Below are 288,358 nucleotides of genomic sequence, written 5' to 3' on the forward strand. Positions count from 1 at the left end.
GGATTTGAACCCCAGCCTCTCACTCTCACAAACGCATTACCAGTCAGCTAAAGACATTCTTTTTTTAATTTGAGGGTTACATCATCAGGGAGTGTTGTCGAGGTAACCTGCAACAAGCCTTTGCTTTCACTGCACTTCACCATGCTTACTAGCGAACTAGCTGAGCTAACCACGCTACACAAACAAAAATAGTGAAGGCACTAATTATCTTCTTGAATGGCCATAATAATTGTTGGACTTGTTGGAGTTGTAGTTTGTGCATTTTACAAAGTTTATCTGCAAAAAAAACTTTATTTCGCAATGTATCAAATTTTCAACAAAATGTTTTTGTTGTTTCTGAGATATCATTCCTTATCTGGAGTGGTACCGCATCACTAATACCTTACAATGCAAGAAATTATAGGAGGCATTGAAGTTATTGTTGTTGCTAAGGTGATGCTATATATGATGTTTGATAACTTCTTTCATTAAATAAATGAAATAATAGTTTTAAAAATGCGTTTTGTGTTTACCAAGTTTCCTTTGTCAAATAGCATTTTGTCTAAAGATCTGACACCATTCAGATCTTTATTTCCCTAGGGGATACCACACTGATGCCATCACCCTGTGCATGGTGATGGAGAGCAGACTGTCCCTTTCCGAGAAAATTGCAGCGGTGACCTATACAACATACGGAGAATCCGCCCCTTTCTCACCCCCTACTCGACCCAGCTCCTGGTCCAAGCGATGGTTTTGTCCCGCCTGGACTACTGCAATTCCCTCTTGGCTGGCCTCCCAGCGTCCGCCATCAACTTATCCAGAATGCAGCAGCTCGTCTGGTCTTCAACCTTCCCAAACACTCACACGTCACCACCCTGCTTACTTCCCTCCACTGGCTGCCTGTCATGGCTCGCATCAAATTCAAAACATTGGTGCTAGCCTTCCAAGCAGTAAGAGGGGTCTGCCCCAGCTTACCTCTAAAAAAAATCATCAGATCCTACACCCCTGCCAGACCTCTTAATTCAGCCTCCACAGGCCGCTTGGGACCTCCCCCTCTCCGAACTTCCACCTCACACTCACGACTACTGTCTGTTCTGGCTCCACGGTGGTGGAACGATCTCCTCATTGAGGTCAGAACAGTAGAATCTCTTCCCATCTTCAAGCGCAAATTGAAGACACACCTCTTCAAGCTGCACCTCTCCCTGTCCCTCCCTACCTCCCTGTAAACCTTGACTGTTGTCTTTCTGTGATTTACTTGTGTATCAGGATGTTTAGTTTGGCTAGGTAAGCAGTGTATGGCTAGGTAAGCGACATAAAATCATTTTTTAAGGTTTGTTCGCGTGTTGCGGTATTGCGATAAAAAATTTTTGTGCAGGTAGCAGTTTAAATAGTTTTTCCCTCTAGGGTCTTTCAGCGCGCTTATCCCTGGTTATGGGTATGCACTTTGTTGTACGTCGCTCTGGATAAGAGCGTCTGCCAAATGCCATTAATTAATGCCACATTAATTATATGATCAAGATTCTCAAATACAGTTTATCGTTAGGTCATTGTGTTGCCACAGAATGAATTGTGAGCAAGGCCTCAAAAAAGCTTTATTTACCAGAGCTGCAAGAAAAGTTGTACATATTATTGAAACAGTCTTGCGATTGTTTGTGCCAAGAAGTGAAGCGTGTGTGTGTGTGTGTGTGTGTGTGTGTGAAAATGAATGGTGAAAAATTTGCTCGTCTGTTAGCCAGTGACTCTGCCAGGGATAATGTAAGGCATTGCGCAACTGCGAGCCAGGTGCCTCATGGAACATACGGATTATACATTGCCAGAGCCATATGGAGCCAAAATGGAGTGTGAATAGCAGGCAATGTTTTTCGTGTCATTTAGCTTGTGTGTACTTCAAAGGCATACTTTGCTATCTCGATAGGCTACAACCAAACGAGACCTGGTCCTTATCATTGTTTTCTCGTTGCTTGTATGACGTTACCTCCCTGTCCATCTTCGTAAGCCAATATCAACCCCTGCTGAAAAAGACACCTTGAGCTAGGTTTTGAAACAGCTGGTTGACCAGTTTGACCAGCTCCATAGGCTAATCCCAGAATCCCAATGTGTACGATCTCAACACCATGTACTGTAACAGTTTTATGTTCTTGGCTATTGTCGGTTGCCTCTCACATACACTAATTCAGAAACATTTCTGTACATTAGTGAAACATAACCTATGCCATATGACGCTTCATATGTCAGTTATCAGGGGACAAATTACTGAGATTACTGATCATTAATGCTGGGTGTTATATATATATATGCTATATATTTCCAGAGCACAGAGTGGAGAAGCGTTATAGTGGAGTTAAGGAGTATGCACTTTCCAGCTAATGGGACACACTCTTTGTCATGACAGGCTATTTCTGACCACTTTCAAGATGGCAGTTAGCTCAGCTAACATTAGCTATTGATAGCTAACTATCATGTTAGTTACGAGTAGCTAGCGACACAACTGTACAAAGTTATAATTAAGCTAGTCACCTTAAATTTAAAAAATGTTTTACACCAACTAACATGTTACTTCCCTAGCAATCTATCTATCTATCTATCTATCTATACTTCAGGCTTTTGTTGCCATGCTGCTCTAGGATCTGATTTCGCAAAATATCTAAGGAACATTATGTCTGACCCTGGATAAATGGGTAACATACTTTACACCACAAAAAACAGCATCTCTGGTTAGTCTGTAGTTATTCTAGCCATCAAATGTCTATCGATGTGTCTTGTTGGAGTAGCTGGCTAGCTCTATGCTTTTATGCTTAGCTAGCTAGTCTATATTGGCTTGGTGGTAAAGTAACATTAACATTACTAGCTAATTGCGGTAGCTAGCTACCTGTGTTAAATAGGACAATTTAGCTATAATGGCAACTTCTAGCTAGCTAGCCAAGCTTACAAAACGACATTGCCTTAATGTAACGTTATCTCCAGATTTGCCGCTATCAACAGCTAGCACATCCTGGCATCAGGCATGACATCTTCTCTGCTCATTCTCTTTCACTGCCCGCCACTACATTAATTACATGGATAGCTATCATAGCTAGCAATATAGTTAATTAACAACAAAACATGGAGACCAGACAAGGAAAATAGATTTTAAGAGTTTGCAATAATGTGTTTATGTCTGAATGCATGTCAGAGTGAATCAGTTTTAGGGATGTTTGAGTGTGAGTGCAAGTGGAGTGTGGAACTCCAAAATAAAATAAGGAAGACCAAGTCCTCAATACCAACAACCACCGTCAAAGGCCCAGCACGGGGTGAGAAATCAATCTCTTGAGCATCTGGGTGAAGCCACTTATCAAGGGTCTCTCAGGTGCAAACACCCAGGAAAATTGGTGACTCATCAAGCAATTATCTAATCAACAATTAGACCATTTCAGGGGAAGGGAGGGATACCAACGCTGCACCAGTTCAGACCACATAGCCCTGCAACACAATACAGAGCACATCTAGGCTAGCATGCACTCAAACTCCCCAGACCGGTCAGGCTCCGAAACATCCAGACTAGTGGTCACCAACCCCCCACTCCTGAAGATCCAACATCCAACTGACCCTCACCCCAACCCCAGCCGCGCACTGAGAGAGAGGGAGAGAGAGAGGGACAGACCGACAGACTAGATGGGAGCTTGAGAGAGTGCATCCGCCACTATATTCTTTAATATGGGAGGTTAAAACTGCAGGTAGAGATACCAGCGCATAAGCCGTTGGTTAGGGTTCTGCATGGAATGCAGAAACGTCAGGGGATTGTGGTCAGTAAACACCACAATCGGCGCTGTACTTGTCCCCACATACACCTCAAAATGTTGTAATGCCCAAATAAGCGCTAATGCTTCTTTTTCAATGACAGAATAGTTGCATTGGTAAGCATTGAATTTTTTGGAGAAGTAGGAAACTGTGAGGTCACAGTGCCAGCTCCAATGCCGCTCATCAACCTGGATTTTGAAAGGCTTGCCAAAACGAGGAGCAGCGAGCACAGGAGTGCTACAGAGTAGAGACGCAAAACCTTCTTGACAGAGGGGTGACAAATCAAACACCTTGTTTTTTCCAAGAAGATCAGTCAGAGGGGCAACCACTGTGGAAAGACTTAATTGGAGTGGTATCTCCCACGTCTATCATGCAGGACAGTGGTTCTAGAAGGGGTATCCGAAAACAAACAAACACGGGTGTGACTTAATTACTTTAATGACGTGCAAACACTGAGCAGGAAATAAGTGACTGAACTGAGAACTTGGGGTCTGCAACATTTCAACCGACCTTGGAAGACACAATCTGGGGGGGTTTGGAAATCCTCCTCTATGGCAGACTTGAACACCCCATTTCCAACTTCCTGGGCAGACACAGATACAGTTGTGAGCACAGATTTACATTCAACCATTTTCAAAGTCTCCTCCCCATCCTTCTCTACTGCCACCACAGGAGGAGAAGAATAATAGGGTTTTAAAAGGTTAATGTGACAAAGCTGCACTCGCTTTTTCCTATGAGGGGTCTGAATCAAATAGTTTCGATAAGTAAGGCGCTTGTCCACCATATAAGGACCACTCAACTTTGCCTTAATTGGAGATCCCAGAACAGGCAAGAGCGCCAAAACTTGATCCCTTGGCTGAAACTGGCGGTTTTTAGCATGGTGATCAAATAAACACTTCATTCTGTCTTGTGAGACAGTAAGATCTTTCTTAGCCAAGACGCAGGCTGGATAAAGCTTCAGCTTGAAACCAGTCACATAGTCAAGCAGTCGGGGAAGGGTACACCTTTTTCCAACTATCAACCAACACCGTTAAAGGGCCACGAACTGTGAGAAACTGCCACTTCCCTAATTGGCAAGAGCAACCATGGTAAACCCTCTTCCCAGTCACTTACCAGCTCTACACAATAAGCCCCCAACATAGATTTTAAAGTTTGGTGAAATCTTTCCGGTGGCACGGATGGTGCAGTGGGTAGCACTGCCACCTCACAGCAAGGAGGTCCTGGGTTTGAATCCCCGTCAGCCGGGGCCTCTCTGTGCGGAGTTTGCGTGTTCTCCCCGTGTCTGCGTGGGTTTCCCCTGGGTACTCCGGTTTCCTCCCACAGGCCAAAGACATGCAGGTTAGGCTGATTGGAGAGTCTAAATTGCCCATAGGTATGAGTGTGTGAGTGAATGCTGTGTGTGCCCTGCGATGGACTGGCGACCTGTCAAGGGTGTATTCCTGCCTTTTGCCCCATTGTATGCTGGGATAGGCTCCAGCCCCCCAGGGGCCCTGTTCAGGATAAGCGGGTTAGGATAATGAATTAATTAATTAATTAAATCTTTCCAAGGACCCCTGACTCTCAGGATACATCAAAAGAAACATCTGTGGTATTCAGCCATGAGGGCGAGCAGCACTTCGCCTGAGCAGTACTAAACTCAATTTTAGACTCTAGCTGGGTGCGGTCTTGAGCCATAGCATGCGTCACTGCACACACAGGAAACACTGAGGGGTGCAGTTTAGCGAGTTCATCCAACTCCCCGGAAGAAACTGGATCTGGTATAACCACCACAGGTTGAATGTTTTTCCAGACCTTACCACCAGCTAGATCATTGCCAAGAATAACTTCCACTCCTTCCACAGGCAAGGAGGGCCGGACACCAACCACCACATCGTCCCGCACCAGATCAGAGTCCAAATGAACCCTGTGCAAAGGTACACTCATGGGAATTAGACCAATACCACGAACCAGGACATTCTATTCTCCCCAGTAGCAGAGGACTTGCATTAAAAAGGGCAACACATTATAAAGAATTAAAGTTTGAGTGGCGCTGGTGTCTCTAAATGCGCACAGGTGTTTTACTGAGACTACAAAGGAAACATAACCGTCAGAAATAAAAAGGCTATACTCTGCTTCCACAATTTCTGCATTGGAAAGTTCCTTTTTTCCTGACAACCCCACATGAGAGGCAGCTGCTGTAGGTGAACATTCAGAGACAGCTAAAGACATTGGCTTTGTGTACACAACGGAAGTAGGCTTCTGAGTTTTAGAAATTGGACACTCGTTTTGCCAGTGACCCTTATTATTACAAGCATGGCATACACGGGTAGGAACAAATTTACCATCTGTACCAGGAACAGACCTGACTACAGGGGCAGAAGTACTCCCACCAGAGTGAGAACGAGGTGAGGGGAAATCACTCCCCCCCGGTTCGAAAAGTTTTTATGGGTAAGAACATAATCAGCCAATACAGCGGCAGAGGCAGCAGTACTCGGGGCACGTTCACTGATGTAAGAAATTAAATTTTTGAACTGCTCAAGAATGCCCAACTCACTGAATGATTCAAATGTTAAAACGTCAGAAGATTTACACCACCGAGTAAAGTGATTAGTTAACTCTCTGACAAAGTCAACATGCATTTGCTGAATAGCACGTTTCCATTTCCTGAATCTCTGCATATAACTTTCAGGTAGGAGCTCATAGACTTTTAGTCCTTGGGCCAAACCATTTTTCAGTACCATCTGGGTGGGCAAATTCTAGATGTGAATTTTTTAGTCCTATACATCCCTAGATTATGTTTTGATATGATAGACCTTTTGGTTTGGCAGCTTATTAGTGGTTATCACCTCCTAAAGGTATGGACTGCTTTTGTTCAAAACCGGAGTTTTGCCAAAAAAAGTCCCCTGCCATATTTTGCTCCCCTTCGCATGATTCGCTTGTAGCTCGGGCTGTGGGGGTGCTAGAGACATGAGCCTGCGGTTATTGTTATGCACCTGAGTCTCCTGAACATGTAGAGATCAACCCTGAGTCGACCTTCCAGACCTTCCTAGGCCGAGCTATGGTCACTTTTCCGCACCTACCCCCTACCGGTGAATGCCTCATTTTTGCGGTTTTCCGGAGGTATTGTGCGGTAGGTGCGGGAAAGTTACCATAGCTCAGCGTAGGAAGCTCTGATCGACTCGGGGTTGGTCTCTACGTGTTCAGGAGACTCAGGTGCAGAAAGAACATGTCTCTATCAACCAAACCACAGCCCGAGCTACGAGCAAATAACGCGAAGGGGAGCAAAATATAGCAGGGGACTTTTTTTGGCTCCACCAGAAAAGTTAAAAAGGGTAAAACATTTCACCATGAAACTTCCTCAGTTGGTTACTTACATAAAGACTATAATTTTTTTGTATTAAAAGTTTTCTGAATTTTTATGTTTAAATATGCAAATGATGCATTATCTACTTAAAATATGTGTTAATTTCCATATCTTTCCAGAACATTGGATAAAGCCAGTAATTAATTACTATACATCCCTAGATTATCTTTTGATGTGATAGACCTTGTTGGTTTATCCACGGACCACAGATACATTTATTTAGCCCACAAGGCAGTGAAACCTGTAGGTGTATGGAGTCCCAACAGTCAACCTATATAATGTTTGAAAATATATTTTTCATTTACATCTTAAGAACATTTATGATACCTCCTCTTGTATAGCCTACCCTGTACCTGGGATAATGGTTCAGTCCAACCAATGTAGGGCTGAGGAAGATGTATATAAGCTGGTCATTCTGACCTTGGTGAGAGAGAGTACTGCGTCCTGTGAGGCTGTGGAAGTGGTTTTGATTTAAATTATATTTGTAGCATCCCAGGGCTGCAAATTTATGTTTCCTGATTTTTGTTGGTTATTTTTGGTTAATGAAACCACTATCTCATTTGCCTCATGACTCCCTTCTTCAGCACACCAACATCTTCTTAATGAAGTTTTTCCAGTGCCAGTCACTCACACTAGCATCTCTTTAAGTAGTACTATTATATTGTGTATAAGACAGGCCCCTACTGTAAAACTTATCAATTGTTACTTGTAGCCTCCAGGCCACTATAGGTGTCACTGTTACCTCTTCATTCACATCTTGACCTGTTGGATGCCAGAAACTATTTGTACTTTTTACTGTATTAAAAGTGATATTGATTTTTCTTCTGTCCTGATATTTGCAGAAATAGGCTAACAATAGATTACTTGAAAAGTCCAATCCCATTTAATTTCTCACATAATATATTATAAACCAATCGATTGCTATTGCTACACAATCTGAGTCTGTCAGATGTGCAGCAGGCTCTTCCTCACTGTGTTGGTTGGCACAGGTTTGTAGTTTCCACAGGTTTGTGCACTTCAGGCCATTGTTGATACATGTGCACTGTGGTGGTTTGCACGACCTCACACACTTGCAGGAGAGAAACTGCAAGCATCTGGTGCTGGGGAACCGCACATCCACTGGATTTCCAGCTGCCCTTGATCATCTGTGGTCCACCTGTGGTCCTTGGGGCTTGGTACAGATGGCTGGGTTTGAAGAGACCGTCTCCAGATTGCAGCCTGATAGTTGGCCCGAATGGAATGCATAAATAGGCAATCCTCACAAGGTGGAAGCTGGCTGGACTCGACCTCTCCACGTCTGGTGCAGAAAAGTTGGTACCGAAGAAGGTTGACAGATGTCGTTTTTGTAGAGGGTACATACATGCGGCATGTGACTTCCTGCAGCTTCTTGAAGAGCTCATCGGAGACATCCCAAGTACGACCGGGCTCAAGGAAGGCGTCTTGGTATGTCCTGTCTGACTTCTACATGTTCAGGAGACTCAGGCGCATAACAATAACTCATGTCTCTAGCACCCCCACAGCCCGAGCTACAAGCGAATCATGCGAAGGGGAGCAAAACTCCGGTTTTGAACAAAACCAGTCCATACCTTTAGGAGGTGATAACCACTAATAAGCTGCCAAACCAAAAGGTCTATCATATCAAAACATAAAAAATCACATCTAAAAAACTAAAAAAATCACATCTAGAATTTGCCCACCCAGATGGTACCAAATCGTCCAATTTTGGGACTATTTTAAACAGCATATTTCACCTCTTTATAAGATGAGATGTTACTATGCAATGCAGTTAATGCCTCTTGAGCCTTCCCAGGTGGAGACGCACTGCAACAAGATTTGATCAGTCTCCTCCCACTTTCTAGACGCTTTCAAACAGCTGAAAAAATGTTTCCGGATCTTTTTCATAGAATTTTGGAACTAGTTGCAAATTATGCGTTATGTTACTCTTCTCTTGTTCAGGCATTCCCGTAAAACTTTCATTGACCGTTGACCGTTCACTAGCAGGTAATGAGAACTGCCACTCACGAAATTGCCAAATCTTTTTGTTTTTCTCGTTCAAGGACCAACTCTAACTGCACTCGTAATTTCTCTTTTTCTAATTCCAACTCCAATTGACGTTATTTCCTTTTTTCCTTTTCCAACTCTAACTCAGCCAATTTTATTTTCAAAGCAGCATCTGCGTCCACCATCTCTCCCAACTATCCTTTATCTACGGCAAGTTGAATCAACAATATTCGGAGTGCGGAGACACTACTTTTTCCTACCCATGACTCACCCCAAAATTCTGCGAGCAGCAACAATTCAGACCTTTCCAATGAATGATAACTAGTTCTAGAAGCACGAAGCAAAAATTAATTTACTTTCGGTTCCTCATGCACTACTTCAGGCGGCAACCTCGGCATGAAAGAACAAACTCAAATATTACTTCCTCTACAGCACAGGCAATCATTTTGGAATACAACCAATGCTCAACAACGACCAGTTGAATATGATATTGTCAGTGCATAGGTCAAGATAATGTTCTCAGTGCTTCCTGTCTGTGAATTTCCTGTCTTTTTTGGCTTTTGCCAACCATTATGACATTATTTCTCACTTTAAACATAGTTTTTGTGTTGAATTCATAGTTTAGATTCAGTATAATACTGGATTGTATTCAATTAATTTTCGAGTGGATTTCAATCCTTTACATGTACAGTTCATGTACAGTACATGTGGTCAGTGAGTGTATATTGCAGATATCTCTGTGTCAAGAAAATAGGCTGTATGCTTAGATATGGACCAGCAGTTCTGAAGATATGGGCATTTGAAAATTGGCCTAATTAAGCAATTAAAATGTAAATTCTAATTAATTGACCAAGGTGTAGAATCCACAATTTGAGACCGAGAATTTTCAGTGATTTTCAACAGATTTTGTGACCCGTGTCATTTTATTGTGTAAAAGCATTGCTAAATGAACCCAAATTTTCATGACGAATTAACTTCTAGTCTATAGTGGGAGGGTGTAACGATTGTAACGTTGAACATTTTCATATTTTATATTTAATATAATATTTAAACTGAAAACATAAAATGAACTGCTAGGGAGTTACGACTATTCATGGGCACACAAACCCTAACAATAACGAAAATATATTATGACTCGGTAGGTGCCAGTGCAAAAGTGAAAGTGAATTCGCGAGTAAAGAAAAAAAAAACGTTTTTGTTATTTTCGTTATTGTTAGGGTGGCTAACGCAAATCGGCAAACAGTGAAGGCTTGTGACGTTTATCTGGGGATTGTAGTTTTACTTTTCATACATCGTTCGTAGAAGATAAACACGTTCTATAATAGACAACGTGTTTGCTCTTATCTTTAATTAATTATGGAGAAAAACGCTTTAGGTAATGGTTCTGAAATCAATTAGTCAACCGAGCACATTTTTTACCAAATTGATTTCTTGTATGAACTACTTTACCCAGATAACAAAGCAGAAGCAAAGTAGGCGTCCTGGTTTCCGCATGGTGTCGTGGCGTTGTGCAACGGCTTTACGTTAACATAATAAGGGAACACAGTACACGTAGAACGCTTTTCTTTAGTTCTATAATATATTATAAACCCGCATCGCATACTATATTCATGCATTTTCAAGAGATCAAAATGAGGCGCGCTGGATTAGGTAAGAGAAATGGTGCAGTCAATGTACCTACCATGCTGGAATAGCTTGAATGGTAAATGGCAAATTAGACAGAATAGATGTCTAACTTCAGCGGTTTTGCAAAAACAAATGCAAAAGCGTTTGAGCTAATCTATCCCGTGTTTTACTAGTTTATCATGTTTTTTGGGTCAATGATGTAGAATCCAGCCAGTTGTGTTCGTCATCAGAATGCCTAACGCTACTTAGCTAGGTAATGTGTTTGTGTTCAAAGTGGAGGGAGCTAGCTTTGTATAGCTACACGAAATCACAAATATCCAAATACCACGAACCTTTTCTGATCAGTCCAGCTTATTATTATTGTTGTAGTAGTTTGCTACAAGTTCGGAAAAGATGACAACTTGCCATAGCTTCTACCAGGCAAATAAGACAAACTTAATGCAAATGAGTAAAAAGGGCATTTCAACTCAAAATTCACAAAACCTGTTTAATTACTTGGCTGTTTACTCCGTGCTTATCAATAGGCGAAGGGGCACAAACAGGAAATTATGTGGCAAGTGGATACAGTGTTCATGAGGAAGAAAACGAACATTTACAAGAGGGTTTAAGAGCCAAAGTCAGTGCTTTGAAACATGTAAGTATGGGATACTGGAATTGGAGAATTCTGTTCATTAATGCTAAATGAAACTATGTAAATTGAAGCAATTAAAAGCTAATTGTGTACCTTCTTTTTCAGCTTTCAATTTATATTGGAACTGAAGTTAAGTCCCAAAATAAAGTGTTGCAAGATATGGTAAGATTTTCCTTTCCTTACAGCTAAAAACATACAATCTAAGAATAATTAATACATTTAGGATTCCAAAACAACTTCCCTGTAAAGCTAATGTTGTACACAATATTATGGGTCAAATTTCTATCAAAAATGGTTTGGATGCGTGCTCACTGTCACAGACCTAAGTTTAGCTATGAATCTGTTGGGCTTGGGCTATGATATTACACTGGGAGGTGTTTCTGTCCAGTATCCCAACCTTCTGTGATAGCTAATCAGGTGCATGCATTATGGAGGATGAACATGCTAGCATATTTTTACTGTAGATCACAGCACAGAAAAGTGTTAAGGCCTAAAGATTTGACTATTTTCTGGGCATTTTCTTTTTAGTTTAACATAACTGATAAAATCTGCATCAGAGTTCTCCTGGTTTGTTTCAACACAGGACACAGATTTTGAGTCTTCTGGTGGTCTTTTGGGGGCTACTATGGGTAGACTGAAGCTTCTGGCCAGGGGCAGTCAAACCCGGATCTTCTGCTACGTGTTTCTGTTTGCACTTTTTGTCTTCTTCGTCCTCTATTGGGTGATCAAACTTAGGTGATACCGATCTCTCCAATTTGTGCCATGCTTTTCTGGACCGTGTACTCAGGATGAAAAGAGCATCACTTTTTATAATGAATGTGAATCTGTAACGTCATCCCACATTTCTTTAATTGAAGATGTACAATGTAGTGGATGATGCTCTTGCAAATCGAGAAGGAAAAACACTGCCATGGATCATTACCATCCACCAGTCACACATTTTTTAGAGTGTAAAAGGGTCTGATGTGATATTTTCTTGATCCGGTTAGTGGGGGAAATGACATTGCTTCTCATACATAGAAAGGTTTTCATGTAGCTAGTAGTTCTGCAGGATGTCATCTGCATGTAAATTATTTCAGTACTTCAAATTGTGAGAAGGTAAAACCATTATCAAATCTTTTGATAATTTAAGAAATAGCAATGAATAATAGTTTATATTGTTGAGTCTAACGTAGATTCACTGTTTTCCAACCAGAACACAGGGAAGCGGCCGCTTCCACCTGAAGTTAACGTCCATTCAATTGTAGTTTTTGCTTATTGACTCTCAAACCACTTTGATCGATGTGAATTGGACTAATAAGTATGGAGAAAACGACAAACAACTGCACAACATCCCTGTGTTTGGAAGACCATGTTAGCTTATGATGGTTCAAACACATAAGTCTGCCCAGTTCGTCTCTGGTTGCAACATGTTCCCCACCATAATGTCATAGTAGGGCACTATTATCACTGTTTACTGAAATGGATCGTGTACATGACTTGTACCAAGTATTTATGAAAAATTAAGGTATGTGTACTTTATATATATATATATATATATATACACACACACACACACACACAAAACCAAAGCTGATCTGGAAGTATTTCTTTTTATTTTTAGTCATTAAAGTTGCACTGTTCGGAACATGGTGAGCTAACTTGGTGTTCGGAACACGGTGAGTTTATGTTTCCCGCAGAAAGTATTGATACTGTTTGAATATGGATTTACTCCACTGGAAAGCTACATTGTTTTTTTTTTATCCATATATAGGCCAAACTATTTTTGGAAAGGTGTAAGGGAAAACATCATAGACCATTTCATATAGGGAAGAAACATTTTGGGATTAACTAATATTACTTTTAACTGCTGACATTTGGGTCAATGTACAATTTTTGAAGCAGTCTTAAACTGTACAATTCTTGTCTCGTTTTCCCCAAAATGACACTTACCTTACCACTTACCTTTCATCCAAGGATATGATATTTTTCTTCAGCAGGGGTGTTTAACTGAATATTTATATGTCCAGTAAACTAAATGGAGCTGTTCATATTACTCTGGGTTTCAAATAGCCATCCAATTTAAAGAATGGGCGGCCTGTACCCAGTGGTTAAGGTAAATGACTGAGACACACCCCGGTGTGGCCACAATAAGATCCGCACAGCCGTTGGGCCCTTGAGCAAGGCCCTTAACCCTGCATTGCTCCAGGGGAGGATTGTCTCCTGCTTAGTCTAATCAACTGTACGTCGCTCTGGATAAGAGCGTCAGCTAAATGCCAATAATGTAATGTAATGTAATTAGAGAACTGATCATAACACATTTCTGGCGAATGTGAATTTGGACCCGGAAACTTTCACTTTGACATATGCAGTTCTTCCATATCGAGCTAGATGTCCAGTGTCATTTACATCATCTCTGTTTATGTTCTCCTACCTGTATGGAATAACACAACACAAATAAACTATTTCTGTATATCACTTTTGTGTCCTCTTGAGGGATTTAATAAGAACTTTAATGAGAAGCACTTGCTGTGGTTAATTTTGTTAACAGAAATGTTTCCATTCATCAGATATACAGTGAGCAGTGAGGATACAATGATAATGAGGTTGAAATGCAGACGGTCAGCTTTAATTTGAGGTTATTTCCATCCATATCAGATTAACTGTTTATTGACAAAATATTTCTGTGGAGTTCAGAATTCATTGTTCTACTTCTGTCTGCAGTCACATCATTGATGAAGACATGAGTCAGTCCATTCCACTGGCAACTATACAGGCCCAGGCCATAACTCCCCCTCCACCATGTTTCACAGATGAGGTGGTATGCTTTGGATCATGGGCATTTCCTTTTCTCCACACTTTCCTCTTTCCATCACTCTGGTACATGTTGATCTTTGTCTCATCTGTCCACAAGACTTTGTTCCAGAACTCTTAGGATTCTTTAGCAAACTGTAATCTTGCCCTTCTGTTGTTCAGGCTTATCAGTGGTTTGCATCCTATAGTGTACCGTCTGTCATCCTGCTGGTGTAGTCTATGTATGGTAGACTGACTGATCTACACCTGCATCCAGGAGAGAATTTTTGATTTCTTAGACTGTTGTCAGGGGGGTTTTCTTCACCATTATGTATTCTCTGGTCATCCACTACTGTGGTCTTCCTCGGTCTACCAGGTGTTTTGACAATTGAGTTCACCAGTTTTTATTTTATTTTTTATTCTTGTTAAAATGAACCAAACTGTTGACTTGGGCATGCCCATTTCTGCATTGTTCCTGATTGATTTTAATTTCTGAGCCTTATAACGGCCATACATTTGCATTGACACTGCGGTCTCATGTTGTCAGACTGAAACAACGATCTCCAAATGCATTGCAATGTCTAGAATCAAGACTTGACATCAACAGCTCTCTATACTTATAGCTCTCAAATACTTGTAGTACCTTAAAATGGGGGGACCATACACAATAGGTGCTGCCATTTCTAAATGGTTTATCTGATATACATGAGAATACCCTCAAATTAAAGCTGACAGTCAGCACTGCTCATTGTCTCCTTTCAAACTCAAAGATCTAGATTACAGAAGCAAAATAACAAATGTCACTGTCCAATGCATTATGATGCTATATGTAAAAGTGATATACAAATTATCACCTATTACCCAAACAAAGCCTGTATTCACACCAGAATGGGTTTATTTGCTTTCATTCCTTTTATTAAGATCAATCTGGTCACATGATATACCATTTGAAAGTGTTAACTCGCTATTTTATGATGCCTTCGGTGACAATAATTCCTTATTGTGGAATCGTTGGGGAGGCAAAACGAGCTGGGGGGGGGGGGATCCACAGATAAAGTAAATTTTCAATTTCATTTAATTCAATTGTTCACTTAAATTTCTCCGGAGTTAAGTTATCAGTTTGATACCGGAATTGTCCAGCGTTGTATTCACAAGCTGCTTTAGTAAGATAGTAATCCTGGCTCTTGGGAAAACAACCCCCCCAAGGGTACCTTTCAAGAGACAAGGAATATGTCTGTAGTCAAAATGGGTCAAGAATATTAACCATTTTATTTTCAGATTCAATATTAAAAACATTAATAAAAAAACTACTGTTTTTTGCATTTATTCTTAAAGGCATTGCATTTCCTATACATCAACTGGATTACAAAATATACATTAAATATCTTTCTACATGTAAGAAACTATTTTTGTTTGCATATTGGGAAGAAACTTTTGCAACACCTGCATTTTGGGATTAACACTAACACAAAGTCCCTCTTAGACTGGTATTTTGCCATTCAGCAGGGGTGTTTAACTGATTAATGTCCTGTAGACTACAGAGCTATTCAAATTTAGCCATTAATATTAAAGGAATTGGTGCTCTGATCATAATACAGTGTGGATGTGTAATGAATGAATTTTGAGCCATTTTTTCCCCATTTATTCTGGAAGACTGCATCAACAAGATTGCAAAATCCAAAACAATTAAACATTTCAAATATCTTTTTACATGTCAGCTTTGAACAAAATGAGTAAATGATCAAGGATAAAGAAGTGCACTTATTGTGATAGTTCTGAGTAGTTAATATGTAAATGTAATATGACATCATTTCCTGGGTAAGGTGTCCATGTACTTGCATATAATGGACAGCATGACTTCATCAGCTCCAGCACCAATTGACATCAGCCTGGAGTCCCTGAATTATGGACAATGAAACAGCAGTTTTGGTTCAAAGATGATGGTGGCATTTCACATTTCCACAAATGCTCTGATGAACATCATTACACTTTGCAGAGATGAGCTGTATGACACAGTGCAAACCCATTTGTCATCTCGAGGCTCACTAGGTTATTTTATGAACCTTTTCTTGTTAATGATCTGAAAGACGACATTTGTTCTGGACTAGGATTGTCTTGGGAGTAGAATTAAGAGCAATTCAAACGTTCAGTTAATGAGAAAACACCTGATTACTTCAGTTACAACATCCATTCTGGGGGGTAGAGAAACATGCACAAGAGACAATAGCCATTAACCCTCAGAATAGTGACTGCCCACATGCACACCTAGAAATTATATTGTATGGGTTGTACAATATTTACATGGAAACCTCAATATAAATTGATTAGTAAAGAATCAATAATAATGGTCAACAATCCCTCAACATGAAAAGCACCCCGCTGAGCCACATCGCTAGGTGTCACTGCTGTGCAACCAGTATAAAGCATGATTTGAAACCGGGAAGGGAGCTGGAATTTCTCCTAAACAAATTCTGGTTTGTAAGCACTGATCCTGGATCAGCTTTAGATGTATTTATATTGTAACTGCGCATATTGTAACTATTAGCACTGGATATGCTCTATTGTGAATTACTAATTAGACATAAAATAAGCAAAGATCTCATGTTACATCCATAATATAAGGGGGGTGGTCGCTCCTGGTCCTGCACTTTTGTCTGGTTTTATCTACATAAAATAAAAAATTGACACTTTAGGACGCTCAGTAAGCACAGTCTGATGCTTCTTTTCATTCACTACTAAACCCACCTGCTGAGCTGCATAGCCAACGCCTCAGAGGTCTACGCTCTACATTGTGAAAGACCCACCATTGGGCACCAAGCAGGCAACACTATGGCCAATCACACCCCAGTTGCAGTTGGTACTGGCGAGATTTGGTTTGTCGACTGTTTCCCATTATCTTTTCTCCTAGCATATCCCTGCTTTGCGGACTCACCTGTAAAACCGACTGACCAGAACTTCACTTGTGAAGCCCATCCCTCCCCAGTATTGCAGGCAGCTGTCCCCTACTTCTCGAACCAGGCGTCCTGCTTTCAGCTTGGCCATGGAAGCCAGCTTTGTGACATCATTGCCTTTAATATACAGAGCTGAGAGGGGAAGATAAAAGAAAGATGACATCGCTTAAATTTACCTTGTAAACCATGTAAATGAGCAAGTCAACAAATTATCTGAAATATAAATGCTTCCGAGTTTGAATCCAATATGTACAACAAAACAAGGCCCTTGACCCAAATCTTTGTACAGTGTGGTGCAAAAGATTTGGGCAACCCTGGTTTAAATGTCTTACAATGAATCTGGATGTGATCGAATGCAAACCTGAACTCTAAATGGTTTCTTCACACTCCAGTCTCTTTCGAATGGACATTCTGCAGTTCAGCCAACCCACATTTGATATGCAAGTTAGCCGTGTGTCTGATGGAACCCTCTGATGTCGCAATAGCATCTGCCCTCTAGCAGAGAGCTCATAACTGACTGCATACATGGTGTGCCATGAGACCAAAGCTGTAACATCTCACCTCTCTGATTGGCTGGAATAAATGCCTAGCAATTGATTAGTAACACCCTAGCAGTCTATATAGACTCAGAGTCGTATATAGGCTATACAGATTTTTATTAAACATATATGCTCATATGCTTCATATACTTTAATTACACCAAATGTCTTGCATTATGCAATAACACCTCATGCTGGCTCTTATGAATACCTGGCAACTGACTAAGATACAACCTAGGAACTTATATGAACTTATATAGGCTTCATAGACTTTGGTTAAACAATCATGCTTATATGGTGGATATAGTTTCATGAAACTAATTGCCTTGCATTATGCTGTAACACATCACCTCTCTGATTGGCTATTATAAATGCCTAGCAACCACTAGGGCTGCAACGATTAGTCGACGTTGTCAATGATATCGACCATGTAATTTCGTTGATTTGGATATATAACAGACGCTTCGTATCGTTTTGAACATGGCGGCGGCAAACCCAGCTGAGAGTGTGGGAGAGAGTTCATCCAAAAAACATGAGCATCCAAAGTGGGAATTCTTTAAGCAAAAACCCAATAATATAGTGCTTTGCACAGTGTGCAAAGATGAAACGACAGATCACAGCAGCACGATGGCCATGCACAAACCGAACAACACCCTAGTAACCACCTTAGCAAACATTTCAACCACTGGACATCACGTTAGCAACCACCTAGCAACACCTCAGCAACCACCAAGCAACATCTTAGCAACCACCAAACAACACCCAAGCAAACTACCTTAGCAACCACATTTCAACCACTGGACATCATGTTAGCAACCACTGAGCAAGCACCGAACAACACCCTAGTAACCACCTTAGCAAACACATTTCAACCACTGGACATCACCTTAGCAACCACCAAGCAACACCCAAGCAACAACCTAATACATCTTAGCAACTACCTTGCAAGACCATAGCAACCACCTAGCAACAGCATAACAAACACCTCGTAACACCTTACCAATGAACAAGCAACAACTTTGCATCCACCTTGCAACACCCTAGCAACACCTTAGCAACCACCTAGCAACACCATAGTGACGCCCTAGCAACACCATAGCAACCATGTAGCAACAGCCTAACACATTAGCAGCCACCTAGCACCACCCTAGAAACCACCTAACACACCTTGCAAGACTATTGCAACAACCTAATAACACCCTAGCAACCAGTTAACATCGACCACCTAGCAACACCTTCGCAACAATCGACCAACACCTTAAACTGGCATCACTTAGCAACCGCCGAGCAACACCACAGCATCCACCAAGATGCACCCTAGCAACGCCCTATCAACCACCAAGCAACACCATAGCAACACTCTAGCAACCACATAGCAACACCTGATCAACCACTAGCAACACCTTAGCAACCACCTAGATATACCCTAGTAATGCACTATCAACCACCTAGCAACACTCTGGCAACCACTAGCAACACCATAGCAACCACCTAGATACACCCTAGCAAAGCCATCACCCACCTAGCAATGCCCTATCAACCACCAAGCAATACCATAGCAACACTCTAGCAACCACATAATAACACCTGATCAACCACTAGCAACACCATAGCAACCACCTAGATACACCATAGCAACGCCCTATCAACCACCTAGCAACCCTAGAAACAGCTTAGCAACCATCTAGCAACCACCTAGCAATGCCCTATCTACCACCTAGCAACACTATGGCAATGACTTATCAATCACCTAGCAACACCCTTGCACCACCAGGAAATGCACAGCTCGTTATTTTTTATTTTTTTACGTTAATACACCTCTCAGTTTGTGCTATTGACACCAAACCAAGTTCCATAGCCTTATTCTGCGAGAGTTTTCCTCATCACACGCAGGCACCTCTCTCTCCTGCTCTGCTTGATCAACTACCATCTGAACCCCCTAACAATGTTTCTTTCCTATTCTCCCTGCGCTGGGCACCTGCCCAGAGCTCTAGCCCAAGTTTCCTGAGCACCCCCTCCTGACCCTGAGCTGCAGCCCAAGACCAGCTGTGCACCCCCCTCCTGCCACAGTCATCTTAGCTTGGACCCAATTCATTTGTAAACCCTAACAATAACGAAAATATATTATGACTCGGTAGGTGCCAGTGCAAAAGTGAAAGTGAATTCGCGAGTAAAGAAAAAAAAAACGTTTTTGTTATTTTCGTTATTGTTAGGGTGGCTAACGCAAATCGGCAAACAGTGAAGGCTTGTGACGTTTATCTGGGGATTGTAGTTTTACTTTTTATACATCGTTCGTAGAAGATAAACACGTTCTATAATAGACAACGTGTTTGCTCTTATCTTTAATTAATTATGGAGAAAAACGCTTTAGGTAATGGTTCTGAAATCAATTAGTCAACCGAGCACATTTTTTACCAAATTGATTTCTTGTATGAACTACTTTACCCAGATAACAAAGCAGAAGCGTAGGCGTCCTGGTTTCCGTATGGTGTCGTGGCGTTGTGCAACGGCTTTACGTTAATATAATAAGGGAACACAGTACACGTAGAACGCTTTTCTTTAGTTCTATAATATATTATAAACCCGCATCGCATACTATATTCCCTGCATTTTCAAGAGATCAAAATGAGGCGCCCTGGATTAGGTAAGAGAAATGGTTCAGTCAATGTACCTACCATGCTGGAATAGCTTGAATGGTAAATGGCAAATTAGACAGAATAGATGTCTAACTTCAGCGGTTTTGCAAAAACAAATGCAAAAGCGTTTGAGCTAATCTATCCCGTGTTTTACTAGTTTATCATGTTTTTTGGGTCAATGATGTAGAATCCAGCCAGTTGTGTTCGTCATCAGAATGCCTAACGCTACTTAGCTAGGTAATGTGTTTGTGTTCAAAGTGGAGGGAGCTAGCTTTGTATAGCTACACGAAATCACAAATATCCAAATACCACGAATCTTTTCTGATCAGTCCAGCTTATTATTATTGTTGTAGTAGTTTGCTACAAGTTCGGAAAAGATGACAACTTGCCATAGCTTCTACCAGGCAAATAAGACAAACTTAATGCAAATGAGTAAAAAGGACATTTCAACTCAAAATTCACAAAACCTGTTTAATTACTTGGCTGTTTACTCCGTGCTTATCAATAGGCGAAGGGGCACAAACAGGAAATTATGTGGCAAGTGGATACAGTGTTTATGAGGAAGAAAACGAACATTTACAAGAGGGTTTAAGAGCCAAAGTCAGTGCTTTGAAACATGTAAGTATGGGATACTGGAATTGGAGAATTCTGTTCATTAATGCTAAATGAAACTATGTAAATTGAAGCAATTAAAAGCTAATTGTGTACCTTCTTTTTCAGCTTTCAATTGATATTGGAACTGAAGTTAAGGACCAAAATAAAGTGTTGCAAGATATGGTAAGATTTTCCTTTCCTTACAGCTAAAAACATACAATCTAAGAATAATTAATACATTTAGGTTTCCAAAACAACTTCCCTGTAAAGCTAATGTTGTACACAATATTATGGGTCAAATTTCAATCAAAAATGGTTTGGATGCGTGCTCACTGTCACAGACCTAAGTTTAGCTATGAATCTGTTGGGCTTGGGCTATGATATTACACTGGGAGGTGTTTCTGTCCAGTATCCCAACCTTCTGTGATAGCTAATCAGGTGCATGCATTATGGAGGATGAACATGCTAGCATATTTTTACTGTAGATCACAGCACAAAAAAGTGTTAAGGCCTAAAGATTTGACTATTTTCTGGGCATTTTCTTTTTAGTTTAACATAACTGATGAAATCTGCATCAGAGTTCTCCTGGTTTGTTTCAACACAGGACACAGATTTTGAGTCTTCTGGTGGTCTTTTGGGGGCTACTATGGGTAGACTGAAGCTTCTGGCCAGGGGCAGTCAAACCCGGATCTTCTGCTACGTGTTTCTGTTTGCACTTTTTGTCTTCTTCGTCCTCTATTGGGTGATCAAACTTAGGTGATACCGATCTCTCCAATTTGTGCCATGCTTTTCTGGACCGTGTACTCAGGATGAAAAGAGCATCACTTTTTATAATGAATGTGAATCTGTAACGTCATCCCACATTTCTTTAATTGAAGATGTACAATGTAGTGGATGATGCTCTTGCAAATCGAGAAGGAAAAACACTGCCATGGATCATTACCATCCACCAGTCACACATTTTTTAGAGTGTAAAAGGGTCTGATGTGATATTTTCTTGATCCGGTTAGTGGGGGAAATGACATTGCTTCTCATACATAGAAAGGTTTTCATGTAGCTAGTAGTTCTGCAGGATGTCATCTGCATGTAAATTATTTCAGTACTTCAAATTGTGAGAAGGTAAAACCATTATCAAATCATTTTTGATAATTTAAGAAATAGCAATGAATAATAGTTTATATTGTTGAGTCTAACGTAGATTCACTGTTTTCCAACCAGAACACAGGGAAGCGGCCGCTTCCACCTGAAGTTAACGTCCATTCAATTGTAGTTTTTGCTTATTGACTCTCAAACCACTTTGATCGATGTGAATTGGACTAATAAGTATAGAGAAAACGACAAACAACTGCACAGAAGTATTTCTTTTTATTTTTAGTCATTAAAGTTGCACTGTTCGGAACATGGTGAGCTAACTTGGTGTTCGGAACACGGTGAGTTTATGTTTCCCGCAGAAAGTATTGATACTGTTTGAATATGGATTTACTCCACTGGAAAGCTACATTGTTTTTTTTTTTATCCATATATAGGCCAAACTATTTTTGGAAAGGTGTAAGGGAAAACATCATTAACTAATATTACTTTTAACTGCTGACATTTGGGTCAATGTACAATTTTTGAAGCAGTCTTAAACTGTACAATTCTTGTCTCGTTTTCCCCAAAATGACACTTACCTTACCACTTACCTTTCATCCAAGGATATGATATTTTTCTTCAGCAGGGGTGTTTAACTGAATATTTATATGTCCAGTAAACTAAATGGAGCTGTTCATATTACTCTGGGTTTCAAATAGCCATCCAATTTAAAGAATGGGCGGCCTGTACCCAGTGGTTAAGGTAAATGACTGAGACACACCCCGGTGTGGCCACAATAAGATCCGCACAGCCGTTGGGCCCTTGAGCAAGGCCCTTAACCCTGCATTGCTCCAGGGGAGGATTGTCTCCTGCTTAGTCTAATCAACTGTACGTCGCTCTGGATAAGAGCGTCAGCTAAATGCCAATAATGTAATGTAATGTAATTAGAGAACTGATCATAACACATTTCTGGCGAATGTGAATTTGGACCCGGAAACTTTCACTTTGACATATGCAGTTCTTCCATATCGAGCTAGATGTCCAGTGTCATTTACATCATCTCTGTTTATGTTCTCCTACCTGTATGGAATAACACAACACAAATAAACTATTTCTGTATATCACTTTTGTGTCCTCTTGAGGGATTTAATAAGAACTTTAATGAGAAGCACTTGCTGTGGTTAATTTTGTTAACAGAAATGTTTCCATTCATCAGATATACAGTGATCAGTGAGGATACAATGATAATGAGGTTGAAATGCAGACGGTCAGCTTTAATTTGAGGTTATTTCCATCCATATCAGATTAACTGTTTATTGACAAAATATTTCTGTGGAGTTCAGAATTCATTGTTCTACTTCTGTCTGCAGTCACATCATTGATGAAGACATGAGTCAGTCCATTCCACTGGCAACTATACAGGCCCAGGCCATAACTCCCCCTCCACCATGTTTCACAGATGAGGTGGTATGCTTTGGATCATGGGCATTTCCTTTTCTCCACACTTTCCTCTTTCCATCACTCTGGTACATGTTGATCTTTGTCTCATCTGTCCACAAGACTTTGTTCCAGAACTCTTAGGATTCTTTAGCAAACTGTAATCTTGCCCTTCTGTTGTTCAGGCTTATCAGTGGTTTGCATCCTATAGTGTACCGTCTGTCATCCTGCTGGTGTAGTCTATGTATGGTAGACTGACTGATCTACACCTGCATCCAGGAGAGAATTTTTGATTTCTTAGACTGTTGTCAGGGGGGTTTTCTTCACCATTATGTATTCTCTGGTCATCCACTACTGTGGTCTTCCTCGGTCTACCGGGTGTTTTGACAATTGAGTTCACCAGTTTTTATTTTATTTTTTATTCTTGTTAAAATGAACCAAACTGTTGACTTGGGCATGCCCATTTCTGCATTGTTCCTGATTGATTTTAATTTCTGAGCCTTATAACGGCCATACATTTGCATTGACACTGCGGTCTCATGTTGTCAGACTGAAACAACGATCTCCAAATGCATTGCAATGTCTAGAATCAAGACTTGACATCAACAGCTCTCTATACTTATAGCTCTCAAATACTTGTAGTACCTTAAAATGGGGGGACCATACACAATAGGTGCTGCCATTTCTAAATGGTTTATCTGATATACATGAGAATACCCTCAAATTAAAGCTGACAGTCAGCACTGCTCATTGTCTCCTTTCAAACTCAAAGATCTAGATTACAGAAGCAAAATAACAAATGTCACTGTCCAATGCATTATGATGCTATATGTAAAAGTGATATACAAATTATCACCTATTACCCAAACAAAGCCTGTATTCACACCAGAATGGGTTTATTTGCTTTCATTCCTTTTATTAAGATCAATCTGGTCACATGATATACCATTTGAAAGTGTTAACTCGCTATTTTATGATGCCTTCGGTGACAATAATTCCTTATTGTGGAATCGTTGGGGAGGCAAAACGAGCTGGGGGGGGGGGGATCCACAGATAAAGTAAATTTTCAATTTCATTTAATTCAATTGTTCACTTAAATTTCTCCGGAGTTAAGTTATCAGTTTGATACCGGAATTGTCCAGCGTTGTATTCACAAGCTGCTTTAGTAAGATAGTAATCCTGGCTCTTGGGAAAACAACCCCCCCAAGGGTACCTTTCAAGAGACAAGGAATATGTCTGTAGTCAAAATGGGTCAAGAATATTAACCATTTTATTTTCAGATTCAATATTAAAAACATTAATAAAAAAACTACTGTTTTTTGCATTTATTCTTAAAGGCATTGCATTTCCTATACATCAACTGGATTACAAAATATACATTAAATATCTTTCTACATGTAAGAAACTATTTTTGTTTGCATATTGGGAAGAAACTTTTGCAACACCTGCATTTTGGGATTAACACTAACACAAAGTCCCTCTTAGACTGGTATTTTGCCATTCAGCAGGGGTGTTTAACTGATTAATGTCCTGTAGACTACAGAGCTATTCAAATTTAGCCATTAATATTAAAGGAATTGGTGCTCTGATCATAATACAGTGTGGATGTGTAATGAATGAATTTTGAGCCATTTTTTCCCCATTTATTCTGGAAGACTGCATCAACAAGATTGCAAAATCCAAAACAATTAAACATTTCAAATATCTTTTTACATGTCAGCTTTGAACAAAATGAGTAAATGATCAAGGATAAAGAAGTGCACTTATTGTGATAGTTCTGAGTAGTTAATATGTAAATGTAATATGACATCATTTCCTGGGTAAGGTGTCCATGTACTTGCATATAATGGACAGCATGACTTCATCAGCTCCAGCACCAATTGACATCAGCCTGGAGTCCCTGAATTATGGACAATGAAACAGCAGTTTTGGTTCAAAGATGATGGTGGCATTTCACATTTCCACAAATGCTCTGATGAACATCATTACACTTTGCAGAGATGAGCTGTATGACACAGTGCAAACCCATTTGTCATCTCGAGGCTCACTAGGTTATTTTATGAACCTTTTCTTGTTAATGATCTGAAAGACGACATTTGTTCTGGACTAGGATTGTCTTGGGAGTAGAATTAAGAGCAATTCAAACGTTCAGTTAATGAGAAAACACCTGATTACTTCAGTTACAACATCCATTCTGGGGGGTAGAGAAACATGCACAAGAGACAATAGCCATTAACCCTCAGAATAGTGACTGCCCACATGCACACCTAGAAATTATATTGTATGGGTTGTACAATATTTACATGGAAACCTCAATATAAATTGATTAGTAAAGAATCAATAATAATGGTCAACAATCCCTCAACATGAAAAGCACCCCGCTGAGCCACATCGCTAGGTGTCACTGCTGTGCAACCAGTATAAAGCATGATTTGAAACCGGGAAGGGAGCTGGAATTTCTCCTAAACAAATTCTGGTTTGTAAGCACTGATCCTGGATCAGCTTTAGATGTATTTATATTGTAACTGCGCATATTGTAACTATTAGCACTGGATATGCTCTATTGTGAATTACTAATTAGACATAAAATAAGCAAAGATCTCATGTTACATCCATAATATAAGGGGGGTGGTCGCTCCTGGTCCTGCACTTTTGTCTGGTTTTATCTACATAAAATAAAAAATTGACACTTTAGGACGCTCAGTAAGCACAGTCTGATGCTTCTTTTCATTCACTACTAAACCCACCTGCTGAGCTGCATAGCCAACGCCTCAGAGGTCTACGCTCTACATTGTGAAAGACCCACCATTGGGCACCAAGCAGGCAACACTATGGCCAATCACACCCCAGTTGCAGTTGGTACTGGCGAGATTTGGTTTGTCGACTGTTTCCCATTATCTTTTCTCCTAGCATATCCCTGCTTTGCGGACTCACCTGTAAAACCGACTGACCAGAACTTCACTTGTGAAGCCCATCCCTCCCCAGTATTGCAGGCAGCTGTCCCCTACTTCTCGAACCAGGCGTCCTGCTTTCAGCTTGGCCATGGAAGCCAGCTTTGTGACATCATTGCCTTTAATATACAGAGCTGAGAGGGGAAGATAAAAGAAAGATGACATCGCTTAAATTTACCTTGTAAACCATGTAAATGAGCAAGTCAACAAATTATCTGAAATATAAATGCTTCCGAGTTTGAATCCAATATGTACAACAAAACAAGGCCCTTGACCCAAATCTTTGTACAGTGTGGTGCAAAAGATTTGGGCAACCCTGGTTTAAATGTCTTACAATGAATCTGGATGTGATCGAATGCAAACCTGAACTCTAAATGGTTTCTTCACACTCCAGTCTCTTTCGAATGGACATTCTGCAGTTCAGCCAACCCACATTTGATATGCAAGTTAGCCGTGTGTCTGATGGAACCCTCTGATGTCGCAATAGCATCTGCCCTCTAGCAGAGAGCTCATAACTGACTGCATACATGGTGTGCCATGAGACCAAAGCTGTAACATCTCACCTCTCTGATTGGCTGGAATAAATGCCTAGCAATTGATTAGTAACACCCTAGCAGTCTATATAGACTCAGAGTCGTATATAGGCTATACAGATTTTTATTAAACATATATGCTCATATGCTTCATATACTTTAATTACACCAAATGTCTTGCATTATGCAATAACACCTCATGCTGGCTCTTATGAATACCTGGCAACTGACTAAGATACAACCTAGGAACTTATATGAACTTATATAGGCTTCATAGACTTTGGTTAAACAATCATGCTTATATGGTGGATATAGTTTCATGAAACTAATTGCCTTGCATTATGCTGTAACACATCACCTCTCTGATTGGCTATTATAAATGCCTAGCAACCACTAGGGCTGCAACGATTAGTCGACGTTGTCAATGATATCGACCATGTAATTTCGTTGATTTGGATATATAACAGACGCTTCGTATCGTTTTGAACATGGCGGCGGCAAACCCAGCTGAGAGTGTGGGAGAGAGTTCATCCAAAAAACATGAGCATCCAAAGTGGGAATTCTTTAAGCAAAAACCCAATAATATAGTGCTTTGCACAGTGTGCAAAGATGAAACGACAGATCACAGCAGCACGATGGCCATGCACAAACCGAACAACACCCTAGTAACCACCTTAGCAAACATTTCAACCACTGGACATCACGTTAGCAACCACCTAGCAACACCTCAGCAACCACCAAGCAACATCTTAGCAACCACCAAACAACACCCAAGCAAACTACCTTAGCAACCACATTTCAACCACTGGACATCATGTTAGCAACCACTGAGCAAGCACCGAACAACACCCTAGTAACCACCTTAGCAAACACATTTCAACCACTGGACATCACCTTAGCAACCACCAAGCAACACCCAAGCAACAACCTAATACATCTTAGCAACTACCTTGCAAGACCATAGCAACCACCTAGCAACAGCATAACAAACACCTCGTAACACCTTACCAATGAACAAGCAACAACTTTGCATCCACCTTGCAACACCCTAGCAACACCTTAGCAACCACCTAGCAACACCATAGTGACGCCCTAGCAACACCATAGCAACCATGTAGCAACAGCCTAACACATTAGCAGCCACCTAGCACCACCCTAGAAACCACCTAACACACCTTGCAAGACTATTGCAACAACCTAATAACACCCTAGCAACCAGTTAACATCGACCACCTAGCAACACCTTCGCAACAATCGACCAACACCTTAAACTGGCATCACTTAGCAACCGCCGAGCAACACCACAGCATCCACCAAGATGCACCCTAGCAACGCCCTATCAACCACCAAGCAACACCATAGCAACACTCTAGCAACCACATAGCAACACCTGATCAACCACTAGCAACACCTTAGCAACCACCTAGATATACCCTAGTAATGCACTATCAACCACCTAGCAACACTCTGGCAACCACTAGCAACACCATAGCAACCACCTAGATACACCCTAGCAAAGCCATCACCCACCTAGCAATGCCCTATCAACCACCAAGCAATACCATAGCAACACTCTAGCAACCACATAATAACACCTGATCAACCACTAGCAACACCATAGCAACCACCTAGATACACCATAGCAACGCCCTATCAACCACCTAGCAACCCTAGAAACAGCTTAGCAACCATCTAGCAACCACCTAGCAATGCCCTATCTACCACCTAGCAACACTATGGCAATGACTTATCAATCACCTAGCAACACCCTTGCACCACCAGGAAATGCACAGCTCGTTATTTTTTATTTTTTTACGTTAATACACCTCTCAGTTTGTGCTATTGACACCAAACCAAGTTCCATAGCCTTATTCTGCGAGAGTTTTCCTCATCACACGCAGGCACCTCTCTCTCCTGCTCTGCTTGATCAACTACCATCTGAACCCCCTAACAATGTTTCTTTCCTATTCTCCCTGCGCTGGGCACCTGCCCAGAGCTCTAGCCCAAGTTTCCTGAGCACCCCCTCCTGACCCTGAGCTGCAGCCCAAGACCAGCTGTGCACCCCCCTCCTGCCACAGTCATCTTAGCTTGGACCCAATTCATTTGTATTGGACATTTATGTACTATAATTCATCTGTTTACATGTAATATAATTTTTTTACAGCAAACCAGTGCCAACCAGCAGCAGATGGGTTCCCCCTCTGAGTCAGGTTCTTCTCATGGCTTCTTTCTGTTATCAGCCAGGGACATTTTCCTTGCCACTGTTGCCCTAAGCATACTCTTGGGGGCCGGTTCTCTGTAAAGCTGCTTTGTGACAAAGCCCCTTTGTTAAAAGCACTATACAAAAAAAGTCCCAAATGGTGTGCTTGTTCATAGCTTCCTGATATTCCCAAAAATTTATGAGACATTTAACATTTTCCAGGGAAAGAAGTCCCATAGGAATGAATGGTGGAATGTTCAGTTTCTAGGGTGGTGACAGTTGTAATTAAAATATTTTGACACCGTTTTAAACTGCCATTACTCTCTCAATCTCAACAGTTTATGGGTAATAGTTGCAGTCCCCTCCAAAAATTATTGGAACAGCAAGGTCAATTCCATTGTTTTTGCAATACACTGAATACATTTAGGGTTGAGAAATAGATGAACATGAGACAAGATACATGATTTTTTTTTTCTGGTATTTACCCCTAGATGTGTTAAAATACTTAAAACATAGCACCTTTGGTATCAGACGACCACATTTAGGTGAGCAAAAACATTATAACAGTGAGTATTTAATTAAATTAAAGTTTAATTAAAGAATTTGATAGCATATGCCTTGCTTGCAATAATTGCATTAAGCCTGCGACCCATTGACATCACCAAACTGCATTCTTCTTTTGTGATGTTTTTCTGGCTTTCACTGCAGCCTCTTTCAGTTGTTTTTCCCTTCAATCTGCTCTTCAGAAGGTGAAATGCATGCTCAACAGGGTTAAGGTCTGGTGATTGACTTGGCCAGTCTCAACACAACTAAGGGACAACTAAGGAGGTTTAAAGTGTGTTTTGGGTCATTGTCTTCCTGCGTGATGAAGTTCCTCCCAATTAGTTTGGACGCATTTCTCTAAGTTGGCTGACAGAATGTTTTTGTAGACTTCTGAATTCATCCTGCTGCTACCATCATGAGTTACATCATCACTAAAGATTATAGTGAGCCCACTCCAAAAGCAGCCACGCAAGCCGAAGACATGATACTTCCTCCAACGTGCCTCACAGATGAGCTATGTTTTGAATCAGGAGCAGATCCCTTCTTTCTCCACACATTGGCGTCGGTAGAGGTTAATCTTGGTCTCATCAGTCCATAAAACTTTGTTCTAACCTGCCTTCAGATTCTTACTACTGATGAGTGGTTTGCATCTTGTGGTATAGCCTCTATATTGCTGCTGTCGAAGTCTTCTTCGAATGGCTCATTGAGAGATCGTCACCCCTGCCCAGTGGAGATTGTTTGTGATGTCATTGACTGATGTTTTGGGGGTTTTCTTCACAGTTCTCACAATGTTTCTGTCATGAACTGCTGTCGTTTTCCTTGGTCGACCTGTTTGATGTCGGTTGCTCAGTATGCCAGTGGTTTCTTTCTTTTTCAGGACATTCCAAGTTGTTGTACAAGTTATCCCCAATGCTTGTGCAATGGCTCTGATCGATTTCCCCTCTTCTCTAACCTTTAAAATGGGTTGCTTTTCTCCCAAAGATAGTCTGCAGTATTCACAGGCAAAACCCAAGGCTAAAAGACACATATGGGCAACAAGAAACACCAATACTTTTGTGGTCTGATACAAAAGGTGATATGTTCAAAGTTGTTTAACAAATCTAAATAAAAATACAAGGAAATAATAGCTGAAATTTGGATCTGTCATTTCATGTACAACTTTTGACCTCAAACTCAATTGTCTTCAGTGTATAGCAAACAAAGGAATTGACTTTGCTATTCCAATACTTTTGGAGGGGACTGTAGATTTTTTGAATTATGAGCATTTGTATGAGGATAGCTTTCTTCTCACTCTTGGGAGTTCATATACACTCAGTCCACCGATTTGCCGCAATCACACTCCGCATTTTCTTTAGGAAATGCACATCTCTAGTTATATGGTGCTCTCAAAATATATTGCTTGAATATATTGATGTCAGCAAAACAGGCCTACATTTTTGTATCAAAAGCACGCCGTTACAGGGAATAATTTACATTTACATTTTAGTCATTTGGCGGACGCTTTTCATGCAAAACGACTTACAAGTGCATAGGTTCTTCCACAAGTCAAAGCATCACATCCATAACTAGGAAAATACACATGAAATGCTGTTCTAAACATATAATCATCATTAAGTGCAATTCTTTTATTTATTTTTTTTGGGGGGGGTTAGACAAGGATAGGGATATCAGAAAGGGGGGCGGGGGAAATCAGGAGGGAGGACTAAGGTAGAGTTTGAAAAGGTGTGTTTTTAGTCTGCGTCGAAATAGCGGGAGGGTTTCTGTTAGCTGTTCATTATTTCTCGACTTCTCTCGCGTATATCATTATTTTGCGTTGTGTTGTATAAAAATGGTTTTGTAGATATAGATATAATAGATATAATATAATTTACAGATGAATCTACAAGGGCTAAGTCCTTATCTTTGCTGTATTGTCCCTGGTTATGGGTATGCAGTACACTTTGTTGAATGCCGCTCTGGATAAGAGCGTCTGCCAAATGCCAAAAATGTAATGAATCCTTGGGAAGTCTTGGAGATGTAAGATCTTTGTGAAAAATCTATGTTCTGCCGCATCACCAGAATGCTCATCAATGACCCATCAATGATAATTCTGGCAAGACTCAAGCATTTGGACATGGACTTGGCCCGGTCACCTGTGGCGCGATGAAGAAGGGAGCGTAGCAGCTCGACCTCCGTTGCCAACTCTGCCAAGCGGAAGTGGACGGACTGGTGGTGGAGAACTGGCTGCTTGAAAATCTTGCGTTGTCGTGTGTATTGGATGGTCTCCTGGATAACATTATCCATCGCGGTCAATACTTTATGAAGATAAAACAAAACAAAACAATTACATGCATATATTCTATATATTCGGAATGCCCTGTATATTTTACAATTTGTATGCTGGCATTAAGGAACAGGGAGCGGTACAACCAAGTATGAAGTTCAGTATAAGGGGAAAAGATCCATAATTATTACTATGGTATATGAATCCGTCACTGGTGAGTAAATTTAGCAAAATAGAAAAAAATGGGGAAACTACTGCAAAAGTAAATAAAAATCTAATTAAAAAAAAAAAAGTGCCATAAATAAAATAACACCTCTTGGTAAAAGGACAGGAATCAGGATTGATATCTGAGAAAAGGAGACTACAGTAGTTCTCAGGTACCTCACAGCAGACCACTGTCAAAGCCCATTCACACTAGTCACGTAAAAAATACCCTTCATCCTGTTATTGGGAGTGTCTGAACATTCTCTGTTCCTCAGAAATTATGATATTAAAGTTTCTCCATAGTTGCCACAAGAAAAACAATACTGGTTCTCAAAGGGTTTTGAGGGGGAGGTTTGCCTGAACTCACCATTGGCCACTCCCCAAAGCCTCTCTTCCTGGAACTGGAGCATCTGATATGTGAAACCCATGCCTTCCTGCCCAATGACGTTCTTACAGGGTACCCGTACATCATCAAAGAAAACCTCAGCTGTATCTGATGACCACATTCCGATTTTGTTGATTTTCCGTGCAATGTGAATCCCTACAGCACAGAACAATGGGTTAGCACGCTTTCTGAGCACGTTCATAATTATAAATTGAAGCAAGAATTTCCTTGAATAAAAAAAATTACATTACCCCGTGCATAAAGTAAGCACACAGTATTGTGCAGTAATGTTACAACACCGTAACAAACACCGAAAGGCCATAGCCTATTGACTGAACATTGGTCATTTCCTGTCCAATTCGCAGTCTCACCAGGTAGGTTCATTGGCAGGCATATGAGGCTTTTATTCTTGTGAGGAGGCCCGTCGCTGGTATTGGCCAAGAGACACATCCAGTCTGCCTGGATCCCATTAGTCGTCCACATCTTCCCACCATTGATGACAAATTCATCTCCTTTCCGCACTGCTTCAGTCATGATGCCTGCAAGTAAGTCCATTTATGTTACCCATTACTGGATTAGGAAGTGTTAAATATAGAATGCAGTCTGTTTAAGAGGCACATTAATTAAACCACAGCGGAAAAAATGTAATGTCAGCCACACCCTGCAGATCTCTAAACAATGGATTTCCTTTTCACCAGAAAAGTTCATAGGTGTGGAGTAAAGGAAACTTTTGAAGTTTGAGTATATGATGAACCCATAACAATCTTTAAATAACTTTGCATCCACATCCTACTGCTGCAGGTGATAACTATTGGCCTTTCCAGCCGGGTTGTATGAACTGAGGACAGGAATTATCAACAATGGGGACTACGTGGTTCCAAGAGTGCATTTCCGTTTGCTTTTCCACACCTCAAAAACCAGCAAAGTAGGACGAAGTGACAGACCAAAATCAATGCTTACATTTAATTGGTTATGTTTAGGTATTTATGTGTGTATCTGTGACACCTATGATCAAGGCATCCAGCCAAGTTACCCACTGTGAAATGCACAATTAATTTACAAAAGTTTTTTTTTTCCTTTTTTTTTTCCCCATGTTTATACAGTACAACAAACATACAGACTTGAAATAGCGTATCTGTATCGGCACAATACTGAGATTATGGCAGCTATGATGAACATTTATGATGACAAAACAGTGTACATGAAACAACGCTTTCCTGATTTCTCTCTAGCTGCTGCTAAATGTTTGTCAGTTTAAAAATGGCATATGGAAAATGGAACTGCAAGCTCCACCCTAATACAGACAGGTCCATAAATATTGGGACATCGACACAATTCTCATCTTTATGGCTCTATACACCACCACAATGGATTTGAAATGAAACGAACAAGATGTACAACAGTTTGTATATGTGCCTCCCACTTTTTAAGGGATCAAAAGTAATGGGACAAACAATCATAAATCAAACTTTCACTTTTTAATACTTGGTTGCAAATCCTTTGCAGTCAATTACAGCCTGAAGTCTGGAACGCATAGACATCACCAGACGCTGGGTTTCATCCCTGGTGGTGCTCTGCCAGGCCTCTACTGCAACTGTCTTCAGTTCCTTCTTGTTCTTGGGGCATTTTCCCTTCAGTTTTGTCTTCAGCAAGTGAACTGCATGTTCAATCGGATTCAGGTCAGGTGATTGACTAGGCCATTGCATAATATTCCACTTCTTTGCCTTTGCCTTGGTTGCTTTCGCAGTATGCTTCGGGTCATTGTCCATCTGCAGTGAAGCGCCGTCCAATGAGTTCTGAAGCATTTGGCTGAATAATATTGCCCGAAACACTTCAAAATTCATCCTGCTGCTTTTGTCAGCAGTCACATCATCAATAAATACAAGGGAACCAGTTCCATTGGCAGCCATATATGCCCACGCCATGACACTACCACCACCATGCTTCAGCAGTTCCTTTCCTTCTCCATACTCTTCCCACCATTCTGGTACAAGTTCATCTTCGTCTCATCTGTCCATAGGATGGCGTTTGGATAGTTAACTTTGGTTAACTTTGGTGACTTTTGCTCTGTTGTTTGTTTGTTAAAAAAAATAAAAAAATAAAAATAAAAAAAAAATGGCCCTTGTCCTTATCTTTGTTGTACAGGTAGCAGTTGAAATTGTACTTACCTCTAGGGTCTTTCAGCGAACTTATGCCTGGTTATGGGTATGCACTTTGTTGTACGTCGCTCTGGATAAGAGCGTCTGCCAAATGCCAATAATGTAAATGTTGTTCCAGAACTGTAAAGGCTTTTTTAGATGTTGTTTGGCAAACTCTAATCTGGTCTTCCAGTTTTTGAGGCTCACCAATGGTTTACATCTTGTGGTGAACCCTCTGTATTCACTCTGGTGAAGTCTTCTCTTGATTGTTGACTTTGACACACATATACCTACCTCCTGGAGAGTGTTCTTGATCTGGCCAACTGTTGGGAAGGGGTTTTTCTTCACCAGGGAAAGAATTCTTCTGTCATCCACCACAGTTGTTTTCTGTGGTCTTCCGGGTCTTTTGGTGTTGCGTTCTTTCTTTTTAAGAATGTTCCAAACAGTTGATTTGGCCACACCTAATGTTTTTGCCATCTCTCTGATGGGTTTGTTTTGATTTTTCAGCCTAATGATGGCTTGCTTCACTGATAGTGACAGCTCTTTGGATCTCATATTGAGAGTTGACAGCAACAGATTCAAAATGCAAATAGCACACTTGAAATGAACTCTAGACCTTTTATCTGCTCCTTGTAAATGAGATAATGAGGGAATAACACAGACCGGTTACACCTTAAAAAGTGGGAGGCACATACAGTGGTGTGAAAAAGTGTTTGCCCCCTTCCTGATTTCTTATTTTTTTGCATGTTTGTCACACTTAAATGTTTCAGATCATCAAACAAATTTAAATATTAGTCAGACAACACAAGTAAACACAAAATGCAGTTTTTAAGTGAAGGTTTTTATTATTAAGGGAGAAAAAAAATCCAAACCTACATGGCCCTGTGTGAAAAAGTGATTATCTCCCCTGTTAAAACATAACTGTGGTTTATCAAACGTGAGTTCAATTTCTCTAGCCACACCCAGGCCTGATTACTGCCATACCTGTTCTCAATCAAGAAATCACTTAAATAGGACCTGCCTGACAAAGTGAAGTAGGCCAAATGATCCTCAAAAGCTAGACATCATGTCGAGATCTAAAGAAATTCAGGAACAAATGAGAAAGAAAGCAATTGAGATCTATCAGTCTGGAAAAGGTTATAAAGCCATTTCTAAAGCATTGGGACTCCAGCGAACCACGGTGAGACCCATTATCCACAAATGGCGAAAACATGGAACAGTGGTGAACCTTCCCAGGAGTGGCCGGCTGACCAAAATTACCCCAAGAGCGCAGCGACGACTCATCCAAGAGGTCGCAAAAGACCCCACAACAACATCCAAAGAACTGCAGGCCTCACTTGCCTCAGTTAAGGTCAGTGTTCATGACTCCACCATAAGAAAGAGACTGGGCAAAAATGGCCTGCATGGCGGAGTTCCAAGACGAAAACCACTGCTGAGCAAAAAGAACATTAAGGCTCGTCTCAATTTTGCCAGAAAACATCTTGATGATCCCCAAGACTTTTGGGAAAATACTCTGGGGTCTGACGAGACAAAAGTTGAACTTTTTGGAAGGTGTGTGTCCCATTACATCTGGCGTAAAAGTAACACCGCATTTCAGAAAAAGAACATCATACCAACAGTAAAATATAGTGGTGGTAGTGTGATGGTCTGGGGCTGTTTTGCTGCTTCAGGACCTGGAAGACTTGCTGTGATAAATGGAACCATGAATTCTGCTGTTTACCAAAAAATCCTGAAGGAGAATGTCCGGCCATCTGTTCATGACCTCAAGCTGAAACGAACTTGGGTTCTGCAGCAGGACAATGATCCAAAACACACCAGCAAGTCCACCTCTGAATGGCTGAAGAAAAACAAAATGAAGACTTTGGAGTGGCCTAGTCAAAGTCCTGACCTGAATCCTATTGAGATTCTGCTGTTTACCAAAAAATCCTGAAGGAGAATGTCCGGCCATCTGTTCATGACCTCAAGCTGAAACGAACTTGGGTTCTGCAGCAGGACAATGATCCAAAACACACCAGCAAGTCCACCTCTGAATGGCTGAAGAAAAACAAAATGAAGACTTTGGAGTGGCCTAGTCAAAGTCCTGACCTGAATCCTATTGAGATGCTGTGGCATGACCTTAAAAAGGCGGTTCATGCTCTAAAAAAACCCTCCAATGTGGCTGAATTACAACAATTCTGCAAAGATGAGTGGGCCAAAATTCCTCCACAGCGCTGTAAGAGACTCATTGCAAGTTAGCGCAAACGCTTCATTGCAGTTGTTGCTGCTAAGGGTGGCCCAACCAGTTATTGGGTTTAGGGGGCAATCACTTTTTCACACAGGGCCATGTAGATTTTTTCCTCCCTTAATAATAAAAACCTTCATTTAAAAAACTGCATTTTGTGTTTACTTGTGTTGTCTTTGACTAATATTTAAATTTGTTTGATGATCTGAAACATTTAAGTGTGACAAACATGCAGAAAAATAAGAAATCAGGAAGGGGGCAAACACTTTTTCACACCACTGTATACAAACTGTTGCAATTCCTACACCGTTCAGCTGATTTGGATGTAAATACCCTCAAATTAAAGCTGAAAGTCTTCAGTTAAAGCATCTCTTGTTCGTTTCATTTCAAATCCATTGTGGTGGTGTATAGAGCCAAAAATAGGATAATTGTGTCGATGTCCCAATTTATGGACGTGACTGTAGATCACTGACCACCAAAAAGTACTACCTCATGACCTGGGACTAAAAAGGGAGATGGGAACTAGGCCCCAGGAACCAAAATTGGCCCAGGTTCCAAAAGTTCCGGAAAACATCCCCCTCGTAGAAAAGAGCCCAAAAGAAATCCGTTATTACATTACATTAACGGCATTTATCCTGAGCAAAGTTGATTAGACTAAGCAGGAGACAATCCCCACTGTTCGTCAAAAGATTTTTTAGGAGTGAGCATTGATAAAGCATAAATTCCTCACACTCCTCACACATTGACCATTTTGCCTATATCTATTTTTTATTTTTTATTTATTTATTTACTTTCAAGCCATTTAGAAAGCTGTATTTTCCCAAACTTACTTGCAACGTCAGATCCTGCTCCAACTTCACTTACGCCAAGACAGCACACTTTGTCTCCTGATATCGTAGGAACCAAAAACGCCTCCTTCAACTCAGGGGAGCCAAACCTATAATTTCACATTAAGCAATAATTAATATTCTATTCAGCAATATGTTAAACGAGAACACTACCACGTTATATACCAAAAACAAAATCAACTTTAATCAGCCAAGAATTCTCAAATGTATTCAGTTACAATAACTAATGCAGCAACAACAATTCTAATATTTAACCATGAATAATAACTTGATTCTATAGTAATACGCTTTAAACAATTCCATTCACCATATAATTCTTCTCCAATCCCCACACACCGAGGGTAAAGTACCTGGCCAGTGCAGGTGTAGCCATGTCAGTCTGCACCCCTATTGCCATTGGGACCCCCCCACAGCGAATGTTGCCAAGCTCCTCTGACACAGCAACACTGTAACTGAAGTCGAGGCCCAAGCCACCATACTCTGAACAAAGACAGAGAGAAGGCACTCAGATGGGCATTTTCACACGTTTTAATCAGTTCAAAATTTAAATTGTAATGGAAAAATAGTACAGAATATATTTTACCAAAATTTTACAATCATTCTATACACATATGCTTATCGTTTATTTTTATGGAAATTAAAAACAAACATCAGAGAATATCCCTGCCTGGACTCGTCTCCTAAACCTCCAACATGAAATATTCTCAGCGTTCATCTCAACGGGAGAGTTGGGTGTGGGGAAGCAGCCATTTTGTGCAGGCTGGATTTTCACATTATGGGACCCCTTGAGGTCCTGTGTTTTTCTCAATTTCATCTTCTCATACTCCATGGCATGTGGGAGCAGCCATCAGCAGAGACAGCCACAAGGCATACATATATATACGCACACGTGTATGCGCACACGTGTATGCGCACACGTGTATACACGCATATATATATATATATACACGTATATACACACACGCATATATATATATATATATACGTATATACACACACGCATATATATATATACGTATATACACACAGCATATATATATATACGTATATACACACACGCATATATATATATACGTATATACACACACGCATATATATATATATATATATACGTATATACACACACGCATATATATATATACGTATATACACACACGCATATATATATATACACACACACGCATATATATATATATACACACACGCATATATATATATACGTATATACACACACGCATATATATATACGTATATACACACACGCATATATATATACGTATATACACACACGCATATATATATATATACACGTATATACACACACGCATATATATATATATATATATACACACGCATATATATATATATATATATACACACGTATATACACACACGCATATATATATATACGTATATACACACACGCATATATATATATATACGTATATACACACACGCATATATATATATATACGTATATACACACACGTATATATATATACGTATATACACACACGTATATATATATACGTATATACACACACGCATATATGTATATATGTGTATGTATACATATGTATATATGTGTATGTATACATATACACACATATATACATAAATATACAATGTATATATGTATGTATGCATGTCTGTATGCATGTATATATGCATACATGTATATATACACACATATACATTTACATTACATTATTGGCATTTGGCAGACGCTCTTATCCAGAGCGACGTACAACAAAGTGCATACCCATAACCAGGGATAAGTTCGCTGAAAGACCCTAGAGGGAAGTACAATTTCAACTGCTACCTGTACAACAAAGATAAGGACAAGGGCCATTTTTTTTTTTTTTTTTTTTTTTTAAATAAACTAACAAACAGCAAAAGTGACCAAAGTTAACTATCCAAACACTGCTTACCTAGCCAACTAAAAATACCGATACACAAAGCAAGTCACAGAGACAACAATTAAGGTTCACAGGGAGGTAGGGAGGGATGGGGAGAGGTGCTGCTTGAAGAGGTGTGTCTTCAGCTTGCGCTTGAAGGTGGGGAGAGATTCTATAGTTCTGACCTCAACGGGGAGTTCGTTCCACCACTGTGGAGCCAGAACAGACAGTAGTCGTGAGCGTGAGGTGGAGGTTCTGAGAGGGGGAGGTGCCAAGCGGCCTGTGGAGGCTGAACGAAGAGGTCTGGCAGGGGTGTAGGGTCTGATGATTTTTTTCAGATAAGCTGGGGAAGACCCTTTAACTGCTTGGAAGGCTAGCACCAATGTTTTGAATTTGATGCGAGCCATGACAGGCAGCCAGTGGAGGGAAGTAAGCAGGGGGGATGATGTGTGAGTATTTGGGAAGGTTGAAGACCAGACGAGCTGCTGCATTCTGGATGAGTTGGAGGGGTCTGATGGCGAACGCTGGGAGGCCAGCCAAGAGGGAATTGCAGTAGTCCAGGCGGGACAGAACCATCGCTTGGACCAGGAGCTGGGTCGAGTAGGGGGTGAGAAAGGGGCGGATTCTCCGTATGTTGTATAGGAAGAACCTGCAAGACCGGGTCACCGCCGCAATGTTCTCGGAAAGGGACAGTCTGCTGTCCATCACCACGCCGAGGTTCCTTGCACTGGGTGACGGCGTGAGTGTGGTATCCCCGAGAGAAATGGAGATGGATATACATATATACACATATACGTATACACACACACCCATGTACGTACATGCATATACACATATAAACACACACACGTACATAAATATACATACATAACATAGACATAAATATACATACACACTAATATATATATATATATATATATATATGTCTATGTACAGTGGTGTGAAAGTGTTTGCTCCCTTCCTGATGTTTTTTTTATTTTTTTGGCATGTATTTTTTGCATGTTTTTTTGCATGTTCAAGAAACATACATATATATATATATGCATATGTATATGTATACACACATATACATAATATAATAAATATAATATATATATATATACATATATATATATATATACATATATACATATACATATATACATATACATATACATATATATATATACATATACATATATATATATACATATACATATATATATATATACATATATATATACATATATATATACATATATACATATATATATACATATATATATACATATATATATACATATATATACATATATATACATATATATATGGTGGGATCTTTATCTACATCTACATCTGATCAAATGGCTGTAACTTTTACCAAATAATGAAACTTTTTTACCGAGTAGAAATTTGGGAATGCATTGGAAAAAGTAATTTATATGTGCCTCCAAACCGGATGGTGAAAATAATTTCAATAAAGTAACAAAATTAGTGAAGTTCCTCAAGATTAAGCACAAAGGAAAGTGTGCATTGCTATGGGATAAATGGCTCCAAGAGAAGAGAACATGGGATGTGGCTCTGTGCCCACCTATCTTCACCTTTCACCCAGTTCAGTTAATCTGTAAACGTCAGCCAGAACACTCAGGACGGCTGTGAAAAGGGGTCAGACGAGCAGCTGAAGCAAACAAGGGAAGCCAATGGCAAAGTTGAGGAAACAGCCGCAGCTGCAGATATAAAACTTCTGCAGGACTAGAGTGCTGTAGTGGATACATGACAGAAGGGAAGAGTGTGCATTCTTCACGCCTTGTGAAAACAGCTGGGTGAAGTTCAGGGGTGGAGAGGAAAACAGAGACACTTGCTGATAAACAGCAATATGGGCCATAGCTATCCCACTTCAGTAAAAAATCAAAATTGGATTTATACAGACAGGACAGACACACGCAGAAAACATTATATACTTTTCAAGTTATAGATCAGTAGCAAATCTTTTTTTTCTGTGTGAAATAGTCTAGTCAGAAATGTTTAATGTCTAATTAAAACAATAATTACATTCTAATTAATATTTTTAGTTGACTATATTACATCTTTTTGGTAATACAATGCATACATAATGCAATAGACCTAATACATACCTATACAGTACAGATGTGAACAGATGTTTAAAAAAAAAAAAGTAAAATTGCAGTCCCTTTACTAAATATCTGAATGGCTTCATAATGTTATAATATAGTAGATAACAGTGAAAAAAAACACTAACAGCTGTAGCAGCAAAAGGGTGGGGTTGTAGAAATGAATCTAATCCAGATGTACGAATCCTGGAATGTATTCATAGGTACTGAAATGGACCAGGGGGTTGAAACAGACTGTGGAACACCAAAAAACAGGTGACAAACCTTAACTAAACCATATATTTTAATAGCTGTGGGCTGTTTGGGGGGGGAGGGCATATCGGTATCACAGATTATAAATTATCCTCCATATGATTGCATCTGTTCAGCATTCTCGAGATCTATAGTATCAAGAACATCAACACTAGATATGCCAAGCATTAACCGTCACAGTAAGCACTAAATGGATAGATGGATATACAGTCCCCTCCAAAAGTATTGGAACAGCAAGGTCAATTCCTTTGTTTTTGCTGTAGACTGAAGAAAATTGAGATGTACAGCTTTTCACAAATTTCAGCTTTTATTTCCTAGTATTTTTTTCTTGATTTGTTAAACAATTTAGAACATATCACTTTTTGTATCAGACCACCGACTATTTAGGTGAGCAAAAGTATTGGAACATGTGATTGACAGATGTTTCTTGTTGCCCAGATGTGTCCTGTTAGATTGAGTAATCATTACAATTTTATTGAGTGTTATTTAGTTTAATTTACTTAAATAGTCTCTGTTCCAATACTTTTGCTCACTTAAAAATTGGGTGGTCTAATACCAAAGGTGCTATGTTCTGAGTAATTTAACACATCTTGGTGTAAATACCAGGAAATAAAAGCTGAAATTCTGAATTATTGTATTGTGCTCATCTTTTTCATCTCAACCCCAAATGTATTCATTGTATTGCAAGAACAAAGGAATTGGTCTTGCTGTTCCAATAGTTTTGGAGGGGACTATATTACACCAATGAATGCGATTTCCTTGTGGTAGAAAAAATTGTGACAAGCACTTCAATGAAAATCATTCCAAGCTGCCAGATGCCAGCAGTACATGCTATCAGGGGAAGATAAGTCATGATCCTTACTGAAATAAGACTATTTACTGTCAGTTCTTCTAATGATGTAATAACAAGATAGGAGTGGCGGGGTCAATGTAATTACGCCTGAGTTTGACAAGCACTGAATGGAAGCTTCCCCTTTGTGTCCACCAATACCTTCAAACCCAGAGAGTATTTCAAATTTGCCTCATGTAATCACTGTGCCATTTCCTTTCACTTATTTTGTGGTGACATTCATTGTTCTTGCCATAAACCAATGACGTCCTACGTGTTGAAATTCAAGCAAAGTACAAAATGATCTGTGGCGGGTCTTTTTGTTGTTTTTTATTTGTATTTTTTCCAGAAGGTGCTGCTCAAGTACATAATTCATCATGTCCTTGATATGTCTTGTAGCAGAACCACCAGGTTCTGTGGAAGTTTAAACCATTTAATCTGAACTCCGCCAGTTACTGTAATAAAAGGCTCTTCCCACAGCAAAAGTGTTTGTCTAATTGAACAAAGGAGTTCAGGAAGACATTAACCAAAAAAAATATATATTTTTTTATTTTGTCTTCAACTATCAGACACTGTTTGTTATACAGTCCCCTCCAAAATATATGTCAATTCCTTTGTTTTTGCTATACATTGAAGACAATTGGGTTTGAGGTCAAAAGATATACATGAGATGACAGATCCGAATTTCAGCTTTTATTTCCTGGTATTTTTTACCTAGATTTGTTAAACAACTTAAGAGCATATCACCTTTTGTATCAGACCACCCAATTTTTAGGTGAGCAAAAGTATTGGAACAAGTGATTGACAGACGTTTCTTGTTGCCCAGGTGTGTCCTGTTAGATTGAGTAATTGAGTAAACACTAACTAGTTCTGAATGTCTACTCTTGGTTTTAGCCTTGGATTTTGCCTGTGACGACTGCATTTGTGTTAGAATAGATGAACCAAGATAAAGACCAGAGAGCTGTCTTTGGGAGAAAAGCAACCCATTTGAAAGGCTAGGAAAGATGGGAAATCGATCAGAGCCATTGCACAAGCATTGAGGATAGCTTGTACAACAACTTGGAATGTCCTGAAAAAGAAAGAAACCGCTGGTGTACTGAGCAACAGACATCAAACAGGTCGACCAAGGAAAACAACAGCAGTTCAAGACAGAAACATTGTCACACTTTGAAGAAAAACAACAAAACAGTCAATGACATCACAAACAATCTCCACAAGGCAGGAGTGAAGGTCTTTCAATTAACAGTTCAAAGAAGACTTAGAGAGCAGCAATATAGAGGCAATATCACAAGATGCAAACCACTCATCAGGAATAAGAATCGGAAGGCAAAATTACAATTTGCAAAGAAGTACAGAGATGAGCCACAGTTTTACGGACTGATGAGATCAAGATTAACCTCTACGCAAGTGATGTAAAGGCCTAAGTGTGGAGAAAGAAGGGATCTGCTCATGATCCAAAACACACAAGCTCATCTGTGAAGCATGGCGGAGGAAGTGTCATGGCTTGAGATTGCATTGCTGCTTCTGGCCTGGGCTTACTAATCTTTATTGATTATGTAGCTCATGATGGGAGCAGCATGATGAATTCAGAAGTCTACAAAAACATTGTCAACTTAAGAGAAATGCGTCCAAAATAATTGGGAGGAACCATGCAGCTAGACAATGAGCCAAAACATACTGCCAACACAACCAAGGATTACATTAGGGAGAAAAAGTGGAAGATTTTAGACTGACCAGTTCAATCACCAGACATTAACCCAATTGAGCATGCATTTCACCTCCTGAAGAGGAGATTGAAAGGAAAAACCTTGCGAAACAAACAACTGAAATAGGCTGGAGTGCAAAAGAAGATTGCAACAGTTTGGTGATGTCAATGGGTGGCTGGCTTGATGCAGTTATTTCAATCAAAAGATATGCTACCAAATATGAAGTGTCATTTACTTTCATTTACTTAAATAGTCTCTGTTCCAATACTTTTGCTCACTTAAAAATTGGGTTGTCTAATACCAAAGGTGCTATGTTCTGAGTAGTTTAACACATCTCGGTGTAAATACCAGGAAATAAAAGCTGAAATTCTGAATTATTGTATTGTGCTCATCTTTTTCATCTCAACCCCAAATATATTCATTGTATTGCAAGAACAAAGGAATTGGTCTTGCTGTTCCAATAGTTTTGGAGGGGACTATATTACACCAATGAATGTGATTTCCTTGTGGTAGTAAAAATTGTGACAAGCACTTCAATGAAAATGAATTCCAAGCTGCCAGATGCCAGCAGTGTATGCTATCAGGGGAAGATAGTCTTATTTCAGTAAGGATCATGACTTATTTACGGTCAGTTCTTCTAATGATGTAATAACAAGATAGGAGTGGCGGGGTCAATGTAATTACGCCTAGGTTTGACAAGCACTGAATGGAAGCTTCCCCTTTGTGTCCACCAATACCTTCAAAACCAGAGAGTATTTCAAATTTGCCTCATGTAATCACTGTGCCATTTCCTTTCACTTATTTTGTGGTGACATTCATTGTTCTTGCCATAAACCAATGACGTCCTACGTGTTGAAATTCAAGCAAAGTACAAAATGATCTGTGGTGGGTCTTTTTGTTGTTTTTTATTTGTATTTTTTCCAGAAGGTGCTGCTCAAGTACATAATTCATCATGTCCTTGATATGTCTTGTAGCAGAACCACCAGGTTCTCTGGAAGTTTAAACCATTTAATCTGAACTCTGCCAGTTACTGTAATAAAAGGCTCCTCCCACAGCAAAAGTGTTTGTCTAGTTGAACCAGGAGTTCAGGAAGGCATTAACACAAAAAGATTTACACGAGTTTCGTCTTTAACTATCAGACACTGTTTATGTTACACAGTGCCCTATTTGTCAATTCCTTTGTTTTTGCTATATATTGAAGACAAGGGTTTGAGGTCAAAAGATATACATGAGATGACAGATCCGAATTTCAGCTTTTATTTCCTGGTATTTTTTATCTAGACTTGTTAAACAACTTAGAGCATATCACCTTTTGTATCAGACCACCCTATTTTTAGGTGAGCAAAAGTATTGGAACATGGCAGGTGTTTATGTTGCGCAGATGTGTCTTATTAGATTGATTCGTTAAACAATAAATAGGTTTGAATGTCTACTCTTGGCTTTAGCCTTAGATTCAGCCTGTGATGGGTTAGAAAAGATAAACCAACATGAAGACCAGAGAGCTGTCTTTTGGAAAAAAGCAGGCCATTTTGAAGAGGGGAAATCACAAACATTGCGCAAGCATTGGGGAAAGCTTGCACAACAACTTGGAACGTGCTGAAAGAAACTGCTGGTGTACTGAGCAACAGACATCAAGCAGGCCGACTAAGGAAAACAACAGCAGTTCACGACAGAAACATTGTGAGAACTGTGAAGAAAACCCAAAAAACATTAGTCAGTGACATCACAAAATCTCCATAGGGCAGGGGTGAAGGCATCTCAATCAACCGTTCAAAGAAGACTTATAGAGCAGCAATATAGAGGCTATACCAAAATATGCAAACCACTCATCAATAGTAAGAATCAGAAGGCAAGATTACAGTTTGCAAAGTACAGAGATGAGCCAAAAAAGTTCTGGAACAAAGTTTGAGACCAAGATTAACCTCTAACAAAGTGGAGAAAGAAGGGATGTGCTCATGATCAAAAACATACGAGCTCATCAGTAAACCAGTAAAGACTGGCCAAGTCAATCACCAGACCTTAACCAAATTGAGCATACATTTCACCTCCTGAAGAAGAAATTGAAGGGAAAAATTGAACTGAAAGAGGCTGCAGTAAAAGCCTGGAAAAGCATCACAAAAGAAGAATGCAACAGTTTGGTGATGTCAATGGGTCGTAGCCAGTTCTGCAAGCAAGGTATATGCTACCAAATATTACGTTTTTTTTTTATTTGTATTTACTTAAATACTCTCTGATGGTCTGAAGAAAATTGGCTATGTTCCAAGCAGTTTAAACACATCTAGGTGTAAATACCAGGAAATAAAAGCCGGAATTTTGAACCCTCGTCTCGTGTTCATCTTTTTATCTCAAGTCCAAATGTATTCAGTGCATTGCAAAAACAAAGGAATTGGCCATGTTGTTCCAATACTTTTGGAGGGGACTGTACATCCAATATTAATGTCAGAAGGTAGGGAGTTGATTTATTTAGCATCCATATACCTACAGTGGCTTCAGAAATGGAATTCTGCCCAAAGCGTAAAATGTTGTCTCATCAGACCAGAGAATCTTTTTCCTCATGATTTAAATGCCACTTGGCAAACTCCAAGCAGGCTGTCACATACCTTTTACTCAAGAGTGGTTTCCGTCTAGACATTCTACCATAAAGGCCTGATTTGTGGAGTGCTGCTAAAATGGTTGTCCTTCCAGCAGGTTCTCCCATTTCTGCAGAGGACTTTGAGTGCTGTTACAATTACCGTTGGGTTGTCACCAGCCTGACCAAGGACCTTCTTGCCCAGTTACTCAGTTAGGCCGGACAGCCAACTCAAGGAAGAGTCCTGGTTGTTGGTCGTTCTTTCATTTCACAATTATTGAGGCCAATGTGCTCCTGGAAACACTTTAGAAATGTTTATTTTTCCCTTGCCCTTACCTACAGTACTGTGCAAACATCTTAGGCACCTGTACAACACAGATAAGATTCTTTCAAAAATAATTCAATGAAAGGTCCTAAATAAACGTACTATACATTTTACATTACATTTTAGTAATTTGGCAGAATAGTTGAAAACGGAATCAAATCAATATTTTTTGTGACCACCCTTCGGTGTTAAAACTGCATCACTTCTCTGAGATATAGAACTGCAGGAAAGCGTTGGCTAACATTATCAGCAGGGAGGTTGTTCCAAGCATGTCGGAGAACTTGCCACAGTCTCCTACTTTGTTTGGCTCCTTGCTTCTGATCCCAGACAGCCTTGATCAAGTTTTTGTGTAAAAAGTAGTCAATTGTTTACAATAATATGTTACTTTTTAAAATGAAATACAAAAAAGTCTCTAAAATTAAATATTTTGGAAAATGAATATTTGGAAATCTCAAGACTTCTGCACAGTACTGTATGCCACAATTTTATTGTGGATGTTTACGGAGAGTTCCTAGGACTTCATGGCTTGGTTTTTGTCCTGACATGCAGTGCGAATTGTGGGACCTTATATACACAGATGTATAATATGTGTAGACTATGTCCAATCAATTCAACTTGCAAAGGGTGGAGAATCACGTTCAAGACACATCAAGGATAATAAAAGTAAAGGGGATGCACCTGACCACAATTTGGAGTAAACAGCAAAGGGTCTGAATACTTATGTAAATGGGAGATTTCAATTTAGAATTTTTAATACATTTGCTAAGAATTCTAACGACATGTTTTCACTGTCATTATGGGTTATTGAGTGTAGACTGATTGGCAAAAATGGCAATTTTATCCATTTAAAAATAAATCTACAACACAAAGTGTGCAAAAAATGAAGGGGTGTGAGAACAGCCAGGCTAAAGTGGCCAGCCAGCTTTTAGAAGGGTTAAATTCTCTACCACTTTACCTGATGCAGACAAGCAAGAATAAATCAAGTGTTGCTTTCCTGTGTGTTCCGAGATTTTTCGGCCATAAAAATATCACTTTATGCTTCAGACTAAGCTGGCACTGAACGAGACTTATATAACTACATAAGTGTAACACTTCAATGATCTATTATCGTCAAAATATTTTATTTAATACACTAATATTTTCAGACAAAGCCATTCCACACCATATTTTTCATATATTGCAATGGAATGTCTCCATAAATGGTCCATTGGTAAAAGTACTCAATACAAGGGTTTACTGCACCACCTCAATACCAGATAAATATTGCATGTGAATGATGATTAGATCCAGTATTGATAGAATTGATAGGTTTCTTGAATCTCCTGAATTCCAGAAGAAAAGGCAGCACTGATGTGTATCAGTAATATAAAATTTAATTGAAAATCAAAGAAGGTCATATCTTTGCACTCCTCCTGAACTGCTCAAAATAGCAATAACATAACTTGAATAAAACCGATAACAGAAATGCTCCTTAAAAGACTGAAAAGACTCAGGAGTCTTAAAAAAGATAAGTAATGACAGCTGACATAAGACAGACATGCCCCCTCACTTTTCAGCACGTTCTGAGAAAAATGGAAACCAGATTTTAGTTCCTTTGGAAAGTATAAGCTGTTGTTATCTTAAAAAGGTTCATGCAGAACAGCTTCCAAATTCCCCATCATTTATACTTTTGAATTAGCACTTTAATCCCTTTAGTTAAACAAAAAGTATTACTTTTGGTAGTAGGAATGAAATGGTGTTTATCATTCATCTTCTCCTTGGTCCAATATCCATGAAGTTTACAACATCACACCAAAGCAATAATTCTCTGGCAAGATTAGTCCAAGAACAGGGTTTCTTCTAAAATTCTGACAGTCTTTTAAAAGGGCACACATTCCAACCATGTCTCATCAACACTTGTTGCACAAATCTGCCTTTACACAGAACGGGTGACATTAAACACTCTGTATCCAGGACAGTCTGTGTGTCCTTCCCTTTAATCCTGTGTGCAAATCTGTCCCTCTCACAGTCAGCACTTTCTCCTAATGCACAGCTTGCTCTCATCTGACCTGCAGATTGAAGAACCAATTATTTCCCCACAACATATATGTATTCACAACATTGTCCTGTTTTTAAAATTCCAAGAGAAAAAGGAAGAAAAAAACCTATGCTAATTTGGACCTGTAATCCAAAAGCCTCAGTGTTAGTCTCGTCTTTTCTACAGCACGACACAAGCGCCAGTGCCGCAGCATTGAGAATGAGACACTGCAGATGATTCAAGAGATGCAAGTGGCAGCACAAAGGAAAATCCTGGCCGGAAGAGAATTTGCTTGTGCACATTTTAGTGAGCAGGGACATGCTTGAAGCTATTCACATTTAAAGTTCCTCACTGAATTAGATTACAGTATATCACCATACAATTGTATGACAAAATGTAAATAACCTATTGTTCTTTCATATTAACTACAGCAGTATTTTAATTTCAAATAAAAACCTGAAATATACTAAAATGTGGCTTCCATTACATTAACATTGGTTTCGGTTACCCTTCAGTCAACCTCTATGCAAGTCAATAATTTCCATATTTCTTATGTTCTGCATTTTCTTACGTTCAGTTCCATTGAAGGGATATTTCTGTCATATGCTGATAGCAGAGGGGTAGAGGCGACATGGCTCAGGCAGTAAGAGCAGTTGTCTGGCAGTCGGAGGGTTGCCGGTTCGATCCCCCGCCCAGGCTGTGTCGAAGTGTCCCTGAGCAAGACACCTAACCCCCAAATGCTCCTGACGAGCTGGTCGGGGCCTTGCATGGCAGCCAATCGCCGTCAGTGTGCGAGTGTGTGTATGAATGGGTGAATGGAGAAGCATCAATTGTACAGTGCTTTGGATAAAGGCGCTATATAAATGCCTGCCATTTACCATTTAGAGGCCGGCAATTGAAGACTAGACATTTCTGTATAAAATCCATTATCAATTACATTTTTGTAAAAATGTCCTACATTTGTGCTAATAGTAAGTGGTAGCTGTTCTTGTACTAAAAGCTATATTTAATCATCAATTACATTTTTGTAAAAATAACCTACATTTCTTCCATTGAGTGCTTGTACCAAAGGCTATATTTAAGGTATCACAAGCTTTGATGTTATTCTTTGTCACCTGGAGGGCTTTTCAAGTAATGAGATATTTTTATTTTAAAAGAGACTCAAATGCACTCTATTAACACTGGCAACAGAATGCATCAAGTGGGATACATTGCTTTGTTTTTGTGGATGTAATTTCTATTAATCTGATTCGAGAATGGTGAAGAACGATGGATACCTATTGGCTTGGTGACCCCCAGGAACCCTGCGTTTCCAAGGATCTTAAAAATCTTGTGGGCCGGGAATTGTCCTGCCTTTTCCCATTCGTCAACATATGGATTTATCTCTTGCCCAATTATCTGCAATAAAGAAGAAACCAAAACCAGAGATTTCCATGAGACTGCATGCTCCATGCTGTGGAAAATTCTTTCTACAGTCTGAGACATTAACGGTGTTCTCATTGTTATTTAAGTTCTCATACATCCAGCCTTCTTGAATATTTGCAGGTGGATCTTAACACGATGCAGTCATGGGAGCCGGTCGCAAATATGAGCCGTGTGTGTATGTGTTTGGGGGAAAACACTGATATTATCTCTTATTGTGCAACCTGTCATAATATGCCAGCAGTCTCTATCAGTAACCAGGGAAGTGGATTGCGGCAGGGCTGCAAAACTGTACCTCAATAAAATGTGTGAATGAGTAGACTTCCAAGTGGCTCAGTCATGACTACAGGTTGAGGCATTTCTCTTCCAGGGAAGATTTTTATTGCATATATGGGAAAAACAATCCATGTGCAAATGGAAGGAGACCAAAAGGAATGGTGTTATATCATGGCAGACTCTTCAATAAAAAAAATTACCCAAAGTCAATTGTATACATCTTGTGAGCAAACAAACATGACATTTTAACCCTATCAACTTTGCGCCCCTGTGGTTGAATTGTCAGCATCACAAATTATTGTTGCGCTCATATTTATATAATGCAAAAAGCTGACATAATAAAACTGCAAAATGGCAATGCTAGATTGCCAGAACAGCAGTTTAGATGCTTATCAGCCTCTTATTTGCAAAGCAGGGCAATAAAACTCTAGCCTCCCCCTTGCCACACTCACGGTACACAACCCGCACCTCACCACAGACTCAGACAATAAAAGGCATCCAAAAAAATAAAATTAAGAAGTTGCATTAATAATATGTATTTTTTTTTTTTTTTTTACTTACTTTTATTGCATATGGAAATATGTCGGCATTTCCGATTTGGTAGAAAAAAGTTTTTTTTTGCAAACTATTTGATACAGACATACACTCAGACATACGTGTGCTCAGAGATGCTCTTCTGCATACCACTGTTGTAATGTATGGATATTTTCATTACCGTCACTTTCCTGTCAGCTTTGACCAGTCTGTCCATTCTCATCAACAAGGTGTTTGTCTGCCGAACTGCTGCTCACTGTGTATTTTTTATTTATTTTTTTTGCACCATTCTTTGCAAACTCTAGGGACTAGTGTGCGTGAAAATACCAGGAGATCAGCAGTTTCTGAGATACTGCCACCAACAATCATTCCAAGTCGGTGTAATAAAGTAAAAATGTTCCAAATAAAGTGTGCAGTGAGTATTTATGGAACCAAATATCCCACCTGGTTATGAAGCTACGACTATTCTGACTAATGTTAAACTTTATTTCTTCATCCGTTTTTCTAGAAAACGATATATTTCCCAGGACTGTAACTAAGCGAATGTATAGTGGTTTAGGGTTTCATTTTCACAACCACGACCAGGTGGCAAATTTGAGGGTATAGGGTATATCTTCCACCGCAGCAGTTAACCTCATTAGCACTGGCATCTTGTATAGAATTAAAAAATTGATCCTATAGTGGGATTTTGCTGTTTTTGGTTGGTGCGACAGAAATTTTCAGTGCTGTTGACCGTATTAAATTCTTTCATCCTGTGTTCGGGAGATTGTGCAGTTATTTTGCTTCTAAAACTGGAGAGGGACGCAAAGTTACAAGCAATATATTGTAATACATGTTAACTTCATGTAACGTAAACGCTCTGTTCTGAACACCAAGTTAGCTCACCATGTCATTGTATGCTGAAATTGATGGCGTATGTGACTCATACCATTAATGAAAATTGAAGGAATTATACTATACAATACACACAAAAGAAAGCTGATCTGGAAGTAATTTTCTAGTTATTCATCAGGAAAATTGGTGAAACATGGTGCGCTAACTTGGTGTTCAGAATCGAGTATTTAAATACATCAAGTTAACATTACAATATATTGCTTGTAACGTTGCATCCTTGTCCAGCTTTAGAAGCGAATATCAACAGCTAATGTCTGTTAGCTAACTTGTACGTTTAAAGGAGTAACATGGTGGTTGGACACACTTTCTAGGTTTTTATATGCATGTGCGGTTCTAACGGGGAGCTGGTGCCACCCCGAAAATCTGATTGGCCAACTCACAGGTTGTAAATCTGCTTTTACACTGTATAACAGCTTCCAAATGTCCTTCAAAAGCCAACCTGTCAGAAGCGCCAATCTGATTGGCCACCCCATTGACACGTCACTGGCTGTTTTGCCAGTCTATCTGTTTTTATAAAGGCACCGTTTTCCCTGTTTGCAAGGCTGGAAAATGTGCTCCAAAAATTGTGACAGGACAGCTTGTATCGTGAATCTCCTTCTAAGTGAAATGTGTAAGTCTCTAAGCTTTAATTTTGCTCTTGTCAGGGTGACATTAAAAATTTTGAATGTTATGGTTGAAATATGAATGTTAACGTTATGGTTGAAATATCATTGAAATATCATCATTAAATAACATCAAACTAGCAAGCTAGCTGACATTAGCTAGCGTTAGCTGACTAAATTGAAGACTAGTGACTAGCTAGGTAGTTAGCTAGCTAGCTAGCGACCGCTAGTTTCAAGAAATGAATTACCTGAATGCTGCGTTTAATATAATATGCATCCCTTGTGTACTACTAGCTAACTAACTAGTCAACTAAGTCTATATAGCCAAATCGCTAATTTATCTAGTTAGTTAGGTGGCGTAACGCTAGTGTTAAATTACCCAGCTAGCTAGATAGTCAGAGAATAACTGTCACTAGCTTACGTTCATTAGAATGGCAGCGCGTATTATCGACCTGCTATGCGCGATAAACAGCAAAACATTAAGGTATTTACAACTACCTTTCAACAAAGGAAAACTGTGACATGCCTATAAACAAAACAGCCATTAGGAAAGTTAGCTAGGTTGCAAACCAAGAAGCCTTATTGTCGTGCTGTATTAATTAATCATCGCGATTAAGGAATTCCAGGATTCCAGTGTTCCAGTGATATTGCAATCGCGGTCTTAAAGGATGTTTTAATATTACGAAATGTATATTACATTTGTTTGTGAACATTAAAATTATGTGGAGCTAAACAGCATCTGGCGAGAATGCGATTTTGGACAAAGCAACCATGTGTTTTGTTATTATTTTCATTCATTAATATGAAATTTTGATAATACACATTTTTGCTTCGTCCAAAATCACATTCTCACCAGCTGTGATGCATGTGTTACTTATCCAGTCAATTAATTTTATTCTTCTTCTCCAATTGAAACAAGCCTGTAAAATGGTATTATGTTGGTGTACCATGGTAGGGATCTGTTATCATATGATATACTGTGTAATTCAGTTTAGTCATAATTGGTGCAATTCTGTGGCTCTTCAGTGCACTGTCCTCAGGCAGTGTGGCGTGGAATAAGGAATAGAATGCTCTCAGTCTCAGAGCAATCTATTCCATTTCCAGTGCACAGGAAGTAATGACAAATTATATAACTTAATGTTTCACTGTGCTGGCATTATCAGAAAGCAAGTAAATCCAAGTATTATTACAAATTTAATTTATCTGCAAATACCAGCCAGTTTTTGTCATTTTGGCCGCTCAGGCTATGTTTTAATTGTGAGTAAAAGACAACATAGGTTACATTATGAGAGTTTGAAATGCATTGCTTCGTATCGAGCCCCCAAAATTATCCGAGATTCAATGCTAGATTCATAAAGGCCTAATTTAATTAATATAGAACAAAATACCTTGGATTGGTGTAAACAGCTGACTTTTTGACACATCCTTTGGCTAACCACCATGTTTGCTTGCTAACATGTATCTGCAATGTGGATAAATAAACCCTTTTTCCCCCCTCCATCTAAGTCAGGCTATGTTTTTTCTGTAACAAGGGACACGCGTCAACTTAAGTTTCGCCTCATCACGAGCATTGAAATTTAAAGTCGTTCAGTCATTCATTCCTTATTGCATTTACATATCAAACAAAAGGACAAATAAAGTTGTAATATTGTATTAATCGCTGGAGGAGTAAATCGGAGGCGCTCATAAACATAACGTTCTGAAAAAACTGTCACCTGATTTCACCAGGAAAACAAAACATAACCATGATTCAAATGTCTGTTTTTGGTACTGTATTACTTCCAGAAACAGACTCGTCAGCCCTTTCATGACAATACAAGCTTCTCAAGATGAAAAAGGCCACTGCTGCCTCCCTACTGTCGGAACCTGCAAGTACGTCAGACTGCTGTGGATTGGTGTGCTAAAAGAGGTGTGTTACTTCTTTTCATATTGACATCTTGTACTTTTTGAATTATTTCACTTTTAATTCAGATTTTCCTGCTATTGAAATGAATGGTGGAATGCTCAGTTGCTAGACAGTTGGAATTTGAATTTTTAGACATGTTTTTTAAACTACCATTACTCTCTTTGGGTTGTACGTCTAGATTAAATCGTAATGACATCACAACAGCAAATAACTTAATTCCGGGTGAATAAGGTTCAGGAATATGAATAGCAGGTCTGAACATGCAAGTCAATGTTGGAATATAAAAATAATTTATGAAAACTGAACAAAATTGTTTTATTAATGATTTATATAATACTAGCTAATGTAACGTTAATTTTAGATTTCAGCACCCCCCCTAACGTTGTAGCTAACATTAGCTAGCCAACATCATTAACATGAATAACCAGTGCAAATTAGCTAGGTATCGTTATTGGAAACCCTATTACTGTAAGTTAAGGTTACCACCAAAACTAGCGAGTTTTGGTGGTAACAACAGGCAAGGTCAGATTTAATGTTTCATCGTTCATGTTTCTAAAGTTATACGCCCAGTGCTTCTCTCTAAGGCCACCGATGAGCGTCTGGCATTTACTAGCTAACGCTAGTTTGTGAAAGACATTGAAGCCTGGAAAAACATAGCTTAGTCTGATGAATCTCAATTTCTGCTGAGGCATACAGAAGGTAGGGTCAGAATCTTTTTAACATCTAGCGGAATTCATGGCACAAAGAATTGAGGCTGTTTTGAGAGCAAAGGGAGGCCGTACCCAGTATTAGAATAGCCTTTCCAATAAAGAGCTCAGTGAGTGCATGTCTGACTAGAAATACCAACTTTCCATGGTTCATGTGGGCAACAAAGGAAGGGAGGCTCCGTTTAAACTTGGAAAGGGAAATGGGGATATCAGGTGGGACTCTAAATCCTTGAGACCTTATTGTTAATAATGAAATGCTCCACGTTTGAACAAGTTGGCTTTGCAAGCCAAAATTCTGATGTGGCATACTGGCAGAAGACAATCAAATTGAGGAACACTGACCTGCCACAGCTCTCAAAGCAGAAGTCTCTCAGTTGAATACTTTCTATTCATTCATAAGCATAAATTCACAGTATACTATTAGATCATAATCCTTTCAATGACTTATTTATGGCCCTTTTGTGGATACTATTCTAAGCCACAAATGTTCAGACACCCCAGTGACTTACTCAGTATAAAGCAAGCATTTCTGGGGGAGAAAATGGCGGGCAGGCTATTGTTCAAAATAAGTATTCATGTGGAAATTCAATGAAAATGTGTATTCACAAAAACTAACAGCCTACAACATATCAGAGTAGATGAAACAAATTCTCCTTTTTAACCCAGGTTTCAGACTCAGATCGAAAACTTCACCATGATCACATTTGATGTAGAAAAACTGGTTGGCTCCTTGCTTCTGATCTCAAACAATTAAAGTCTGCGGAAGAACTGTGGCAAGTTCTACAACATGCTTGGAACAACCTCCCTCCTGATTGTCTTATAGAACTGCAGGACAGCGTTGGCTATCATAGAGAAGTGCTGCACTTTTAACATCGAAGGGCGGTCACAAAAAATATTGATTTGATTCAGTTTTTTACTATTCTGCCAAATTACTAAAATGTAATGTAAAATGCATAGTATGTTTATTTAGGACCTTTCATTGAATTATTTTTGAAAGAATCTTCTGTACAGAGTGTTATACAGGTGCCTAAGACTTTTGCACTGTAAAGTATTTTTGTTTTTTGTAATGGCCATTATATCCTCTTAAATCCTTGGAACATTGTATGTACACCAAATTCCTTTCTGTTATTGTTAGAACTATTTTAACACATGTCTAGAACAAACATATTTTAGCTTGTTCAAGCTTGGAGATTGAGTGGCAGGATCATACTCAGCCCCTGCGTGACCAATTACTTCAAGACAGAGGACAATAGCTTGGTCTACAACTTATTAGTGTAATTTATTTCCAGTTAATCAGGATTCAAGATTCAGAATCAGGCAAAATGTCATTGTCCAGTACATTGTCCATAGTCCAGGAGTAAAGTAAGTAGCAACATGCATAGGCGTAAAACGATAATGTCAAAGATCCACCAGCATATTACCTGTTCTTCATTTTCTAAACCCTGCACTGGTGTGCCGGGCCAAAAACTGTGCAAATTATCACATTATTGAAATTATTCAAACTCCATTTGGAAAAATCCATCCAATGCATAGTTTGTGATCTATTCAGTGCTTAATCTAGGCCATGCCATTCGTCCTCAAAATCTTTAAAATGACCCGCAAGAAATTGATGCATGGGCCCAACTGACCCCCTCTGACTGGAAGAAAAATAAATACAATTTTTTTTTTTCAGTATAATGGTACCATTTCTAGTGCAAGTAACTTAATGTAACGTCAGTGCTCCTCATTTCACCAGCCACAGCCGCAATCTTACAAATAGTTAGTCAATATAGCTAACGTTATCAATTTTGCTAATATTAGTTAGTAAATAATCAATAACATTGATTTCAATTAAGGTTTTTATTAATGCAACTTCGTTACTTGGTAAAGTGAACTCACAGACGCATGGTACTTAGCGTTACCTTGTTAGTTAGCAAGCTAGTTGGCCAACTGCCCAATAGCTGAGTGCATTTTGCTAACATTAACATTAGTCAATGTCCACAATGTTCATTAAAGAATCTACTAAATATTAGCCTCATTGGATTTGTCGTTCGAATGATATTGGCTCTTAAAAAAGCAAGTGGAAGTGGAAATTAGTCCTTGTGGTGATTTTGGAGCATGATATTCTTGGCATTAAAGCAGGGGAAAAACTTGGAAAGGTGCAGTCTGGGATAATTTCCTGTCTACATTCAGATTATGGACTCCAATTTCCATAATACTGCTCAGAAAACAAGTTATGGCCATTCAAAAATGCTAAATTATTGTACTTGCCAATTATTTTTATATATTTGATGGCTTACTACATCAGCACCGCTTGTTGTATGACTTACAAACTTCTAAGACGAGTAGATATTTTGGTTAACCCTTTGAACTCTCTGCCCCTAGAGGGCAATTTCCACCTATTATGTACTAGTCCTACAACAGTGTCAATATCTCAAAATCTATTTACTGTACACACATGGTTGAAGACTTAAATTAAAGAGGCTTGTATCATTCAGAAATGAGACAGAACAAATTAATGTCAGCCTGTACACAAAAGTTACACTAAAATACAAAACGTCTTATTTTTTTTTAGCACTGAATATCTCATAAGTTTCACCACATGCAGTACCACGTAATTCTAATGGAAGGAAGAAAAGTGACACTGATGTAGGATTAGAAGCCATGCATTTGAAAATATGGCGGGTGGTCTTTATGTTTTTTTTTTAAAATATGGAAAATTCTAAAGGTCCTGGGGCCTCATTTATAAAACTGTGCGTAGGATTCACATCAAAAGGTTGCGTACGCAAGAAACCCAGGAAAACCCAGGAAAATATTCTGATTTATAAAACAGTGCACACGCACGTCCCATGCCAGTATTCCTTTATAAATCACAATCAACTCTAAATGTCACGCACCTTTGCCAGCTTCATGTCCCGCCCACAGTTGCCTATAAATAGGCAGTGAAACACCCCTAATGAATATGCATTTCACAAAGACGACAATGGCAAACGTTGAAAAGAAGGCCAAGAAAAGGGATTTCAGCCATTTGATTGCCTCTGAAAAGCTACAGGTGTGGGAATTATCCTGATTGATTGTAAATGACGAACAGTTCTGCACAACGAATGTGATGATGATAATAAAATAATAATAATAATAATAATGATAATAATACGTTATTTGTCTAGCACCATTGAAAACACAGTTACAAAATTAAGAGATAAAACGAAAAAAAATCCATAACAATAAACACATTATAAAACATAATATGAATATGATAACAATATATGAAACTATGCATTCGTATCTGCCCGACTGACGCATTGTAAACGGCATCAGTGCAGCGTAATTTGTCCGACTGTTCACCATATTATTTGAGAATACATTTAACAACATGAAGTATTGTTTAACAATTTGTCTACATATTTGAGGGATTATTCTACAACAACATCTGTTTATATTTATCATCCTAAATCATATTTTTTGGGCACTCCAGGGAGCATCAATCAAACAGCTGTTTGTTTATTCGTTGTAAGAGAGGCTTTTATCTGTTTTTGCAAATTAACTCTTCATATATGATACGTGAGGTAATATTTCGATTTATTTGACACAGTGGTATCAATTTCACACCATTTCTCGCGTTTCATCCCATTGCCATCGGAGTCGCAGTTTCTCATTTCTCCAGTTAATGTGCGTACGCATGGGTCAGAGTTTCCGTGGAGGACCGCACATTTTCCCGTCATGTTCGTTTTTTATAAATGCCAAAGTTCGCTTAGAAAGTGCCGTACGCATTATTTTGTGCATACGCAACGTTTATAAATGAGGCAATTCACTTATGATTATCTGCTTGTACAAGTACACATATCATATAATAAAATATTAAGCGTTTATAAAGTTTACAAGTTTATATAGTTTAAAGCATTTTTAATCATGAAAAAAAACTGGTTTAAGCAGGTAGACGATCTGCTGTACACATGGAGCTGCAGAGACGATAATTGTATTACCCTCTCTGTTGATTGTAATGAAGGAGAAGAGAAAATACAGGGAACACACCAGTCACGTGACTATGGAGGCGTCCATGCAGGCTTCAAAACACAAGTTGGTTTTTTTTTTAAACACAAGAATCAACTTGGACCTGGTTGAACAGTCGTTTTTGAATGATATAATGTAATACTTTATACATGATATCACCTACGTCTAATCAGTGAATTATACTGACATAAACAGCCGATGATCTGTGCAAGACCAGCTCTTCCGTGGGGAGGCACGAGTGTAAAACCGGTAGCTTACGTTCTAGTTTGCTAGCTAACGTTGATATGCTTGCAACATTCTCCGTTGTTTTGATAAGGGAGAATTATTTTGAAAACAAATGTTAGCTAGCCTAGAAATACAGGCAATTGTGGAAATGTGCCACGTTATACCTTTCCCGGTATCACTTTTGGCAAGCATAACTCAACTACACTCGATTCGGACCTCTCACCTACATTAATGTTGTCCTTTGTATTCAATGACGCCTCCATATAGTGCACAGAAAATTCCCACATTTTACATAATCTCGGTATAAATTAATTCTTTTAACCATATTGTCTTGAACTCGTACCTTATTGAGGGATTCCTTCAATGCGAAATGTGTATCCGTATAAATCAGGTGATCTGTCGTTGACTTGGCATCAGTGCTTGCTTTAGGTTTAGAGGAAATATTTTCTGATATCTTCCTTCTGATACAGACCGAAGACGACCGGTAAAAAGGACGGCAAGTTAAGTTAAGAAGTCGAAATCTTTTCCAAAGAGCCATCGTGAACGTCAATATCTTATCTGTGCTTTTGCGCATGTGTCAAAGTTATATATAAAGGCTGTGTCCGAAACAGAGCGGACAAGAACCCGTACTACGGTGGCCCTCAGACGACATCTCAGGAAAATGACCGTCAGTTCATGGACCTCAGATGACTTTTGGAAAACGGCTGTCGGTTGAAGGAAAACATCCCTCTATCTATGTAAAAGTCCCTCGTTCTATGGAAAATGGCTCTCATTTTAAAGATTATTGGTTGTAAAATTGGTTATACAATGCAGCTAGGAACATAAGTTCGTAAAAGTATAAGCATGCACTTGCTAGCTAGCTAGTTACATTGAGGACTGGACATGGCACATTACTACATTACCACTTTTTAGTATCTCGTTTAATAAATGTTTAGCTAGCTAGCTATCTCGGTTTTTGCAGTTAGAAGTCATTCGTACGAATTAATGGTTGACACGAAACGTTAACTAAAGCTAACCTTAGTTAATTCCATTAGATTTGCCAGTTAATACAATGGCCTTCATCACCTGCCTTCATCAACCTACATGTAAGTTTCTGAAAGGATTAACATGGTGGTTGGTTTCTAGGTTTGTATATGCTATTTGCACAAGAGGGCATTGAAGAAACACAATGAAAGTATTAAATATGTTTTGGAGAAGTAGACGCGCTAAATTTATCTTCCTATTTTCTACCGGTTGAGAATGTTCTCCTCGTAGTGCGTCACACCAGGATAAGCACTCCCCTATCCACGCACTTTGGGCCGCTACCCAACAGACAAGACAATTTACATTTTAGTAATTTAGCAGACGCTTCTAATCCAAAGAGACTTACAAGACTTACTTCAACAAGTTAAAAACATCAAAAATCCATAAATAGCAAAACACTCATGAGCAGTTCTAACCAAAAAACATTAGACATAGTATAGTATAATAATATTTGGTGCACAAGAGGGATATCAGGAGGGTGGGGGTGGGATCAGGAGGAAGGACAGATTTCTAAATAATATAGGGTGTATAAGTGGGATATCGGAAGGGGGGGGGGGGCGGTAAATTCAGGAGGGAGGACTAAGGTATAGTCTGAAAAGGTGTTTTTTTTTGGTGTGCATCAAAATATGGCAAGGGATTCTGCTGTCTGCTGTGGTAGGCAAGTCAGTCCATCAGTAAGGTACCAGAACAGAAAACAGGCGTGAACGTGCAGCTCGACCACCTGGTGCTCGTAATGAGGGGAACACAAGGCGAACAGAGCTAGCAGACCGTGGTCTTGCTGGGTCTTAGCTGCCTGGAATGCCAACATCAGCACCTTGAAGCGGATGTGTGCGGCAATAGGCAGCCAGTTGTGGGCAATGAGGAGTGGGGTGACATGAGTCGACTTGGGCTGACTGGTGGTTAAGCAGGCTGCAGCATTCTGGACCAGCTGGAGGGGCTTGATGGCACAAGCTGGGAAACCAGCCTGGAGGGAGTTGCAGTAATCCAGATGGGAGATGCCTGGACTAGGAGCTGGGTGGCTTTCTCCCTCAGGAGATGATGGATGTGGCATATGTTATGGAGGATTATGGGACACAGCATAGACACAAAGACACTTCACTTAACTTATAGGTCATTATTCAAGCATCAGTTTCCAAATAGTTTCTACTGTTCCTTTACCATTTCATATGGAATATTTTCTATGATATGGCCTATGAGAGTCAATACTCCCATTCTCAACAAATCAGAAAAAGATGCAAATCATTAAATTGTCCCATACCTTGCAATGGTAATTTAAAATTTTTAAAATTCATTCACTTAAAAAAGTAATAACTTTTCTCCCCATCATTCTGCCTCTTATCCAACCTTCCAAAAACATGCAATTAATAGTGTCCAAAATCAGGGTGAGTAACATTTAGGTAGTGACCATGGCTGGATTGTACCAAAACTCCTTAAGCTCCACCAGTGCCATTGCTCTGGCTCCTGACTCATTTCTGTCAGTGTGCAGGAGAGAAACAGGGACAGTTAGCTGCAGGGCTCCAAGGCTGCATACTACTATCTTAACGGGAGCTGTTGAGCTTTGCTTTGGCAATTTTAAATACTATTTGAAATTAGTTTCTATGCCATTTGCATCTTTTAAATTGAATAAAGTGAATAAAGAGTGATTTTAGCTGTTGTCTGCCCAAGCAATTCCTGGGAGAAGGGCGTGGACTACTAGAGTCCAGTGCCGTTGAAATGGGTGAGTTTTCCTGGTGTGTGGTGGGCAGGGGGGCTGGAGCCTATCCCAGCATACATTGGGCGAAAGGCAGGAATACACCCTGGAGAGGTCACCAGTCCATCGCAGGGCACACACACCATTCACTCACACACTCATACCTACGGGCAATTTAGACTCTCCAATCAGCCTAACATGCTCGTCTTTGGACTGTGGGAGGAAACCGACACGCACACGGGGAGAACATGCAAACTCCACACAGAGAGGCCCCAGCCGACGGGGATTCAAACCCAGGACCTCCTTGCTGTGAGGCGGCAGTGCTACCCACTGCACCATCCGTGCCGCCCACCTTTTGATTTATGCTTCTAATTACCTAATTACCCAGTGCTTCAATAATTACCTGTGATGGTGTTTTTGTTTTACCTGTAGAAATCTGTATCTGTATTTCTGTTACAACAAAATAAATTATTTCCCTGACTGACCTCCTTATGCATTCTGTATGAATACAATTTTTATTTTGTACATAGTGGTATTGTTGTTTACGAGCATCCAGTTCCTTAAATCCCTATAACAAATTTGCAATTAGGTACTGCCATCTGTATGTGGAAAGGCAAGAAGAAAATTCTGTAGTGTTTGGTGAACTCTTACTAATTATAATGTATGATATGTATTACACAAATAACATTAAATGGCTGATCAGTGTATGTCTTTGGCTTTTTGCACTTCCATTAACAGAACTTCAATCTCTGCTTCAGAGAACCTTTTTCTTTTTCTCTTTAAAAAGCTGAAATTCCATGTATTCCATGTGTCTTAGGGGCATCAATTTATGCTAATCACAAATTTAATGCACGCACCTTTGATTTAGGATTACTTGGTATTTATCAACATACACATGTGGATATGAAAAAAAAAGCTGTGTCTATGCGTCTTTCCTGAATCTGGCAAAAGCTGTTCACTTCTGATCACATACATTTGCACACGGATTTCTGAAAATATTGATAAATGAGGCCCACTGAGTTGTAGATGGGCCAAAATATAAAATATGAATATAATTACATATACAACACAATAAAGTGTGCAAAAACTGAATGGGTCTGAATACTTTTTACCTGGCATGGTGCTCTTCAAGTGTATTGAATTGAATGGTGATTATGGCATCCATAATTCCAAATTCCTAAAGTAAAAATGCACAGAATCGATGGAATATATACCATGGATTTTGATGTTCAAGAATCTTAGTGTTTTTTGAAAGTAGTTTAATTTAAATAGTGAATTCAGTTGCAATTTTACACAATCACAGTTACACAATCAATGGCATGTATACCTGGGATCGTCTTCTTGAAGAATCTGCTGGATCTTCCTGAAAACAGTTTGATTAAAATGTTTTATTGATTTTTTTAATAGTGCCATGTATTGAATACAATTACCATTTAGGAGGGATTTGCAATCTCATAATTCCAAATTCATACATTCGCAATCGATGGAATGTGTACCTGGCATGGAGCTCTTCAACATTCTAGTGGGGTTCTCAAACAGCTTGATTTACATTTTTTATAGATCCTTGAATAGTGGCATGTATTGAATATGGTTACTATTTTTGGAGGATTTTGCTATCCTATAAATACACATTCCTACAGTAAAAAGTAATGCAATCAATAGCCTGTATACTTGGCATGGTGCTTGTCAAGATTGTAGTGGGTTTTCCTGAAGTTTTTATTTCGAGATTTTTAAATGGTGCCATGTATTGAATACAGTGTATTTTGTCATCTAAACATTATTTACTGTAAAGTGCAATGTAGATGCGCACCAACATTTTAAGTGTGGGCAGTTTGATCAATGTTTTTTGAAGTGTGGATGGCATGACCGCAGTCATACTTCCAGGTGCCTTACTGCTTAGGTTGGCCAAGGGCGTGCTTTCCTGTCTAGTTATATATGCATAACTATGGTCCGAAACAGGCTGCTAACTACAGTGTCCTGAAAATATGTATGTACTGTCTACCAAATATGCTGCCTACTTGGTTGGCATTTATATAGCGCCTTTATCCAAAGCGCTGTACAATACTTGTATTAGTATGCAATGTGCTTCTGTGTACACTGAATGAGAAATTAGTTAAATAGGCCAGATTTTCTCTCAGTTGAGTGTACCCTAATATCCTAATATAGGCTACATATAAAGAGAGAGAGCCATCTTTGGATCCAATATATCATAGAGGAAGAGGCGGGAGCTTTTTTTTTACAAAGGCAAAGTGACTCTTCTGTCACTATGGCCATACTGTTGGGAATATTGGGACCACAAAAATTGGGAGGCACCCAAATTCGATCCAGTTCACTGATTGGTCAAACAAGCATTGAAGCAGTGCTGAAATCGGGAGCCTACAGCATAGCTTACAGACCCACCTCGGCTGGCAGTTGTGACCAGATGGACACGTGATGTAACAATTTATAGTCCTTTGTGTAGGGCATGAGGCTTTTAAATTGTAGAATTTATGATTTTTATGGTTTTTAATAAATAATCATGGACATATATATAATAGTTTACCACTGGTACTGGTATCCATGTGTGTATGCACATTGCTGAACCCTGGTTAAGACACTGCATACAATTGAACTGACAACCTCACCCAGCTATATAGCCTATTGCCTGTCTTGGCTAGCAAACAAGGTATCACATCAATCAGAATCACAGGGTTTAAAGTTACTTTTGATCTGTTGCAACTTGCAGGTACCCCAGATAGCTGATGAGGCGAATAACCTTGTAACTGTGTTGCAGATGATTTTTAAAAGAGCAGGCACTGGCAGGGCATGCAGTAGGTTAATCATTGCCTGCAGAGCACTCTGGTGTACAAATGGTTAGATACAGGTTGTGAGGTGTAAGAAGACCATGTCTGAGAGTGGACATAAAAGCAAAGGCTCACTAGGAAGCAAGAGGAGGTCAAATATCACACACAGTAATTAAATATCACACACATTGTTTTCCTGTAAAATAAGTTGTCAACTGCTACAAAATATAGCAAATGTTCCAAACCTTTATGGCTAAACCAATGATCAGGGATATTTGATAGGGTTCAAAGTAGCCTATGCTTTCAGTCCTCCACAACATCCTTCCTGTAAATACACTTGCTAGAGAGACTTTCAGAGATCCAATAATCCCATCTGGATGCTAGCTGTTTGTCAGTACCTTTAATTTGTTTGCAAGCTTCTTTTCTGGGGTGCATAAACAAACCAAGTAATGCTTACTCATCAATAAATATATTGACCCGATTTGATCGTATATATATATATATATATATATATATATATATATATATATATATATACATAAAAAAGTGATACTGTTGTTCTGTTGTAAACAAGCTAATTAAATCAAAGTGTTTCGTCCAATAATGGAACAGATGGTACAGAGACAACAGCCTCAGAGGAGTGACGCACTTACTCCATCAATCAAATCTCTTGACAATCATTGCACTAAATTTCTGATTTATTATACAACATCACAGGGGAAGTACAATGCCAGTTGAAAAGTGGGAAAAGCTATTTTTCCATCCGTCCTTTCAATCAATAGACTGCATTCCGGCTAGGATTCATTGCTAGCTGTTGTCCAAGAGGTCTACTGTTGCCCCTACTGAGGAAATGAAGACGACTCCTCTGTCCGCGTTAGCAAATGACACATCCACCTTTCTCTTTGAATGGGTTTTTCTCCTCTGGAATACCTTTGACAAGAATATCCTCATCAACTCCACCCTGAATGTAATCTCTCATCTCCTCACAGCATTTAGATACCTGTAAATAAAAATGCAATGTTTGATATCAGTGTAGGCAATTGTCCCGATTTGTTGGTTTGTCTCATTTAGATGATTAAGATAAACCTGTTGACCTATTTATGTGTATGGGGACAGTAAGCCAGCTATAAGCAATTCAACTCCAGCCCCCAGGTTAAGCACTTCTTTCAACAATCCTCTTTGTCTTACATACATAAATAACCAGGCTGAGGTTGAGTGTGAATACCTTTTGATACGAACACATGCAGATGAAAAACAAATGAAGATAGTCATTGTTAGAACCAAATTTCAGTATGAAGTAAAATGCTTCTTGTCTTTTATGCTATAGGGGAAATGTTTTGGAGAGCTGTCAAATGCACTATTGCTTACAGTGACCTTGTTTCAACTCCCACCCACAAAATGTAAAAGTGAGTCATTGTTAATGAATGTTATTTACTTTCATTATAATATTGATGGTTTACCATTAAAAACAATATACTCCAGAAAGGCATTCGCAATAATAATATGACTCCCGCCCATCATCAGGTTCATCAGAAATATGAGACGTGCACTATGCCACTATGCCAAGCCTATGCTTCACTTATAAATATTCACTCATATCTATTCCAAAATATTATTTTGGTGTGAATTATCTATTCAATTAATAAAACAAACTTAAATACAAAACTTGATTTTGAGCATTTCTCTCCATGTGCATACATGTGCACACGTGTGTCAGTGTATGTATGAATGGTTAAATTGAGAACTTACCAATGCTCTCTCAAGCTTCACTTCAATTTTCAGCTGATCTACTTCCATTTTTGCTTTGTCTTTGTCCGTCAAATCATCTACATTAATAACCGGCATTGTCTGTAGAAATGTAATCATATAAATGCTAGTTAAATGGTTATTTTCCGAAGTAAAATAAATGAAAATCGTGATAAAATTAGGCACCTTAAATCATATTTTTTTAAATCTCAAAACCCTGATAGCCTTGAGAAACATGAAAGCCATCACATATCATATCTAACAAATGCACAGTACAAATGATTCATATGTAATAAACTAGAATATGAATTCTAAGTGAGAATAAAAAGATTATTTGAAAGAATTTCTTCTAGGTAAATTCTAGTCAGACTAATGACCAGAGCAACACCAGAGTGCACCACAACTGATGTAATAATAAGATATACTGCAAATATTCCAAATATTTTTGAAAATGTATATAAAAAACATTTTTGTTAGAGTTTAACATATATTTTACAGACATCACTAGAAGGTTTGATATTTATATTTATACAGATATAAGGAATTGCATTCCTTTGAATATGCAGTCTTTTAAAAAGTATGAATGCCAGACAAGATTTAAATATTGAAAAATGAAATAACCTACCACTACTTTTGGTGAACAGTCTTCAACTTGAGAAGAGAAAACTTGACTAGAGAATCCCGCCTTCTCCGCCTTCAATCTGGTTTATAAAGTAATCTGTAATCTCTTAATCTGATTAAATGAATGTATTTTTATGAAGTTTACCAGAGAATGCCATTAAATACATATATTACAATATAACAAATACAATTGGTATTAATTGGTATTAAGCTATTATTTTTCAAATGGAGACAAAGTTTTCCCTTTGCAGGTGGCATAATTGCTTTTGTGTTGTTTTAGTAATTATGTAGGTCAAGAGGACAATAATTATAATACAGGTTGCCACGTGTAATCTGTATTATCTTCAACCTGTCATGTTGAATAATGTCATGTCTTGTACCATGTGTCAACCACATTGCCTTGGGAAACATTCAGTGACAAAATGTATTTTTTTATTATTTAATTTAAATATATATATATATATAATATTATATAATATTTTATATACATGTTGCACTTTATTGAACATGTTACCTAATTGCTTTTTAAATTATATTTATAAACTGGGGCTGTTATGTTTCTGAGTCTGTTAGTTTATTATTTTTATTCTTGTATTTATTATTTTTCATTATTAGATCTGGTTTTCTGTTTCCCATCCATTACAGTGATTCATGATCCCCTGTTATGTCTGCATCTGAATGTTTACGAGCCTGAGTCACTCCCCTGTCTGTGTGTTCCACTATTCAGGTGTCTACAGTAGTTTCCGGGATTTCAACACTCCTTCCAGTCTCGCATTTTTATGTTTCATGTTATGTTTCATGTTTAGTTGTTACGATTTAATTGTTAGTCTTGCCATGTCATGTTATATAGTTTGTCATTGTTTTGCAAACTTATGTCACTATTTATGTTTCATGTTATGTTGTACTGTTCATTGATTAGCATTCACTTTTTTGTGTCTCTGCAAATCTTGCATTCCTGCTTTCTCTCTCTCCCTTTCTGTCACTCACACCCTAATTGTTTCAATTTCCCTTGTCTACTTACTAATCTACTAATGCTAGATCAGGATTGGGTAATACTAACATTCTAACCATGTGTTCATGTTACCTTACGTTTCTTGTGCATGTCATTTACTAATTTACTAATGCTAGGGCAGGATAGGTTTATTACTAACAATTACTAAATGCTAGGGCAGGATAGGTTTATTACTAACAATTACTAACTTGTCAATCCTCCACACCTGATTTCAATTCTCTTGCTTGCTTTCATGTCATGTCTTTGCGAAATTGTTTTCCTCCTGTTCGTCAGTGCATCTTTTGAGCGGTTTTGGCAAGCCATTGTCTACCTGTTATGATCCAAGCCTATTTATTGACCAAAGATTATTGACTTCTGTTTTGTTGACCATTGCCTGCCTGTACCACGACTTGCTGTTTTTGTACTTTTGCCCCGCGGAGCAGACTTCGGTCTTGACTCTTGCACTGTCATCGACCCTGAGCCTGCCTACCGCCCGCCTGTACTTCTGCCCCGCTGACAGCTTTCCTGACTACTGGACTTCTTGCATGGTGTACCAATTACGAGACTGCCTTCTCCCTTGGTACTGCGCTTTGGTTTTTTGGCTGGATTCTTTGTGTATGAACATTGCTTGTTTGTTTTTTTTTTGACCACGCTCTCTGGATATTCCCCGAATAAAGCCCTGACGGCACTTTATTACACCACTGAGTCGTGCATTTTGGGTCCAACCCCCCATGCATCCGTCTCAACCATGACAAAGATATTAAAATAATGTAAATAAAACATGACATGCCAGTGAATGCATATTGCTAGGTGATGTAGTGGGACAAGGTGTGATACCACAATCTGATATCATAAACTGTATATATATATTGGCGAAAATGATATATACGGTTGGATAATTTAGTTTGGTTTTTCATTGTATTAATAAGTTCCCACCAGTCCCAATATTTTTAAATGTTCCTGCAGTGTTTTATTCATAAAGAACACTTCTCATAATGCAGTCAAGTGGTTGCTGCATGGAGTGAATAATCGATCGCACGTAGAAGCTATCCCTTAAGCAACTGCCTAAGTGATAAATTGCAGAGCACACCTAGAAAAATACACAGGTGTAAGGTATACTTTTTGAGTCTTCGTAAAACGCTATGAGACACCGTTATCGGGAAAAACGGTGGTCTGAAGACCCATCTTGTCACACTGTACCATGACTAACTTTACACTACTTCTCTGCATGGTTACCCCAATCTACTATCTTGATCTTCTAGTACTTCTCTGTTGCATTGATATCTTCATCTAGCACTTTCATGTTGCACTTGAATCTCCATCTGAATGGTGTAGCTCTTTAACATGTCCCGTGTAATCATGTGGATATGTGTATGTGTGAGAGAGAGAGCAATAAGGATAATTATATGTATTTATATACACACATACACACACACACATTATTACTGGCTGTATGTTCAGTGAGCGGTTTTGGCAAGCCATTGTCTACCTGTTATGATCCAAGCCTATTTATTGACCAAAGATTATTGACTTCTGTTTTGTTGACCATTGCCTGCCTGTACCACGACTTGCTGTTTTTGTACTTTTGCCCCGCGGAGCAGACTTCGGTCTTGACTCTTGCACTGTCATCGACCCTGAGCCTGCCTACCGCCCGCCTGTACTTCTGCCCCGCTGACAGCTTTCCTGACTACTGGACTTCTTGCATGGTGTACCAATTACGAGACTGCCTTCTCCCTTGGTACTGCGCTTTGGTTTTTTGGCTGGATTCTTTGTGTATGAACATTGCTTGTTTGTTTTTTTTTTGACCACGCTCTCTGGATATTCCCCGAATAAAGCCCTGACGGCACTTTATTACACCACTGAGTCGTGCATTTTGGGTCCAACCCCCCATGCATCCGTCTCAACCATGACAAAGATATTAAAATAATGTAAATAAAACATGACATGCCAGTGAATGCGTATTGCTAGGTGATGTAGTGGGACAAGGTGTGATACCACAATCTGATATCATAAACTGTATATATATATTGGCGAAAATGATATATACGGTTGGATAATTTAGTTTGGTTTTTCATTGTATTAATAAGTTCCCACCAGTCCCAATATTTTTAAATGTTCCTGCAGTGTTTTATTCATAAAGAACACTTCTCATAATGCAGTCAAGTGGTTGCTGCATGGAGTGAATAATCGATCGCACGTAGAAGCTATCCCTTAAGCAACTGCCTAAGTGATAAATTGCAGAGCACACCTAGAAAAATACACAGGTGTAAGGTATACTTTTTGAGTCTTCGTAAAACGCTATGAGACACCGTTATCGGGAAAAACGGTGGTCTGAAGACCCATCTTGTCACACTGTACCATGACTAACTTTACACTACTTCTCTGCATGGTTACCCCAATCTACTATCTTGATCTTCTAGTACTTCTCTGTTGCATTGATATCTTCATCTAGCACTTTCATGTTGCACTTGAATCTCCACCTGAATGGTGTAGCTCTTTAACATGTCCCGTGTAATCATGTGGATATGTGTATGTGTGAGAGAGAGAGCAATAAGGATAATTATATGTATTTATATACACACATACACACACACACATTATTACTGGCTGTATGTTCAGTGCCCATTCTAGATGCAAATCTCAAATCTAAACCATCCTGTGCCATCGCCTAGAGGGTGAGGGCCTCAGTGTGCCAGAAAACTCCCAGCTGGCACAAAACCAGCTCCTCTGGTTGATTGGGTGCCAACTTTTTACTTACAACATGTAAGATAAGCGGTCTTCTGGTGCAATGGCTGTGCAGTTCTTTTGAGGAACTGAAAGAGGAAAAGAAGCAACTGGCTGTAAGTGCTTCTCAGGACAGCATGCTAGACTGTGCCCTCCTGGATTGGTGATGGCACACCCTGAATAAATGTGATTCAGCTTTACAATTCAGGGGAGTATAAACTGGAGATAAAAAGAAGCTTTAAAAATGGCTGTGAAACTTTTAATTGAATATCTGTAGAGGTAAGTCAAGCAGATATAGAAATTACAGCATGACACCGATGCAGATATAAAATTTATTGTGGTTCAGGATGCATAGAGGCATACACATTGACCTCACAATCATGGCTAATGCTGATGTTATATGTGCATGCATGTATAATACTTGCAATACAACCCAAAATGCCCATAGTTGTAACAATACGCAGAGGAAAGAAGGATCATACGAGAAATCACTTTTTAGTCACATCAATTCCTCCTAGACAAAAGTCACATGCACCAGAATAATAGTTTCTTATATTTCTCACATTTGTCTTTTGAGAAATAACCCATGTGACTATAATACTAATAAAGTCTCCATTCTCAAGTCTGTTCAATTCTCCTGAAGTATCGCAGTTCTCTCAAAAATTAGATGAGAGGTCTCAAATACATCTCTGCCTGACCTTCAGTGACTCAGAAAACAGATATTCCCTGTTTAAAATGTGTTTCATTTAAGCTATCACATACATGTTTTGATGATTATTTAGAAACTTGGCCTGCCCCAAAACAGAATTCTCCAAGCTAAATGTAAACATTAAATAGGCCTATTTGTCTTTAAATGGCAATACTGCATGTTGTATTTTCCTTTTCTTACCATCCTCACTAATTAAATAATAACAGAAAACATGTGAGACATGAAAGCAATTAAAATGTGGCTATGCACTGGTGAAATCGTCTTTATGAATCGTAGGCTACTTAAGTCTCTAAAAACTCTTTTTATTCTTTATTGCTCCGAAATAATACCCTATTATTAGACCTTTAGTGATGCCGAAATTCAGTTTTCGATTTTCTCCCCAGAAACAGAAGGTATTGCATTTTCTTATAGATCTATTCAATTCTCTCGAAATGTCGTCAACAAGGGTATATTTACACATTCCTTTCCTATATTCATTTAATTCCTGAAACTGAAGTGCTCTGTCACGTAAATTAAAGATATGGGAAACCCTTGGGGTATTGGGGATTACGCCTATGCATTACTAATATTCATTGACGCATTTTCTCGGGTACATTTACCTCTTCTGTGAAAATCTCGGCTGTAGTAGGCTAATTGTATCACAACGATAACGCCACAATGAAATGTGGAAATGACTCACGTAACCGCCCATCGGTTCCCCCACCGGAAAGGTCTCCAAGCGTATAAAAGGAGGCATGCACTAGAGTAATTTGAGAATATCTTTAAAAGTTTTGGAAAGTATTTTTAAACTATTTGAATCTTGTACTCATCTCCAGACCTACACGACGATGGAATATTATTTTTTCCCGTATTATTTCCTATTTCTTGCGCACGTTTCCGGATTGCCACCAAGAGGTACAGTAAATGCAATTTTCTGTGTAAAACTTTGTCGTTCGTGTTCCACGACCGTGTTAAATTGTTCATGGTGGAAAGCAAGCTAGACCACGCTTCAAGCTTTTCACGTTCAAGTTTTGTTAATTTCACTCATCCGCATACAATGCGAATAGACATTGTGCCCAAACCTTTATTTGGAGTATCTTTTCTTTGTGTGACACAATTAGTCGAAATCTACAGCAATGCATATTTCCCTTATCTTTCATTTTAGAAGCTTGTCTCTTACAAGTGGATGAAGGACCTTGCCGAGCTAACTTTCAGCGTTACTACTACAACACATTCACGCAACAATGCGAAGAATTTAGTTATGGTGGGTGCTTAGGAAACAGCAACAATTTTATGACCTTTCAAGACTGCCAGAAAACATGCTGGAAGATACCAAGTAAGTATTAATATAACAGAGAACATGTCTGAAGACATTTTTGTGCAATACACACGTAAAATAGACTACAAAATTTAATCTGTCAACATTCAACACCAGACGTGCCGTTTAGGCATATGCCAACACAAGCCTATTTGGTGAAAAAACAATAGCTGAAATGATTATTGCCATACCTAGCAGCAACGACATTTAATCCGCACATCAAATTTAGTGATTCATTTATACTAAAACCTATGAGAACATACACATATTATATTCATTATAAAATACATTCAATTGTATTTTATTTATATTTAGGACAACTACTTAAGGACTGCACAATCTAACAGAACCCCGCAGGACACAGTATGAAATATTGTTATGAAACATTAATAGTATTTATTTTAGTATAATGGAGGACTGTATTAAATTCAGTTTATTTAAAATATCTAATAGAATTAGTAAATACCATTGTTTTTCCATTCCATATGTTCCAGCTTTCTCTCATCCTTGCTATTGTTTTTTATTTTTAATGTGTCTTGCGCAGTTTATCAGACTGATTTTTTCAGCACTTTGCAGACCAATTGTAAAGATTTTTACGATAAATAGCCTATTATGGGCCTAACTAAACTCTTGAAAATTAAGAGGGTTCAAATTTAGAGAGAGAGAGAGTGAGAGAGAGATGTCTAACCTTTTTTGTTTTCAGAGGTTCCCAGGATCTGTAGGTTTGGGAAGGATGAGGGCTCTTGTCGGGCACTCTTTAAGAGATACTTCTTCAACATGACCTCCATGCGGTGTGAGGCATTCGACTATGGGGGCTGCAAAGGCAACAACAACCGATTCACTGATCCGGTTGCCTGTATGGAATACTGTGAACCTCATAAAAGTAAGTTTCATCTCAATAAATGTTGGCACCATCCCTGTGTGACATTCAATGCATTTATAAAAACAAATTTCCCAAATGTGAAAATCTGTATCTGAATCATGTAACACTAATACCTTAGTTAATCTATCAATAGTGTTCCCACTGAGTAATATTTTGGCAGGTAAAAAATAGGCTAATTCCATTTGCTTTTTTTTTTGGTTAGCAACCCCTGCCCTCTGCCTTGGGCCACTGGATAAGGGACCTTGCGCTGCATCCATACCACGGTATTATTATAATGCAGCCTCCAAGTCCTGTGAGGAGTTTTTGTATTCAGGGTGTGGAGGGAGTGGCAATAACTTTATTACAAGGGAAACCTGCACAGATGTGTGCGTGAAAGGTATGGGTGGATTAGTTCAAATATATTGAATGAAATTGAAACATCAATTTAATAAACTTAATCATGTTTAATAAAATATCACATTTAAACTGTATCTATAAATGCATTTATCATTTGTGATAACATTGACAGTATTTTTTAATTGATAACAGAAATGTAAAAATGATTTGTTTATATTGTTCCATTGCAGGAAGGAAGGCACTGAAACACAATTCAAGCTCAGTAAAGATGCGAATACCAGTCAAAAGAAAATTATTTGGGGCCGGTGGGTTAAGGGGTTAATTGTTTGTACCGTTTGACCCTGAATGTATATTGACCAAATGCTTTCAGCATAGATTTTAAAATGTTATAGTGTTAGTATTGTTGTGCATTGTTATGCAATTTCCAGTTTTATTTTGAAAACAAAATACCTACTGTAAGCTCTACTTGCACTATATTTGACTGCAACATAAAATGTTGGACTTTTGTTACAGCTTTATGATGGTAATTGAACGCATTATTAAATGTTTGATACTTTACCAAGTGTGATCTTCTATATTTTCTTTACAATTTTTTTTTTGGTTGTCTATCTTCTGATGGTGTGTTATTCGCCAGATACTTTTAAAGCATAATAAAAGAAGTAAAGTATTAATATTTAATGTACATGATTAATATTTAGCATGATTATTTGCTAAATCTGTGTAGAGAAAATGGATTTTCCACTTTCTAGTGTATTCTATTCAAAAATAATTCTACACGTGCATACTTTGGATTCTTCATTAAAAGCAGTTATTATTCTCTGAATGTCATTATGATATTTGAATTGATTTCCAAACCAGTTTTTTTTTTTTCACTTGTGTTTGAAGTTAGTGTTTAAAATGTTTATTTTTTTGCGGTTGTACAATACTCTCTAATCCTGAAAAAGTAAACAAAACTGGGTATCGTTTTATCAGTTATGTGAATGTTGTTTTGGTCCATCCTTCATAAAGCAGACAGTAAAATTTAAATAACTCCTCCTGAAATTAATAAAATTTGCCCATTCAATAGCTTGAGGAATTGTGTACTCAAGAGCTGTAGTTCGTGCACAGAGAGATCATGCCGTCCTGTGTCCCAGCTGCGGGGGTGACCTTTTTCCGTTACTTGATTCAGAACTGCTGAGGTCAAAGAAGGTTCCAGGCACGATATAATTCTGTCATCCCATTCTCCAGGGCCGCCTTGCCATAAAACTCTCCCTTTGTGAGAGCCAAGGATCATGCTCCAGATTTTCACAAATAGTGGTAAACAGAAATGATGTATTGACACAGACGTTCTCTGTCTGTTATTTATTTTAACATTTTCTTTTCGGTTTTCATTTCTGTATGTTTTATGGGCAGGACGTTTTTTGCGCAAAGCAGGTGAAAGTGATTTGCAGTATAGACCGTTTAAAGATCAGGAACGTCTTCTAGTCGTTCTATTCATGTCACATTTTTTGCTGTGTAACAGTCAGTTACTACTCTTCCTGTTTTGCTTTTAACTTACTGTTTTGCTTTTTTATTTATTTATGTTTTTATTTAATAATTTCATTTAAGGATGTGAAATCGAGAATGTTACATGCCACAACTTGGCTAAATCACAACAATAACCTAAATTCCACCCTGAAGAGTCTCTGTGCCAGAGCTACTCTCAGTACAGGGAACAACAGTGCTTCCATTTTAGGAGCATTTGTGCCTGATTTGATTTATTTTCCTGTAATCATTTTACAGGTTTTAAAAAAACATGTAATTGAAAACAATTAATGACTTTGCTGTTACAATAACAGATCAAATCTACAATTTATATCTATGGTCCATATTCAGTCATATTCAAATAACTAGAGTTATCTGACCCCTCACTAGGGGATTGGTAATCTCCTGTATTTCTCCATCTGACATCTTGGGGTGGTTGGGGTGGTTTTTGAGTTCCTTGTCTGTCGATCTGTGACCTCCTGCCTAAGGGGGGCAGGAGGTCACAGATCCTAGTAAAGTCAAGGCACAATTGTGTGTGTCTCTCTGACAGGGTAAGCAATTGGAGAGAGCATAGTGCCTCTGTATCTCTGACCAAGTGTAATTTTGCAAGCTCACTTCAGTATGTTTTCTAGCAATTTAACGTGGTTTTTAGTGAGAGTAATACACTTAGTGAGCACTTTATTAGGCATTTATTAGACTTGTTTTTTAGACTTCTACTGCTGTAGCCTATCCACTTATTATGCGTTGTTATGATGCGTTGTGTGTTCAGAGATGCTCTTCTGCATACCACTGTTGTAATGTGTGGTTTTTGCATTACTGTCACTTTCCTGTCAGCTTTGACCAGTCTGGTCATTCTCATCTAACGTCTCTCATTAACAAGGTGTTTCTGTCTGCAGAACTGAGATAAGCAGTTAACTTTTGTACACCTGTGGTCAAAAATGACCGGACATTAGAAATGAATGGGTAAGACTACATTTAGTGTTTAAAATTGAGTTCAGGCACATGCCCATTCATCAGATGGACACACTTCCTCTCCCAGACCCCACATGCATGTGTGTTTGAGCACACACACACACACACACACACACATGCCTCACTCCCCTTCTTGGCTTCCATGGAAACCCCCACAGGATCCTTTCCCCAATAGAATCTTTCCCCCATGGGAACCACACCTGTTGACATTCTCACAAACAATTATTACACTGTTTCAATAATATGTACAACTTTTCTTGCTGCTCTGGTAAATAAAGCTTTTTTGAGGCCTTGCTCACAATTCATTCTGTGGCAACACAATGACCGACTGTATTTCAGAATTGACAATGACAATGCATTAGAGGAGGAAGTGCCAGAAGTTGGAAGACAACACAGAATATGATCTAGACCAAGAGACAACCGGTCTGGAACAATCCAGTGATGAGGAAAAGGGCCCAGCTCAAGTTGTTGTTACATTCTGATCAAAGAATGGGGATTTGTCCTGGTCATCCCCACCTGTGAGGAGAGGTTGGCTGTTGGCTGAAAATGTTATCAGGATGACCCCAGGGACAACAAGATATGCCATAACCGTGGTTGATGACATAAAATCCTGCTTTGAACTGTTCCTGACAGTCTATCAAAACTATTGTGATCAACATGACCAACTTGGAACCAAGTGCACCAAGAGAGTATGTGCCATAAATGCAGTGTATTTGTTTGCAAGGAACATGCAACAACCACCACGTATTGTCCAACATGTGCATGAGAATACACAAAATGTAACCACCATTGATTGACAGATTGTGAACATTAATATTTTTGTTATTTTGTTCTTTAATGTGTTCAGACATAAATTTTGTAATATGGTAAAGTTTTTGTGTAGTTTTGCGCCTATGTCCTTTCTTTACTACTAAAATCATACCGGTCAGTTTTGACAGGGAACACAACAGATGTTATTTTGTGCCACTATTAAATTTTTTTTAATGGTTTCAAAAAGATTTCTTCAACAATGTCCTTGTTAAACTTTCACACAGAGTAGTCTGTGATATATAGCATAATATATTTCATCTGAGTATTTGTTATAGTCAAAATAATCCATATATTGTGCTTTTTTCACTCAAAAAACGAGTTGGGTGAGATCAGGTCTATGAGGCCTACAGGCTATAAATAGCAAATAGAAGTTCAAAACTTTTAATGTTCACAAGAGCTTAAGTTGATAAAAAGATCTAACACACCATTTGGTGATAGTATATGTACTATTATGGATATATAATCAGCAGTAATGGGGCGGTCATTTTTGACCGGGAACACCAAATGAATGAACATGAAACGAACACAACTGGAGGGTTAATTAAGTGCTCGGTGAGTGGATGTCAGATAGGAGCTGTTTATTCACAAACAGGCCGAACATAAACTGGGTAAACTGAGATAATTTCTTGGTCTTCTTTTGAACACCACATAAAGCATAAAGCTTCCTATTAACTGATATGTGGTTATATTTCAAGTAATTCTGGATGGTAACCCCTAAGACTTCCAGTATGACAGTTTCCAAAATGTTCTGGTTAATGGAGAAAGTTGGCAGGGTAGGTTCGTGCCTCATGTGGGTAACATGTAGCATTTTACACTTTAGACATTTTTTGCTCCTCTAATCCAGGTATGAAGAACATTCAGACTCAGTTGGAGCGAACAAGGTGTTTCAGGTGTCCACATTTCAGCTAATTCATGTCATCTACAGGTGGGATATTCCAAGTCAGAAAAGTTAGGAGCTTCAGTTAATATTCACACCAACCATCAGAATGGGGAAGAAATGTGATCTAAGTAACTGGAATGATTGTTGGTGCCAGATAGGGTGGTTTGAGTATCTCATAAACTTCTAGAGTTTACTAGAGTTTGTGGAGAATGGTGCGAAAAAACCAAAAAACATCCAGTGAGCGGCAGTTCTGTGCGCGGAAACCAAATGGTGGGGTTAATGCCAAATTCAGAGTAAAAAAAAAGAAGTTTTTAAGCTTTAACACGCAAGTAACATTTGAGTTGTTCATTGTTTGGAGGCAAGCTTGTCACCATTCACCAGTCACAAACAATCACATCATCAGCGTTTGTGGCTACATGTTAATGTATTAGCTTTCATGGTCTGTATGTCTTAATGTCAAGAGAGTTGTTTTTACAGAAGATGACAAGTTATAGCCCGGAGTTTCGTTAGCTCAGTGTCGGTAGTCTCCCAGCCTCACGTAAATCTCAAAAACATGATTTCAGTCAGACAACTCACAATGAATTAAGCAATATTTATTGAGGTAAAAGCAAACTTTGGCATCAAGGCTCAGCCTCTCATTACTTCACAGCCTTCACAGGGAGTGAACACATGACCCCCCCCACATGACCCCCCCCCCCCCCGCCCCCCCCTCATGGCAGAGCTCACACATGGATGATGGGGTGGTGGTGGGAACACAAAAAAGCATGATTCAGGAATTAGCATGATAATTAGAGCAAATGTAGCTAGCAAACACGGCAATAGCATGCAACATGAACAATTGGCTATGGCTTTAGCATGCAGAATGAGCCAGGAAGCAGCGCAAAATTGGTGGTTTATATAGCCCCTCCCATTAGATGTAAGAATAATGTGATGGGGCGGTGATTCTCGAGTTGTCTGCCAAAACTAACTCACTCAAAATTAAACTGGACACAACTCCCTTGAGAGGTAACCTTGGTATCGTTAGAAAGCTTACATCCTCCTCTTTTGATCATTTTCTAAAACTATAAAACTATAACTATAACTATAAAACTATCAATACGATTGATTTTGATAGAGCAGGTCACAAGTACTAATTGGGATGCATGGTTGGTTTTATATTTTTCAATTTAGGAACACAAGTGCTCCTTGGAAAATACTAACATACAGTAGAACCCTGCAGGATCAGCCATTCAGGTGTATTTTTGCTTGCGTGATTTGCAGGGATGGCCTTAAGCACTACCATTATGCAGGGGCCAGATACCCCATCATTAAATACCCACTGTTGTCTACAACAAGTCATCCTTCATTCTTCTAGATCTCTCTGCTGCCTTCGACACTGTGGATCACTCCATCCTCCTGTCTGCCCTGTCAGCAACGGGCATCTGTGGCACAGCCCTGGACTGGACTGAGTCCTACCTCTCTGGTCGCTCCTTCCAGGTTGCCTGGGCTGGTTCGGTATCGACACCTCGGCCCCTCGCCACAGGAGTTCCCCAGGGCTCAGTCCTAGGCCCGCTTCTTTTTTCTCTTTACACTCGCTCCCTTGGCCCTGTGATCACTGCTTACTACCCTCCTCTGGCTGCCTGTCATGGCTTGCATCAAATTCAAAACATTGGTGCTAGCCTTCCAAGCAGTTAAGGGGTCTTCCCCAGCTTATCTACAAAAAATCATCAGACCCTACACCCCTGCCAGACCTCTTCGTTCAGCCTCCACAAGCCGCTTGGCACCTCCCCCTCTCCGAACCTCCACCTCACGCTCACGACTGCTGTCTGTTCTGGCTCCACGGTGGTGGAATGAACTCCTCGTTGAGGTCAGAACTGTAGAATCTCTCCCCACCTTCAAACGCAAGCTGAAGACACACCTCTTCAAGCAGCACCTCTCCCCATCCCTCCCTACCTCCCTGTGAACCTTAATTGTTGTCTCTGTGACTTGATTTGTGTATCGGTATTTTTTAGTTGGCTAGGTAAGCAGTGTTTTGATAGTTAACTTTGGTCACTTTTGCTCTGTTTGTTTGTTTCTTGTTTAAAAAAATAAAAAATATAATAAAATTGGCCCTCGTCCTTATCTTTGTTGTACAGGTAGCAGTTCAAATTGTACTTCCCTCTAGGGTCTTTCAGCGAACTTATCCCTGGTTATGGATATGCACTTTGTTGTACGTCGCTCTGGATAAGAGCGTCTGCCAAATGCCAATAATGTAATGTAAAAGACAAGAGTGCTTGAGAGCCATTTACATGGGGGGGGGGGGGGTACTTGATATACACTCGACTAGTTATCACTGTGCTCTTTAGACTGCATATGAATACATAATAACACGTGCACAGTAACTAAGCTATCTATGTTGCAGACTGCAGTTGCCTCTATGATCAAAACACACCGAACATCCTAACTACCATTTTGGTGAGAAAGCCACATCAGAAAACAAATTTAAACCATGCACCATGGTGGGAAATATGCTTTAAAAGTATACATTTAAGCAATCCTAATTTTATTTGGATTTCTGATCACTGCAATGTAATAACAATATCCTCAACAATTTACTTGGGACTCTAATATTGTTTTCATGGTCATTGCCAAATAACCCTATCCCAACTGCACTTATTAAATTGTCCCTTCCTGCTGTGTCTCCTGCTATCTGTACCATTGTCAACATGTCCCTGGATTTGGGCATTGTACCTATAGCTTAAAAAACTGCTGTAGTTATACCAACACTAAAAAAAGCTGGCCTTAATCCTGAAAACCTCAATAATTTTCAACCAATCACCAACCTGCCTTTCCTGTCTAAGGTGCTTGAGCATGTTGTGTCAACTCAGCTTCTCAGCTATCTTGCATCCAGTGATTTGCTAGAGCCATTTAAATCTGGTTTCCGAGCACAGCATAACAGTGAAACTGCCCTGGTTAGAGTTATGAATGATCTCCTCCTAGCTGCTGACACTGGTTTTATTAGTGTACTGCTCCTGTTAGATCTTAGTGCTGCTTTTGATATGGTTAATCACAACCTCCTCCTGAACAGAATGGAGAGCATTTGTGGGATGACTTGTTGTAATCCTGCAATGGTTTAAATCTTACCTCAGTGACAGACAGTGATCAGCAAGGGCCCCTTGTCAGTCAAGTCACATGTCTCTCAAGGTGTGCCTCAAGGCTCTGTGCTGGGTCCACTGGTGTTTCTTCTGTATTTATATGCTACTACTTGGCCACATTATTCACAGGTATGGGCTTTGTTTCCAAATGACACACAAATCTATCTTGAGCTGAAATTGGTTGTGAAATTGTTACTGCCTGCCTGGCAGAGATGCTGTACGGAGAACAGCTTTTTGAAGCTGAACTGCAGCAAAACCAAACTGATTTTAATCAGCACAAAATGTAATATCAACAAAGTTGCCTCTTTCTGTGTCTGTGGGTACTGATAACATTACTCCATCTCCTTTAGTAAGGAATCTTGGTGTTATCTTCAACTCCGCTCTTTCATTTTATTTCATTTATTTAATTTAAGCTCACATAAATTAAGTAAATAAAAAACTGTCATTCTTCCACCTCGTATTGCTCGTATCCGCCCATTTCTGTCCCTCTCCGATGCAGAGAAGCTAGTCAGTGCTTCTATTACACCACACCTTGACTACTGCAATTCTCTGCTAATAGGTGTCCCCTCTAACCCACTGTCTCATCTCCAAATGGTTCAGAACTCTGCTGCTAGAATTGAGCACATATCTCCTGTACTGAAAAAAACTCCACTTCCAGTCTCATCAAAGATGGAGTTTAAGGTCCTTTTACTGACCTACAAGGCTATATCTGGACCTCACTGAGCTCCTGAATCCCTACACTCCCGGTTGCCCTCTTCGATCCTCCAGTTCTGGTATACTTGCTGTACCCCCACCAAACTCCATTCTATGGGTGACTGCCCCGCCCAGGGTCTGGAATGACTTTCCTCAGTGCATTAGGACTTCTAAATCCATCCAGTCTTTTAAAATACATCTGTTTAGGAAAGCCTATGACACTGGTCATCACTCATAGTATGTTATTTCTCTAGTCAATGGGGGTTATTGTCCTCCCTTCAGGTTCCTTGTAACCATTTTTTATTGCCATCTCTTTTATTTGCTATTTGTGTTGCTTCTTTTTAAATGTACTTTATGTTTGTACTGTACAGTACTTTGTGCTTGGCAAAAGAGCTTCACAAATAAAATGTATTATTATTATTATCACCCAGTGGGTAAAATACATTTAAATCTCATTAATGTCAAGAACACCAGTCGACTGTACATGAGCATGGCAAATTATGTCCCAGAAAGGATGGGCGCAGATGTTGTTAATAACTTGGCAGCCTGTGAGTATCAGATGCAGCCTGTTTTTTACAGACTCATAATAAAGCTGTAATTGTTTTCCAGAAATATTTATGTGGACAATGAAAAATCACATCTGTTGTTTCCCTCTGAGCTGTTATTAGGCCTACTTTAATGGAAATATGAAAGTATTTTACAAGAGGTGACACAAAATAATCTCCAGTACAGGAAAATGAACGTTGAAGTAACTGGCTCACATGTTTAGCAGTACTGGAATAGTGAGTTTAAGTTTATCTAGCATATATATAAACTGGCCAATTGACATGAATTTCAACCTGAACTGAAGGATACAGCAAAGACTAATGAATTTGAGTTTATTGCAATTTAGAGTACTTCGGGGCTAAATTTAAAAGAAATCTGTTTGATGAACATTTTAGTTTAATATGATATCATTCTTTGATGTGTGCAATGTTATGGTATGTGTTTGATAATATGAAATGTATTAGTTCAACAGTATGAATCAAGTCTCACTCAGATACTACAAAAGTGTGCATATGGCTAATATTAAGTTCCAAAAAGTCAAGTGGAAACTACTCTAAATTTATTTGAGTTACGCATGCTGGAATACATAAAATCAGTGCAAATCAGAACATTTCTTGAAAACATCACTCCAGTATCAGGACAATTAAAATGAGGAAATTGAGGTTCAATATTTCACTAAATAATGCAATCATTGTGTGGTACATAGAAATAGACACTATTTATACCAAATGTCTTCCTGAATAAGACTCTTCCCAGGTATTTGCTAAATTTGCTTTAGCAAAACTGTAGCACTCAAACATGCATACTGTTAAGACTTGCAGATAAGGACCCAGGTGCAGACCAAATGCAATTGGCAAAAAGATTTTTTATTTTCCTCAAGGGCAGACAGGTCAAAAGGTCAAACTTAGGAGTCAAAAATGTAAAGCACAAAAGATCCAAACTTCCAAATGAGAATGAAAAAATCCAGAATCAGAAAATCACTTAAACAGAGAATTCCAAAATATTCTGGCAGAGCACGGGCAGGCAGAGCACGAGCAGAAACGGGCTGAGCATCTCACCAGACTCTCAGGTACAATCTGACAAAGACTGAACTTAAGGGCTGAACTTAAATATCAGAGGGGAAACAATTCATTGGCAGAGAGAAAACAAGGGACAGGGAAAAATCTATCAGAACAACGAGCAGGCTAATGAACAGAGCAGGTGTGACAGACAGAGGCAGGTGTGGGCAGGGAGTAGCACAAGGCAGGTGAGGGTGGGGTTCAGGACAAAAACAAAAGCACATGGCAAGCAAACAAAAACACAGGCAATTCTACGACAGTCCAGTAGGGCGGCCAGAGTCCATACAGAATACTAACACATACACACACTGGGTTCAATGCATGGGTTTTTTCAAAGAACATAATGTTCAAATGCTAAATTAAAGGCAAAGGCTTACTATTTAGTATTTTCCTGTTTTATATATTAGGTTTTCTGTATAACATAACATAACATAACATAAGGTAATGGCGAGAACAGGCCATTCAGCCCAGCCCAACCCTAAGTATATCTACTGCGTAAATTGCCGAAAGCTAAATAAAATCTAACACTGTATCAAGCCTGGTCTTGAAAACCCCCAGTGTTTCTGCCTCCACAACATGCGCTGGCAAGCTATTCACACATTGACCACTCGCTGTGTGAAAAAATACTTCTGAATATCTGAACGGAATTTCTCCTTTGCCAATTTCCATTTGTGAGTAATGAAGGATCCTGTTGTCACAGCATGCTACACTCAGATAAATAAATAAATATGTTTCAAGGAAATTATTGATGCATTCTTATTTTACTATTGATTTGAATAACAGATAATGAATGATTCGCAACATGCAAGATATATACTTTGTCAATGAGATTTGTCAACAAAGAGTAAATAATCTGATTGATTTTCTTTTTTCTCACGCTCTGTATGCTCAGAACATTAGATCATATCTGGAATGACTGCATGACAGGCTTAATTAAACAGATGCATCTGTTATGATCCTGATTTCTGTATGTTCGTTTATTTGGTATTTTGGTCATTTATAATTTTTCATGTTCATGTCTGGGTTTTCTGTTCATTAGTCTTTGTTCTCATCTTCCCCTGTGATTTCTGTCTGAATGTTTTCTGATCCCGAGTCACTCCCCTGTTTGCGTGCTTCGCTATTCGGGTGGTTTCAGAATTTTCCGGTTTCCCACGATTCCTTCTCTCTCGCTGTTCTTACTTCCTGCTTTCTCTCCATTTCTTTCCATCCCTACATTCCTTAACACTGTGCAATTCTCTACTCCCTAGTCCGGAGCCGTTTGTATTACGTCTGTCTATGTGAATCCAGTCCCGCTTTTTCGTTCCTCCTTTGTCATTGTATGATTGCCCTTTCATGTCTCATCTGATGTTTATTTGTTAGACTGCCCTCACTCCCATGCCCTGCCTAGGTTGTCTCATTCCCTTGTGTATTTATACCTTTCCTTCTCCGTTGCACCTGGCTATTTCTTCATATCCTGCTTTCCAAGTCACAAGCCCTTATTTTCCTTTACCCCAGTTCTAGCCTCCTTTTTTGGTTTGGTTTTTGTTTTCTGGATTCCTGTGTATGACCCCTGCCTGCTTATCTGGACTCTTCTCTTGTTTTTGTGGATATCTGCATTATTTGGACTGACCTCCTGGTCTGCCTGTTTTCGTTTACACTGTCTGCCCCTTTATCTGGCTTAATTAAACCCTGCCATTTTTTCATCATCCCAGTGTCTGCTATCGGTTCCAAGGGCATCGTTAGATGTCATCATTTCATATTTTCACAGATTTAAGTAAATTCTTTTTTTTTTAAAGTTTCAAGTTCACTATATAAATGAGAATGAGAAAATAAATCTCCAATATATGTAGTGCCTTTCATGATTTTCTCAATTATTGCATACAGTGGGGTCCAGAATTATTTTTTTTAATTTTTTTTTTAATGTTTGATTTTGGTTGATTTTAACGTTAATACAGTACTAAAAAAAGTTCATTTTAATTTAAATTTATTTTTTTGGAAGTTTAAGTTACATTTTTGTGCATTGCCAGTCAGAGGTGCCAATAATTCTGGAGCCCACTGTATTTGTTACAGTGAATGGTTCCACATCTTTGGACAAAATGTAATATTAGTCAACTATGAGTCAGTTTCTTATTTGCAATGCAGGGCAATAAAACAGCAGGCTCCCCCATGCCACACTAATGGTTTACAATCCTGACCTGGTCACAGACTCAGACAATAAAATACATATTCTAACAATCCTTGATACCATTTCTGTACCAGAAATCAAGTTCCAATATAGAAACAAAAATATATTCAGAAGCATTTAATAAACACATTGGGTCTCATTCATGAAATATTAGTAAATCTATGTTCAGATTTGCACATAAACGTCCACGCTACTAAAAACCTACTCCGGATTCATGAACGCCGTGGGAAACTGATCGTAAACTTGTGTGTATGATCATGAATGCCAATCCATCGTAAAGTGAAAGCGCGCTCCCGGTAATCAGCAATTAGCATAAATCCCTGCCCATGAATAGACAATGATTACCATATAAGGAGGTGTAGACGCATCCAGTCGACCTGTCAGTCATCATGGCGCAAACAAAGAGAGAGAAAGAAAAAAAACTTTTCCGAAGCGGAGATCGAAATCATTTTGGGTGAAGTGGAGTCAAGAAAAAATATTTTCTTTTCTTCTATGAGTAGTGGTGTTGTGACAGGGACAGGCAAAGCGAAGGCCTGGAAGGAGGTGACAGATGCTGTTAATGTTGCCTCTGTAGATAATAGAACCAAATGGTTTGACATGAAACTGGAGGCAAAGAAACAAATAAGCGTACACAAAAAACATGCATCAGCCACAGGAGGAGGAGGCTCACAGGCACAAATATCACCTGCTGACGAGCGCATCACTGGCATTATTGGGGAGACCTCTCTGTCAGGAATTATACCTGACGGAGACACCGACATGCCTCCACTGGAGACAACATCAAACCCAGATGGTAAGGTGATAATTGTTGTATCATAATACATTCTGAAAACCATCACTGATAGCTTAGTGGTTAGTATAGTTTAACCTAGGTCGTACAGTCCCACCAAACAAACAGAACATTTGTGTGGGTTTCTCTTCGGATTGAATGAAGTGGAAACGGGAAACCAGTAATGTTATATTGTGCATAATGGTGCGTAATGGATATTAGTGTCGGAATGTAGAGCTATTTAACATTCATTTCAAGAAAGGGTATGGATAACATATAGCCCACTGCAGTTTTGTATGCATTGTCTTCAAATTATTTGAATCTTAATAGCCTAAAGCTCTGTTTTATACTGTACAGCTCCAAATAAGTCAGTCTGCAGCCAACGTAAATTAAACCTTTTTCAAATAAGATTTATTAAAGGTTACTTTCAAATGAAAAAAGAGCCACACATAAAAAATAAAAATAAAAATGTTGTCTCATATTTCTAGCTGGCGAGTGCAATTGTATAGGCAGGTTATATTCTTACCAATGAGCCAGCCGTTCCTCACAGCTCCATCCTCCAAACGCATGCCAACTGCGCTATTACGCAGGATAAATGCATTATGCGTCCCACCAGGCCACCGTGCCACAACGTTTAACAGCACACACTTTGCATCACAGATCAGTTGCACATTAACGGAATGAAAGTTTTTCCGGTTTATGTAAGCAAATGCATCACCAGATGGAGCCTTGATGCGTACGTGTGTGCAGTCTATGGCACCGATGACACCTGGCATGTTTGCAATTGCACGGAATCCCTGCATCACTTCTACCTGCCATTGTGCGTCATAGGGAAATTTGATGTACTCTGGCACTAGTTTTAAAATACCATTGAGCACAGCAGGGAGGATGCGGCTCATAGTTGGTTGCGAAATGCCGGACCTGTCACCTATCTCGCACTGGAAGGTCCCTGTGGCTAGAAAACCAAGCACAGATAGTACCTGTAGATGTGCAGGGATGGCATGGCTGCGTCTTGTTGGCCTTGTCAGATTAGGCTCCAAAATGTTGCATAAATGCAACATAATTGGTCTTGGTAGTCGGAAACGACTAATCAACCATTCATCACTCTTGGCCAACATATCTGCCCGATCCCTGAAATACCTCTCTCTCCAGCGCCTTAATTGCGCCAAATCATGCAAGAGCGCAAGGTCAGCCATTGTTACCATTAACTAAGACTGAAGGCCTTTTATATTGTAGGGGTCCTCGCACGGGCCGCCAAATAATGCAGGGATTTTACTCTCTACGAAACCGGGGCGCCAGTTAAACGTTGTGTAGCAGTATAACTGCAAAAAGTAATCAGTCTCATAAAATTACTATTATCAGAAATATCTAACCACAAATTTAGTATTTTAATTAATAATTAAAATAACCAATATTAATGATTAAACATACCGATAACCTGAAGGTTGGAAGTTCTTCGAAAGACTGCTTAGTTTTACTCTATATATGCGCAAAAGACAGCGAATCAATTCACGTACATATATATGGAGCTAACCAAACACATTCCAATGGTTGGATGGTAAATATTGAAACACAGATTCACAAAAACAGTTAAACTAAACACTGGCTATGCCTGAATGTTTGTTTTCTTACTGAGTCCATACGCATTGCTGGATCCAAAAGACATGCTGTCCTTGTAGAAGCGGCGATGGTGCTGTGAATGGTGTCCGGGAGAGATGCGCAGGCTGGGGTGTTCCCGTCTTAGCAGCGCGTTGTCGTCTGATCCGCTGGTCCTTTTCCAGGTGTAAAAGTTTGCTGCTGTTTCGTTGTTGAGCTTTATTGGGGTAAACTGATGTAGCGTTCCGCGTACAACAATTTCCACTCACTATAGGCCACGAAGTTACCGCGAGGTAACTGGGTGTGTCCGTAGGCCTGGTAGTGCGCTGTGCAGCATTCAGCCTCTGTCCGAGTCTCGGAGCAGATGAGCTGAAGCGAATGGCCAAAAAGGGTGCGTCGAAGAGAAGAGGAAGCAGAAGAGAGATCCCAAGAACGTGTCTTGCTCTTATACGGGACCGTTTATTGCTCCCGCCATTACGGGATTGGCTGAACCAAGTTAGACATCATTCGTGGTGGACGTCGCGGAATTTTCCTATGGGAATGTGGAAGTTGTAGTCCCTACAATATTGTGAGAAGTTTAATTAGAATTGACACCACCTGAGTGACCCAGATATGGTTCTATATTCTTATATATATATATATATATATATATATTTTATTATCATTCAACATGTAGAAAGAATGTGTAATCTACTGAGTCGATTTACATAGATAATTCACAATCGTGAACCTAATCTGGATCTTAAACCTGCTAATTGCCAACTTTTAATTGTTTGTCATGTTCATATCACGTGTTTCAAAGGCATCTGCGTATTGTTTACATAACAGAGCGCAATATGAAGTAAAATGTACATTTCCAATAATGACAAGCATTATTTATGTGCATTCTTGAATTTAGGGGGCACGGATGGTGCAGTGGGTAGCACTGCCGCCTCACAGCAAGGAGGTCCTGGGTTCGAATCCCCGTCAGCCGGGGCCTCTCTGTGCGGAGTTTGCATGTTCTCCCCGTGTCTGCGTGGGTTTCCTCCGGGTACTCCGGTTTCCTCCCACAGTCCAAAGACATGCAGGTTAGACGGATTGGAGAGTCTAAATTGCCCATAGGTATGAGTGTATGAGTGTATGAGTGTATGAGTGTATGAGTGTGTGAGTGAATGGTGTGTGTGCCCTGCGATGGACTGGCGACCTGTCCAGGGTGTATTCCTGCCTTTCGCCCAATGTATGCTGGGATAGGCTCCAGCCCCCCTGCGACCCTGTTCAGGATAAGCGGGTTAAGATAATGGATGGATGGATTCTTGAATTTACACAAGCACTACGCGTGGTCAGCAGCAGGTGTAGATTTTGTTAGTAGCTACGAAAAGCTACCAAAATATTGATGAATGCCAAAAACCCATGAATTTCCCTCTACTCACATTTTACACACAAATTCGTTCTGCTCACGTTTCATGAATGAGACCCATTGTTTTTTGTTTTTTTTCATAGCCGCGTCCGGCTGGTAGAAATACAAGTTTGTTTGGCAAATTGTTCAATACATACATATTTATGGAACCAAATCTCCACCTGGTTATGAAGCTATGACTGTTTTCTGATTAACATTGAAGTTTATTCCATAATCCGTTCAGCCATTTTCAACAAACAATGTTTTTGCCGGGACTATACCGTCTTGAACTACTATGGCGCTCTAAAACTTTCCTATTTTCTGCCATTCAGATGCAGATTTGCTTTCGTGCTTTGCACCATTGTCTTGCTGCATAATCCAATTTCACTTCAGCTTCAGCTCATGGACAGGTGCTCGAATTGAGAAAAGGGCACACTAACCTAGAAAAACTTTTACAGCACCCAGTTATTGTACAAAATATACTTTACTAAGATGAATTAATATAAATTTAATTAACATTAATCATACAAAATCAAATCAAAGGGGCACATTGGGGCAAAAGGGGCAGGCACCTGGAGCCACCTCATTTACTGTACATACATGTGCCTGCAGTGTTGTATATTGCCCTAAAATAAAAGTAAAAAGCCTTAATGTGCTACATCCAAAAATGCTTGTGCTCAAACATATATTGGCTGAGAAGCAGAGACACATTTCATTTGAAATGATATGAGGTTAAAGAGCTGGAGTAGGAGCTGGGTGGCTTTTTCCGTCAGGAGATGACGGATACGGCGTATATTATACAGAAAGAACCTGCAGGTTCTGGCAGTGGAGGATACTTGTGGAGCCAGGGTGAGGCAGTTATCAAGAGTTACCCCAAGATTCTTTGTTGTACGGGAGGAGGAAACTACAAAGTCCTCAACAGTCAGTGAGAGGTCGATTGACGGAGAGGACTTAGCCGGGATGTAGAGAAGCTCAGTTTTGGCAAGGTTAAGCTTCAGGTGGTGGGAAGTCATCCACGCAGAGATATCAGCCAAGCAGGCAGAGATCTGTGTGGTGACCTGGGTATCGGGGGGGAAGGAAATAAAGAGTTGGGTATCATCGGCGTAAGAGCGAAAAGAAAAGAAAAGCCATGGGAAGAGATAACAGAACCAAGAGACATGGTGTATAGCGAGAAGACGAGAGGACCAAGAACTGAGCCCTGTGGGACTTTGTAGGGGGTGAGGGTCAGAGACTGAGCCCCTCCAAGTCACCTGGTAGGAGTGACCAGAGAGGTAGGAGGAAAACCAAGCGAGTGCAGATCCTGTGACACCCATCCCAGTCAGCGATGAGAGAAGAATCTCATGGTTGACTGTATCGAAGCCGGCCGACAGGTCGAGGAAGATGAGGACAGAGGAGAGGGATTTGGCTTTAGCAGAGTGGAGCAGGGCGCGAGCAGGGCGGTCTCAGTGGAGTTGCCACTCTTGAAGCTGGACTGGTTGGGGTCATAGAGATTGTTGGCGAGTCTTGGCGAGAAAGGGAAGAAGAGAGGCAGGCCGGTAGTTGCTCAGAGCAGAGGGGGCAGAGGATGTTACCTTCAACAGCAGCGAATTGACGCAATAACAGACATAAAAAAGGATGATAGCTAAAACAATTCGTTTTTAAAGTGACACCTCGCTATACTAAAGTGAAGGTAAGGCGGCTGTCAAACTTGGAAACCGCACGCTACGGGAAACAGGTGGGAAACAGGCCAAGAACAGGCCAAGAATAATTTCCACATACAGATAGGGGGAATATTGACATATTCCTTACGCTTGATCAAAGTTGTAGGGGGCCTGAGCCAGCCTTAATTACCAGAGGGCCTCAGTACCCCTGGGTCCACTTTAACTCAGCCTAAAGCTCCTTCCTTCCTAAAGGTAGCTTTTAAACAAGCTGGAAATAACCTATGCGGATGAACAGCCAATGAGAACCTGGCCTAGATAGAAGGAAGCTGCTAACGAGGTCTCAATTCCCAGATGAATGCCCCAATCTTCCAACTGTGGTTTGTCTAACATTTGTGCGCAAAATAAAATATATAGGTGAACATGTTACAGACTGTCCTCACTACCCCAAGGTGACGAGGGTCACTGCGTCTTCAGCTCCCTTACCCTGACGCCAGGTAAATGAGTATTGTCAGTCACATACCACACAGTGAACAAATGAAAAATAAAACCAACCTGCTATGGGAATTTGAAAAAAAACACACAAGCCCTGATTCAAAGATTTAAATAGAAAGACACGCATCTGTAATCAGACCAGATGCAAAAATTGGCTAAAATTGCGGTTAAAAAAAGGTAGTGCCTGGAAATTAATCAGTATGGTTCACTTGCTGTTTTATCTTGAAATTTTCATTTAGTCAAAAACCCTAAAAGAAAACTTCATTTAAATGGGCACCATCTTGCTGAGAAACATCCAAAGACCATTTCTCTGTACTGTCACCTTGATAAAGTAATTGTGAAATGTGTGCAGGGTTGTGGTGCCATTAATTTAGTGGGAATTAAAAACAGTGCATATCGATAGGTCCATGCTGACAAATTCTATTCATCTCAAAGTCCGTCAGGCTGAAAAGTATTCATAAGTCTGAAATTAGAATCCAATGTTATTGGATTTTTTTTTTTTTTAACTTTATATATGGGCAAAACGCCATAGTAGTTGGCAGTCTTGGCTGATTACTAGTTATTACATTTCGTAATTCTTTTTCTGCTGAATGTAAAAAATAATGGCATTTCATTGCCTTCTTGTGGAGACACCAAACAGGCAATTCATTAAATTAAATGCTAAGCCACTGCATCTCTGGATCAGCCTAATGTGTTTTCACAAAAACAGCCATGCTGTTGTATGGCACCAGCATCTCCCTAATCTATCAGCCTTGATCTTTCAGGTGCCAACACTGCCCTCTCCTGCCCATAGAGACTTCCACATAATTTTGTTCCTTCTGTTTATCTACCATCCAAACATGTACACATTTTCTAATTGTTCTCACCTGGGAGCAACTTACTATTTCTTACACAACAGGGCCATTGTTCAATAGGAGAGATCTTGCACTGATTGTAGTCTCTCTTTGGCGACTGGTATCCTGCTAGTCCCTGGCATGTTTGGTAGAAACTATCCATGGAATTCAAGGCCAAGTGTATCCTGAGATTTGCCTTCCTAGCCATAGCTGGGTAAATTCAATTCAGTTCAATTCAATATTATTTGCATAGTGCTTTTCACAGAAGACTGTCACAAAGAAGCTTTACAGAATAACAGATTGGAAGAAAAAGTGAAATACCAAGGCTGCTGGTGGTTCATTCTGATAAGGTACTGTTATCGTGCATGGATAGGCTCACTGGTCTCATATCAAATCTGGACAGTGGCAGCAGTCCCGTGGGCCAATGCACAATTGTCGACTCAGGGAAGGGAGGGTTTCAGTCAGCGAAGATGGCAGCATCTCATCATCCACCAGCACCAATCAGCATGTGCAAATCTGCGTTTTTTATTGCGCATGTAGTGCCTTCCTCTGTCTGTGCATTCCCAACGTGAGAACTATGATGTGATAAGCAGAGTAGCAACTACTATCACTTGCTACGAAGGACAGCATATGATTGCTAATTGAAAATTGAAAAAATCCATAAACAGAAAGAGCTCTGGCATGAATCTGCAAATATGACCCAGCTTGCTCTTATGTCATCAAACCTGACCACGCTGAAAGAAAATGGCTCAAGCTATGTTTTGAAACAGCTGGTAGCTGGTAATTTCAAGCTGGTCATAGTTGGATTTTACACTAGTGGACTGAGCTAACCCAACAGCCCAGAAGTATGCATCCCCCTGGTAGCACACCCCCCCCCCCCCCCCCATTACCCATTCATCCTCAGCTGTACAATTCCCACCCGTTTCTCCTCTCCCTGCACTCGCTCTCCTTTACTTTACTTTACTGCAGTTAGTTTCCTGACTACAGCTACATGTCGCTTTCCAGCAACGATGCCCCTCACTGAACAGCTGAGCACCAGTGTGTCCTTTGTCTCCTCCTTCCTCAGCACTGCAGCTGATGTAAGCTGCTGTATTCTGGTGCAGGAAGCGATGCATATGCATTTCACCATGTCGCCAATACCGTTTTCTCTCTAGCACAGTCTGAAAATACACATTTCTGCACATTAAAATCATTGCTAAATATTGTAGTGCTTTTAATAGCCACCATCTTACTTTAGACTTTATCAGACTTTATTCATAGCTCCTCTGGTTCAGCAGGATAAGCTTCCAGAACAGTTTACAAGTGTGGCCAAATGGCAATTAGAGTAGAATTCTTCCCTGACTGCACAATTTTTGATGGCTGAAGTCTTATCGATTTACTGCATTGGACGAGGGATGCTAAGTTGAAAGGCAATTTTTCTTCTATAAGCTTCACCACCTGTAACTGCTGTATGCTATGCATTTTTCATTTCTATTGTTTATTTACCTTGCTGATGCCACGCTGATGGAGGTGCTTTTATTTTCCACCAAAAAGATTTACCAAACCCACATTTTCCTTGGGAATAACAATATTGTCTCGCCTAGTATTCCAATGCATGACTCCAGGATCAAAAGCCAGAAAAAACTGAGCCTTGGAAAAATTGCTTAACTCAAAGGCATGGATGGATGTAACATTTTTATCTTATAGAATAATAGAATAGAATATAGAATATAGAATAATGTTTTTTCCCCATCACTGCAACATCGTCAAATATTAACTATGGTGGTATTTTTAAGAAATTATACAAATCTATCCTGTTTTTAAAGTCAAAGGGACAGTTTCACAGACACAGATTAAGTTTAGTCCTAGACAAAATTGAGGTTTTTATTGACAATCTCTTGAATTTGGTCTGGGACTGGGCTTAATCTCCATTGACAAAACTGGCCCAGAAGAGTTCATTTTCGATCCATGTTTTAATTCTTCAAATAACCAACCCCCTTTAAATAATATGTTTTTCTGTAAATCCACAGGGAAATTAATTTGATTGAAGCCATAACTTCTTTTTATGAATTTATTTTTGCTGTACATTGCTTCCAGTTTTCTGAAACAAAGGTTAATAGTTTCATGTGAAAAATAATTCAGCTGCATTCAGCAGCTTTCACAGGTATGCACATTGGCATGATTGAATTTGCTCCCTAATAAAGTGATTGTCTATATTAGATGTTTATATTGAGGCTGCACAAACACCTACATGGGCACAGACACACACACACACACACACACACACACACTCACACAGAAGACCTGAGTGAACTCCTTAACTGAGCATGGTGTGCAATGTCTACAAATAGAACATTATTATTCCATTTTCTTTCCCATAAAGCCTGGGACTGATCCATAAAAATGTATTAGCCTTGCAATTGACATTTAGCCATGGCCAGCAGCCTTACTACCATGCACCCTGCTCCAGCCAAATGTCTGAAACTGGGCAAGTGTGAGCTTGGTTTGTACTTGGATGGGAGACCTCCTGGGAAAACTAAGATGCTGCTGGAAGTGGTATTGGTGGGCTAGTAGGTGGCAATCTGCCCTCTGTTCAAATACATCCCAATTATGTTAACTTGGCTAGCTAGCTAGAAAAAATATTATTGTATAAGTCAGCGTCCTTACCTTAACTATCGATAGTTGATATACTAAGTTAGCTAGCTTGTGAAAATCAATCTCTCCAGATGAGCGCGTATAATAGAAGTAGCTATGGAAACAAACAGAAATGTGTGGAAAGTGGGGGCATGGTCTGTCAATCATAGCTAATTGACAGTTCTCATTACCACACACAGACAGTTTGGGTGATCTTTTAGAGTGGGAAATTTAGGCTCAGAAAAATAAGTATTAACATTTAATAATAATAAAATTATTATGCACATTTGTTTTATTGTTGCTGAAAGACAACTGGCAAGTGTCACATTCAACCACATTGTTACTCGTTTGAATATAAGATTAATTCTGGCAAACACTCATTTTGTGTTCACCAGAACAATTTATTCTTGCTTTATCGAATTTTCACATAAATATCCATGTCCTATCTGAAGCGAACACACATATGCTTTATGTGACTGAATTTGTTGGTCATTGAGGAGAATTAGGGCAGCACTTGGTTGGCCATGTCTTTTGAAAAGCCAGAGGCTTTATAGTGGCTTGTGTTTCTTTTCACCCACAGTGAGTATTATTGATGTCATTGCCACCCACTGGCTGAGCTCTCTCACCTTATCCCCCTCTGTAGTTCAGGTGCCTGCATATAGTTCAATTGCAGCTGCTTGATACTTTTGATCTGTGCCACACTACATGGGTAAGTCAAATGCCATTGGCAATAAATTCACATTTAGAGAGAACAAAATGGTTGCCGGTTGAAAGGCTTGTAAAACATTATACACTCACTGAGCATTTTATTACACCTACTTATTCATGTGATTATCTAATCAGCCAATCGTGTGGCAGCAGTGCAATGCATACAATCATATAGATACGGGTCAGGAGCTTCAGTTAATGCACACATCAACCATCAGAATGGGGGAAAAATGCGATCTAAGTGACTTTGACCATGGAATGATTGTTGGTGGCAGACCGGGTGGTTTGAGTAGCTCAGAAACTGCTGATCTCCTGCGATTTTCATGCACAATAGTCTCTAGATTTTGCAAAAAATGGTGCAAAAAAGAAGAAAGTCCAGTGAGCAGCAGTTCTGCAGACAGAACTTGTTCATGAGAGCCGTCAGAGGAGAATGGCCAGACTGTTCAAAGCTGACAGGAAGGTGACAAAAAACTACTCATTACAAAAGTGGTATGCAGAAGAGCATCTCTGAACACCATCATAACTCTAAGTGGATAGGCTACAGCAGTAGAAGTCTAAAAAATAAGTCTAAAATAAATACCAAATAAAGTGCTTGGTGAGTATATATCTCAATGAAAGAGGCTTTTATTGTAGATTAAAAAAAAAAAAACTTGGATGCCTTCTAACTTTCTGCTTCTGAATTCAGAAACAACCAAATTTTTGGTCTTAGGCCCAAACAAACAAAGCGAGAAACTGTGTACCTTTACATAAAATTTTGATGGTTGTTTTGATAAATCAAATATTTTAGTAAAAGATCTTGGTGTTACAATTGACCCAGACCTAACTTTTGATAGCTTTTATCCTTTAAGCCCTTAAGTCACTCAGTTCTGAAGATGCAGGCTACCTGGTAGTAAAATATGTATATATAAGCTGTACTCTTTCTCATACAGAGCTCCAATACTGTGGAACACCCTTCCAAAATGTATAAGGGAATCAGACAGAGTCTCAATATTTAAATCAAGATTGGAAACGCACCTTTACAATCAGGCTTATAATCAGTTTTAGCTTTGTGGGGTGGTTCTGAAGATGGATGTGATATGAGGCTAGTGGCTACTTAGAAATCCACGGGACTGGTGGCACTAAGCATGCATCAATGGTGCCAGTGGGATTATCCACAACTTCATCCTCCTTTGTTTCTTTTTCCTTCCACTCAACCAAATTGAATTGAATGGAATGGAACCTTATGGTAATGAAACATACACATACATTATGTCAAATGTTGATAGTGCTACAACAAGGCTGTGCTCCAGTTTACATAAGGGCAAAGTGACCTATTTGCCACATGGATTGTGACAATGCTTTCATAGCAGTAATTCAATGCACTATTTAGACAATCTGTTATGTGTTCTGTTTTGCTTGGTTTTCCTTTCATGCAATTATACAAATCATAAAATTATTATATCATATTATAATCATATTAATCATGTATGTAGCTACAGTACAGGTATTGCAGATATGAGACCACCTCTGAAATAAAACCAGATCTCATATATATCTCCTTCCTGATTTGCTTTTTGTTTTGAGGCTCCCAGTTTGACTGCCAGTGAGAGAGAGAGAGCTGGACTGACACCGGGGCAAATGTGTCACTTCCTCCTCCTTCCAACCACACATGAACGGGTCAAGCGATTATTGGCTGGGCCAGATTCAAGCAATCGCCTGAAAATCTGAAATAACCTTCCTGCCCTTCCTGACGATAGCTCTACCTATTGGTACTGTACCTGCAATGATGGGCATAATTGACTACTCAGGAGTTGCCTATGTAATTCCTCTTTGTATATCTGATAAGCACAATCCCCCACACAGCAAAATGTCCATTTCAATTCAACTCAAGAGGACCATATGTACTCAGTAAGAGTTGATTTAACTGAACATTTTGCTGTGCAGTTGTAATGGCGGTATATGAGTAGGACTGGGCAGAACTAGACCAGCTCATGACCAGCTTGAAAATTGAGCATATCTGCATTTTACAGCAGGGAGAACATTGGTTATGGCATTAGTCAACTGTGACCAGCTGTCCCCAGAGGCTGGACAGCATTGCCTGCATCCTATAGGTAAGGAAGGGTTTGGTCAGAGTTTGTTGGGCTTTGTTGCAGTAGCTCCTCCAGAGGGGTACTCGGGGCTACCAGTTGTTGTCATTGTGAATTATGCCTCTCTTCCAGAGTGCAATATTTGCTAAAAAATAGTACTACTAAATGAAGAAATAATTTACTATTGAGGTGCCACCCGCTCATGTTTGTTTCTGATGCTCATTTGGAATGACCTAGACTTAACAGGAAGGACTGCTATAAATAAACATCCAAAACTCCATAAAAGCCTTTTGTCACTCGACTTCTTTTTGTTGTTGTTATTAGCATGGCTTTGTCAAAAAGATGCTGAAAGACCTTAAATGTCCCAGAGGGAGTGAGCCTATCCGTTAGTGGTACGAAGGTAGTGGTGTTATTACTTTGGCAGATAGTGGCTGAGTTATATGTTTCAATCTGTTTTTAACAATAGTAAAACCTCAACTTGTCTGTTTCATGTTTAAACATGAAAACATTGGGAGGCATTGCTGTGGGCACTGGGTCTGTCAGGGACACAGTGCTTGCTTGTTGCATGCTGTGTTTAAGCTTTATTGCAGGTGTGACTGCCCTTTTGAAATGAGGGTTTTGGGTAAGACAGCCTGGTTTTAGGAACTCAGGACAAAGCCTGTGATGCATAGCTTATTTTCCAATTCAATAGGCATAACTGGACAAGTACATGTTAAGCTATTCAAAACAACTAGTGGATAAAAGTCACACTGCTTTCTTCCAAGAAGAACAAAGTTCTGTATGTGGGTAAGTGTGCGTGTCCACAAATGACCGAACATCTTAGGTTATGAAAGGGCAAAACACCCAAACCAGTTAACTTGCACATTTCTAAATGGCAATTGACAATTTCACAACTTAGGGTAGTGTTAAGATATTAGCATCATCCTTCTTCGTTTTTAACCTTCCACGGAAGGTGACAAACTGAGAGATAACAAGCTCCTTCCTGTATTTATGGACTCTAATATGTCATCAATATGCAGTTTCACACCCCCTACTGGGATGAGACTATGTTAGAACAGAGAAGTAGGCTGCTGGGGGTTTAGTGGAGATTTGAGGGGATTCATTCTCTGGGCTCAGAATGGACAACTGTTTCTTTGACAATCGGGAATAAAAGTCAATGCATTGAAATTGTGACAGAACCATGAAAAGTGAATGTGAAATGTGTCATTACTCATTACCTTAGCAAAATCACCAGTCACAGCTTCTGGTGCCATTTTCACCAATAGAGGTGTTATTTAACCAGTCCAAAAATGTCATAGCATCAAAAAAACATTAATATCGATAGCATAGCCAATGCATCTTCACCATAGTCCACCCGTAGATCTGCACAGCCATTGTTTTTGAGGGTGCCAATTACCACAGCCAGACTGAAAGCAGACCACTGATGCCTAATTTACCAGAGTAGGTTTTACTGAAAGCTCTGTGGTTAATTCCCCTATTCTTTTAATGGGAATTGTAATAGGATCGTTCATGACCACATTCAATCTATAATCCAGACTCACATTTCATCCAGACAACAACTCCTGCAGCACAGTGTCCCTATCACTTCATTGGGCAATGGTTTCTATTGGTCCAGTGGAATGTCCTCTTCTGGCCAACCAACACAGACCTGAGTTCAAACTTCCAAACCCGACCCAGTTTTGACATTAGAGATGCATTTTTATTTTATTATAAGTGATTGGAAAGTGCCATAAGGCTGCTTCTTCCTCGCCTTCTTGCACTGAATAATCTGCACTGTTAATATAAAACTTGTCATATTTCTTTCCCTCGAGAAAAAAAGCTCTCAATGTAAATTTCTTCCACCACACCCTGGCATACACTTATTGAATTCAGTGAATTGCAATTTTCATTTTCAGTTTCAGTTTTCCCACCTACCAGAGAAAATAACGAATATCTTTGTGTCACCCTTCTGGGCTAGTTAATTACCATAAATCTACCCCGTATACAGGACTATACATGTGATAACCAGAATCTGTCTCCAATGAGCAGGAGAAAATGGCAGTCACTTACCCAGTTCAGGAATTAAACTGTCATGTGTGACCTCAGAAGTGGCCAACAGCTTTTAATGTGAGACTAGTAATCAGCAAAGGATGGAAAGGTATATATATATATATAAATGTCCTAGAATTCAGTTTTTTCCATCACCTGTGTTTCTTGCCAACTCTCCACTGTTAAGTCTTAACAGTGTTACAACAGGCTGTGAAATATCTTCGTATTGGTCCCAAACCAGATGTATATGTTACAACCGGTAAAGGAACCAGATGCAAACCACAGGGATGAGCAAAAATCTTAGTCTTTATTGCAGTTAAAGTTTGAAGCCAGGTATTAGAGGTTCAGACAGATGCCAAAGAATGGTCAAAAACACAAGCAGAAGTTGCAGCCAAAAATCAGATGAGCAAAAGTACAAAAGGACCAGGCAGGAGAATAATCACTGGACATAGCAAAAGTCAAAACCAACAAAACAAGAAAGGCAAACAAACCAGAAGGGCAAGGAAACTCGTAATCAGGCAAAAGGGTGTCTCAAGAATCTTAATTTAATTATAATTTTAATTTAAAAATAAATAACCCAAAAGGCGTGGTTAATACTAGTAAATATATACAACAAGAATGTATTAGCTAAACTCAAAAGACAAATGGTGTTAATTAGTATTGATTAGTAATTATCTACATGCAGATAGACTGCAGCTGGAAATCTGAAAGCGAGATGAGAAGGAAGTGTTAAACCAGAGTCACGAAAATAGCCAAAGTCGTGTTACTCACAGGATAGGGAGTGTTCGAGTAAAAACAGAAGCATGCAATGACACAGACATAACAGGGGTTGATGAAAAGTAATAAACAGTAATGGATGGGAAACAGAAAACCAGATATAATATTGAAAAAGAATAAATTACAAGAATAGTAATAATAATAATAATAATAATAATAATAATAATAATAATAATATAAGTATATAAACTAAACCACTTAGTTCTGCTTTGCAGCCTGTCTTAACCCAATTTTATTAACCCTGCTACCTGTCATCAGTTTTAAGCAACAAGGCAAATCAAATCCCAGTTGGGAGGTGGAGGGCCCAGGAGAAGGGGATACCATGAGATAAGACCTCTCTTATATAAGGGACACAGTTTTGTTATGAGGACTTGCTATTGAGACAACTTCATCTCTTCATACAATGTGATGGAAAACTGAATTAGACAAAGGCAACAACTATGATTACCAAATCTAAAATCTTTAATCAGATGAGATCTGATTATGTGGGATAGTGTTAGCCTCTGCTCCATCTGTAAACAGAAAATTGAACAGTTTACCAAAATGTGAATGGTTTTTAAAATCCGGAACATCTAATCATAGCTTTCCAAAACTCATGCAGTCACAGGTTATAGTATCCACACAATTACTTCAAATAAATCACTTATTGGAAGGTTTGTAAACTGAAACTAAGGATCTGCCAAATTAGACATCAGTTAGCATCCATTGAAGAATTTGACAATTGCCAGCATACTGTTGGAGGCAGGGTATTCAGAGCCAATAATTCAGATATTTTTATAAATCTATTAAAGTTCAATCCTCTGTGGCTCTTCAACTGATCACAGCATCCCAGGGTACTTGAGCTTCCCCACTATCTGTACAGCAGTTCTTCCTTCTGACTTCACCAACATCCAAATGTACTATAGCTGGTCGTAGTTAAAGGCAGACCTTTCGTCTCATTTACCCTCACACAAGTCAGCTGAAACATCTGAAATAGCCCCATTACAGATCCTCAACTCCAATCCATTGGTTGCAAAGCTTACCGACACAACGCATTCTCCACTGTCACTTAGCAAACCTTCACCCTGCATGTGGTACACACTGTACCTTAATTATGTTCGCTCCACTCCTCTCTGGCATTTACATCTCTTGTATACTCCAAAAATAATCACAGTACTGGCCCATGGGGGTAACAACAAGGGAGCAGTTTACTGAAATAAAATGTTTTAAACCTAATAAGATGAATACTACAAAGTATTATTAATTATAGATAGATAACTTAAAGGTACAATAGGTAATTTCAGACTTCTAATGGTCAAGAAGGGAATTGCAGCAACAAACGCCCTCAAACCACTGTTTATCCCTCCCCCTTCCCTGTGAACATGCTGACATTTACGCCATTGGCTGTGGCTATTAGAACCAATTTTCAACCAATGAGCTTGAATTATTGTACAGCTATACAATGTTTTTATACAGAGTGGCAGTCCGTCAACTGCTTATTTTGAAACCCTAATTTAAGGACTATAAACACAGGCAGAGGGTGAGTCAATGTCAGTGAGACTTTTGCAATGATAGGAAGGGATTAACAATGGTTTTGTAACAATGTTTTAACAAAATCTTACCTATTATACCTTTAAGAGGATATAATCTGGTTTAACAGCTAACACCACTACAGAGGCATGTTCCACAAAGAGTTAGCCAGATAACTGCAGTAAAACTCGGACCCCCTATGATACATAATATCATAACGTTAACCCACTGGATATGCCAAATACTATGCCAAATACTTCTACTTTAATTCTACCCAAGCAGATTTTTCTGTCATCAGAAACAGACATAAAAGCCATCATAAACAGAGAGCAGTATAATTCAGCAGTGCACAGGGAGCCTGACATATACTCACTGAGAACTTTATTAGGTATTAGACTTATTTTTGTTTTACAAAATTGGTCTTCTGCTGCTGTAGCCTATCCACTAAGAGGGTTGACGTGTTCAGTGTGTTCAGAGACGGTATTCTGCATACCACTTTTGTAATGTGTGGTTATTTGCACTACTGTCACCTTCCTGTCAGCTTTGACTAGTCTGGCCCTTCTCCTCTGACCTCTCTCATGAACAACATGTTTTTGCCCACAGAACTGCTGCTCACTGGTTGTTTTTTGTTTTTCGCAGCATCCTGCATGGCTTACAGTCTCTGCTTGCTAGTGACATGTGTCAAAACTCAGAGCCTTATGAACCACAAGACAGTGATTTAAATGACTTATATTTGGAATCTTCAGTTCATCGAAAAACACTTTGTTGAAAAAACATTAGGCCTACTTTCTGGGTGCTAAAACACAGATTTGTTAATAACTCTCGATGAAGTTTTCAATTTACCTTACCCCTCACACACGAGGGGTGGATTGGTATAATACATAAGCGAAAACAAACCCATTAATCGTGCGCAAATGCAACTATACAAAATTCCCAGTCTCCCCTAGTGTACGTGGCAGTTAAGGAGAAAATGTAATATGTTTCCATTTGTATCACCTCATCATAAATAGGCGTATGTTACGCTTTGCTGCCTCCCGTAACATGAAATTACCGGCTTTCTGCATCCTGCGCGGTGACAAAAGTGTACGTGGTGTCTTTAAGAGTAATAAAGCCCTTCGGCAGTCGCTCGCCAAGGAGGAGCTCACCAGTTTGCCAGTCTACAGTGTGTTCGTAATGTGAGGTGGTTAGATGTACTCGGATTATCCATTGGTGAAGTGTGACAGCGGTTAACATCAATTCCAGGGCTTTATCGTCAAAAAGGCGTAATAATGCGCCAGTCATAATAAGTACATGGACATAATAACTATAAAAATTAGTAGACCGATCTCACTTAATTAATTTTATTTCATTATAGTTCGAACGGGATCTTTTTCAAGTGGTACAAAATCCCGTTTAGAGCATGTCCATTTGATAGCGAAGAGCATTAAAGGGGAGTTCAGACGATGGAATTCAATTTTCAAAGAAACTCACCGTGGTTTACATAGGTGTCCTCCTCAAACTATTCCAGTAGCGGCATCATCGCTTGAGTGTACAACGAGTCTGATTTCAGCCTATTTAGCCATCGCACCGAGGTAAGTTTCTATATTTTATTACTATGTGATTCATGCAGAAACATTTTACAAATAATACAGTGCATTGCTTCCTTATATTTGTAATATAGCTAGGCTATTGCGAAATTGTGTGTGGACCTCTGGATGTAACTAGTTTAAAATACAGATCTGTATCAAGGTATCGGACGAATACGTCCATGAAATAGATTTCTTATATAATAATACCACTGCAGTTTACAAATAATGCGGACCTCCGCTGTATAGACCAAATATCGATTGAACATTGTTTAAGACAATAACATTCAGTGTGGGTACTGGCTATAGAGTAGTGTTATACGCAGAAATTGCGCATAAATGGCAAAACATTTTCAAAAGAATAATTGATCAGGTCATAATCTTTGCATATTCATACACACACACACACACACACACACACACACACACACACACACACACACACTGTATGTCCGCGGCTAATTGATTTTCACTTGGTTGCGTAGGCTATTTGTCGAGTTTAACCTCTGAAGTCAGTCATTCATAAATCCTTTTCCCGATTTAAATAATTGATGGAATAGCCTCTGAGTTTTCACGCTGAAGGTACATGTTTATGCAAGACGCAAGCGTGTATGTCCCTTGTATTAGTCAACAATCTATAATTTTAGTTAATTCGACACTTCGAACATATCAAATATATTTATTAATGAAGTCCAATAAAATAAACTATATATTTTCACCTTGTGTTGCACTGATCTGATTTTGTGAAATATATTTCTGAAATGTTTCTTCAAATTGGCACGATAACCAGGAAACGACACCCTTCTATAAATACAAGCTGAAAGCAGACATGTCCAACGATTTTTTTCTCCTCATTTCTGAGTGATACTTTTTTCTGTTGTCATTAGTGATCAGTAGAATTTAAAAAATTGCAATCTTTTTTTCTTCTTCGATGGAAGGAGCAGCACTTCAAAAGGAAATTTGACATCTCTGGAAAATGAAGCTGTCATTGGCTTTATTTTATGATTGGGACCAAAGCAATAACAGTGTCATGAGATGCTTCACTCTGTACAGGCAATGAGTCACAGTCAGTGGAGACTGATTTATATTAAATGTCAAATGGTGACAACTCCGTGCGTGCTTTTTTTCCAACGTACCATGAATGGATAAAACATTATATAAGAATAACCAAGCCCTTTTTCTGGGAAATGAAATATCTGCTTTATATGCCGTCAGAGGTAATATTGCTGTCATTTTGCCCACAGAGGTTGTTACAACATACATACAACAGCTAGCTTGATGGCACTGCACACAGGACTAAAGAAAGCAGCACGCACAGAAGCAGACAGAGCATCAACAATACATGTCGAATAGACTGATGTTACCTCAGTAGATGATTTGCTTGTTTCTTACAAGATTACTGGAAATGTAAGTAATTGCATTCCTGTCTATTGACTGAAGGGCTGTGAGTTTGGGGCATACAGTTATGAAGGAAGAGACCACAGATTTTTGGCATGGTTTGTGTGGTTTTGCATGGAATATATCTTGTCGCTCTTTGCTGCATGCGGTCACAAATAATTTGTGAAGACCTGTCCGTGTTGTCAGGTACACACTTCAAATATGTAAAACAGATGGGAGTGCAGAGACATTTGCATACTGTGTTAAACATAGAACAAAAAAGCCCCCACAGGACACTGAACAGTGTTTTGAACAGGACATGCAAGAACAGAAATTGCCTAGCTTGGAAAAACGTGTTTTCGCCCACAGAACTGCTGCTCACTGGATGTTTTTTGTTTTTCTCACCATTCTCTGGAAACTGTAGAGACTGACTGTTGTGCGTAAAAATCCCTGGAGATCAGCAGTTTCTGAGATACTCAAACAACCCTGTCTGACACCAATAATCATTTCACAGTTATTCTAATTCGCTCAGATCACATTTCTTTGCATTCTGACATTTAGTCTGAAAAACAGCTGAACCTTTTGACCATGTCTGGATGCTTTTATGCATTGAGTTGCTGCCACATGACTGCCTGATTAAGTATTTGCATTAACAAGCTGGTGTGCCAGTCTACCTAATAAAGTGCTCACTGAATGTATATGTATATTTGTGATGGATTTAGGAAAGCAAATAAGGTAGTCGGCTGCTCTGTTTGTTTTTAAATATGGATTGTCTCTTCATGCAAATCTTACACATGAGATTGTATCTGTATGCCCATATTTTTTCTCCCTGTGCCTGAGAATCCCCTTGGCTGCCGAGACCGTTTTGGTAGCATGCATACAACATTTCAAAGGCAGCAATGTCAATAATGAAAAAAAGCATACATTGGTACATTTGGAAGCAACTCTCATCAAATGAAGTCATATGCATGTATTCCTATGGGCATGCACCTGGGTTGAGATTGGGTTTACACTGCTATGTCACATAGTAATGCTTAAAATAGTATAAATACATTCAAGGTTGTTTCTTCTGTGCTTGCTCATTTGATGCAATGAAATTCATATTTTTTTTCTAAAATATCAATATTTAAAATATTCTTTCAAATATTGAGAGTCTACTTATTCTTCTACTTATTCGTGTATGCAAGCTGTCCGCAACTATGACCATGTCACTGTGCAAACTGACAACAGTTGAAATGCACATGTACATATTGTTTATGTATGTAGTGTCAGTAGATGGAGCTATAATTGTGTGGATGAAAGTGATTATGGATGGATCACACTGGATACATGCAACAGTGTATGTGCATGGCCAAGGTGTCAGAATTAACACTATCAATGTGGGATGCGTGATTGGCGTATTTCTTTTGATTCAGAGCGTAACTTTGATTTTCTGTCCTGGTGAAACCATCTGGAGGATTAGCGTTGCCTAAAGTGATGGACGGATGAAGAAATGTAGTTAAATTCATTTTTACTCCTTTAATAATCCTTTATGAAGTTGAATGTAAGCAGTCCACTGACCGTTTCTCACTTCAATTCATGAATCTTGTGGTTACTTTTGTGGATTTTTGTGTTGGTCCACTCTCTTGCACTGGCAATTTTTGGATTGTTATCATGGATATATATGAGGAAAGATTAAGCTCATTTAGAAAAGTACAGCTTTTGGATTCTTTGAATTTGAATGCACAATCACATCCTGATTAGAGAGATTATTGCCGGTTACCTATGAAGCACTTGCAGGAGTGATGCTTATGCGTGTGATTATGATCATTTTCTGAGTAGCGCAGTTTTAATGGAAAGAGGGATGGAAACGTTGCTGCCTGCTGAAATCCCACCTTCTCAGATATCTGCACAAAGGACACAGATGAGCCTAGGTATGTGGATGACAAAATGTTATTTCAAAATGTTATATGGAGGCAGCTGCATCTATGCTGAAAGGGCAGGCTGCTCATTATTAGAAAACATTTACTCAGTTTAAGTGGTTGATGGGAGACCTACATGATAAAAAGCTAAAGCTAATTGAGGATCTTGAGGATTTTCATTCTTGGTTTCATTCTTGTGTTGTGCAGACTAATATTTGTCGCATAGATTTCTCCTTGGTCTACACGGTACAGTATTTGATTTAGCTCAAAGTGCTGCTCACATTTTAGGGACAATACAGCTCAGACTTCCTTCCAGCCTCCTATTTAATTTAATTTCTATCTGATATCCAGTTTTCCTGTGCATTCAGCTGGAAAATGTGGGTGGATCTCTGCAGTTGATTTAACATTCTGTTGCCATTCGACCACCTGAACCTACTCACTATTTAGGCTGCAGGCCTCCAATTCAATTCAGTCACAAAGTGCTTTGTTGTCTTTTTCATGTTATCTAGTGTGAGTGTGTGTATGAATGGGTGAATGAGAAGCATCAATTGTACAGCGCTTTGGATAAAGGCGCTATATAAATGCTGACCATTTACCATCTAACATACAGTATTTAAGCTAGAATTTTCTTATTTGTTTGTTTTTCTTCTGAACAGTCACTAAAAGCTATAAAACATGTGCAGGCATGGAAAAAAATAGAAGCTTGCCTCAATTTGCTGATCAGCATTAAGGATAAACCACACTGCAGTTAAGACTGAATGTAATGTGAGTAAATGTTGGCTGAAGCAGCTTATTGCTGGTTCAGATGTGACATCACTCTTGCCGCCTGAGATGGAGGTTATACATACTGTGTAGCTGCACTTTCTTATGTCAATATATTACGTGTTAATGTTATTTTCCCTTTGAGTGCCTTGGTCTTAGCTCTCTCAGCAATTTCCTAGGTCAGGAGAATGCAAACATATCCATTGATGGATCACCTTGACAGTGCTGCTCATGGGGAAAATGACAGTCTCTTTACCACTTCTATTCTCTTGGGGACTCATTGCCAGATCAATTACTTCCCATTGACTGATCCCAGTGACTTGAGGATGAAGTATGAACCTAAAAAAAAAAAAAGGTGGCATTGTGGTTTGTGTAAGAGGGATGTAGGTCACCATTTTGCACCTGAACATGATTTTGACAAATCTTCTCTCTTACATTTGCAGCTGGGCTGGAATTGACTGATTTGTGGTACTTAACTCAGCACACCCCTTGCTGACTTCACTCCCAAAGTGTGACTTCACATTTCTGTGTTTCCACGGCGATGCTTTCAGATTAACTTTCAGTAAACGGCATACTTGACACAAGCTCTGGGCAAGGTAGGGAAGGAAAATTGGACACTTTATGATCCTTGCCCTAAATTCTAACTCTTAAAACAGTGCCACTTCTGCTGTCAGAGACTCTTTCATTGGAGGGGGTTTGAGGATCCCTACAGGGTTGTGGATGAGGACTTTACTGTTCCCAGTATGTTTTCCATGAACGTAAACATGGCATGACTCTGTGTTTCTTCTGTTATGAGCCACAGAGTCTGTGTTTTTCATCCTGGTCCTGGTCAGTCTATTCTGCACCTCACTAGCCCTGGTTCTGTGATCTTTTCTTGGCAGCTCCAAACCCATAAAACCTCATGTGGTTTACTCTAAATCATAAGCTTAGACTTCTTAATTCCTTCAGGCTGATATCCAAATATCACATTAACCCTATCAACTTTGCATCCTCCCCCTCACCACGCTCATGGTTACAGCCCTCACCTCACCGCAGGCTCAGACAAAGGCATATTTTCCCCTCGATACCATTTCTCTACTTCAAAAAATCATGTTCCAATCTAAGAACAAAAATATCCACTTCCAGAGTTGCATGCATAAACACATAGTTTCATTTTTTTTGCATGTCCAGCCGACATATTTCCGGTTTGGTGGAAATATAAGTTTGTTTTGCTAATTATTTCATACAGACGTATTTATGTAACTAAATATCCCACCTGGTTATGAAGCTACGACTGTTAAGGTTAAAGTAAAGACTTATTCAGATTATTCTGTAATCCGTTCAGCCATTTTCAAGAAAACTATATATTTGCGGGGCTATAACTAAACAAAATACTTATTATTGTTGCGTAAATGCATTGGTAAAACATGTAAACTAATGTAAAACATGGTAAGCTTCTTGTTCAGGATTTCCTACCCTTTCCAACAAGGTATAATGTGTCATATTCAGGTGATGGATAGTTTAGGAATATTGCTGTGTTAGCATAGCAGAATGATTATACAGAAGGTTGTAATTACAGGATTTGGACTTGCTATAGATAAACCTGTAATTGTACTTGCTAACAGGGCAATTGGGGCTCTGGTCAACCTAATTTTTAAATAAAGTTCTATTTAAAATGTGATGCAGGTTGGCTGGAAAGCATTAGGGTGAGTAATCCATTTTGGATTGCTTTTTGGACACTTTGGTCATGTTTTATAAAAGATTGTCATAAATGTGAATAAAAATACAAGAAAGCATGAAAAATAATAAATAAATGTGAGCTGTTTTCTAAACGTTATTTAATATTGTTCAGGCTCCTTTATATACCTGCATTTTGCATGAACGGTACTTTACATAGCACTGCCGCCTCTCAGCAAGGAGGTCCTGGGTTCAAATCCCAGTCGGCCGGGGCCTCTCTGTGTGGAGTTTGCATGTTCTCCCCGTGTTCTCTTGGGTTTCCTCCCACAGTCCAAAGACATGCAGGTTAGGCTGATTGGAGAGTCTAAATTGCCCATAGGTATGAGTGTGTGAGTGAAGCATGTGTGTGCCCTGCAATGGACTGGTGACCAGGCTCCAGCCCCCCTGCAACCCTGTTCAGAATAAGCGGGTTAAGATGATGGATGGATGGATGTACTTTACAGGGTATTATGTCCCATCTTATTGGACCTTATTCTTTCATTACAAATTTTGAGAATTTCACTTAAGTTTTATGGTGCTGCTAGTTTTAAGCCCCACAAAGCACTTTCAGCCTGGTAGCATGGAAGGAGGTAGAATTGACTTGAATACGCCAGCCGGGACAAATAATGATGTTGGCTCAGTCCTTTTTGCTGTGTGATTTAGGGGATCAGTGATGTATGCGATTGGTCTGCAAGTGCATCTGTCTGCTGCAGAGCAGATGACTAACCGGTAGATGTCTTCCCTCTGTTGTAATTGAAAGCATGCACAAAAAGGAATGCAAGCATATTTCTGGACAAAGAGGGTGAGATTTGATTTGAAGTCTGATTAATGTTAGTACCTCCATGGCAACTTGTTAGATGCAATATAAAAAAGTACCTCATGTTATTTATTTATTTATGTATTTATTTGTTTATGTATTTATTTATTTATTTAATTTACAATTGGTTATGTTTGTCTGTTAACATCCACTAGTAGTTGGCTTCAGACAACTCAACATAATACATTTTATGCTGTACTGTAAATTATCAAGACATTAAAATATGTCTCCGGCAAAACTGTTTACAGTGTAAGACATGGTACTCTATTGAACTTTTGAATTAGTTTGAATGTTTTCCATCATTGCATAATGCTCTTCCAAAATACATATTTTCTATGCTATCCTTAAGAGCTAAGAGTTAAGAGCAAGTATGTTTGGCCATCGGATCCGTGTGTGCCTTAATAAATGTAAACACTATAAGTATTACTATGTAATATACTTTGGACTAAAGACACTTTGCAGGCAGAAATTTCTGTTACAACATGCATTAGAGGCAGATTGTCTAAGCCCCGCCTTCTGGTGGAGAGGGTATATGCACCTGGGTTGTGTTAACTTATCAGCCCAGGTGCTTAAAGTGTGCTTGTTTCCACAATATGGGGCCAAGACTGGGAGATCACTCAAGAGTGGGAGTTTTGTGTGATTTTATTTATCCTTCAGTTGATTGAGCATTTGGGGATGAAGACGCCGCTGAAAAGTGGCTGAGCTGACTGGTTGAAAAGTGGTCAGCTCCGAGCGGTGAGCTGAAAAGCTGATGCTCGGTTTTACTTTCTTTTTCCTTTTTTATTTTAGTTTATTGAGATTTATTATTTTTATTTATTATTTACTTTATTTATTTATTTATTTTGTCTTGGTGTTGGCTCTCTCTCTCTCCATGCGGCAAAAAATGGCAAAAATCTTGGAAGTGCCACATCTCCCTCACAGGGGAGTCACATGGCCATGAGACAAGAGGATACAGACATAAAGGAATGAATTGTTTTCACTTTTCCTGGTTCTTCAAGTTGAGAAAACATTTTTCAGCTAATTATGCCTCAACCAGCACCTTTTTCAATTCATGAATGACATGATATGTCTTCCAGTTGAAATTAGTTCAGAAAAGGAAAACAGACACACGCTCACACAAAACAAATAATACCTAAGAACTTGATTCATTGTGAATAGTTAGAGGTTATCTTATGTTTCATACATGTACATACTGTATTTATGTTAGCAAATTACTCGAAACTGTGCAGTCACTTTATTTTGGATATTAAAGTTGTATAACCACAATAATTCTTGTGTCTCCCCAAACACTGGGCAGCTCTGTCATGGTAACAGCTTCATGGCCTCAAGGGGAGTACAAACTTTATTTCACTTTCATCCAAGGTCATAAGCACACAACTAAAATATAACTTGTCAGATATGGAATATTTATATCAATAAAAACACATATTTTATACCTTGTATCTTAGTGAAAGCCGAGTGCCTTTCACCAGTTGCATTAAGTTCACAAGTACTATTTGATTCATTAAAGGGCTCCTTTTCATAATAAATGTCTTTGGAGCTTTTTGAATAGGTCAAAGCTCTACAAAATTTGCATTAGTGTGTCAAATGTACAGATGGCACTATGATTCTCAATAAACTTTTGTGAGTAGGGCTTCAGGAGATTCAGTCAACATTTGACCTGAACTTGACCTGAAGTTTGGCAAGTTCAGCGATGGCGGCACGGATGGTGCAGTGGGTAGCACTGCCGCCTCACAGGAAGGAGGTCCTGGGTTCGAATACCGGTCGGCCGGAGCCTCTCTGTGGAGTTTGCATGTTCTCCCCGTGTTTGCGTGGGTTTCCTCCGCGTACTCCGGTTTCCTCCCACAGTCCAAAGACAGGCAGGTTAGGCTGATTGGAGAGTCTAAATTGCCCGTAGGTATGAATGTGTGAGTGAAGCATGTGTGTGCCCTGCAATGGACTGGCGACCTGTCCAGGGTGTATTCCTGCCTTTCACCCAATGTAAGCTGGGATAGGCTCCAGCCCCCCTGCAACCCTGTTCAGGATAAGCGGGTTAGGATAATGAATGAATGAATGAAAGTTCAGCGATCATGAAAACCTAATTTGCATAATACTTGTCTTTACATACAAGTCAAAGGTCAGGGAAAATGTTGATAGAATACAAGCCTAGGTCTCAAAATGCAAAATTTCTGTGGGTTTTTCACACCTTGTGTCCCATCCACACCAAACTGAATAGGAAACATTACATTTTGTTCTTTCAGAACATTTTTATGCTTTTTACATAATCTAAGTTAACAGTACCCCTTTTCTGATCACACAAGTATAGGCTTTCAGTACAGCAGTACTTAACTTTTAATACCACTAAACCACTATCCTAGTTGAACACTTTTTGGAAAAGGTTGGCTGCATTAGCACAAAAAACACAAAACCAGCCAGCTTGTGATGAGTAGTAGTATTTTAATTTTCCATCTATTTCACTTGGGTTGTCTTGTTCCAGGAAGAATTTTTCCACCCAATGAACTGGCCACTTAACTCCAAGTAGTGTAAGGATGTTATTTTTGGTAACATAATTTTAACGACCCTACACTTCCCCAAACCCCCAGAGACACACACGCATGGGCACACACACACACACACACACACACACACACACACACACACACACAAGGATAATCATTCACTCCAGTACAGTTACAACACATTTTAGTGCAATACTGTTTCTGTTATTCATTTTACTTTTACTACAACTACTGATAATAATAATAATAATAATAATAATAATATAATAATAACAACAACAATAACCAGTGAGTACCATAGGGTGCCTAGACACCTGCACTTCCTTACAGTGGAATAACACTGGCCTTTTTACAAACCGTGTGGGTATTTATAACTTTGGATTTTAGACATGAAATAGAATTCACTTTCTCTCACACCATGGAGTATTATTATGAACACATGTTCCAAAGAGTTACAAAACCAGAAAGCCATGCAGCCCTGTATTTTCTGGGTAATTTGAAGTACAGAGAATAAGGGAAATGAACCAGAACCTGGCAGTGCAGATTACTGTAAAGGCCCTAAAAGCATTAGGGTGGCCTCATTGATAGATTAGTTAATGGAAGGCCAATTTGAGCCTCAATGATTTTAACAAGCTATTCCTTTCTCCAGATTGGTTGCTATGATGTCTCCTGCAGTTACAATGGGCCAGATTTATGTACATGAAGCTGGCAGTGCATTTTGCAAAAGAGGCAGATATTAAATAGCCAGTTAAAACACGTGTTTTGTGCATTGAATATCTTCACTGCATGTGGCAATATCCATGTATCGGCTGCCATGTAAAAGTGTATGCTATAAGGGCGCTATATAAATGCCAACCATTTACCATTTAACTTCAGAGCAGTTCAGACAGGCAGGTGTCGAAAACCAGCAAACAGTAATGGCAGAGATGAGGAAGTTCATAAACAGGAATCCAGGCAAATGTTTTCCAGGCAAGCGGGTACAACAAGGATAATCCAGAGAATGGTTGAGGTCACAGGCAAAGGGTCGAAAACAAGTCCAAACAGAACAGACAGTTTGACACAGCAGGTAAAATTAGAGGAGGGAAATCCAATAAACAGGTGTCAAAAACAAAACAGGTTGCATGTGAGATCAGACAGAAATAAACACTGTAGAGTATGGCTATAGCACATGACAATCTGGCAACAAATTAGACAAACAGAGGGGTTTAAATACACAGATAACAAAGGGGAAATACTTTGACGAAGCAGACAACAGAAAACACAATGAGGAAAGAACTGACAAGGCATTTCATTTTAGATCATTTCCTTTCCATTTCACAGAAAAATATTTTTTACATTTGGCACACATTGGCTCAGCATATCCAATTTCCACCCGGATTTGGAATGACCAAATGGTTTGCAACTGCAACAGCATTCATGTGTGAACCCCACTGCTACTGCGTGGAGCGTAGATGTCCACGGTTCTTCTCCAAAACATGGTGCAAGGGCAAGTGTCTGAATTACACAAAATATTACTGAAACAGGGTATTATTATAGAGATTATTGAAGCTGTGGCTGGTGCGCTTAGAAACACAACGGAGTTAAATCACAAGACTGGAAAAAAAAGTGTTTGCACCTCCCCCTGCCTGTCACCCTCCCCTACCTCACTGTCCCAAACTCCCTCTCCTTGCAGCTATCCTCAGACAGCAACAGGTCGAGAAGATCATAAAGCATAAGTAAAATTATCACAATAATACCATCTTGTATAGGGCCTGGACTACACACAGACAACTACACATACACACAAATATGGGAATTATCAGTTATGGATCTATACACACACACATAAGCTGTAGGGCGAGCTGAATGAGAGAGGGTGAGCGAGCAAACACACAGCTTCTTGCAGAGGAGGGATGTGATTGGTATAGGTGGGACCATGACAATGATGACTGACAGCAGGGAAAGCAAATGGTGAATGCCCACCTCAGAGTTAAAAGGAGGGAAAAACACAGCAAAGTGGAACGTAACACTAATACATTCATTGAGGTCAATGAATTGAATTTTATTTCATTTTATTTTAATACCCAACCCCTATCAACATGTCATTCACATCCCATAATTTCACATGCTATTTATTATACGTCACCGAAAATGCCGACTATTGTGGTGTCAACATTGTTTTCACTGTCTTTACAGTACATTACATTAATGGCATTTGGCAGACGCTCTTGTCCTGAGCAGTTGATTAGACTAAGCCGGAGACGGTCCTCCCCAGGAGAAATGCAGGGTTTAGGACCTTGCTCAAGGGCCCAACGGCTGTGCGGATCTTATTGTGGCTAGACTGGGTATCGAACCACCGACCTTGCGGGTCCCAGTCATGTACCTTAACCACTACACTACAGGCCGCCGTCTTCCTCACAAATATTCACACAAATATTCACAGACTCCTTGGAAGTCCCCCCAAAGGAAGTCTTGTGTGGGTATCCCAAAAGTTTTGTTACGCAGGCAAAAAAAATGCTTTGTTGTTTTATGCAAGCCGAACAAATTATACACCGTTGGAAACGTAATTTCATTAGCTTAAATGATTTTAAGTGATCATTATCACTTCAATAACATGCCCGTAGTTGTTTTTTTGTTATCCTGAATTTTCTTACACACGGATAGGGGTAACAGATTTTCTCTGCAACTAAATTAAAAGTACTATTCAGAAATGGTTGTACTTGGGCCCTTCGTGTTTGAGAGAGCATGTACAAAACGGAGATAATAGCATTTCTATGTACAAGTACTTTTGTAGAGGTATGCAATGGTGAAATGGACAACAATGATAATTTCTCCAAAGAAATTCCAAGTAAACAGTGGACATATCAACGTTTCTCTGAGTTAGCACATTTTTATAATGCAAAACTATTATGCATTTGGTCCGCTGTACACAAAGGACACTGACATTACGTTATTTCTTGTAGTATGTGGATTTCCAAAATACAGACATGGTGAGGTCCCCCCCCACACTTGTTTTACCATCCCCATGTTACAAAATAAGGAAAGGTTGTCGCTAAAGCAGTGGCATATTAGAATAGGCTATGTAGATATATAGAGTTTTAACGCTTTCAAACGGTATGTCCTGTTACCATAGTTATTGAAAATTGCAGGCTGAAAAAAGGAATGAATGCAAAAAAACCCTCACTGGCCCAGCCCTTAAGGGGTTAAACAAAAATGGAGAGTTGGGATTTTTTTCACAAAACAGATTAATTGAGGAAACACAGCTATCGGACAGAAAAATTGCATTTATAATGCCCATTTTGGCAGTTTGGAACACTGTTTTTACAGCACAATGCACTCAATGTGAAGATTCCCCTCCTAAGAATACACTTGCACACAAAGCAACATTTAGTGACTGAAGGCTGCTAGTATTAATCTTTGCCCCTGCCCCTTAATCCATGTGGGAGTGATTATTAAAAATATAAATGAAAGAGAGCCGCGGTGGTGCAACAGGCTAAGATGCAGCGGACTTGCGGTTGCAGTTTGCTGCAGTTGCACACCAGGGACCGGGGTTTGATTCTCGGTCCTGCCAAAAAGCCAAGTTTGGCCGGCTCACGTGGAGCAGCATAATTGGCTCGCTGCTCCAGGGGGAGGGACTTGGCAGGGTTAGTAGATCGCCGCACAAAAAGCACCTCGGGCACCTTGGAATCACGGTTACCAGCATGTGGCGAGACAGCTTGAAGAAGGCGTGTTGCTCTCGTAGGGCCGCCGATGGATGGGGTGTGGGTGGTGTATCTAATACTAGCTCTAATTGAATTAGATGGGGTACAATTGGCTACCAAATTGGGAGGAAAAAAAGGAAAAAAAAAATATATATATATATATAAATGAAAAATGTGACTCTCCACCTACTGCGTAGCCAAAAGATTGGCCATGGTTTGTGTGTTGTATCAAGTCAGGCCTATTAACTTGCAAATATAACAGGGTATAGTATGACCCTTTATAACAGGCTTACCTCACAGTCTGTGAACCCCGGGGGGGCCTGACATCAGTGTGAACATCTGCAGCTACTGGCTGGCTGTCAAGTGCTCAATTTTCCCATGATTCTCTCTGGTAAAGAGATATGAAGTACAGAGAAGGCTCTCCTCCCTCCAAAAATTCCCTGCGAAAGATCAGTTTCACTCGTGTATACATCATATCATGGAACTAGGGCTACATCACAGTAAATCAGCGGAATGGTTAAGTCTACCTCTCGAGCAAATGAGCCCATTCTCTCCTCAGTCTTATGTCAGAATGTAGGTTATAGTAAGATTCTAAGGGCCAGCTTTACTAAGCCTTTTGCATCAATTTTTAGGCGCATATGAATGCATATGATGCATATGATGCATTCTGCCCAGGAAACATGCATTGTATGTATCAAACTGGTGCACAGAGCTGGAACTGCAGTATGCGTGCCATCTAGGTGAGTCGTCTCAAGCAAGGTTATTATCGTTAACGAAAACGAACGAAATAACGAAAACTAAAATTGAAAAAACAATGTCGTTAACTGAAATAAATAAAAACGAAAATTAAAAGAAAAAAACGATAACTAACTGAAACTATATTGCGTGTTTAGAAAACTAACTAAAACGAACTGAAATTATAGATATAATTTCCTTCGTTTTCGTCTAAATAATTAAATAAATAAATAAACTAAATAATAAAATATTAAATATAAACCTCTTGGTATGATCAATTTATTCCGCTCTGGCTGTTTATCTCCAGCTGGCAGCCGCAGCACCTGAATGCGCCCTACTGTCCGTGACGTCACTGCATTTACACAGCAGCAACTCATGGCTGCAGCAAAAGTTGGGAGAAAGCGGCAAAGTCCCATATGGGACTTTTTCGAATATGACGAGGAGAGAGATAAAAGCAAGTGTCTTGTAGTGGAAACAGACGAAATATGCGGCTTGCTGCTCAAGGGGAAAAACCCCACGAATCTAAAAGTCCATTTAAGAAGCGCGCACAAAGCGGCTAATCTCGAGTACCTCAACAAGCTAGCATCTGTGAGTAGCCCGCCGCCCCCCGAAAGAGAAGCAACATCCCGGCCAGGTGGCACGGGGACAGAGACAACTATAATGGACTGCTTTCACCGACGACCAAACAGCTGCTGGTTAGTAAATACACAGCAGTGACACACACAATGTCCATCTGTAATGCACTTTATATGTACTGTATTCATTAAGGGAGTAGTTCACCCTAAAATAAAAAGGCAGTCATGTTAACTCACCCTCATTTTGTATCTTTTTTTGAATTTTATTATACATTACTCACTCTGACATTTTTAACTCCTGAACCTGACAAATAACCCAAAGTATGAAAAAACTAAAACTAAAACTAATAAAAACTAAACTAAAACTATGCATTTTTGAAAATATAAAAACTAATAAAAACTAGCAAACCCACACTAAAAACTAATTAAAACTAACTGAATTGGAGGGGAAAAACGAAATAAAACCAAACTAAAATGAAAAATTTCAAACTATTATAACCCTGGTCTCAAGGTGCACTTCTCTCCTTAATGCATATGCATTTAAGGGTGGATCACACAAATAAAGGGCAGAAATATTATAAGTGTGGCCGATTATGTATTCTGTTGAATTTACTAAAATTCCCACAATTCACAAGGGTCAATTTGTGCGTGAAATGTATCTGCCTCGAAACGGGCATAAACTGAGGCGCATGCGAGACAGGCTCTGAAGATGCACTGAAATAATCTTTGCAACAAGAGTCACACTATTTCACAACTCCCAGAGCAAGACATTGTAAAACAGATTATTAATGGTAAATATTAATTAATGATTGCAGCCTAGCAAAAGTGAAGAATCACAGAAAATATTTACTAAATCATGTATTAAATTAACCATTGTCTCATGCAAAGCAGTGGGAAGTAACTGAATTAATGTGCTCAACCATAGTGACAGTTATCAACAGTGTTACCGCTTATAAAAATATCAGTAGGTTAAATGCATTGAAATGCTGTGTTTAATCGTTTTTTGTCCATCGTGGAAAGAGTGTGTTTGTTTTGATTAACTATCCTCCAAAACAATCGCAGAAAATAAACTGAGAATTCAAGAGACAAAAAAGGGAAAACCACCTGCGTCCTCTGTGACAAACAACCAGCCATACAAATAATTACACTTCTGGGAGAAATAAAAGATGTCCTGGAATCTCACATATAACGTTCTCATTCTATCCCGGCAATACTCAAACTCATTGCAGTGTTACATCTTGCATTTGGATTAACCCCATCCATGCTGCCCCCTTTTGGTCATCGACATACCAAGTTATTGTTACTTTCATATTTCTAAGATAATAAAAAGTGCAAGATAATAACGGATTTATTTCATAATCCTTTTAGCCATTTTTTAGAAAAATCTCTCCCGGGACTATACCTAAGCAAATGTTGCCTTGAATGACTACTTGTTGTTGTGTAAATGCATTGCTAGGTCATTTCAACAAATTTATTTTATAAATTTATTCCAGATTTTTCCCTGTTTCTCACAATTTAGTAGGCAATTGTACCCCCCTCTATTACAATTAGAGTTAGTGTTAGATACACCTTCCATACCCCGCTCCCTGGCAGGCTGAGGAAGAGCGACACGCCTTCTTCAAGATGTTTCATCTCTCTAATTATGTCCATGATTCCAAGTCATCCGAGGTGCTTATTGTGCGGCGATCAGTTAACCCTCCCTCCCTCCCTCTGGAGCAGCGAGCTAATTATGCGGCTCCACATGAGCCGGCCAAACTTGGCTTTTGGCAGGACTGGGAATTGAACCCCGGTCCTTGGTGTATAACTGCAGCGAACTGCAACCTGTTGCGCCACGACGGCCCCATACCAAACAAATTTAAAACATACAATCTTCTTGTCTGGGGTTTCCTACCCTTTCCAAAAAGGTATAATGTGTAATATTCAGGTGACGGCCAGTTTTGGAATAATGCTGCTTTCACATGGCAGATTGAATATTCAGACATTCGTAAAACATCGAGTGAGCGTTCGCATTTTACGTGCTATCTATAAACCTGGAATTTTACTGGCTAACGGGGCTAACAAGGCTCTGGTTAACCTCATTTTGAAGTAAAGTTCCATTTTAAATGTGATGCAGGTTCCTTAGAAAGCATTTTGGAGAGCTTTATGGACACATTGGGAATGATTTATAAAAACATACTCTCATACATGTAAATAAAACACACGTGAATGTAAATTTTCTTTTTGCTTTGTATAGAAGAATACAACAATAACTATACATAAGTGCCATTTTGAACTATGGCATGCACAAGGCTAATCATGGTGGTGAGGTAGGGAGGGAAAGGTGCAGCCTGAAGAAGTGAGTCTTCAGTCTGAGCTTGAAAGTGGTCAAAGACTCTGCTGTTCTGACATCCACAGGAAGGTCATTCCACCACCATGGGGCCAGAACAGACAGCAGTCATGACCGAGAAGTGCATGTGCGGTGAGGGGGAGGTGCCCGGCGTCCCGAAGTAGTAGAATGAAGGGGTCTGGCTGGTGTATATGTTCTGATAAGTGATTTAATATCTGCAGGGGCTGATCCCTTAACTGCCTGATATGCGAGCAACAGAGTTTTAAATTTGATGCGAGCCATAACAGGCAGCCAGTGGAGGTTGCTGAGCAGGGGGGTGACTGTCTGGGGACATTGAATACCAATGTCTCCGGACATACCATCTGGATCTATCTTTACCATATTTTGTACAGAGGTTGACATCAGGTTTGTGCACAAATAAAGTAGTTTGGGGTTGGTCCTTGACTTAGAAATTTAGATATTCAGTGCTAAACTATAAAAACATAAGGCGTTTTGTAATTCTTTTTATTTTTATGTATCTTTTGTATACACTGTATGTACATGCTCTGACATAAATTTGTTCTGTCTCTAATTCATGAATGATACAAGTCTCTTCTTTAATTTAAGTCCCCAACTATGTGTGTGCAGTAAATAGTTTTTGAGATTGACTTTTATACGGCTAGTAAAAAATTGTCCTACTTCTGCAAAAAAGTGTTTTAAGATACGTATATCTCATTAGAAAACAGAATACTGTCATATCCTCAATAATATAAAAATACCATATTTGATAGCCCTACCATCCTGGTTTTGTTTAGAATTTGGACAGTGACACAATTGTTGTCGTTTTGGCTAGTACATCACATTGGAGTTAATTTGAGAGTATTTACATCCATATTGGGGGGCGGCACGGATGGTGCAGTGGGTAGCACTGCCGCCTCACAGCAAGGAGGTCCTGGGTTCGAATCCCCGTCGGCCGGGGCCTCTCTGTGCGGAGTTTGCATGTTCTCCCTGTGTCTGCGTGGGTTTCCTCCGGGTTCTCCGGTTTCCTCCCACAGTCCAAAGACATGCATGTTAGGCTGATTGGAGAGTCTAAATTGCCCGTAGGTGTGAGTGTGTGAGTGAATGGTGTGTGTGCCCTGCGATGGACTGGCGACCTGTCCAGGGTGTATTCCTGCCTTTCGCCCAATGTATGCTGGGATAGGCTCCAGCCCCCCTGCGACCCTGATCAGGATAAGCGGGTTCAGATAATGGATGGATGGATGGGACATCCATATTGGGTGATCTGTGCAGGAATTACAGCTCTTTTTATACATTGTCCCACAATTTTATGGGACCATATGTAACTGGACAGTTGGTTTCTTGGCCAGATATGCATCATTGTGTCATTAGTTCTAGCATAAGAAACCTAACACAAGGTCAAGAGTTGGTTCTAGGTGTGGAATTGCATTTGGAGTTTGTTGCTGTTGTCTCACATGAGGACCAAAGAAGTATCAATGCCAGTACAGCAGGCCATCATGGGGCTAAATGAATAAATGGCAAACATTGGCAAAACAGTGGGTATACCAAGATCAACTTTTGATGCATTGTTAAGAAGCAAGAATGCACTGGTGAGCTCAGTAATAGCAAACAGTCTGGTAGACCGTAGTGGATGACTGAAGAGTACATTCAATTGTGCAGAAAACCTTTTTTTCAACTGAAGAACAGATCAAGAACAGAACAAGGACACTGTGTAGGCATAGATATTTAAAAGAGAAGAAATTTCTCTCTTTTTTAAATCCTGTTCTTTTGGGTCTTATTGTAACTTGGCACCATTGTAAATGAGGGTCCCACCCTCAGTGTTCACCACAAGATGCAAACCACTAAAGAACAGAACGGCCAGTTTAGTATGGATACGTGGTACGCTAAAAAGCACATAGAATTTTGAATTACTTTTGAATACTGGTAAAGCAATCAGGGAGATTTCCATGGCCATAAAGTGGAATGTTCTTGACTGGCCAAATGAATCGCCCAAGCTGAGTCCAATTAAACATGCCTTTCATTTGCTGAAGACAAAAAAATCAGGAACTGAAGATAGCTGCAGTACAGGCCTGGCAGAGCATCACCAGCAAACATACCCATGTGTCTATGTGTTTCAGACTTCAGGCAGTCATCGAATGCAAAGGATTTGCAATCAAATACTAAATATGACTTTACTGAAGATTATGTTCATTTATCCAATTACTTTTTTCCTGTAAAATGGGGCGGCCATATAAAGCTAAAGGACTGTAGTTCCTACACTCAATATAGATGTAAATTCCCTGAAATTAAAGCAGATAGTCTACACTCTGATATTTTTTCTTTCATTTCAAATCCAATGGGCTGGAGAACAGTGTCAAAAGAACAAAAAATGTGTCACTGTCCAAATACTTACTGTATGGATGGCTTGGCTTGGATTATCTTTTAAGCATTTGCTTAAATTAGCTGCATGATGATTGAAAGGACAAAATTTGAAGATCGACGTATTGTTCACCTTATACTTTGCTGATTTATTTTTGATACTCTCAGAACACAGCAACCAGATGGGTATGGTATCATGAGTAATGTGAATCTATCAATCAAATGTTGTTGTTGTTTGTTGGCTAGAAATCAAATGCTAAGTAGTTGGTTAGTTAGGTAGCTAGCAAAAAAACAGATTACCACACACAATGTAGGCCTATCACACACCACAGGCTTCTGTGCACTTATAATTTCAGAAGGACACAGGTAACGTTATCCGGGAGGATGGATCTCTGACGTTAAAACAGAAATGTGTAAGAGGAGAGATTTGCAAGCTGATTCTGGGGGTAATACTAATAATAATGATTTGTTGTTGTTTATTAGTGGGGGGCAACCCCCTGGAACAATGCAGGGGTGAAGGGCCTAGTGCAAGGGCCAAACAACTGTGCAGATCCTATCATGGCTACACCAGGACTTGAACCGTCCAGGTCCCTGTCATGAACCTTGCCATTAGGTAACAGGCTCCCTCCGGGCAGTCCTGGGTGGAATGAGATCCATTGAATCATGTCGCTGTAGACTCCCGGTTACTTTGCTAATGACATCTAATCTGCCCATACCACAGCTTGTGCTTTTGGGTAGCTCTTTTGTTAACTGGACTGCTCAGGAAACATGCAAAATTTGTAATTTGGTGGTCTATTTTAGGGGTGTGAATGCTTAAGCATTTAAACTGTTAACCAAAACATGAGTTGTAAGTGCTTTTGAAAAAAATGTGATCCTCATATATTGCATGTATACCACTATTGTGTATATATTCGTATAGTCACACTAGTTGTAGTTGGTTTATTTATTACATATAATTTTACACTGTCTTTTCAAAATTGGGTCTGCTTATAATTTTCTGTGATAGTTCACGATTGTCCATCAATTCACAACAGGATTTGCTGATATACGGAAGACTTCTGCCCACTCACAGGTATCAGGTAGCAGGTGCCAAATTCCAGGAGACTCCTGGACCTTCCGGGAGAGGTGGGATGTCTGCATTATGTGTTGACTGTGTGTTATAAAATACAAGAATTTGAATTGCCTTTTTTCTCTTTTCTTGGGTTCACACACATATAATGCAATGAAATTGCATTACTGTAAAAAAAAAGTATCTGAGAGTTTAAAGTCCCACCTTCCAGCATGTAGTCCCACTGGTGGACCCCCCAATTCTGTATTGTAAAACCCCAGACCTCCTTAACATTGACTTAAAAATGTATGCATTTCATCTACTAAAGAGTTTTATTTTAATCCAGACTCATTTCACTTTGGAATCCTATGTTGGCCCCTGGGGACAAGGGGATAAGAGGTTACCTTAAAGTCTCTTCCCCCCGACTGATATCAGTCCACTCCAGATGATTTTTATATATTATCAGGAGCCACTATATTTATCAGGCGTTTTCTAGGGTGATTTTTTTTTTAATCCCAATAATATTTTTTTCTCCATAAGCATCTCAGAGAGAAAAAGCCCTTCTCTGCCTTTTTTCTATTCATAATCTATTTTCCCTCCCAGTCAACTCAATATAAAGTGGTGGAAACAATAATTCAGCATGTCACTCTAGATCTGACTGCTGTTTCCTGTGTTTGGAGGGGAGAAAAATATTGCTAAAAAAATATGACATAAAATAATGAATATGAATACCCACAAGCAGAAAGGGCACAGTTTTCCACCAAAAAACAGGTTCAAACTTGGTCAAAATTTTTAAAATAAAAAAAACATGGACATTATTTTCAGACTGTAAATCAATTATCTGTGAAAGAAAATCTGTAGCCAACTGTGCCATGTTTGTAAACATTTTAATTTCCCTGTGGAAATATGCTGTTTAATGGGTCAGTGATGTAATTACCACAGCAATAAACACTGAAATGTAGTGGAACAGAACTGTTTGGTTCAAAAAGCACAGTAATTATATTCATGCACAAACAATGAAAATCAAAAAAATACAAATACAGACACAAATACATATCCATCCATTATCTTATCCTGAACAGGGTGGCAGGGTGGCTGGAGCGAAAGACAGGAATACACCCTGGACAGGTCACCAGTCCAATCACAGGGCACATGCACCATTCACTCACACACTCATACCCATGGGGAATTTAGACTCTCCAATCTGCCTAACCTGCATGTCTTTGGACTGTGGGAGGAAACCGGAGTACCTGGAGGAAACCCATACGAACACGGGGAGAACATGCTAACTCCACACAGAGAGGCCCCGGCCGACCAGGATTTTAACCCAGGACCTCCTTGCTGTGAGGCGGCAGAGCTGCCCACTGCACCATCCGTGCCACCCACAAATACATATGTATACTGTAACATTGCAAGTCAACAATGAGAGCGATAGTTCCACATTCCTTGAAGTGTTTGATATTACTTCAGTTTATGTGTATGCTAGGTTTGTGATCTGAAGACAGATAAATAAATCAATAAATATATAAAATATAAACTAGCTTCCACAGCAGCATTATGTTTCCAGAGGATAACAGATGAAGATATAGATTTTACAGCACGTATTGTATTCACAATTATACAGTAAGCACAAATATCCATATTTTATCCTGCCATTCCCCAGGTCTCCAGTGGTATGTGCCATAGGAAATAGTTCAGTTGGATTTTCAACGGTGATTGATAATAATAATAATTTTAGGCATAATATCACTGCAGAATACTTGAAGTGTATTCTTTTTGCTTTAAACCGTGAACCCTTCAAGCCCTAGTACCAGCTATTTTAAAGATGGCAGGTCAGCAAAAACATCTGTATCTAAAATGTCCTTCATCACACAAACACACAGCAGTGTTCAAACTGCTCCATGTGCACTGGAATGTTATATTTCACATCCCTGCGTTAAGCAGTCACATTTCACTCAACCTTTACTCAACCAACATTTATCACATTTGTATGTGCACCTTGAAATTATTTTTTCTTTACAAATAAAAAACATGCTCACATTTCTACTCTCTGAACCAGACAAAAAGGGAGTTATTATGGTATGAGGTGCAAAATAGTCTTTGGAGATCAATGCAGTCTCATGTTGTCTTTTTCATGAAAAGTGAATGAATGCTTTGGCAACCTCACTGCACAGCTTGAAAACACCACCAAATGCTCTCAGACAGTCTAATATCAATTGCTCATTCTGGGACCGGATGGTTAGCATGGAAAAGACACAGATTGAGTACTTTGAGTGAGGCCGAGTGCTACAAATAGAGAAAAACCTGACATGCATTTTGTGGGAAATAACTTTTTTGTCAAGTATCCTCCCTAAGGTTATGTCTTGCTCTTAAAACATACTGCCTATGTGAAGAAAAAAACACATCAAACATGACCTACCTTTGTGCACCTCTGTTAATGTTTTGCTGAAGACCTGCTGAGTGATATAAAGTTTTACAAGTATATAGAGCTGTATGTACCCTGGAAGATAGTATTCGCAAAACCTGGAAGTAGTCCGCCATTTTGTTGATAGAGAAAAATCTGAATGGCTTCAGCGAACTTACTCAATAGATTAATGTGTGTGTGTGTGTATGTGTGTATGTGGAGATCATAGACTGTACAAAAATACCTCCAAACCGCACCTCTTCTCATCCATTACATGTTGTAAAAACACAGCCCTGTGCTTCAAACAAGCTAATTACAGAGCTAACATGAGACATTAATGATCCAAGATTTAAAAAATGCATTTGAGGATGAAAAAAAAGTTATTTGTAAGGATGGACGATGCGGTCATGATTTTGTAGACATGGACATTATTTATCTCTGGTGGTAAAGTAGTATATTTTGTCAATTTCACTTTCTGCTGGTTATTCTTATTAGATACTGTTTCGCTTTAAAACAAGCTTACTAGTGAGCCAGCTACTAATTATGCTGAGTGTAGCTGTGACAAGTTTGGGCAATAGCTAACATTATATCTTCTTGATTTGTTCATTAAGTTTTTTGTGGTAGATTCTCTGGATTGCTGTGTAATGTTAATGTAGCTAAATCTTGCTAGTGAGCTTGCTGGTTATGGCCTACCGATTTAATTACTGGTTAGATTACCTGTGATCTGAAGTGGTCTGAACGCACTTTAATGTACTAGGACAGCTGAAAATCCTTGATCCTTGAGTATTAATACTCAGTAGTAGTTTAACTACTCAATGGCTCTGTTTCTTTTCCTCCGTGTAAACAGTTGGTGTATAAAAGCTTATCTTGGAGGACTCTGTTGGTTTATTGCTGTTGTTGTTACAACCATGTATTGCACAGCACATTTTTGCTCTCTGGTGTAGCAGCTAGCAATCTGAACTGGTGGCATTTCACAAAGCAGTGTTACTGAATAAACCCTTAAAAGATTGTACTTCTATGTTCCAGGTTTGGAAGAGTTCAGTGCCGTTATCTAGCTAATTCAGTAATCCCACTTCACGAAATACCCCCTGAAAGCTACTGTCAGCTGATTTTTTGTATCAAGCCGATACAGTTATAGATTGTTGTTTCTATATCAACAAAATGGCTGTGGCATGTTAATTATGTCATTTGAATACTGTCTATTGGCTTGAACCCAGGAGTGTAGCCAGACATTTTTACAGTCCCCTCCAAAAGTAGGTCAATTATTTTGTTTTTGCTATATGCTAAAGACAATTGAGACATTGTAAATCCGAAAACATCAGTCAGTGACATCACAAACAATGTCCACAGGGCAAGGGTGAAGGAAGAGCAACAATATAGGGGCTATACCACAAGATGCAAACCACTCATCAGTAGTAAGAATCGGACGGCGAGATTACAATTTGCAAAGAAGTACAGAGATGAGCCACAAAAGTGCTGGAAGTGCTTGGACCGATGGGACCAAGATTAACCTCCACCAAAGTGATGGAAAGGCCAAAGTGTGGAGAAAGAAGGGATCTGCTCATGACCCAAATATCAGGCACTCAGAACGGGGGATCCAATTGTGAGACCACAACTAAAGTTCTTTAGAAAATTAGGTCTTTATTTTCTCAGGGTAGGTTGGTACAGCGAGGGTCAATAGCCAGCAAACAGTTATAACAGGGATAAGGCAGTTCGTAAGTGATAGTCCAGGCAAAGGGTCAGATCTCCAGCAAACAGATGTATTGAGGATAATCCAAAGAATAGTCAAAGGCAATGGGTTGAAAACAAACGGGCTAATTAAACAGAAACACAATCCAGAAACGAAAGTCGATGAACAGAAACAGGTCGAAAAACTACAGGTCAGAACAAGACAGAAGGAATAAGCTAAACTTGATGGTCGGGGACGAAACAGGTCAAAACAGGTATCAATACGAAACCGCTGGAGAGTATGGAATAAACACATAACAATCTGGCAACTAACTGCACAAACAGAGGGGTTTTTATACACAGGTAACGAGAGGGAATGGGAATCAGGAAGTGAAACAGGTGAAACGAATGAATGAAGTGACAGGGAGACTACAGTGTGCATGGAGGTAACAAAAACACGTAAACGCTAACAACATAGGCAGAATACAGAAAATGAAAAACACAAAACCTAACACCAAAACACACTGCCAACAGAAAAAAGGACTTCTTTAGGGAGAAAAAGTTGATGGTTTTAGACTGGCCAAGTCAATCACCAGACCTCAATCCAATTGAGCATGCATTTCACCTCCTGAAGAGGAAATTGAATGGAAAACCCCCCAAAACCAAAAAAGAGACAGAAACTGAAAGAGACTGCAATAAAAGCCTGGAAAGGCTTGACCTCACAATGCACCTATTGATATATAATATGAATAGTTTTAAAACGTTTTAAATTAGATGAATAAGACCACAGCGATTTCTTAATCTTTACTCATTACTATGTGAGTTTTGCGATGCCATGTGCGAGAACATCAACTGTAAACCACAATAAAATGACATACAAAAGCATAGGTTATTTGTTCTTTTGAGCTAAACATTTTTCATCACGGAACACATTACGGAAAATGGCACGGATGACTGGATGTGCATTTCTTCCATGTGTACTGCAACTTGGTTTAAATATTCAGCAATATGTGCATTTGTAAATTCCCACACTCTAACCATTGCATCTCAAAATAATACATACGTAATGTGTGGTGGTGTAGCCAGGATTCTAAAACTGGGTGTCCTCGCACAATCGATATGAGCATACTGTATCTACATTCGAGGAAATAGCAGAAATATCATAGCTAAACAGACCAACTCCAAGAGCAAGTGTATTTATTACGATCACATTGGTAAATACATGTGCTGTATTGCAACTTCTCTCTGTGTTCGTCTGAATATTTGTCTGTAATGCGCGTTTAAGTTACCACTAACATAATACCTCTGCGTTTTTGCAAGAGTGTTATTTTTTTTCCCAATGTCCATCCTGCAAGAGTGTGACATCCCCTTGTGCTTGCAGCTAAACATGAACTGTTTTGAAAAATGGCACACACTTTTTTGTGAATGGTATCTTCATCTGTGTGGTGATTTCAATAAATTCCTGAATCAAAAAAACATATTTGTTTCTTCTAAATGGCTCACTCAGTATTGCTTTGTATTAGAGGTAGGGAGGGGTCAGACCAGGTGTGAAAAGCCTACTTACCTGGCAGGACAGCATACCACATAAATATTCATTGAAGAAAGGCCATTAGCCCTCCCATTGTCAACTGGTGCTGAAAAATAGTAGTGACAATTTTTGTAATTTATTTTAAAGTATTGTGCAAAAGTCTTAGGCACCTGTATAACATTCTGTACAGATTCTTTTAAAACATACTATAAATTTTGCATTACATTTTAGTAATTTGGCAGAATAGTTAAAAAATGAATCAAATCAATATTTTTTGTGACCACCCTTTGGCTTTAAAACTGCATCACTTCTCTGAGATAGCCAACACTGTCCTGCAGTTCTACAAGACAATCAGCAGGGAGTTAGTTCCAAGCATGTTGGAGAACTCTTCTGCAGACTTGGCAGGTTGGCTCCTTGCTTCTGATCTCAGATAGCCTTGATCAAGTTTTTATGTAAAAAGTAGTCAATTGCTTACAGTAATATATTACTTTTTTCAATTAAATACAAAAATGTCTCTGTAAAATCTTTTGGAAAAGGAATATTTGGAAACCTTAAATGTGTTCTTTTATACTAAAACGCATACAAAAATAAATATATAAAGTGATAAAGAGTGATTTCTTATTTTTTTGCATGTTTGTCACACTTAAATGTTTCAAATCATCAAACAAATTTTAATATTAGTCAAAGACAACACAAGTAAACACAAAATGCAGTTTTTAAATGAAGGTTTTTATTATTAAGGGAGAAAAAAAATCCAAACCTACATGGCCCTGTGTGAAAAAGTGATTGCCCCCCCCTGTTAAAACATAACTTAACTGTGGTTTATCAAACCTGAGTTCAATTTCTCTAGCCACACCCAGGCCTGATTACTGCCACACCTGTTCTCAATCAAGAAATCACTTAAATAGGACCTGCCTGACAAAGTGAAGTAGACCAAATGATCCTCAAAAGCTAGACATCATGCCTAGAGCTAAAGAAATTCAGGAACAAATGAGAAAGAAAGTAATTGAGATCTATCAGTCTGGAAAAGGTTAGAAAGCCATTTCTAAAGCTTTGGGACTCCAGCAAACCACAGTGAGAGCCATTATCCACAAATGGCGAAAACATGGAACAGTGGTGAACCTTCCCAGGAGTGGCCGGCCGAACAAAATTACCCCAAGAGCGCAGCGACGACTCATCCAAGAGGTCACAAAAGACCCCACAACAACATCCAAAGAACTGCAGGCCTCACTTGCCTCAGTTAAGGTCAGTGTTCATGACTCCATAAGAAAGAGACTGGGCAAAAATGGCCTGCATGGCAGAGTTCCAAGACGAAAACCACTGCTGAGCAAAAAGAACATTAAGGCTTGTCTCAATTTTGCCAGAATTGAGACTTTTGGGAATATACTCTGTGGTCTGACGAGACAAAAGTTGAACTTTTTGGAAGGTGTGTGTCCCATTACATCTGGCGTAAAAGTAACACCGCATTTCAGAAAAAGAACATCATACCAACAGTAAAATATGGTGGTGGTAGTGTGATGGTCTGGGGCTGTTTTGCTGCTTCAGGACCTGGAAGATAAATGGAACCATGAATTCTGCTGTCTACCAAAAAATCCTGAAGGAGAATGTTCGGCCATCTGTTCGTGACCTCAAGCTGAAACGAACTTGGGTTCTGCAGCAGGACAATGATCCAAAACACACCAGCAAGTCCACCTCTGAATGGCTGAAGAAAAACAAAATGAAGACTTTGGAGTGGCCTAGTCAAAGTCCTGACCTGAATCCTATTGAGATGCTGTGGCATGACCATAAAAAGGTGGTTCATGCTTGAAAACCCTCCAATGTGGCTGAATTACAACAATTCTGCAAAGATGAGTGGGCCAAAAGTCCTCCACAGCGCTGTAAGAGACTCATTGCAAGTTATTGCAAACGCTTGATTGCAGTTGTTGCTGCTAAGGGTGGCCCAACTAGTTATTAGGTTTAGGGGGCAATCACTTTTTCACACAGGGCCATGTAGGTTTTTTTCTCCCTTAATAATAAAAACCTTCATTTAAAAACTGCATTTTGTGTTTACTTGTGTTGTCTTTGACTAATATTTAAATTTGTTTGATCTGAAACATTTAAGTGTGACAAACATGCAAAAAAAAGAAATCAGGAAGGGGGCAAACACTTTTTCACACCACTGTGTATATATATATATATATAAGAAAGTCTAGGGTGCCTAAGACTTCTGCACAGTACTGTATATTTGTAATCAGATTTGCTACAATATTTTGTCATCTTTTGATAGGCAAGACCTAGATGAACAAATTTCAGTGACAATTTTGTTACAATTGTTTAGTATGTGCTCTTACAGCATTTGTGTATGTTTTCAAAACAACTATTTACAATTTGTGTGATTCCAGAGCAATTTACAACCAACATATGATTCTGACCTACTTACTGTTGCCATATTATTGTAGCTGTGTTTGTGCTGAAAAAGACCTAAAACACTTTGGAATCACTGTATATAAAGTTGATTCAAATGACAAATGTCAGAGCATGGCACAGTCACCAGTTTTCCTCATTTTGTCCTCAGACCCCAGAGGGTTAAATGTAATTTACTTTCCTTTACTTAAATACTCTCTGTTCCAATACTTTTGCCCACCTAAAAATTGTGTGGTCTTGATAGAGTAGGTGCTTTGTTCTAAGTACTTTAACACAATTATGTGAGAATACCAGGAAATAAAAGCTTAAATTATTTTTATCTCAATCCCAGATGTATTCAGGGTATTCCAAAAACAAAGGAATTGGCCTTGCTGTTCCGATACTTTTGTGGTATCGATCTGTGTATGGCCTGAATAGGAGCCCAGTCGGACATAAAAAGCACACACCTAATAGGGCTGCACGATTCTTGCTAAAATGTGAATCATGATTTTGCTCCTTAAGAATTGAGATCACAATTCTCTCACACGATTCTTATTTTTTCAATAAAGATATTTATTGCACTCTTTCTGAGACAACATAACATATATCAAAGTGCTTGACTTAAACTTAAAAGTCTCTTGTAACAAAAAAATAACTCAAGTCTCTTTTCCTCTCTTATTTTAGAACACTTAATCAAAGTGATTAACTTAAATGCTGCAGAACAAAAAAAAATAGAATGTGAAGTTTATAAATATATGGTGTGATTGCTTCAGCAGTAATGAATGTTCGTTTATGGCTTTAGAATAAATAATAATAAAAATAAAACCTAGCACCCAGTCCTTTTTGGAGAGCCAACTACTGTACTTAAAGGTTCTTGGCTTCAGGGAGGAACGCAGGCAAGTTACAATGTCAATGGCATTGACACTGGTTTTGTTGTCCTTACTGACATAGTCCAGTTTGAATCTTGGATCCAGAGTTGTCGAGCAGCTCCTGTGTGTTTGGATCACTGTACTTTTCTTGAAGGTAGTGCAGGATCTTTGACTTAATTGATTGTGTGAGATCTGTGTCATCTTCCTGCACTGCCATCAATGTTTCAAAGAGGTGAAGGACAGGCTTCACAGAGGAGATGCTAACATGAAGTGAAGTCAGTGAAGTCTGCCAGTGGGGTGAGCGAGATTGCTTGTTGATTGCTTCGAGGACTTGTCCTGCCATCTTGGAATCAGGTGTCGAGACTTCCGGCAGAGGAGAGAACACGTGCAATAGCAGTTTGCTGTTCAAGGATCCTGTGGACCATAGCTTGCCGGGATCCCCATCTTGTTGGGCACTCAGTTTTAGGCTTGTGTTCAGGTAGTTTGAGCTCCTTTTGGGAATTAGCAAGCTCCCTCTTCCGCCTCCAACTATGGCTGAAGGAGCCCACAAGCTTTTTGCAAAGGCCCATAGCACGGTCAATTCGTGGATCTTTCATTGCATTCTCTCGAGAAAAAAAATCCTTGTTATTATCGTTCTGTGAATTGATGTGTTATCATCAATTCACTTAACAATTTTCTTTTTTTTTGTCCAGTTATTTAAGGCAGCTACTTTTATGATGTTTGATCCACTGTCTGTAGTGATGCACACCATTTTTTCCTCCTCCAAACTCCAGGAGGTGAGACTCTCCTTTAGTCCCTGTGCCAGTTCCTCGCCAGTGTAATCCATGGGGAAGAACGCTGTCTGTGAATTGCACCGTCAGGCTCATATATGGTTCAATGGTTCGGCTTGACCACAAATCTGTTGTTGCCACAAAGTTATGGACATCGCACAGTTCTGTCTCGACTGTCGTTCGACACTGGGTATACAGAGCAGACAATGCAACATTTGTTAATAGTTAGAAGGGGCCATAGAGTAGCGCTTGTCGAGCGTCTTTATCATTTTCTTAAACCCCTCGTTTTGAACGGTGTTTATTGGAGCCATATCTTTAGCCAAGTGATAGGTGACGCCGTCTGTAATCTCATTGTGCCTATGGGAACTTGACGGATATAGCGATGCACTGCATAACGTTTGTGTTGAGGTTTGTGTGGTCTGGCAGCTGGGATTTTGTGATGTGGTTTGTTTGTCCTTCATTGCTAAATCATATTGGACTTTATAGTGACGTTTGAGGTGGTTATTGAGATTTGTAGTGTTACATTGCGGTGCTGCGACGATGCCAAAGCATGACTCCTTGTACATCGTCATCGGGTTTAAACCCAAAAAAGTTCCACACACTGGAATGTGCTCCTTTTTTCGGTATAAGCACAGTGGATACATCACTCTCACCCTCGCCACCGGGATTTTCCTCAGTGTTGCAAATTTCTTTTTTTTTCTTTTGCTTGAAAACTTTCTGTGTAGGCTCCGAGTAGGATAATATTTTCCTGCTCGTTTGACACGTGCCATGTTGTGTGAACTGTTTATCCTAAAAGAGTAGTCTGGGTTACTATAGTAACTGTATACACATTGTGGGAATAGGGAGGATAGCGGCAGTGAGCGCACTGAGTGAGGAAGAGAGATGAGAGAACACTGATGGAGTTGTATGACATGAATGTTGAATTAACAGCGTGTTTTGCTTTTCATCATGTAAGTGTGATTGATATCGCAACTGAGATTGTTCCGAAGCAAATAAGTCAACACGTGAATGCAGCGTGACGTGAATGCTTAGGGGAATAGGAGTGAGTGTTTTAATGCAACTGATCTCCATTTGACACAAATGCAAATAAATCAGAATCGTCATCATTTAGACATGAGATCGCATAGATGTATGAATCGAGATTGCGATTTATTTTACGTTTAATCGTGCAGCCATAACACCTAATCATATGACTGATGTGATTCTGTGTCATGATCTGTGTTTTCGGTTATCTGTTTCATGTCCAAGTCCTCAGCGTTTTCGCCTTTCTTGACCGTTTGTGCACCTGGTCTGTATGTCTCCCTATTCATTCCCATTCATTCGTTTCACCTGTTTTAATTTCCTTGTTATCGTGCACACCTGTTATTTCCCCTCGTTATCTGTCTATCTATCTGTTCTGTCTAGTCTTTGCCAGATTGTGATGTGCTTCAGCCATACTGTCCAGTTGTTTTAAACTTCCTTTTCCTTGAGTACCCTTATGTTCATTATCGACCCACTGTGTTTGGACTTACCGGTTTGTGTTTTTGGATTTCGATTCTGCTTATCTGCCAATTTCGACTGCCTTATGGTTTTCAACCCTCTACCTGTAACCTTAATTCCTAATTCTTTGGATTTCCTTTGTATCTGTTCACCTGGCTACATGCTGATGTCATCGTGAAAACAGAACCCCAGCTGTCCTTGCAGCTCTCCAGAACCCTGTTTTGGTTCACCAGACATTCGGCACCTGTGTGTTTTTTTTCCAGGGTAACAAGTCCCTGGTGCTGTAGTAACCCTTTCAAGAGCTGTTTTTTTTGTAACGTTTTTGGAAAAGACAGTGTTATAGAACTTGATGATTGTTACATCAGCATTAGAGTGTTTACTTAAGGACATTCTAATCACTTATTTGGGACCTCACACCTTAATGGGTTAAAGTACAAGATCACATTGCCACAGTATTGTAAATAAAAATTTCTGAATTTTGCAGATGCACTCTAGTCACTCCTGTTTTTTAATCCCCTGTGTGGATTATTGTTTACAAACTGTCTGATCCCTATTACACCGGTTTGCTGGTTGGTTCTCGACCCTCGCCTGTTTTCTCTGGTTAATAAAAACTTTGAACTTCACTTCTGTGGTCTCGCTATTGGGTTCACTGTTTTGAAGCCTGATACTTCTGTCCCTCCAGCTTACACAAAACATGGCTGTTGGGTGGACATTATTCCATATGTAAATTGTTCACTGTAAATATGAACAAATACTCAGATACTATCGTGTAAATGGTTCTTGTTTTTTGTGGGGGTTTTTTTGCAGTTTTTCAAAAGGGTGGTTTGCCTTGAAATTAAAATCAGCTAAGGACAAAATCACCTTTTTTAAAATTTCATTTACACATCCAAATATTTTTCCACTATGAATTCAGTATTATTATTTCATTATTACGCTGCTTTGCTGAATGCTTGATTCTGATTGATCACTCCAGGCATTCTGCGGTCAATTGGTCACTTATTTCCATCTAATGACTGCAGCTATGGGTAACCACAAAACTGTATCAAGATTATTTTCATATTTTCAATTACTGCTATTACTGCAGAAATAAGTGCTGCAGAATTTGGCCATTGTCATTAAAAAAAAAAGATTTATAATTCTGTCTACATCAAATCCATGTGGCTCACCTTTTTTTAAACATGTCTATTTTACAATCTGTTATCATTTAAAAATCAATGTTGTATGGGGGAAAAAATTTATAATTTTTTTTATTAAATGTAAATTGACGATCATAGACTATATCTTGCATCTTGCATGTAGGCAATGTGTGATCAATTTGATAGCTGCATCTGCATGTGAAATGACAAGGTTGTCAATGCCATACATGTTTGTGATTCCTCAAATGTAAGTTGGTCATTATTACAGCTATTTCTGCATGATTTGTGCTATTCAGTTAGCTACATAGCTATAAAGTTCTACAATGTCATACATGGCTTTACAGACATTGGGCCCTTGAGTAAGGTCCTTAAACCTGCATTGCTCCAGGGGTGGATTGTCTCCTGCTTAGTCTAATCGACTGTACATCGCTCTGGATAAGAGTGTCTGCCAAATGCCAAAAATGTAATGTAACAGTCACTGTCTTGCTTCAATACTCCCGGTACTCCCAAATTGGTCCAAGTTATATTACCTCTGATAGCATCATGGACATTTTGTATTTAATATTTAAAAACATTTTTAATGATTATTAGAAAAATCACTTTAAATCAAAAAGATTTTGCACCAAATTACAGATCAAATGAGTTTCCATTGTAAAAAGCTATGTAACAAGCAGGATAGGCAACCCTCCGGATCAGTAATTTTTCCAGGATTGCTGACTGCAATATTTTCAGCTTCTATCTCATGTCCATTACTCTCCCCGTCCCTTCATTTACAACTATAACATCAGTTACATCACAGGCTTAATTTGTATCAGTGTCAGTAATCTCATTATCAAGTCTTTCATTTACAAAGATTTCAGGCCTATTGAACACGTCATTGTGAATGATCAACTTCTCAAATTAGAAGAGTAAGCTGTTTGACGAGAAGCTATATTTAACTCTGATGAGCCATTTTTCTGCTTCTCTTTTGCCCAACGACACTGCATTGCCATACGTCTACTAGGTGTAGGTGTCAAATCAATGTTTGGCATTAATCTCATTGACTGTCCAAGTGGCAAAATGTGATTACGATAGGCAAATCAGACAGTTGATCTTCAACTATGTACACTTGAGACTGCCATCTATCTGCCAATTCATGTTTTCCTGTTAGACCTAAATTTTGCATCAGTACATGGTCCCCTTTATTCAGGTCACAATAAAGCACTTTCATGCTTCTTATTTCTTTTGTTCATCTTCTCCACTGCAGACTGAGCTTTGTGGTGAGCTGCTTGCAGTTCACACTCCAAGTAATCTGATGAGTCATCAGTAGACACTCCAAAACACAAATCAACAGGTAATCTGGCTTCTTGACCAAACATTAGAAATTAGGGGGAATATCCAGTAGCCTAATTTTGTGTACAATTATATGCATTCACAAGACTGCTAACATGTTGGCTCCATTTTGACTAATGTTTTTGGATCTAAAGTACCAAGCCTGTCCAACAAAGTTCTATTAAATCATCCATGTTGGGGATCTCCCTGAGGATGGTAAGGTGTTATGTGTGATTTTGTTACACCGCCCCCCCCGCCCCCCCCCCCCCCCCCCCAACATGTCCAAAAGCTGACGTATGAGTCTGCTCTCAAATTCCCGAACTTGGTCAGAATGTATATGCTTGGGTAACCCATAATGAATAAAAAACGTTTCCCAAAGTACCTTTGCTGCCATTTTGGGTTTTTTTATCCTTGGTAGTAAATGCTTGGGCATAATGTGTAAAGTGATCAGTAAGCATTAATACATTGCAAACATTCTGGGGGTCAGGACAATCCATACATATTCCATAGGTCCAGTACTAGAAATATGTGACAAAGGAGCAACCCATTTTGGCAAGGACTTCCCCTGTAAGCACCTACCACATGTTCTACAAAACTTCCACTTCCATTTTCATTTGTGGGCAGTAAAATCTGTCACACACTAGCCCATAGGTTTCACCACACCCTAGAGACCAGCATCATCATGTAATTATTTTAAAACCATATATCTGAACTGTAAGCCATTATCCATTTTTAACTTAGTCTATTCTCTAAGTAGAAGAGAAACAGAAGAGATGTCCTTGATGAACAGCTTGCAACACTTCTCCAATACAGAAATCTTCTCTCTGAGCAGTTTAGAGTTCTACAGGGCTCAGCAAAGGCAGATAATGATTGTTCATAGTAGTAACATTACAATATGCATACGGTACAGCAAACATGGATGCTCCCACATGGTCAACTACTCACACTAAAGAGGGTTTGACAGACTTACATAGAGATCTCACCCCAGGGGCAGATATCTCTTTCCAGTCATCATCAGGCACAGACAAAACATGAGGACAACGTGACAAAGCATCAGCATCTATATGCCATTTTCCAGTTCTGTATTTTAGGCTAAAGTTATAAGTTGACAATGCAGCCAGCATCCTATGCCAAGTTTCATTCAACTTTGCAGTAGTCAACACATAAATTGTAAATGTCTGCAATTATATAGCGCCTTTATCCAGGTGTCTTGCTCAGGGACACTTCGACAGACCCAGGGCGGGACCAAACCGGCAACCCTGTGACTGCCAGACAGCTGCTCTTATCTCCTGAGCTAATGTTGCCCCATGTTGCCCACATATGTCAAAGGATTGTTGTCGGTCCTTACTTTGAAAGACACACCATATAGATATTCATGCAGCTTATCAACTGCAGCCCACTTTAAAGCCAGAAATTCAAGCTTGTGAGTTGGATAGTTTCGTTCAGAGGGTGACATGCTTTGACTAACAAATGCCACTTGTATTAAGCCTTCCCCTTGGTCCTGATAAAGTACTCCCACTAAGCCCTCATGACTTGCATCTACATATAACACATGGCAACTGTGAGTTGGCAAAGGCTAATACAGGAGCTTGTGTCAGTCTGGCTTTGAGCTCATTAAAAACAACCTCATACTTGTCATCCCACCTGTGACCAAAAGCTTCAGAGGGATGGTGATAGAGCTTGCAAGGGTCAGTCTTTGATACTTTCTTCTGACATGGAGGATAACCATGCATCAACTGGTTTAATGATTGACACACACAAGAAAAGTCTCTCACAAATCATCTGTAATAACCACAGAAACTCAAATGATCTCATCATCAACATGTGGCACTGTGTAGTGATCTGGAATGGTATGCCTATTCAGAGTTCTGTGCATTCCGCACATTCTTACAGTCCAATTCTTTTTCTTAAGCACTACTATAGGAAAAGTATAAGGACTACATGACTGCATTGCTTCGACCACTTAAGTGCCTTCTCAAATCTACCAGATCAGCTGGTGCCAATCTACACAACCTCTCTCTAAAGGGCATAGGATCAGTAAGTCTTACCTCATGTTGAGCACCCTACATCAAACTCAGACATGAAAAGACTTCTTTTCTCTCCAGCATCTTTTCAAAAAGCCGAGTCTTCCACTCCTCAGGTATAGGAGAGTCACCAAACTGAAATGAAGATGGTGTCAATTCACAAGACAATGTTTCAGTGCTCAGCACTAAACATATGATCCTATTTATGGTGACTTCATGAGCAGACACATTCTGAATGGTCACAGTTATTATTATCTTAGCAGACACAACCATGCCTTCCTGCAGTTCAGGTCTGACTAACAAACCATCTGGAAAAAATGCCTGTTCTAGCTGGTCAAACAAAATGTCCCCAAAACCTTAGGAGTACCAGTCACCTCCATGACTTTAAAGTGGCTTATGTTGTGTGTACCAGACAGTCCCACAAACAAAATTTGATTAATTTCAGGCAAATCTATCCCACCTTTCCTATACACCCGGTGCATACCCAATGTATGTACTCTTCACCCTTCCTCTGAGGGATTGTCAAGGTATTGTGAAAGTTCACCATTAGATCGGCAGTGCTTTCGGTACTACCGAATGCATTCTCAAGTGCAGCAAGATAATAGTTCACTGTAACAGACAAATGTGACACACCTCCATAAATGGCATATTTGTACGTAAACTCACCATGTTTGGAAGTGACCACTTCCAGCAGAAGTTAACATCTGTACAATGGTTGTTTTTCTCCTGAGGAATGTGGTTTATGATTATGGTTGCTTATTGACTATCCCAGACACTAAAACTCTCATGGTCACATTGATGTGAATTGGACCAATATTTATAGGGAAAACGTCAAATAACTACACAGTGTCCCTGTGTTCAGAAGACCGTGTAAGCTCACAGTGGTCTGAACATCTATTCAATCTGTTGTGCAGGCTGAGCTATATAAATCTGTAGTCTCTCATTCGCAACAACTTCCCCACCACAATGTTACAGTGGATCACCGAATGCTGAAATTGATCGCATATGTGACTCACACCAAGTTTTTCGGAAAACGGAAGGAATTAGACCAAAGCTGATCTGGAAGTCATTTTGTTATTTATTCGTCATTAAAGTTGCACTGCTTGGAACTTAGTGAGCTAACTGTACAGTACAGAATGACTGTACAGCAGCTAATTGTAGTTTGATTTAGTGTTGTTAGTAGTCCTGTGAAATCATCCCATTTTAAAATAAAAGACACATTCTACCTACTTAGCATATTCATTCACACATTTCCTTCTTCATGCTAAGGTTTAGTTGTTGTCTTCTCTGTGTCTTTAAGTGTCTGGGATAGGCAAAAAGTAAAAAAAATACCAAACCATATTTTGCAGGAGAAAAACTACCATTGAACAGATGTTAACTTCAGATGGAAGCAGTCCCTTCCCCGTGTTCTGTTTGAACGTTAGCCTATGTTTATTGAACTAAACCATTATTTTTAGTAGCCTATATTGATTTGTAGCAAATTGTTTTATTTGGAGCATCTTTGAGAGAGGCCGGCAAAAGTGTGTGCAGATGCCAGCAACAAGTGAAGGAGAATAAACTGAAACATGACACCACTGTATTTTTATAAATTAGTCATTTGATTTTGTATTAGTCACAATAATTAATCCCATCTTCGTCATTAGGTCCATTGCAGTGAATGCATTTTGAGTGATTGATTCTATGTGCAAAATTACTTTTAACAGCGCTATTCTGCGATTAGCCTCGACCATTACGTTGCTGAATAGCATAGCCATTCGCTCCTGAAAATGGCAGAAACTGTCCCATCCATCCATCCATTATCTGAACCCGCTTATCCTGAACAGGGTCGCGGGGGGCTGGAGCCTATACCAGCATACATTGGGCGAAAGGCAGGAATACACCCTGGACAGGTCGCCAGTCCATCACAAGGCACACACAACATTCACTCACACACTATGGGAGGAAACCCACACGAACATGGGGAGAACATGCAAACTCCACACAGAGAGGCCCCGGCAGACAGGGATTCGAACCCAGGACCTCCTTGCTGTGAGGAGGCAGTGCTACCCACTGCACCATCCGTGCCTCCCCAAGCCTGTCAGAAGTCATACCAACAACCTGTACACATTGTGATCTAACACTGAGATAGTTCTTAAACCAGCCAACTGCTTTCCGAGACAGCCCTATGTTTGACAGCCTCTTCTAGTGTTCCATGGTCAACCGTGTCAAATGCTTTAGACAAATCAATGAGACAGCACACTGCTGTTTAGAATGAAGTGCTTCAATATGTCATTAGTAATTTTCATAGCGGCTATTGTAATGCTATGGCTTTTTCTAAATCCAGACTGAGACTTCTGTAAAATAGCATTGGTATACAAAGACTTGCGTTTCGAGGAAATGGGACGATAATTGTTTAAACTAGAAGGGTCCCCCCCTTTTAACAGGGCAGAACTAGTGCAGATTTCCATACCTCTGGGATAGTGTTCAGTAGTCAGGTTAAAAATAGTGGTTCAGTAATAATTTTGGCAGCAAGTCTCAAAAGCCGTGGGTCCAGATCCTCGGGGGAAGGAAAGCACCTTGAGGACTTCCTTATTGAAGGATCTTATATTAAAGATTGTCACATCTCCCAGATAACCCACATTTTGATGAATATCGACAGGTACAAATACTTGTACATTAGATACACCATGGATGGATGAGTTAGATACAGACAGAATGTGCATATGAAGTGCCAGTGAGACAAAATGTTGGTTAAAACATTTTTCCATTTCATCCTTGTTGGTAATAACATCAGTATTAAAATTCATGCATTTTGGGAGATCACATGAGGAGGATACATAGCCAGGAGTATTGATTATAAGTCCAAGGAAGTTATACTCACCTTATACAATACCACACTTGGAGTACTGTGTGCAGTTCTGGGGACTGCCCTATAAGAAGGACATAGAGGCACTAGAAAAGGTTCAGAGAAGCAACCAGATTGTTTCTATGTATAAAAAATAAGATTAGGAGGATTAGCTTAATCTCTTTAAGTTTAATAAAAAGAGGCTAAAGTGGATTTGATTGAGGTCTTTAAATTCATTAAAGAGATTAACAAAGTGAAGTATAGGGGATTCTTCAGGTTCAGTTTGCAGAACAAGAACAAATGGAAATTGGCAAAGGAGAAATTCCATACAGATGTCCAGAAGCATTTTTTCACACTGCGAGTGGTCAATGTCTGGAATAGTTTGCGAGCGCATGTACTGGAGGCAGAAACATCCTGCAGTGTGTGCAGGAGCTTGATACAGTGTTAGATTCCATTTACATTACATTACATTAATGGCATTTGGCAAACGCTCTTATCCAGAGCTACGTACAGTTGATTAGACTAAGCAGGAGACAATCCTCCCCTGGAGCAATGCAGGGTTAGGGGCTGTGCAGATCGTATTGTGGCTACACCGGGGATCAAACCACCGACCTTGCAGGTCCCAGTCATGCTAACCACTACGCTACAGGCCACCACATTGCCATATTTAGCTTTTAGGCAATTTAGGCAGTAGATACACTTAGGGGTAGGAAAAGGCGAGCATTGCTGGGCTTTTGCCATTACCTTGTATGTTACGTTATGTTATGTTATGTTATGTTATGTTATGTTATGTTATGTTATGGTCTGTCACTATGTAGCCAAACATAATGATGACATTATAATTACCTATGCGACTATCACAATTATTTATATCAAATTGCACTGGCAAAAAAATATATATAATACTGGGGCGGACTACTGTCTATGGGGTGGCCATACTTCATGCTAAGGTGGCACTGGCCACCCCTTAGAACGCCCCTGCTTGAACCTGTGGCAAATTCTAGGTTTTATAGTCTGTCAGCATTATAATGGTTTGAACTGTAATTTGGATGGAAGGGCATTGAGGTGTTATAACCATTAAAGTGGCTACACGTCCCAGCAGTTTGTCCCATTTCCTTAATCGCTAAGTACAGTTTTTGGACATGTAAAGTACATTTTTAGACATAACCGAATAAGAAAAATATGATTAATTTGCATAAACAATTTATGAACAAACTAACAAATGCAGGAACGAATCCATGCATTTGAGATATGTCTATCATCAACCTGGACATTAGAGGGCCCAGATTAGAGGGTCTGTGATAGTTGCATAGGTAATTATAGAAGTGACATTTTAGAGTGAATACATTCTGTATGTATTATCAGTACCACAATGGAATTTGCAGGGTTGATGGAAATGCCTCTCCAGCCAGCCTCGCTGCCAGATAGATATGGGGCAGAGCTAGGTAGGGAGGAGATACTATGCAGAAAGGCCATACCTATTACACAGATGTTTGGCAATACTGCTTTTATGATCAATTATTGGCCCACTGGTATGCCAATTCATTAGCTCAGGCCATTGCATTAATATGCATCCTTGGCATATACATATAATTGGCAGGTTAAACAAATTTTTAATCACTTTCTCAATTAAGGACATTTTTAACTGGTATTCAGCTTTGAGGCGGGTTGTTGCTAACTTTCGAAATGCAGAAAGTGTAATGGGGTTTTCCCCATCAAAGGCATTTCATTAAGATTTCTGCTGTCATTTTACACAGGTTCTGCATGCTGAGTGAAATAGCATGGTCCAATGATACACCTGACTTTGGATCTGAGTAGCTGTGGTTACAATATACAATATAAAAAGCCCTCTACCTTTTTGAGTCACAAAGCAGAAAAATAGAGTAATGAAAGAGCCATCCTCCTGGAGTGGTTACACTCCATTCTCTTTCAGTGATGGAAACAGCTGGCTTCATAAAATGTCGGCACTTTTGAGAAATATGTCAATGGCGCTGTGTACGTAAAAAAAGAAACTGAGCTTTTTTGTTTCCACAGGCTTTTGATTACACTCTTTTTTTTCCTCACGTTTGACAGCCACATGCTCTTTGTCTCTTTCAACTTTGAATATATGTTGTCTGCCACTGGCGAAACAGCTGCGACACATGTGGATTCACTCTTCAAGCTTCTCGTCCCAGGGAGATGGATTAGTTGCAAATATGACTTGTCACAATAAAGGAGGCCGTTCTGATGGGATTTATGAGTCCGTGAATCACTTGGCGGGATGGCGTTGGTTCGGGAGAGGAGTTAAGTGGAGTGCGAGGCTCCTCACAACTCTGTACCACATCTGTTGGGAATGCAGTGGAATGGAAAGAGCATCAATAAGAGTGTCAAGCTGAGGGGGTGTCAGACTTATAATTCACCAATCCACTGATTCAACTCAGAAGTGAGTTAGGGGTGTGATTCTGTTCAAATAGAAATGAGGACACGCAGAGAAATCCAAAGCAGAGAGCCCTTTTGGTCTGATTATGGTGGTAGTTAGAGTGGTAGTTCATGAATCACCAACACGGATTACATTACCAATTGCATTGAATTTCATTACACTGAACTGGAATGCAATGCCTAGTTCAAATGCTATTCTTCCTTGTTTTGCTATTTAACACATTGGACGGTTGGCTTCTCAGCGGTTTCTGATTAGTCAGGTGTAATTAATCACTTCCATCGTGCAGGTATGACAAAAGCTGTGTCTCAAACAGCAAACTTCCGTGCTCCCAACTGCCATGCTCCCGAGTCCACACTCCAGTCAGTGTTTGGGTGTCCGCACTTGGAGCACAAAAGCACGGTAGTACGGAACATTTTGTTCATCAGTGGGACGCTCTTCGTGGTGACATTTGACCCGTTACGTTCAACTAATCAATGGCATTCACATTCCACTTTGTAAATAAACATCAGATGAATGTGCTGTACAAGTACAGGTGAAATGGTCTGATAACTACATAGCCTACACTCAGAAATAAAGGTACAGTGAAATAGCTAACTACTTCAGTTGAATTCCTTTTGCTAATGTTCAAGCCAGATGTTGAAGAAGCCAGGTCAGTGTGGGCAATGATAGCTGCCTGCTATTAATTGCAGCTTGGGACAACTTTCAGTGAAAATCAAGCTGTGAGCGACTGTCTGTTTTTATTATTTTTGTGGAGTTTAGGAGCTGGATGCTCCATGGGCTATTCAGCTATTCTGGCAACAAATAAATTCAAAATGGAGCTGGTAATGCATGTGGCTATGCCAAGTCGTTATGGGGTGTCATTTGCCACGAAATGGAAAGATCCTTGCAAGGACTGGAAAGAGAGCAGTGCTTCGCCAGACAGCTGCGCTACTTTGCTACACTGGTTTATCACATTACATATTGTGGCGAGCGCTGGCTCCAAAGACTGAGGCAGAGACACAGTGGTGTTTTCGAATCGCTTGGCAGCTTCGTTTTATTAAAACAGACTAACAGTAATGCTCTTCACAGCAAACATTCGCAGACTGACATTACATTACATTACATTACATTATTGGCATTTGGCAGACGCTCTTATCCAGAGCGACGTACAACAAAGTGCATACCCATAACCAGGGATAAGTACAATTTCAATTGCTACCCGTACAACAAAGATAAGGACCAGGGCCTATCTTTTTTTTTTTTTAAACAAACAAATAAACAAACAACAAAGCAAAAGTGACCAAACTTAACTATCCAAATACTGCTTACCTAGCCAACTAAAAATACCGAAACACAAAGTACATCACAAAGACAACAATTAAGGTTCACAGGGAGGTAGGGAGGGATGGGGAGAGGTGCTGCTTGAAGAGGTGCGTCTTCAGTTTGCGCTTGAAGGTAGGGAGAGATTCTACAGTTTTGACCTCAACGGGGAGTTTGTTCCACCACCGTGGAGCCAGAACAGACAGTAGTCGTGAGCGTGAGGTGGAGGTTCGGAGAGGGGGAGATGCCAAGCGGCCTGTGAAGGCTGAACGAAGAGGTCTGGCAGGGTTGTAGGGTCTGATGATTTTTTGGAGGTAAGCTAGGGAAGACCCCTTAACTGCTTGGAAGGCTAGCACCAATGTTTTGAATTTGATGCGAGCCATGACAGGCAGCCAGTGGAGGGATGTAAGCTGGGGGGTGACGTGTGAGTATTTGGGAAGGTTGAAGACCAGACGACCTGCTGCATTCTGGATAAGTTGGAGGGGTCTGATGGCGGACGCTGGGAGGCCAGCCAAGAGGAAATTGCAGTAGTCCAGGCGGGACAGAACCGTCGCTTGGACCAGGAGCTGGGTCGAGTAGGGGGTGAGAAAGGGGCGGATTCTCTGTATGTTGTATAGGAAGAACCTGCATGACCGGGTCACCGCCGCAATGTTCTCGGAAAGGGATAGTCTGCTGTCCATCACCACACCGAGGTTCCTTTCACTGGGTGATGGTGTGTGTGGTATCCCCGAGGGAAATGGAGAGATCCAGATGGGGAGAGGTATTAGCAGGGATGAATATCATTTCAGTCTTACCTGGGTTGAGCTTTAGATGGTGGTTGTCCATCCAGCTCTGGATGTCACTCAGGCAAGCAGAGATACGGGCAGAAACCTGTGTATCAGATGGTGGGAATGAGATGAAGAGTTGGGTATCGTCCGCATAGCAGTGGTAGGATAGCCCATGTGCAGTGATCACAGGGCCAAGGGAACGAGTGTAAAGAGAAAAAAGAAGCGGGCCTAGGACTGAGCCCTGGGGAATTCCTGTGGCAAGGGGCCGAGGCGTCGATACCATACCAGCCCAGGCAACCTGGAAGGAGCGATCAGAGAGGTAGGACTCAATCCAGTCCAGGGCTGTGCCACAGATGCCCGTTGCTGACAGGGCGGACACGAGGATGGAGTGATCCACAGTGTCAAAGGCAGCAGAGAGATCTAGAAGAATGAGGACAGAGGAGAGGGAGGCTGCTCGTGCGGCATGGAGCAACTCACTGACGGAGAGGAGCGCGGTCTCTGTCGAGTGGCCCGATCTCAAGCTAGACTGATGGGGGTCTAGCAGGTTGTTGTTAGAAAAGAAGGAAGAAAGTTCAGTAGAAGCAGCTCGGTTTATGGGTTTAGAAAGAAAAGTAGGCTTTTTTAGCAGTGGAGTGATGTGGGCCCTCATGGAGGATGCTGGAAAACAGCGGGAAGACCGGGAGGAGTTGACAAGGGAGGTGACAAAGGGGAGAATGTCAGGTGTGATAGTCTGGAGAAGAGAAGAGGGGATAGGGTCAAGGGCACAGGTTGTAGGGCAGTGGGAGAACAGGAGTTGGGAAACATCAGAGTCTGTAAGGGGGGAGAAAGTGGAAAAGGAAGGGATGGGCCTAGAGGGGGGAAGGGCACAGTAAGGGGGGCGGTGGTTGTAAAGGATCTGCGGATGACTGTGAAAAAATCAACAAAGTCATCAGCAGCGAAGGAGGACTGAGGTGGAGGAGGCGGTGCGTTGAGGAGAGAGGAGAAAATGGAGAACAGTTTCCGGGGGTTAGAAGCGGAGTTCTGAATTTGTGTCTGATAGTATTTTGCTTTGGTGGCAGTGACAGTGGAAGAGAATGCCGCCAGGAGAGACTGGTAAATTGTGAGGTCTGAAGGGTCTCTGGATTTTCCCCACTTCCTCTCTGAGGTACGGAGGGTGTCAGATATCCAAGGACTAGGAGGGGATGTGCAAGGTGGCTTTGAGACAGGGGGACAGAGAGAGTCAAAGGCAGAGGAGAGAGATGAAAGGAGGGTGGCAGATGCAGAGTCAGTGGGGAGTTTGGAGAAGGATTCGAGAGGGGGGAGTGAGGCGGTGACAGTGGTGGCAAAGGAAGAGGGTGAGAGGGAGTGGAGGTTACGGCGGGCTGAGGAAGTGTGGGTGGGAGGAGGGGGAGGAGGATGGGGAGGAAGAGGGAGGGAGAATGAGATGAAGTGGTGATCAGATGTATGCAGAGGGGTAACCGTGAAATCGGAGCATGAGCAGTTCCTCACAAAGACAAGGTCTAGGACATTGCCCACCTTGTGGGTTGGAGGAGAGTGTTGCAGGGAGAGGCCGAAGGAGTGGATTAGCGGTAGGAAGGCAGCAGCCTGGGAGGCTTCAAGGTGGATGTTGAAGTCTCCAAGGAGAATCAGTGGGGTGCCATCCTCAGGGAAGGAGCTGAGGACGGTGTCTAGCTCATCAAAGACCAAACTAGTCGGGCAACAATTGTTTTTAATAGCAGATCAGACAACCTGTTTGAACACCACATTATGACACACGACGAGAAGATAACTCCACCCAATTTACCCCTGCCCGGGCGAGCAACGTCACTGTTTCTAACATGGCTGCACCCTGTGCACAGCAAAAACATTGAAAATTGCCCTAAGACACATTTTCTAATAAAAACTTTAAACAAGACCGGGTAGCCACAGACTACCCATCCAGCCCAGGTACAGAACCCCAGGCCGTTACAATATGCTTAATCGAGTGTTGTTTTAGGTCATATATCGTGCTGTTCATTCACATTGCACCACTTTATTCGCATAGAAGAGCCTCATAATGTACTGTCTTTCCCACAAGTTTGTAATCATCGCTGGATTTTACAGCAGGGAACAAATAAGACACTTTTGCTAGCTTTTTTTTTTCTTTTCTATGTTATGGACAAGTTATATGCACACTAGCTGTTTTAGCGATCATGCCAGCTAGTTAAACCAAGTTCTTTACAGCACACAGGAATACATTTGCAATTAGGATTACGAATATGAATATTGGCTAAAATAGATATGCTACATAGAGCTAGCTGTGTTGGATGAACATACGCTAGGTAGCTCAGTTAGCTACAGCAAATTACATTGCAATACTGTTAATAACTGATGTTAAGACAGCTAAAATGAGCTAGCTCAGTGTTAAAACACTAAATGATGTTACAAATGTTTTAAAACGTGTGAAAATGTTAACATACAAAAATATAAACTGCTTTAATGTATAATATAGAGGGACTTGAGTCTATGATGATAACACCTTGGTATTCTATTTAGAACATCAATAAAATTAAAAAGATCACTGGTGAGCTCAGTAATAAAGTTGACAACAGAAGAATTCTCACCACAATGAAGAAAAACCCTCAAACACCTGTCCGACAGATCAGGAACACTTTCAGGAGGCAGGCATGGATGTGTCCGTGACAGCTCTCCGCAGAACACTTCACAAACAGATCTACAGTACAGAGGCTACACTGCAAGATATAAACCACAAGTGAGTGGCAAAAACAGGATGGGTAGCTTATAGTTTCCTAAGTAGTACCTAAAAAAGCCTGCAGAGTTTAAGACAAAGCTCTTTTGGACAGATTGTCTTGTAGCAGAGTGATGGCAAGAGCAACATGTGAAGACTAAAATAGTGATGTACATTGTATAAAATGACGTAATCTAAGTAAAAAATTGAAATGACAGGCTGATCCAACTTTTCATAATGTGACTCAGTAGTGTGTATGGCCCCTGCATGCCTGTATGCACTCCTGACAACGTCCTGGCATGCTCCTGATGAGTCGGTAGATGGTGTCCTGGGGGATCTCCTCCCAGACCTGGATCAGGGCATCAGTGAGCTCCTGGACAGCCAGTGGCAGTACTTGGCGGCGTCGGATGCACCGATACAGAATGTCCCATAGGTGCTCAATTGGAGGTCTGACAATGGATTTAATTCCGGTACCTAACAACCTAACAGCAGTCAGGGTATTGGCTATGACATAGAGGTTTGTGCGACCCTTGAAGGATATGCCTCCCCAGACCATCACTGACCCACTGCCAAACCGGTCATGCTGGACAATGTTAGCATAATGTTCACCACGCCTTCTCCAGACTCTTTCACGCCTGTCACATGTACTCAGTGTGAACCTGCTCTCATCTGCGAAGAGAACAGGGCACCAATGGTGGACCTGCCAATTCTCTCGCGATTGCCAATCGAGCTGCACTGTGCTGGTCTGTGAGCACAGGTCCCACTAGAGGACGTCGGGCCCTCATGCCACCCTCATGGAGTCTGTTTCTGACAGTTTGGTCAGAAACATGCACACCAGTAGCCTCATTTTGTAGGGCTCTGGCAGTGCTCCTCCTGTTCCTTCTCACACAAAGGAGCAGATACCAGTCCTGCTGCTGAGTTGATGCCCTTCTACGGCCTTGTCCAGCTCTCTTTGTGTAATGGCCGGTCTCCTGGTATCTCCTCCATGCTCTTGAGACTGTGCTGGGAGACACAGCAAACCTTCTTGCGACCCCACGTATGGATGTGCCATCCTGGAGGAGCTGGACTACCTGTGCAACCTGATTGGACTGAGAAACTAGAGACAAATCAGTCAGGAAGGATAAGGAGAGAGCATGGGGCCACCACATGCAAAACCATTACCTTTTTGGGGGTTGTCTTGCTTTTGCATCTCCATTCCACCTGTTCTCACTTTCATTTGCACCAAAGCAGGTGAAATTGATTCACAATCACTTGTGCTTCCTAAATAAATGGACTGATTGATATCCCTGAAGTCTAATTGACTTGGTGTTACACTGTGATGACTAAGTGTTCCCTTCATTTTTTTGAGCAGTGTAGTTTGGGCATATACGGCTGCCACAGGTGCTGACTCACTTGCCTCCACTGATAATGTTACTGCTGATAGCAGCAGCAGACTTAATTCTGAAGTATGCAGAAGCATCTTATCTGCTCAAGTGCAATCAAATGCCTCTGAACTCCTTGGGCGGTGCTCATCCCACAGCAAGGCAATAATCCCATAGGCAAACATACCATGGTGCTCTCTTTCTTCTAACAAATTTGTTAGTGAGAGCCTGTTTGGCCTGTTTGGCCTATGTTTAATTTCTCAAAATGGCTTCCTTGACTTTCATTGGCACAACTCTGGTCCTCATGTCAACAAAGACCAATAACAGACTCCAAAAGCAATCAAAAGCCTAGAATCAAGATTGGATACTGAAAGCTTAAGGAAGCACTAAGGAAGTGATTGAATATGCCTGGCTAATCAGAAACAGCTGAGAAACGTCACAAACTAAAGGTGACAGTCTGCACTTTAACCTCATGTTCATTGTTTAATTTCACATCCAATGTGCTGGAGTACAGAACCAAAAGTACAGAAATTGTACCACTGGCCAAATACTTACGGACTGCACTGTGTATGAGAGAGATTGAGAGAGAGAGAAAGAAAAAGGACATATAATTTTGCTAGCTTGCTGCAATGGTTTCTCCAACACTCCACACTCTAAGCCTACACTCTGCGAACAAAATAGGAAACCTGTGAATTTAAATTGGTCAGCAATGGTATGTGCTGAGAGAGGAGCTAAATGACCAATGGGGAGGAATTGACTGGCTTGCACATGGTGCCTGCATTAAAGCATAACATATAAACAATAGTTTATATTTAAACACAAAAACAGATTTCACTTTATATAAATCATGCATGTATTGCCTTAATTAGCAAATAATTGAACTAACTACAGTATATATTCAAGCTCCGTTCGTGATTATATACTCTGTGCCATGGCCCTCCATGGCCAGGACATTTACATTTACAGGCTGATCAGACAAACATACATTATTACATTATTGGCATTTGGCAGACGCTCTTATCCAGAGCGACGTACATTTGATTAGCGGGAGACAATCCTCCCCTGGAGCAATGCAGGGTTAAGGGCCTTGCTCAAGAGCCCAGCAGCTGTGTGGATCTTATTGTGGCTACAACGGGATTCAAACCCCCAACCTTGCCTGTCCCTGTCATTTACCTTAACCACTACGCTACAGGCTGCCCATACATACCACCGCCAACATACAAATACTATTGAATGTTTCAAATATGGGGAGGGAGAACAGAACTATTGAATAAGATAAGTACCTCATTCATGATCAGATATATTGTTATGAATCAATATTTCATTTATGAACATTAAATATTATGAACATTCAAATCTAGTATAATTAAATTTAATTACTTAATTTTCAGTAATAAACAAATCTGTATATTTCTAACGGTTTATTTGTATCTGTGTAAAGATTGCTGTTTTCAAAAAGATATACCAAATAGATGAATAGTAGTGAGTTACAATTTATATTAACTGGCACTTCAAGCATGTCTTGTACATTTAATTACGTAAAAACCATTACGCAAATTACTGTAGCAGAAATTGGTCTAGCATGTATAATTATTATTATCAGCATTATTATATCTATCATTATTATGTATTTCTGGAGTCAGTGGGTACAATGATTTCTTTTTGGAGACCCTGACATTACTGGCAGCAATATTGCGAATGCGTCACTGGGCAATTAGCACTGCGCACTCATGATTAACACTGAGCATTTTAATGTGTACCTTGTGATAGGTGAGGTTGATAACTGAGGTTTCTATAAATTAGGAAATGGAAGTTTTGAAATGTAATTTATTATTATTGCATATTTTCGATCGATTTTGTGTAATATCAATATGTGTTAAGGTGGAAAAGATTGGCAAGATATGGTGTAATATATATGAATTGACATACAGTACTGGTGCCAGTTTAGTATTTGTGTAGGTCAGATTTACATACATGAAGCTTGCAGCGCAAACTGCGGGCTGGCAAGCTTGAGGTGGTGCGGTCACAGTCTGCCTGACTCAGTGAATGATACTGGGAATGGGAATTGCATTTTGTGAATGTAGCAGATCCTACGCGGATCTACGCGGACCAGTTTAAACTCATGTTTATTGACAGAATGCATAGATATTCCATCTGTGGCAGGAATTATCATTTGCATTCATCCAAATGTTGCAAGGAGCTCGACTGTTGCCGGGATAGAATGGAAAGGTTGTGTGAGAGGTTCCAGGACATATAATTCTCCCAGAAGATAAATAATTTGTATGACTGGGTGCTTGTCACAGTCACAGTCGTTAGTGGTTTTCTCTTTTGTTGGAGCCTTCCCCCATTGTTTTCCATTATTGTTTTGGAGGATAACTAATCAAAACAAACCCTGCTTTTATTATTACAGCAATTTGAGCATGCTTCTAACAATGTTCTGTTAAAGACAAAAAACATGCTCTTTCCACAATGGACGAAAGCGATTAAAAGCAGCATATCAATGCATTTACTCATATGTTTTACTAGCAGCAACACTGATTTTTTAAAACCTCAAACACTTGTTACTATCTCTACGGTTGAGCATGTCATGCTTCGCATGAGATATTGGTTAATTTAATACATTATTTTGTAAATATTTTCTGTGATAAGCACCCAGCCTTAATGAATGCGTGGTTGCTTAATTTGTATCTCATGATAATTTTTGCTTAGAGAATTGAAATAGTGTTGCAATAATTCTCTCCATGCCTCTTCTATGCTGATGCATGTGTCTTTTGTCTTTTTGCACCGTGATTATGGCTGCTTTCTAGAGGTGGTGAAATTTCAGACAAAACTCGACCCTTGTTAATTGTCATAACTTTAGTAAATTCAACAGAATACATAATCAGTCACACTTATATCTCCGCTCGTTATTTGCAAGATTACCAAGATACATGTGCATTAAGGAAAGAAGCTCAACGGTCAACATCAGCACGTTCACAGAGAAGGGGGAGGGATAAACAGTGTTGTGGTTTGAGGGTGTTTATTGCTGCAATTCCTCTCTTGACCATTAGCCCGAAATTACCTATTGTTTGTTTTCCATTGAATTTACTGAAGTTCACGCAATTAACTTATCATTTGTGCTTGAAATTTATCCGCCTCTAAAGAGCAGGCGTAAACTGAGGCACAAGCGAGACAGTGACACACTTGTAGGCTCTAAAGATGCACTGAAATAATCTTTGCAGCAAGAATCACACTCGACTCCCAGAGCAAGAAATCATCAAACAGATTATTAATAGTAATGATTGCAGCCAAGCAGTGGGAAGAGACTCAAATAATGCGCTGAACTGTGGTGACAGTAACAGGTTTCGGAAGTTTAAAAAAACAGTGTTGCCGCCAGTAAAAAGTAGGCTAAATGCATTGATGTGCTGCCTTTAATCGATTTTGTCCATCGCGGAAAGAACATGTGTTTGTTTCATTACATTACATTATTGGCATTTGGCAGACGCTCTTATCCAGAGTGACGTACAGTTGACTAGACTAAGCAGGAGACAATCCTCCCCTGGAGCAATGCAGGGTTAAGGGGCTTGCTCAAGGGCCCAATGGCTGTTCGGATCTTATTGTGGCTACTTATTGTGGTATTAGAACCATTGGTTAAGGTAAATGACTAGGACATGCAAGGTCGGTGGTTCTAATCCCGGTGTAGCCACAATAAGATCCGCACAGCCGTTTGGCCCTTGAGCAAGGCCCTTAACCCTGCATTGCTCCAGGGGAGGATTGTCTCCTGCTTAGTCTAATCAACTGTACGTCGCTCTGGATAAGAGCGTCTGCCAAATGCCAATAATGTAATGTAATGTAACCACTACGCTACAGGCCATGTAGATTAGTTATTCTCCAAAACAATTGCGGGGAATTCAAGGGACTGGCAAAAAAGATGAAATTACCTGCAACTTCTGTGACAAACGTCCAGTCATACAAATAATTATGCTTCTGGGAGAAATAAAAGATGTCCTGGAACCTCCCACACAATGTTCAATAGTCAAGCTCATTGCAATGTTAAATCTGGCATTTGGATTAATTCAAATGAAAAAATTCATTCAAACTGCCACCACAGCTGTATTATCTACACATTGTGTCCTGTGCTGGATACACTTTTATGTGGCAGCCAATACATGGATATCGCCACATGTACACAAGATATTCAATGCTCTTAACAGGCGTTTTTTAATGCACTGCTTAAAATCTGCTTCAATCGCAAAATGTGATTAGTAGGCAGTCCCATCCAAGTGATAGATAGTTACATAAATAATTATTTAGTGGCAGGTTACTTTAGCTTTTAGTTATGCAGGAGCCAGTCAGTGGTAAGATCTTTCCGGTCAAGACAGGAAATTAGTTTTTTCCAGATTTAGAATTTCAAGAAATCAAGAAAATGTGCATTTCACCCATTATGCCCATAGCCCTACAGAAAACCGATAGAAAGGCCTAGGAATCACAATGCATTTCAAGGGTCATGTGTCTTGAAGAATGGTCATATGATCAAATAATCAACACTGGTGTCGCATCCGTCTGTTCAGGAGGGGTTAAATGAGCCATTTGGGATTCCATGAAGTAGTGACATCACAACAATGCGATACGATGTTTGCTTCAGTACGGCCCGTCTTGTGGTAGGAACAAATCCAAGGGCTCGGCACAGATGTTGTTCAGTTAGTTGGAGCCATCAGAAGAGAGGTTAATTTCTCGGTCCTGCCAAAAGCCAAGTTTGGCCGGCTCACGTGGGGCAGCAATAATTGGCTTGCTGCTCCAGAGGGAGGGACTTGGCAGGGTTATTAGATCGGCGCACAATAAGCACCTCGGGCGCCTTGGAATCACGGCAATGGGCACGAGACGAGACGGCTTGAAGAAGGCGTGTCGCTCTCATTCAGGCCGCCGAGGGATGGGGTACGGGCGGTACATCTAATATGACTACCTCCAATTGAATTAGACGAGGTACAATTGGCTACCAAATTGGGAGAAAAAGGGAAAAAATCTGAAAAAATAAATAAATAAATAAATAAAAGAACAGAGGTTAATTGCTGTCAATGAGACTAAAACAGCCTGTCCTTGATAAAACTCATGAAAGGCTCTGGAGAATGGACATTTGAAACTTTTTTTTAAACTTAAAACCACATGAATGCTTTCTTTGGGATATCAGGACCTAAAACATGATGAGCAGCACTCACTGAGATGGATTGCTATTTTTTCTTCAGCACACAACAGCCCTGCACAATATTATTATTTCTACAGGATAAGGGCAGTATTCCTCTATGATCTTAAGTGAGCTGCCCTCAGCAATAAAATATTATTCTCTTGAGCTTACATGATTCAGTAGAACCTCAGCGATCCAAAACTCAGAAAACCAAAAAGTCCAGTCTACCGAACAGGGTATGGAATCAGAAGAAGCATATAACATTAATACGAAATGACAACTGCAAAATGCAAAAGGAGTAACACTATTTATTGACATAAAAAATGACCAGGACAAAAATAGCTGTTGGATGGAAGCAACAAGCTGATGAATAATAGTACAACTATTACCAATAGTAGCAGTGTTTATACATAGCCCCCCCCCCCCACTTCAGGGCACCATAATGATTGTGACACAGCAATGTTAGGTAAATGAAAGTAGTCATGTTTAGTATTTTGTTTCATCTCGTTTGCATGCAATGACTGCAATCACCCATTGCTGTGGTACAGTGAGATTGAGTGATTGGGAATTTGGCCAGGGCTGTGGGAAGCCCTCCACTGCTTTGGGATATTACACCACAGTGAGTCAAGACCTGGTTTAGTGATGAACCACACCACCTGTGGCACAATGTCACCGCACTTGAGTATTCTTTTCCCCACTAGCTCATTACCACTTCCATTAAATATTAACCAAGCTTGGCCCCACTTAGCATATAAGAGAGGAGAGATAGATAAAGATCATAAGATCCATTCATGTATTTCGTTTATCTCCATGACACATTTATCATCATGGATTTGTGCAGATTCTACCATTATCTAGACAAATCTAGTGATATAGACCAGGAACTGGAGATACAGTCTGTATTTCGTTTGTCCTCTGGCTGTAGCTTTATATTTCTATTTGTTGTAACTGCTTGCAATTAATTTGCTAGTTCCACAAATGGAGAGCATAAATGTGGACATACATGTGTTAGTTTTTTCTGAAAAATTGGCGCAGTGGGTAGCACTGTTGCCTCATAATGAGAAGGTCCTGGGTTTGAGCCCCGTCTGGGCCTTTCTGTGTGGAGTTTGTTCTTGCCGGGTCTGCGTGGATTTCCTCCACAGTCCAAAGACATGCATGTTAATTAGCTCATTAGCTAACTCTGCCACATTTATATTGATGTGGAAACTGAAAATATTGATTAATATGCACTGTTCCTGGTAAATAAAATAAAATGAAAACAGTCTGAGATGGAAAATGAGTGGCAGGTGGGAGGCAGACTGTGATATAAATAGCAAGCGGTGTGAAAGACTATGTTCTGGACCAGACAAACGCCCAGCCCAATCTGCTGCAGATGTGTCCCAGATGTCTGGGTGCTCAGGCTTTCCAGGATGTTTTGCCGGAGGTAAATTCAGCATTCCTTACCTGTTCCTAATCCTGATGTTTGTACATTATGATCCGGACAGTGTTGTGGACTAGCCAGTCATCTCCCTGATGACCAGCTGGAGCTCATCTTTTCCCATACCACTATCAGTTTTCTAGGAATTCAGGCTGGCTCAGAAACCAGAAAACGTTTACTGGTTGGTTAAGCCAGACCTGTTCCATATATGGATCGGTCAAGATTAGCAGCATAGCCAAACGTGTTTCCATGGGTTGTGTCTTGGTTCAGTCTGAGCTCCAAGTTTGGCTGGTGCTGAGGTGAGGAGACAGGTGGCTACGGCTCAAATACCCTTACTGTAAAACAGTCATTAAACACCGTCAGCACAGAAGCTACCTCAGTGTAAATGACAGCTGCTTGACAGAAGCTGTCATCAGAACTGTCCTTCACTGAGTTATTAATTGTATTTTATGTTGCTCCCAGGGAAAGCAGTAGCTGCATGTGCACCAGCCAATCAGGATATACAAACAAATAAACAAACTGGTTAATAAAAAAGGCTGAAAATCATTTAAAATACTGTTTACTTCGTGTTAGATCCAATATGTTTGAACTGTCTTCTCCATTTGAGGCTGACTGACATTTGGCACGTGACTTCCTTATTTGTTACAGTGCCCTTGTGACCTGTAATTTCCAATTCAACTCAACTCAAATTCAGATTAATAAAAACTGAAAGAACCCCCAATGGCTAACTGTGGCAGCTAGTTCCAAGTAGCGCTGGCCCGAGTAATTCAAATATTTTACTATTCTTTTGTCAGGTTGGTATTCTTTTTTTTGTTGCAACAAAACTATTTGCAAAAGTAGCTTAAATTACAATACATTTCGCCAGCAAAATACCCTTTTTAGACCAGTTATTATGAATTTATAGAACATTTGGAAAATATAAATTAAAAGCTAATTTAGGATAATGCATCATTAATTGCTGCCGCACATCCACCGTGCCTGGCCTCAGTGTGCAGCACACCTACTTATTTACATGTGGCCGTTGAATAGGCTGGCTGAAGATGCCAGAGAAATCAGCAGTGTGGGAACATTTTGAGTTACCAGATGATTAAAAAAATGCTCAATGCCAAATATGCAGATATAGGCCCTAGCTCGCTGCTCGACATTAGGCCTATTTTGTTTATTTCTCCGAGCATTGTTTTATTTATTTATTTATTTTATTTTTGTTATTGCTCTGTAACATATATGATTCTTAGGCTATTCTCTATGCTATTCCCCAAAAATAAACAGGCTATTTATTTATTTGAAAACGTTTGATAATAGCCGACTAATTAAGATATGCTCATCATTGCCATATATTAGGCCTGCATTTTGTTTAATTTCTCCAACCACTAACGTTATTTCGCCTATTTAAATTTTAAGGCTTTTTTATCCCTGTCATCTCAGTAACAGATAAGGCTATAGGCTATGTATTTGTTTCACACACCCAGAAAATAAACAGGCTATTGTCGGATTGGATTTTTTTTGATGATGATAATGTGAGTAAGTTTGTTGCATATTTTGAACGTGTGAACATTCCGACTATTGTATATTTTTTTTAAGCATGGCCTTTTAAGCACAGCTATTGTTTTATTTGAAGCCATAGCCTGCCTATTAGCTGGCCTGTGCCTACTGTTCTGTTAAAACTTGTTTGTTCAATAAAACATTTTTGGTGGTGTTGACTGGTGTTGTTGTTTCAGTTTTCAAACATTGTGCCTGGCACATTTGAACTTGGCCTACTTGCTTAGTTGCTTGTCAGTGGTAGGCCTAATATAGTCTATGTTATTTGTAATGTATTTACACCTACTGGATATATTTGGAACTGCAGAAACACCTAACTACTATATGTTTAACCCTGGGATTAATAATGTTGTTTTTGACAGTGTTTTTCGGAAACACCAACAAGTATTCGAAGCCAGTACTAGTTCCAGGCAGTTCAACTTTATGCAAGATTTATTTCAGAGAGAATTTATTTCAGCTAGTGCCGTGAATGAAATTAGACTCTTAGTGCAAGCATCATTCCCCTTGAAAAAATTTTGGGTAACCAATGTGGACTGGCCTGTGGTGAGAAAATGTACTGGCACACTGCAAGATCATTTTACTGTCAAGCATCAAACTTATTGAGTATTTGAAATTCAACAGATGGAGCTCCAGTTTCAGAGTTGAAGGGTCCAGCAGTTCCCTGGCTTTCCTTTGTGCTTATTCATGCGTACTGTCACTTGAATGTAAACTGTGAATGTAAACTGGGGAAAAGCAATTCAGTTACACAGATGGGCAAACAGCTTCCAAAAGTAACATTTTACGCCTGAAGAGATGAGGGAATCATCATTAATTTTGCCGTGGAATGTAGTTTGGTCTCAGAATTATAAATGGAGCGTGTTTTTTTTCCTGCACTGTAGAATACAATACAAACAAACCTAATGTGTGCCCAATTACTGTTTATCTAATGTTCGTTCAACATCTGACATTAATGCTGTATTCTGTGTTATGCTGAATCCATATGATCCATATGATGTATTTCTGAAAGGGACTGAAAATAATAAGCTCTTTCCTCATTCTGTTTCACCCTGAGCACAAGTAAAAAGTTAAAAATTCTTAAACGCACATGACTCTTTTCTTCTATTTTCAGATTACCTCAGGATTAGTCAAAATGGAATTAATAAATGTGCACTGGGTTTTGCTATCATTAATTCTGGTAAGTCTACTGTGTTACATGGTATTCTTTTTCCTGCACTTTGTAATGTAATCTTGGTTGCAGTGGCAGCAGCCCCAATGCTAGTTTTTTTTTATGGGCTCTTCCTCTAAGATGCAGGTACGCGCACGCATATAACCTATGCACGAACACACACACACACAGCACCATTAGCCAGATATTTTACAGACAATATTTGGCTCATGAGTAACTTTGGTTATTAGGACACAGGCTGCATCATTTGCGATACTTTAGAACATTTGTATAAATCACGTCAGAACCATGGACCATAGTGGATGGTCAAAGAATCAAATCAACATTCTACTGATGTGTCAGTATCAGAGGAAAAGCACAGCACAATAAATTCACTTGTGTCATTGTGTTATTATGCCTAATTAACTGAATGCATTTTTTACAATATAATCTGAATGAATGTATGAAAATCTGTTAATTTCTCAGCTTTTGTTTTATCTTTCAACTTGTCATTATTATTTTAAAAATGTACAGTATATTGCAGGTACTTATTCTTATTATGGACGTAACTCCTGCAGTTGATAAACCTAAACGGACAAAACTTGCCAATCAAACATCCACACACCTATTTGTTCGCTTCCTCTTTGTTAAGCGATGCAATTTATATATTATTCCTTCTATATTATAAGGTTTTAAAAAAGCTCCCTGACTAAATTTGGGTGGAACACTGAGTTTACAGCAGAAAACCAGTACAGCAATTGAACAGACTAATCTAATTCACTGTAACTGCTGGAAGAATTTACAGCTTCCTTGGCTAATTTGAATGCAACGCAATAGAACTTTGACTCATATTAATTAATCATTGCAAGATTGAGCAATATAGGAATGAAGTTAGCTCACATTAACATTACTGCGTTGAGCAAAACTGGAATCTAGACGTCTAGGGGGTGGAAATATAGGTTGAGAGACGTTTTATCTAGACGGACTAGGTTAACCCCAATATAGCTCAGAGTTTACCTGGATAAAGCATGGCTATGTCCTAGTTGCCAGAAAACTTTCACTTTGCAGCCAAATGTAGCTGGATTTTCTCCAGAAAAAGTACAGTTGGTTAACGTTATATCTAGCTCGCTATCCTACCAGCAAGGTTTCGCCACTGTCGGGCGCAGTGATTGCGATGGGCAACTGCTACTGGGAACAGGGTAGCATTTATTTATTTATTATTATTTGGGATTATTTTTTCAATAAGCTGTCCAGTTTAGGTAGCTTTTCTGTGACCCACTTTTGTGCTTCAAGGGCATTTTCACACCAGGCAGCTAAATGACGCTCAACATTTTACGTATTAGACTAGCTAGCAACACATGATCAAGACGGTTGACATTGGAAAACAGCACTCTTTGCATATCAGAAAATAATACTGAATAGTAATGAATAATAATGAATAGTTTATACATTATAACCCTTTTTCTATAAAATAGACACATGGTATACATTTAGCATGATCATATTATTACAAAGAAAGTGTAATAACCATGACCAAGACAAGTTTACTTATTTAAGGATATATAAACACACACCACTGCTAAAGCAGACGTAGTCTTCATGTTATTTTCCGGTGAGTGGTTAAACTATAAAGACCTTTAAAAAACCAGTAGTAATATCAGACACGGAGAGACATGGGCCCCCCTAAACCACGGGCCCCGGTGCCACTGCACCTGCTGCACCACCTATATGACCACCACTGCTCGGTGTGTATAATACGATATAAAAACCATTCATCCATTAGGCTATACCTTAAAACCTGAACTTTAAGCCTGAAATGTTATACTGTGTGCTTCTTTATTATCTGAAATGAGGTGCAGCAATGTTGTTGAAGCTCATCGTTTCACATCAGTTTTGTAAATCTCTGTCAGACCTGTTTGAAATGGCATTTACGGGTGACAGTAATGGCCTTTTATTCTGCATGATGTACTCAGCGAAGTATGGGGGAAAAAATAATTTGATGTTGTCCACTAAACTGTTAATTAGTTCAGTTTGGTACTTAAAAGCTAAGTGGGCTGAAGGTCTCTTAGCCATAAGATGGGTGGATGATGCAGGTTCAGATCAGTTGTTGGCAGCCATAGTTTAAAATGAGCTTTCAGCCAGTTGTCTGTACTTTTTTGTACTGTACTGTATGTCAAAGCTATCAAAGGACAAATGCTGATTGAATTGATACCAATGTGTGAAGTGTGATGTGATGCATGACCATGTTATGTTTATTCTTACGGTAAGCTTTTAATGTCATGTAAAATAAATGATGTTTGCACATTGTTAATAGCAAATTCTATTACATGCATAAATTAATGTTAAATATGCTTCTAAAGCATTAACATGCATTCTAGTCAGATGTATAAAAATGTATTTTACTGAAATTCTTTTTAGTGAAAGGACATGTCATTGAGCACCAACTATTTAGTGTAATGACAGGTCAACTCAAAAGAAAAATAGACCAAAGAGAATCCTTTTAACACAATATACCTGTAGGCTGAAATGCGTGGTGGCTTAGTGGTCGTATGTATGACGTCATTTACTTCAATGCTTGGAGTGACATCATATGTACGGCTGCTAAACTGCTACATGGCACATCAGTATTCCATGAACTTCTTGTCAGCAAAAATGTGGGAAAGACAGAGGAAAGACTGTTGCATGTAATTTTGCTTGCATAAAGGGTCAGGTAAGATGTATGTGCCATCATGAACATTAAAAGCACATAATGATCATGTACTGTATGTACAGTATGAAAGCCAAGGCAGAGGACCATATTCATAAAGCCTCTCAAAATGGGAGTATCTTGAGTCAGCTTCTTAATCTGAATAAACTCACAAAGGCAGGTGTTCCTGGTGACTGACCTGAGATTAGAAGCATTTTGAATGTGGGCCAGTGCTTATGAAAAGGGCCTTCATGAGCTTCTTGTTTTGATGTGATTGTGTTGGACCTGCTGTGTTGAAGCTAATGTTCATTTTAATGTGAAATTACTTTGGAGTTGGAGGGTAATAAAAATGTGTTTTGTTTAGTGCAATTCGAATCGTGATCCCTCCATGTCAGTTTGAAAAGAGCAGTATCTCTTTTGAAAGATTTTTTTAATGTGTTTCAGGAATAGTGAAATAAATGTGAAACTGCTGAAGATAATGAGAAAAAAACATTTAAAGAGCTTCTTTAAAGAAGTATCAGTAATAATTGCTGTATTTCCTTCTCATGAATATGTTCAAATGCATGGACTGAATTTGTGTACTTATCAAAGTTATGAATAGTTTTAATATAAAATAATAACAAATATGCTATATATATATATATATATATATATATATATATATATATATATATATATATATATATATATATATACACACACACATATACATATATATACATACACACACACACACACACACACACACAGGTGCATCTCAATAAATTAGAATATTGTAGAAAAGTTCATTTTTTTCTGTAATTTCATTCAAAAAGTGAAACTTTCATATATTTTAGATTCATTACACAAAGTGAAATATTTCAAGCCTTTTTTATATTAATCTTGATGATTACGGCTTACAGCTCATGAAAATCCAGTATCTCAAAATATTAGAATATTACATAAGACATTACATAAGACATTTCCAAATGAAACGCACAATTTACTTTCATCTGAAAAGAGGACTTAGGACCACTGAGCAACGGTCCAGTTCTTTTTCTCCTTTTTCTGAAATTGTCTCTGGTTCAGGAGTGGCTTGACACTTGGAATGCGACACTTGTAACCCATTTCCTGGACACGTCTGTGCGTGATGGCTGTTGATGCACCCCAGCTTTAGTCCACTCCTTGTGAAGCTCCCCCAAGTTCTTGAATCAGCTTTGTTTGACAATCCTCTCAAGGCTACAGTCATCCCTGTTGCTTGTGCACTTTTTCCTTCCACACTTTTCCCTTCCAGTCAACTTTCCATGAATATGCTTTCATACAGCACTCTGCAAGGAGCCAGCCCTTTCAGCAATGACCTTCTGTGGCATACAATCCTTGTGGAGGGTGTTAATGAGTGTCTTCTGAACTGTGAGTTGAAGTTGTATGCCGTAATCATTCATTCATTCATTCGTTATCCTAACCCGCCTATCCTGAACAGGGTCGCAGGGGGGCTGGAGCCTATCCCAGCATACATTGGGCGAAAGGCAGGAATACACCCTGGACAGGTCGCCAGTCCATCGCAGGGCACACACACCGTTCACTCACACACTCATACCTATGGGCAATTTAGACTCTCCAATCAGCCTAACCTGCATGTCTTTGGACTGTGGGAGGAAACCGGAGTACCCGGAGGAAACCCACGCAAACACAGGGAGAACATGCAAACTCCACACAGAGAGGCCCCGGCCGCTCGGGATTCGAACCCAGGACCTCCTTGCTGTGAGGTGCCAGTGCTACCCACTGCACCATCTGTGCCGCCTCAAAAAAAGCCTTTAAATATTTTACTTTATGTGTAATGAATCTAGAATATATGAAACTTTCACTTTTTCAATGAAATTACAGTTATTCAATTTTTTTGAGATGCACATGTATACACTCACCAAGCACCTTTAGGTATTTATTAGCGTTACTCTCACCTACCTGTCAGCTTTGATCAGTCTGGCCATTCTCCTCTCATTAACAAGCCTTTTCTGTCAGTAGAACTACTGTTCACTAGACCATTCTTTCCAAATCTAGAGAATAGTGTGTGTGGAAATCCCAGGAGCAGCAGTTTCTGAGATACTCAAACCACCCTGTCTGCCATCAACAATCATTCCACGATCAAAGTCACGTGGATAATTTTTTTTTCCCCATTCTGATGGTTGATTGAACATTAACTGAAGCGCCTGACCCGTATCTACATGATGGTATGCACTGCATTGCTAGTGGTTAAGGTAAATGACTGGGACCTGCAAGGTCGGTGGTTCGATCCCCGGTGTAGCCACAATACGATCCGCACAGCCGTTGGGCCCTTGAGCTGCATTGCTCCAGGAGAGGATTGTCTCCTGCTTAGTCTAATCAACTGTACTTTGCTCTGGATAAGAGCATCTGCCAAATGCCATTAATGTAATGTAATGTAAATAGAATCTACATAGTATATACACATACACATACATTCACATATACATATTTACAGTGGGAGCAATAATTATTTGATCCCTTGCTGATTTTGTAGGTTTGCCCACTTACAAAGAATGGGATTGTGTAGAATTTTAATCATAGGTACATTTTAACATTGAGAGACAGAATATCACAAAATAATCCACAATGACAACATCATATAGATTTTATAAAAATGTATTATCGTATTTGATCCCCTACCAATCAGCAATAATTCTGGCTCCCACAGACCAGTTAGTTTTCCATTAAGAAGCACTCCTAATCTCAACTCATTACCCAAAACACCTGTGTCAACTCGTTACATCGTTATGTAGCTGTATAAAAGACACCTGTCCGCACAATCAATCAGATTCCAACGTTTCCACCATGGCCAAGACAAAGGAGCAGTCTAAGGACATCAGGGACAAAATTGTAGACCTGCACAAGGCTGGGATGGGCTACAAGAAAATAAGCAAGCAGCTTGGTGAGAAGTTAACAACTGTTGGAGCAATTATTAGAAAATGGAAGAAACAGAAAGTCACCGCCAATCTCCCTCGGTCTGGGGCTCCATGCAAGATCTCGCCTCGTGGGATATCAATGATCATGAGAAAGGTCTGAAGTTTGCCAAAGAACACCTGGATGATCCAGAGGAGGCTTGGGAGAAGGTGATGTGGTCAGGTGAGACCAAAATAGAGCTATTTGGCATGAATCGCCGTGTTTGGAGGAAGAGAAATGCTGAGTACAACCCCAAGAACACCATCCCCACTGTGAAGCATGGAGGTGGAAACCTTATGCTTTGGGGGTGTTTCTCAGCTAAGGGGACAGGACGACTTCACCATATCGAGGGGAGGATGAATGGGGCCATGTACCAGGACATTTTGGGCGACAACCTCCTTTCCTCAGTGAGAGCACTGAAAATGGGTCGTGGATGGGTCTTCCAACATGACAATGACCCAAAACAAACGGCCAAGGCAACAAAGGAGTGGCTCAAAAAGAAGCATATTAAGGTCCTGGAGTGGCCTAGCCAGTCTCCAGACCTAAATCCCATCGAAAATCTGTGGAGGGAGCTGAAGCTTCGAGTTGCGACTGCATCGGAACCTTAAGGATTTGGAGAGGATCTGCAAAGAGGAGTGGACCAAAATCCCTCCCAAGATCTGTGCAAACCTGGTGGAAAAACTACAACAAACCTCTGACCTCTGTCCTTGCCAACAAAGGTTTCTCCACCAAGTATTAAGTCCTATTGTTCTATGGATAAAATACTTACTTTATGTGAAAATATGATATAAAATTTATATGATGTTGTTATTGTGGATTATTTTGTGATATTCTGTCTCTCAATGTTAAAATGTACCTATGATTAAAATTCTACACAGTTCCATTCTTTGTAAGTGGGCAAACCTACAAAATCACTCCCACTGTGTATATATATATACACACATATATACACATGCATATATATACATATATACATACAGCGAGCACTTTATTTTTACGTAATTGCATGATTAAGTAGGTGTAATTATCTAATCAGCCAGTGGAGACATCCGAGGATTCGGCCAGCTGGCAGGAAGGTGACAGTAACACAAATCACCACACATTGCAACAGTGGTATGCAGAAGAGCATCTCTGAACACACAACACATCATGACTCTAAGTGGATAGGCTACAGCAGTAGAAGTAAAAAAAATAAGTCTAATAAATACCTAATAAAGTGCTCAGTGTGTGCATCCATTATCATCTTGATGCTATTTATCAAGTATCACATAAATATCTTAAATCTCATTTACAGTTAGGTAGAAGAGATTTCACAGTAAGTCATTAGTGCAAAGTTTCAGTACAGAGCACAATAACATAAAATGGAGGGAGCAGGTGAGGGATTTTTTATTAAAATGATAATATTCAGCAAAAATGCAATAGGCATGTTAAAAAAACACCATAGGACGAGAGAAACGATAAGCTTTAGCCATAAATAATGTCGGTCTTGCAGCATTGTGTATGCTTGTGATCTCCTGTGCTTCTGTTCAGTTCAGTCAATAGATGCTTTAAGGGTTGAGTAAAAAGCGAAAGCTCTAAATCTAAAATGGATGATATACTGAATAACCGATTAAATGTAAAATATACAAAAAACAGTACTGTGCTTGAGACACTTTTTGTTGAATGAACAAAATGTGCTTCTGGTACACCTATTGAAAATAACTGTGTAAAACACTACGTTAACCCAACGACGGAATTTAGTGCGGGCCGAAGGTATCTGCGTGCTTGTCCTTCTGGTTTTGCTGAAAGAATATTCGTAGGGTTAAATAATAATGACTGCTATGCAGAGAGTCTAGATCAGCCAATAAATAAACCATGTTACAAAGACAGTAGTACCACTCTGCCTTCCGTTCTCTACTGGTCTGTGTTGACCAAGAATCTCCACAATAGGTCCAATACATTAACCTTTCGTTATCTGACTCCATTGTAAGATATAATTTAGAAATTTGGTTTTAATCAAGCGCGAACCTCGGGAGTGGTTACACTCGACTCTTACCTGCACCACCATTACTCAATATATGCTCCCAGAATTAGCATTATTGCTGAATCTCAGTTTGGTGGAGAACACAGAGGTTGGGGGTCTAGCCAACACAGTACATGCATTATATTTTGCATAGGTAGTTGTGAGCCCAGGTTGGCGTGCATTTAGAGGGCTCCTTAGAGCTAACTTGACAAGAACCGACGTAGAAACGTCCATTGGTTCTCTTTGCATCAAATTACAAGAACCATGCACCACCAATCCATTTTACGGGCCGAGCTTGACTGCCTTCCCAACTTGAGAACTTGACTAAAGTACCAAGCCACTGATCTATTGGTCTCTGGTCAATATTGTCCCCCTGAGTATTCAGTCGTAATTTAGGCTGAGAAGGTACAAGATGAATTAGAGTCATGGCGATCACACAAGTCAAAACCGATAAGAATTTATTTACAGGCAGGTTGGTCATAATCTTCAAATTCATATGTCAATTACAAGGAATTAAGAAAAGGAGTACAATGTCAATAATCTTACTCAGCCTGTGTCAACTACACACAAACACAGAACATGCAGTGTGGGAAGGCAGTTACGATCTTCCACTACATACAGATAGAGAATGTGCACCGTGTGGGAAGTCGGTTACAATCTTCCCAGATTGGTTTGTCTCCCTCTCTTTTATCCCAAAACACTTGTTTGAACCAGGCGGCAGTGCCATAAATGAACCTGGAGGTCAAATCTGAAATTTAGACCCCCTCCCTTGGGGGTTGTTAGTAGGGAAAATGAGATGATTACCGGAGAGGACATTCCACCGTTACAGTTTTACTTGAGTTCCTGAAACTATGGTTTATTAAACTCCATTTGGTATGTAATGTATCTCATCCGATTCCTTGATTTTACCGGATCACATCCATACCAAACAGATTATCTTTGTTTTCTTATGTTTTAGTTATCATGAAACTTCCCTCCTGATTATCCATTTTACATGCAATTCCTGTTACTACTACGTAAGACATAATGCAATAATATAAGGATCACATGGGCAATGTTTTCAAGGATTTACCAGGTCTATTGACTATCTCAACAGCAGGTTTTTGGCTTTAATCCAGGAGAGCAGTAATTGGTTTAATGACAGCGGTGCCCAAATAAGGGCACTGTGGTATTGTTCTGAGTCTTTCCACAAGGAAGTGACCAGGTGTGGGGTGACGGGAGAGGGCACAAATGTTCTGGAGGACATTCTTTTCCCATGGTTTGGTCAGGGGCTTAATAACCGCTCTGACCTAAATGCCCTTAAACCACACATACAACCACCGTCCATCTTCCCCTTATCACCTTTGGAGCTGATGGCCTGAAACATCCCCAAAGGTTGTCCAAACAGTATTGTCCTCTGGTCATGAGCCCCAGCTCTCAGGTTCCTCACAAATGGCAGCCCTTCCTGAGTCCGCCTTTGGATACCCAGGGTCGTAGGGCTGACTGTGGGGATACCTGGAGAGGGCTGAGATCGGGTGTTGTGCTGGTTGAGGTGCTTTCTGTAAGGAGCAGATCAGACGTCGGATGGTATGAAGATGGTCATGCCACAAACCATCTGTTGCACCAAGCCCATTAGATCTGTCACAGCCCGCATTCTTCATCCGCTGGGCGGTGAGGAGGCTGAACCCTAACGAACTTAGTGTAATCGTGGGGAAAAGGTGGCAAGATAAGACGGGTGCGTGGGGGGGTTGGATCCAAAATGCACGACTCAGAAACAGGGGTGTAATAAAGTCCCATCAGGGCTTTATTCAGGGAATATCCAGAGAGCGTAGTCAAAAAACAAGCAATGTTTGTACACATAAAATCCAGCCAAAACCAAAGTGCAGTACCGAGGGAGAAGGCAGTCTCGTAATCGGTACACCATGCAAAAAGTCTGGTAGCCAGGAAATCTGTCAGCGGGGCCGAAGTACAGGCGGGCGGAAGGCAGGCTCAGGGTCGATGACGCAAGACCGAAGTCTGCTCCGCGGGGCAAAAGCACAAAGACAGCTGGCAAAGTCATGGTACAGGCAACTAACTGCCCTAGCGTTAGTAAATTAGTAAGTGACGTAAGGTAACATCAACAGATGGTTAGAATGTTAGTATTACCCAATCCTGATCTAATGTTAGTAGATTAGTAAGAAGAAAAGGGAAATTGAAACAATTAGGGTGTGAGTGACAGAAAGGGAGAGAGAGAAAGCAGGAATGCAAGATTTGCAGAAAGACAAGAAAAAGTGTATGCTAATCAATGAACAGTACAACATAACATGAAACATAAATTGTGACATAACAAGTTTGCAAAACTATGACAATAAACTTTATTATGTGACATGACAAGACTAACATAATACGTGACATGACAATAACATAACCAAGACAATAACTAAACATACAACATGACATGACAAACATGAAACGTGACACAAGATATTATATCTATGAATGGATGTAGTAGGCAGTGAGACCTTCAGGTCAGGGGGCTAAAGCAAATGGCTTCTACAGAGACATATTTCCCTCGGCTCCTGGACGGTTATGATGTCCTAGGTAGACTGTTACGAAAACTAGACCATTGCACCAATCGCACTGAACCAATCAAAATAAAACCAAACGTTACTATATTCTGACCTGGGATTATCATGAAACATCTTTATGCCATCTCCAGTATTTCTGTGCTCAAAACCTGCAAGGAATGTGAGTGAAGGGGGGTTCCACAGGGGGCCCAAGAACCACACTCTAGTTTTCCCCCACAGGCATGGGTGCCAAAATGTGGGGGCTAACGATGTATGCTCCGGGGGGAGTCAGCAAGCTGACAAGCGCATGACACCACATGTTAGTTATTTCCAGCTTACAACTGTTAGACAAGAACATCCCATAGTAGATAATAACAGATAACAGATAATAACACCAAATGTTTTCTGTAACAGGTGTGAAGGTATTCCAACATGCATCATCAATATTGTGATTATTAGTATAATATCTCCTCTTTTGATTGTATTTCACATAAGTGCACTTATGCAGCTCCAGGAAGTGCAAAATTCTATCATTTGAAAAGACAGTTCTTCAATAATAAATAAATGTAATTTCCTGTTCTGTATCAATGCTCTTTTTGATTTATTATGTTTTACACCTATGCCCCCTGTCTTCATGGGTCTTCAGGTTACACTGGATGAGTGTCTGGTGACGAAATACATAAAAAATAATCAAAATAATGATGCTGGGTTTGTGATGGAAATGCTCTTCATAATAAAGAAAAGATAAAATAATATATTTCATAGTTTGAAGTATTAATACTTAATTAATACTTACTTGGTTGCTCTGTTTCTTTCTTTATTTGGTTTGGATATTGTGTGTCACCAAGATGTATCTCTGTCTTACATTGAATACTGTAGCATTATACAAGTAAGCAAAGATAAAGTTTTGGGTCTCTTAAAACATTGAGGAATGTACTTTCGCAAAACATACCATTGTGAATGCCATCATACGTTACTTAAGCATGTTTAGCAGGGTACCTTACAGTTCACATAATGAGGCTATGATTAGATCTTTTTTTTTGTGGAAAATAAAGTGACTGTACTTTTACAGAGTGGATCTACTGATGGGGCATCAGAAACTAAAATGGAACCCAGCACAGAACCCTCTCTCAACCCTTTACTGACCCAAATAGAGGGGAACAGGCAAAACCTGGCAGACGATCAAAAAAAATGCATTGAAAAAATCAACAGGGGTCAGCCCCACAACAGAACAGGTAAATGACTAATGGTTGAGAAATGATTAGCTTAATTAAATACAAAATATGTTCATAATGATCCCTGTCAGATGTCACAGACCTTTCAAAATATAGTTGGAGGATAGGGCATTTTAGTATATTACTTGAGATTCACAAGTAATCTCAAGTCATATAAAATCTCAAGTAATATAAAGAAAATATATTAGTACTGATATTGCAAACTTCAGTGGATCAAGAGAACCAGTTCCCCACCACAGTCACTACTAACCCTGAATCAAGCCAGTGAATGCAGAGGTAACAGTATCATTATTAGTTAAGACAAGGTCAGACATGTAACTTATATAGAATTATAAGCTAAACCTCTGCATGGGAGATTGTAGTAGGCAGAGCTTATTTTTGGGCTGAGGGGTAGAATGGTTCGGGAGGCTTTATTTTGATTAGTTGGTGCTTGATTTTAATAAGACACTTAGCATTGGATACTTGGCCTGTGACTAACATACTTTTGCATTTCGCAAAGGTCCATACTGTAATCGGACATGGGATGGATGGTTCTGTTGGGACGACACTCCAGCAGGGACCTTCGCTAGTCAGAACTGCCCAGACTATGCCAGATCAGACCCTACTGGTGAGAATCACTAAAAAACAAAGTATTCGGTACATGATTTGCCAGTCCTATCATGTAACTGAAAAGAATAGCGTTATGAAAAAAGATGATTGGAGAAGCTAGTCAGCTTTATTTAGAGGTCCATAAATAATTTATTAGGTATTTATTAGTCTCGTTTTTTTAGACTTATTGGTTATACTGTAGCCCACCGACAACAAGGTTTGACGTGTTGTGTGTTCAGAGATGCTTTTCTGCATACCACTGTTGTAACATGTGGTTATTTGAGTTACTGCTGCCTTCCTGTCAGCTAGAACCAGTTTGGCTATTCTCTTCTGACCTCTCTCATTAGTACATAGCCTATATAAACCAGATGGTGGAAACACACTTACACAGCAGAAAATGAGCTCACCTTTTGTAAGCAGGGTTCTTGTCGATGAACAAGCCATTGTTGTAAGACTGTTTTTACAGACTGACAAGGCATTTAAAAGCCAACTTATGAGCACCTACAATTTAGTCATGAGGGAATTTTTTACCTCCAGCAATTAAGAGAAGTGCACATTGCAAAGCAATGTATTACGCAGGGACATTTACATGCATTTGGTGACCCTGTTAATACAATAAGCTTTGTCCACTCGCTTCATACATAAATGCAACGTACAGTGCAGGTAAAAAGGATATAATTTGCCTAATCTCTAAGATTTCCATAGCATTCCCAAATGTCATGAGAGGTTAACCACTTGTCCATTACAGAGTTTTTGGTAACAAATTTACAATTTTATTCAGAAGAAGACTTTGATTTACTTGCTTTCATTAATCGAATCGTCTTTCACATTTATGAAATGGAGTAAGGACATATTTAATTAACACTTGGCGCATCAAATTAGAGTCAGAGTGAGACACATAGATGAACTGAACCACTGAACCAACTGTTCAAGGTTATTTGTTCTAAATTAGCTTCAATGATACAATGTACCATACTGTAATTTAATGTTATTTTCCCTATTTCCAACATTGAACATACATACAAAATACAACTTCTGTAAAATTTTGTATTCCATCAAAGCAGAATCCAGAAAAATCCCCAAACATATGAGCAATCTGAAAATACGTGTGGACCTTTTACCAGATTGCTTGCTAGTGTTGCTATCATCGGTCATAATATGTTGAATACATTTCTTTACAGAGAAAGTGACAAAGTATTGTGATGAAGCAGGTAATTGGTTTCAACATTCAGCCATTAACATAACCTGGTCCAACTGTATTGTCTTCAGCAAGGATAAATTAAAGGTAACTGAATTATTCTTAATTATTCAGTTTTGCTTTAAGAGATCATTTCTGGGGTACATGATAAATGCTTATTTTGTGCATTATTTCTGAGGACCTAATCTTGTATATGTTTATTTATGTAAATTGGTGACCATTGGCCACATCCTTCAACAACATATTTAATCCAGTAACACTTTTGCACTTTGCAAATTATGTATTCTTACAAGCTACAGCAAATAACATTTTGTGGTAATTTACATTGCATATATGAAGCTGAATAAATGAGAAATGTATGACAACTGAAAATGTCCCTGTTTTCCCTCAATAGACAGTGACTCGCAGTTCTTCTGAAGCCGTTGCTGGACCTACAATTGAAGCGCTTGTCAGTCCTGTTGTCACACAGAAAGCAGAGGAAAGGAAAAAGATTATTGATGGTCAATATAAATGTTTTGAAAAAATGAACAGAGATCGGCCTTACAACAAAACAGGTAATAAACTACATTACATTACATTATTGGCATTTGGCAGACGCTCTTATCCAGAGCGACGTACAATTGATTAGACTAAGCAGGAGACAATCCTCCCCTGGAGCAATGCAGGGTTAAGGACCTTGCTCAAGGGCCCAACGGCTGTGTGGATCTTATTGTGGATTAGAACCACTGACCTTGCATGTCCCAGTCATTTACCTTAACCACTACGCTACAGGCCACCCTTGAAACTAATATGGTAACTCAATAGCACCTCGGGTTCAAATAATTACATTTCATTGCATATAGATTTTTAGGATTAAACATTTGCAAGTGACAGAATTTCAATGGTCACAAATCAGTGGCTGTGTTGAAAATCGCATACTAGTATACTACTCGTTCTACATGAAAATCTGGAAATCATTCTGAAATTTAGTACGAGTAGTATATTATAGTGTGCCGTTTCGAACATAGCCACTTATTATCTATTATCATACCATGGAATCTGCAACCAAAACAATTTTTCATTCATGGTATTTCTTATTAAGCTGCAATTTCTATTGTATGAGGAAAACATTTCCTATGAAATTCCTATGAAATCCTTCTGGTTATTGTGTTCTTAAATTAAGTGTCACGTAGACTGGCTTCCAGGCAAATGTGGAAGTCTCACAGCTTACACAGAGGCATGGAAAGGGGGAAGCATTCAGTTACAGCCATGGGCTATCAGTGTTTGGACAAATTGTTGAATTAAACTTTGTTCCCAGCAATTGGATAAATGTTTGTCTCCAGCAGTCGTATTGTTTTAATGAAATTGTCAATTTTTTATAAGGTCATAGCTATAAAGGTCATGGCTGACCATTGGGGGTTTGGTTCTTTAGTAATAGTGAATCCCCCCGATGTGGGCAGTAGTTTGATCCCTGTGAAGGCACCATCTACTCTGCTGGCCAGAATATTTGGTGAAGCAAACCCACCATCACCCCTGGTGAAAATCAAACCCATGCTTTACCTGTTGACCTCGGCCGTTTTAAGGTATTAAACACTGACCACATCACACAGCCAGATATAGGCTGCCTGTTAGGTCTAAATTGACAACCTATCACAATGGTCATACCATTTAACTGCCTTCTCTTAAATGATCAACACAAAACAGAATACAATGACAAGTATCACATTTATTAACAGTCAGATAATGTCATCTCACAATCCATCACCTATGAATATTCAATAGATAAACAAAATAAAGTTGCAGATCCAGACCTGGGAAAATGTTTTACACATTGGATGTTGGAAACAATTTGATCTGAATCCTGATTAGCTGAAGCATGAAAAGCTAATTGCATGAATAAGTAGGTGTAATAAAGTAGAAATATTCCTAATAAAGTGCTCGGTGAGTGTATATTGTCCCCCTGCCCCCGAGATGCTGAATGTATTTTCTTGGGGGTTCTGTGTGTAAGTATATTCTTCTATGTTTGCAGCTTGCTGAGTGAATTACAGACAGTAAATGTTTGCCTGTTGAAATGGGAAACAGACATGTATAAGGGGAGGTTATTCCACAGGGTAGGTGCATGGACACTAAAATCATTACCATTTGCTGTCGGTAGCAATGGATATTTGTAAATTCGACAAGCTAACTTACAGGCAATTTGCTTGTTGCTACCGATAACCAACTGATATCATTTTATAACTAGGTATTCTTTTCTTGGATAATAAGCAATAGTATACAGAGTTTTAGTGATCGCATTTGTCACTGTCACCGTTCCAGTGATGTGGAGGGTCTAATAAACCCATTAGCTACTATCTAACTCGGGGCCACCAGTCTCCGGGGTGGCTGGTGATAGCTGCCCACAATGAGATGTACACTGGGGCCCCACTGGAGGATAGCGTTTCCCACCCTTCCCCAGTCGACCTGAGGCTTGTGTCGAACCAGCCACAAATCACCCAAGACTAGGAGTAAGGTAGGGGAGTGAATTAAAAATATATGTATGCATTCAATGTGTTTGCCCAGCGCGATGTGCATGGTCAGAGGAATGGTTATTCTCTTTATGCCCAACGGGCACCCGTCCAGGGCTGATAAGTAACGAGGGGTGTTAGTAAGTAGAACGGGATGCCCACTTCCTTCGCCCACTGGGAATCTATAAAACACTCCATGGCTCCTGAGTCCTCCTACCACTTCTCTCCCTCTCTCTCTCCCGAAGTCTATTATCTATCCGAATGGCGGTAGACACCAGAGCGTCCAGTGTTGTCGGTGGTTCAAGAACTCTGCAATGGTGTCGTTGCCTTGCTGGAGGCGGGTTAGCTTCATGGCCGCCTCCTGGCCCGAGACGTCATGATCAAAAATCATCGCCATCTCTTTCATGAGGTGATCCACATCACACATAATTGGGGCATCTGCACAAATGATGGGATCTGCCCATGCGAGTGCCTTCCCGGTTAGTAAGGACAGGATAAAGGCTACCCGTGAGTCGTGGGAGATGAATCGGGATGGCTATGCTTTAAAAAATATCAGGCATTGGGACAGGAAACAGGAAAGAGGGAGTTGGAGTTTGGGTAACTGTAGTGTGCTTTAGGTGGGGGTGTATTTGGAAGTTCTGCTTCTGTAACTGTAGCAGGGACTGCGACTGCCAGATGGCGGAGGCTGTCTGTTAATTCGTGCAGTCTTCCTGGCGGCGCAGTCACTCTACCAGCAAACCCTGCTGGGCCATCATATTTTCTTGTTGAGCCTGAATGGCTTGAATCCCCCTTCATGAGCAGTCAGAGCAGCTTGCTGCATGACCAAAATCTGATCCAACCCCGGTGGGGTCGCTGGTCCCTCCTTAATTGGCTTTGGTGTACTGTCAGGGAGCAGAGGTGGGAGACCAAGAGCGACTGGGACAGGATCAAAGTTACCAAAGATAAAGTTAGATAACCACTGAACTAATCAAGGAACCCGTCACGAATGTGTAGGGCCACTAGAGGAGAGAGAGAAAAAAAACAGGAAAGAAACTCCCTGGCGAAATGTCAACTGAAACACGGTTGGACAGCGTATGTGCAAACTAGCACGGAATGCCCAAAGAAACAGGTGAGTTTCGTGTGAGAAAAAACAAAAAACAAAAAAGGGAACCAAACTCCCTGGAGATTTGCCAAAAGATTCCTCAATGGCAGAGTCTCGAAAAGGCTACACCGTAGTGGCACACTCTGCCACTCGCTCCTGTAAACTGAAAAGGGCTTAAGCAACCAAATTAGGGAAGGTCCAGGGGAACCACCCAACTGAAACTACTGGTCCCTATGCTTCTAATTAATTCTAAAGAGGTAACTGAATGCCTTTCCAGACTAAAAGCAATTCAGTCCTCCAACTGCCTCTATGGCTCTATGGCGGCTCAGTGTACGTGTCAAAATAAAACACCAAAGCCCAGATGTTATGTATGTGTATAATGATACACGGAACTATTTTATGTAAGTAGCAATCCGCCATGCAAGATATGCTGTACATGCGCATTGATATGTATGTGTGCTGTTGCCCTTGAACCGGTCTGCCACAGTGCCTAGTAAATGGTTAAAGTGATGTCCGTGGTTCCTGCATCTTTTTATTTTAATATATAACTGTAGTAGTGTTGGCAGAACACAACAGAACTGGCGACGAGATTAGTAACGTGCCCCGACAGTGCAATATCACTTATGACAGGAGAAACGTATAGTGTTATCTCCTGAAAATCACGTTGTTGTCCACCCCATATCGGTGCTAGCTAGCTAACCTAACGTTACGCCACGGTTTGGAAAAGCTAACTACGGCCGGAGGAAGGAGCACGTGAGCTAAGTTGGAAACTGAATAAAGTGATAACATTAAAAGTGTGGAAATGGCTGGATGTCTAGGACAAATGGACTGTTTTGACAGTACTGTAGAGGATTTGTCTACTTACATTGAGAGACTTGAGCAATACTGTGTAGCAACTGATGTGACGGCTGAAAAGAAAGTCGAGGTGCTTTTAAGTGTAATGGGGGCTAAAACTTATAATTTGCTCCGTAGCCTTACAGCTCCGGCAAAGCCATCAGAAATGACTTTCACGCAGAATGTAGAGTTACTAAAGGGGCGAAACCGCTTGCGATTGCCGAACATTTCCGATTTCATAAGAGAGATCAGCACAAGAATGAGTCTATTGCGGAGTATATTGCAGAGCTACGCAGAATTCGGAGCAGGGTTATCGGATGCACTCAGGGATAGACTCGTCTGCGGGCTGCACAACGAGAACACACAGAAACGGCTCTTGACAAAGAAAGATCTTACGCTAGAGGTCGCATGCGATATTGCCGTGTCAATGGAAACGGTCGCAAAAGATAGTCGAACTACAAAATAAAAATGTGAGGGAATGCTCTTTGAATAAGGTGTACACAAAAAAGAAGGGAAAGACACCGACGTGCTATAGGTGCGGGAAAACGTCGCATGACCCATCTGATTGCTGGTTCAAAGATAAGGACTGTAGACAATGTTATAAAAGAGGACACATACAGAAAATGTGCAAATCAAAGTCAATTGATAAGAAATCAGACAGGAAAACAGGGAAGAGAGATCGAAATGTGCATCAAGTAAGTGAGACTGATTCAAGTGACTCAAATACAGAATTGGCGTGTCTCGAACTGCACTCTCTTAAAGAGACAGAGCGCAAAATAATATGGGTGACACCTGAGGTAGAGGGAGTGAAATTGAGGATGGAGTTAGATACTGGGTCTGCCCTCTCAATTATTTCACACAAAGACTATGTAAAGAACTTCCCAAATCTGAAATTAAAGCCCACCTCAGTGATGTTAAAGACATACACAGGAGAGAAAATAGTTCCTATGGGAAAGCTGAAAGTGAACGTGAAATATGAAAATGACACAAAGTCATTGGAGTTGTTTGTGCTACAGAGTGTGGGTGTACCTTTATTTGGACGTGAGTGGCTGTGAAATATACAGATAAACTGGCAAGAAATGAAGGCAATGCAGATCACCCTGAACAGAACAGGAGTACTACAAACGACAAACTGACACAGATACTGGCACTGTCTGCGCAGGTTTTCCAAGATGGAATCGGCACCCTGAAACACATGAAAGCACAGGTGGTGCTGGAAGACGACGCAAAACCGATATTTCACAAGACTCGTCCTGTGCCCTACTCTATTCGCCCCAAGGTGGAGGCGGAGCTCCAGCGCTTGGAGGATCAAGGTATTATTTCCAAGGTTGGCTGGTGTGACTGGGCAACACCAATTGTGCCCGTAGTTAAGAAGTCGGGCGCGGTACGTATCTGCGGTGACTTCAAGGTGACAGTAAATCCTGTCCTGCTTGCAGACCAATATCCCCTTCCACGCATCGACGATATCTTCGCGTCCCTGGCTGGTGGAGAGTGTTTCTCCAAAATAGACCTTGCCTCGGCTTACTTACAGATGGAAGTGGAAGAGTCGTCACGGAAGTACCTGACAATAAACACCACAAAAGGCCTTTATCAGTACAACAGACTGGTATTTGGTATATCGAGTGCCCCGGCAAAATGGCAACGCGCCATGGACCAAGTACTCCAAGGGATACCAGGCTCCCAATGCTATCTAGACGACATCATCGTCACTGGAGTGGATGATGAGACACATCTGGCGAATGTGAGAGCAGTGCTGTCCAGATTGGAGGAGTACGGTCTGAGAGTCAACAAGGAAAAATGCGAGTTCTTCAAAGACTCCGTTGAGTTTTGTGGTCACACCATTGACAGACATGGCCTCCATAAGTCTCAGGACAAAATTGATGCTGTTCTGAGAGCACCAAAGCCAGAGAATGTGAGCCAGCTACGCTCGTTTTTAGGCCTGGTCAATTATTACCACAAATTTCTTCCGAACCTGTCCACGGTTTTACACCCTTTACACTGTTTGCTGCAGTCCGGGAAGAAATGGAAGTGGTCTAAGGACTGTGAACGAGCATTTCAGACCGCTAAACAGCTAGTCACCTCAGACGAGGTCTTAACGCACTTCAACCCCAGTCTTCCCCTGCGCCTCGCCTGTGACGCGTCTCCGTATGGCATCGGCGCCGTGCTCTCGCACACAATGCCTGATGGAACTGAGCGACCAATCGTGTTCGCGTCGCGTTCTCTCAACCCCGCAGAACGCAATTATGCACAAATCGATAGAGAAGGCTTGAGTTTAGTATGGGGGGTGAAGAAATTTAATCAATATCTGTATGGAAAACACTTCACGCTCATTACGGATCATCAACCCCTGGTAGCTATCTTTAACCCTCGAAAGCCTGTTCCAGCAATGACAGCGGCACGCTTACAGCGATGGGCTCTGTTTCTGGGTGCGCACACCTACACCATAGAGTTTAAGGGGACTAAACACCACGGAAACGCGGATGGACTCTCGCGCCTCCCACATGAACCATATCCTGCGGAGGACACAACAGATCCAGTGGACGCGTTCCACCTGACCCAACTGGAGTCACTTCCTGTCACTCGAGCTCAGATACAGAAGGAGACCAACAGAGACCCTAACTTGTCTAAGGTCTATGAGCTGACAGTGAATGGATGGCCGACGCATGGCTACCCCCAGCTCCCAGAGTACTCAACCCGTCGTGACCAGCTATCAGTGTGTTAGGGCTGTGTCATGTGGGGTACACGTGTCATCGTGCCACCCAAGCTGCGTTCAAGAGTGTTGAAGTCACTGCACGAAGGACATCTTGGCATAGTGAGGATGAAGAGCCTCACTAGAAGTTACATCTGGTGGCCGGGCATAGACAGTCAAATAGAGGACCTGGCCAAGACCTGCAGTGGATGCCAACAGATACAGCGCCAGCCCCAAACAGCACCTGTACACACATGGCAGTGGCCCACTACTCCATGGCAACGTATTCACATTGACTACGCGGGACCCTTCATGGACCGAATGTTTCCCATAGTAGTCGACGCGCACTCCAAGTGGCCCGAAGTTTTCACAGTGAAACAGGCCACATCTACTAAAACAGTGGATGTACTGCGCACACTCTTCTCACGCACAGGCTTGCCGCAACAACTTGTGAGAGATAACGCTAGCATATTCACTGGAGAGGAGTTTCAGAGCTTTCTCAAACGGAATGGTATCAAACACCTTACCTCTGCTCCACACCACCCGGCAACCAATGGCTTAGCTGAGCGTTTTGTACAATCATTTAAACAGTCAATGAAAGCAAGTGGGAAGGATGGAACAGTGCTGCAACAAAAAGTGGCAAACTTCCTACTGGCCTACAGAAACACAGCTCACGCCACAACAGGTCAGACACCAGCTATGCTTTTCATGGGCAGAACCCTGAGATCGCGTCTGGATTTGCTGAAGCCAGACATTCGCAAACATGTGCTGGAGAAGCAGTGCTCCACTGGACAAAAACAACTTAGAACATTCAGTGTCGGACACAAAGTGCTTGCCAGAGACTATAGAGATAACAACCAGAAGTGGCAGCCTGGAGAGATTCTGTCACAGCCAGGACCGCTGTCTTACACCGTGCGTGTAGGGCCCGACATTGTCTGGCGCAGACATGTTGACCAGTTACTGGATGCAACAACTAAGGTTACCACAGCTAAGTCAGTCGCACACCAAGACTCAGATGAGTATACTCTTAGAACACCAGAGGAACTTGGTGCTGATGACACTGATCCTGCAGAGACTGTTGAACCTCATCTGAGGGCCGCTGGCTCTGGTTCTGAAGAACCCCGACGTTACCCTGAGAGAAATCGTAGAGCACCTCAGAGGCTTGATTTGTAGTTGGTTATGATTGACTAACTTACCTTTGGCAGGATCCACAGTTCATATTGTTGAAATGTAAAAAAAAAAACAATGTTAAAGAAGGACAATGTTGTAACAAATTGTTTATTGGGGATTTATAGAGTGTCTTATTTCAGTTAGTTATTGAACATTGTACTGCCCTAGTGATGTTAGCCTTTAGCCACATCAATGCTGGAAGGGTGGAATTGTTATGTATGTGTATAATGATACACGGCACTATTTTATGTTAGTAGTAATCCGCCATGCAAGATATGCTGTACATGCGCATTGATATGTATGTGTGCTGTTGCCCTTGAACCGGTCTGCCACAGTGCCTAGTAAATGGTTAAAGTGATGTCCGTGGTTCCTGCGTCTTTTTATTTTAATATATAACTGTTGTAGTGTTGGCAGAACACAACACCAGAGCAGTGCCAAGTAGAGAACACTTGAAGACATTTGGGTGCAGTTTTGGGAAACTCCTGTGGAATTTGATGCCTGTAGACATCTTCACTAAATCTTGTACACACATTGAGATCAAGTTTCTGAACAAACGTAAAGTAATACTGGGTTGGTCCTTGACTTAGAAATTGAGATATTCACTGTTAAAAGAGTAACATGATGGTTGAATGTGACACTTGTCTTTAGGCAACAACAAAACAAATGTGCTTATTTTTTTATTATTCAGTCATTTAAATGTTTTTTAAAACATATTTTTCTAAGCCTAAATTTGCCATGATAAAAGTTCACCCAAACTGTCTGGGCATTGTAATGAGAACCACTTTCCACACATTGTTGTTACCATAGCTACCTCGTACATGCTCATCTTGGGAAATTTAATTTTCACAAGCAAGCTAACTTAGTATGTCAACGATCGATATGAATATAACCAGAAATAGTCTAATAGTCCTTAAAAGACACTCTAATTTAAGTTAAACTAATGTAAGTAAAATATTTACATTGTCTTTCCTGGAGGCCAGCGGCGCAAGCTATGGGTCACAAGGGAGGGATACAGGGGAGGGATAAGGGAAGTGGTTATCCTCATGTGACACACTACATAGAGAACATTCTCTCTTCGGTTGAAAATTGTGTGCTCTGACATACATTTGTGCTGTCTCAAATTTATGAATGGTACAAGCCACTTCTTTAATTTAAGCCTTCAACCATGCGTGTACAGTAAATAGGCTGAAATTGTCTTCTTGGGGGCCAAAGAGGAAAAGGTTAACATAATGTAAAATAGAGTCATGTTTTGTATTTGGTCGCAGATCCTTTGCTTGCCATGACTGCCTGATGTCTGTGACCTATCATCAGAGTGTGGATATCTTATTTTCAGGTTGTCCTACAAGTGATTCTAAAACTAACTAGTATCACTATTTTTGCATTTGAATGGATGTCTATGGGAATTGGGGGTAGTTGCGGCTAGATTCAGCTGTCAATTACACTGACAGGGTATGGAACACAACTTTTGACCAGGAGTGTATATTTTCAGGAAATATAGGATCGTAAATATGCTATTCATACTTCATGAAACCAACCAGCTGACTATCACACATTGGGTCTAGACAGAGCAGAGAGCGAGAGAGAGACAGAGAGAGAGCAAAAAATCTGAAAGAAACTCATTTTTACACTGCACCTGAAACTTAGATTGAAATAGCAACTTGCTTGAGTCTCACAGTCTGCATTTCTGTTTATTTTTGTGTGTGTGGTGCGTGCGTGTACATGCGTGTGTGTGTGTGTGTGTGTGCGTGTGTGCGTGTGTCAGGCAAGGGCTACTTTTCAAAATGAGGAACAGTCACTCATGCACACAGTAACTTCTTTGGCATTAAAGGTATGATGATATCATGATATGAAGTCACATCACAGTTTCAGTTTGTGTGACATACAGCATGTGATGGCAATATATGGTGTTGCGATATTTTATATAACCATGTTGTTTGTTCTTGTTTATCTTTGCATTCCTTTAAGGTCCGTACTGTAATCGTACCTGGGATGGATGGTTGTGCTGGGATGACACTCCAGGAGGGACATACACGTCTCAGAATTGCCCCAATTATTTTCCAGATTTTGACTCCACAGGTGAGATTTGTTATCTACTTTGAATGACCCTTGAATGATTATGTGGGGGAATATGAATGCATCATGGCTAATATAACATAACTCACTGAGCACTTTATTAGGGACACATGTACATCTACTTATTCATGTGATTATCTACTCAGTCAATTGTGTGGCAGCAGAGCAATGCATTAAAATATGCAGATACGGGTCAGGAGCTTCAGTTAATTTTCACATCAACCATCACGATGGGGAAAAATTTGATCTTTGTGACTCTGACCATGGAATGATTGCTGCTGCCAGACAGGTGGTTTGAAGTATCTCAGAAACTGCTGGTATTTTCACACTGTCTCTAGAGTTTGCAATGAATGGTGCAAAAAACCAAAAACATCCAGTGAGAAGCAGTTCTTAATGAGAGAGATTCAAGGAGAATGGCCATACTGGTCAAAGCCGACAGGACGATCAGTAACGCAAATAACCACATATTACAACAGTGGTATGCAGAACAGCATCTCTGAACACACAATGCTTCAAACCTCTAAGTGGATAGGCTACAGTAGCAGAAGACTAAATAAGTCTACAAAATAAGTATAATAGTTACCTAATAAAGTGCTCGTTGAGTGTATGTATTGCTGTGCTAACTGCCAACTTATGCTTACATTCATTTCAATAAATGAAAACTGTAAAAATGCAACGCTTGTTTACATATGCTTTGCATTGGATTGGATTGGATATCTGAATCTGGCTCATCTGGTCACTCTGGTCATATTGTAAAACATACACTTGCTGAGCACTTTATGAGGAACACTATACGAATCACTGGCGGCTGGTGGCTGAAAAAAAATTAGGTAGGAGGAAAACCAACCCACTGCAAAATAAATTAAGCAGTAAAATAATGGCTTACAGGAACATGCATTTTGTTTCATGGTCTCTAATTTAAAGATGAAAAAGAAAATCTCAAAATCTCAAATTAATTCAAAACACCAGAACATTAAGTCTGGTATATTTATTATCCCCGTGGGAGAGCTATACGTTTACATTTTGTGAGAAAACACTACAATATTAGGAGAGACGTGGGAACAACACTGTTTTCACTTAATTAAAAAATATATACACATATTAGAGCAAATATTCTTCATCCAGAAAGAATATACATCATGTCTTTGCTATGACTATATACCATCGGCACAGTTCTGGGACATTCCCGGTGATTACAGTTCAGTAAAGTAAGTAGTGGGAGTGGGAGTAAAACTGTTCCAACATGTACCGACTATGGGGCAAATTTAAACAGCGTCCGAAATGTCAGAAAACGGACTGGAAAATGCTTTGTTAAAAGGTTGGTGAATCCAGCCATTATTACATTACATTATATTAATGGCATTTGGCAGACACTTTTATCCAGAGTAACGTACAACAAAGTGCATACAGACAAAAGTCAGGTGTGATTGTCTGGAGGAGAGAAGAGGGAATAGGGTTAATGGCACAGGTTGTAGGGCAGTGGGAGAGCAGGAGTTGAGAAACATTGGAGTCTGTAAGCAGAGAGAAAGTGGAAAAGGAAGGGATGGGCCTAGAGGGGGGAGAGGCACAGAGAAGGAGGGGGGGGGGGTTGCAAAGGATCTGCAGATGTGTGTGATCTTCTCATCAAAAAAATCAGCAAAGTCATCAGCAGCGGAGGAGGACTGAGGTGGAGGTGGAGGAGGAGGCGTGCTGAGGAGAGAGGAAAAAATAGAGAACAGTTTCCGAGGGTTAGAAGTGAAGTTAAGAATTTGTGTTTGATTGTATTTTACCTTGGCAGTGGTGACAGCAGAAGAGAATGCCGCCAGGAGAGACTGGTAGGTTGTGAGGTCCAAAGGGTCTCTGGATTTCCCCACTTCCTCTCCTGGCCTGGCCCTGTAGGTACATAGGGTGTCTGACATCCAAGGACTGGGAGGGGATGTGCAAGGTGGCCCTGAGACAAGAGTCAAAGGCAGAGGGGAGAGATGAAAGGAGGGTGGCAGATTCAGAGTCAGTGGGGAGTTTGGAGAAGGATTCAAGAGGGGTGAGAGAGGCGGTGACAGTGGTGGCAAGGGAAGAGGCTGAGAGGGAGTGGAGGTTACGGTGGGCTGAAGAAGTAGGGGTGAGAGGAGGGGGGGTAGGGATGGGGAGAAAGGGGGAGGGAGAATGATATGAAGTGGTGATCAGATGTATGAATTATGTTACCATTTGCATTTTTCATCTGTTAATTGTCCTGTAGAAATGGTCTATATTTTGTCTATACTAAAGACATATGGCAACATGAATATGTAATGAATGCATAGGGGAAGAAATGAGGAAGAGCGAGTGCTAAATAGTGCCGAATAAGTGCATGGTACACATGAAATATACAATGTTACATTAGAAGTTATTGTGGCTGATGCATTTATAATAGACGGGGGCATGTTGGAACACACAAACCATTTAGATTAATTTACAGAAAGGAAAAGAAACAGAGGCATTGAGTAGTTCAATATAGGTGAGGTTTGGCTAGCCAGAATTAATCAAGGATTCCTGCCATTCTCGCGCATTGAAGTGTGTTCAGGACACTTCAGATCACAAGTAATCTAACCAGTAATTTAATTGGTAGGACATAACTAGCAAGCTCACCAGCTAGCAAGATTTAACTATGTAAAAATTACAGCAATCCAGTAAACCCACCACAAACATCTTCACAAACAAATCAAGCACATATAACGTTAGGCCAGCTAGCTATCGCCAAAACTTGTTATAGGTATGCTCAACAGAATCAGTAGCTAGCTCACTAGTAAATTCGTTTTAAAATGAATAATCAGAATAGCTAACCACCAGAAAGCACTCTTCAGCTAAAATAAGATCCATGTCCACAGAATCATGACCACATCATCACTCCTGAAAAATAGCTTATGCATTTTTAAAATCTTGGATCATTTACATCTAATGTTAGCAAAGACTGTACTAAAGCTTGTTTCAAACACATAGTTATGTGTTTACAACATAAAATGAGAAGAGCTGGAGTTTGGAGTTTGAGTAATTTTTTTACAGTCCATGGTCTCCACACACATTAATCTAATGAGTATGTTAGCAGAAGCCATTCAAATTTTTTATGTAAGACTCATCTTTGCTGAATATTAATTTATCCACGGCATAGGGGTCAACACTGCCAGTAAGATTAATATTTACTTGGCTGTCCCTGTTATATTTGTCGTATTTATTAGTTAGCTGTTGTTGGAAATAATTTTCTCGACTATGGCAATTCAATGACTGTGGCTAACGTGAGAAATGTAAACTCACTGTGTGAAGTGATCGCTTCCAAAAGTTAATGGCCGGGTTTCCCGATAAAGAACGTTCTTAAGAGATAAGAAGGCCCTTAAGAACGCTCCGGACCCTTCTTACAAAGCCTTCTTACGAAAGATCATCTTAGGCTAAGAAGGTGTTTCGGGAAACGCGTTTGCTTCTTAAGAAGGTCCTTAAGAACTTTCTTAGCTTAAGAACGTTCTTAACGCGTTCGGGAAACGCGGCCAATGTCTGTTAGGAGTTTTTCTCCTGAGGAATGTGGTTTATGATTATGGTTTCTTATTGACTATCCCAGACAATAAAACAATTTTATTGATGTGAATTGGACCAATATTTATGGAGGAAATGACTGCACAACGTCCCCGTGTTAGGGAGACCATATTTGCTCACGATGGTACAAATATTCCCAATGTTCCGAGCCGTGTATATTCATGCTCTCTTGTTAGCAACAACTTCCCCCCACACTGTCACAGGGGAGCACCATTACTATGCACTGAATGCTGAGATGGATCGCGTACATGTCTCTTACCAAGTTTTTATGAAAACGGAAGGAATTAGCCTTTGCACACACACAAAACCAACCCTGATCTGGAAGTATTTTTCTATGTATTCGTCATTAAAATTGCTCTATTTGGAACATGAGCAAATTTAATGTTCAGAACAAGGTGAGATTGTTATTTTTCCTCGTTTTGTTCCTTTTGTCACTTTCTCCTACTGCTAAATTTAGCTAGCAAAGTACAAGTAATTAAATCTACTTGTGATTAAATAACTTAAAGACATTTAAAGGAGCACTGTAACTCTTTTTTCAGTTGAGATCATTTGAAGTAAATGCTTAAATTATGTGTGTAGCCCTCTTTGAAATCGCAGTCAATGTAGCCGTTTCCTAAATATGGGGCAACTTAAAAGGGCAAACACTCACAGTCACTGGACGTCAGCCTGTGATTCCCAGAAGGTAACAAGTGCTAAATCTCTTTAGCGAAATGACAGACAGCTCTGACTTCACCAAGTTAGAGGACAAGATTTTCAATTCTGACAAAGAAATACAACCTCACAGTTTTGAACCGGAATTTACAGAGGAAGAATTGCGTGAGCGAGAGAAACAGACAGGGAAGGAACATGGTCGACCGAACAAAGAATTTTCATCACTACCAATAATAACTTCGAACCCTTGATACATCCTGCAGTAATTACCAACGTCTTCTGCAGCAAGGAGGATTCATTGGAAGAACCAAAATTTTGATACAGCTTGTTTGCTAGATATTGGGCGTGAGGCACGCATTTCAACCCGTTCACACGCTCACACACCACACCTTGTATTTACCTTGATAACGCCCACCAAGTTGCGCCGCTATTTTTTATAACAGTGGAACAGGTAGGAATCAAGTGGGTTCTCCGTAGAGTTCAGAAGGCGCCTGCCACGCACCAACTAATCAAATAATAAGAATAAAACTACCAAACAGCCAATCAAAAAATAGCATTGCTGTATCCTGGTAAGATTTAGATATTCCCGCTAAAACAACGTTACATTCGGATTCCAACGACGACAATGACACATTGATTCACGCGCTCGTTGAAGTAGCTACAGAAGACGTCAATTGACCCATTAATTCAGATGCTTGCTGAAGTAGCTACAGAAGAGAGGACAGCTGTCATGTGGCTACCACTAAGAGTACTTCTAAATTGCAGTAAAAGTTTTTAGTTTTTTCTTCACAAAGCAGTTGAGACCAACTTCTAGGAAGGACATTACCAACTTAAGATGAGATAAAAGCTCCGCTTTGCTTGACGGCTCATGCACGAGCTTGCTTGCATTCACCTCGCTCCGTGACAGGCTGATGAGTGACACCTTCATTGTATGTCATTCTCGGGATATAGACCTACTGTTGGCTGTACTGTATTTTCAATTGTCATCATGAAAATACAGTCTAGGCTATGTTTGGTCTGCTTGGCTAATGACCCTGACACACACGTGATTTCGGCCGTCGTACGTGGTCGGCAGTAGCTTTTTTTGCCGATGTTCATGTTGAATCGGCTGCTCGTCAGATTTTCTCCTTTTCACATATCCATTTTTGCAGAGCTAGCCGGCTAGATAGCAGGAGCACTTGGGGTGTCACATTATACCGGGGCTACTCTGACAGTTTTATATTTTTATGAAGATACCCATTTTATAATAGGCCTACCCATAATAATTTTATAACAATACCCATAATAATTTGGAATATTTTTTGTTTTTTCTTTCCTTTTATTTTTCCCTCCAACTTGTTTGAGCCAGTTTGGGAGGCTTTCTAAGATAGCTGCATTAGTGTTAGTGCTCCCTCATTCGAATGGAGATGCTGAGAGGGTTTTCTCCATGGTCGGATTAAACAAGACCAAAACTAGAAACAACTTGGCACTGGAACGGAACTCTGTCATCCATAATGACAGTTAAAATAGCTGGCCTGGAACCCCAGTGTTTCAAATGGGAGCCCCCAACCCCCGTGCTGAAGGCCTCAAAACCTGCCACCAACACCTACAATAAACTACACTAACCATTATCTCTCTCTCTCTCTCTCTCTCTCTCTCTCACACACACACACACACACACACACATACACCTGCACTAAGAAATGTTGAATTAAATAAATATTTTTATTTTTACGAATTTATGTGTCATTTATCAGATCAGACCCCCGTCCCCACCCCAACCAAACCCACAAAATCTCACTCTGAACTCAAAACTTGAGAGCCCTGTACTTGTCACTTAGTTGCCCTCCTGGGCCCCTTGGTTGTGGATACTTGGTTTGTCCTTATAAGTTTCGCCTCATATTTAGGAAATGGCTACACTGACGGGGAATACCTACAGATATATTTTAAGCATTTAATCCAAATAAGCTCAACTAAAAAAGTGTGACAGCACTCCTTTATATTTGCTGCTGTCACTTGCTACTTTATATCTTTCGCTTAATCGCCATTCATCACACTACAATCAAAGAGCTTAGAAAAGATCTGAAGATGAAAGCATTACTTGTTTCATTATTTGATCCCCCTTTCCTCTCAAAAAACTGGGTACCCCCCCCCCATGTTGACATGAATCTTGCAATTTCTGAAGATTTATCACCTGGACATTCATGCTGCAAATCTTCCGTTCTACCACATGCCAAAGGTGTTCTATTGGATTCAGATCCGATGACAAGGACGGCAAATGAAAAACATTGAACTCATTGTTATGTTCTTGAAACCAGTTTCAGATTACTTTTGCTTTGTGACATAGTAGCCATTATAAGATGGGCACATTGTGACCATAAAAGGATGCACATCATCCTCAACAACTCAAATATGCTTTGGCAATCAAGTGATGATTGATTGGTATTAACGGGCCCAAAGTGTGCCAAGAAAACATTCCATACACCATTATACCTCCACTTGCCTGGACTGTTGACACAAGGCAGGTTGGGCCCTTGGATTTATGCTGTTGGCACCAGAAGTGGAACCTGACGTAGTCTCCTGCTGTTGTTGCCCGTCCGCCGCAAGGTTCAACATATTGTGCATTCTGCTTTTCTGCTCTCCGCAATTGGCACCAACAATCATTCTGATGGTCGATGTGCACATTAACTGAACATCCTCACCTGTATCTGCATGATTTTATGCATTGCACTGCTGCACATGATTGGCTGACTAGAAAATTGCATGAATAAGTAGGTGTAGATGGGTTCATAATAAAGTGCTTCAGTGAGTGTGTATCCCATGAATATAATCCTATGCATATATATTTTTTTTTTTAGAAAAAGTCACAAAATATTGTGATGAATCAGGTAATTGGTTCCGACACCCTGAGACCAACAGGACTTGGTCCAACTACACACTCTGTACTGCCTATACACCAGACAAATTAAAGGTAAGTGCTTTTAGAATGATTCTCTCAAAACTGTACACTCATTTATTTTATAAAACGGGCAGAACAAATCTTCTGATTAGTTCATAGCAGTGATAACATTTCTATATACCACTGCTGTGAGTTCCTGTGCTTGTTTACAGTTCTATTTCAAGTATCACTCCGTGGCGAAGCAACCATTCAAGTCAAAATGGAAAAACGTCAATAACTTGCAACAATGTTGCCCAGAATTTGCAAGCAAGCAGGGACGTAGAGCTTGCCTCCACTTCTATTATCTGTATTATTATATTTGGTAACCATTTTATAAAAGCAATAACTCACTTCAGGACGTGGCATATAGAAATTTTATCACAGCTACTGGGGGTGTGAATAACATTTCTACATACCACAGCCTGTCGTGAATTATTACTTAAATATATAACATCTTGCCTAGCTGATTTTGTCTTTGAAGACCCAAACATCGCTGCAGTATCCAAAATACAGCCGGTCCCTGTTTCACTCCGCTGTCCACCAGCTGAGCTGCACAGTTGTACTTACACAGCAAGTGCAAGCAGACTGAAGGTGTGTGATCCACCACAGGAGGCATTGTTGTAAAGTAAAGAGGAGAATGTTTACTCTGCCTGAGTGTTTAACCCTGGAGTCTGCGGGGTTGGCAGTGTCACCGGCGACACCGACAAGATCAGATCAACTTTCCTTTCTATTTGGATGATTTACTTTGTGAGATTTTACCATACAGATGCAACAAACATACTGACAGAAATCTTAGAATCTTGACTTCGCAATGCACCTATTGACACATAATATTGATAGTTTTAAAACGTTTTAAATTAGATGAATGCGATTTCTTCATCTTTACTCAGTAATATGTGAGTTTAGCTCTGCGCAAATTCCGGCCCATCTTACTCAAATTGAAACAAGGGAATAATTATTCTCTGGCAGGGGAGGGGTGATGCCATGTGCAAGAACACCAAATGTAAAGCATGATACAATGACATACAGAAGAATAGGCTATTCACTTTTTTGAGGTAAAAACTTTTCGCCACGGAACACAATTCATTACGGAAAACGGCACAGATGACTGGACATCATGAGTAAGTGCATTTCTTCCGTGTATAAGTTCTCCAGCTTCATTTCAATGTTCAGCAATATGCGTGTTTGTAAATTCCCACACTCTAACCATTGCATCTCAAAATAATGCATACATGATATGTTGTGGCATAGCCAGGATTCTAAAACTGGGTGTCCTGGCACAATCGATATTAGCATACTGTATCTACATTCGAGGAAAAAGCAGAAATAAGTAATAGCTAAACAGACCAGTTCCAAGAGCAAGTGTATTTCTTACGATCATATTGGTAAATACGTGTGCTGTTTTGCAACTTCTCTCCGTGTTCGTCTGAATATTCAGTATGTTTGTAAGTTACCACTCTGTTCTGAATTTATGAAGGATTCTAACCATTACATTTCAAAATAATACCTCAGCGTTTTTGCAAGATGTGCTTGCTCTGCAGGATGGACATTGAGAAAAAACAGAACACTCTGTGGAAGTGCAAAGAGTGTGATGCCCTCTTGTGCTTGCAGCTAAACAGGAACTATTTTGAAAAATGGCATGCAAAACTTTGAGGTGTTTGTGAATGGCCTCTTCATTTTATGTAGTTTGTGTGGCGATTTCAATAAATTCCTGAATCATGTTCCATTGAATCAATATTCATTTCTGTCTTCTAAATGGCTCACTGAGTATTGCTTTGTGGAAAGGCTTTGTCTGAGAGCTAGGGCGGGGTCAGGCCGGGTATGAAAAGCCTACTTAATATTCATTGAAGAAAGGCCATATTTGTTAAAATTATTGATGTAAACCACCATTGCTTTTAGATTAGCATAAGGTTGGTATTTGATCTTTTACCCATGGAATATCTGACATACTGGTATAGAGGTAAAATTTGTATATTCTATCATAACGGACCCCATTTCTTGATTATGTGGGACACAGATTAGCCAATATATTCTGGAGGCACTCCCTAGACCTGAGGGATCTGCTTGGGTGGGGGGGGGGATGCAATTGCACGTTGTCCCCACAATTGGTGAGGTAAATGGTGAGGAGGCCATAAAAACCTAAGGATTCTGGTTCAGGAATTGCAGAGATTGGTTGCATCTTTGTGTCAGCTCGTCTCAAAAAGAACCATAAAATGGCAATTCCCTATGAACAAACTTTTTTGAAGGGTGGCACGAAGAGAGCTCTTACTGAGCACAATAAACAAAACCAAGCATCTTGTGTTTGCTCCGCAGCACTGACTGCAGCCTTGCAGGGGTGGTGCATAATTGGCCACTTCATTGTCAGGCAGAGTGGATACTTACCTCTTTGTTGCAGCCGTGACTCCTGTGGTGGATCACACACTGACAGCCTGCTTGTAAACACTGTGTAGGTAGGACTGTACGGCTCAACTGGTGTGCTGTGTAGTAGTGAAACAGGGACTGGGTAAACCCATTTTATAGGAGTTGTGTGTGTTATTGTCTGTGTGTTAAGATGTCAGAAAAAGTGGAGAATGTATTCATGCCCAAGGCACCTAATGTGTGTGTAATTGCAGATGGCGTACATCCTGTACTATATGGCCATTGCAGGCCATGCTTTGTCCATCGCATTCCTGTTGATTTCTCTGGCAATATTCTTTTACTTCAGGTAATTTTTTACATTTTGTATGGTACTGAAGTGTTATTGAAAATGGTAAAAACCTGAAAATACCACAAATCTGGCACACTCAAAAATAAAAAGAACTGAGCTAGAAACAGAATATTGTGTAGTAATATAGTTTAAACATGGTAGCAGGTAGGGGTGTGCATTCAGAGTAATTTTGTTATTTTGTTATTCTTCAGATATTCGGTTAATCAGGAATATAATCAGACATCCTGGACCATAGATCATATTAACTTTTTTCCAATACAATTACAGGTTTATCCACCAGACTCGTACTATAGACTAGTAAGCTATGCTATTATTGCTTGCTGATAAATAACTGATATCATTAGTACATGTTAATTTTAGCAAAATGTCCGAAAATACATTTGATTATTAACTGAAAACCATCGGAGACCTTTATTGAATGTCGACATTCACAAAGCCTTGCAAACATAGGCAAACGGATGCAAGTCAACCCCCACCCTACAAAGAAAAAACACAAAAACATCAATGTTCCATTGAATCATCTTTTTAAAAAATTTAATGAAAAGGCAGGGTAAATTATTATCTACCTATCTGCCTAATGTAATGTGAAAAGCCGATTAGGCAGAAGCCTAACTGCAACTTTTCCAAAAAACTAAAAAGTATAGAGCATACTTTTTTCAGTATTTTACTTAATTATCTTTTAATTAACAGAAAATGTAGCAGTTTGTAAGTGGTTAATACAAAGACTATGGTCTAACTTTAGAAACAAAACAAAACATCATGGTAGTTATGGATTTTCTTGACGGGACTTTATACCATCGCCTTCAACAAAGCTGAGCAGCAGCATGTCCTTTGCTGTCATTTTTGCAATCAGTCTTGTTATCTTTTCAGTACAAGCTGCATCACATTTGCGACTGACTGGGCTAGTAAATGAAGTTATACACTCAGTGAGCACTTTATTAGGTATTTATTAGACTTATTTTTTAGACTTCTACTGCTGTAGCCTATCCACTTAGAGTTATGATATGTTGTGTGTTCAGAGATTCGCTCCTGCATATCACTTACTGGTAATGTGTGGTTATTTTCGTTACTCTCACCTTCCTATCAACTTTGACCAGTCTAGCCATTCTCCTTGGACGTCTCTCATTAACAAGGCGTTTCTGTCTGCCGAACTGCTGCTCACTGGATTGTCTTTAGTTTTTTTGCACCATTCTTTGCAAACTCTAGAGATTAGTGTGTATGAAAATCCCAGGAGATCAGCAGTTTCTGAGATAGTCAAATCACCCTGTCTGCCACTAACAATCATTCCATGGTCAAAGTCACTTAGATCACATTTCTTCCCCATTCTGATGGTTGATGTGAACATTAAGTAAAGCTCCTGGCCTGTATCTACATGATTGTATACATTGCACTGCTGCCACACAAATGGCTGATTAGATAATCACATGAATAAGTAGGTGTAATAAAGTAAAAATGGTCCTAATAAAGTGCTCGGTGAGTGTATATCATGAACATTACGACAGACAAATTACTGTCATCAATGTTGAAATATAGCCAGACTGGACTCTTTTTTTTACATAGCTTTTTTTTTCTGCGTGCCCCCGCTCGACCCTCAGTGACGCAATGTGCGTAATTACAGTAACCAAATTAGTTTTTTGAATGGAAGACTGATCCCTGAAATTTTTTTTAAAAAGGACTGTTAGGATTAAACAGATTTTTGCCTGGATTTTTTTTTTTTTTCAGGGGGTGCTGCAACTCCACACCAATCCTCTTGAAAAATGATTTGTGTACTCATTTGTTTGAAGAGCATCAGCTCTAAAATGGGTCCAGAATGACAGCAGTTGAGCAGGGAATGTTATTGATATATCTCAGCAAGTTACTGACAGCAGCGGAATGGGTACTGGAATCATAGCCCAAAGCACTTCTTAGAATTTTGTCCAAAAACACAAAATCTAATAACATAAATTCACCTAAATTATAATTTACACACACACAAAAACCAAAGCTGATCTGGAAGTAATTTTTTTTTTGGCGTAAAATGTGCAGTGTTTGGGACATGTTAATGAAAGTTATGTACTTATGTACTCATGTTTAGTACTTTTTTGCATGCGTATCCTTTGTGTGCAATGACTACTTGAAGTCCCCATTGACATCACCGGGTGCTGAGTACATCTCTGGTGATGCTTTGGTGATGTACTGCAGCTGTCTTCAGCTCCTGCTTGCTTTGGCGACTAGTTGATTTTGGTAAGCCTATGGTTTGGCCTGTGACTTGTTTTCTTTCCCTAATGTATAAGCCTGATAATGGCCTCCTTGGTCCTCTTATTGACAAACACCAATAATAGGATTCCAAAGGGAATCAAAAGACTAGAATCAAGACGAGATACTGAAAGCTCTTATTTCCTGCCCTTTGTCCCAAACATACAGTGCAGTGAAATGCCCTGGGCACTATGTATAAAAACCAATGTCATTTCTACATGGTGACACCAAAATGGATAACCTTTTAATAAAAGCTGAGAATGTGAATTGTTTGATCACAAATGGATGTGTATATAATACACACCTGATAGTATACATAATGAAGGCCAAGAAGTAACCATATTTCAAAGTGCATATTTTGTTACCATAGTGAGATAGCCTGATCTCTTTAAATGTCAAGTCTTAATGTTGCATTATTAGTTCCAGATGTGAAGTTAACAGTGGTATTTGGACCTGTAGCATCTTTTTATTTATGGTAACTAGGAGTATCAAGTAAAATATTTGAGATAGAAATTTTCCAGTATTATTCCAGTCGTCCTGATTTGACATTTGCTCTATTCTCAGTATGTTTGTTTGAGAGACTGAGAAAGCCAGCTATTGTTGGTCAAAAACACAATGCTGTACTTATTTATGAGAAGGTTACAGAACATTTGGTGCTTTGGATTTGCACCAGTCAAATTTGCATGCATTGCATTTATTATTTTAAATAAGATGTCTAGTTTAATGTTCCCATGTTATTAAAGTTCCACCAAACAGATGGAACCCAAACAGTTTCATGCAAAATTACATACAAATTCAGGGAGTTTACAGTGTCCAAATTTGATTGATTGCAGTCCATGCCAGACAAATTAATATGTCAAACAAATAATGCAGTTCCACAAATCTTGTCAATATGTATAACAGTCTTCCTCACTGTCATACAATATTACTTTTGCTGAATTTATCATTAAATGTTCATATTCCCCACTGCTTGCTAAATCTAGTCCTTAGATGATGTTCCTTCAGTTGCTGGATTAATAACCTGCACATGTGTCTGAACATGATATGGGAAACTAATTTGGATCTGGAACATACCAGTAATTATATATTTGCAATTCCAAACATTTCTAGTACTATGAGGTGAATCTCTTTTGAACCTTGTAACATCAAAGGAAGCAGATTTCCCCATATCCAATAGCCCATAACAGGAGTCGTTTTAGGAAGATGGTTTGCATACACTTTGCATTTTTTGCAGGTAATAACATTTTACAGTAAAATAAAATGTGTTTATCCACAAATGTCTTGGATTCAATGATGGCTTCATTATTAAAATGTGTATGTTATTCCCAAAAATGTTACATTTGAAAATATATATGAAATTCTATGATAATAGAAGTTATAATATTGTTTTAGAATATTGTTTATGGTCTTTCATATGTTTACAAAAAACTGAAATCTATTTAAGGAGTATTTTTTATTCTTTATTATGCATAAATTATGCTTGATCCATTTCCAAAATATGTTATACGTTATCTACTGTAGTGGTTACAATGTAAATCATTGCTGAGGTACAGCAGCTTCATGATAAATTGTTTCTGTGTTCCAGGAGCCTGAGTTGTCAGAGGATTACACTGCATAAGAATTTGTTTTGCTCCTATGTACTGAACTCCGCTTTCACCATTGTGAACCTCGTTGCCGTTGTGAACAACCCCACACTTGTGCAAAAAAACCCTGTAAGTATAATTCCAAACTGTTATGTTTACAGGGAAACCACATGATCTGCTTCATGTGAAATTATTTAGGGTTATATTTAGGGTATATTTATGTTAGCTATATTTCTGGTGCATTTTAACATGCATAAGATATTAATATAGGCAATTTATAGCAGTTAAAAAAAAACATTTCTAAAATGAATACACGTAAGACTTATTCAGAAATTCCTTGTTTTTATTTTTCCTTTTGACCATCGCTTCATTTATGAACCAATAAGAAATAAAAATGTCCACATTATAGACTTTCTGAAGACTTCTACTTTCTACCACACATTCTTGCAGGCCATGTAAATGTGAGCTTTACATGGCCTGCATCTGAAACACATGGATTAGCTGCCAGGAAATGATGACATTGCCATGTTAATATGATAAAATGTTAAAATCAGTCGTAAGTCGTGAAGGCTAATTTCACATAAATTGAATTTTTGGCTGCTTTGGCAGTTTTTTTGAAGAACAATATCTTGGCTTTCAAAATCTGCATGTCTTAATTCAGAGTACAAATATTGTTTTAAAACTTTTAAACACAAGATGTCAAAGTGAAAGTATCACCAGTGTTGTCCATTGTTTGGAGGCTAGCCAGCTTGTCACCGTTCATCAGTCACAAACAACCAGATCAGCTGTGTTCGTGGCTACATGTTAATGTATTTGCTTTCATGGTCTATATGTCTTAATGTCAAGAGTAAACGTTCTACCAGCCTCACATAACTCGCGATGAAACTCTGAACCTGTTTTTTTACCAATTCCGTTATCTAAACTTGCGTATCGGCCGAGTACCGATCAGATACCTGTGCTTTAAAAAAACAGTTCTGACAAATTTAATTTAATTTAATTTAGAAGTCTGTTGTTAAATCTCTCTAGTTTACGTCCAAACATGCTGATCGATTGTGTGTAATTTTTTTAAAAGCATTGGTTGAAATGATAATTCATCCCTCAATGTTTTGATCCCTCTTCCCTATGGCTTCTGTCTGAGAGACTTGATTGACATGAAATCTGTAAATATGCTGCTGTTAAGAACTTTGTTACAGACAGGTTTGTGCACTCAAAATTTTGTGGTCATGCAATATGTATTTGCCTGATACAATATGATAACACCTTGTCTATTTTACCATTAGGGACTGGTCTAATAATTTTATGCCAGTACAGGTCTCTGTACAATTTGATATATTTTTAAATATGGTGCGGGACAATTGTGGTGGTGAGATTAACCTAGTCCATTTTTTGCTGAAAGCTATGCTTTCAATACCTGATGGATAAATAGCCTAATGATAATGTATTGCTTTATTTATGTAGATACCGTATAGAGGAAAGCAATGTTCAGTTTGCCCATAGTTTGAATTTGCATCAAAAAATAAACATGGATGAAGAAACACCATACGATAAGCCATAAGTAAACAAACAGCTACAGATTTAAAACACACAGAGATTATTTGATAACTATAGTATTTTAGCATTCAATTCCCTGCAGTGTTTGCATTCGTATGCATACATAGAGCGGCCTGTAGCGTAGTGGTTAGGTACATGACTGGGAACCGCAAGGTCGGTGGTTCGGTCCCTGGTGTAGCCACAATAAGATCCGCACAGCCGTTGGGCCCTTAACCCTGCATTGATCCAGGGGAGGATTGTCTCCTGCTTAGTCTAATCAACTGTAAGTCTCAACTGTGCAGCACTTGTGCAATGATATATTATTACTTTGTTTATATTTATGTAGATACAGCATAGTGGAAAGCTATGTATGCCGGTAGTGTCAACGAATAAACACAGATTTTCTGTGAACCTTAAAAAATGACATAACAGCTACAGAAATACTTTGATAACTGTAATACTGTAGCATTCAATTCCTTGTGCTGGATTGTAAACCCCAATAATACACCTGGTGGTGAACGCGCATTTTTTGTAAACCTTTACAACTCTGTTTCCCTTTGCCTTGATGAACCCATCATTCTCTTTGGTGTGATGCTCCTTCAAATTGCTTGTGTTGAAATTGGCAACACTCGTGCCACCCCTCGAAACTAAAATCTTGCATACTGTGCTGTTTTACTGGTGGGATTTTCCAGTGTAAAATATTGCCAAATTGTTGACATTTTGCCAGCTCTGACTAACTAGCACATATGTTGTTGCTGAGTAGCTTTCAGCTATCATCACATGATAAATTATGTGGTATCAGATCGTTGCATTGACCTGCATACGCGCCGATACTGGTGTCGGTATCGGAACAACTCTAACTCAAATACAACTGGATACAACTCCCTTGATATCTACAGAGAGAGCTTTGGTATTGTCCGTACACTTGTTTTGTGGGATTTCCAGTAGCGTGCACATATTCTTTGTCAGTTGGCAATGGCAGGCAAAGACAGGAGTCCATGGAGAGTAGTGAAGTTCCGTTTATTGTAGAATGGATTCTGCATCACTGTTCAACCGTTTTTTCGATAGAAATACTCAAGATGCAACTTGAGAAAGACAAATAACCTGTGAGAGCACCTCGCTAGTAACAATTACAAGGTGAAATACACACAGCTGCTTGCCAGGCTGATAATTACTCCTGATTTTGTGCGTCTGTCTCAGGGTTTTCCCCAAAGTTTCCCCAATGGCTCCAACATGGACTTCACCAACCGAGCACAGAACAACCATGCCTCGCTTTTCACGGGCCTGGGTTTTATACCCAAATGTATCACTGAATGCAGTTCTCACTTAGGTTTGCTCCGGACTGCCTAAACTAGTTGTGTTTTCTCACCCTAATTTTTACACACAAAATCTGGAATAACATTTCAAATACAATGCAGATCAGCTATTCTGAACACTTAGCATAATGTTATTGAAATGTGTGTTCGCTAGCGCCCCCATGTGCATCTCGCCCTACACAGCAGAATGCACTGCGAACACAAATCTGTCTCAGTATCTTTAAAAAGCTTACATTCTCCTCTTTCGACTGGTTTCTTAAACTCCAAATACATTTTGACTGATTTTGATGAGCAGATCACGTATTGTCATATTAATTTTTTACAAAGGAGAATGACTCCTTGAAATTAAGTTTGAACATATTGAAATTGACATAGGCAGGATTTGGCGGGAAGTACTAATGGCAGTACAATATGATGAGCTTTAGCAAACTGCGAGATTCAAAGAAAAGCTCAAACAAAATTGGCTTTGTGAACCAGAAATCCTTTGAGCCAGTTTTCTAATTGTAATTTTAATCAAATAGCTGATCATTATGAAATCTTCTGTTTCTTTGTTGGATTAGTATTACGTATTCCATACATTGGAAGCAGCTGAAATTCTACTGCGATTATAAAGAAGTAATAAACTATTCACGAATAGAGTGGCTGGCAATTGATTACCTATCATTTAAATGTTTCAGACACATGCTTTCTTCTCCCTGCAGTCCGACATTGTCATATGAGAAATGTGACTATGGTAGAAATCAATTCTACAATGGCAGCAATATAATTTTTTGACAAACTTCATCGTGCCCTGCCATTAATCATATTGTTCCTTGTTGATATTGTCAACTGGGAGCACAGCTCTGTCATGACTCAGTGAAAGTAGCTCCTGGCAGAATGTGTGGGCCTCAGCATTGATTATGCTGAAAAACGAATATATGTCAGCAGAACAGGGAATAATGAGAGCACTTGGTATTCCTGGGCATTAGCCTTGGTATCCCGTGGTGCTGAAATTAATGAAGAGGGTCAATGGTATTTATTAGAACTTTTTAGACATTTTTATGGAGTCATAGCAGGGACAATCCAAAATGGATGGAGGTTCTGCACTCAGCGGAGGTGGGCATAGTCCATTGCATCATGAGATTTAATGAACGTTAATGTTTAACTGACTAACTGACTGTGTAATGTTCTGAGTTTGTTCTATCTGTTTTTAGTGTTATTATTGTTTATTCTTGTTATTTATTTGTTTTGATTATTTGCTTTGTTTTTTACTTCCATTTTTGCCTCAGTCCTTTTGTACCTTCGACTTCTGATTACCTGGATTTTGAACTTTTGCTTGTTTATTTTGACCATTCTTTTGCTTTCTGTTTTTTGGCATTGTCTGTGGATCTCTTGGCTTTGAACTTTGACTATTAAACAACGTTTTTGGATTATCCCTTTACTTAACTTGCTAGACAAATGATAATTAGCCTCATTATGATTTCTTGTTTTTAAGAAAATACTCCATAAAAATAACCAATAATTCTGGCAACATTGCAGAAACATTAAGACTATATTATTTTTTTGAAATTATATTTGATCATGAATCAGTCAAGAATAGAGAACACTGCTGTCATATGTAGCAACAACATGCAATAAACAGAAAAACTTTTTCTGTCCAATGTAAATAGGGACATGATCTGCCCACCCTGGAATAACCCGTGAGTGGGCAGAATTCTCACGCAAAACCGCTATCTGCAGTAGAGCTGATGGGTCCGTACCCAGCAGCACACCCCCCCCCCCCGGTCGCGTGGCCAGCAACAACCCCTAGTGTACCCACCCTTTATACCCAACTGCCCACCCCAGGATGACATTCCATTTATGGCACTGCTATGAATACTAGTACTAGTGTATGGAAGCTCTGTATTTCTGTGTCAATTTATACTAGTATGCTGTATAAAAACGTATGTGTAGTAATGCCACAGACAGTTCTGTTGCGTTACCATGAAGGGCGGTAACACCAAAGACAACTGCTCTCAAATATGCTAATTTCTTCCAAACGAATATGTAGCTATTTTATCTAATTAGCCAGAAGACATGTGGAAACATAAAATATCCACCATTAGTGTGATCTATTTTAAAATTCAGTTCAATTTTATCTGTACAGCGCTTTTTATAATACAATATTTTTACAAAGCAGCTTTACAAAAACCCCAGGCCTGAGACCCCATCAGAGTTACCCCTAATGCAACAGTGGAAAAACAAGAAAACTCTGAGTTAAATCACTGAATTTGTGCTTTTACCATGTCTGAATTGTTTGATTACAAACAGAGAAAATAATAAAATATGAAATCAGAAAAAGCTGAAAAAGACGATGTGATTCCAAACTTTTGAATGGTAGTGTATTTCAAAATGTATGGTTTGGTTCATGTTTTATCTCCTTTCCTTTTGAAGAATGTGTATTTGTAACACAAAGGTAGGTTTACAATGGTGTAGCTGTGGATGGTATTGAATTTTCTGTCATAGTTGCGGACCTCAGCAGTCACGGCTGAAAATGGAATATAAAGAAAATGCAAAAGTGACAGGAAATACTCCACTCCCCTACCCGACAGTTTCATCGCATACGGACACGGTGGCAAACAAATACAGTGTGCATTAGGCAGCACATTATACCTTGGAACAATAAGATATTTCAGTTTCCTTCCCACACCATCACAATTTCCTATTGTACTCACAGCAATCATGCCATTTCTTTTCAGCTACATTTACTTCATATTTTACCTTGATATCGGTAACTACTGTCAGAGTACCACAAAGATTACATTTCCATGGTGACACATTTACAGGTCTGCAAACCTTTGTACAATAAAATGTGTGTTATGAATACACATGCTGTGCAATGTCTCATTTCATGCTGGAGAAATTAATTATTATTGTTTTTGGGTACTGAGGGAGTGAAAATGTAAAATTTACATGAGTTAAAATTCTAATAATGGCAGCAGTAGTTACAGTATAAAGTGGCAGTCACATCCTGTCAGTCTCTCTGAGGTTTGATGGCCTTGATTGACAGTTACTATTCAAGTGTTTAATTCAAAGCAAATAGCTTAGAGCTAGGCCATCAGTTCAGTAAAGCTAAACATTAAAAGTCATTAGTCAAGTGACTATTCAAAGCAAATTGCTTAGAGCTAGACCATGAGTTCTGTAAAGCTGAGCATTCAAAATATGGCAGATCGGTTGGTGCGGGCCATAGAGCAGCTGACTCTCAACCTAGATTGTCCCCTGCTTAGTCTATTAGGTATTTATGAGACTTCTTTTGTAGACTTAAGTCTGCTGCTGCTGTAGCTTATCCACTTTTTGGCTTGACGCGTTTCCATTGACCTCCCTCATCAACAAGGTGTTTCTGTCTGCAGAAACTGGATGTTGTTTTTCTTTGCACCATTCTGAGTAAACTCTTGAGACTGTTGTGTGAAAGTCCCAGTAGATCAACAGTTACAGAAATACTCAAACCACCCTGGCCGCCACCAACAATCATTCCACAGTCAAAGTCACGTAGATCGCATTTTTCCCCATTCTGACAGTTGATGTGAACATTAACTGAAGCTCCTGACCCGTATCTACATGATTGTATGTATATCTGTGTGATTATATGCATCACACTGCTGCCACATGATTGGCTGATTAGATGATTGCATGAATAAGTAGGTGTACAGGTATTCCTAATAAAGTCACTGTATATTAGTTTTAATATTTTTATTTTTGTAAATGGTCTAGAACTATTAGGTGGAAATGCTAATATAAATATTTCCTGTAGCCTGTGGTCACTGAAATTGAACAAAATGCCAGGTTCTCTGTGCTATACCTGTTATAAAAACCCTGCATGGATGAGCAAAAGTTAAACCAATTACATGGACAACCCTTAGCCAAAAGATAAAGGAGAGCCACCTTGGGCTTATTTCAATCAATAATTGTTCTCCTCTTTTTTTTTTACATTACATTATATTAATGGCATTTGGCAGACGCTCTTATCCAGAGTGACGTTCAACAAAGTGCATACCCATAACCAGGGATAAGTGCGCTGAAAGACCCTAGAGGGAAGTACAATTTCAACTGCTACCTGTACAACAAAGATTAGGACCAGGGCCTATTTTAATGGGTTTTTTTTGTTTGTTTTTTTAAACAAACAAATAAACAAACAAACAAACAACAAAGCAAAAGTGACCAAACTTAACTATCCAAACACTGCTTACCTAGCCAACTAAAAATACCGATACACAAAGTAAATCACAGAAAGACAACAATTAAGGTTCACAGGGAGGTAGGGAGGGACGGGGAGAGGTGCTGCTTGAAGAGGTGCGTCTTCAGTTTGTGCTTGAAGGTGGGGAGAGATTCTACAGTTCTGACCTCAACGGGGAGTTCATTCCACCACCGTGGAGCCAGAACAGACAGTAGTCGTGAGCGTGAGGTGGAGATTCGGAGAGGGGGATTCTGGATAAGTTGAAGGGGTCTGATGGCGGACGCTGGGAGGCCAGCCAAGAGGGAATTGCAGTAGTCCAGGCGGGACAGAACCATCGCTTGGACCAGGAGCTGGGTCGAGTAGGGGGTGAGAAAGGGGCGGATTCTCTGTATGTTGTATAGGAAGAACCTGCATGACCGGGTCACCGCCGCAATGTTCTCGGAAAGGGATAGTCTGCTGTCCATCACCACACCGAGGTTCCTTTCACTGGGTGATGGCGTGTGTGTGGTATCCCCGAGGGAAATGGAGAGATCCAGATGGGGAGAGGTATTAGCAGGGATGAATATCATTTCAGTCTTACCTGGGTTGAGCTTTAGATGGTGGTTGTCCATCCAGCTCTGGATGTCACTCAGGCAAGCAGAGATACGGGCAGAAACCTGTGTATCAGATGGTGGGAATGAGATGAAGAGTTGGGTATCGTCCGCATAGCAGTGGTAGGATAGCCCATGTGCAGTGATCACAGGGCCAAGGGAACGAGTGTAAAGAGAAAAAAGAAGCGGGCCTAGGACTGAGCCCTGGGGAATTCCTGTGGCAAGGGGCCGAGGCGTCGATACCATACCAGCCCAGGCAACCTGGAAGGAGCGATCAGAGAGGTAGGACTCAATCCAGTCCAGGGCTGTGCCACAGATGCCCGTTGCTGACAGGGCGGACAGGAGGATGGAGTGATCCACAGTGTCGAAGGCAGCAGAGAGATCTAGAAGAATGAGGACAGAGGAGAGGGAGGCTGCTCGTGCGGCATGGAGTGATTCACTGACGGAGAGGAGCGCCATCACTGTCGAGTGGCCCAATCTGAAGCCAGACTGATGGGGGTCTAGCAGGTTGTTGTTAGAAAAGAAAGAAGAAAGTTGAGTAGATGCAGCTCGTTCTATGGTTTTAGAAAGAAAAGGAAGAAGAGATACCGGGCGGTAGTTCTGAATGATGGAGGGATCCAGAGTAGGCTTTTTTAGCAGCGGAGTGATGTGGGCCCTCTTGGAGGATGCTGGAAAACAGCCAGAAGACAGGGAGGAGTTGACAAGGGAGGTGACAAATGGGAGAATGTCAGGTGTGATAGTCTGGAAAAGAGAAGAGGAGATAGGGTCAAGGGCACAGGTTGTAGTGCGGTGGGAGAGCAGGAGTTGAGAGACATCAGAGTCTGTAAGGGGGGAGAAAGTGGAAAAGGAAGGGATGGGCCTAGACGGGGGAAGGGCACAGAGAGGGGGGCGGTGGTTGTAAAGGATCTGCGGATGTCTGTGACCTTCTCATCGAAAAAATCTGCAAAGTCATCAGCAGTGAAGGAGGACTGAGGTGGAGGAGGCGGTGCGTTGAGGAGAGAGGAGAAAATAGAGAACAGTTTCCGGGGGTTCGAAGTAGAGTTCTGAATTTGTGTTTGATAGTATTTTGCTTTGGCGGCAGTGACAGCGGAAGAGAATGCCGCCAGGAGAGACTGGTAAATTGTGAGGTCTGAAGGGTCTCTGGATTTTCCCCACTTCCTCTCCTCTGGCCCAGAAATTGATCAAGGTCCACCATCCTTAAGGACATTCCAACTTGTTAAATGTTCCTTCTAGGAGCTAGAAGTAGAAGTTAGGACCTCCCAATCTTACCTTTGAGCAAGAAAATATGAGTGCATCCTTTGCGGAAGTATTTTTTCGAAAAGAGTGATATATACATGATTGATCTGGGGATATACCTCTTCCCATCTGCCATGCATCTGTCATGTTTGAAACTGACATGGCTTTGAACTGACGTTTTAAAGAGAAAGGACATTCAAATTGCCTAATTCATGTTTTCTCGATTTCCCTGTCTTTTTCTAGCCTTTCTTGATGGGTGGAGATAGGGGCAGAAAAAGGAGCAAGGAAAAAAATAAAATAATAATAATTACCCAACAGATTAAATAAGTTAAAAGTAACCTCTCCCCATTTGGTGCCTGAGATAAGGAATCTTTTTTTAAGTAATGGTGTTTTTCCTGTCATGGTTTCTATCTTCAGGTTGGCTGTAAAGTTCTTCACTTCTTTCACATGTACATGCTGGGTTGCAACTACTTCTGGATGCTGTGTGAGGGGATTTACCTGCACACGCTCATTGTGGTGGCTGTGTTCGCTGAGGAGCAGCACCTGCACTGGTATTACCTCCTGGGTTGGGGTAAGTCACTTTAAATTTACTTTAAAACTTTAAAGTCTTTTGGGAACATGGTCCTAATGGGGAGCATATTTCAGCCACATCTTTATGACCAGATGACTGGATCGGAGCATCTCCGAAACGGCAAGGCTTGTGGGGTGCTCCTGGTCTGCAGAAGTGTATCTACCAACAGTGGTCCAAGGAGGGACAAACCATGAACCAGAGAGAGGGTGTTGGGCGCCCAAGGCTCATTGATGCACAAGGGCAATGAAGGCTATCCCGTATGGTCCGAACCGATGGAAGGGCAACTGTGGCACAGTTTGCAGAAAAGTTTAATGATGCTTAGGAGTGTCACAACACACAGTGCATTGTACCCTGCTGTGTATGAGGCTGTGTTGCAGCAGACCAGTCAGAGTGGCCATGCTATCCCCTGTCCACTATCAAAAGTGCCTACATGGGAATGGGAATACGAGTGTCGGAACTGGACCTTGGAGCAATGGAAGACATTCGACTGGTCCAATGAGTCCAATTTTATTTATAGCGTGGATGGCCAGATACGTGTTCACTGTTTACCTGGGGAAGAGATGGTACCAGGGTGCACTGTGGAAAGAAGACAAGCCGGTAGAGGGAGTGCGATGTTCTTGCCATTGTTCTGCTGGGGAACCCTGGGTCTGACCATTCATGTGAACATGAATTTGACACATGCCACATGCCACACATGCTTAAACTTTGTTGCAGACCAGGTATACCCCTTCATGGCAACAGTATTCCACAATGGCATTGGCTCTTTCAACAAGATAATGCACCTTGCCACAATGCAGAAATTGTTCAGGAATAGCTTGAGGAACATGATGAAGAGTTCAAGGTGTTGCCCTGGCCTTCAAAAAAATAGATCTCAATCTGATTGAGCATCTGTGTGATGTGCTGGGACAACAAGTCCGATCCATGGTGGCTGCAACTTACAGGACTTAAAGAATTTGCTGCTAACGTTGTGGGGCCAGATAACACAGGGCAACTTCAGGTCTTGTAAAATCCATGCCTCGGTGGGTCAGAGCTGTTTTGGTGGCACGTGCAGGACCAACAGCATATTAGGCATAATGTTTTGGCTTATCGGTGTATATTTTCCCAGAAATCTTGGGGTTCTGGGAAAATGCTTGGCTTCTTGAAAGGCATCTACACTCAGTGATCACTTTATTAGGTAGACCTATACACCAGCTTGTTAATGTTTTTAATATATTTCTAATTAGCCAATCATGTGGCAGCAACTCAATGCATAAAATTATGCATGGTCGAGAGGTTCAGCTGTTTTTCAGACCAAATGTCAGAATGAGAAAGAAATATGAAGTGACTTTGATTTGACCTATGCAATTTATGAGATACTCAAACCACCCTGTCTGGCACCAACAATCATTCCACGGTCACTTTGATCACATTTCTTCCCTATTCTGGCATTTGGTCTGAAAGACAGCTGAACCTCTTGACCAGTTTTGTGAATTTAGTTGCAGCCAAATTATGAAATATTTACATTAATTAGCAGGTGTACAGGTCTATGTAATAAAGGGATCACTGAGTTTATGTATCAGTGGTGTGAACTGTATATTGTTATTGTTACTGTATAGCGATCTCTGAGTTTATATGTCAGTGGTGTGTACTGTATATTATTATGTAAATGTATTTATTAAGAGCTTTGATGGACAGTTTCAGTATTGGTCAAAGGCAATTTCAAGACACGTATTGGGCCCTTTTTTATGATACCAAAAGCTGGCACGAATGCAATCATAGTCAGTTTATGGCTTTTTATAGTGGTGCAGAATAGCCAGAACATTCAAAATGATTTGGTACTCATTGTGCAACTGACTTGTTCTCGGAAAAAGTGAAAGCAGCTCCCAAAGTATGACATTTAACAAACCCCACATATCGGCTCCACTGTCCCAAGAGGCCTATTGTATTAAATTAATTCATGAAATATTTTATCGGCCTCTGCACATTCATCTTGCAAGTCACACTATAAATTACACAGTTACTGAATTACTGATCCAATCTTGATTAATGGCTTGCTTGCTCAACAGAATCTCACAAATGGTTTTGTCTACGCAAACCACTTCAGGTCAAACATAATTGCTTAATTCTTCTGTTTAAATATTCCTGCAAATAACATGACAAATTGACAATTTCCAATTACTATCAATAATTTCTGTCAGAAGGTAGGCAATATTGATTGATTTACAAGTGAACAATAAAACCCTGATTGGGTGGTTATAATTAAAGATGGCTTGATAATTTTGAGCAATAGCCTCCAAAGTAGGTGGGATGAAAGCCAAGACCTTCTCTAGCCAAAATGATTGGGTTCAACAGGCAATACGTCCATTCTAATTTAAGCCATATATTTTAGTGTATGGTTAGCAACTATAATGTGTGGATTATAGTTGCTAACCACCTCTGTGAACAGCAATTCACATTTGGTGTGTATCATTTTCTTTATTCAGGTCTATTTAGCGTAGTTCATCAGCAAATTCCAAACAAAAATACTGTATGATATAATGCAATACTTGGAGTGAGCCTTAATGAGCAACTTTGGAAAGTCACCTAAAGGAGTGCTCATCCTATTTTACTGTCAGGGTCTTGGACAGAAGAACCAAGAGCAGACTCAGGATGAAGTGAAATGGCAGGCCTTAATGCAGGTCAATAGAAAAAGGGCCAGGGAACAGCAGACCTGGGCGATAAAAGGGGAATAACCACAGTTTGTGTTAAGGTCCAGGCAAGGGGTCAGATGCCAAGCAAAAAGTATACTGGAGGATGAGGCTGGTGGACATAGGGCAGGCGGAGGTCAAAGCCAGGGGAATCAGAACATAGGGGCTGGAGTTGGGCAGAGAAGGGTGCTGGAGGGTAGGTCCGGGCAAAGAAGAAGATCCAGGGAGAGTGAGGGTCGGATCCATGGTAGGGTGGAGGAGCAGGCAGGAAATCAGAACATGGAGGCTATACAAACAGGCAGGTAAAACTGAACAGGAAAGCTGAGGCTAGATTTGATTCACAGAAATAGGGAATTAATTACATTTCTACTACCATTCTTGTATACGCCGCAGAAATTACACAGATTAAAAATCACTCTATAATGCCCAGAAACAGTGAGGTCCAGAGTTATTGGCACCATTGATAAATATGCACAAATAATATTGTAAACTATGTTTACAGAATAAAAGAGATTACAATCTGGTTGGCACCTGATTGGCAGCACCTGTGAGTATGGGCCCTGCTACAGTGGTCAATTGGTGTCTCCTCCAAGAAACGGCATGCCACGTTTGTCTGATCTCGATAAGGCCCGTGCTATAGGGCTACTTCAAGCTGGTGTTCCACAAAAGCAAGTTGCAGCATCATTTGGAGTGAGCCCTAGTACCATCTCCAAACTGAAGGCCAAGTTCCATGAAACGGGGGATGTCAGAGACAGACTGCAAAGTGGGTGTCCCAATAAGACGACATCCCAAGAAAACCGGTTCCTCACCCTTTCAGCACTTAGGAACCGTAGACTGTCTTCTACAGATTTGCAGTCAAGGTTTGCAGGTTTGCCCTTCACCATCAGGCCCGTTTGCCCTGGTGTCAGCAACACCTGCACTGGAACCTGAACATGTGACATGTGGAGGAACGTTATGTTCAGCGATGAGTCCAGATTCTGCCTACGGCATTTGGATCGTAGGGTCAAAGTGTGGAGAAGACGGGGAGAACGCTGTGCTGATTGCTGTACCGATAGAGTAACACCTTTTGGTGGAGGTAGTGTGATGGTGTCGGGCAGCATCTCCATCACTGGAAAAACGAGGCTTGTCATCACTGGAGGCAATCTCAATGCAGAGAGATATCGTGATGAGATTGTGCAACCAGTCGCAATCCCATATCTCCACAGTCTGGGACTGAACTCCATCCTCCAAGATGACAACACTCGCCCCCACAGAGCAGGGTTTATCAGAGACTACCTCCGGAATTTGGGAGTCGAGAGAATGTAATGGCCTGCCAACAGTCCTGACCTCAACCCAATTGAACACTTGAGGGATCAGCTGGGGTGTGCTGTTTGTGCTAGAGTGACCAACACAACCACATTGGCTGACTTGCAACAAATCCTGGTTGAGGAGTGGAATGCCATCCCACAGCAGTGTGTGACCAGGCTGGTGACCAGCATGAGGAGGAGGTGCCAGGCTGTTGTGGCTGTGTATGGTTCTTCCACACGCTACTGAGGCTCCTGACTGTTTGTTAAATGAATAAATTGTAAAATTACCAATATGTCTTGTTTCTTCCTTGTTACTGATAGACTTCAATCATCCAATCCACCAAACAACACCAAACAAGAGTTAATAGCAACAGCAGAATAAGCTGTTTGGCATTGGCAGAGAAGAATTGGCAAATTTTACATGAGCGCTATCCATATACTCTGTGCTGCTCATCCCACAAATGCATGTTCCTTACAAATGGGGCACCATTTAAAAGGGAAATAAACAGGCTTTCCAACGGTATTGCCAAGAAGCATTGTTACAACAGAGAAAACTTAATTAATTAACAAATTTCCGAACTTTTTGTTCGATGTTTATAATGTTTAAACAGTGATAGTATCATTGTCATATTGTAATATTGGTATTAATTGTGTTAAAGGGATCGCTGCACTTATGCTGAACCTATACTGAACCTATACTGTGGTTTCTTTTGTTGCTTTTGACTGATGTTTAACCTGGTCTTTTGAAGGGTTCCCTTTGGTGCCTGCATCAATCCATGCAGTTGCAAGGAAAAAGTATTTTGATGACAAGTAAGTAATGTTCCTATGAATGTGCATGATGAATTTTAGATTTCACCATTATTAAACATAAGCACCAAGAACAACAAAATACCTGATTTCTTGATCATCCAATAGCTGCTGGATGAGTGTGGATACCCAATTGCTCTACATTGTCCATGGACCTATAATGGCAGCTTTATTAGTAAGTAAACCCTTGGTTACACAAAAATTGGATTTTTGGGATCAAAAAAATCCTGTGGAAATCCTGAAATGCTTTATTTGCGTAGCAATAATGTCTTCTACATAGACGGACACACCCATCCGTGCTGTTTTTTTTTGTGTCTTCCAGGTAAATCTATTTTTCCTGCTAAACATTGTGAGGGTGCTGGTGACCAAGCTTCGGGACACGCACCGGGCAGAGTCCAACATGTATATGAAAGCTGTCCGAGCCACACTCATCCTCATTCCCTTACTGGGAATCCAGTTCATCATTCTGCCATGGCGACCAGAAAATAGGCTTATCGGAGAAATATATGATATAACAATGCATATGTTAATGCATTATCAGGTACTGTATTGTAAATGTACACATCTGAATCTGTTGCTCCTCAAAATAATTAGAAGTCATTGTTAAATATTGATTATTAAATACATTTTATGGTTTATTGTTTGTTTGTTTTCAGGGCTTGCTGGTGGCAACTATATTTTGCTTTTTCAATGGAGAGGTAACTACCCTTTTTTAACCATTTGCATCTAACATTGTAGAAACATACAAAGCTTTTCATGTCTTTGGACATGGAAAATGCACATAATGTTGAAAGGATGTAATTTGTATTAAGAAAGGTGGTCATTTGTGTGGGCATTCTGCTTAGTGCATTCTGCTTAACCCTGTTTGTAACACCTGATGTATTTGGTCAACCTGGGTTTAGATGGGGTTAGTCTTCTTGTATGACTAGAACTGTAAGAATGAAACAGTTGGCAAATGGGCACCCATTGAACCATTGTGTTTAATATCCCCACAAGTCCTAAATACCTTTTAATGAATGGTTTAGATTGGTTCAGATACTTTATTTTGACTGCCCTTCATGTGTAAGCTAAGGAATAAAAAGTATGTCACCTCCCTTGTCAACTCCTCCCTGTCTTCCGGCTGTTTTCCAGCATCCTCCAAGAGGGCCCACATCACTCCGTTGCTAAAAAAGCCTACCCTGGATCCCTCCATCATCCAGAACTATCTCTTCTTCCTTTTCCTGCTAGACCCCCATCAGTCTGGCTTCAGATCGGGTCACTCGACAGAGACCGCGCTCCTCCCCGTCAGTGAGTCGCTCCATGCCGCACGTGCAGCCTCCCTCTCCTCTGTCCTCATTCTTCTAGATCTCTCTGCTGCCTTCGACACTGTGGATCACTCCATCCTCCTGTCCGCCCTGTCAGCAACAGGCATCTGTGGCACAGCCCTGGACTGGATTGAGTCCTACCTCTCCGGTCGCTCCTTCCAGGTTGCCTGGGCTGGTGCGGTATCGACACCGCGGCCCCTTGCCACAGGAGTTCCCCAGGGCTCAGTCCTAGGCCCGCTTCTTTTTTCTCTTTACACTCGTTCCCTTGGCCCTGTGATCACTGCACATGGGCTATCCTACCACTGCTATGCGGACGATACCCAACTCTTCATCTCATTCCCACCATCTGATACACAGGTTTCAGCCTGTATCTCTGCTTGCCTGAGTGACATCCAGAGCTGGATGGACAACCACCATCTAAAGCTCAACCCAGGTAAGACTGAAATGATATTCATCCCTGCTAATACCTCTCCCCATCTGGATCTCTCCATTTCCCTCGGGGATTCCACACTTACACCATCACCCAGTGCAAGGAACCTCAGCGTGGTGATGGACAGCAGACTGTCCCTCTCCGAGAACATTGCGGCGGTGATCCGGTTATGCAGGTTCTTCCTATACAACATACGGAGAATCCGGCCCATTTTTAACCCCCTACTCGACCCAGCTCCTAGTCCAAGCGATGGTTCTGTCCCGCCTGGACTACTGCAATTCCCTCTTGGCTGGCCTTCCATCATCCGCCATCAGACCCCTCCAACTTATCCAGAATGCAGCAGCTCGTCTGGTCTTCAACCTTCCCAAATATTCACACGTCACCCCCCTGCTTACATCCCTCCACTGACTGCCTGTCATGGCTCGCATCAAATTCAAAACATTGGTACTAGCCTTCCAAGCAGTTAAGGGGTCTTCCCAAGCTTACCTCCAAAAAATCATCAGACCCTACACCCCTGCCAGACCTCTTCGTTCAGCCTCCACAGGCCGCTTGGCAGCTCCCCCTCTCCGAACCTCCACCTCACGCTCACGACTACTGTCTGTTCTGGCTCCACGGTGGTGGAACAAACTCCCCGTTGAGGTCAGAACTGTAGACTTTGCAGAACTCTCTCCCCACCTTCAAGCGCAAACTGAAGACGCACCTCTTCAAGCAGCACCTCTCCCCATCCCTCCCTACCTCCCTGTGAACCTTAATTGTTGTCTTTGTGATTTACGCTATGTTTCGGTATTTTTTAGTTGGCTAGGTAAGCAGTATTTGGATAGCTAAGTTTGGTCACTTTTGCTTTGTTGTTTGTTTATTTGTTGTTTAAAAAAATAAAATAAAAATAAAATAAAAATAGGCCCTGGTCCTTATCTTTGTTGTACGGGTAGCAATTGAAATTGTACTTCCCTCTAGGGTCTTTCAGCACACTTATCCATGGTTATGGGTATGCACTTTGTTGTACGTTGCTCTGGATAAGAGCGTCTGCCAAATGCCAATAATGTAATGTAATGAATGAAAGTTTAAATTGCCAAGGCACAAGTGGCTCATTGCACAACATATGGGAAGGTGCGGCTTGCAACGGAGCTACAGGGCAGGACAAATTATTTAAAGGAATGGGGCTTTGAGAACAAGCTGGTTCTGCATGAGGAGTCCCAGACAATTTGGTAACTAAAAAGAGAAACATTTGAATACTTGGCATGTGGGTTCTAGCACAGCCCCAGTTCTTCACTGTTCTGATTCAGGGGAGTCACAGATTTTAGGGGGGCACTTTTTATTTAGGGTACAGTGTGTTCTGGCTCTGTACTCCAGCACATTGGATTTGAAATGAAACAGTGACCATGAGGTTACTGTGCATACTGTTAACTCTGATCTGAGGATATGTATATCCGTATATCCAACGAATTACAGGCTTTTTTTATACATAATGATCCCCCCTTTGTCCAGTAATAATACCGGTCTAATAATTTTACTTTTATGCCGATACAGGTTAAATTCTACTTGACTTCTACTTCATAGAAACAGGCTACTTGTAGTTAAGCTAGCTAGTAGCTAAGCCCAATGCTGGATATAGGTTATAGAACACCACAACACACAAAAACAAAACTTGGATAGTTTTAGTCTTGGATAGTCTATTTGTCAGGGTTTTCCTGCTCATTTTCCAGGCAGTATCGTTTTTCGGGCTCACACATGCAGATTGCTGCCTTGGTTAATTGGTTTCCAGGTGCAGTCTAATTACTAACCAATTATCTCTTATTGGTAACCGGGCCCTATTTAAGACTCATTGTCCCTCCACTCTGTGCTTGAGTGTTACATTGTGTTTCAGACACTGAGCCAGGTAGAGGTAGCCAAGGCTGATTTTTTCCATTAGAGATGTAAAGGTTTTTTAGTTGGCTAGGTAAGCAGTGTTTGGATAGTTAACTTTGGTCACTTTTGCTCTGTTTGCTTGTTTCTTTGTTCTAAAAAAAAAAAAAAAAAAAAAAAGGCCCTCGTACTTATCTTTGTTGTACAGGTAGCAGTTGAAATTGTACTTCCCTCTAGGGTCTTTCAGCGAACTTATCCCTGGTTATGGGTATGCACTTTGTTGTATGTCGCTCTGGATAAGAGCGTCTGCCAAATGCCAATAATGTAATGTAAAGGTGTGTTACCCCGTATTCAGGCAACCGCATCAGGTTTTCTTTATTATTTTCTTTAATCTATTAAGTTAAAATAGACTCTTGTACCAGGTTTTTGGTACTATTTTAGTAGGCGTTTCCCCTTTCTCCTCTAGTGGTTCTCCTAGATTATATTGGGTAGAACCCTATACTATATTAGTGGTTATCACACGTTCTGGTGGTAACATGAAGATTTCCTTTTCGGTCGCATCTGGTCCCCACGCCCTTACACTATTATTAAATAGATTTGGATTGACTTACAGAATAGTGAGATTCACTGAATAAAGATGGACAGTGGTTGCATGCAATTAATTGGCCGATATATGATGTCTTCAGCTTAATCAGTTTCTCACAGCCAACATAATAATATTGTGTGCAAGTGCAACCACTGTCTGGCAATTTAATTATGGTGTGGTATCAGGCAGAATGCAACACCCAGAGATATGTTTTTGCATGCAATGACACTGGTGATCTTAGAGGTAAATGAGGCAAATTGCTTTTTTGTAAGATTAGGTTATTGGCTTTATAACTATAGTGCATTTAAAACAAGGTCAAGCACAGTAACTTAGCTAGCTAATATAATAATCTTACAATAAGATCCACGGCCTTAATATCAAAGCCCCTTTTGGACGCAACCTTGAGTCTTCTTGGGTAATTGTTCACAAGCTCTGGACACCTGGATCTGGGAAGTTTATTAAATTTTTCCTGGTATTGTCTCAGGCTCCGCCAGATTAGATGGGATTCATGTCTTTCCACAGATGTTCTATGGGGTTTAAGTCTGGGTCAGAGCCTTATCCTCAAGCCACTCCAGCATTGTCTTGGCTGTATGTCCTGCTGAAAAGTGAACTGTTGCCCCAGTCTGAGGTGATGTGCACTCTGGAGCAGGTTTTCTTCAAGGACCTCTCTGTATCTGGCTGCATTAATCTTTCCTTCAATTCTAACCAGTCTCCCTGTCCCTTCAGCTGAGAAGCACCCCCATAGGATGATGCTGCCACCACCATGCTTCTCTGTAGGGATGGTATTAGCCAGGTGATGAGCAGTGCCCAGACATAGTGCTTGAACTCCTATGAGTCAAAATTTTGTCTCATCAGACCAGAGAATCTTTTCCTTCATGCTTTCAGAGTCTGGCAAGCTCTGTTAGAGTGACCAAGGCCGTTCTTGCCTGATTACTCAGTTTGGTCAAGCGGCCAACTCTAGAAAGATTCCTGGTGGTTCCAACTTCTCCCGTTTTACAATTATTGAAGCCACTGTTCTCCTAGGAACACTCAAAGCTTTAAAAATGGTTTCATATCCTTGTCCTCATCTATACCTCACCAGAATTGTATTGAGGTCTACAGAGAGTTCCACGGACTTCATGGCTTGGTTTTTGTCCTGACATGCAGTGTGAATTGTGGGCAGGGGTGTGTCCCTATAGCATAGAGGTTAAGGTACATGACTGGGACCTGCAAGGTCGTTGTAGCCACAATAAGATCAGCACAGCCGTTGGCCCCTTGAGCAAGGCAGTTAACCCTGCATTGCTCCAGGGGAGGATTGTCGCCTGCTTAATCAACTGTAAGTCGCTTTGGATAAAAGCATCAGCCAAATGACATGTAATGTAGTGTAATGTACCTTTCTAAACTATGTCCAATCGATTGAATTCGCCACAAGTGGACTCCCAAGTTCTAGACACATGTCAAGGACAATTTAAGCAAACATGATGCACCTGACCACATGTAAATGAGAGATTTAAATTTTAGATTCTTTATAAATTTGCTAAAATTCAGATTTTTATATGTGGAAAGAAGCTTACCACAAATAATTTCACTAATAGCGTTTGCAATAGGCTACATTCTCTTCCCGTTTGACATGTTCTGAGACAAATATAATTTATTTGAAATTATTTGATTTATTTGTTAGTAGACTGAATGGTTTGTCATTTACGGTATATAATAGCATGTTGACCATGAGCCATATATTTCTGTTATTCAGGGGAGAAAGGGGCAGGGATCCCCCCAGATCCAGTCCTGTTCTAGTACAAGAAATATGGTGAATTAGCATCTTTCACAGGCCTCAGATATGTAATGTCTTACACATAGCATTATTCTGGGCTTTGAAAATAGGTCAATTATTAGCTCATGCATAAGCAGTCAGTTCACATCACCATCACTGCCTACTGTAAACAAGTTGAATGTGTCTGGATGACAGATCCTGTTTCTGTGAGAGAAAAGATCCATTGACACAGAGTAATTTTGTTTTTTGTGAGAATGTTTGTTTGCCCCATGTACTTGCTCTGCCTGACATGGACTTTTTCTGTCTAAACTGGCAGTAGTTCTTTGCATGTTCCCTTCAGCATGAACTGAACTGAATTTTTTTGGAATTAAGTAGGCAGTAGGCAGTTTTTGTAATTTGATGTGGAATCTCGATCTCTACATTTGCAATTGCTAGACAGGTACATGTATGTAAAGATAACTAATAATAAAAAAGTAATATGCATGAACAGCAATGGTGCTACATTAATGAGTCAGATACCAGTTTTTTGACCAGAATGTCCAGCACAGGTATGTGGTCTCAACCAAACAATATAAATATTCAATTAATTAATCCGGTCTGAATAATTGATTGAAATTTCACTGATAGTTTGTCATGAATTCCATCTTCCATTGGCACCGCCATTGTTACATTGTATTTTATTTTTTTTAACCCATCTGGCAACCCAAAATAATAATTTTGGAAGTATGATGTGGGATAAACTGCTTTAGTTGCTTGAAGAAGCCTTGTTTTCCACCATAGTCAAACAGAGGAGCCAAATTAAGTGTGTATTCATTCTGTAATTATGTGTAATTTCACTGAATAATGACCTTAAACTGGTTAAGACCCATTTTAAAGTGTAAGTAATTGCAATGATCTTATTCAAATGAGAGTATGCAGGCCTGGCCCAGGGATCCACTGTGGAAATGCACAGCCTGCAATAATACACATGCTGTCTTTCAGGTGCAGTCGGCTCTCAAGAGGCAATGGATGCAGTACAAAACACAGTGGGGCCAGCGCAGGCGGGAGCACTGCTCCATGCGCTCCACCTCCTACACTGCTACATCCATCACAGAGGACCCCACCTTCCTCTACCACCACGACTGCAACAGTGAACACTTAAACGGGAAATATTCAGACGACTCGGAAGTGGTCGCACTAAAGGCAGAAGAGACGTATGCCTGAAGGCAAAATAATTGTGAGCACTGCAAAGCAAATGCAGGAGATTTGTGTTTCTTTTTTTCAATGGAAAACAAAAACAAAAACAAAAAATGTCAACACAGAATCTCCAAGGCCCCACAGCAGATATTCAGCGGACTGGCTCTACAACCAAGTTGTAATGTTAATTGTTTGCTGGCAATGAAAGTTTTCCTTTTGGCGAGAGCTAATAGCGGTATTACTTTTATCACAGTGCTGCTTTTTTTTTTTTCTTTAAGTAGAAGCCAAGTTTTTTTTATTTTTATGTGGTATATATTAAAGCTGCTATTTCTAGGCCATAGCAGGCTGAAGATGATCATGTACTAGTATTGTGGCCGTGATACCAAAGGGTGTGTTGGGTGGCCCGACTGAGACATTCTGTCAGAACTGAGCCAAACCCCAAAAGTAATCTGAAGGTAACAGACTATACTGTGTGTCTCCAGGACAGTTAAGAAATGTCCCTTGGTGCCTAAACTCTTGAGTTGTGTACATATTTACTAGTTTTGAGTGCTAAAGTGTATTACTGGTTGTAGGCCTCTAATCTCTGATCTGAATAGCTGTTGCCTGTTCTGTAATTATTCCTACTGCTTTACTATTTGCACAGCTGTGTATGTGGTGGTTCTGTCACATGGGGACTGCACAAAAACAGAAAGAAGGCACATCGAGGAAGGACTGAATATAATTGATTAATTAGAATAAAGCTTTTCATATCTGAATAAGTGAAATAACAGCGATGATTTAAGGGTGGTTTTTATGTAGAATAGGCCTTTGTTTACAGTTTTTGGTCACTAATTCAAGATGCTGCTTCTGTAGAACAATCTTAGAAATGGTTTGTTGTGTTATTTTGATGGGCAGATGCCTATGTTTTCATTAGTATTTATTATTCTCGTATGTTTGCACTCAAGCTCAAAATAAAGTAACTTTACATAGAGTACATTTATGTTATTATTATTGCAATGTCTTTTTTAAGCACTGTGCAGATGGCATAGTTAATCAAAGGCAAACAATGATTGAAAAATTATCAACATTTTTAATAAACATTCGAGGATCTCATCTGTACAGTCAATGTGTTCTCAAATTCATTTGCCAAGGAATGGGACTTGTTTTGGCTATTTAGTGGTCAAACTGTATCTGTATATGGTTTGTTGTGCTATATTTCCTCGTTTTTCAATATTGACAGGCATTCAAATGGACCTGCATATCAGCGCATAACAGTGAAACATATTTCAAATATAAGGTGTTGATTTGCATGAATATTCTGTCTTACCAGGGCTGATGTTTATACTCATGACATGCTTGTAAATGAGCATTTCCCTGTTTCTGTGGGAAACAATGTCACACAGAGAGCTGTCAGATTAATTTCTAATGTGATATTTCCTTTTAGCTTAAGACCCAGTTGTGCCAATTCCATTGCATCACATGGAGATACTGCATAATGTTACCTTTGAGATACTGTCATTGCATAATTGACAGTATTCCATACTTAAAAAGACAAGATATGCCTGTTCATTTTAATCAAAAATATCAAAAATGTTATTTCTCTCCGTTATCTTGTTCTCATTGTTATGTGAGATGTGCCCTATTCACTGAATTGTACTGGTTGTCAGTCATGAGAACTAAGGCCTTTGACCGCAACAAAGTCTGTGGATGAAAAATGCAGGTTTGGTGAGATTTAATCATATATTTTCAAACAACAGCATTTCCCTATCACTATAACTTGAAAACGTAACTTCCGGAATGATTTGTACTAAAGAAACCAATAAATAGAATGTGGAGTGACTGAATTTTTACTGAGTAATGATTCAAAGCTGTGGTATTGTTAGCCGCAAATCATTTAAGAACACAAGGATTGAATGATTTTGATCAGAGTAAAGTGTAACACAATACTATTTAATACTGAACATTTCATTTTGTACAATGGGTTGTTCTTGTTGTGTAATTGATCAGATATAATATAAGTTGTATTGACAACCTTGTGATCACAAAGGTATGGCTTGGTACTGATTTAATGGCTGAACATGTCAGGTGCACACCAATAAGGCAAAGTGCTAGTCCAACATTAAGGTATTTATTTCATAAAATAACATGTGCAGCCTTTGAATAGATACAGGGCACAAGCAGCTTAATGTACTTAATCATTGTCTGTGCAACAACATTATAACTATGATATTGTTGCCATTAACTGACAGCTCTTACAGTAACAGAGAATCGATATATTTGTTTACTAGTCGTCTAATTAAGACCAAGATGAAGACCAATAATGAATAATGAAGAGTTAGGCTCTTTGCAAGAAAATAAAGACAAGAATGAGGTAGATCATGGATAGTAGATCTAAACCCCTCAGCCACGATTAGAATGTGTTGTACCATACCATCCTGTTTTTCAGCTGCTGTGTATTTGCAGGTTAGATATAGGTTAATGCCATACAAAATGGGACCATAAATTGTCTAATAATATTCTTGGAGGTGGCTCTTGTTTTAATTTAATGTTCATTGCTCCAGGCAACAGACATTGTAATTAATTTCATGTTCTACTTTTCCCTTCTAGAATAAACATTTAGCACTCAAAAATCAAATAATAAATTAAATTTAATAAAAAATTTAAAAACAATATCACCAGGGTAAATTTTCAACTCACCACAAGGATGATATACACTCAGTGAGCACTTTATGTATTAATTTGACTTATTTTTTAGACTTTGTAAGTCTTCTGCTGCTGTAGCCTGTCCAGTTCAATGTTTGCCGTGTTGTGTGTTCAGAGATGCTCTTCTGCCACCACTGTTGTAATGTGTGGTTATTTGCATTACTGTCACCTTCCTGTCAGCATTGAGCCTCCTCTGACCTCTCATTAAAACATATTATTTTTGCCCACAAACTGGATGTTTTTCACACCATTCTCTGGAAACTGTAGAGATTTGTACATTAAAATCCTAAGAGATCAGAGATGCTGATGCAAACCACCTTTCTGGCACCAACAATCATTCCATGGTGAAAGTCACTTAGATCAAATTTATACCCCATTCTGACATTTGGTCTGGAAAACAGATGAACCTCTTGACCATGTATGCATGCATTTATGCATTTAGTTACTGCCACATGATTGGTTGATTAGATATTTGCATTAACAAGCTGGTTTACAGATGTACCTAATAAAATGCTCAGTGAGTGTATATATATTGTTAATGAAAAAGGGCATTCCTTATTCCTTACTCATTTTCACATGGCTCACACTTCATCTCATTAGTTTCAGGGGCATGTAACAAAATATGTTTTCTGATATTTCTGTTGTCTGACGTAGAGATAATTTACAGCTAATATGCAGTGTGATTATAGATACGCATTCATCCAAATTCATTTCCTGAGGACTACGAATGCCTTTGTTATTCATAACACATTGCAATCATGGTAGCACACTGAGTTTAATATACTGCCTGTAATTTGTTCTTTATAAATTGTACTCAGTCATGAGTATGTCAGGTTGGGGGGACAGAGGAACCAAGCGCAGGCTCCAGGGTACAAGAAAATAAACGGGGCATATCCAAAACGTAATCCAGGGACAGGCGATGGTCGAAATCCAGGCAGAGAGCGTAATCGTAACACAGGCAGAGTTCAATAACCAAGGAGACAAACCAACCAACGAAAGTACAAAACGAGATCCAAAAACACAAAGTCCTAGGCAGGGCATGGGAGTGAAGGCGGTCTAAAAAACAGAGATCAGGTGAAATACATGGAAGGGCAATAATACAACAACAAGGGATGCATGAAGAGGCGGACTGGATTCACATAGACACACGTAATACAAACGGTAGATTAGGGAGGAGACAATTGAGGAACATAGTGATAGTGGAGAGCAGGTGCGAACACTTCACCAAATTAAGGCAGGCAATTCAGAGATAGAACAGGCAGGTGCAGCTATAGAGCAGTATAGAAATAGAGATAAAGTTAGTCTTAGTTTACATGATTAAATTATAATTACCCAAAACTACTGACTGTGAGTTAGTTCGTTAGTTAGTTAGACAGACAAGTTAGTGTGTTAATATAATTAGCACTGTACAAAATTTATGTTAGTTGGTATTAGTATATTAGTGCTATCTACAAACTTGAATGGAGGAAAAGCAGGAAGTAAGAAAAGCGAGACTGAGAAGGAATCGTGGGAAACCGGAAAATTTTGAAAACACCCGAATAATGATTCACGCAGACACGGAAGTGACTTGGGCTCCGAATTATATAAAGACACAGACATCACAGGGGAACATGGGTGCAATGACTAATGAATGTAAACAGAAGACCAGACATGAATATGAAAAATAATTTAAAATAATACATTTATGCAGGGGTTGTCTATGGAACCATGGATCCCTGAGCTACACTTCAACTGCCATTGTCAAATAATAATACAATATCGGGTAGACACACCATCGTCGACTGAGCAACTTGTACATTTAGCCACAAAATTTGCTAAAAGAAACAGAAAAATAAGAGCGAGTTCAACCTTTTGTCCTACAACGTCAGCAGAAAGATATGGACAGTGGAAATGTCTAATGAGCAGCAAGGCCTGCACTTCATTGCGAACTGCACCTTGACTGGCAGTGTCCAAATTAAAGTATACAATAGGGTAAACACTGTCGTGTTTATGTAGCTAGCTAGATAGAACATTTGCTTTACTTTCTGTAGTGTGCTAGGTTTTCATTTTTTAGTTACAATTAATAATCTAAACTGCTCCAGAAATATGCACAACCAGTGCTGTTAACTAAAAAAATAATAGTTATTGACAAGCTTTATTTTCCAACGTGTACTGCAGTTTGCTTTATTAATGATTCAGTTAAAGCAATATATATATATATATTAATTCCCCAAAAACAGTTTAATACTTTGTGAAAACTAAAATTTGGGATTAGGCTAGAGAACTAACAGAGGGATTTTTGACCATTCCTCCATGTAGACATTAATATCCTTGGGACACCCCCCTCTTCAGTTCAGACATGGGATTGAAGTCTGGAGATTGAGATGCCCTTTGAAGTTGTTTTTACTTAACCATTTCGGTGTGGATTTGATGTATGATTTGATGTCTCAGCTTTCTAGCAGAGGCAACCAGATTTTCTTTCCTGGTACATGCATTATATTTCGCTACCAAACATGTGGCATGTGTCTGAACAGACAACCAATCTCTGTAAAATTACTCTGTAATTCTTAAACTGCAATCCTTGGGTTACTTATGGCCTCTTCCTTACCTTCTGTGGGGATAATATGCACTTCTCCTGGCAAGTTTGCAACCATTCATATGTTTTGCACCTTTTTATTATTTCCCTTACAATGCTAAGCGGTATGTTTCACTGTTTATGTATTTTTTGTACCCATTCCTTGACTTGTGATGGTCAATTACCATCTGTGGCTTCTGAAATGACAGTTCTTTTTGACAGGATTTTACATGCTTGTTACCTTATTTTATAATCTTACTAAATTAAGTAAAATTGCAAAACAATTGGCTTTGTTTGATTTTATTTACAATAATTGTTAGGGCTGCCAATTATTTTGAGAAAATGTATTGAAATAAAAGTATATCGTTTTCCCGTATGTTTGAATGTAAAATATAGTAGATCATTATCCATGTTATTGTACGCAGCTTTTTTTCTCCATTTCTATTAAGGGTGCCCACTGTATGTAGCCATTAAAATGCCAAACAGGAATTGTCTGAGCTGTAGAGCAGAATCCAGTTACATATAAATCTCCAGTGGAGAGGCAAGTGAAGTGAAAGATTCGGCCCATGCTGACATGATATAGATGTATTCATACATTTTATTTGCTCAGTTTTCCCATGATAATGTGATAGTGTTAGTCTTTCGTTTTTGGCTGTTTTCACATTATAACAGATGTTGTTTTCCTGAGATAGCGAGGTAATTTTCTCGAGATCTCAAGAAAACAAAAACCCTGTTTTCTCATGACAATGACAAAAATAACTTCTTGATATTGAGAACAGGTAAATCTGGAGATTTAGATGATGCACACTAATGTTTATATTATCTGCAATAGCAAGGCATAAAGCTATTTCAAGGTATATCACAAAGCAGGATTACTGATTTAGCTGGGTAAATCCACAGTGAAACCTGGAACCCTTTCAAAAACGAAACATGGACGAAAGTAAAAATAGCTACTCCGGGTTTTACTCTGTGAACTAATCCAACTAATTCTGCTTTGTGATATCACCCCCTGCTCCCCTGACATGGCTACACAGAATAATAGGCTTCCTGCAATTATTTTAAAAGGTAATCTAGTTACCTCAACAAAGTTTTGTTATCTCAAGATCAAGAAGCTATTTTAGTTTTCTTGAGAGCACAGAAAATTATCTTATCTCAGGAAAAATCAGTTATTACACGATAATGACAAACTTTTCTCAAAAAAAAAAGAAGAAAACTGAGCAAATAAAATGGATGAATACACAGCCTTTTAGCGGTTCCACAGCATGCACATGATTATGCCTAGTGAAGTAACTTTCAAGAAGCAGGTTGAGCACTATACAGTGGCAGGCACAAATAATGAACACAATATAAACACAGTATTCAAACTGAGGGCTACCTTTGATTGGTTTGAATTGGCGTGTGATGATTGCTACATGACAAAAAACAAATGCTGTTTGATGTTAAATTTAATTGTTTCATTTCAAACCAATGTCCTGCAGTACAGAGCCAGGAGTACAGAACAGAAATTGTGCCACTATCCAAATACTCACTGTAGTTTTCCACACTCATTACAAAAAGAAAATAATTTGAACCTTTTAATATGTAGCTGTGACAAGCCATTTTTATCCTGGCGCAACATTGAAAACCCAGCATCAAAAGAACGGTAACACTTTACAATGAGGTCACAAGGTATTGGCATTAACTAATGTAGTTGGGTGATTCTTTGTTAAATGTTGCAAACCAGCTGTAAACAAAAAAAGAAAAGAAAAAAAGAAAGTAAAAGAAATGTATTGTCTTTCATTTGGTAACATCTTACCACTATTCTTCCACAAATTTGAGAGCTTAATGATTTTTCATTCTGATTTTTCAGTGAAATTCTCATGATATTGCAAAAAGTGTCAGGGATCAGAACAACAGCACCCAGAAGCAGGACAAAGGAGTAGCATTCAAAGTCTTTATTGTGAACTTGGCAGATTATACAGGTGGGGGTTGATAGCCAGTGAACAGAATCAGCAGGGAGTAGGCAGTTTGCAGTTTGAGTGTCCATGCAGAGAGTCAATACAGCAGCAAACAGAGATGATAGGGATAATCCAAAACGAAGTTGAAGTGACAGGCAAAGGGTCGATAACTAGTGAGAAACCCCAAACAAAGACAGAATCCAGACACAGAAGTCAAAAAGGCCATGAGTGAGACAAACAGAGGGGTATAAATACACTGGTAATGAGAGGGAATAACAATCAGGTGTGTGAAACAATCAGAAAGTGAGACACAGGTGAAACGAATACATTAGCAAACCATAGGATAAATGTAAATAATTAGTTAAGCATTAACAGATATGTTAACTGGCTTTCTCATTCCAATATGAATTGGCAGAACTAATTACATAGTTACATTACATCACATTAATGGCATTTTGGCATACGCTCTTATCCAGAGCAAGCAGGAGGCATTAGACAAAGCAGGAGACAATCCTCAAGGTTAAGGCGGGGTTAAGGGCCTTGCTCGAGGGCCCAACGGCTGTGCGGATCTTATTGTGGCCACACCAGGATTCAAACCACTGCCCTTGTGGGTCCCAGTCATGTACCTTAACCACTAGGCTATAGGCCAACTACATTTGTTCATGCCAATTCATGTAACCTTAGATAGATATATATATCATTACATCAGTGCTTGTCTAGACACTCAAAGCACTTACAGTGACGGTGGGAAACTCACCTCAACCACCACCTGGGTGATACACGGCTGCCATTTTGCACCAGAACGCTCACCACACACCAGCTGAGGTGGAGAGGGAGACAACAATGTTTTTGAAAATTGAATCAAGGGTTGATTAGGTGGCAGTTTGAAACAGCCAGGGTTGAGTGTCATGGGATCTTTAATGCCCACAGGGTCAGGACCTCGGTTTAATGTCTCCTATAAAACATTACATTACATTACATGTAATTTGGCTTTTATCCAAAGCGACTAACAGTTCATTTAGACTAAGCAGGAGACAATCCTCCCTTGGAGCAATGCAGGGTTGAGGACCTTGCTAAAGGGCCCAACAGCTGTGTGGATCTTATTGTGGCTACACCGGGGATTGAACCAACAAACTTGTGTGTCCCAGTCATGGGAAGTTCACCCACCCATGACTGGGACACCAACACCACTTCCAGCAGCAATGTAGTTTTCCCGGTCTCTCATATAAGTACGAACAAAGTCCACAACTGCTCAGCTTCAGCCATTTGGCAGGAGCTGGGTGCATGATGGTATGGCTGCTGGCTTGACAGTGTTTGATAACCTCATATAAAATATTTTTTCTCTTGATCGAAGCAAAAACCTTAAATTATTATATTGCGTAAAAATATTGATTCCACCATTTTTAATACGACAAAGTATTAACGAAGCTGAGTGCGGGTATGTGTGCACGCATGAGTGTGTGCTGGATATGTCTGGAGTCGTTGTCCTGCTGCAGAATAAATTTGGGACCAATCAGATGCCTCCCTGATGGTATTGCATGATGGATAAGTATCTGCCTGTACTACTCTGCATTGAGGAGACAATTAATTCTGACCAAGGCAGAAATGCAGCCCCAAACTTGCAAGGAACCTCCACCATCCTGCACTATTGCCTGCAGACATTCATTCTTGTACCGCTCTCCAGCCCTACAGTGAACAAAAGCACAGGAACTGGGATGCAGAAAAATGGCAGCAGGTTCTCCGGACTGAGTTTGTTCGCCGAAGGGCTGTAAAGTCACTTCATGTTTTTGGTCATTCGTAATGACGAATTTCAAAGGCATGCAAATTTGCACGATAGTTACGAATGGGTCGTGAGACCAGGTTGCACAGAACACACCAAACAACAATACCAATAGTTATTAGTTTTATATGCACAGTTGAGTGTTCTTTATAGAATTATGGTCTATTAATTAGAAACCCTTTGGAGTCCCAGAGATCTATAAAAAATAATGAGTAATTAATGAAAAGCATCACTTTATGTGCTACCAATGGGCTCTCAATTTATTCAAAGCCCTCCAACCCAGGGGGGGCCTATTTTCTATGAGCACAAACAATATTGTTCTGCATCCACATTAGCATCTTTTCTGAATAAAACATTGAAAAACAATTCCTCCTTGATGCACGCAGCTGAGACTTTGAAGTTGAAAACAGCATTGCAGACTGGGTATGCCCTTGGCAACTGGTCCCTCTATCTGAACGTAATGGATCAAATATTGTTCATTGTAACTATCAACCAGCAACTTCCTTTGAGGGGATACAATACAAATAGTGTATGTGTATGAGTAAATGTGTATTCTCTTTTTTCAATATATGTAACTTTGATTAAAATTAAGTTTGATTTTGGGACCAATAGCACATAAACATGGTACTGACATATTTCAGCCCCATCAATCTTGGTACAGCAACATGACAATCACATTATTATTGGAATGGAAGGACTTCTGGGAAAGGTGTCCTTCCAGTAGTTACTAATTCATGACCAAACCAGCCCAGGCATATAGGGTAGGGGCAGTGGTAATGCCTGAGCGCCTGCCCGGTTTATCCCAAGTGCACCTTTCAGGATTAAACATATATTCTACTTCAAGAGGGGCATGTCAGTCCAAAAAATATGGCCATGAGAAAGTGTCCTATATGTAACCAGGTGGCATTTCGGAATATTAAGATCCAGTACAATGGGTATTAAAAGGTGAATAAGTTGATTTAATATAAAAGGCCTACATTGTCATTTTGTTGCTGTGTTGATTTCATGTAATGTCAAGTGCACAGCGACGAGGTTCAGTTAACTGTTTACCCAGAAGGAGGCGATAGTCACTGTACCTGTTCTAGAGTGTATACTTACTCGTGTGATTTATTAGTTTACCGTGCTCATGGGAAATCTGTCTTTTTCGTTTGATATCTTCATGTGAGAAGTAAGCAGAAGGGTGCATGGTCCAAGGATTGAATAATTATCTGGCAAGCCCACTGCCGTATTGTATGGATATAAAACGCTTTTAGCAAACAAGCTACAATACGTCTTCATACTGCTAGCCCTCATTGGCAGTCAAATGTAACGATGGGAAAATAAAGACAAAGAACCCCGATACGTTTTGTGTCCTGTGTGGTGGTAGTGATTCCCTCAGGTTACACATACTTCAAATCAGAAATATCTCCAAGCTTGGTGATAGATAGATTTATAGTCATTTCAACTGTAAACACCAGCTTCAAAAGCCCAAGGACTAAGTACTTAAAGAATCAACAGGAAGAATAAAAAAGAAGAGAACAAAAAACATTGAAAACATTCCATTTAACATTACACTTCCCTCACCACCGCACTTGCAGTTTTCCCTTAGTTAGTGAACACACAACATCCCCAAAACCCTGCAGTTTCAAACATATGCAATTAATGTGGCAGTTTACTACTGTAACTTGACATTTGAACATTACAACAATACCACACACTGTGTCTTGTGCATCACAGGGTGCTTCCCTCAATTCTGACCATTCTCCCTGTCCCTACCACTAAGAAGCACCACCATAGCATGATGCTGCCACCACCATGCTTCATGGTAGGGATGGTATTATCCAGGTGATGATCACTGCCTGGAGTTCGCCAGACATACAGCGGGGTGAAAAAATTTGGGCAAACCTTTCTCCAAATTTTAAAGCAAGATTGCTTTTTATTTTCATTTTTTAATGTTTAGAAATATCTCTGACACACCATGGCCTCCAAAGCTTTGAAGCACGAGTGGTGGGGCACGTGTCCTCCACTTGAAAGTTTCTGTCGGTGGGTACACCCAGTCTCTATGTGGATACCGGTGAGGTGAGGTGAGGGTAAATGGTGTAGCGGAATGGCTTAGTGTCTCGAAAGCAGGCACAGTGGGCTCAAGAACCCCTCTCTCCATTTAACAGGCCTATTACTGTGCATCTCAGATCCTCGTTTCTAGGGATGACAATGGAATCTGCAGCAGTCCATGACCTCAGAGCAGGGGTCGGGGGGTCCAGTTGGAGTGGTCCATGAGCTCCAGGGGGTTGGTAGAATGGCAGGAAAAAGAAACACAATCCCACAAAACAATTCCGCAACGTCCACCCCGCATGTCGTTTCAGCCAATCCCGTAATGGTGGGAGCAATAAACTTTCCCGTTTAAGAGCAATGTTCTTGGGAAAGCCCTTCAATTCACTTGCTTTTTCGCCACTCTTTTCTTCACCTCATCTGCTCCGATACTCGAACAGAGGCTGAATTCTACACAGCGCACTACCAGGCCTGCGGACACACCTAGTTACCTCGCAGTAACTTAGTGGCCTATAGTGAGTGGAAACTCAAAGCTCACCAACGAACAACAGCAACAAACATCTATATTTGCTGTCTTATTGTTTGAATGTATTTTGTTAGCTATATACGTGAATTGATTTGCCGTCTTTCGCGCATATATATAAACTACGCAAGTAGTGTCTTCTCACTGCTAACAGTAACACTAACAACATCCACTTTTACCTTTCCTTTGTTCAAGGGACACGTGCGCTTGCGTGCGCACACACACGCATTCCTACCCTACTAACTTCCCTTAGTTCACAACCCCATATCTGTTCTGTGTTTGTACATTTGTTTAATAAATATATTTTATTAAACCCGGTGTCTGTTTTGGCGTCACATAGACATGAGAGCCGAGTTAAAGCAATCTCTCAAAGAACTTCCAACCTTCAGGCTATCGGTATGTTTTAATCATTTATATTGGTTATTTTAATTATTTGTGGTTAGATATTTCTGATAACAGTAATTTTGTGAGACTGATAACTTTTTGCAGTTATACTGCTACACTAGACTACACTATTAATTGGCGCTCCGGTTTCATAGAGAGTAAAATCCCAACATTATTTGGTGGCCCGTGCGAGGACCCTACTGTACATAACAAGAATAACATTTCCTTATGCACAGAACAGAACACATGCCCAGTGACATGTGACATGTCCATCCTGTGAAGCATCGCAATGGAGGATGAAGGGCTGAGTCATGTAGCTAAGAATATGAGAGGAAGAAAGGTCTGGCGTCTCTCTGTCTATCTGATGTGGTGTGCGATGGGGCATTTGATTGCTTCTTTTGTTATAGCTTTTCCTCCTTCCTTTGGCTGTGGCTGTAGCTGACATGGTGGAGGAGGCAGAGGCTGATATGTCGAAGGACAGGAGCAGATACGGGACTTGACATGGTAAACACACATGGATATCGGCACATGCAGTGAAGATATTCAATGCAATTAACAGGTGTTTTAACTGCACCATTAAAGGTTTGCCTCAATCGCAAAAAGTGATTAGTAGGCAGTCCCATTCACTAATTGCATAATGAGCTGTACCCTTCGTGTCAGGCTTCAGAACTAGGAACCCAATTACAAGACCACAGGAATAAAGTCTTCATTGGTAGCAGAATTGACAGGCAAAGTTTGATAACCAGCAAACAGGTGTAACAGAGTTCAGGCAGTTTGAGAGTGGTAATAAAGGCAGAGGTCCAATAGCCAGGCAAACAGAAATAAATAATCCAGTGGGTAGTCAAGGTCACAGGCAGAAGGTTGAAAATGAGAAGGCAGCTCAGACAGGCAGATAAACAAAGTAGAAATCCAAAAACAGAAAAGAGACCAAACCAAAGAGATCAAAAACAGCGGGTCAAACTATCGATCCAGGAAGCAGAGGTTTAAAATGAGACAGGTTGGTACATTCGGAAACAAGGCACATGACATGGAATGCAAGGCACATGACAATCTGGAAACAAATAACTAACAGAAAGGGGTTTAAATGCACAACACTGATGAAAATTAAAATGAGGGACAGGTCAGTGTAATGACAGGAGACTGAAAGGAAGTACAAATATCGAGTGGGAGGCGGAGACACTAATGGAAAACAGACAAAACGAATGAATGAAGGAAAATGACACAGGAGGCAGACTACGGTGGTCACAGAGTGAAATAAAGAACGGAAACGCTAAGGACTTAGACATAACAGAGAACAGAAAACACAGATCATGCACTGCGAATTTCATGGACGTAAATCTAGCCCATTTTATTGTTACTGTACGCTAAAAAGGTAGACTAATGCTATGGATACTTTATTATTATGACACTGAGCAGTCGCCTATCGGCATATAATCATAGCCTAGACATTCTGACAAAATAAACTCTGTACGAAACTTTTGATCACATTGTAACGTTCCCCTCATTAAGCCAATTTTTGAAAAATTTTGGCTGGGCGAAGGGGGAGCCTCTCATTTTGGGATTGCAATTATTTTTATTATATTGATGCATAGCAACTTGTTTTATCTGAAGCATCTTTGAGAAAGTCTGCTTAGCTGATATCTCTGCGTGGATGACTTCCCACCACCTGAAGCTTAACCTTGGCAAGACTGAGCTTCTCCACGTCCCTGCTACATCCCTGCTAATCTCACTGATTGTTGAGGACTTTGTAGTATCCTCCTCCCATATAGCCAAGAATCATGGGGTGACTCCTGATAACCACCTCACCCTCACTCCACATGTATCTTCCACTGCCAGAACCTGCAGGTTCTTCCTCTACAATATACGCCATGTCCGTCATCTCCTGACGGAGAAAGCCACCTAGCTCCTAGTCCGGGTGCTCATCGTCTCCCAGCTTGTGCCATCAAGCCCCTCCAGCTGGTCCAGAATGCTGCAGCCCAAGTGACCACCAGTCAGCTCATGTCACCCCGCTCCTCATTGGCCTCCACTGGCTTTCTATTGCCGCACGCATCCGCTTCAAGGCACTAGTGTTGGCATTTCAGGCTGCTAAGGGGACTGCCCCACTTTACATACAATCTTTAATTGCTCCCTAGTCCCTACTCACTCTGGTCTGCCAGCTCTGGTCACCTTGTGGTTCCCTCACCATGAGCACCTGGCGGCTAAGCTGCACGTTCACGCCTGTTTTCCATTCTGGTTCCTCAGTGGTGGAATTACTTCCCACCATTCTTCAACATCTTCATCACTAGGCCAATTGCAATTAATAAATTTTGAGTGATTGATTATATGTGCAAAATTACTTTTGACAGCGATATTATCACGCAATTAGTTTCAATAAGTCGGCCATTAAGTTGCTGAATACTGGAGCCTGCCCATTCACTCCGGAAAATGGCTCAAATTTCTTGCATTTCAAAGTTTTTTACATTTTATTTGCCCTTTCTCCTCTGACCCCTCTCATTAACAACATGTTTCTGCCCACAGAACTGCTGCTCAATGAATGTTTTTTGTCTCTGCAAACTCTTGAGACTGTTTTCTGTTAAAATCCCAAGAGATCAGCAGTTTGTGAGATACTCTACTACCCTGTCTGGCAACAACAATAATTCCACAGTCACTTAGATCACATTTGTTCCCCTTCTGACATTTGGTCTGAAAAACAGATGACCCTCTTGACGATGTCTGCATGCTTTTGCGCATTTAGTTGCTGCCACATGGTTGGCTGATTGAATATTTGCATTAACAAGCTGGTCTACATGTCTACCGAATAACTGAGTGATAACTGAGTGTATACAGTATTATAAATAAAAGTAAGATTTTTCTCAATGTCACATTTGTCACAGCCCTTTGACTTGCGGCATTAACACCATGCCAATATTGGCCATGCCAATTAGGTGTTTATATTTAAAAATGACTGCAACACAATAAATACTTGCGCTTAACCCTTTAGCCCCATTAGCAGTACAATTACAGATAAGGACAGCAAGTCCAAATCCGGTAATTACACACGTCTGTATATTCATTCTGCTGTGAGAATGCTCATGTTTTCGATGATTGTTGTTAACTTCCTAAATTGAGGGAGTGTCTCTTGCACTTCTGTAATACAACCCTGGAAGGAAACCGCCCATCTGAATAGGGTATCTCTGGTAACATTCCAGTTCCGAAAAAGGGTGACCTGACCAGTCCAGACAACCAAGGAATCAGCCTGACCCAAACTGCTGCAAAAATTTACAACCGTCTTCTGTTAAATCGCATTCGTCCTGAACTGGAAAATATTCTCCGTCCCAATCAACACGGCTTTCAGCCTCTCAGGTCAAGTTCTTACTCAATACTTTACCGTAATTGAGGAAATACGAAACCACCAGAAAGAAGCTGCCATTATTTTCATTGATTACCACAAAGCATTTGATTCAATCAACAGACCTACAATGTTTAAGATGCTTACGGAATCCCGGATGAAATTGTGAAAGGCATAAAAATTATGTATGAAGACACCAGCACAGTCGTTTTAACTCCTGAAGGTGATAGTGATTCATTTTCCGGCATACCGGCATTCTCCAAGGCAATCCACTTGCCCCCTATCTATTTATCATAGTTAAATAGATGACTACGCCTTGCGATTAGGAATTGACGACACAGATGGTCTTACTCTAAAACACCACAGAAGTAGTCCTGCTGAACATCTTCCTGACCTAGATTATGCGGATGACATCAGTCTCCTTGCTGACACCCTCTGGGATGCCGAAGCTCTTCTTCATAAAATAGAAACCTGCTGTAAAACCATTGGACTCTCTTTAAACTCAAAGAAAACAAAATATATCCACATCAATCCCTCCACTCCAGGTGACATCAAAGCATTGGATGGCAGTAACATCGATAAAAGTTGATGACTTCAAATACCTGGGCTCTTTCACCAACTCGGCCCTTGATATTGAATCTAGAAAGGCTCAAGCTTGGTCTGCTCTACACTCACTTAAGAAAGTTTGGCGATCTTCGATCCACAAAAGTTCTAAAAGTCTATTCTCCTCTATGGAAGTGAGTTGTGGGCCATGACCAGTAATAGTACCAAGTCCATCAATGGCACCTACACACAAATGTTGCGTGCTGTCCAGAACATCTCCTGGCAGGGTCACATTCCAAACTCCATACTGTATGGTGCCCTTCCACCCATCTCGTGTCATCAAGCAGCATTGTCTTCAGCTTGCCGGACATGTCATCAGTCACGATGAGCCAGCTAGCCGTGTCCTCTTTTGGTTGCCGGACGCCCCTCACCGTTGAGGCCATCCAAACATCACCATCAAAACAACAATGGAAATGGAGACAAGACTGTCTGGCACAGCTCTCGTCAATGCAATGCTCAACAGGGAATGCTTGTGTAGGGGTCCTCGCACGGGGCTCCAAATTATGTAGGGTCCTCGCACAGGGCTCCAAATTATGTAGGGTTCTCGCACGGGCCGCCAAATAACGTAGGGATTTTACTCTCTACGAAACCGGGGCGCCAGTTAATGTTATGTAGCAGTATAACTGCAAAAAGTAATCAGTCATAAAATTACTGTTATCAGAAATATCCAACGTTGGAAGTTCTTCGAAAGACTGCTTTAACTCGGCTCTCATGTCTATGTGATTCCAAAACGGACACCGGGGTTTTATAAAATATATTTATTAAACAAACGTAAAACACAGAACAGATAAACTAACGGGAAGTTGGTTAGTATGGTATGTTAGTAGAGTGTGTGTGTGCGTGTGTGTATGCACGCGCAAGCGCGCATGTCCCTTGAACAAAGGAAAGGTGGGAGTAGCTAGCTTGGGTAAGCTAGAGTTCTGGGTGTGTTAATGAGTATTAGTGTTAGCTGTGAGAAGAGCGACTACTTGTGTAGTTCACTCTATATATGCGCGAAAGACGACGAATCAATTCACGTACATACACGGCTAACAGAATACATTCAAATGGTAAGACAAAGCAAATATAGAAACACAGATTCAAAATAACAGTTAAGACTAAGCTAACACTGGCTATGCCTGCAAATGCTTGTTTCATCTTACTGAGTCCATACGCATTGCTGGATCCAAAAGACATGCTGTCCTTATAGGAGCTGCGATGGTGCTGTGAATGTGTGTCCTGGAGAGGTGCGCAAAGCTGGGGCGTTTCCGGCTTAGCCGCGCGTTGTTGTCTGGTCCGCTCGGCTGCTGGAAGGATGTCCCTTTTCCGGGTGGAAAAGTTTGTTGCTGTTGTTCTTTGATGAGCTTTGCAGGGGTAAACTGATGTAGCGTTCCGCGTACACCAGTTTCCACTCGCTATAGGCCACAAAGTTACCGCGAGGTAACTAGGTGTGTCCGTAGGCCTGGTAGTGCGCTGTGCAGCATTCAGCCTCTGTCCGAGTCTCGGAGCAGATGAGCTGAAGCGAATGGCCAAAAAGGGTGCGTCGAAGAAGTGGGCGCAGAGAGTGAAGAGAAGAGAGAGATCCCGAGAACGTGTCTTGCTCTTATACGGGAAACTCATCAAGTCATCACTATTGTGAATGATCAAAGGAGAAAGAAATGAGAATGCAGCGATATTCCTAAACTGTCCATCACCTGAATATGGCACATTATACCTTGTTGGAAAGGGTTGGAGCTATGTTCTAGTCCTACCTCCTGATTTCCCCTAGCTATCTAAACAGGCTGGCTAGCTATGAGCAAAATAAATGCATAGCCTGCTCAGCTTTGAGCTTCTGATCAAATGCGGTGTTACCATTACTCCCAACATTCGTAGATCTAGTCAGCTAACAAACTGCCATTGTCAGACACACACATTATAAAATATCAAGCTAGATACCTTGTACTAAGGTCTTATTTAACGCTAGCCATCTGAGCAAAGGGACCATGGAGAAAACCTGGTAAATTTTGACCCTTTTGGCATTCCATAATACAAAAGTTTAAAACTATAACAAATGCTAGTCGGCCTTAGTGACAGGTTTAGCCGTGCTCTCTTAGCTTGTGTTCCCGGGCTGAAAAGAACATTTGTCTATAAATATGCCCACGTATATGTGCCCAAGTACCACAGAAGAAAGATAATGTTGCAAATCTTCACGTTATTAATATGAAAGAAAATCTTAACCATAACACAGGGCTCTCAAGTTTCATGAAAAACTCAGAGTGAGATTGCAAATCAGGGCTGGAGCAAATCGACATTGTGTATGTTTTGGTCGCAGAGGCCCCTTGGCCGAATCCACTTCTCCCAATTATAATTTAGTTTATAATTGAGTTTATATAAACTACATAAACTATAAATTAGGTTATAATTAAGTTTATGATTGACCAGTACAAATAAAACAAATAGAACCGAAAATGACGGGCCAAACCAATAAGACAAATGTAATAGTTTGGGAGAGGTGATCTTTGTGAGCATTTGTGTGAGGGTGTGACTTCGAGTGTGTGACTGAGTGTGTATGTGCATGCGTGACTGACTGTGTGTGTGTGTGGGTGTGTGTGTGTGGTAGGGATGAACCGATATGAAATTTTACGGTATGATACGATACGATATCTTCAAAATATCACGATATTACACGATATTGCCCAGTGGCGGAACACAAAATTTCAGGGGCCCCCTGCAGGGTTTAGGCAGAGGGCCTTTTTTAACGGGGGGTAGATTGGTGCAGTGTCAAGTAAATTGAATTTTAATAAATAAATTAATAAAATACTTAGTGTTTTTCTTGTAAAATTGTCTGGTAGACTGTAAACCCCTGTCAGTAAACATTTAAATTCGAATTAACATCAATTATCTCTATCATTTTTGCAGGGGCATCTTTTCATTGGCTGCACAAGCAAAACATAAGGAATTGCATTTAAACTTTCATATTCGCACATATTTAAGCAATGTTCCCAAACATAGGCTAATAGCAGCTAGTATCTAACGTTAAGTTAGCTACTAAAAAAAAATGTCAAAAGATCCTCAAGTGTCCAAACGTGGCTCCAAATCCAACGAGACATTTTAAAAATCATGTTTATTTCCGTGTAGTGGGTTTTATCCCTTCTTGGCCAACTCACCGTAAGAACAGACAGGTGTGGCGTGTGAGCTTGTGAAATGCGTGTGTCTCACGGTCAATGGGTGAGACTTGAGAGATTTGCCATAACAGGATAAAGTAGCTAATGAAAATGTACAGATAAATTATACTTGGCCTTATTAACGGGTTTAACTGTGTTACTTTAGCTAGTGTACCCGGCTGAAACAAACACAAAATATAAGACCACCATTCGTCTATACATATTAATATGCATATGTATGTGCACAAGTATCTTATAAATCTAATTTAAAAGCTTAAAACCATAACAGGATTCACAAGTGAACATGCTAGGATGCTAATGTTAGTTAAACTGTATAGAATAGGAAAACATATTTTTATCTGATTTTGCTAGATTACTGAAAAGGTTTGAAAAGTACTGAAATGAATTGTACACACAGAGTCTGGTTGCATCTCAAAATTCCGAACCATCAAGATTTGAGTGGAACTAGAGGAAAACTAAAACAATGGGAGCAACATTTCAGCTATGACAGCTAGCTAGCCTAGTTACCCACATTGGCTAGCTACTTGGAGTGTGAGCACCTATTATCGACCTATTACGCGCGATAACAGCAAAACGTTAAGGCGTTTACAACTATAGATATATGTATATAAAAATAGGTGAACTGGTGTTATTACCCTGAAATTGTACAATTTCTGGTGAAATTAATTGTTGAGATTAAATTTAATTAAAGATGTTGTTGACATATATAAAGTAAGTGTGCTTTCAATTGTAAAAGTAAATCTTTATTATTGTATTATCACATAGGCAAACTTAATGAGTAAATGCAGGTACTGTATGATGGACAATGATAACAGCCAATGTGATGCGCTGAGATTGACATGTGATATGTGTGTATATAACCGTGTGCACGTGTCAATAAAGTTCTCTTTCTACGCTGATTCCAGTCTGAGCGGAACTGATGCCCGTATGTGTATTTATTCCTCCGTAACGCTAGGGCGGCCTGTAGCGTAGTGGTTAAGGTAAATGACTGGGACACGCAAGGTCGGTGGTTCTAATCCCAGTGTAGCCACAATAAGATCCGCACAGCCGTTGGGCCCTTGAGCAAGGCCCTTAACCCTGCATTGCTCCAGGGGAGCATTGTCTCCTGCTTAGTCTAATCAACTGTACGTCGCTCTGGATAAGAGCGTCTGCCAAATGCCAATAATGTAATGTAATGTAATGCTAGTATTAATTTCGGTCTTGCACTGGGTATGCACGTTAGAATTGCTGAGCAATTCAGCTCTGTCAACAGATGTACCAGTCACAAAGGACAGAAATGCATAATGTACTAGCCTATGCTGTCAATCTCAAATGTATAGGGGAGGTTTGCCCCCAGTTAAGCAAATGCAGGAATTACTTCTTCAGAGGTATTCAGGCCTTGATGGACTACTGGTGTCAACAAATGACCTGAACAGGACACAATTTGTAAATTTGTGCTCCCTTGTTCTTCACCTTGTTCTTCTTGTTTGGTAACATAATGTTGAGGTACTCAACTGCTGCAGTCTCACTGGAAAACTACCTCCGCAACCACCTGTGTCGCCATGGACTTCACTGCATGTAAGCACAAAAGTGGAGAGCCTGGAACAGTCCCCTTTTGCTTGCATGGAGTTCTGCTATGGACATACTGATGGAGCTTTGTAATACAGAAAATACAGGGTTAGGCTAGCTCACCAACCCTGTAATCTAGCTTCGTAGTACACCCCCCAGCTCCATACTAAACATGGTTTGGCCAGCTCAAGCTATGCAAATAGCTTTTTCATAAGATTAAGTTATTATTGGTTTAAAGCTAACCTATTGTGCATATAAAACAAGGTAAAGCACACTAACTTAGCTAGCTAATATAATAATCTAACCATAAAATCCACTGCCTTAATATCGAAGCCCCTTTGGAAGCAGCTTTTAGTCTTCTTGGGTAAGTCACTACAAGCTTCGGACACCTGGATCTGGGAGGTTTATCCATTCTTCCTGGTATCCTCTCAAGCTCCGTCAGATTGGATGGGAAGCATCTATGAACTGCCATCTTCACAATCTTCACAAGTCTCTCCACAGAAATTCTATGGGGTTTAAGTCTGGGCTTCGGCTGGGCCAATCAAGGACAGCCAGAGCCTTGTCGTGAAGCCACTCCAGCATTGTGTTGGCAGTATGTCCTGCTGAAAAATGAACTGTTGCCCCAGTCTGAGGTGACGTGCACTCTGGAGCAGGTTTTCTTCTGTGACCTCTCACATTCACCCCTCCTTCAATTCTGACCAGTCTCCCTGTCCCTGCAGCTGAGAAGCACCCCCATAGCATGATGCTGCCATCACCATGCTTCTCTGTAGGGATGGTATTAGCCAGGTGATGAGCAGTGCGCAGACATAGTGCTTGAACTCCTGTGAGTTCAAATTTTGTCTCATCAGACCAGAGAATCGTTTCCTTCATGCTTTCAGAGTCCTCCAAGCTCTGTTAGAGTGACCAAGCCCCTTCTTGCCTGGTTACTCAATTTAGGCTAGTTAGTTATTTGAATGGGAGGGGATTATGTACAGAAAATATACTGTGAATGATTGAATGTCATTTCAAGTCTGTATACTATGTAATTGTATGGATAACAAACAAAATTAGCTATTTTTGACTAAAGTAAGAATCGGTGACCAACAAGGAATTAATTAGTAAGTATGTACGCTATGGTGCAGTGCTTAGCACTGCCGCCTCACAGCAAGGAGGTCCTGGGTTCGAATCCCCGTCGGACAGGGCCTCTCTGTGCAGAGTGTTCATGTTCTCCCAGTGTCTGCATGGGTTTCCTCCGGGTACTCCGGTTTCCTCCCACAGTCCAAAGACATGCAGGTTAGGCTGATTGGTATGGGTGCGTGAGTGAATGTTGTGTGTGCCCTGCGATGGACTGGCGACCTGTCCAGGGTGTATTCCTCCCTTTCGCCCAATGTATGCTGGGATAGGCTCCAGCCCCCCTGCGACCCTGTTCAGGATAAGCGGGTTAAGATAATGGATGGATGGTATGTACGCTACCAACCAGCATGGGGTGCTGCTACTTGCACTTGCACTGGGACAGTAGCTCTGCAGGGAAGGCAATGCAGATAATGTTGGGCCTGCAACTGAACAACTTCAGGTAACTTCACAGAAAAGAGGCTCAGCACTGAACTTTAATCACTGGGGTCACCAGCGATTCTACAATGCCTGAAGCCAGCAAGAATACTTGGGTAATTGAGTGTATTCCGTAGGCCATTGGGACTTGAACAAGGCTTTTTCTTACTTTTTAATCACATCACAGTCAAGCTCAACATTCTTACTTTGAAAGTTATGCTGATCAATCCCTAAAGGGGTTAGTTCACTTTCTTGGTATTATTTAAATTTTTGTGTTTGTTCTTGATCAGCCCAGACAGATTTGTGTTTTATGAAGGACATTTTTGGTACTTCTAGACGTGGCTGACAATCTGCTTCTCACAGTCTTATGTCTTGTGACAATCTGCAGGGGTATTCGGGGGGTTTGTGGTCTAAAGCAAGGAACTGCTCTTGAAGTAACTCAAAAGCAGCTGATTCAGCAATGTTACCAAATATTTTCAGAGGCTCAACATATGAATAGATTAATTTTATAAAATGTTTCATCCTATTCATCCTGGTAATAGATTAGATATTAGAAAAAGAGATATTAAGATGAAGAGAATTAACATAATGAACAGGATACATATAGTATATTATAGTCCCCCTACTGTATCAAAGAAGTGTGCAGAGTTGCCTACAGTGCAGCACCCCTGGAGCAGTTATGGAGTTCAGTGCCTTGTTCAAGGGTACTTCAACCGCATTGGTGGGCATCATTGATCTTTCACAAGCCACTCTCCAGCTGCTATACATTATACACACCACCAGGAATAGATCCATCTTGCCATGCCACGGATCAAACTACCTTCCTTCAGATTGCCAGTCGTCCTCTCTACATTTAAACCACATACAATCTGCCCCAAAGCAAACAATGCTTTTAATGGATTTTTACTGCCTTGTTTTTATGCCAGCATGTTTAATACTGTAGTTGCATACTACTTTTGCTTTGTTATTTAAGTGCTATTTACTTAAAATGTACTTACAAGAACAATCCCAACAACATTAATAATTGCAACATGTCACCATCATCATCAGAAGATGAATTACACTGTTATTTGTAATGTTCTATTGATGAAACAACACCCATGACTAACAGTTTTGCATGGTATGAGAGGAGTCTGGCTCTCACTTTGACAGTGCTATATCATCTGTCTGTATCAACTGTGTTTGTTTACTAAAACACTTTCTGGCTGACTGCACACATGAAATAAGCAAATAAATACTGTCAACAAGCCTGAAGGAATACAGTACTTTTGCACCACTTGATACATTAAATATATTTATGCATATGAACTTCCCCTCTTCTTTCTAACAAATCTTAACCTTAATTGACTGCCTTGCATATTTTGGGGCATTTCTCAATTATTCCACACTGTAAGTTCATAGCATCTCGAGTGACGTCTGTTAAGGCTGCAAGACTGCATCATCAATGATGATTCATCCCCTTGTTTACATAACATTACATTACATTAATGGCATTTGGAAGACGCTCCAGAGCGACGTACAACAAAGTGCTAAGTGCATACCCATAACCAGGGATAAGTATGCTGAAAGACCCGAGAGGGAAGTACAATTTCAACTGCAACCTGCACAACAGAGATAAGGACCAGGGCCTATTTGATCATCGGGAAATATTGTTATTATTTTTTTATTTTTTTTATCTTAATCACGCGCTTGAAGATGGGAAGAGATTCTACTGTTCTGACCTCAATGTTCCACCACCGTGGAGCCAGAACAGACAGTAGTCGTGAGCGTGAGGTGGAAGTTCAGAGAAGGGGAGGTACCAGGCGGCCTGTGGAGGCCGAACGAAGAGGTCTGGCAGGGGTGTAGGGTCTGATGATTTTTTGGAGGTAAGCTGGGGCAGACCCCTTAACTGCTTGGAAGGCGAGCACCAATGTTTTGAATTTGATGCGAGCCATGACAGGCAGCCAGTGGAGGGAAGTAAGCAGGGGGGTGACGTGAGTGTTTGGGAAGGTTGAAGACCAGACGAGCTGCTGTTTATGAGGGCCCAACCCAATATGGACATGGGCTTCCTTGCAAGGCAAATGGAACTTAATGTACAGACTTCGAAGTATGTCATATTATATCTTATCTGTTTTAGGTTATAATGAACTCGATCAGTGATGAGCATTTGTCCATAACTTCTTGTTGAATGGAATTTAATATGGTTGTGTTGGGTCAACATGACTTGTAATCATATCTACGAAATACAAAAATGTCTATACGCGTACTGTGCTCAGGAACTCAAAGCCAGTGGGTGAACCCTGGTTATGGGTATGCACTTCGCACTACGTCGCTCTGGATAAGAGGATCTGCCAAATGCCATTAATTTAATCTAATGTAACTGTGAAATAATCTAAAAACAGATGATTCCATCTGTTTACTGCCAGAAAAGTAAAAGAAAATAATTGACTGCTTAAAAGCTTTTTTGGATCATGCTCATATGATAAAACTCAAATAAGATCAGTAAAAAAGATTAGGCTAAACAATTTTGAACATTTAAATAGAACACAGAATACAGTTAATGTTATTATTATATCTAGCAAGAATGTGTTAACTCTTTCTCTTTTTGAGTCATAGTCAAATACTACTGCTAATGTTTATAATAGTTGTCCTATTGGCAGCAGCATTGTGGATAACTGATGAGCAAAAAAAAATCATTCATTGTGAAACATATGTGTAAGCAGTCTATTGGACTGGTTGAAATGGCTGGTAAGTATTCATGTATTTCATTCTTAGAAGCAGTAGTAGTCTCTCTTGTGTAATCAATTAAGTATGTAAATGAGTGAGCAAGTTCATTGTTTCACCATTCATAACTAATGGAAACCTAGAGATGCTGTTCACAAAAGCTTTCATTTGAGGCAATGATAAAACCATACGTTGAAGCTTTTCTGCAGGAGTTCTAGAAAGATTCTGAAAAATCCACTCTTCAAAGGGTTAACTAACCTGAGATGTGAGTTGAATAATTATTCTTAATATTTAAACACATAAGTATTTCTGGAATTATATCAATCATCAATTAACTAATTACCTAATTCACTGTTAATTACTAATCAGAGGTTGGTAACGACAAGGCCCAAGATCTTATCTTTGTGGTCATTCCAAACAGCTGGAAATGCACTTCTCTCTAGCGCCCTTATCTCTGGTTAAAAAAGGACTGGTACCAAGCACAAAAATAACATTTCAACATTGGCGTTCTCTGTGGTATGAGGAATTTGCCACTCACTATTTTTCCAACTGGGCAAAAAAAAAAAAAGAAAGGCTTACTTCTGTCCATAATCTTCCACTGTCAAATTTATTCTGTCTCAAAAGCAAACTGCAATTAGACTCTTATTTGCTTATGCCGGAATAGATCCCATGCATTTTTCAATATGAAAAATTCTACAGGTCCTGGTGCGCCTGTTAACATAGACATGATCATGAACATCAGTATGTGCCAAGATATTAAAATAACAAAACAATGCAGTATTAAGTGTTTATAGACAAGTGTATACAGCTTACTGAAGTGTATGCACTTTTAATTGTGAAAAAAAATTGGTTTAAGAAGGCAGATTTTATGTTGTGGCTGATCGCTGTATGTTTTTGGCTTGTTGTACTTCCATTAACAGTTCAATCTGTGCTTCAGGGAAGCTTTTTTCTTTTCTCTTTAAAAAGTCAAAATTCAATATATGGTGTTTTACAATACATTACATTACATTAATGGCATTTGGCAGACGCTCTTATCCAGAGCGACGTACAGTTGATTAGACTAAGCAGGAGACAATCCTCCTCTGGGTTAAGGACCTTGCTCAAGGGCCCAATGGCTGTGCGGATCTTATTGTGGCTACACCAGGGATCGAACCATCGACCTTGCGGGTCCTAGTCATGCAGCTTAACCACTACGCTACAGGCCACCCAAAGGGGCATTACAGGCCATTTTAGGGGCGTCAATTTATACTAATCACAAATTTTGTGAACGCACCTTTGATGTATGATTACTTGGTATTTATTAACATACACACGTGGATACGAAAAAAACGTACATGTGTTTTTGGAATCTGGCAAAAGTTGTTCGTTTGTTTCTGATCACACATACATTTGCACACAGATTTCCAAAAATATTGATAAATGAGGCCCATGGTATGTACTTCGTTACCATGCGGTTAGGGAAACATTTCTCAAGTAAGCATCGTCTGATGAAACAGATTCCAGTAAAACAATGATAGCTATACTTGAGTTTAACTTTCGTATTTATTTGCAAAGAAATAACAGAAAGTGAGAATCAGACATAGTAAGACTTATATACAGTTTTCAGTACGCTGACCCAGAAGAGGGGGGCTTTACAAAAACAAAAAGACTGGCCACTAACATTTATCAGTATTTTGCCTTCTGATTACCCCTTGTTGACCTTGCTGCAAGCTACCCCCTCCTGGGAGAAGCAGAGACATTAAGGTCAAAGGCTGTCTATCTGCTGGAAGAGAGACAGAGAAAGACTCCTAGTAAGCACTTAATTCAGAAAGTGGTCTAATAGTAATAAGGATTAAAAATAAAAGGTTATTTTTAATCATGTGATATGTTAACACACATTGTCAATTAAGAATCAATTAAGAAAATTACCCTTACAATGCTCTCATTTGAAAGACAGCAGGGTCACACAGAAAATACGGTATTACAAGGGAGTTCATGTAATTTTCTTTGGTGCAATAAAGGAAGCAATTGCCTAAGGACTTTTTATTTGCAACAGAAACCTGCTTGTGTATTTGCAACGGTACATCCATTTCAGGGGTGCATGGTCAGTTACGAGTATGAATTCTCGCCCTAGGAGGTAGTATTTGAGCTTACCCACCGCCCATCTGATGGCTAGGCACTCCTTCTCCACCGTGTTGTAATTTCTCTTGTGTTTGAGTAGTTTCCGGCTAATGTAGGTGATTGGATGTTCCGTTGCATCTTAGATTTGTGACAGGACCGCTCCAAGTCCTGTCTCTGAGGCATCAGTCTACAACACAAATTTCTGGGAAAAGTTAGGGGTGGTCAGCACGGGTTCATGCCCCAGGGCGGCTCTCAGGTCGAGGAAGGCCCGGTCCGCATCTTGAGACCAGTTCACGGTGTGACTTCGATCTTTCTTGGTTAGTTAATGCAGGGGGGCCACTCTGTAGTCGGCCTCCTCCAGGCCCAGGCGACATTCAGCGGGGTTGGCGGTTAGTCCAGCCCCCAGCACGGCCTCCAGCCTCCTTCGGTGGCTCTCCCAATCCGCACTGTGGATCACAATGTCATCAAGGTAGGCGGTGGCATACGGTGTGCTTATGTGTGGCTTCAGTATTTTTCCCATGAGCCGTTGGAAGGTGGCGGGGGCTCCATGGACTCCAAAGGATAGGACCCGATATTGGAACAGGCCGTCTTCTCTATCGCCTGCGGGGTGAGGGGTACCTGCCAATACCCTCTGGTGAGGTCAAGGGTGCTGATGTAGCGGGCCGGTCCCAGCCGCTCAATTAGGTTGTCTACTTGGGGTAGGCGTCATACCTGGAGATTTCGTTTAGTCGTCGGAAGTCATTACAAAAGCGCCAACTTCCGTCTGGTTTTGGCACCAGTACGACCGGGCTGGACCAGCACTTTGGGACTCCTCTATCACCCCCAGTTCCAGCATCCTCGCCACCTCCTCCCGGATGGGAGTCTTCTCCGTGACTATGTTGTGCTGCACCAGCGTGGTCCGGCCCGGGAGGTGGGAAAACACATCAGTGTGCCAGCTTACCATCCCTTGGCGTTGTCATTCGTCTCCGGTGGCCACTTCCGGGGGTCCGGTTGCACCTCCTGCTGTCAGACAAAGGGGAGCAGAGTCGTGTACGGGCTCGTGCTATTTCTTTAATAGGTTTATGTGGTACCTCTGGACTGTATGTCTCCTCTCCACCTGTCTTACGGTGTAATTGACTGGGCTGACTTTGGCCCCCACCTCGTAGGGGCCATGCCATTTGGCCAGGAACTTGCACTTGTAGGGGTTTGTGTCCCTCTGTTTGTGTCCTCCACGGAATTCCTCCACGGAATTCTCCACACTTTTTCTTGGTGTGGGTTCATTCGTCTTTACAAAGGTTTCGGGAACGAAAGTCCCTCCGCCTCCATCGTAAGCCCCGCTATGTTTGCCCGCTTTGCTTCTTGTAGGGCGCTGCTCTCTGCCTCTAACTCGGCCAGCTGTGCCTGTTCAATTAAAGATAATTAGTTGCGTTCCACACGCGCCTCGCCCCGGTGGTGCTGGCCTTGGTGCTGACTCTCCCCCCGGGCTCTCTCCAAGGTGCAGCACTATTCAAATACGAAACGGGGAAATACTCGCCATCAATCAGTTTCCCTAGCTCCTGGCACTGGCGCACTGGCCGTTCCACTCCAGTGGGGTACCGATCCCGGATCGGGCCACCACAAGGCATAATCCTGGTGTCATCTGAAAGGTAACCCTTGGGGGGTTCATTTTCCAAGATTCAGAATTACTCATAATTGGTCAGTATTACTCTGTTTTTGAGTGGATAAGGATTACTGTAGTGGTGTCTGGCACACTTGGACAGCCAACACAATGAAACACAATGGACAGCCAATACACTGGACAAATCTGTCAAATTTGATGACAATATCACCAAAATCAGCAATCCACATTGTTTTTCTAAGCTTCTTTCCAAAAAAGAACATTTGGAGACTCCAAAAGGACACATGAAAACTCAATGATCGGTAATGGGTCTTACGATGTGTGAAATACTGTATTTTGCTTCGTATTCTAAAAAAAGTGTTTACATTTCCCCCGCCTGTCACCCTCTCCCTACCTCTCCTTCTCCTTGTGCTCTCCTCAGATAGCAACAGGTTGAGAAGATTGTAAAAATAAAAATAAAAAGTTTCATAATCACAAGTATACTAATATATTCATAGAAGTCCATTGATTGACGTTTTTGTCAAATACCCAACCCCCATCAGCAAGTCAAACACATTCCATAATTTCACATGCTATTTATTATTCAAAAGCAGGCTTGCTTTTTATTTATAAGCATATTGAATAATAATACAATATTATGAAAATGTATTGAGACTATCAGTGATATATAATGGGGTCACGACAATGAAAATGCCCTCTATTGTGGAGCCAAAGGTGTTTTCTCTGTCTTCCTCAGAAATATTCACTCGACAATACTCGAGAGGCTAGAGGGATGAGAGATTTCTTGGAAGTCCCCCAAAAGAAGCCCTGTATTTAGACATAGGCATCGCAACCTTTGGCAATGCAATCTCAAGAACAGTTTTTGCTGAAGCGCAACAGTCTCAGCATGCATATTGAAAATTCTACTAATTTGTTATATGGGCAAAAAAATGCCGTTTTGTTTTATGAAACCATAACAAACTATACACATTTGGAAACGTAATGCCATTAGCTTAAATTCTTCTCAGTCATCAATACCATACCTCTAGGTTCAGGTGAAGTTATTCTCTATTTTCTGCTCACAAGTGGGGATCATGCCTTTACTGTGCAACAGAATTACTGATACTGGTCAGAGGAGTTTGTACGTGGAGGTTTGTGTTCCAGAGAGCCTATACAAAACATAGGTAATAGTATTCATATGTACAAGTACTTTTGTAGAAGTATGCAGCTGCAAAACGGACAACAATGATGGACATTCTATTGACATTTCTCAAAGTTAGCGCATTTTTAGGAATGCATTACTATGCATTTGGTGTAGTATATGGATTTACAAAATGCAGAGAAGACAAGGTCCCCCCAAACTTGTTTTTCCATGTACATGTTCCAAAATAAGGAACTGTTGTCGCTAAAGCAATGGCATCTTAAAATAGGTTATAGAGATCTAACCATGAGATTTAACACTTTTAAATGGTTTATCCTCTATATTATAACATACATATAATATATAATATATAATGTAATGTAATGTCCTGTTACCATAGTGATTGAAAATTGCACTGTTAAAAACGGAATTAAAAAAACCCAACAGCCACTTATGTGGAGCGATGTAGCAATATAGCCACAGTCAGCATTGGCACAGTAGGGGTTCAGCTCTGCACTACAAGGAATGTCATTGCACTGAGTGTACTGTAGGTGCTTTGGTTGGACACACCCAATTTCAATGTGTTTGAATTAAAGCCTGTCACAGGCACACTACGCCTATGTATGTCACAAAAGTCACAAACAGAAGTAATAAATAAAAGAAGGGTGAACCACAACCACTGCACAGGTTCACAGAACAGAATTGGTTGTAATTTATCTTTCCTATGATTTTATCATATCCATTGTTTTAATATCCTTGCATTTAATTTATTGCTTTGTTTTGATTTCTGTAGCAATAACCAGGGCCTGCAACTGATGTTCTCAGAACAATCAAAGATAATGAAAGTACAGGAAGAAGTAATGAGAATTGCATCTTACAGTTGCTATGCTGCTTCATTTTAAGGTCTGGGAACTGCCCCACATTCATGGCTGATAATAACCACTCTTAAACCCAGCTCATCTGATCTGATTATTTAATGCTCTGTTTCCAGAACTGTGGTATTCAAATAATTTCATATTAAGTCAGCATGAGGAGAAAGAAGCTAAAAATTGTCCTGTATTGCTCCTGTGTAATTTTGCTGAACCTCAACAGTTTCTCACCAATTCATGACAATTCAGGCAGGTGTAATGCTGACCAGTTCATAATTACTGTACTTATAGTAAACACATATTCAAGAAATTTTGAGCGTGCACGTCTGATGTCAACCCCAGGCATGTTCAGAACATTCTGGGGACATGCCCTGGAGGAACATCCACTTGTAGTAAATCTGACACAAAGGAATGTATTGCATTGCTGAAGTGCTTAGCATATGTTCATTACTGTCAAGATTAAATATTTACATTCACTTTACACCGGTAAAACATTTACGAAAGCATTCTTTGTCTGCGCTTGAGCTTGTCTACGGACAGAGAATGCTTGCCTTCATTTTCCAGTTTTCCCAAGTACTTTTGCAGGTACAGTATAATATATATATATATACATTCACTGAGCACTTTATTAGGTATTTATTAGACTTATTTTTTAGACTTATATGGCTAGCCTATCTACTTACAGTTATGATGTGTTGTGTGTTCAGAGATGCTCTTTTGCATACCACTGTTTAAATGTGTGGTTATTTGTGTTATGCCACCTTCCTGTCAGCTTTGACCAGTCTGGCCACTCTCCTCTGATGTCTCTCACTAACAAGGCATTTCTGCCTGCAGAAGTCTTGCTCACTGGCTTTTTTTTCTTTTCTTTTTTTTTTTTCTCACCATTCTTTGCAAACTCCAGAGAATAGTGTGCATGAAAATCCCAGGAGATCAGCAGTTTCTGAGATACTCAAACCACCCTATCGGCCACCAACAATCATTCCATGGTCAAAGTGACTGAGATCACATTTTTTCCCCATTCTGATGGTTGATGTGAACATTACGTGAAGTTCCTGACCCGTATCTACATGATTGTTGTGGGATGTATAGGAAACAGTCAAAAGCAAAATTAACATTCTTTCATTTTTCACTTCACCTAAAAAACTTGGATCGAATGACATTGCATGCATCTCTCCTACAGGTGACTTGATAACAAAATCAAATTATGATCCCATTACCATGAAATGATGTTCTGAAATAATGGCATGAAATCCATGACCTTATAGAGATGTTGCAATATATTGTGGCAAAGTAAGGCCTGTTGTGTTTTTGTATTTAGTTGGTTGTTTTTGTGAGAGCAAAGGTCCTGTTGCAACACACCACGATGTAATAAATAACATACAGGCAAAGCAGTTTTCTGGTAGTGTTTAGGCAAAGGGTCAGAGTCCAAGCAACCAGAGCAATGAAGAGAAGGCAGGGTGAAGTCTGAAAACAGGCAGAGGTCAAAGCCGGAAGATCAAGCAGCAGGGGACTGGAGAACATGCAAGTAGAGGGGCAGAGAATGGGTACATGAAGCAGGACAGCTGGAGCAGGGCTTGGACAACAACAGGTAAGGCAGACAGGAAGGCTGGAGTGGGACTGGACGAACACAGGACACTGGACGAACAGGAACTCGGGAAACAGGTAAGGAGCATATCGGGTTCCACTTTTGTCAGCCAAGAACAGAAAACTGAGGCTGTAGTGGACATAGGCCCACCAAAACTGGACAATTGAAGACTGGGAAAACGTAGCCTGGTCTGATGAATCTCGATTTCTGCTGAGGCATACAGATGGTAGGGTCAGAATTTGGCAGTAACAGCATGAATCCATGGACCCAACCTTCCTTGTGTCAACAGTCCAGGCTGGTGGCGGTGGTGTAATGGTGTGGGGAATGTTTTCTTGGCACACTTTGGGCCCGTTAATACCAATCAATCATCGCTTGAATGCCACAGCCTATTTGAGTATTGTTGCTAACCATGTGCATCCCTTCATGGCCACAATGTACCCATCTTCTAATGGCTACTTCCAGCGTGTTAATGCACCATGTCACAAAGCAATCACAAATCACAGGATCACAAAGGAATATTTTCAACATCTTGTGGAATCCATGCCACAAAGAATTGAGGCTGTGTTGAGAGCAAAGGGAGGCCCTGCCCAGTATTAGTATAGTATTCCTAATAAAGTGCTCAGTCAGTGTATATCCTTCACATATATAATTCCAGTTCAAAAACAACCTCCCGGCTTCACATAAATTCACCATAACTGTGCTGCTATTTAAAAAGATTATATACACAGTCTTGTATGTCATCCAAAAATGGCAGGATCTCAAATTAAATTTAATATCCCAACTGTCAATCTGCCGATCATATTCATTTAAACAAATGGAAGGAAGTAGATATTTCAGCATCTTTATTCCTCTATAAGAAGGGTTGAGTGGAGCTGAATATTACTTTAAAATCTGTGTGGATAACAAATAGAAATGACTAAAATAAGAAAATATTTTCTTATTTTTGTAAATATTTTCATATTAGATAGATAGATAGATAGATACTTTATTCATCCCGAGGGAAATTTTATTTGACCCTAGGTATCAGGTGCTTCTCCTTGTGTGCATTCTATTATGCCACCAAACGGTCAATTTTGATCTCCTCTGACTACAGCACTCTCTTCTAGTCATAATTCCGTAAGGTACTACAGTGCTAAGTGGTATATTGAACAGTTATTTTAGTACACCTTACATTACATTACATTAATGGCTTTTGGCAGACGCTCTGACCCAGAGCGACATACACCAAAGTCCAAAGTGCATACCCATAACCAGGGATAAGTGCGCTGAAAGACCCTAAAGGGAAGTAAAATTTCAACTGCTAACTGCACAACAAAGATAAGGACCAGGGCCTATTTGATCTTTTTTCAAATCGTAATACCGCAACACGCAAATGTATGAACAAACTGCTTACCTAGCAAAACCCTGCTTACCTAGTCAAACTAAACATCGTAAAGCACAAGTAAATATCACAGATAAAGACAACAATTAAGGTTTACAGGGAAATTCAAGTAGGGGGTGTGAAAGGGTCGTAATTCTCTGGATATAGGAAGAACCTGTATGACTGGGTCACCGCCGTAATGTTCTCGGAGACGGACAGTCTGCTCTCCATCACCACGCCGAGGTTCCTTGCACAGGGTGATGGCGTCAGTGAGGTATCCCCTTGGGAAATGGAGAGATCCAGATGGGGAGAGGTAATAGCAGGAATTAATATCATTTCATTATCACCTGGGTTGAGCTTTAGATGGTGGTTGTCCATCCAGCTCTGGATGTCACTCAGGCAAGCAGAGATACGGGCTGAAACCTGTGTATCAGATGGTGGGAATGAGATGAAGAGGTATGGTCCACATAGCAGTGGTAGGATAGCCCATGTGCAATGATAACAGGGCCAAGGGAACGAGTGTAAAGAGAGAAAAGAAGCGGGCCTAGGACTGAGCCCTGGGGAACTCCTGTGGCAACGGGCTGAGGTGTCGATACTGTACCAGCCCAGGCAACCTGGAAGGAGCGACTAGAGAGGTAGGACTCAATCCAGTTCAGGGCTATGCCACAGATCCCCATTGTTGACAGGGAGGACAGGAGGATGGAGTGATCCACAGTGTCAAAGGCAGCGGAGAGATGTAGAAGAATGAGGACAGAGGAGAGGGAGGCTGCTCGTGCAGCATGGAGTAATTCACTGACGGAGAGGAGCGCGGTCTCTGTTGAGTGGCCAAATCTGAAGCCAGACTGATGGGGGTCTAGCAGGTTGTTTTTAGAAAAGAAAGAAGGAAGTTGAATAGAAGTGGCTCGTTTTATTGCTTTAGATAGATTGCAGAGGTAGTTCTGGATGATGGAGGGATCCAGGGTAGGCTTTTTTAGCAGCGGGGTGATGTTGGCCCTCTTGGAGCCCTTAACCCTGCATTGCTCCAGGGGGGATTGCCTCCTGCTTAATCTAATCAACTGTATGTCACTCTGGATAAGAGCGTCTGCCAAAATGCCAATAATGTAATGTAATGTAATGTCTGTGACCTTCTCATCGAATAAATCAGCTAAGTCATCAGCAGCGAAGGAGGAATGAGGTGGAGGAGGCGGTGTACTGAGGAGAGAGGAAAAAATAGAGAACAGTTTTCGGGGATTAGAAGTGGAGTTCTGAATTTGTGTTTGATAGTATTTTACCTTGGCGGAAGAGAATGCCGTCAGGAGAGACTGGTAGGTTGTGAGGTCTGATGGGTCTCTGGATTTTCCCCACTTACTCTCTGCTGCGAGGAGGCTGGCCCTGAAGGTACGGAGGGTGTCAGATATCCAAGGACTGGGAGGGGATGTGCAAGGTGGCATTGAGACAAGGGGACAGAGAGAGTCAAAGGCGGAGGAGAGAGATGAAAGGAGGGTGGCAGATGCAGAGTCAGTAGGGAGTTTGGAGAAGGATTCGAGAGTGGGGAGTGAGGCAGTGACAGTGGTGGCAAAGGAAGAGGGTGAGAGTGGAGGTTATGGCGGGCTAAAGAAGTGTGGGTGGGAGGAGGGGGGGAGGATGGGGAGTAAGAGGGAGGGAGAATGAGATGAAGTGGTGATCAGATGTATGCAGAGGGATAACTGTGAAATTGGAGCATGAGCAGTTCCTCACGAAGACAGGGTCAGAGAGGGGGAGAACAGAGAATTTCCATGAGGGGGAAATTAACAATCTAGTACCACTGCCACGGCCGGATGGCCGGGGAGTGTGATAGAAGGAGAAGGAGGATGAGAGGGCAGCGGGAGTGAAGGTGTTGTCAGGTGTAATCCAGGTCTTAGTTAGGGCAAGGAATTGTAGGGACTGGAGGGAGGCATATGTGGGGATGAAGTCAGCCTTCCGAGTGGCAGATTGGTAGTTCCATAGTACCCCTGTGACCGCAAAGTCCTCACAGGGGGTCAGCGGGGCGTAGCTGAGGTTGGACGGGTTCCGACGCCGTGGAGGCCCATGCCGCAGGGGGTGTTTTCTGCGATGGAGAGAGCAGACTGGGATGGGGTGAAACATAACATAACAAACTGGGACGGAGCATCGCTCTGAGCATACCTTGTGGTAACCCGCTGGGTGAGAGAGAGAGGGAGAGAGAGCAACACGGGTGAAGTAACTCAGTGTCGACAAGTGGAGTAGGGGTGAACAGAAATTATTTTATTTTCTGTATGGAGTTTCAGTATTCATTCTCCATAGGCGCATTCAGCGCGCATCACAATTGTCCAGAACAGAAATGTAATTCCTTTTTGTTCTGTACTTCAACAAAAAATTTGGCGGATTACTACTGCCGCCTCCCCCTTCCCGGCCTGAAAAAATAAAAGAGGCCAAAAAATAAGAATAACGAAGAAGGAATCGGAATTCACATGTCAGCGTTCATCTGTCTTTGTCTGTGGTGGGGCCGCTCAATCTCCGTGTTTCCCCGGCCTCAGTAGTCCTCCTTCCCAGCGTAGTCGCCCTCCTTGGGGTGATCCCGTCTAGGATTAGAGAGGGAGAGGTTAGCTGGCTGATAGCAGGAGAGTTATGCTCACGTGAGTCCCGGATTTAGGTTTCGGTTGCGGGGTCTCTTCCCGGAATTCCTCCACATTTTCTGCGTGGTGGTTCTCTCGTCTTTAAGCTGAATTCTTAGACCGCACTGGCTTCACGTCTCTCCGCCTCCGTCGCAAGCCCCGCTCTGTTCTCCAGCCCTGCTTCTTGTCGGGCGCTGCTCTCCTCCTCTCACTCGACCCAGCTGTGCCTGTGCAATTAGAAATGATTAGTGGTTGCATTCCACACGCGCCTCGCCCTTGTGGTGCTGGCCTTGGTGCTGACTCTCCCCCCCGGCTCTCTCCAAGGTGCGGCTCTATTCAAATACGACACAGGGAAATATTAATTGTTAATCACTTTCCCTAGCTCCTGGCGCCGGCGCACTGGCCGTTCCACTCCAGTGGTGTACCGATCCCAGATCTCTCTCACATACTGTTAGACAGTTACAGTGGGATCAAGGATCACTTCAGTAATAATACTACTGTATGTGTTTTTCGGCAGTGAATCTGATCAGCAGAGTGCAAAGTCCTACCAGATTCATGCCGAAAAAGTTATTTTATCGAAATATCACAATATCAAGAACAAGCTAAAGAAAACCTCAATTTGTTAAAAGCCCATGTTGTTATTTTTTACTAATATGGTAGTAATTAGGGTTGTCAATTGATTAAAAATGAAAAATAGTTGGTTCATTCTCTTTCCATTTGTGGAATTAAATGGCATATTTTTAAGGAAACTTTAGGGTGGGTAGGGGAGTATAGAGACCATAGAAGATTATTACCAGAAAAGTGTAAAAGTAATTATTTACCATTTCTTTTGAAAAACAGGCTGCACATGAAAAAAACTATAAAGATATTCATTGATATCTCATACACAGATAAGCAGATAGATATCCATTTATAGCGCTGTTCTAGACACTGAAAGCACTTTACAGTGATAAGGGGAAAACTCACCTCAACCACCAGCAATGTGTAGCACCCACCTGGATGATGCATGGTTGCCATTTTGTGCCAGAATGCTCAGAACACACTAGCTGAGTTGGAGAGGGAGAGAACAATCTTTATTCCAATTGAATCAAGGAATGATTAGGCGGCAGGTTGAAAGAGCTAATTTTTTTAATTTAGGCAGGACACCAGGGATCTTTAAAAACCACAGTGAGTCAGGACTCATTTAACATCTCCTCCAACAGATTGAATTTCCAACAGCACAGTGTCCGCATCACTGCCCTGGGGCAATGGAGGTAATTCAACCAGAGGAAAGATCACCTCCTACTGGCCAACCAACCCCACTTCCAGCAGCAAGTGCGTTTTCGCAGGAGGTCTCCCAGCCTCAGCCATTCGACAGGAGCAGGGCGCATGATGGTATTGCAATAAAGCAGTGAAAAATGCTGCTCACTGAATAGCGAAATAAACTGCAGGAATTCCTGTGTAATTATACCACATCATTCTACTATCAATTTGTTTGAGAAATTGATATGCAAATGGAAAGCAGGGGTACGTATCTTGTTGCTATGATGGAATGCACATTTTTGGTAGTGAAAGGCTGTTTTTATGAACTCCAAGATGATCGCTATTGCCCAATGTGCCACACTAGTGCAGATGAGACTCAGCAGTGGGTGCGTGTGGCACTTTGTATCTGAGCCGTGGTGGTGCAACAGGCTAAGATGCAGCGGACTTGTGGTTGCAGTTCATTACAGTTACACACCGAGGACCGGGGTTTGATTCCTGGTCCTGCCAAAAAAGCGAGTTTGGCCGGCTCTCGTGGAGCGGCATAATTGGCTCACTGCTCCATGGGAAGGGACTTGGCAGGGTTAGTGGGATCGCCGCATACAGCGCCCTGTGCACCTCGGAGTAACGGTCTAATTGAGACGAGACAGCTTGGAGAAGTCATGCCGCTCTCAGGGTCACAAGATACTACTGGGCCACCGAGGGACAGGGTCGTAAGGCAACTTATCCCCTGCTAGCACTAATTGGATTAGATAGGGTATAGATAGGGGCTACCAAATTGGAAGAAAAAGAAAAGAAAATTGATGTAATTGCTGTGTATCATCTACTTCTAAAGCTAGAACACAGAGTTTGTTGTTTTCAGTCTCAGTAGGGGACTTGTGCAAATGGGTAAAAGAAGTGAGCATTTTTACAGGGTAAAATGAATCCCAAATATAGATCTTAAATTATTCGCAGAAAAATGTGCATACTCAACAGAAGTATTCAGTTTCTCAGAAAATTACATCAGGAGGGGGAAAGAAATCCATGTGAGCACTACATAATAGTAAGTCAGGGGAGAGAGAATGTTTTTCTCAATCCAGCTGCTATGCTGACATGTAAACAGTAATTAAGAGTAATGAATGACAAAAGAGCTGTGGGATAGCCAATCCTTCAGGCCACATTACTCATGCACTGTTTGCAGCAAATTCTGATTCAAAATGTCCCTGAGTGTGGCTTTCTCCAGAGCGGAGATGTGCACCAAATGCGACCATATGCAAGGAAGGGTCCTGCCAGGAACACCGTGTGTGAGAAACTACTTCAGTGTGTTCAGGGAAATCAGCATTGATACAAGTCAGAAGTAGGCCTCAGAAATGCATAACCGCAATAAGATAATCTTAAAAATGACTTGTGGCACAGAGAAGCATGTTGCAATGTCAGCATCAAGATAATTTTGTGGTACTACCCCATTTCTTGCTGAAGCAATTCACAAATGTAACTTATTAACTGTCACACCCAATGGCATAATATATACAGTCCATAAATATTGGGACATCGACACAATTCTCCTCTTTTTGGCTCTATACACCACCACAATGGATTTGAAATGAAACGAACAAGATGTGTTTTAACTGCAGACTTTCAGCTTTAATTTGAGGGTATTTACATCCAAATCTGGTGAACGGTGTAGGAATTACAACAGTTTGTATATGTGCCTCCCACTTTTTAAGGGACCAAGAAATATCTAACCACAAATTTAGTATTTACATTAATTAAAATAACCAATATCAATGATTAAAACATACCGATAACACGAAGGTTGGAAGTTCTTTGAAAGATTGCTTTAACTCGGCTCTCATGTGTATGTGACGCCAAAACAGAGACCAGGTTTAATAAAATATATTTATTAAACAGATGTACAAACACAAATAGTTGGCCGTCTGGCCAAGCTGAGTAACCTGAGCCTTGGTCAGGGAGGTAACCAAGAACCCAAAGGTCACTCTAACAGAGCTCTGGAAGTCCACTGCAGAGATGGGAGAACCTGCCGGAAGGACGACCATCTCAGCAGCACTCCATCAATCAGGCCTTTATGGTAGAGTGGCTAGACGGAAGCCACTCTTGAGTAAAAGGCAGATGACAGCCCGCTTGGACTGAGGAAAAGAAAGAGATTGTCTCATCTGATGAGACAAAAATGTAACTCTTTGGGCAGAACTCCACTATGTCTGGCGAACGGCAGGTACTGCTCATCACCTGGTTAAAACCATCTCTACAGAGAAGCATGGTGGTGGCCGCATCATGTCGTGGGGGTGCTTCTCAGTGGCAGGGTCAGAGACTGGTCAGAATTGAGGGAAGGATGAATGCAGCCAAATGCAGAGAGGTCCTCGACCTACTCCAGGGTGCACGCGATCTCAGACTGGGGCTACGGTTCACCTTTCAGCGCGACAATGACCCAAAGCATACAGCCAAGACAACATTGGTGTGGCTTCGAGACAAGTCTCTGACTGTTCTTGAGTGGCCCAGCCAAAGCCTAGACATAAACCCCATAAAGCATCTGTGGAGAGACCTGAAGATGGACGTTCACAGACACTTCCCATCCAAATTGACGAAGCTTGAGAGGATCTGCCAGGAAGAACTGGATAAACTGCTGAAATCCAGGATTGCAACTTACCCAAGAAGACTCAAAGCTACAATTGCTGCCAAAGCAGCTTCAACAAATGACTGAATACTTACACAATTCAGATTTCAGTTTGACATTTTTATAAATGGCAGCACGGATGGTGCAGTGGGTAGCACTACCGCCTCACAGCAAGGAGGTCCTGGGTTCGAATCCCCATCGGCCGGGGCCTCTCTGTGCGGAGTGCATGTTCTCCCCGTGTTTGCGTGGGTTTCCTCTGGGTACTCCGGTTTCCTCCCACAGTCCAAACACATGCAGGTTAGGCTGATTGGAGAGTCTAAATTGCCCGTAGGTATGAGTGTATAAGTGTATGAGTGTGTGAGTGTATGGTGTGTGCCCTGCGATGGACTGGCGACCTGTCCAGGGTGTATTCCTGCCTTTCGCCCAATGTATGCTGGGATAGGCTCCAGCCCCCCTGCGACCCTGTTCAGGATAAGCGGGTTCAGATAATGGATGGATGGATGGATGGATTTTTGTAAATGTGAAGAAAAAAAATTCTAAACATGTTTTCAAGTTATCATTATGGGTTCTTGTTGTGTAGATTGATGGCTATTTTATCCATTTAAAATTAAATCCACAACACAATAAAGTGTTTAAAAACTGAAGGGGTCTGAATACTTTCTGAAGCCACTGTAGTTAAGACAATTCCTGGGTATTACTATCGACAGTAATAACAATTGTTCCCCTTCTATTTACAAAAGAATTTAACTACATGTTCCTTGTACAGTCACATATTATAAAAATGTATCTTTAAAAAAAAATGTATTATTCTTTTTTAATATTTTTTTAAATTAAATATATGCCCATGCACAACCTCATTCTCAGGGTTGTGCATGGGTATATATTTAATTTAAAATATATATATATATTTAGGTTGTGTCCCTACCACTTTTGGGCAACCGTTTAATTGTCCCTATGCAGAACTCTGATCTTTCCATTCAGTGAACCTTAAAAATATGAAAATACTGTAGGGGAGACCAGGGTTCAAACTAACATGAGGCATGTTAAAGCGTTTTGTGTTATTGCACTTGAGCAAGAATGATGGGTTTGGTTTCATTTATGTTTTCTCATGTGTGAGTGGCAGGATGATTTGAAGAAATAATAATTTGAATAAAATAATTCTTCATCAAGAATTATTAACAAATCTGTGTTTTAGGAATGTTTTTTCATTAACTGTTTTTTAGATTAACAGATGATGTTTGAACACCACAGACACAATTATCAATTAAATCACTGTCTTGTGGGTTATATAAGGCAGTATAGTATTAGCACAGGTCTCTAACAAGCAGAAACTGTGAACCATGCACAAGTAATGTTTTTGTAAGGCAGATGCGCTATTCCAGTTAATCCAGACACCTTGACACCGTGACCCAAAAAACCCCTTGAGCTAGGTTTTGAAACAGCTGGTCGACCAGTCTGACCAGCTCCATAGGCTAATTCCAGAAGCCCAATGTGTGCAATCTCAACACCGTGTACTTTAACAGTTTTATGTTCGTGGCTATTGTCAGTTGCATCTCACATTTGCTAATTCAGAAACATTTCTGTACATTAGTGAAACATAGCCTTTGCCATATGGCACTTCATATGTCAGTTATCAGTCAGTTATGGGGAAAATGTGACTGATTACTGATCAATAATGCTGGGTGTTATATATAGCATATATATATATTTCCGGAGCACGGAGTGGAGGAGGGTGGTAGTGGAGTTAAGGAGTATGCACTAATGCGGCTAATGGGATGCACTCCTTGTCATGACAGGCTATTTCTGACCGCTTTCAAGATGGCAGTTAGCTCAACCAAAATTAGCTATTGATAGCTAACTATCTTGTTAATTACTAGTAGCTAGAGATAAAACTGTACAAAGCTATAATTAAGCTAGTCATAATATAAAAAAAAAATATATATATATATATATATATATATATATATATATATATATATATATATATATATATATATTTACACCAACTAATGTGTTACTTTCCTAGCTATCTATCTATCTAAACTTCAGGCTTTTGTTGCCCTGCTGCTCTAGGATCTGATTTCGCAAAATATCTAAGGAACATTATGTCTGACCCTGGATAAATGGGTAACATACTTTTCACCACAAAAAACAGCATCTCTGGTTAGTTTGTAGTTATTCTAGCCATCATGTCTGTCGGTGTGTCTTGTTGGGATAGCTGGCTACCTCTATGCTTTTATGCTTAGCTAGCTAGTCTATATTGGCTTGGTGGTAAAGTAACTGCGTTAGCTAGCAACCTGTGTTAAATAGGACAATTTAGCTATCATGGCAACTTCTAGCTAGCTAAGTTATTAAGTCCTGTAAAACATATCCATTAAACCAACAACAGCAGACTTGTTGTCACCGCCAAGCTTACAAAATGACATTGCCTTAATGTAATGTTATCTCGAGATTTGCTGCTATCTACAGCTCGAACATCCTGGCATGAGGCATGACATCCTTTCTGTTCATTCTCTTTCACGGCACGGATGGTGCAGTGGGTAGCACTGCCGCCTCACAGCAAGGAGGTCCTGGGTTCGAATCCCTGTCGGCCGGGCCTCTCTGTGCGATTGGAGAGTCTAAATTGCCCGTAGGCATGAGTGTGTGAGTGAATGGTGCGTGTGCCCTGCGATGGACTGGCGACCTGTCCAGGGTGTATTCCTGCCTTTCGCCCAATGTACGCTGGGATAGGCTCCAGCCCCCCTGCAACCCTGATCAGGATAAGCGGGTTCAGATAATGGATGGATGCCCGCCACTTTATCCTTCATTAACTAGTAACTGTCTCTGATCATGCTATAACGTTAACTAGTTTTAACAGTAGAGTTAGCGTATGGTTGGTTGGTGACGTGGCTAGCTAGCAAACATATATTTAGCTAACCTGTGTAGTCAGCCGCTATTGAAATGATCTTGTGATGGAGCTCCCAAATCCTAACCATAACTGTTAATAAATTAGAAAAGCAACAGACCCTTACTTTCAGAGAAAGTCTTACTTTCTTGTTTTTATCCTTGCTTTTTCTTTCTACTTTGGGCAATGCTGCTACAGCAAGCTGGGAAGAAGAAATGTAATATGCTCACGCAACCCTACATAGGTTTCACCACAAGCAGTGCCATGTAATTCCAATGGAGGGAAGAAGGGTGAAACTGATGTAGGATTAGATGGATGCATTTTTAAATATGGCGGGTGGTCTTTATTTTTCTTAGATTCCTGGAACACCTGTTAAGGCGTGATCATGAACACCACTACGTACCAACATATTTAAATAACAAAATGCACCCCCGGCCCAATGAGCTTATTAGATTTCCATTTTCATCTAAAAACTTCACTTTTGAATGCAATTCACTTGTGATTATCTGCTTACACATATGTACACATATCATACAATGAAATATTAACTGTTTATCGACAAGTTTATACAGTTTAAAGCATTTTTAATTATGAAAAAACTGGTTTAAGCAGGTGTGTTTAATGTTGCGGCTGATTGGTGTATGTAGCACACTATATTTACTTTATATCAGTGGCCACTTTATCTTGCATTCCAAACAAGCAGATATTTTGAGGATAACTTTGTTGTATTAAAAGGTGCTGATTTGAGAAGCTACAGCAACTGTGATTGACCCTGTGGAAATAATTGCTGCCACACAAACACATACACATAGACTGGCCCTGTGGAAATATCTGAATGTGTTTCTAAGCCAAACAGCTTTCGGCATCTAGCATGTGTTGTCGTTAGTGTCATAGTATTTACATGGTCTAGGGTAGCAAGTTATAGAAAGTAAAGCACATGCATCTCTTTCATCTCTTCTCTTTTTGTGCTTGCTTAATGACCCAGCTAACTAGTTGGTTTAAAACAAACTTCCACTTGCAATGGCACAAGCCAAACAGCAGCTGAAAGTTTAGCAAAATCAGCCATCACAATCCTTCCAGACAATTACCGTAACTTCAACTATTTCATTTGGTAAATGGCAGGCATTTATATAGTGCCTTTATCCAAAGCGCTGTACAATTGATGCCTCTCCATTCACCCATTCATACACACACTCACACACCGACGGCGATTGGCTGCCATGCAAGGCCCCTCGTCAGGAGCATTTGGGGGTTAGGTGTCTTGCTCAGGGACACTTCAACACAGCCCGGGCGGGGGATCGAACTCAGTCAGGAAAAGAATGTGGTTCAAGGGGTTCAAGGCTGGTTGGCTACTTCACTGAACCTCTTGCTGCTGTGATGTTTACATGTAATGGCCATTATGTATTTGATAGGTAACAGTCTTAAACTATTTACGGTTCGCTATTATTTTTAAATGGTCAAAAATTGAAATTATATTAGTCATTAATAGTTCAAGTTATTATGGCAAAATTTGTTTAATTTAGGGTGAATGAGTTTATTCAGAACGCAAGTGGAATATTGTAAAATGCAGATTTTGAAATGGTTTACTTTCTGATAACACAGAAAGTAAACTTTCTATATAAACAGTGGTTGCCATCATTCAACACAAAAACTATGTTTAAAGTGAGAGATAATGTCATAATGGTTGGCAAAAGCCGAAAAAGACAGGAAATTCAACCCAAAAACTGTTTTAAAGAAGAGATAAAGTATAGAAGCACATGCAGGCAATGGCTTTCCTCTACGCTTCCATGGAGAGCAGAAGGTAGTTATCTTAATGTCAGCAAAAGTTAACTTCTCTTGAAGTGGTTATGTTAGTGTTGCTTCTTGTGGGTTCCAACAGAAAATAATTACCCTGATCCTTACATTGATATTGATATAATATGGATAAAAGTATATTTGAGACAACATATGTGAATTGATGGTATGTAATAAGCTTAGCATAAACATGGCAGTAACGGCCTGTCTACTCATTTTCAGTTTTCTTGCACCCTGTTCACGTTTGTTTTTTGTGTAGCATGGTCTGTATGTATATAAAATTGATGCAAATAGTAAAACCAATAAATACACACTTATTATCCCTGTTGGCTGACATGCCAATAGAAAAATAAATCACGCACATCTGCTTGGAAATCAGGAGGGAGGACTATGGTATAGTCTGAAAATGTGTGTTTTTAGTCTGTGTCGAAATATGGGGAGGGATTCTGCCACCACAAGGTGACCTGACAGACAGGAAAGGTCTTGCTGGGGTGTAGGGAGCAATTCAGGATTGGATGTAAAGTGGGGCAGTCCCCTTAGCAGTCTGTCTTCTGCCCTCAGCTATGTGGCTCTACACAGCCTAGACAGCGAGCTAAACAAAGTGGCAACTTCTCAAGACACTGGAGATGGGTTTCGTAGTGTTTACTGAACCACAATTTGTAAAACTGAAAATACAAAAAAAAGATATGTTTTCAATAAACAAGCATCATTTTGTGCTTAAACAATGGCATATTTCTAAATCATATACTCCAAGTTTACTAGTAATTCCAGCATTTTCTATGCCCCAACCGAAGCTAGTCATCGCTTAGCATTGCTAAATATGTGGCTGTCGCCTTAACCTAAAACATTGCTAACATTCAAGCTATCATGTAAGACTACAAATAATAAATGTCTAAAGCTTTATCCTTAATGTTAGATGACTTAACACTTACAGACTGTCTCGTGTCAAAACACAGTACGTATCACCGAAGACACAGAATTTTCACCGTCTTCACTATACTGAGAACTTGATAACAAAAACACTTCTCGAACTTACTTAAGCATAACGCTGATGCATGTTTGCGCCACCTAGATGGCAGTGTTCCTCCACAAACTACGCAACAAACCGAGAGACAGAATACTCCCCGCCTGACATCTTAAGGATGTCAACCCCAAACCTTGTATATAACCAAAAATAAAATAAAAATGAGTTCACAGTCTCTCAGTGAGTGTCCTTTGATACTAAAAGGATGACTTCGCTTATAGGGCGCAAGTAAAGTCTCTGTTCACCCTTCCGACTGACCTTTACCTCGACCTTCCTCACTCTGCCGTCCTCACTGGGAAAAGTTTGGTTGATGATGCCGACTGGCCAGTTGTTCCTTTTTTCCTGTCCCTCCCTCAGCAAAACCACGTCTCCCTCATGCAGGTTTGGTCTTGCGGTCTACTATTTCCGTCGATCTTGTAGCCCACTAATGTATTCTTTCCTCCAGCGTCCCCAGAATACATTGGCCAAGTACTGCACAGGCCGCCACTGTGTCCTGAAAAGGTCACGACTTTCAAATTGACCTGGTGGCACTGGCGGTGTGCCATGCTTTTGTGTGAGCAACATTGTAGGGGTCAGAATCACAGGGTGTTGTGGGTCTGTGGAAACTGTTGTGAGCGGCCGTGCATTCACTATTGCAGTCACTTCAGCCATGAATGTTACCAGCACCTCATGAGTTAGCTTGGCATTGCCGTGCTGCAGAAGCATTGCATCCAGAATTCGACGGGACACTCCAATCATCCATTCCCAGGATCCGGCCATGTGCGAAGCATGAGGAGGATTAAACTGCCACTGGCAACCACTGTTCTCAAGGTAGGTTTGAATGTTCTTATTGTGGCATCCTTTCTTGTCAATCTGTAGCTCTTTGCAAGCACTCACAAAGTTGGTTCCGCAATCAGATCTGAGAAGTTTTGCGGCACCTCTGATAGCAAAGAAGCGGCGCAGGGCGTTGATAAATGATGATGTGTCCATTGATTCAATGATTTCAATATGTATGGCACGTATGCTCATACAAGTGAAAATCACTGCCCACCTCTTGGCCTCTGCTTGACCTCCCCTTGTTTTCCTTACTGAGACAGGCCACGGGCCAAACACATCTAGGCCCACAGATGTGAATGGAGGGTCCGTGCATAGTCTGTCCTCTGGTAAGTCAGCCATGATCTGTTCTTGTTGTTTGCCTCTCAGTCAGCGACATGTGACACAATTGAAAATCGTACTGCTTAGGCTCTCTTTCCTCCTACTATCAAAAATCCAGCGGCTCTGACAGCCCCTTCAGTGAAATGTCTACCTTTGTTGTACGTCGCTCTGGATAAGAGCGTCTGCCAAATGCCAATAATGTAATGTAATGTACCCTGGTGATACACCTTATCATGGAAGTGCCTGACAATCAGCTCAGTCACATGATGTCTCCCTGGGATGAGAAGTGGATGCGTTTCTTCTGAGGTCCACTGTGCTCTTTTCAGTCGACCTCCCACTCTGAGAAGTCCACTTGTGTCCACGAATGTTGTTGAGAGGGCTAGATTGTTTTACAGCCTCACCTCGGTCCAGGTGTTTCAAATCATCGGCAAAGGCCTCTCTCTGAACAATGTGGATGACTATGGCTCTGGCCCGGTGAAGCTGAGCCTCACCAAGGTGCAAACTGCATTCATGCCAGCCTTGACACATGCTCTCGGGTCTGTGTTTGGAAGACTTAACTATGTGTTGCAGCCTAGCAATTGCCCTAAGCAGGAGATTCCAGCTGGAAAATCTCTCAAATCTTGCACTTCCTAAATGACCTCCTGACACAATGGTGGAGCAGGTCACGACGTCTGGCCGCAGTTCTAAGTCTGTCTCCGGGTCAACGAGGTTGAATGGCATCTCCTGCATTCGACTTTGTTTGGAGTTAGTGAGGAAAGCTGGTCCACTCAGCCATGTGGAGGATGACAGCTGCTCGGCAGGAAGTGCCCTTGTGGCATGATCAGCTGGATCTAGATGAGTGGGTACGTAATGCCACTGACGTGTTCGTGTAGATCGCCTGATACGTTCTACTCTGTTATGAACGTAAACATAAAACCGTCTCTTCTCATTAAAAATGTAGCCCAGTACCACTTTTGAGTCTGTAAAGAAAATACACATCATCCACCTCCATATCCAGCTCTTCTTGAACCAATTCCGCTACTTCCACAGCCAGAACTGCTGCGCAGAGCTCCAGTCTCGGAATGGTGATGTCTGGTTTTGGAGCAAGCCTTGCTTTTCCAAAGAGGAAGCCTACTTCACTGTGGCCCTCTGCATCTGTTAGTTTCAAGTAGGCTACAGCGCCCACAGCCTTAGTAGATGCATCACAGAAAATGATGATCTCTTTTCTCTGTGCTGCTGATGAGGGAATTGTGGTGTACATTCTTGGGATGTTCAACTGTTGTAAGTGTTTCAGAGAGTTCTTCCACTTTTCCCACGAGTCCTGTTTTCCTTTTGGCAGCTGAGCATCCCAATCACAAGTATCAGAAGAGATATCTCTCAGAATAGCACGACCTTCAATGCTGACAGGCACTGCAAAGCCAAGGGGGTCATATAGGCTGTTAATAACTGGCAGCACACCACGTTTTGTGAATGGCTTTTCACTGATTGCCACCTGGAACATAAACAGGTCTGCAGAGAGATCCCATCCCAATCCTAAACTACGCTGCATAGGTGGGGAACTTTGCCCAAGTTCGAGGTCCTGTGGGCAGGAAGCAAGGTCTTCATCTGGGAAGGCGTCTGTGATGGTTGGGCTATTGGATGATATCTTGTGCAGGCATATGTTTGCTTGTGCTAGCATTTTCTGAGCAGCACATCAGTGGCTTCAGTCTCAGTAGAGAATGATTTCAATCCATCATCCACATAAAAGTGGCGTTCTATGAATAGCCTTGCGTCCCTTCCGTACTCCTTTTCGCATTCAATGGCTGTCCTTTTCAGCCCATAGATAGCAATTGATGGTGATGGGCAATTTCCAAATACATGGACCCTCATTCGGAACTCTGCAATTTCTCCATCTAGGTCATGGTTCTGAAACCACAAAAAACGCAGGTAATCACGGTGATCTTTTTTGACAACAAAATTGTGGAACATTTGTTCTACATCTGCCATCACTGCATAAGGCTCAAGTCTGAAACAGACGAGCACACCTACAAGGGTGTTGTTCAGATCTGGGCCTTTGAGTAGCACATCATTGAGGGATACATTGTTGCATTGAGCACTTGAGTCAAAGACTATCCTGATTTTCCCTGGCTTTTGAGGATGGTAAATGCCAAAGCTGGGGAGATACCAACACTCTTGTCCGGTTTTAACAGGAGGGGCTTTTTCTGCATGCCCTTTGCTGAACATCTTCTCCATAAACTCCACGTAGTGGTTGTTCATTTCAGTCTTCTTTTTCAATGTTCGCCGAAGTGACATGAGGCGATGGAGGGCTTGGTCTTTATTGCTGGGTAGGCGTTGTCGTGGAGAATGAAAAGGAAGTGGGGCTACCTAGTTGTTTGCCTCATCTTTGTAGAATCCTTCATGCATGATGTTCATAAACAGAGAGTGCTAACCTTTCATCGTCAACTGTTTGCTTGAAGATAAGTGTGCCTACATCACCTTTAGTCAGTGTATTTTCAATGAGGGGGCAGGTGTCTGTGAGCCTCTCCTTGATAACAATTCTGTTCTCACAGGGGGTGAAAAAACTGGGTCGTCCACTCTCAAGTATGCTTGTCTTGAAAGAGTTCACAGTAGGTTTATGAGCTCCTGTGAGGCAAACATCCCCTATGATCACCCACCCCAAATCAAGGCATTGAGCATAAGGTGCATCGTGTGGGCCGTTGAGCTGATTACGCGCCTTGTGAGCTCGAATGATGTCCCTACCAAGGAGGAGGAGAATCTCTGAGGAAGGATCTAGTGGGGGTATCTGAGATGCGATGGGTTGAAGATGAGGGTGGTGGGCCGCAGCCTCTGGAGTCGGGATCTCCCTCCTATTGTCAGGAATCTGGTTGCATTCAGTGAGCACTGGTAATGATATTGACACATTTCCATCCATTCTTTCAATGATGAAGCTGCTAGCTCTCCTTCCGCTGGTGTTTGTTACACCAGAATATGTCTGCATTGTGTAGGGCAAGGTTTCACCTTGAACACCAAACATGTCAAAGAAGCTAGATCGTGCTAATGACACATTACTTTGGTCATCTAACATTGCATACATTTTCCTCTTCTTTTCAGGGTGTGCAGTAGGGTACACGTTGACCAGGCAAATCTTAGAACATGACTTCCCTTGGTGTCCTTTACCACATACCTCTGTGCAACTGGATGTGGTGACAGTGGAATGTGGGTGTTCCTGCTCCCCGCCGTGACCCTCTGTAGGTGTGTTGGGCTCTTTTGCTGTCCATGGTGGTTGTGGGTCAAACTCTTTCAGCACCCATGGCGGTGGGCCAGCATGCAATGCTGAAACATGACTATTGCTGTTGCACTCTGAACAGTGAATCACTGCTTTACAGTCTCTGGCCCTATGATCTGTAGACATACAGCACTTGTAACAGATTGAGTGTTCTTTAAGCAAACTTTTTCTCTCATCTAATGTCTTCATTCTAAAACCTCTACATTTAGCAAGTGAATGTGGCTTCAGATGAATGGGACACTGCTTGTCTGGACCAGGTGGCGGCAAATCAGCCTTGTTGGGTATCTCTACCTGTGTTTTGTCTGCTGTGAAAGGAACTCAGGCTTTGGTTTGCGGAGGTGCCTTTTCTGCTTTGAGGAACAGAGTGTTATTGTTTTGTAATGTGAAGCTGGGATCAGGTCTTCATTTCTGCATGACTATTTACAAACTCTACAAAGTAAGAAAAAGGCGGGTAAAAGGCATTGTGTTCTCTCTTATATCTTGTTCCTTGCTTGATCCATGCCTCTTGGAGATCATCTGGGAGCTTTTCCACAATGGGGTTTATTCCTCTTGATGTGTCCAAGAAACTGAGGCCTGGCAGATAACCTTCATTCTTTGCTGCTTGTAGTTCAAGAAGAAGATCTGCTAGCTCTTGTAACAGATGGTTGTCTTTACGAGAGACCTGGGGAAAAACCTCCAGACGCTTGAACAGAGATGCTTCAATGACTTCTGATGAGCTGTAATTTTTGTCCAATCTTTGCCACAAACGCCTAAGACCTGTCTCTGGATCATTCACGTGGACTGCTCTGATCCTCAGAGCATGCTGAAGAGATTCCCCTTCGAGCCATTTTGTGAGTAAATCAAGCTCCTCGCTTGCCTTTAAGTTCAGTCCTTCAATGCCATTGTGAAACATAGACTTCCAAGCGATGTAGGTCTCTGGCTTGTTGTCGAACACCTTGAACGCCGTGGTCAGAAGGTCACGGCGTGTAAGGTAAGCAGCGAGTTCTGACATTTCAGTTGGCCTGGGGCTTGATCTATCTCGGATACGTTTGTTGTCTGTTTCAAAGTCTGCTCTGTTGAAAACAGGTGAGGCATAACTAGGCTGCCATCTACCTGGAGTCTCTGCGAAACACCCCGGGATGTATCCTGTGGCTGCTGCATACCCTGGTGTAAATCCGGTAGCCGCGGCACACCCGGGTGTGCTTCCAGACGCTGCGGCATTCTCAGGTGAACATCTAGTGGTGGCAGTCCACCCAGGTGTGTTCCCAGTTGCATGTGGCATACGATAATCCAGCTCATGTATATCATGGTACTTTGATGGAGACACTTCACGGTCCCTTTTAAATTCAGAGTCATTGTTGAAGTGGGTTTTGATATATTGCTCAACGTGTTTAAGTGGCGCAGGTGTGGTAACAGGGATACCGAGGCCGGTTACTTCGGTGTGTTTATTTGGGCTTTCAGCTGCCTCCTCGAGGACTATTGCCGCAGCGTGGGCAGCTTCGCTTTCAGCTGCCGCCTCGAGGACTATTGCCGCAGCGTGGGCAGCTTCGGCTTCTCCCTCTTGTTTCAGAGCATTAAGCCGCACTTCTATCTGTGCCTTCTCGACCTCCATGTCAATTTGGTGTTTGGCAAACTCAGCCTTGGTGCGGGCGGCTTCAGCTGCAGCCCGTGCTTGTGCTGCAGCTAGGCTAGCGCTTGACTGATTTGATCTGGCTGATCCACAATCTGACCTGACTTCCAGCTGAGAAAAGGGAGGTGATTTATCCTTGCCGGGCATTTTGGAGAAGAGGTCCTCGGCGAGGCACTTGACGTATGGCAAGTCTTTTTACTCTTCTGCCCTCAGCTATGTGGCTCTACACAGCCTAGACAGCGAGCTAAACAAAGTGGCAACTTCTCAAGACACTGGAGATGGGTTTCGTAGTGTTTACTGAACCACAATTTGTAAAACTGAAAATACAAAAAAAAGATATGTTTTCAATAAACAAGCATCATTTTGTGCTTAAACATTGGCATATTTCTAAATCATATACTCCAAGTTTACTAGTAATTCCAGCATTTTCTATGCCCCAACCGAAGCTAGTCATCGCTTAGCATTGCTAAATATGTGGCTGTCGCCTTAACCTAAAACATTGCTAACATTCAAGCTATCATGTAAGACTACAAATAATAAATGTCTAAAGCTTCATCCTTAATGTTAGATGACTTAACACTTACGGACTGTCTCGTGTCAAAACACAGTACGTATCACCGAAGACACAGAATTTTCACCGTCTTCACTATACTGAGAACTTGATAACAAAAACACTTCCCGAACTTACTTAAGCATAACGCTGATGCATGTATGCGCCACTAGATGGCAGTGTTCCTCCACAAACTACGCAACAAACTGAGAGACAGAATAGTCTGGAATGCCAACACTAGCGCCTTGAAGCAGATGCATGCAGCAATGGAGGCCAATGAGGAGTGGGGTGACATGAGCCGACCTGGGCTGACTGATGGTCAAAACATTATATTTAGCATTCTCAATAATGATAATTTATTGCATAATAATTGGGCATTGAAAAGAGACCCGTGGATAATAAAAAATAAAATAAAATAAAAAATACCCAGAGTTATAGCCCAATAGCCAAGGCTTATGAACGGCACTGCTTACCAGAGCAGGATCAATAACATGCGCTACAAAAGTCTCTTGTTCTTATCTGTTGCTGTGGAGAAAGTGAAATCCATCGTGCCAGCAAGGGTGGGCTCATGAGAGCTGGGTATTACCAGTGCTCACATTTGCCACCTGGTGGTGGTTCAGCAAACAAACAAACCCTAAAGCAATGGAGAGAGAGAGACCAGCAGCCATTGCAGATTATCATCTAATCTAGCACTGTTAGGCTGAAAGTGGGGCAGGATAGACCTATTGGAGCAGCATCTGGGCTTTTTTTCCTACTCTCTCTCCTTTTTCTTCTGAAATTTTAATCAAGACGTACAGTTAGCAATTTTTTCTTTTTTTTTTCTTTTTTTTAATCTAGGCCAAGAATATGCGCTACCTGGATTGTGAAATTCCCAATTTCATGTTCATGAAAGGGATTGAAGAGCAACCTTTATTGATTATGTTAAGGGTAGATTCATTGTCACAAATCATGATTTCTTCCTGGACCATTGCTTACTCCAAAGAATGGAAGCTACGACTGTAGATTATAATTCAAGCAATGCTGAGGCTTTAATATTGGCCAGATATTGCTGATACCGCCGAAATCAGTTGAGGGGGCTGCATCAGTAAACATTTTTACTGACGTTTCTATGCAATCGTTATAGAAAAAGGAAATTCCATTTAACTTATTTAACAAGTACGACCAGAATCTTTAAATCATCCCTCATCTAGAAGGATTAATGGTGTAGACTCTCTGCGGATTTAGAGAGGTCAAGTAACCTGGAATTAAAAGAACAGGAATAATGGATAGCGAAATTTAGATGCCATATCAGAGTGAGTAACTCTCCTTTAATGTCTGATTGCATTTGAGAGAAGTGACTGGTGTATTCTCTGATGCAAGCTAGTTTATCGGGAGGCATATTTTTCTAGAGTCTAGAGTAATACCTAAGAATTCTAGACAGTGAGTTTCTTCTGAAAGAGGGACACCGAGTTTATAAATGTTTCTTTTAATGTGTGAGTCCAAAGATCTGCACCACATTCAGCCCACGAGTAGAGGCGCTGCCTCAACATAGACCAGCAAAGAGGTGCTGCCCCTCGAAATGGAGAGAGCAAAACATTTATTTAAACAGAAACAGAGGCGGGTTGAACATCCTGTTGCAAACCATAGGCAGACTGGCTGACACCCATGAAATGGGAGCAAACATACCTCAAGGCCTGTTGTAAACGTTGTACACGATTGGGAGAAAACATAGCGTTCAACACTGAAACAGTATCAAAATCATTTCAGATTTTAGTTTATTATAATCCAGCCTGGTGCTTTAGAAAGGATATCGAAGCAACCAAAAATAAGCCTTATAGTGAAATAAATGTATTACTCCAAGAGCCTTTCGCTACTGATTTAATACATTGTTGTGGTCTACAGTAACATAGAAGAGTGAAAAAGGTTCTAAGTGAATGAGGATATTAATGCTTTGAAACATTGTCAATTGAAGGGGAGCAGGGATCTATGAAGAGGCATTGCTTTCCAGAATATTACCACAGCCAGACTACAGTGGTGACCGCTCTCCTGGGCAGGAAGGCCTTGTTGATGGGTGGTTGGGGGCTGGAGTACCGGAGAATCTTGCAGACGGCTCTGCTTTGTCGGGTAGTATGGAGAGGGTTGCCGTAGGAAGATGCTGGGACTCCTAGCTTGGATCCTAGCATTCATATCTGAAGCAATCCTTGGACTAAAGTGGACAGGACCGGGTTGCTGGCCATTTGCTGTTGTTGGAAGTCAGTGGCAGATTGGACCCTAGGCTGTTTGGAGGCTGGTGCTGTAGAACTGGAACCCCAGGCTTTCCGCCAAGTGGCTGTAGGGGAAGATATAATCTCTGGCGGACAGGAAATATGCTCTCTGAAACTGGAAAGCTCTTTGAGCAAATGATCCAGGGGAGCTTGAATGCCGCGGCTGTTTATGGCGGAGAGATTTTTTTTCTTGGAGGGAGACATGTTGTCTAGCTGCCGACCTGGAGCTGCATCGAGAGGGAAGAGGACCTACAGTGGCGGCCCTTGAGGAGATAGCTGGGTGTCTCCTAGGAAATTGTGTTTAGCTGCAGGCTTTGCTCAAGATCGATGCTTGACATGATGATGATAAAGCACAGGGTGAGAAACATTTTAAATATATACGATTCTTTGGTAAACACATACCATATCGGGAGAGATAGCTGTTGTTCTAAAGCGAGCTCAGCAGTGAAAAGGAATGTCAGGGGAACAGCATAAAAGAACCTCCTTCAATCAGAGAGCAAGACCTACATGGCAGAGTTACTAGAAAGAAGCCTTTCCAGCCTCATTCCATTGTGTGCATGTTCCAGGAGCAGCCCGCATTCCGCAAGCACGTCTTCCATCAGAACGATCACCTTCCACAAGCAGGTCTTGTTTCCGAATGAGGATCTTAAAGGCAGGAATCACCCCACATATTATGGGAGAACTGAGACAATCATAACATTCTCACTTTTACTCAATTACTCAAAGGTATGCCACTTCAGAGAGTGTACAGTGGGGTGCAGAAATTTGGGCACCCCTGGTTTAAATGTCTGTTATAATGAATCTGTATGCAATCGAAAGCAAACCTACACTCAAAATGGTATAGAGTTAAACAAGATTGCTTTTTATTTTTATTTTTTACAATATGAGAAAATGGAAGATAAATCGAACAGTTGAAGTCAAGGCAAGGTGTGGAAGACCAAGAAAGATTTCAAATAGAATGGGCCGAGACTTGGTGAGAAATTTTCAGAAGAACCCTCAGATCACTGCAAAAGAGCTGCAGACACAGGTCTAGCTGTACACAGGACAACAATATACAATGTACATTAAACAACAAAGACCTACATGCAGAGTTACAAGAAAGAAGCCTTTCCTGCAAACTTGACACAAAATTAAGCATCTGAAGCATTGAGAAGACTGATGCCTTTTTGGAATAATGCGCTTTGCGCTGACAAAACCAAAATTTTACTTTTTGGCCACCACCAAAGAAGGTATGTTTGGAGAAAAAAGGGTGAGCTTGGAGGTGGATCCATTATGCTTTGGGGTTGCGTGGCAGATGGGGGCACAGGAAATATTGTGCGAGTGGAAGATTCCACCAAATATCAAGAAATTCTAGAGGCTAACGTTCGAAGGTCAGTCCAGACATTAAAGTTGAAGAGAGGTTGGGTATTCCAGCAAGACAATGATCCAAAGCATACGTTGAAATCAACAATGAAGTACCAGGAAAGACAGATTAAGGTTTTGGTTGGCCACCACAGTCCCCAGACTTACATTTTACATTTTACATTTTAGTCATTTGGCAGAAGCTTTTAATCCAAAGCGATTTACAAGTGCATAGGTTTTTCCACAGGTTAAAACATCAAATCCATAAGTAGTAAAATACACATGAAGGGCTATTCTAAAGAAAAATACAGTCATCGTAAATGCAATTTTTTTTGACATTTTCTTTTGGGTTAGACAAGAGGGAGCGCAGATCAGAGTGGTCTTGCTGAGGAGTAGGGAGTGATTAAGGATTGTATGTAAACTGGGGCAGTCCCCTCAATAGCCTGAAATGCCAACACTAGGGCCTTGAAGCAGATGCGTGCGGCAATAGGAAGCCAGTGAAGGCCAATGAGGAGTGGGGTGACATGAGCCGACCTGGGGGGGGCTTGATGGCACAAGCTGGGAGACCAGCTAGGAGGGAGTTGCAGCAATCCAGGCGGGAAATGACGAGCACCTGGACTTGGGGCTGGGTGGCTTTCTCCATCAGGAGATGACGGATATAGCGTATATTGTAGAGGAAGAACCTGCAGGTTCTGGCAGTGGAGGATACATGTGGAGCAAGGGTGAGGAGGTTATCAAGAGTCACCCTAAGATTCTTGGCCATATGGGAGGAGGATACTACAAAATCCTCAACAATCAGTGAGAGGTCGATTGTCAGAAAGGACTTAGTAGGGATGTAGAGAAGCTCAGTCTTGGCCAGGTTAAGCTTCAGGTGGAGGGAAGTCATCTACGCAGAGATATCAGCCAAGCAGGCAGATATCTGTGTGGTGACCTGGGTATTAGGGGGGGAAGGAAAGAAAGAGTTGAGTGTCATTGGCATAAGAATGGTAAGAAAAGCCATGGGAAGAGATAACAGAACCAAGAGACATGGTGTATAGAGAGAAGAGGAGAGGACCGAGAACTGAGCCCTGCGAGTGAGTGCAGATCCTGTGACACCCATCCCAGTCAGCGATGAGAGCAGAATCTCATGTTTGACTGTATCGAAGGCTGCCGACAGGTCAAGGAAGATGAGGACAGAGGAGAGGGATTTGGCTTTAGCAGGGTGGAGTGCCTCAGTGACCGCGAGTAGGGTGGTCTCAGTGGAGTGGCCACTCTTGAAGCTGGACTTGAACACTCGGTTCATATGATGCAACACAGGTTATATATAACATGCATGTTTAATTCAGCAACCAATTAGGAATGCCGTCACATTTGGCACCTGGTGGTGGCTGTGTGAACAACAAGTGGTTACTGTGGAAAAACCAGAAAATATATGCAAATTTGCTGCTGTCTGACAGATCTCACGAGGGGGAGAGCGCCAAATGAAACACAAAACCACAGTAAATAAAGAGGTGATGAGAAATCTTTCCCTGAAAGATTAAAAAAAAGTGTTTATACTTTAGCAGTTCTAACAGAATCTGTGTTCTCTGCTTGTGAACACATGAAATTTAAAATGGAAGAAACAGTACAGTGATAACTGTAATATTATCTCAGTGGAGCTGTGGGTGGTGTGACCTGATGATTTATTACTTGTGAACTGTGTGATCTAATCTCAGCTCTTAATTGTGTAGCACCTAACTCATAAGGAAGTTAATTTAAAAAAACTTAATCAGTCAGTAAGAAGATGCACATGAAGGTGGAAAAAACTGAACAATGTTTGCAAAGCCTGGAAAAAAGGCAACGCGTGTGCACTGAAGACAGCGTTGCAGTGTTATGAAGGTTGATGTGGCAGGGTGACGTGCCCTCTCTAGCATTTCAATTACATGTGTGTTCTACTTGGAGTTTTTGAAAGAAGGGATTTAAAAGAATACCCTTTCAAAGAAATATACGTGTACATACAGTACTGTGCAGAAGTCTTAGGCGCGCTAGATTTTATTATATATATGTTTATTTTTGTGTGTGTGTTAGTATAAAAGAACATATTTGAGATTTCCAAATATCCATTTTCCAAAAGATTTAATTTTAAAGACATTTTTGTATTTCATTTTAAAAAGTAACATATTACTATGTTAATGCCTGTGGTAAGCAATTGCCTACTTTTTACATAAAAACTTGATCAAGGCTCTCTGAGATCAGAAGCAAGGAACCAACCAAAGTCTGTAGAAGAACTGTGGCAAGTTCTCCAACATGCTTGGAACAACCTCCCTGCTGATTGTCTTAGCCAACGCTCTCCTGCAGTTCTATATCTCAGCAAAGTGATGCAGTTTTAACACCGAAGGGTGGTCACAAAAAATATTGATTTGATTCACTATTCTGCCAAATGACTAAAATGTAATGTAATATAAAATGTATAGTACATTTATTGAATTTTTTTTATTTTTTAAGAATCTTATCTGTACAGAATGTTATACAGGTGCCTAAGACTTCTGCACAAAACTGTATATTTTGAATAAAGGCCTAAACTACATATTCTACCATTCAAACAAACTAACAAATCCCTCAGTCACTCACAATGGAGATGCAGATGTTAAAATTCCTTTTGTATATTCTTTGTTAAATATGGATACAACCTATTGAATGTAAATGTAAAGATAACATGGTCGTTCTTCATATATGAAATGTGTGTCCTTGTAACCACACATTTCCATACTTCTGAAGTACTGACTTTGAGGAATCCCATCACTTGTGGTAATTGACGAAAAACAAAGAAATGAAGAAACAGAAGAGGATTCCAACGCAGCACATTCTGCTCATAGACGGGATTAGACAGGTGACACATAGTTCTTTGAGACGGCTTGTTCACAGAGCTGCTGTCTGTCTGTCAGACCTACATTTCCTCAGAGGGCATGTTATTGATGTATCGAGCAATTTGAGCATAGATGAAGACGTTCAATTGTATTTCAGTGTGTGTGTGTGTGTGTGTGTGTGTGTGTGTGTGTGTGTGTGGGGGGGGGGGGGGGGGGTCTCTCAGTTAATGTATGTTGAATACTCTAAAAACAGGTCTTGCCATTTCCTGCTTTCTACCTTGTTTACTAAAGCAAGAGTACATCGCAAAATACCTGTACTAAAAGGATCTAGGACTTTCAGTGCCCAGAGATGAATTTACCAGAAGTAAAATCAAGCACCATCACATACATTAGCCCGTAATATTGAATGTTATCTATGAAGTAGGCAAGCCTTCCTCTCGGGACACACAAAAACCCTATCTAGTTCAAGGGTTCTTTGTCAAGCAAAATAGGTTCACCCCTTCACCCTTCACCCCTATGATAGATGATTCATTAAGGACTAAAAAGGGTTCCTCTACAGAGATAATCCATAGAAGCCTTTTCTGGAAGTTTATGATGAGAGTGCAGTATCGCGCGTGGTGATCCAGCTGCTGTACAGACCGCCAGCCACCAGCTGTCAATAGAGTTGTATAATTGCATCGCTACATTCGCTTATTAGCACTACAGACTGGCTCACAATTGAGATGATCACTTTCTTACGTCAAAGCTGCCATTTTCAATTGAAGTGATATAATGAATAATCAAGAAGCAATCAAAATGGTTAGCCCTGCTGAAGATGTGATAAAATCTCTGAGCATAAAATGCACAGCTAATGCTATCATTACCATTGATTAAATGATTAGCAAGTCATCGACTGAGACAATTGTTAAATTGCAAAACAATTGGAAACCACCTGGAATTTGGCACAACATAAAAACAAAGTGCAAGTACAGAGAGAAAAGGGCAGATCCGAATACTACATAATGTATATTATGCCCTGAATTTAAACAAACTCTTAATTAAAAGCAGTGGGTGAGTTGTGCCACATACCTTGTTCAGAAAAGTAATGCTCACAAAGAACATGCAGTTTAAAACCAGTGGGGCTTCTCAGGTGCAGAGTAGTTCCTGAGAGGGAGCCTGATGTGTGAACCTGAACACCATACAGTAGGTTTCAATGCTGTGTGTGACACAGTTATTGCACCCTTATGGGAGGTGCTTCACTTTCTCTGAAAAATCTGACTGTAAAGCCACTACAGATTTGAGATGCAAAAGAATGGCATTTTGTATTAGCCTGCAGAAGGGCACTAGCTAAGCCATAAACATTGTAATGCATACGCCTTCGAGTAAGGACATTTTGGCCAGCAAAATATCAACAGAGACTGTGTTAGGAAATTTAGGCAGTAATGAAAAATGAACACATTTAATTAATTATTAATTAAACAGAACAGAAAATGAATGAAAAGGCTGATGCTCGTAAATACCGCTATTAAGCAGAATGAATTTTAAAATACTGGGACTATCACTTGGTAAAGTCACAAGTGTCACTGTCTAGTGTGTGTGTGTGTGTGTGTGTGTGTGTGTGTGTGTGCGCGCGTATGTGTGGGTTTTTGCATTTGTGCATGAGAAAGAGAAAGAGACAGACGGGGTGCTGTGAGTCAGCCACACGAGTCTACTCGTCTGAAACAGTAGCAGTAGGTGGCTTAACCGAAACATTCAGATCCTCCCGAGAGGCATTCTCCACAGGAGCGCAGCTTTCACTGCTGTACCGGACATCCAGGAGTGCCACCCACACACAGCAGAACCATTACCAAAGCCAGAAGGGCTCCCCCCATGCGTTTCACATAAACAAGCTGATATTCTGAGAAAATAGAGCTTTGTTCCATTCTATTCATTCTCTCAGTACTACCTGTATGGGTGTACCTAAGAGCAGGACTGGCAGTGAGATTGCTCCTGGGCCCGGGGTGGGGCCCATGTTGGAGTTTGTGCATCAGTGACAAGAACACTGCTGAGTTGTATTGATGAACTGGGAGTTATTTTCTTGTCGTGTCGCCATCATTACACAGTGTTATCATGTTACTGTAGCTATAATCACGGAAATATTGGACATTAACGTCAATCAATTTTTCTTTGTATAGCACTTTTAACAAAGGGTCTTTGTCACAAAGCAGCTTTACAGAGAAACCGGTCCCCAAGAGTATGCCAAGGGCAACAATGGCAAGAAAAAACTGGCTAACAGGAAGAAACCTTGAGCAGAACCTGACTCAGTAGGGGAACCCATCTGCCGCTGGATGTCACAGGTTTGTTGAAAGAATGGTTTTAAATACAAAAAGATGAATAAAAGTATACAAATGTCAGATTAAAAGTAGAAGTAGACATAAGGTAGAGGGATGGCAGGAACACCAATGGGTGGCACTCTCAGGCAAGGGGACAGGCTTGGTGCTACAGCTAAATCAGCAGTGGCAAGAGGGAAGTGCACAGCTGGTCTTGCACAGCTGGTCTTGGGCTGGAGCTCCGGGCCAGGAGCGGGTGCTCAGGAAAAGTTGAGCTAGAGCTCCGGGCAGGTGCCCAGAGCGGGGAGAAGAGGAAAGTAACATTGTAAGGGCGGTTCAGATGGTAATTGGTCAATCACAGCAGGAGAGAGAGAGGTGCCTGCGTGAGATAAGGAGACCCCTGGCAGAATAAGGCTATGGCAGCATAGCTAAGAGCAACAGAGGTAGTGGCCAACACAGCCATGAGGGCAGGCTTGATATAGTCACCACCATGGCTGGTTCTGCACAGCACAGCACTACCAACAATGATCCACTGACAGCACTGACCACTAAGTCCACCAGAGACTCTATAGCTTATGCCAGCCACCCACTCCTGCCCCTCAACTATAGGAGAGAGTAAAGAGATATGTTTTTAGTCTAGCTTTAATTAAGGTGATAATGTCTGCACCCTGAATATCTGCAGGCAAATTGTTCCACAGGAAATGAGCACGATGAGAAAAGGCCTATGGTACTTTTAGTTATTCTAGGAATAACAAGGGGGCCTGCACTCTGCGAATGGAGAATTTGTGAGGCAGTATTAGGATGAAGTAAATCATGGGCAAGCCCATGTGTTAGTAAAACAAAGTTCTTTCACCATTGTGTGCGACACCATGGTAGACTTCACATCGCAGTGAAAGGATGCACAGAGGAGTGACAACTTTCCCATCCTGTGTGCGCCAAATGTTATCATCATGAAGGGTGCATGCATTTTCGAGTCCACTTTTCTGCTCTTGTACAGTAATTCTGTAATCTAGCAATGTCCAATTCAGTCGGGCCCGACATCTCAATAGTTGCAATTTTATAGGTGGATAGTGACTAATTTAAAGCTGCTGCTTTGGCAGCTTCATCCGCCCAGTGATTACCCAAGCTGATTGCATCTTGTCCTTTTGTGTGTGCTTTGACTTTCACAACCGCTAGTTTGTCTGGTAATTTAGAGGTAGTTATGAGGTTCTGAACAACCCCCCCATTTTTTATCAGGGTACCTGATGAAGACAGGAAACCCTGAGATGACCAGTTAACCATGAAATCGTGGACAACACCAAAAGCATACCTGGAATCAGTGTATACAGTAAGTCGTTTCCCAGAACCTAAATCACAAGCTTGCGTGAGGGCTACAATATGTACAGTATGTTATGCACAGCGTGTGAGACATTGACAGAGAGTGGAGCCCCTGAAACCAGTGGGGCGGAGACTGTCACTGCCGTAGCGGCAGCCTGCACTTCCTGTAAACAAGGGGAAAGGCCAGAAGCTACAGAATCCAGGCTAGAAGAATAATATGTTAAGAAATCAGGAGCCAGTTGGCACTCGTGGTTCCCCGTCACCCTCCACAGGTAAAAGATTGGCTGGGTTCACAGCTGGGGAGTGGATGACTGTGATGAGTGGAGCAAACAATATGGCTTCCCACCGAGTCCATCTAGCTGCTGAAACACGGGAGAAACGGCCTTGGGTCAGTATGTTATGCACAGCGTGTGAGACATTGACAGAGAGTGGAGCCCCTGAAACCAGGGGCGGAGACTGTCACTGCTGTAGGGGCAGCCTGCACTTCCTGTAAACAAGGGGAAAGGCCAGAAGCCAGAATCCAGGCGAGAATAAAAAGAATAATATGCAAGAAAGAAAAAGAATAATATGCAACAGGGCGTTGCACACCTCCATGGGGCTGGGTAAGAACAGCCGTCATGTGACCTTGTTTAACAGCTGACCATAGAAAGAACGGTAGGTCATCACCCTTCATGATGATAACATTTGGCGCACACAGGATGGGAAAGTTGTCACTCCTCTGTCAGGCGGATAGTCATGCACAGCGGCGATAGGATGTGGACTTGAGGCATTTTCACGTGTCTCTTCTTCTAATTGAGAAGCCCAAGCCACAATATCAGTAAAGGAATTACCGGGGTGTATATCGATCGCTAGTACCTTTTGAATATGTGGGCCGGCATCCGCTAGTAGCTGTTGGGTGAAGACAGCCACATTCCTATTTGGATTAGGGAAACCACTATGTGTTTCAAAAGCTTCATATTTTCCGTCCGCATATTCTGCAAAGGGCAAGTTACCCTGCAGTACTGCCGTAAACCGATGCCATTTAGGTGCGCCTTTGCCTAAAGCAGTTTTTACAGCCTCGCTGAATATATTAATTGCTGTTTGGAGGTCGGCGCGATTTCACCAGGGGCCAGATGCCCAGGTATCCTGCCTGAAGTATTCTGGCTCTATTGTATTCCAGCAGGAAGACAGACACTTAGCGCGCACGATCGAAAACATATCTATAGGATGCAATGACATGCTTCGCTGCAGTTCTGTTAATTATCGCCAGAATTTTAAATTGTCATCATGCAGGTTAAGATTTGGTAGATCTTTTAATAGCGCTCTCATGTCAATTACGGTCAACGGTATATGGTCAATGTGAAGTCGCTGCTCAGTCCCTCTACCTCAAATTTTAGTTACCATCGGAGCCATCGGTGCTATATAATCCGTGTGTTTATTCTCATAATATAATAGAACGTTCCTTGCTTAGATCTGGATATAATCTTTGAACGCCTTTTGAAACCTCTGGGATACATGCTACCGCCAAACTCTGTTCAGAGTTTCATTCTTCAACCTTTTTCCTCAGGTCGGATAATTCATTGTCTTTCATTTGCAACTGATTTTGCATTGTGTCGCACTTCTCTATCAGTTTCCTGTGTTCGGTCACCAAAAACAGTGTGATTGCCATTTCGATTTCCCCACCATTGTAGTGACGGCGGAGTAGATCCTTTCGAATCCCAACCCTTTTGTATCATCTGTTTTTCTTGTTTTTTTTTTTTTGAATATAAGAAATGATACACTCGGCATATTTAAGGGAATTTTCCTTTTCTGTCATCATCGTTAATTGTAATTTATATGGTATGTTAAAATGTTTATGTTAAAATATTTGTTAATGGCCAACACTGAACATTGAGAAGAACAATCCAACAACCAACAACCGTATCACAGTCAATGGAATCTACGTCCGACGGACACTGAAGTACGGTTCTTAAGAAAAGCTGCTATCAATAGTCAACCATTTCACCTAATACCCCAGGTACGAGGGTACACCTCTGTCCCCTGGACTGAGGGACAAATTCTCAGCCAGCCTCAGCACGACACTTCACACAAACCCAAGTGAGACGACAACTTCCTTGTCTCTCACTTTAGGCCGGGGCGAAAAACACTCACTCTCCCCATAACATATAAACACAGACACGGGATACTCTTCTTAGGTAACTCTCGGGACCTAATACCCTGGCGTGAAAATATTTTGTCACCCGGGCTGTGGGCAAACGCTGTGGCACTGCCTGCCACAGCAACGCACCCACGTATTTCCTCAAGGTGTAAATACCTCACTCACCTTGCCTTAGGGGGATGATACGCCTGTCACCCCGTCACATAAAGCTATACTCACAATAGCTATAGCAAACAACAGCCCCGGTACACACTCAGCAGCGCTCGCATAAATTCAACAATAAACAAAATCAGTTATCGTACCAACTAATATCCAAGTAGACACGTTACAAAAAGATGTGTAGGGGAACATTCACAGAACAAAAGATCTCCCTCCTAAAAGCATGATAAACAATCACAAGTCTTGACGGCTAAATTGTGCTAGAATTACACAATGAGCCAGCTGGCGGGGGGGCCCGTCTTGAACTATGTAGACAGTCAAGGACACGGGGTGTCTGATATGACTTTACAGCTGGTTTCTCCGGGACTCTCGATGTTTTATGCCAGAAGTGTATCTATAGGCAAGTGACTTATAATCAAAATATCCCATGTACGCTGCTTGTTATCAAATCAAATGAACCTAGAACATTAATTATAGCTGAGCTTATGAAAACGCAAGAAACCACAGTGAAAACTGTTGAAATGAGAACAAAGAATGCAAAGAATGCAACGTACATTTACTCACTTAGAAGCGAATAATTAATCAAATGTTTAGTATGTCTGTATATTAGAAAAGAATATTAGAAGAGAATATTAATCAAATGTTTAGTATGTCTGGATATTTTCAATGATTTACTGCTGATAAGTTTGTGTTAGAAGTGCGTAAGTGACCCATGTGTAATCTAAAGTTGAGTAAAATAATTAATAGGAAGTGGAAAGTACCAAAAATGATTATTATGCTATTATGCTGCAAAAAGTACCAAAAACGATCTACAGGTTGTAGAAAGTTCTGGAAAACACTATATAGTGAATAGCACCGTGTTTTACATGATTCCTATGTTAATGATTCAATTTTGTTAAAAATACAGCCTACAAAGCAAGATGTATGTAATAAAATCCTTTTTTGGAAATCAATAGGGCGATTCGCCACGATGGTTTCAGAACCGAGAAGGTAGCGCTGCCAAGTCAGCTGATGGTTTAGGGGGAGTTAAGATAAGAACAGTGTGGGTGATTGGCCAGAATGATGTTTTAACGGTGTATAAAATGGGTGTAAAAATGGCAGTCCAGGTCCATGGTTTTGGTCTGGCTTTATGCACTCGTGCTAAACAAAGTCTGATTTTCCTGAACAGCTTGCTGCCGTGGTGTCTTTTCCCTCGTGAAGATGTTTTTCGACACATTGGAGATTTGGACTCTGTCGTTTCCTAGACACGACATTTGGGGGCTCGTCTGGGATACGAAAGAGAAAGAGAAGCTCCCGGCGACTGGAGACCAGGGCGGAGAGTACTTTTTGATAAGCTGCAGTATTTAAGTAGAAAGTATTTAACGACTCTGATCTCCTCTCCCGGACGCCGGAGGCAACATCCTCTTGTATAACTAACCCGGCAACTAAATTGAGGGGAAAAACGCAGCAAAGTCTTCAGGGAACACACGGGGTGAATGAATGAACTAAGTGTTTACTGCTTACTTCCCTCCACTGGCTGCCTGTCATGGCTCGCATCAAATTCAAAACATTGGTGCTAGCCTTCCAAGCAGTTAAAGGGTCTTCCCCAGCTTATCTGCAAAAAATCATCAGACCCTACACCCCTGCCAGACCTCTTCGTTCAGCCTCCACAGGCCGCTTGGCACCTCCCCCTCTCAGAACCTCCACCTCACGCTCACGACTACTGTCTGTTCTGGCTCCACGGTGGTGGAACGAACTCCCCGTTGAGGTCAGAACTATAGAATCCCTCCCCACCTTCAAGCGCAAGCTGAAGACACACCTCTTCAAACAGCACCTCTCCCCATCCCTCCCTACCTCCCTGTGAACCTTAATTGTTGTCTCTGTGACTTGTGTATCAGTATTTTAGTTGGCTAGGTAAGCAGTGTTCGGATAGTTAACTTTGGTGACTTTTGCTCTTTGTTTGTTTGTTCAAAAAAAAAAAAAAAAATAAAAAATAAAAAAAAATAAAAAATAAAAAAAATAAATGGCCCTTGTCCTTATCTTTGTTGTACAGGTAGCAGTTGAAATTGTACTTACCTCTAGGGTCTTTCAGCGAACTTATCCCTGGTTATGGGTATGCACTTTGTTGTACGTCGCTCTGGATAAGAGCGTCTGCCAAATGCCAATAATGTAATGTAATGTAATGTAAAAGTGTGTGTGTGAACTTCTAAGGTGTGATATTATACGTTGTGTTGAAAATAGTTTTTTTTTTAAGCAGAACTAATATTAAGTCTGAAGGTATATTGATACTGTGGACTGAAGGTATATTGTTGTTGCTAACGGTTTAAGTTGTTAATGTTATCGAGGTGTCAGAGACTTGGAAGGAAAGAAACCCAAGAAGGTTATCCTGCAAGATCTCTGATAAAAGTGTATTTTGTGTTAAAAAGTGTTATGTGATAAGAGGTGCCAGAGACTTGGAAGGAAAGAAACCCAAGAAGGGGATCCTACAAGATATCTCTAGGTAGTTACCTCAAGGTGTGATGTAAAAGAAAAATTGCTGATAAGAGAAAATACTGTTACGCTGTGCGGATGTTTCGAATGCTTGTGCTTGAGCGAATATAATGTTGTATTGAGGCAACAAAGGTAAAAATAACACTGTGCTAATGCTTAGAATGCTTGTGCGTGTGCAGATATAACGTTGTATTGAGACAACGGAGGTGAAAATTGTTATTTATGTATATGTAGATAAGAAACGCAAAGGGTGAATAAAAGTATTAACGGGAGAAAATACAGGCTCTGGGGGAAAAATAAAGATAAAAGATAAAATAATATAGATAAATACCATGGGCGCAACCGCCTTGGTGGCATAGTTGTGCCACTGCCATGTTTCACAATATGTACACACTTTGGAAATAATCACCTTCCTGGACAACCTATAGTGTGCACAGGAATTCCCCTTTGATCAATGAAGATGTTGGTGCTGCTATTGAAACGCATCAATGATATAAGCCTCACTTCCTGTTGCCAGATGGTGGCGCTATAATATTGAGCCGTGTATGGTTTTTGAATTTGATTACACTCCAATAATAAATTCTAAATTCTAAGCCACATCGGAATATGTCGAGTGAAATTAAGGCCACTTCCTGTTGCCAGTAGGTGGCGCTATGACATTGAGCATTTATTGGAACATGGATGTCATTATAATCCAACATGGAACATATCTCTAAAGCGTCAGGAAAATTAGCCGATGTCAAATGAAATTAAGCCACACTTCCTGTTGCCAGCAGGTGGCGCTATCCCATTGAACCTTTATTTGTATACGGATGAGATTACACTCCAAAAATGAACATGTGTGAAGTTTCAGCCACATCAAACAATGTAGAATGAAACAAAAATAACTTCTGGCTTGTACATTGTGATAACATGCTACAGTCCTGAATGGAGAGCAGAGATTCATTAATATCCATCGTTTTTACACGGGGAGGGACAATTTATGCTTGAAAAGTCATTCGGCTATAACTATGCACTCAAAATGAAAACAATTGGCTCAATGAAACTATTCAATTTTTTTCAATTCAATTATCCATTTTTTTGTGGCTGCACCGGGGATCGCACCGCTAAACTTGCATATCTTAGTCCACAGGCTTAACCATTACGCTATACTGCCCTCTTATATACGGATGCCATCTATTGGCCAAAAGTTGTATGTTTCCTTTTATCTTGGTTTAATAATTTCTCTACGAAGTGTCGGATGATATTGCATTAAACGTCGAGTTAGCCAGCATCATTCTTTTCCATTTCACTGGTAATTATGCTGCCTGAAACGCATTTGTTCAGCCAAATCTAAAGGAGATGCCAAGTCTCTGCCCTCAATACGGTTTTTTCATTTTAAGTTACCATTCATAGCGAAATTATATGTTCTCTTAATTCGTGTTTAGTCACAAACCTAATAAACTAACATAGCTGGCGATTTAACTGAAAGTTTTCTATTCATGTAAACCAACGTAGCTGACCTGTTTTTTGACTCACACAGACAGTGGACAGGCTGGCTGCTGTTAGCCCATGCCTGTCATCTCGCAACGTCCTGCATACGATACCTTTGTTGAACATAACGGTCTCATGTCAACACAGCGTTCGAGCAGAGACCCCTCAAATGCTAACGTTTCTTTTGGACTTCATGTGTTACTCTTTTAAATATATGATACTCTTCTGCCAGTTAAAGACAGTCATTAAATGTCTTTAATATTTATTTAAGATATTCAATTCATATAATGAAAATAGATGCAAAGAAACGTCGGGCTGGGTGTTGTCAATACATTTTGTCACGTAGGCTGCAGCTGTAAATCATACATCGTTATGCATACTGGCTCGCTATAAAAATAAAAATAAACCTATCGTTGAAAAATCACTTGAAGGAAGAAAAAAATCAAAGTACCACTTTCTGCCAATAAATGGAATCCCCGTATCAGAAATGGGGGGAAGTTACAGCGACGCAGTTAGTCTGTGAGTAGAATAGATTGTGTAGACAACTTCACTGTTTCCACAAAGGAACCAAAAATGTGCTTTTTAACAGGACTTGGTCAGTGTAATGATATAAATGCTAGCATTCGATTATGGTCAACGGTACCGAAAATGCCCGTTGCACCAGCCATCATAACAAATGTCCCAATATAGGATCGATTTAAACCTCTATATATTTTTATTTCATGTTGACAGTGTAGGCTATTATGTGTATTCCGACGCGAATTACTAATTGGGTTACGGCATTCACTTCAATCGAATGAAGTCAAATAGAAACGGCTCGAATTCCTTAATAAGGCTTCTTGCTTTTCAAGCTAACTTTCCGAACAGCTGTTTTGTATTGAGTCCTTAAAATGCTACAACACGGTTTTTTTTAAACCAAATAACATTGAACGTCATTGCAAGATATGCATTATATGTGTTAATCTTTGAAATATATGATACTTTCCTGCCAGTAAAAGCCTGTCTTTTATTTTAGTTATTCAATCCATATAATTAAGGTAGATGAGAAAAAACGTTGCTGTGGGCTGGGTGTTGTCAGTACATTTTGTCACGTAGGCTGCCGCTGTTACTCATACATCGTTATGGTTACTGGCTCGCAAAAAGAAACAAAACTTGTCTTTGAGAAATCACTTTATCCAAGAAAAAGAGAAACAATACCAACTTTTGCCAGTAGATGGCAGTCGCGTATTAGAAATGGGAGAG

General features: G+C 40.5%; 6 protein-coding genes and 2 long non-coding RNA genes across 14 annotated transcripts; 5 read left to right on the plus strand and 3 right to left on the minus strand.

Annotated features, from left to right (window-relative positions):
• The first annotated feature begins 10,592 nt into the window (after positions 1–10,592).
• LOC133137383 (BET1 homolog) lies at positions 10,593–13,814 on the plus strand. The gene is made up of 4 exons (XM_061255628.1): positions 10,593–10,750; positions 11,251–11,360; positions 11,463–11,519; positions 11,941–13,814. Exons 1-4 carry the CDS (start codon positions 10,711–10,713, stop codon positions 12,094–12,096), a joined length of 363 nt encoding a protein of 120 aa, XP_061111612.1. The 5' UTR covers positions 10,593–10,710; the 3' UTR covers positions 12,097–13,814.
• Positions 13,815–15,379: 1,565 nt separating this feature from the next.
• On the minus strand, positions 15,380–20,469 carry LOC133137385 (uncharacterized). 3 transcript variants are annotated; one of them, XR_009709600.1, is made up of 3 exons: positions 20,295–20,469; positions 17,062–17,212; positions 15,380–16,027 (listed from the first exon to the last, which is right to left on the minus strand). It is a non-coding gene; the product is annotated as an uncharacterized LOC133137385 (long non-coding RNA). The 3 variants fall into 3 exon arrangements; XR_009709601.1 differs by lacking the exon at positions 20,295–20,469 and adding an exon at positions 20,065–20,177; XR_009709599.1 differs by lacking the exon at positions 20,295–20,469 and having other exon boundaries at positions 17,062–19,693.
• Positions 20,104–23,044, plus strand: LOC133137384 (BET1 homolog). The gene is made up of 4 exons (XM_061255629.1): positions 20,104–20,263; positions 20,764–20,873; positions 20,976–21,032; positions 21,454–23,044. Exons 1-4 carry the CDS (start codon positions 20,245–20,247, stop codon positions 21,607–21,609), a joined length of 342 nt encoding a protein of 113 aa, XP_061111613.1. The 5' UTR covers positions 20,104–20,244; the 3' UTR covers positions 21,610–23,044.
• Positions 23,045–24,609: 1,565 nt separating this feature from the next.
• On the minus strand, positions 24,610–60,492 carry zgc:85777 (uncharacterized protein LOC405871 homolog). Its single transcript, XM_061255627.1, has 9 exons — positions 60,250–60,492; positions 50,628–50,748; positions 37,994–38,123; positions 37,626–37,732; positions 32,808–32,975; positions 32,419–32,592; positions 31,717–31,878; positions 26,292–26,442; positions 24,610–25,257 (listed from the first exon to the last, which is right to left on the minus strand). Exons 1-9 carry the CDS (start codon positions 60,478–60,480, stop codon positions 25,167–25,169), a joined length of 1,335 nt encoding a protein of 444 aa, XP_061111611.1. The 5' UTR covers positions 60,481–60,492; the 3' UTR covers positions 24,610–25,166.
• On the plus strand, positions 52,988–56,935 carry LOC133136264 (uncharacterized). The gene is made up of 3 exons (XR_009709497.1): positions 52,988–53,086; positions 54,864–54,987; positions 56,358–56,935. It is a non-coding gene; the product is annotated as an uncharacterized LOC133136264 (long non-coding RNA).
• A 5,752-nt stretch (positions 60,493–66,244) lies between the features above and the next one.
• gngt1 (guanine nucleotide binding protein (G protein), gamma transducing activity polypeptide 1) lies at positions 66,245–67,250 on the minus strand. The gene is made up of 2 exons (XM_061256445.1): positions 67,152–67,250; positions 66,245–66,402 (listed from the first exon to the last, which is right to left on the minus strand). The coding sequence occupies exons 1-2, from the start codon at positions 67,245–67,247 to the stop codon at positions 66,277–66,279; spliced, it is 222 nt and encodes a 73-aa protein (XP_061112429.1). The 5' UTR covers positions 67,248–67,250; the 3' UTR covers positions 66,245–66,276.
• Positions 67,251–72,893: 5,643 nt separating this feature from the next.
• On the plus strand, positions 72,894–75,267 carry tfpi2 (tissue factor pathway inhibitor 2). Its single transcript, XM_061255544.1, has 5 exons — positions 72,894–73,087; positions 73,338–73,508; positions 74,194–74,373; positions 74,576–74,749; positions 74,940–75,267. Exons 1-5 carry the CDS (start codon positions 73,021–73,023, stop codon positions 75,029–75,031), a joined length of 684 nt encoding a protein of 227 aa, XP_061111528.1. The 5' UTR covers positions 72,894–73,020; the 3' UTR covers positions 75,032–75,267.
• A 28,782-nt stretch (positions 75,268–104,049) lies between these two features.
• Positions 104,050–219,783, plus strand: calcr (calcitonin receptor). 5 transcript variants are annotated; one of them, XM_061256513.1, is made up of 16 exons: positions 104,050–104,425; positions 160,362–160,427; positions 171,617–171,779; positions 172,279–172,386; positions 173,549–173,652; positions 173,960–174,119; positions 183,788–183,898; positions 190,924–191,036; positions 193,616–193,707; positions 197,531–197,657; positions 206,810–206,963; positions 211,665–211,725; positions 211,831–211,897; positions 212,045–212,263; positions 212,379–212,420; positions 218,619–219,783. In XM_061256513.1, exons 2-16 carry the CDS (start codon positions 160,383–160,385, stop codon positions 218,838–218,840), a joined length of 1,788 nt encoding a protein of 595 aa, XP_061112497.1. In that variant the 5' UTR covers positions 104,050–104,425; positions 160,362–160,382; the 3' UTR covers positions 218,841–219,783. The 5 variants fall into 5 exon arrangements, with proteins under 5 accessions (XP_061112497.1, XP_061112499.1, XP_061112500.1 ...); XM_061256512.1 differs by lacking the exon at positions 104,050–104,425 and adding an exon at positions 105,577–105,636; XM_061256514.1 differs by lacking the exon at positions 104,050–104,425 and adding an exon at positions 105,704–105,826.
• Positions 219,784–288,358: the final 68,575 nt, after the last annotated feature.

Source organism: Conger conger, chromosome 9 (genome assembly GCF_963514075.1).
Source record: "Conger conger chromosome 9, fConCon1.1, whole genome shotgun sequence".
Classification (NCBI taxonomy): domain Eukaryota; kingdom Metazoa; phylum Chordata; class Actinopteri; order Anguilliformes; family Congridae; genus Conger; species Conger conger.

What these genes read in the sequence shown, in the direction of transcription:
- zgc:85777 (XM_061255627.1), bottom strand. Translation starts at nt 60,480, where the DNA reads ATGCGCAAAAGCACAGATAAGATATTGACGTTCACGATGGCTCTTTGG. An exon ending in TGAAGGAATCCCTCAATAAG is followed by an intron (nt 50,749 to 60,249) that starts GTACGAGTTCAA and finishes TCTTTATTGCAG; the next exon opens with ATAATTGGGCAAGAGATAAA. An exon ending in GGGGGTCACCAAGCCAATAG is followed by an intron (nt 38,124 to 50,627) that starts GTATCCATCGTT and finishes GTCTTTGTTCAG; the next exon opens with AGTATGGTGGCTTGGGCCTC.
- gngt1 (XM_061256445.1), bottom strand. Translation starts at nt 67,247, where the DNA reads ATGCCGGTTATTAATGTAGATGATTTGACGGACAAAGACAAAGCAAAA. An exon ending in TGAAGCTTGAGAGAGCATTG is followed by an intron (nt 66,403 to 67,151) that starts GTAAGTTCTCAA and finishes TTTTATTTACAG; the next exon opens with GTATCTAAATGCTGTGAGGA.
- LOC133137383 (XM_061255628.1), top strand. Translation starts at nt 10,711, where the DNA reads ATGCATTTTCAAGAGATCAAAATGAGGCGCGCTGGATTAG. An exon ending in AAGTCAGTGCTTTGAAACAT is followed by an intron (nt 11,361 to 11,462) that starts GTAAGTATGGGA and finishes CTTCTTTTTCAG; the next exon opens with CTTTCAATTTATATTGGAAC. An exon ending in ATAAAGTGTTGCAAGATATG is followed by an intron (nt 11,520 to 11,940) that starts GTAAGATTTTCC and finishes GTTTCAACACAG; the next exon opens with GACACAGATTTTGAGTCTTC.
- tfpi2 (XM_061255544.1), top strand. Translation starts at nt 73,021, where the DNA reads ATGGAATATTATTTTTTCCCGTATTATTTCCTATTTCTTGCGCACGTT. An exon ending in TTCCGGATTGCCACCAAGAG is followed by an intron (nt 73,088 to 73,337) that starts GTACAGTAAATG and finishes CTTTCATTTTAG; the next exon opens with AAGCTTGTCTCTTACAAGTG. An exon ending in ATACTGTGAACCTCATAAAA is followed by an intron (nt 74,374 to 74,575) that starts GTAAGTTTCATC and finishes TTTTTTGGTTAG; the next exon opens with CAACCCCTGCCCTCTGCCTT.
- LOC133137384 (XM_061255629.1), top strand. An exon ending in AAGTCAGTGCTTTGAAACAT is followed by an intron (nt 20,874 to 20,975) that starts GTAAGTATGGGA and finishes CTTCTTTTTCAG; the next exon opens with CTTTCAATTGATATTGGAAC. An exon ending in ATAAAGTGTTGCAAGATATG is followed by an intron (nt 21,033 to 21,453) that starts GTAAGATTTTCC and finishes GTTTCAACACAG; the next exon opens with GACACAGATTTTGAGTCTTC.
- calcr (XM_061256512.1), top strand. Translation starts at nt 105,607, where the DNA reads ATGAAATATCTGCTTTATATGCCGTCAGAG. An exon ending in AAAAAGTATTTTGATGACAA is followed by an intron (nt 211,726 to 211,830) that starts GTAAGTAATGTT and finishes ATCATCCAATAG; the next exon opens with CTGCTGGATGAGTGTGGATA. An exon ending in CTATAATGGCAGCTTTATTA is followed by an intron (nt 211,898 to 212,044) that starts GTAAGTAAACCC and finishes TGTGTCTTCCAG; the next exon opens with GTAAATCTATTTTTCCTGCT.